The following is a 287,407-nucleotide window of genomic DNA, read 5'->3' as shown; positions in this document are numbered from 1 at the left end:
AAGGCACAGCTCCATATCATGCATGAGAAAAGTCATTCTGGAATGAAAACATGTAATACAATTAGGAATGCCAGAAATCAAAATGGATATCTTGTTCTACACCACAACTGTCGGACTTTGAAACAAGCTTATGACTATAATAAATGTGGGAAAACCTTCAAGAGGGAGATCTTCATTACACTGGAAAGGGTGCAGTCTGAAAGAAAAGCAAATGAATGTAATGAATGTAGGAAATCCTTTTCTAAAAAAGTTCACCCTCACTGTACATCAGAGAATTCATACAGGGGAAAACCCCTATGTTTGTAATGACTGTAGGAAAACCTTCCGTGTGAAGACAAGCCTCACTTGACTCCAAAGAATCCATACCAGAGAGAGACCATATAAATGCAGTGAATGTGGAAAGACCTTCATTGACCAATCAGCTCTCATTGTACATCAGAAAATTCATGGAAGGGAGAAATCCTATGAGTGTAATGACTGTGGTAAGACCTTCTTTCGGAAGTCAGCCCTTGCTGATTCAGGTCACACACAGGAGAGAAGCCTTATGAATGCAAGGAATGTGGAAATGCCTTTAGCAAGAAATCTTACCTTGTTGTACATCAAAGAACACACAGAGGAGAAAAAAACAAATGAGTGTAAGGAATGTGGGAAAACCTTCTGTCAGTCAGCTCTTACTGCATATCAGAGAATTCACACAGGGGAAAAACCCTATGAATGTGGTGAATGTGAGAAAACCTTCTTCTGTCAGTCAGCCCTCAGTGCGCATCGAAGAAGTCATACAGGAGAGAAACCCTATGAATGCAGTCAATGTGGAAATTTTTTAGGTACTAAATCAGCCCTCATTGTACATCAGATAAGTCACAGAGGAAAGAAATCTTATGAATGTGATGAGTGTGGGAAATTTTTCTTCTATTAGTCAACACTCACTATACATCACAGAACTCACACAAGAGAGAAACATGGTATGTTGAATAAATGTGCTAGAACATCCATTGAGAAGTCAAACTGCAGTGAACATAAGAGAATGAACAGAAAGGAGAATCTTCATGAGTGCGGTAAGCATGAGCATGCCATGAGCAAAAACTCACACCTTACTGTACATCAGGGAACTATGTGGGAGAGGCCATATGAATGTAATGAATGTGGGAGAACTTACTGCAGGAAGTCAGCCCTCACTCACCATCAGAGAACACACACAGGAGAGAGACCACACAGGTGCGACGAATGTGGGAAAACCTTCTGGCAGAAGTTCTCTTTCATTGAACATCAGCGAACTCACACCGGGGAGAAACCATATGAATGTAATGAATGTGGGAAATCCTTCTGGTATAAGTCAGCCTTCAGAGTACATCAAAGAATTCATACAGGAGAGAAACCATATGAATGTAATGAATGTGGGAAAACCTACCATCAGCTGTGGACTCTCACTGAACATCAGAAAATACACACGGGGGAGAAACCCTATAAGTGTAATCAATGTGAGAAAACATTTTGCCACAAATCAAACTTCTTTTTACATAAGAAAATCCACAAGGAATGAGTTCCAACAAAGCAATAAATTCCAACAAAACAGCAAATTAAATAATTTACATGAAACTAAAGCTGTGAATATGCACAGAGGAATGGAATCTTATAAATGTAATGAATATGGAACATTTTTCTGTCATAAGCCCTCACCATAACATCAGAAAACTCACATCGGAAAAACACCTTGTTCAATAAATGTAGTGTAGCAGTATTAACTATGAAAATACTGAACAATTCAAAAGTTATGCCAACTGTGCCTCCCTTTTAAAGTAATGAAACAAACATTAAGTTCAGTTGTGACTTGACTGTATATGGTATGAGGTGCGAGAATCTAATCTTCATTCCAAATCAACACCAATTGTTCATACAATTTCTCTCTTTATAGTATTTTAAATTCTCAGATTGGGCAGCTTGGCTTTTGTCTTCTGTCTCCATAGTCTCCTAGTAATAGACCCCAATCCCTTTATCTGTAAAGCTGACACTTAACTCCAGAGGACTAACGATAATACTCCACCCACCCTTGGTAATGATACCACAGAAGAGCATTTGCTAAGACTAAGGAAATGAAAGTTCTTCCCACGACCTTTCTGATGGGAGACAGGCACAGGATAGCTAATATGTGATCCTGAAGCTTCCAGTGAAGTCAGGGAAAAACAGCAATTTCAGTAGGAAAAACATAAAGAGATAAGAGGATTGGAGCAGCAAAGAGAATCTAATCTTTAAATCCAAAAAGTGTTAGTCTTTCTGGTTTTAGTATTCCATAACATCCACGCACCCCCTATTCTACCCGTGACTTTATTATGTCAATTAAATGCTTACAAAAATTTCTTGTACTTTCTAATAAACATGTTCACAGAGGTGTTTTTTAGAAGTAACTTATCAAATTCTGAGCACAAAAGGCCTCTGTAGTGCCAATTAGAGTTACATGATGTAGATGCATGCAGTTAGGTAGGATCACCATTTAATGGGGTTAATGTTAGTGGGAGATATTTTTCCCTTCAAGCCCTGACTTCCATGTGTGGGATTTTTCCTATACCTGTACCTGTCCTCTCTGCCACATTATGCCTTCTGCCCCAGGGAAGATGAAGTGGGTTCGTCTAACTGGTAAGACAGTGATGTGTAACTAGGTTTGCTCAGTTCAACTCTAGCACCTCTTCATTATGGGCTATATTGGCAATATGATTCTTATCACAGGCATTGCCTATGGTAGAGCTAGCCTAAATTGTCCTCGTTCTGTCACTTAGCTTATTGGCCCATTTTGGTGGTCACGCTAAGTTGCAGCCTCCAACACAGTCTTAATCATGGTATAGAGCAAACATTATAGGGTGTAGAAGGGGGCCACACAAGGACATCAGTGGCAGCAGGAGGTTGGGACCTCTGGAGCCATCTTTCTTAGAGGCTAGCTGCTACAGGTAACCACAATAAGAATGGAGTGGTTTCAAGAAATATAGGAGACACACCAGACACGGTGACTGTTCATCTTCACTGCTGGTAAATCTAAGTGGAGAGGACAAAATGATGTGAGAGAAAAAGAATTCACAGAGTAATGTTCTCAGTGGGTGAGATAGGTTGGAGTCTAGTGCCTTTTTGTGAGAACAGAACTGTCATGCCATGCCAGCTCATGCACATTAAAAATCCCATATGTGGGCATACACGAATGGGTTGATGTGGTGGAAGCTTGTGGATTTCTTTGGTAGTTATTACATTGTCATCCCTGTGTCTGATGCTGGAGCTTGAGGTCTGCAGGCCAACCAGTCAGGATGGGAAGGTGAAGGCTAAGACAGAGAACAAAGACAAAGTGGTGTCTTTTTACTCTTCTTAGTTGGTGCTATTTGTCATGTTGCTAAATAGCTAGCCCAGGATCTGGAAAAACTAAAGGAAGATCCCAAGGCAAGAAGAGGAGCTGCAGACATGTCTACCAACCCATGCCAACAAGGAGAGCCAGCAGATAAGAAACCACACACGTCAGTGACAGAAGCCTGACAGGAACGTCAGACAACTGCTCCTCTACCTCCACTCTCTAGCTCTCACACCTAAATGTCCTCTGGGACCCACCCTCGCTGGAAACATGCAGGGAAGGGAATTCTGGGGAACAGAGAATCAGGCAGGCCAAGGTGACACCTTACAAAGTCACCTTTCTCTTGTTTTCCTTTCAAGGCTAGGGATGGTAAATCCCTTATTGGTTTCACACAATCTTTCCCACGCTTTTGTAAAGAATCTCTTAGTCTTATTTCATTCCTTTTAAATGTGCAGGGTTTTCTGTTTTGTTTTTGGGGGGAGGGCTTTTTTTTTTTTGGGAGACAGAGTCTCACTCAGTCTCCTTGGGGTTGAGTGTCATGAGCTCAAATTCTTCAGCTCAACTGATTCTCTTGTCTCAGCCTCCCAGTTAGCTGGGAGTACAGGCACCAGCGACAACATTGGGCTGTTTTTTAGAGATGGGGTCTTGCTCTTTCTCAGGCTGGTCTCAAACTCCTGAGCTCAAGCAATCTGCGTACCTTGGCCTCCCAGAGTGCTTAGATTACAGGTGTGAGCCACCTTGATGACCCAAAGGAGCTGTTTCTTAATAGTACCGATTCTATAATTAACACCAGGCACCACATCTAACCTTTGAAGGCAAAATAGACATAATATGCCTTAGGACAGGAGTAATCAGGTTCTGGCCTGCCAGTAACATAATTGATCATAGAGACCCTAAAATGAAATTAGATGGACAATCTTTAAAGTGTAGCTTAATAGATAAGTGGAAATTTTCTGAATCTTCTAGACCAGCAGTTCTCAAACTGTGGGTCATGACCCCTTTGCGGGGTGGGGGTGGGGGGTGCGTGAACCACCCTTTCACAGGGGTCACCTAAGACCATCCTGCATATCAGATATTTACATTATGATTCATAACAGTAGCAAAATTACAGTTACGAAGTAGCAATGAAAATAATTTTATGATCGGGGCGGGGGGGGGGGTCACCACAATCATGAGGAACTGTGTTAAGGATCACTGCATTAGGAAGGTTGAGAACCACTGTTCTAGACAGAAACCTGACTTGAGTGGTTCCAATGGGGTTTCATAGCTCTTCACTCAGTTCCCAGACTTAAGCAAATTCCAACACCCAAAATGCCCTCAGGAGAGACTTTTGAAGATGGTCCCCACAATGTAGCCACAGAAGCATAGTGTGAATCTTCTTTCAAATCTTCCCAGAGGTAACAGCAGTCATTTACCAGCCTGACTGTGCACTGGATACAGAGAAATATTAGCACCCAGACCTCCATGGGAATTTGGATACTGAATGAGATGTTAGTTTTTGCATTTCCCAGACACGACCATGGCCCATGATCACAGTGGAGACCTTCATAAAGGGCAGGAGATAGATGACCTGAATCCATCTGCAAGGGTTTGCTTCTGCCCATACTGTGATCATGTCCTCAGACCCAGAAGGTATAGGGACAGACTTAGTCACTGGCAAAATCCTCATACTGGTCCCCTGCCTATGAAGGGAAAACTCTTGCTGCCCATGACATAATGTAGTCTGGACAATTTTTAACTGTTTTAAACCAAAAAAATAGGTGAGATAGATACTTGCATGAAATCATTCACTAACATTGTTTACGTGGATTAACATAAACTGTGCACTTATTCCAATTTTTCATTCTGTGGAAGTTAAATTGTCTTCACAGAGAGAATTTAATCCTTAAGGTTAAAACATTCATCCAACAACTAATTATCCGCCACTTATGAAGGCACCAGTGATTAGACTTGGGACTCCCCCTAATCTAGTCTGATTTCATATTTATTACATCTTTAAAAAAGATATTTTTAAATACGGTCATACTTATAGGGGACAAGGGTTAAAACTTCAACCTATCTTTTGTGGTGGATAACATTCGTCCCACATACATCCAGTTATATCTCCTCAAATATATGACAACGAAAACCATGTAAATAAGCATTTAATGGGTAAAAGGAAAATATGTCTCATACACACTAGTGTTCAGATGATGTTTTAAGCCAAAATATTTATAACTTCTCTGTTATTTGCTTAAATGTAACTGTGTAACGTGGTTTGAATATTAAAACCCAAATGGAAATAAACAGAAAACAAGTTTTTCTGCTGAAACTTTCCAAGGAGAACACATTGAATACCCTAACATGTATGTAATGGCTATCCTTTGATCCTTTGCTTTGCATAACTGGACTTTTGGCTTAGAATTAGTGATACTCCCTAGGAAATATGGCAACAGAGACAGTAAGAAGAAAGTTTAGATCGCAGTGAAGAAGTTTCTAGGATTTTATTGGGTCTGCTGATGGCAAATTTGAGATACTAGACTTCTCAGAATAAGTCATTCCAGACTATCTTAGTAAGCTTCTTTTTTCTCTTCCCATGATAGACATAGAATTAGCAGTTTGACCCTAATAGAAGCCACATTGGAAAATGACTTTGAGACAAAAATAGTTCCAGTTAAATGTGGGATTTTAAGAACCAAAATCAAGGGTGAGAGGCCCAGTGTACATTTTTCTTCCTCTTTATCCTATTTCCAGTTTCATGTGTTGATGATTCCTTTGCACACATTAACTGGTTTTAGTTACATTTTCCGCTTATATAACTTAAAATCTATAAACGTAATTCACATCCATCATTTGCAAAAAGTGAGCTGTGCATACACAACTTTTCTTAGAGATCCAAACACACACACTAGTGCAGCAGATGAAGAGGAACCACATGTGAGATTACACAACAATGTAGCCCTGTGACAGCCACCATGAAGTCTGAAAAGCAGAAAGATGAGAATGAAACTCCCACACCCTAGATCTGGAATTCTTGTGTCTACCGTCTTCTTTACCCTTTATTTCTTTGACTTGTGATCAGCTTTATATTTTAAGATTTGAATTATTGTTAAAACACATTCTACTAGCAAAATTTCTTCTCATTCCAAAGAGATGGCTTTAGTTTTACTTACTTATGTCAAGCTCAGGGTTGCGTCGTCTGAAGTTTGCATCTGTACATAGCTACTGTTGTTAAAAATGATTTATTCATGCAGTGGGAGTGTGAACAAACAGCAAGATGAATGTTTTCTTCCCCACCACAGCCTTCTAGCTGGCTAGCTAGAATGTGTGGCTGAACGCATTTAACCTTGTTTGCTCAAAGTCTCAAGTCAATGCCACATAGAAAGAAGATTTCTGATCACATCTGTTTCTTCAACAGATATGTATTCGTATTTCTAGGATATTCCCAACGAACAGCATGAATCCATGTCGAAGAAATAAACTTGACTAAAGATCTTCTTATAGTGATCTCTTGGGTTTAAATTTCCAATTTCTAATAAAGAGTAAATGATTTCTAAATGCCTTTCTGCATCTTTTCCTTTTTAGGATTTCTTTTTATCGTGAGTTTTCTGATGTCGAGAAAGCTGTGAGTTTAAGCTAAAAGCTTTTCCACACTGGTTACATACAAAGTGTTTCTCTCCTGTATGGATTTTCTTGTGTTTATTAAGATTTGAATTATTGTTAAAACACTTCCCACACTCACTACACTCATAGGGTTTCTCGCCGGTATGAATTTTTTTATGTTGATTAAGATCTGAGTTAAAGCGAAAGGTCTTACCACATTGATTACATGTAATGAGCTTGTCTACAGAATGAGTTTTTCGATGTTTATTAAAGTTTGGCTGATATTTAAAGGTTTTTTCACAAATAGCACATTTGTAGGGTCTCTCTCCAGTGTGAGTTCTTTGATGATGAGTTAGATCTGACAAACGGATAAAAGTCTTTTTACAGTTATTACAAGTGAAAGGTTTCATTCCAGTATGGATTTGTTGATGACGAACAAGATCGGTGCGCTGGATAAAGCTTTTTTTACATTCATTACATGCAAAGGACTTCTCTGCAGAATGAATTTTCTGATGTTTATTTAGATTTGAACGGCTTTTAAAGGATTTCTCACAACTATCACATTTATAAGGTCTTTCTCCAGTATGAGTTCTTTGATGGAGGATAAATTGTGAGTATGGACTGAATTCCTTTTTGCAATCAATACAATAATATTTACATTTATAAAATTTCTTTTTAGTATGAATTAATTGGTGTTGAACTTTTTCTGAGAAAGAGTGAAAGGTTTTTCCACAAAGTTTACAGGAAAAGGGCTTCCTTCGAGTATGGATATTTTTATGCCGAGTCAGATTTAGTTTCTTGCCAACATGAAAGTGCTGATGTATATTCAAGGATGAGGGGAACCAAAAGGCCTTTTGACAGACATCACATTTGTATGGTTTCGATGCACTGTGTGTGCTCTGATGTTGAATAACCTTTGATGCTCTGTTAAAGGTTTTGCCACATTGGTTACATTCGAAGTGTTTATCTGGTATACAAATTCTTTGGCGTGTTGTAAATGATGAGTAATGCCTAAAGACTTTTGTATTTTCACCACATTTGTGGGCTTCCACCAACTTGTGGATTTTCTGGTGTCCGGTAAGTTGTGAGTTATGCCTAAAAGCCACACCACAGTCTTCACATTTATAATGCTGGATGGAGGTACAAGGTCTTTGATATTCTTCATGGTGAACCCTTTGTTTGGAGGAATTCCCAGATAAATTGAGGGTGTGAAAAGCTGCCCATGATGGTTGACATGCTAGAAGGAAAATTTAAGAAAAAAAAATCAAAACCGGCTATTGCAACGTACATCAAGGTAATTAGTAAAGAAAAAGAAAGAAGAGGGGTGGTGCCTGTGGCTCAAGGAGTAGGGCACCACCCCATATACCACAGGTGGGGGGTTCAAACCCAGCCCCGGCCAAAAACTGCAACAACAACAACAAAAAAAAAAAATAAGAAAGAAAGAAAGAAAGAAAGAAGAGTTCCATGAATGGAGATTTAAGGTTGGGATGAGAAGTAGGAATTTGGAGATATGGAGAATTAACAAAGTGGTTCTTCCTTCAATACAAGAATTTAAGGACAGTGATCACTAAATTTGTTTTTCTGTTTCTTTAACCTTGAAATATTTATGTTTGTCATATAAAAAATGACAGGTCCAATTATTGATTGGGCCAGTGCCCTATTTAGATATTGGAGTTGTATTTATTTTTGTTGCTGCTAAGAACATTGAGAACAATCTTACATATACATCTTTGATAATTAGTTGATAATATATTCTAGCATATATTCTTAAAAATGAAAGGGATTCCCAATTCTATTTTTGTTATATACATGCACTGCACCAAGTAAGTTCTTATGTGTCATAAGCACACCATTATTTTCCAATATCTTGATAACCCTAGACTCTATCAAACTTACTTTCTATAAAACTATAGTATAAATTCTAGCACTTACTTTTTTTTAAATAAATCTACAATTTGTTAACTGCTAGGCAAAATTCTGAGCATTTCTACATACAAAATGTTAATGAGAACAAAAATTCTGCCACAGGTAAGATGGAAAACCAGTGTGGATTTCTCTCATTTTCATTCTAGTCCTTGAGATGCTACTGCAGTGATGAGAAAATGTACAAATACGGCAGAATGTTTAAAAATACAAGTAATATTTTCAAAGATAAATAAAACATTGCAACATGAAACAGAATCAGTGATGAGAAAGGACAAAAATTGACTTAAAGAGACAATGTGCTTATAAGAGCTTAATTGACATTTATATCAAAAGTATAAAAGTCAAAGACCAGCCTGACCAAGGGCAAGACCCCATCGCTACTAAAAAATAGAAAAATTAGCTGGGTGTGGTGGCGTGTGCCTATAGTCCCAGCTACTCAGGCAGCTGAGGCAGGAGGATCAGTTGAACCTATGGGTTTGAAGTTGCTATGACACCACTACACTCTAGTCTGGGCAACAGAGTGAGACTCTCTTTAAAAGAAAAAAAAAGGTTATTTTATAAAAATAAAGAATAAATCAATTCTAAATGTTCATGCACCCACCGAGCTTCAAAATACTTCAAGACTATCCAGGAGAAATAGGTGAATCCACAATTATAGTTGGAGATCAATACCCTTCTCTCAATAAAAGTAGTATCCTGTTTCCCCGAAAATAAGACATCCTCCGAAAATAAGACCTACTTACAGGAAAGATAAGACGTCCCCTGAAAATAAGACCTAGCGCATCTTTGGGAGCACACCTGAAAATAAGACACTGTCTTATTTTCGGGGAAACAGGGTATGTAGCATATCAGCAAGTATGATAGACTTAAACAATACCGTCAAACCAAGCAGATCTGATGACTGTTTATGGAACATTCCATGCAGCTGAATATGTATTCTTCAATATGCAATAAATGTTTCCCAAGACAAACTGCATTCTAGCTATAAAACAAGTCTCAATAAATTTAAAAGGACTTAGGTCATACAAAATGTGTTGTCTCACCACAGTTGAATTAAATTAGAACTTGACAAATATCCCCAGACATATCCCTAAATATTTTCAAACTAAACATACTTCTATCTAATCAAATAAAAAGAGAAATCAAAAAGTATTTTGAACTGAAAACATTTTTTCTTTCAGAATTTTATGGTAGAAGCTGAGATCAGCTTTTCTTTCTAAAAGAAAAAGAGCAAATTAAACCAAAGCAAGCAGAAGAAATAATAAAACAAACAAAAAAACAGAAATCAATGAAATAGAAAATAGAAGTCACTAGCGAAAAACTAGTAAAACAGAAAACTAGTTCTTAAAGATCAATATAATTGATAGACCTAGCCAGACTAATCAGAGAAGACACAAATTACCTATGTCAGGAATGAACGGTGACTTAACTATAGACTCTATAGCTCCTGGAGGAATAGGGGACTATCGTAATAATGTATGCCAGTCAATCGAGAATTTAGATGAAATGGACAAATTCCTTGAGGCACAAAGTATAAGAGTTCACTGACAAAATAGACAAATAGCCCTAGATCTGTTAAAGAAATGAAACATTATTGTGAAGAATCTTCCCACAGTAACAAGAGACACAGACATTAGTGAAATAGAAAAAAAAGCTGCTGGGCTTTCCCCCAGAAATTCAGGAAGCTGAAGTGAGAGGATCACTTGAAACCAGGAGTCCAAGACCAGCCTGGGCAACATAGTGCAACCCATCTCTAAAAAAAAAAAAAAGAAAGAAAGAGAAGAAAGAAAAAGTAATGGGCTGAGGTGGCGTCAGCCTGTAGTCCCAGCAATTAAGGAGGCTGAGGCCAGAGGATCATTTGAGCCCAGGAATTCAAGGCAGCAGTGGGCCACGACTGTGCCACTGCACTCCAATCTAGGTGAGAGTGTGAGCCTGTCAAAATTTATCCTCACGTATCCCCAATTTTTCAATCCCTGGACTTTCAGGAGTCTATTAATAAGCTGCCTTCCCCGCCATTAGCACTGGAACTTGAGAAATTTATCTGAAGTCCCTGGATGATCTTACCTTCTGGCAATTTCTACCTTCTGTTAATGATGGACATGTCATCTCTGACCAACTAGATGGCATTTTTCTGATGGGTTATTCTTTAACCTAATAATCTAGAGAAAAATCGTTCTGTAAAACTCTCAAGAGATGCTTAGTAACAGTTTTCTGAGCTAACCCATTTCATTCTAATCACTGACAAATTATTTGACTAATTGGGTTATTCATTTTTTTTCTCTTCATGTCGTACTTTAAATTACAAATTTTTACCAGCATCCCATTTACTGTCCTAAGACTGGGGTTATGACAAAAAAGGGTACAGGGAGAGTGGTAAGTATGGGATAAAAATAAGATTCCTTTGGAAACTCATGGACAGAAGCCCGCAGGAGGACAGTACCTCAGGGATCCAGGTTACTTGGGATTGGGGTATGAGCCGTGATGGCTTCTACCTGCTTGTTCCAAGTACCTGGGCATGGAACACTTGTCACTTCTCTCTCCATCTTCCAGGGCTCCTTCCCTTGCTTCAAAGATGACATCACTTTTGCCTTATACGTCCAATTTCCTAAGAAAAATAAGTGACCTTGACCATGCTGTGCTTATTACAGAATTTAGACCCACATTTTTGGTGATGATAAAGCTCATTAATACCTCAGACATCTCAGGAACCTCCAGAGTAGTGTTTTTGTATAAAAGACCATCTACTTTTTTTTGAGATAGAGTGGCACTCTGTGACCCTGGGTAGAGTGCTGTGGCATCAGATCTCACAGCAACCTCAAACTCTTGGGCTCCAGGAATCCTCTTGCCTCAGTCTCCCAACTAGCTGGGACTATAGGTATGCACCACTATACCTGGCTAGTTTTTCTATTTTTAGTAGGTGGTGTCTGGCTGTTACTCAGGCTGGTCTCCCTAAGTGATCCATCCACCTCCCAGACTACAGGCCTGAGCTACTGCGCACAGCCACAGACCGCCTACATTTTAAACCATTCCCCAGCTGTCTCTTAGGCCCACACCAGCCTGAGAACTATGGTTTTCGAGGATGATGTGATGATTTTGAAGACAGTGGGGAATTTCAAGCTTGTGTCATCATAAGGTGATAGTGTCTTTTTTTACTAACATGGAGCTCTCGTACTTTACTGAGGAACATGGAGTTAAAAGGCAGGCATTTTCAGAGAACTTTGCAGACATTCACACAGAAGGGAAGATTCCTCCATTTGTTGTGAACAAGGAAAGATTTCCTTACCCAAAGACACGAGGTAGTCACAGTTATCCAGCATCACATCCTTATACAAGTTTCTCTGTTTAGGGTTCAGGTGAGGCCACTCGTCTGGAGAGAAGAGCACGCCCACATCTCTGAATTTCACTGCCTCCTGAAACAACAACACGCTTTGCCTTCACGTTGCCCTGGGGCATGATAGGGATGCAGGCAGGATGGGAGGATCTGTGGGAACACGTGGCTAAAAGTGATAATGGAAAGTGAAGTCTTAAGTGTAATTGACCCTTGTAGAGTTTGGGAAGGCAAAATTACTTATCCTCGTGAAAAAGTAATAGCTAAAGAAACACACATTTGGTGTATATATTTGGCCGAGAGGCCACAGAGGCAAAGTTACCATCTGTGGGATTATAACCGAATGTCCTTAAGTCAGAATTCCACCCAAGCAGAATGAGGTAATGATTTCACGCCTGTCTGAGCTTTTCTTGCTTCAGTCTAGAGCTGAATATCACTCTTCATGAGTCTTGCACCTGCCAGCTTCCAGGCTAGAACTTAGACATCAGATCTCCTGGATCACCAGTTTGCTGCCTGAAGCTATGGTAACTTCTTGGCCTTCATAATCATGTAAGCCAATTCCTGTGAGCAATCTTTTACCTATGCACATATAACAGATATCACGATCTCTGATTCTTTCAGGATCAATATCTCTATCATGTGTATCTATATCCCTATCCCCTGTTGGTTCTGTTTCTCCAGAGAACACTACTATCATCACTTGCTAAATGCCAAACTGTGGCCCAAGGGATTGATAACAGGTTGAGATTATATGAGCTGTGGCATCAAAGGATGCCTGCGAAAATAAATAAATTTGAACTCTGCTTTAAATGCAAGGAGAGTTTTGGTTCCAGCCATGTTGTAATGGTTGCTCCAAGTTATTGTCTCACTGGGGAAGAACAAGAAAAGCTAGATAAATATAGGGTGGTCGTAAAGTTTGTGTGCAAGTTAACACGAACTTTACGGCCACCCTGTATTTAAAACAATCTTTTCGCTCTGGAAAGCAACCTATTCAGAAATGTGATCCTTGACAGAAGACAATCACATCATCCTGGCATTTGCTCTGATAGCATTTCTAGAGCCATGTGTGGGGATGTAGGACCCAAGGATATTAATACAAAAATAACAAAACACATGGTTTTCTGACCAAAAATAAATGAACACAAAAATTAAACAACAAGACCTTAAAAATCCTTAAGGTATGTTTTCTTTATATAAAAGAAAAACACATAGTGGGCGGCACCTGTGACTCAAAGGAGTGGGGTGCTGGCCCCATATACTGGAGGTGATGGCTTCAAACTCAGCCCTGGCCAAAAACTGCAAAACAACAACAAAAACCCCACATAGTTTCTATATACATAAGCAACTAGAAAAAGTAGTATCATTACTTACAATAAAAATAATTCATAAAATAACTTGTTACTCTAACAAGACTTGTATAAAGGAAAAAGCTAAAGATTTGACAGAATCTCAGTATGAGTAGTACAGAATTCTTTGAATGTGTGTAACATAGAACTATGCCAGTTTTCCTCCAGATTATCCATAAATTCAATGGTAGGTATCTCAATCAAATAGCCATCAAGATTATTTTTATAAAACCTACCAAATTGAAAACCAAATTTTCACGTTGATACAAAAATGTGGCAGCTAGCCAGCTTTTTATCCCCCATTTTTTTTTTTAAGAGACAGAATCTCACTTTATCACCCTTGGTAGAGTGCTGTGGCATCACAGCTCAGAGCGACCTCCAACACCTGGGCTTAAGTGATTCTCTTGACTCAGTCTCCTGAGTAGCTGGGACTACAGGCGCCCACCACAATGCCCAGCTATTTTTTTGTTGCAGTTTGGCCGGGGTCAGGTTCAAACCCACCACCCTCAGTATATGGGGCCGGTGCCAGCCAGCTTTTTACATGAAAAGCTAATGAAAGCGGTCTTGTTCTTGCCACAGTACAATGTAACATAGTAACTCAAGTGAATGAGAATGTCATGAAAACAGATGAAGCCATCAAAGAAATGGGATAGAGAGCCAAGAAACAAAAGTGTATACAGAAGTGTTTCCTACCTGAAAGAGACAGCCTGCAAGTCAGTTGGGAAACAAGGCAACAAATAGTGAGGTAGTAACTGAATATCCTTTAGTACAGGGAGAACAAGGATCCTTCCTGACTATGAGAATCCCGTCCAGATGAAATAGAAAATAATTATGAAAATCATGGTGAAAATTATAAAATGTCAGAAAATGAGGACTTTTAGACTCACAACAGGAACAATAATTCTTAAACAAGATTCCAGTGCCAGAATACAGGAAATAACTAATGAAATTGGTTTCATTTAAAAATTTTCTGAAGAAACAAAAGGGACAGAGAAAAGACTTAAACTAATGTGTTGTACAACCAAGAACATCCAGAATTCATACAGATCAACAAGAAAAAAGCTAGAAGCTGCATGCTAGGAATATGCCTGAAATGTAGGAACCAAGAGTGTGTTAATAAATAAGTGTTCAAACTGTTCTCAATTCAATACCAATTGACTCAGAAATGTTAAGTCTAGAGAGCTTTCTTAAAGTCCAGGAATACACAGAGACTTCATTGCAGTTTTGTTCCTGCCACTGAAACGCTGCAAACCCAGAGGTCCTTAAACAGGAAAGAGTTCCAAGTTGAAGACAATTTGCGTCATGGGACACTGTGAGGGTGTTGAGAATAAGGGCCACCTACATGAGCTGCTGTGGAAACATCTGCAAAATGTTACAAAATATAAAGGTAAATTACAGAATATACACACATTTATAAAAATCCAAGGAAAATCTATTGTGCATAAGACAAGACAATGTTGAGTAGGGATTAATCAGAAATTTTTTATGCTTCAATCCATAGATTCCTTAATAATCTGAAACATTAAAAAAGGTACGGAAACGGGCGGTGCCTGTGGCTCAAGGAGTAGGGCACCGGTCCCATATGCCGGAGGTGGCGGGTTCAAACCCAGCCCCGGCCAAAAACCACAAAAAAAAAAAAAAAAAAAAGTACGGAAACCAAATGTACCTTGGGTTTGCCTTACTCAGGGATAAAAATGTCTTCACACGGGCAGCGCCTGTGGCTCAAAGGGGTGGGGCGCAGGCCCCATATGCCGGAGGTGGCGGGTTCAAACCCAGCCCTGGCCAAAAATCGCAAAAGAAGTCTTCACAGACTTCATTTTAAAAAATATTTTGATAAGAATTTGTGATTAAGTGAAATTCTCACTTCTATATTTAGACGTTTTGTCTTCCCTCCCTCCAGTTCTTTAGTGCCTTGATTAAGTCAGCCCCTGACTTCCTGCATAAAATGTGATCTCCGTTATTTTACTCAGTTCTTCTAAAGGTCTAGATCTGTGTATTAGTTTCCCATTTCTGCTGTAACAAATAATTGCCAACTAAGTGGCATAAAACAACACAGATCTATCATCTTACAGTTCTGGGAGTCAGAAGTACAATTTGGGTGGGTAGGGCTGTTTTCCTTCCACAGGGTCTAGGGGAGAATCTGATTCTTCACCTTTTCTAGCTTTCTGGAGGCCACCTGCATTCCTCCTTGGCTTGTGGCCCCATCCTCTGTCTTCAAAGCCAGCAACATAGAATCCTTCAATCTATCTCTGAGCCTCCTGCCTCCCTCTTAGAAAGATACTGATTACATTTAGGGCCCACCCAGAGATACCTGGAGAAAGTCCCCATCTGGAGATCTTTAACTTAATCACACTCTCAAAGTCCTTTAACATATTCACAGGTTCCAGACTTAGACCTGGATATCTTAGGGGAAGGTATCTTGGATTGTTCATCCTACCACAACATGTGTCTAGACTTCTATTTTCTTCTCTTTACTTGTCATTGCTACATAGTCTTCATTATTATAAATTGATGAGATGCATTTAAGTCTGTCAGGACAAGCACCCTCTTGTTAACTCAGAAATACCATGGCATTCCTCCACCTTCATTCCAGCCATCTGACAACCTGTGCGCTGCTCCAGCTCTCCCAAAGACCTGAAAGCAACAGTTAAAGCACTGCACCCACCACCCATACAAGCCACCCCAAATTCAAGCTGAAATCCCTGCCCCCAGGGACTCCTATTCTTCTGCCAGAAAGTGTTTCCAAACAAATTCATGCCTAGGAAACCTGCTCTGATGACTGCTGGTGGTAACTCTTTGAGCGCTTTGTTAAATGACTGTATAAATCTTGGCTCACAAAAGAAAGCTTCTGGGTTATTGGTGCTTTGTATTCCCACCCCAGACCCCTGATTATAATCTCATCACCATAATGGGGAGCTATAGCCTGTTTGAGCAGATGCAAAGATTTTTTTAGGCCCTGGAAATTTTAGGAAGGAAATCGGAAGGAAGCAATTCACCTGTGATACCACTTTTAGAAATGAAAGGGTTGGTTTTCTTCTACTCATCATCCGTCTCTCCTTGGGGGAAAGTAGACTCTGAAGAAGTCACACCTTAAAGTTGAGAACAGAAGTATGTGAGACCAGATCTCCCCGCCCCCCACATACACAGAGGAAACCAGGGGTACACAGCAGCCTACCAGCCTTAGCCTTCAGGTTCTCTCTTTTCCTGGCCTCTGTGAGGAGCCCACAGGTGATGCTGCAGCAGCTGGGCTTTCAGGTATATGGGGCCTCTCCCTGGGCGTCTAGCCTGAGTCACTACTTCTGAGACACTCCCTGAACAAAACTCCTTCCACTGCCCAGTGGAACAGAATGGACTCACCTTCCCAGAAAGACCAGCCCCAGTCCCGTCAGGAGGCCGAGTGTGTGTCTGGGCCTGCTTATATGAAGCCTTGGTCATCTTGCCAGAAGCTTCTCATTTTCCAATTAAGGCCAATTCACCAGCTGCGGACCCCTTCACTCTATTGGTCCTGAGTATATAGGAACAGAGAGGCTTGGAGAAATAGCAGGATCGTCTCACCAAAACTTATGCTAAAAATCCCTAAGTGCTCTTTATTCCTGCCTGCTGTGTCTCCCAGTCATGATGTAATGGAACGCATACCTCAGAAGGGCATAACACTCTTCCCACTTGAATTCAGCATGAAGACACTCCCTGGGTGCCCTACCACATGAGACAGCTGTATGGAGCAGGAGAAGCAGTTTGGCACTTTCAGCACGGTGCTAGTGTGAGATAGCACCTCCATTGCCCCATGGCCCAACAGTGACATAGGGAACCAGCGTGAGCAGCTTGTCCCAGAAAGAGGCTGGGAGTGATGGGCAAGTACAGAAGGCGGAAAAGTCGCCTCCCGAGGAGACCCACATCCCGATCCCCGAGGCTGTGGATATGTTACTCTACTTGGCAAAAGGGACTTCGCAGGTGTGATTCAGTTAAGGATCCAGGAGATTTTCCTGGATTATCTTGGTGGATTTGACATAACCCAAAGGATCCTTAAAGGAGGAAGGCAGGAGAGTCAGCTAATGAAAGAGAGCCATGAGCTGAGGAATGGTGGACCACCTCTGGAATCCGGGAAAGGAAATAGGACTCGCCCTCCACTCCCAGAGCCTCCAGAAGGAGCACGGTCTGGCCTTGTCGGTACCTTGATTTTAGCCTTAAAACCCAGTTTGGACTTCTGACCTGCAGAAACGTAGAATAAATCTGTGTTGTGGTAAGACTGGATCATTTGAGCCACTAAGATTGTGAGAATTTGTTATAGCCCATGGAAAACTGACACAGAGGGCCAGATACAGAGAGAGGGGCCTGGTTAGGGATGAGGTGGGCAGAGCGGGGGCTTCAAGTACTCACTCGTGTCTGAAGGCCGAGGTGACTAAAGGATGCCAGCAGTGGATACAGCAGGACAGAAGCCAAAACCAAAGACTAAGCAGAGCGGCCAGCAGTTCTTCAGGTAAACACTTGAGGCTGCACATAAAAAGATTTAAGTCCTATTTTTTTTATAATTTTTTTTTTTTTTTTTTGCAGTTTTTTGGCCAGGGCTGGGTTTGATCCCGCCACCTCCGGCATATGGGGCCGGCGCCCTACTCCTTTCAGCCATAGGCACCGCCCTATAATTAACATTTTTATTGAGGTAGTTGTAGATTTACTTGCAATTTTAAGTTGCGGTTTTCTCTAAAGGTAATATTTTGCAAAATTATAGTACAATATCAAAACTAGGATATTAAGGTTGCTGAAGTTCTCCAATCTTGTTCAGATTTTCCATTTTACTTTATTTCTGTGTGGCATATGTGTTCTACACAATTTTATCACTTGTATAGTTTCACGTTTTCACCATTCACAGTTACTGAACACTTTCATCACCACCAGGATCTCTGGTGTTGCCCTGTTAGAACCACACCCACTTCCTTCCCACTCCCTCTCCAATCCCAGGGAACCTCTAATCTCTTCTCCAATTCTAATAATTTGTCATTTCAAGAATGTTATGTAAATATTGTCATACACTATATCACCTTTGGGATTCATTTTTAACACTCAGCACAGTTCCTTGGCGATTCATCCAAATTGTTATGTGTATCAATAATTTGCTTCTTTTTTCTTGCTGAATATTATTCCATGGACTGAGGGACACACTTGGCTTAATGATTCACTCACTGAAGGGGTTTGGGGTTATTACAAATAAAGCTACTATTTAAATTAGTATATAAATTCTCATGTGAACATGTTTTTATTGGGGGTGGGGGAATAAATACCCAATAGTAAATTGCTGAGTTATGGAGTAATTGCATATAAGAAAGTGCCAAAGTAGCAGTTTTCTAAAGTGGTTGTACCATTCTATTCCTACCAGCAATGTATGAGCAAATGATCCAGCCTTCCCACATCCTTGCCAGCATTTAGGGGTATTCCTGTTTTTTATTTTAGCCATTCTGATAGGTATGTAGTGATATCACTTTGTAGTTTTAGTTTGCATTTCCTTAGTGGCTAGTGGTGTTGAATGTTTTTCCTGTGCTTATTTTCCGTCTGTACATTCTTTTTAGTGATGTGTTTATCCATGTCTTTTTCCCACTTTCTAAGTGGATTTCTTTACTATCGAGTTTTGAGAGGCCTCTGTCCATCTTAGATACCAACCTTTTGCCAAATGTCTACGCTGCAAACATTTTCTCCCACTCTATAGCTTATCGTTCTCTTCACATTGCCTTTCACAGAGCAAAAGGTTTTCATTTTGATGAGGTCCGATTTATAACTTTTTCTTTTATAGATCATATTTTGGTGTCAAGTCTAAGAATTCTTTGCCTAGTCTTCATTCATATACTTTTTTCCTGAAAGTTTTATAATTTAATATTTTAGTCCATGACATGAAAATAATTTTTGTATAAGATGTGAGGATTAGGTCAAGATTCTTTTGTTTTTGCCTATGGATGTCCAATTGCTTCAGCACCATTTGCTGAAAAGCCTAGCTTTTCTTTTAAAAATGATTGTTTTGTGGTTTCCTCTATATTTATATGTTTGTAGAATAATAATGGCATATGATATGTGAAATTAAATGCAACGGATCCTCCAAGATGTATTAAGTAAATCCTGTAGTTGCCTTTGCTCATTGGTCCACAAATTCCTTAGGGCTTGTCAATAACTGGGTGAGAATAGCAGTGGATGCTATTGGAGGTCTGTGTCATCTCTGACAATCTTTTGTGTCTCTGTCTCTTTTCCTTTCTGGCCATCCCTCTCCTCTCTCTTCTCTCTCTCGTAACTCTCTACCTAAACCACCATTTATTGGTGGAGTTGCTATAGGTCCTAATGTAACCAAAGCAATAAAAGCTTGTGCCAATTGGTGTAATTATTTGTACGCCCATTTGCTCTCACAGGTGCCCTGGTTAAAGCAATTAGTTATTGAAGACCTTCTATGTTCTGCACTTTACTCTGTACACTTTGCATACCTTACATTTAGCCTTGACAGTAATGCTTTGGTCTAGATATGCTTTAGCCCCAACTTATAGATGAATTTGAGCAGACAGGCTCAAGCACTTGTAGAGGTGGTAGGCTGCCATACAGGACTTTAAACTCCTACACCTGTGGACTTGAATCAGCATGATTCAATTATTCTGGTTATTGGCTTCTTCCCATGAATATATATGTGGCCATAAACTCTGGATGTAGGTGATAATAAACCATGATATATATGACATGTCATAATGAATGGCTTATGTGATATATTCAAATTATTATATTATTATAAGACATGTCATATTGAATGGCTTATGTGATACATTCAAATTTTTATGCCTGATTGGTGACATGTGGATCTATATGCTTTGAAAAAATTGCATTGAACATGGATCATTAACATAGTATTTTCATCAGTCTCTTCACTTACATCTTGAATGCATGCCTCAGACAACATACGTCTCTTGATTTTCACAAGATTAACCTGTGCTTTTAGCATCCCTCAGAAGAAGTAGTCAATGAGATTCATATCTGGAGAACGTTTGACCAATTCCACATGGCCATATCATCCAATTCAGCTCTCAAAGTTAATCATCCACCCAGTGCCTCTCCATTCTGGCATAACAGGTGGCATACCATCCAGTTAAACCCACTTTGGGCGACTTCCTCCTACTCGGTCAAGTGTAGCTGTTTATTGATTATAAAACATGGTCACTTACATGAACTATTTAGTCAACTTTATGGCCACCTTTTAAATGTATAATTGGCTTGTCTTCCTTGCTAGAATGTACACTCCGGGAGGAATAGAGTAGAATTGGTTTGTCTTGTCCTTTCATGGACATATCCTCAGCAGCTAGGAGCCCATATTTCCCATATTTAAAATGTGCTCTCAATTTTTAAATGCACGTTTAAAGTCTGGGGAAGTGAGGAAGAAAGGGGACATAAGAGAATCGATGAAGTGTTTTTCCATTTACCTAGACTATAAAAAACAGGCAAAACTGAAGTAGAGTGTTTATGGATGCGTGCTCCAGTGGTGCAAAGAAAAGGAAGCTTGTGATTCCTGTTACCGTGAGGACAGTGTTTACCTTTGGAACCATCTCTGCCCCTCAGCTTCCTTGCCTGTAAAATGGCAAGTTTGGAGTTTAAAGTCCCGTGTGGAGGACTACCACCTCTACGGGTGGTAGGTTTGCTCAAATTCTTCATCTATAAGTTGGGGATAACAGATATCTAGATCAAAGCATTATTGTCAAGGTTAAATGTAAGGTGTTCAAAATGTACACAGGAAAGTGTTTAACATATCAGATGATGCTCATTTGAACTAGACTTTGAGTTCGGACTAAGGCATCCTTCCTGCCTTTCCCATAAAAAGCCCCAAGTCTCAGGGTGGAGTGAAGGAGTCCGTGCTTTCTTCCAGCTGGAATCACTAATGCAAACAGTCTGGTGACCTCAGTGGGGCATGGAATGGGACAGGGAAGGACACAACTGAGACCTATGCTTGCTTCACGTGAAGGGCCACTTGAGTGGAGGATGAGCCAGGTGGAGAGAAGATGGGGGCACCAAGGAAAAGGGGGAGGAAGATGTCATGGAGCAAGGGACCTGGCAGCCAGCAAGAGGCCTAGGCTTTAGCCTAAGCTCATAAAAATCACTGTGGGGCTTTGGGAAACTCACTTTCCCTCTTTGGGCCTAGTTTCTTTCTTTGTAAAAGGAGGGGAATTGAAATTCAACTTGCTTTTATGGAGCATCTTTATCTATATGAGATACGGGTTGACCCAGGAGTTCTCATATTTTATATATAGAAGCCTGAGTGGTGAGAATATTGTCCTTGTTTGAAGGGTACCAATTCTGGAAACCAGGTATGAGAAGTCACTATCCAGAGAAAAAAAACAGTTTAGACTTCTCCAAACCCTATAATGTGGATAAGCAAGTGGTATGGTGTTTTCTACTGATACTATTATGTTTGCATGGTTTAATTTTTAATTATATATCAATGAATGCATTTTTTGTTGAAGGAAAAGTAAAATATTCTCAAGTTCCCTTTGATCCTGACCAATGTTTGTCATCTCTGGAGAAATAAGAACTGGCATTAGGTTAGCACATATTCTTTCTGACTTTAATTCCAAGCATTTATATCTATATTTTTGAGATCAAACTATTGAAAATATCTAGTCCAGGCTGGTGGTGGGACTGCAAACTAATACAACCTTTTTGGAAGGAAGTATGAAGAACCTTCAAAGCACTCCAGCTAGACCTCCCAGTTGATCCTGCAATCCCATTACTGGGCATCTACCCAGAAGGAAAAAAAATCCTTTTATCATAAGGACACTTGCACTAGACTGTTTATTGCAGCTCAATTTACAATCGCCAAAATGTGGAAACAGCCTAAATGCCACCAACCCAGGAATGGATTAACAAGCTGTGATATATGTATACCATGGAATACTATTCAGCTATTAAAAACATGGAGACTTTACAGCCTTCGTATTAACCTGGATGGAAGTGGAACACATTATTCTTAGTAAAGCATCACAAGAATGGAGAAGCATGAATCCTATGTACTCAATTTTGATATGAGGACAATTAATGACAATTAAGGACACAGTGGGGTGGAGGAAGGAGAGAGCAGAGAGAGAAAGAAGGAGGGAGGGGTGGGGAAAGGAAGAGCCGAGAGAGGGAAGGAGGGTGCGGGTGGGGCCTTTGTGTGTGCCCAAGACACAATTATAAGAGGGACTTTACCTAACAAATGCAATCAGTGTAACCTGGTTTCTTGTACCCTCAATGAATCCCCAACAATAAATTAAAAAAAAAAAAGAAAAAATTGAGAACTGAAAATATCTAGTCCAGTGCTACTTAGAGTACAGGGATTTCAATTATACAAATTTGAAATGATGCCAAAAAAGAATACTAGTAATGTTTCATATTAGCTATAAATATCAATAAATCTAGATCTTCCTAAGTTACCAAAAATTGTAAAGAACCACATAACTTACAAGCAGGAAGGAGCACTAATTGTGAACTTGCTGTTTGGGGACTCGGCTGCATCACGTGAGCATATAAACCAAAATATACCCATTTAACAAACCCATGACTGCTAATGAACAAAAGCCATTTTTACTAATGTTGTCTATTATCTATTTTGAGTGATTTTGTAACTTGAATGGTTATTTTAACATTTAATTTTATTAAGATTTTTTAAAACTTAATTACCCACACCAGTCTCGTCCTTATTTATTAAATGGTGGTACGTTTAGGGGATTTAAAAAAATCCACAATGACCAATCGCTTTGCAGTGGAAATCAGACGGTATAATGTACGATGCTGCTTAAAACGCACATCACAACGCATTGTGTGCTCAATTTAGGGGCTAGCACCGAGTACATCAGAGAGAAAGCTAAGAAAATTAAAAAGGCAGTATTAGAGCAAACACATTCCACAATGGGATGCTCCTGAAATTGCATCCTTCCTCTTCTCTGTCTATTCCTCAGGGGATATGACTGTTGAGTGATGCGGGTTTTGAATTTTTCTAGGTCTTCACGAGCAAAACTCTTACATAGACTGTTCTTTTGTTCCTGTGAGAGTGAAGTGAATTTTCAGTTTTTCTTTTGGTTCAATTTTGAGCCTGTATTTGGCACTTACATTTATTTTTAAACCTTTAGGAGACGTATATGATTTTTACAAGAAATAGCTCAATTCCTTTTTGTGTGTGTAAAGTCCATTTTATTTAAAAATATTGTAAACTCTACCCAGGTCAGTTAGTATCACCCTACATGATAAGGTTTAATGGCTACCTAACATCTCACCTTATGGTTTCATAAAAATATTTATTTAAACAACCTACAACAACATGAAAAAGTTGTTTTATCTTTTTTTTTAACATTTGGATTTTTACAATGTTTTGCTGTTAGCACTGTGAGAAATGTGCCTTCATATGTATCTTTGGATCATTATTTCCTTCAGTCATATCCGCAGAAATAGAATCACTGCGTTAAAATACATGCTCCCTTTAAATCTTGGGATGGAGTAGTTTACAAATTGTTTCATAAATTATATTCCAACACGAAAGTTAGGAGAATGAACATTTTCCTAAGCATATACTTACTCTGATTATCATTTGTCTTTGAAAGCCAAAAATGGTATTTAAAGTTTGTATTTTTCATTTGTAGTTTATGGATATTTTTCTGTCCCACAGTTGGTTGTCACTGTGCTCCTTTATGGACTCTTTTCACAGACTCACTTGTCACTTGCATTCTCTCTTTTATGACTTGCCCTTCACAGCCATAGATCATTTTTATGGTAGTGTAATCTTCTTTCAAGCGTATGTAAGACAATTAAATGAAGTCAGTAAACCATTTCTTTTATATACTTAACAAATATATTTTCCAAGTGTATTTTTCCTTGATTTTTTGTTTTTTTCTGAAAGTGAGGTTTTCAATTTTTCTAGAGTAACATTGGGCAGTCAGTTATTTTGCTGCTGGTGCCTTTGATGGCTTGTCATTCTCGCCTACAGACCGAAGGAGAAAATTCTTCTATCTGTCACCAGGTAAGTGGTGATTTATTCTTAAAATGTTAAAGCAAGAAAGTATATGAAATTTATGTGTTATACAGCAGGCACGCGTATACAACCTTTCTTCCCTCCACACCTCTGGCATCCTGAGGTTATTTTGTGAGTGCCTCACCTCTTCCTGTGCTTGGAAATTCCACCTTTATCATATTCTACTTTTTTTTTTTTGAGACAGAGTCTCACTCTGTCACCCTGGGTAGAGTGCCGTGGCATCATATCTCATAGCAACCTCAAACTATTGGACTCAAGTGATCCTCTTGCCTCAGCCTCCCGAGTAGCTGGGACTATAGACACCCACCCTAGTGCCTGGCTATTTTTAGAGACTAGGTCTTACTCTAGCTCAGGTTGGTGACAAACTCCTGAGCACAGACATTCCACCTGCTGGCCACCCAGAGTGTTAGGATTACAGGTGTGAGCCACCACACCCTGCCCATACTTTAAATTCTTTTTTATTTTCTTTTGAGTAATGAATTATTTTACTTTTTATTTGATTAGTTTCATTTACAGTTCTGGCACTGACCATTTTTAATATAAGAATTTTGATTTTACGTAAAGATTGAACTTCAATAAAATAACTTGAAAAACATTTACATGTATATCACTAAATCTCCATAAAATATACAATACTTTTGATATAGCATAGGCTAGGATGACTTTGAAATGGTACTTATTCATAATTTTTAGGAGACATCCCATATGTCACTTCTGGGAACATACTCTAAATTCTTATGAACTCTTGTGTTTATAACATTTCTTCTAAGGAATAGTGACAACTTTTTGAATGTTACATTAATATTATATACATTCATGTCTGATAGGAAATATTCTGATTTTTCAATTAAAAAAATAGTCCTGGCTGCTACCCTAGGGTTTTTTTTTGTTGTTGTTGTTGTTCTAGATGAAATGTAGATGTGTTCTGTTACTCATTCAATGTGTTGTGGTTTTGAGTGGAATTTCAGTAAAAAATATTGAGTCTTCCGTCTAGAAAAGCAGTCCCTGTCTCTATTTACAGTTCTAATGTCACACAGTAGACTGTAATCATTTCTTTTCTGTAAATTCTGCCCAGTTCTTATTAACTCAGTCCTAGATAATGAATGCTACTGTGAATGGAGCTTCTTATTAAGTTTTCCTATTATTACTGGCAGAGGGAAACAACTGACACAAAAATATATTGTTTAATTTCTTAGATTTGATAATTATGTGGTGATTACGTTTTATAAGAAGATATATGCTAAAGTTTTAGGGATGACAGTTCCTGTTTGTAACTTATTCTCAAATGGTGAAGAGGATGAGAAGGGAGGGAGGGAAAGAGGGGGAGAGAGAGAGAGACAGAAAAGGGGATGGAAATGTGGAGAATATTAGTGAATTGGTTAATCTAAGTAAATGGTTTACACATGTTCATTCAGAATGAATCATTCCTGCAAATGATTTTCTGCAAATTCAAAATTGTTCAAAATAAAAAGGTAGAAGAGTAAGAAATTAACAATATGCTCAATGAAAAGACCAAAATAACACACTGAGCAATAAAAATAACACCCAGTGGGTGGGTGAGGGGGGGTAGTTGGTGGGACCACACCTATGGTGCATTTTATAGGGAACATGTTAAATCTACTAAGATTATAAATGTCTTAACACAATAACTAAGAAAATGCGGTGAAGGCTATGTTAACCAGTTTCATGAAAGTATTTCAAATTGTCTATAAAACCAGCACATTGTCATACATAATTGCATTAATGTACACAGTTATTATTTAATTTAAAAAAAATAAATCACCCACCATTGACCCTGGTCATCCCTGGGAGGGGCGTTATGAGTGTGCTCCTTACATCAAACTTTCCTTTAATTTATGTGTATTTGCCATATTATCTGCAGTGTTAAGACATTGCTTTTGAGATCCAGGTTGGGTGGAGGCGGTGCTTGCTCTCGAGGGAGAGAACTTGCTGGTCACAGGTATTAATCTTTCACTATATTGTTTGACTTTATTTCCGATAAATATTTTACTATATTTCTTGTCGTTAATTAATTTTTTATTTGTTTTCACATGTGCAGTTAACTTACATATTTCCTTCTCAAGGTACCTCTGCGTCTCAAGTGACATTGGTTGTAGGTGAAGCTGAGTTCAAATCCCTTACCCAGGGCAGGGGTTATGGGAAAGCGGGGCTCCAAAGTAAAGATGCTTTTGGACCACAAATCACCCAACTTGCCAAATAAAGCAGGACTGCTTCAGACATTCCCTAAGCGCGGGGACTAGCCGGGAAACAGAGTCTGGAGTTGGTTGATTTCCCCGGACCCCCTTCTGCGCATGTGCAGACCTTCCTAGTTGGCCAGCTGCTTGAGTCCAGCAGCGCACAGCAGGTGATCCTAGGGCCTCGGGTCTGCGCGTAGCTGGTGACCAGAGCCTGCACCAAAGATGTGCACTGCAGGTGAGAATCTAGTTTGGAGCGTTGCTTTGCAGTGTTTCAGGGAAGTTTGTGTCCTTGGCTTGTGGAAGCAAAAACTTGCGCTAATCTTGCACAGGTTGAGACCCTACAGCACCTGTTCCAGAGTCGGCTAGGCATTTGCTAGAAGGCAAGTGCAGAGTTCTCTGGGGATCTGCAGGTTCCACAAAGAGGATAAAGGAGGGGGCACAGGTTTCCTGGTCAGATAAAAGGTGCTGGGAAAGGTATTCAAATGTTAAAGAGCTGTTTCCAGGAGCCCTTAGAATTTGCAAACATTGGGGACGGAAAATGAATTCTCACATTTATCTTTTGCTGACAGGCTAGGGATGGGTGGTGGGTCTATAGTGTACAGCATCTGTTTCTGTTGTCAGAGGTTCCTGTTAATTCTTTAACCTCAAAAACTTAACAATGTAAGTAGACAAGTAAGTAAGCAGATCTTTATGAGGTTTTGTTGGTGGTGTCTTTTTGATACTTTGTATTACGGAAATATTCAAAAGATACAAAAGTTAGAAAAAAGATTAATGACTCCCAGGTACTTGTCACAGCTTCAGTTTTATTTCATCTGTACACCGCCCAATATACACACATATGTACCCTTCCTACCTTCTCCTATTGGATTATTTTGAAGCAAATCCTAGACATCAAAAAATTAAGTACGAAACACGTAATGATGGACAGATGGCTTGGAAGCTCATCCTTTGCGGTGATAAGATCTGTTTAACCAGGTCTTTTTGTACATGTGTTGTATTTATTTGTTTGCTGTTCAATCAAAGGAGATTATAAATTGCAAGAAACTAGCAGGAAACAAATACTTTCCCAATGAAAAGCCTCCTTCTCTTAGTGGTTACGCTTGGGTTACAAGAGTCCCTTGGCCTTCTTCTCCCAGCCCCTTCTGAAGGGTCAAGACACGTTGTTCTACTTGTCAGTCAAATGTATGTGGGTTTCTAGACAAGTGCTGTGAGCACCTTCTGGGACTGGGTATTTCTCAGGGGCTATTTGCTCCTTCCCTCTTCCAGCTCTGTCTCACAGTTCTCTAAACTTTTCCAGGAATAGAAGAAAATGAACACATCCCAGGTAAACTATTTACACATTATTCTGTTTTTCCAGTGACTTAAATGTTAAGAGTTACTTTGCCTTTCAATAACCGCCCTTTCCTATCTATTGTTTTTCTTCATTTTCTTCATTTCCTGACTTTTTTCCTACATTACTATTGTACTTTCTTTTTTCTCTGCTGGTGGTTTTGAAGGTGTACATTTCACTTTTATTGCATTATCGACTACCATTGATGTGTTTAACACGCATATGACGATTTTCTGTCAAGATCAAGGAAGTTTTTTTCAGCTATGTAATATAACCTAAACAAGACAGCCTCATCTCTCTGCTCAGGTTTTGTAGAAATAACCTAAATTCTTTTTCCAGTTTCTTTTTCCCTTGTATCATTTCCTTTTGTCTGTGTTTGTTCGATGCATCGAGAGATTTGTTCATTTTCGTCCGTGTCATTGTGTTTTCAAGCCTTCTCTGGAGGTTTTCGGTTTTATTTTTCACAAGTCAGTAACACTATCTCATATCTGTGTTCCTTTCTTTTCTCATAGCATAGTTTTCTTGTTTTGTGGAAGTCAGACTCTGTCCTACATTGATTTGGGGACACCCACTTGAATTTTTTAAAATTATTCTCTGCAATGTCTTTATTTGTTTTCATAGTTTCCAATCTATTCAACTTGGTGCTTTATTTATTTTGTTTTTTGTTTTTTTTTTTTAATTTATTTCAAATTATTATGAGGATACAAATTTTCAGATTACATTGTTCTCACTTCCAGTTGTAAAAGAGCCCCTCACCCGGGGGGAGGAGGGGCGTTTTATACACCCTGACAAGGTGCACAACAGGTGAGATCCTACCACACGCCCGCCCTCCTTCTGCCAATCATCCTCCCCCACTCCTTCCCCCCCTTACTGTTTTATTGTTCATATGAGCATGTGATGGTTTATATTTTGGTTTCATATTAGTATTGAATACATTGGGTATTTATTTTTCCATTCTTGCGATACTTTACTGAGAAGAATGTGTTTCAATTTCATCTAGGTAAATGTGAAAGAAGTCAAGTCCCCATTTTTTTATTTTTTGTAGAGACAGAGTCTCACTTTATTGCCCTCAGTAGAGTGCTGTGGCATCACAGCTCACAGCAACCTCCAACTCCTGGGCTTAGGTGATTCTCTTGCCTCAGCCTCCTGAGTAGCTGGGACTACAGATGCCCACCAGAACATCAGCTATTTTGTTGTTGTTGTTGCAGTTTGGCCAGGCCTGGGTTCAAACCTGCCACTCACAGTATATGGGGCCGGTGCCCTACCCACTGAGTCACAGGCGCCGCCCAAAGTCCCCATCTTTTTTAATGGCTGAATAGTATTCAACTTGGTGCTTTTATTTTAAGCTGTTTTTTATTCACATTTGTTTAGCAGTCTTTGAGTCTGTTCATCTTGATGCTTATTTTTCAGGTGGTTTCTCTGAACCCCTTTAAAAGAAATTTCCCAGGTGAATAGAAAAGTAAAAACCTCATTAGATCAGCAGAGGTGGCTGATGTGTGTTTACATGGCAGCATAGAGGTCTGTTTCCTTGGCAAGCTTTGCCCTATCAGGGCTGACTTGGGGCCTTTTATGGGAATTGCTGGGAGAGGTGTCCAGGCACTCTCTTTGGGAAAGGCAAAAGAGGGCAAGGTCAACACACCCCATCCTCAGCCACAGAGTGTAGTACTTTACCTAATGGCAGAGCACATTGGTCTATTTCCCCAGAGTTGCCCTAAAAGAAAAGTTGTGCTCACATGCACAATTCTCTGCTTCTCTTTTGGTTCCACAGTTCTCACAAATTCCTGGGTCAGTGCCCTAGCATGTATAGGGAACATTCTCCTGTGCATTAACCTTCCTCCCACTGTCCCAGGGGTAAGGAACCACCAAGGAGTCTGGCAGTTCCTCTGTTAATCATGCTTCCTGTTCAGCTCTGCTGCAGCTGCTTCTGAGCTTGACTTCACTGCAAGGTCAACCTCACAGTGGATAAGAAGGTTCATTGGTTTGCTCAATTAACAGGACCTTGCGAAGTACTTTGTAGTAGTACAACGGCTTTAGTAGTACAACGGCTTCTGGTAGTTGGACAAAGGACCTGGAAAGTTGGACAAAGGACCTGGTTTCTTCAACAAATAAAAGGAGGTGGGGAGAAGCAAGTGAATAAGAATTGTTTAAAACATAAGAGGCTTTGGGACATCCTAGTGCAAGGAGGTGGAGCTTAATTCCCTCCCCTTCAGTGTGGCTGGACTTGGTGACTTGTTTTTGATGCCTAGAGTATGGAAAGGGGAAAATAGTACCTTTATAATAAGGAGAGATGACAGACACTCCCTTCCCCAAGCGATACAGTTAACATCACCAATAACAAGTCACTGGATACAATGTGCTCCCTGACATGAATGATGAAAGGATATATCACCTCTGTGATAGTCTTTCCCCAAACCTATAGCCCCAGTCTAATAACGAGAAAACTTCACATCAGACAAACTGGAACCAAAGGCCAGAATACTTGACTAGTACTTTTCAAAAGTCATGAAAAACAAAAACAGAAATCATCACAACCTGGAGGGAAGACTAAGGAGACATAATTGCCAAATGCAGGTGGTATCAAGATCAGAGCCTGAAAAATAAGGAGGTTATTCTAGTGAATCTAAATAGTATTATGTGACCTAGTGCAGTGGCTCATGACTGTAATCCTAGCACTCTGGGAGGCTGAGGTAGACGGATTGGCTGAGCTCAGGAGTTTGAGACCAGCCTGAGCAAAGCAAGACTCCATCTCTAAAAATAGCCAGGCATTGTGGCGGGTGCCTGTAGTCCCAGCTACTTGGGAGGCTGAGGCAAGAGGATCACTTGAGCCCAAGAGTTTGAGGTTGCTGTGAGCTATGACACCACAGCACTTGACCAAGGGTGACAAAGTGAGACTCTGTCTCAAAAAAAAAAAAAGAATAAATAAATAAATAGTATTATGCTAATGTTAATTTCTTAATTTTGACATAGGTACCCTGATTATGTAACATGATTAGTTTTAGGGGAAAATGGTAGATGGGTCCTTTGCAGTTTTGCTGTAAATCTAAAATTTTTGCAAAATAAATAAGAAAATGTGTGTATGAAGTAATGCACCTGACAACTCAGGAGATGGTTTTATTCAGGCTGTTGCAAAATGGAAAATGTTCGTTAATGAGGGACATCTCAAAGAAAAGAAGACATGGGGTTTTATAAAACAAATGAGTATTGAGGGTGACTTGAGGGTGGAGGTGGGTCTTGTCTAAGCCACATAGGGAAGGCTTGTTTTTTTTTTTTACGACCAGACATTTCCTGGAAAAGGGAGGAGTGAAGGATTCCTTATCTGTCCCTATTTCCCTGGAGGAAAGGACTCGGGTAAAGTGGAAAGCCTATGTTCAAAAGAAGAATGAAATGTTGGCATAATCTCACCTCCCGGGAATAACTACACTTAATGTAGTTGTTTTTCAAATCTGGGATTATTAAAGAACTTTATCTTATGATTATCGTCTATACTTTTACAATGTAACTGTCTCATATGCCTCTGAGAATAAGACAGGAAAATAAACTCCCATTCAGAAGCACAGCAATGATAGAAATATATGTAGGTGAAGCACCAAAGAATGTAAACAGGCAGTTTACAGAGAGGTAGAAACCTCAAAAGCCAATGGTGAGAAATGCTCACAATAATAAGCAAAGAAATGCAAATTGAAGCAACGATGAGACATAATTTTTTGCCTATCGATTGCCCCAAATTAGGAAGTTCAGTAAAGCTGAGTGTTAGATGAGATACGGGGATATAGGCACCTCATCACTGGCCCCCTAACTGGACAATCTGGGGAACCCCCAGTGGGTGCCGCCTGGTGCATCCAGACAGGCCGTGGCTCCCCAGGGGTGTGGCAGGAAGCTGTGCATTTCCTTCCTGTGCCCACTGACAGGCGGGGCCTGGGCATCCTCCCTGGGCCTGGCCACTCAGGGCTTCCTCCCCAATACTTGGAATCAAAGACTAAAGATGCAAAGACACCAGGACAGATGGAGATTCCTTCCAGAGGAAGCAGTGGAGTTCAGGGCCCAGCAGTATGACTTTGCCCAGGGGTGGCAGTGCCTGTGGCAGTCTCCCTGAGACCCCATCCAGGAGCTCTTGGTTCCTCAGCTTCCAGGGAGATGGCGTAGACATTCTTCTCCCTCTGCCTCTCCCGAAGGACAACTAAAAACTCTGGCCACTTGGGAAGTGTTCAGCCATTATTTCTATGCATACCTTTTCAGCCTTGCCTTCTTTCTCCTCTCCTTGTAGAACTCCAACCACACAAGCATCAGACCTTTTGAGATAGTCCCACGGGTCCCTGAGACTCCGTTCATTTTTTTCAGTTTATTTTCTCTCTGTTGTTCAGAGTGGGTAATTTCTATCGTTGTGTTTTCCAGTTCAGTGATTCTCTCCTCTGTCCTCTCCATTGTGCTTGTGTGCCCACCCATTTATTTTGGTTATTGTGTTTTTTTCAGTACATATATTTTATGTGTAAAGTAAGTATAAAAAGATTCTGTAAGGTGGAGAAAAGACAGCAAGGCAACAAGGGATGTGGGGACCCCGCGTTGAGTTATGGGGACTTTCATTTTGCTTTATAGATCCCAGACCTCGAATCGAAGAAAGTGGCTATCTGGAAACACCAGTGTTTGAGATGGGGACAGGGGTGGGGAAGGGACAGGGAGGGAGGGAAGCTCCAGCAAAAACCTGCTCCCTCTAGACAAAAAGAAAAACAGAAAGCAGAAAGGGCCAGCCTTACAAGCCAAAAATATTTAGACAGTAACTTCTCTATCCCAGTCAAATACCAAAAATACTGGGGCCCCACCCACACTCAACACAAACAAAGGAGGAGTGGAGAGCCTAGAATCCCACACTTGCTGGGCTGTAAAGAGGTGCACCAAGGAACCAAAGGGATATTATGGAAGTCTGAGTACGGAGTCAGGACCTTCATACCCAGTGAGTGGTAAGGAAGTTCCCCCTCCCTCCGTTTTGTGCAGAATCAGTGGAGACTGCATTGGAGGGCCTGGTTCCACCCCCACCCAGCAATAATTCAGTGCCTCTCCCCCTTGGCCTGGTGGGGGAGGATCAGGACTTTTACCACCACTAGTGCTAATGAGGCATCACTCCTACTCTCATGGTGTCAGTGGAGGCCCCTTAGGGAGTAGGACCAAGTCACTCCAGCCCCTCCCAGTCAGGGACTTAGCAGTAGAGGCTAGAGAGAAGCTGGAATTCCCATTCCCACGCAGCAATAATGAGCATCCCCCAACCCCTGTGAATGTCAATGGAGGCCTAATGGAGTAGCTTCTCCACTCATCTGGGAGTACAAGACAGCCCCTCTCTTCTGCCAGAGAGGTGTCAGAAGAAGCCAGCTAAAACCAAAGAAGAACTCAAAAACAGGGAAAAAATAGGCAAATCAATGAATCAAGGCGTTGCCTCTTTAAAAAGATCTATAAAATTGATAAACCACTAAAAAGAATGACAAAGAAAAAGGAGAAAAGACAAATTTCCAATATCAAGCATGAAATATGGTTTATTACTGCAGATTCTGCAAACATCAACAGAATAATAAGGGAATACTAGGAACAATTCTACACACGTAAATCTGACAACTTAGATTAAATAGGCCACTTCCTAAAAAAATACAGACTACCACAACTCACCCAATATGAAATGGAATTATGGAAATTTAATTCATAATTTTAAAACTAAAAAAAAGAAAATGTCTCCTGAATGAGGTGGTTTCACTGAAGAATTCTACCAAAAGTTTAAAGAATTAATACTACCTCTATAGAACCTCTTCCAGAAAATTGAAGAGGAGGGTAAACTTCCCAATTTATATCATGAAGAAAATATTTATCCTGGTACCAAAAGCAAAAAGACAGTACCCCCAAATAAACAATAGCATGAATATAGATGAAAAAGTTTATTAAATATTAGCAAAGAGAATTCAACAATATAAAAAAGTATACACCATAGTCCCAGGTACTTTGGGAGGCTGAAGCAAGATGATTACTTGAGCCTCAGACTTTGAGGTTGCTGTGAGCTATGACACCATGGCACTCTACCAAGGGTGACAAATTGAGACTGTCTCCAAAAAAAATTTTTGCACCATGATCAAATGGGGCTTATTGCAGGAGTGTAAGACTGTTTCAATATTCAAAAATCAATCAATGAAATCTACCATATTGGCTCAGTGCCTGTAGCACAGTGGTTACGGCACTGGCCACATGCACCAAGGCTGGCAGCCCAGGCCAGCTAAACAACAATGACAACTGCAACAAAAAAATTGCTAGGCGTCGTGGCGGGCACCTGTAGTCCCAGCTACTTGGGAGGCTAAGGCAAGAGAATTGCTTAAGCCCAAGAGTTTGAGGTTGCTGTGAGCTGTGATTCCATGGTAGTCTACTGTGGGTGACATAGTGAGACTCTGTCTCAAAAAAAAAAAAAAGAAAAGATCTACCACATTAACAGGATAAAAAAGAAAATTCACATGATCTTATAAATCAAGACAGAAAAAGCACTTAACAAAATTCAATACCCATTCATGATTTTTTAAAGTCTCAGAAAAATGGAAATAGAGGGAATTTATCTCACCTTGGTAAAGAACATCTGTAATACCACCACAGCTAACATTGTACTTAACAGAAAGACCATGCTTGCCCCTAGGATCAGAAAGAAGACAAGGATATCTGCTTTTACTACTGTGTAGTATTATTGAAATTATTGAACACACTGCTGGAAATTGTAGCCAATGCAATATTGTAAGAAAAGGAAGTAAGAGGAACATAGAGCAGAGAGGAAGAAATAAAACTATTCTTATTTGCAGATGACATGCTTGTCTAAGTAGCAAATCCCAAAGAATCTACCAAAAACAAAACAAAAATAAAAACTCCTCCAACTAATAAGTAAATCCAGCAAGACTGCAAGAATAAATTGTATTTCTCTGTACTAGCAAAAAACACAGGAGCTCTAAAGTTTAAATTACAACAGCATTTACAATTTATTTTTTAAAACGACTTAAGTGTAAATCCAACAAAACATGTACAGGGCTTGCCTGCTGGAAACTATAAAATGCTGAGGAATGTAACCAAAGCTGACCTTTTTTTAAAATGGATAAACATACCTGTTTATGGATCGGAAGACCCAACATAATAAAATTGTCAATTCTCCCCAAGTTGATGGAAGGGTTTAATGCAATTCCTGTCAAAATCCCGCAGGATTTTTTGTAGATATAAGCAACATTATTTGCAAGTTTATATGGAAAGGCAAAGGTACCAGAAAAGGTCATATAATTTTGAAAAACAGTAATAAAGTAGGAGGAATTAGTTTATAGTAATCGAGACTGTGTGGTATTGGAGAACAGATAAACACACAGGTCAATGAGATATAATAAAGAACCCAGAAACAGACCCACACAAATACGTCCAGCTCATATTTTACAAAAGTGCCAAAGCAATTCAGTAGAAAAAAAAAAGTGTTTTCAAAACAACAACAAAAAGTAGTGCTGGGGCAATCTATGAGCAAAGAAAAAGGGGGGGGGAAGGAAAAAGAAAAGAACCTCAGCCTAGGTCTTAGGCCTCACACCTTACATTGACTTTAATTTAATCTCAGACTTAATTTGTAAAAGGTAAAACTATAAAACTTTTAGGAAAAAATAAGAGAAAATATGTGGGATCTAGGATTAAGAAAGGAGTTGACAACAAAAGCATTGTCCATACCAGGAAAAATTGGGCTTCATCAAAATTAAAAATTTCTCCAAAAGACCTTGTGAAGAGGAGGGAAAGACAAATCACAAACTGGGAGAAAATATCTGCAAACCATTTATAGAGCAAAGAACTAGTATCTAGAATGTATAAAGAATTCTTAAACCTTAACAAAACAGAATCTAATTAGAAAAGACGAAAAAGACGTATTACTAAATAAGATATACAGACAGCAAATAATGAAGTTTAACATTATCCATCAGGAAAGTGCACATTTAAAACACAGTGAGATACCACTACATAACTATCAGAATGGCTAAATTAAAAAAAAATAGTGACAATACCAAGTGGTGGTGAGGATGTGAAGAAACTGGATAACTCAAACATTGCTAATTAGAATGCGGAATGGTATGGCCACTCTGGAAAACAGTTGGTAGTTTCTTTTTTTTTTTTCCTTTTTTTTTTTTTTTTTTATTGTTGGGGATTCATTGAGGGTACAATAAACCAGTTACACTGATTGCAATTGTTAGGTAAAGTCCCTCTTGCAATCATGTCTTGCCCCCATAAAGTGTGACACACACTAAGGCCCCACCCTCCTCCCTCCATCCCTCTTTCTGCTTCCCCCCCCATAAACTTAATTGTCATTAATTGTCCTCATATCAAGATTGAGTACATAGGATTCATGCTTCTCCATTCTTGTGATGCTTTACTAAGAATAATGTCTTCCACTTCCATCCAGGTTAATACGAAGGATGTAAAGTCTCCATTTTTTTTAATAGCTGAATAGTATTCCATGGTATACATATACCACAGCTTGTTAATCCATTCCTGGGTTGGTGGGCATTTAGGCTGTTTCCACATTTTGGCAATGGTAAATTGAGCTGCCATAAACAGTCTAGTACAAGTGTCCTTATGATAAAAGGATTTTTTTCCTTCTGGGTAGATGCCCAGTAATGGGATTGCAGGATCGAATGGGAGGTCTAGGTTGAGTGCTTTGAGGTTTCTCCATACTTCCTTCCAGAAAGGTTGTACTAGTTTGCAGTCCCACCAGCAGTGTAAAAGTGTTCCCTTCTCTCCACATCCACGCCAGCATCTGCAGTTTTGAGACTTTCTGATGTGGGCCATTCTCACTGGGGTTAGATGATATCTGAGGGTTGTTTTGATTTGCATTTCTCTAATATATAGAGATGATGAACATTTTTTCATATGTTTGTTAGCCATTCGTCTGTCATCTTTAGAGAAAGTTCTATTCATGTCTCTTGCCCATTGATATAAGGGATTGTTGGCTTTTTTCATGTGGATTAATTTGAGTTCTCTATAGATCCTGGTTATCAAGCTTTTGTCTGATTGAAAATATGCAAATATCCTTTCCCATTGTGTAGGTTGTCTCTTTGCTTTGGTTATTGTGTCCTTAGCTGTACAGAAGCTTTTCAGTTTAATGAAGTCCCATTTGTTTATTTTTGATGTTGTTGCAATTGCCATGGCAGTCTTCTTCATGAAGTCTTCCCCCAGGCCAATATCTTCCAGTGTTTTTCCTATGCTTTCTTTGAGGATTTTTATTGTTTCATGCCTTAAATTTAAGTCCTTTATCCATCTTGAATCAATTTTTGTGAGTGGGGAAAGGTGTGGGTCCAGTTTCAGTCTTTTACATGTAGACATCCAGTTCTCCCAACACCATTTATTGAATAGGGAGTCTTTCCCCCAAGGTAAGTTCTTGTTTGGTTTATCAAAGATTAGGTGGTTGTAAGATGTTAGTTTCATTTCTTGGTGTTCAATTCGATTCCAAGTGTCTATGTCTCTGTTTTTGTGCCAGTACCATGCTGTCTTGAGCACTATGGCTTTGTAGTACAGACTAAAATCTGGTATGCTGACGCCCCCAGCTTTATTTTTGTTACTAAGAACTGCCTTAGCTATACGGGGTTTTTTCCGGTTCCATACAAAACGCAGAATCATTTTTTCCAAATCTTGAAAGTACGATGTAGGTACTTTGATAGGAATGGCATTGAATAGGTAGATAGCTTTGGGAAGTATAGACATTTTAACAATGTTGATTCTTCCCATCCATGAGCATGGTATGTTCTTCCATTTGTTAATATCCTCTGCTATTTCCTTTCTGAGGATTTCATAGTTTTCTTTATAGAGGTCCTTCACCTCCTTCGTTAGGTATATTCCTAGGTATTTCATTTTCTTTGAAACTATGGTGAAGGGAGTTGTGTCCTTAATTAGCTTCTCATCTTGACTGTTATTGGTGTATACAAAGGCTACTGACTTGTGAACATTGATTTTATATCCTGAAACATTACTGTATTTTTTGATGACTTCTAGGAGTCTTGTGGTTGAGTCTTTGGGGTTCTCTAAGTATAAGATCATGTCGTCAGCAAAGAGGGAGAGTTTGACCTCCTCTGCTCCCATTTGGATTCCCTTTATTTCCTTGTCTTGCCTAATTGTATTGGCTAGAACTTCCAGCACTACGTTGAATAGTAAAGGTGACAGAGGACAACCTTGTCTGGTTCCAGTTCTAAGAGGAAAAGCTTTCAGTTTTACTCCATTCAGTAAAATATTGGCTGTGGGTTTGTCATAGATAGCTTCAATCAGTTTTAGAAATGTGCCACCTATGCCTATACTCTTCAGAGTTCTAATTAGAAAAGGATGCTGGATTTTATCAAATGCTTTTTCTGCATCTATTGAGAGGATCATGTGATCTTTATTTTTGCCTCTGTTAATATGGTGGATAACGTTTATAGACTTGCGAATGTTAAACCAGCCTTGCATCCCTGGGATGAAGCCTACTTGATCATGATGAATGACTTTTTTGATGATAAGCTGTAATCTATTGGCTAGGATTTTGTTGAGAATTTTTGCGTCTATGTTCATGAGTGAGATTGGTCTGAAATTCTCCTTTTTGTTTGGGTCTTTTCCTGGTTTTGGTATCAGGGTGATGTTTGCTTCATAGAATGTGTTGGGGAAGATTCCTTCTTCCTCAGTTTTTTGGAATAATTTCTGCAGTACAGGAATAAGCTCTTCCTTGAAGGTTTGATAGAATTCTGGAGTGAAGCCATCTGGACCAGGGCATTTTTTAGTTGGAAGCTTTTTTATTGTTTCTTTGATCTCAGTGCTTGAAATTGGTCTGTTCAGGAGGTCTATTTCTTCCTGGCTAAGTCTAGGGAGAGGGTGTGATTCCAAATATTGATCCATTTCCTTCACATTGTCAAATTTCTGGGCATAGAGTTTCTGGTAGTATTCAGAGATGATCTCTTGTATCTCTGTGGGATCAGTTGTTATTTCCCCTTTATCGTTTCTGATTGAGGTTATTAGAGATTTTACTTTTCTATTTCTAGTTAGTCTGGCTAATGGTTTATCTATTTTATTTATTTTTTCAAAAAACCAACTCCTTGTTTCATTAATTTTCTGAATGATTCTTTTGTTTTCAATTTCATTCATCTCTGATTTGATTTTGGATATTTCTTTTCTTCTACTGAGTTTAGGCTTAGATTGTTCTTCTTTTTCCAATTCCATAAGATCTCTTGTGAGATTGTTGATGTGCTCTCTTTCTGTTTTTCGAATGTAGGCATCTAAAGCGATGAATTTTCCTCTCAAAACTGCTTTTGCAGTATCCCACAGGTTTTGGTAGCTTGTGTCTTCATTGTTGTTATGCTCAAGGAAGTTAATGATTTCCTGTTTTATTTCTTCCTTCACCCATCTGTTATTCAACAGAAGATTGTTTAATTTCCATGCCTTTGGGTGGGCTTGAGCATTTTTGTTAGAGTTGAGTTCCACCTTTAGTGCCTTATGGTCTGAAAAGATACAAGGTAAAATTTCAATTCTTCTGATTCTGTTGATATTTGTTTTGTGTCCCAGGATATGATCAATTTTGGAGAATGTTCCATGGGGTGATGAGAAGAATGTATATTCTTTATCTTTGGGGTGGAGTGTTCTATATGCATCTATCAAGCATAGTTGTTCTAGGGTCTCATTTAAATCTCTTACATCTTTGTTTAATTTCTGTTTAGAGGATCTGTCCAGCTCTGTAAGAGGTGTGTTAAAGTCCCCTGTTATGATGGTATTATCAGATATCATATTGCTCAGACTGAGTAAGGTCTGCTTCAGGAATCTGGGAGCATTTAAATTGGGTGCATAAATATTTAGAATTGAAATGTCTTCTTGTTGTAGTTTTCCCTTGACCAATATAAAGTGACCATCTTTGTCTTTTTTGACTTTAGTTGCTTTAAATCCACATGTATCTGAAAATAAGATTGCAACTCCTCTTTTCTTCTGAATTCCATTTGCCTGAAAAATTGTCTTCCAACCCTTGACTCGGAGCTTTAATTTGTCTTTTGAGGCCAGGTGTGTTTCTTGCAGACAGCAAATGGATGGCTTGTGTTTTTTAATCCAGTCAGCCAATTTATGTCTCTTCAGTGGGGAATTCAAGCCATTAACATTTATTGAGATAATTGATAAGTGTGGTAGTATTCTATTCGTCTTATTTGGTGAGAGTCCATTGCTTAATTTTATCTTTTGCATCAGTGTGGAGGTTAGGTTTTGTCCTTTGATTTCTGAGTTCTTACTTTGCTGCTGATCCATTGTGGTGGTCAGTGTGCAGAACAGGTTGAAGTATTTCCTGTAGAGCTGGTCTTGTTGTGGCGAATTTCCTCAATGTTTGTATATCCGTAAATGATTTGATTTCTCCGTCAATTCTGAAGCTTAGCTTAGCAGGGTACAGAATTCTGGGCTGAAAATTGTTCTGTTTAAGTAGATTAAAGGTAGATGACCATTGTCTTCTTGCTTGGAAAGTTTCATTAGAGAAGTCTGCGGTAACTCTGATGGATTTGCCCCTGTAGGTCAACTGGCGCTTACTCCTGGCAGCTTGCAGAATCTTTTCTTTTGTCTTGACTTTGGACAGGTTCATCACAATGTGTCTTGGAGAAGCTCGGTTAGAGTTGAGGCGACCTGGGGTCCGATATCCCTCTGAAAGCAGTGTGTCAGACTCTTTGGTGATGTTTGGGAAATTTTCTTTTATAATTTTCTCTAGTATGGCTTCCATTCCTCTGGGGCATTCTTCTTCCCCTTCTGGAATTCCTATAACTCGTATGTTGGAACGCTTCATAAAGTCCCATAATTCTGACAGTGAACGTTCTGCTTTCTCTCTCTTCTTTTCTGCCTCTTTTACTGTCTGAGTTATCTCAAGAACTTTGTCTTCTACCTCTGAAATTCTTTCTTCTGCATGGTCTAACCTGTTGCTGATACTTTCCATTGTATCTTTAAGTTCCCTAATTGACTGTTTCAGTTCCTTCAGGTCTGCTATATCCTTTTTATATTCTTCATATCGTTCATCTCTTATTTGATTCTGTTTTTGGATTTCCTTTTGGTTATTTTCCACTTTATTAGCAATTTCCTTCATTGTTTCCATCATTTCTTTCATTGTTTTCAACATGTGTATTCTAAATTCCCTTTCTGTCATTCCTAACATTTCTATACTGGTGGAATCATCTGCAGTAGCTACCTCATGGTCCCTTGGTGGGGTTGTTCTAGACTGGTTCTTCATGTTGCCTGGAGTTTTCTGCTGATTCTTCCTCATGAGTGATTTCTTTTATCTGTTTCCTTGCCCTAATTTTCCTTTCACTTCCTCTTGCTCTTTAAGTTCTTGTGCCTGTGGACTAAGGGTTATAGGACCAGAAGGGTGAGAAGGTTGAAGAGCAAAAAAAGGGGATGAAAGAAAGGAGGACCGAGTGATAAGAAAAAAAGAAAGATAGAGAAAGGAGAGGGGGTGGGTATAAGGAATATTGACAAAAAGAAGAGAGGCACAGAAAGAGGGAGACAGGGCAATATAGGTGTACAGTAGGGTACTTTGACACAACCTTAAAAAACCCCACCTTCTGGGGGTGCCCAGTTGCGTGGTTCCCTTGAGGTCAGCAGCTCTTTGCTAACCTGATCAGACACAGTACCCCACCTCCACCAAGTAGAGAGGAAAGACAAAAATGCTATAAATCAAACCAAAAGAAGCAAACAGAAAACTTTACGGGGATAAAATTGGGTGAAAAACCAAATTATATCGGTAGAAACACTAGCAAAAATGAAGTTGAAGTTATTAAAAAAGGCAGCAATGGGAAATTATAATTAAACTAGGAAAATTGAGAAAGAAAAAGGGATCTGTGTGGAAAAGATTGAAATTAAAAAAACAAAAGAACATCAGCAACGTTAAAATAAACAAACAAAAAAAACAACCAAACCAAAAAAAAAAAGAAGAAAAAAATACACAACCAAAAACAAAGCAGTTTGTATATGTTATTGAATATTGTCTGGGCAACACGTGGTCTGCTGGGGTATGAGATGTTAGTCACAGTTCTGATACGACTGGAGGCTGCTGATTTCTCAAACCCCAGCAGGTAGACACCCTAAATCTCTCTTCAGCCTACTTAAAAGGCACTTTGAACTTGTAAACTTGCTGAGCAGAAGCTTTCCCAGCTTTCTCGCTGGAATCGCTGCTGAAGTGGCTATGCACTTACTCAGTGTGCCAAAACCGATCTCACTCTGCCCCTGAGGGTTAGGGCTGCAAGGCGGCTCAGACCCCACCCTTAGGCTACTTGGTTGCTGGGTTACCAGCTCCCACCCGTTTCTAGCTCTGCGACCCTGAGGGCAGAGCTTGCCGGGGCAGATCACTGACAATGGATCCGTGTGACCCACCGCCAAACACTATCAGCTCCGTCTGGCTCAGCGGCTCAGACTGGGGCCCTAGACAACGGCCAAAGTTCTCCGCACTCCCGCTCAGGCCTTCCCCAAGGCAGTTCAACTCAGTGCCAAGTCCAAGGACATCAAAACAGTTCACAGGTAAGGCCTTTCTGGTTTGCAGTCTCGCTGCTACTGAACTTACAGTTGTGGGCGGGTTTAGACGGATTGAACACACGCGACCACTTGCCGGCTTTCCACTGTTTTAGTCCTCCTCTTGGGGTCCAGAAGTCTCTCGCTGACTCCCTGTATTTTCATAGGAGTGATGATAGGCAGTTCCCACCAGCCAGAGATGCCTGGAGTCCTATCTCCCCAGACTCACGGTGCCCAGATGCAAGGAAGCTGTTACTCGGCTGCCATCTTGCTCCGCCTCCAGTTGGTAGTTTCTTAAAAAAAAAAAAAAACAGAAAGAAACTATGCTCTTACCATATGGTCCACTAATTGCACACCTGAGCATTTATCTTAGAGAAATAAAGATTTATGTTCACAGTAAAATATGGACATGAATGTATATAGCAGCTTTATTTGTAATAGCCCCAAACTGAAAGGGACCTAAATGTCCTTCACTGAGTAAATAGTTAAACCATGGTACACGCACAGAATACCCCTCAGTGACAAAAAGGAATGAATTATTGATGAATCTCTAGAAAACTGTGCTGAGTAAAAAAAAAAAAAAGGTTCCAAAATGTTACATACTATGTCCTTCCACTTATGCAGCATTCTTGAAATGAAAAACTTCTAGAAATGGAGAACAGAACAGTGGTTGCCAAGAGTTACAGAGGGGGCAAGGTTGGGAAGGAGGGAGCCTGTTTATGAAAGGGCTCACAAGTACCTGGAGGGGTCCTGGTAGTGACAGTTTGGTGTCCTGCCTGTGTCGTGGTTAATTCCCAGGCTGTGATTTTGTACTATTGTTTTTTTTTTTTGTAGAGACAGAGTCTCACTTTATGGCCCTCAGTAGAGTGCCGTGGCCTCACCCAGCTCACAGCAACCTCCAACTCCTGGGCTTAAGCGATTCTCTTGCCTCAGCCTCCCGAGTAGTTGGGACTACAGGCGCCCGTCACAACGCCCGGCTATTTTTTGGTTGCAGTTTGGCCAGGGCCGGGTTTGAACCCGCCACCCTCGGTATATGGGGCCAGTGCCCTACGGACTGAGCCACAGGCGCCGCCCGATATTGTACTATTGTTTTTCGAGGTGTTGCCTCTGGAGGATACTGGGTTACTGGTTACAGGTTTACAAGATGTGCCTGTATCATTTCTTACAAATAAATACATATGAGTCTATAGTCGTTTACGAATAAAAGTTGAATTAAAATAAAAAACATCTTGAGAATGATCCACACACAATGCGGGTTACCATTTCCTTCTGGGACAGGAAAGGGAAGAGGAAAAGGAAAAAATAAAACTATACCTCCTGCAGCACTGAGGCATGTACCTTCCAATTGTAGTGAGTTCAGATTTTAAATCATAGGCTCTCCCCAGCCCTCCCCCACAAAAAGTGACCTTCCAAATCTAGTCCCATTCATACAAACTGAGTCAAATTCTGAGATTTCTCGGTCCTTTCAGATTGAGAACTCAGACACAGTCAAGATTTTATTTTTCTCTTCATCTACCTCTTCCTCTTTAGGGTTCATGCTGAACTTGGGGAGGGGGTGCAAGGATGCGCTGCAGTGGTGAGGAGAGGATGTGGGTTCTCATGGAATCACCAGCCTCCAGCTCCTGGGGCTGCAGGTGCACAGTGTCCAGCGGGTCCTGGCACCAGCGTTATGCGGGGTTCCCCTGGACAGCGCCTGAATACATGGGGGACCAGGGAGGCTGTCCCTGCCATATCCCCACCAAACATGATATGAAATTATAAAGCAGCTTTATTTTTATTTTCTACTCACCCTTCCAATCTGTACTATATAGGCCTAGTTCTTCCCCTGCCTCTGGAGGAGCCCCCCCCACCCAGTCCCATAACTTCTCTGGTTGCTGTTAGGTAATCAACAGCTAGTCGCTCGTCAGGCAGCCATGTAGATGAGGAGCCCTCAGGGTGATTACCGTGTAACTGGTTACTTCCTAGCGGACGGACTGGCTTCTTTGCTACTTGTCACGGTGTCTGCTGCTTGTTCAACATACACTCAGCCCTTGACCTGGAGTTCCTCAGTTTCCTGGCAGCCCACGAGGTAGGTAGCATCTATCTGAGCCCACGCCATTGCCCCACGGGACCCGAGGACCGGAGTGGAGAGAGCTGCACGTGCTGTTTGTTGTGCCCGCAACGATGAACAGACCTGTCTCATCCTTTGGCTGCTTTGGGCACCTCTAGCATCGCGGCAGGTTGACACTTACCATCCTTTGCGAGTTTAGCACTCTTCCCTAACACCCCGTCTAACCGCACCAGGAGGAAGGAATCCTCCAAGTCCTTTGGGGACGCAAACCTTCCGAGCTATGCCTCCCGTACTCGCAGGGACCCCAACTCCAATTCCTCACGCTGGTTTGGCGTCGCCTGGGAGTCTCACTCTTACGGGGGGTGGGGTGGATCATCGGGATTCTCTCCCGCCACTTTCCCCTGGGGCCCTTTTCAGCCACTACGAAACCTGCTGGCACCTATTCGGCGCCACCTTCCGCGAGAAATGGGAAATCATCCGACGACAAGGACCCCAACACCCCAAGCTCCTTCCGCCAGCCCACCCCTGCCTGTCGCGCCTCTTCCATTCGGTCTCAGAGGCAGAGGAGGCGACTCCCCTCTGAAGCCGGTAAGACTGAAACGGAGGACACCGTGGGCTTTGGATTCAGAGAAACCTGGCTCTGAACGCCAGTTTGCCTCCTCACCACTGCGCGTTCTGGTTCTCATTAAACCCCGCTGGCCCAAGCCTTGCTCTCGGCAGGTGCACGCGGCGGAAGCTGGAGAAACCGCAGCTGAAGGAACCGGCTACAAGTTTGCTGGCGGCTGTTTCTGAGATGCCCAGCAGAGGGCGCTGGTCCCATAGGAAAGACCGGCTTTCTGCCTACCAAACCCCCTTCTCCTCACCGCGCCCCACTCCCCCATCTTCATTAGCCTACACCAACACGATTTTTGGTAGTTGTATTGCTGCGCTTCCAATAAATAATCAAATCAGCTTTACATTTTAGTTACTATATTGCCTTTTCCCTACTTTATTTTTTTCTAATAGGAATAAGTCACGCATTCTCAACAGGGTAATAGAGCCCCCAAAGGGGTCAAAATTGGTTCGTGGGATCCCCCCAAATCTTAGCTATTACACTGGTTTATGGCCCTCCAGAGGACCACAATACACAAACAGACACATGGTGTACCTGTAGTATTAAATTTTCATGGGGAGAGGGATAATTAGGGGAAAAAATATGTAAAAACACTCCTTGGGGAGAAATAAAATTTGAGCAACACTGGAAAAATGGAAGACACCATCATTGTCCTTAGAATTAGGGGTGTGCCGTGACACTGTCCAAACACAATAGTTCCTAACTGGAGATTTTGTTTAGAATGGCCCAGCCTGGAAAACTTAAGCCCTGGTGCTCTGCTCTGACCATTCCCAAAGTTTCCTCCTGTTCCTTAATCCTTCTTTCCTCCCAGCCCGCCTCCCCAAGTAACCACTGATCAGCTTTGCGTCACTCTAGGGACTCTTTCTTTTCTGGCTTCTTTCTTACCTTGAGATTTATCCGTGTCGTTGGGTGTGTGAATAGCGTTCCTTATTATTGCTCAGTGGTATTCCTTGCTGGGGATATGTCACAATTTGTTCTTTCATTCACTTTTTTGATGGATATTTGGGTGGTGTCCAGTTCAGGGCACGTCTTTATATGGACATACGGTTTCACTTTTCTTTAGTAAACACCTAGAGGTGAAACAACTGAGTTGTATGGTAAGGGTATCTTTTAAGTTTTTACCGAAAGAGTTGATTAAAGTCTCTTTCCCTTGGCCCCCTTCCCCCTTCCCTGAGGAGGGAGCCACCTTCTTTCATTCAAAAGGATTATTTCCTAGGAAGATTTCTTAAGTGATGTCAAATAGTCATCCTTCAGGGAGTAGGGAACTGACAACCATGTCCAGTTATTCCAGGATGATTTTCTGGAACCTCCCTCCAGAGGGCAGAAAACACACATTACACATTTCATCTCTGGCATGACAATGCATCTGCTACAGTACCAAAACGGTGAAAAATACATTAAAGATTGTAGGAAATCTTACTTTACCCTTTTAGGGTCTTTTTTTTCCTTTGGGTGGGCCAGAGCATTAAACTGACATAAGACAAATGAACAAAAGAAAAGCATTACACATTTATTTAATATGCATTTTACGTGGTACATGAGTTTTCATAAGGAAATGCAGGCCCAAAGACACAGCTTGAGACGGACACTTATAAACTGAATTAGACATAGTAGTAAATTATAAAAATGTGACAAGGCAAAGCAGCTTGGGCTAGGGTGGGTGAATGGGTGGAGGAGTAACCAGGAAGAGAAGGATTAGTCTAACAAGGTTTGTTGGTAAAGATTCCCCCGGCCCCACCTGCCTGTCTTTGATAACAATGTTACACCTCTTCTGATTGAAGGAGGGCATCTTCACCTGGGAATTTCACCTCCTTCTTTTAAGAAGGAAGGTCAGAGAGATCTTGTACCTGCTGTTTTTCAAGTGTCTTTAACTCAGAATAGTCACTATGCCAGAGTGACATATGTCTAACTCCTTCAGTGTGAAGAATAAAATTAAATGGCCCATAAAATGTCCACGGAGAGGTAGGTGGCTATATCCCCATCCCTCTTCCTTGTGCATTGTATATGTTATGACCCTGTATTTCCTCTACACTGAGATACACATTTTTCACAATTTAATGTTTCTCATTAAAGGTGATCACTCCTCAAAAAAGTCATAACCCTTTACTTAGTTTTCAGGCCCGAACCAGTTTGGGGATTTAAGTCAATTTTCAATCCCCTGGAGGATGTGTGACACTACAACAGATGACCGCATGTGGGAGAAGGAGGGACGCTCAAATGTTTTGAGAACTATTGGCAAATGGTCCAATTGACATTGATACCCAGAGACCCAAAACATTACCATGGCCTCCCTGTTACGTTAGAGGACATGAAGGGAAGGGAATAAACGGGATCCTGGCCCAAGTCTGACTTACAAGGGGGTCCACTAGACCCATGAGCCAACAACCACATGGTCATTTCCCTAATTCTCAGTTGGAACGAACATACTGGCAATTGGCAGAGCTCCCACACTAATTCTGTGAGAATTAGAATTAGCTCTCTCCCATGTGGTGAGAGCTATGGGAGTGAGGGAGGCTTGTGGAAGCCTCTGAAACAGCTCCTATCCACCCAGACAAGAGAGCTGAGGCGGTAGTGCCCTCATAGCTTGTTTGATCAGACAGGCTGGCCCCTGCAAAACCCCAACATATCCTGCAGGATGACAATGGACAACCACAAACTTGGCTGGATGGTAGCCTCAATGTGGTTGCTGTGCAGGGTGGTACCTTTGCTAGAGATCAGCTCAGCCCCAGGTGCCTCGTATGCAGTCATTGATCTGGCTCATGTGCTCTTTTTCCTTCCCTATCAGAAAACAAGGTCAGAGCAGTCCACACTCAGGCGGAGTGGACATCAGTGTGCTTGCCCCAGGGGTATGTTGACTGTTTGGTCCTTTCATGATATAATGTGAAGAGACTTGGACTGGCTGGACATCTGCAGAATGTCGGACTGGTCCCCTCTACTGATGACATGTATTAATTGGACGGGGTGACATGGCTAGAATGCGGAGGCCTCGGTAAGACACAGATACTCCAGGAAGTATGAGATGAACTCTTCAAAGGTGCAGGGCCTGTGAAAGAAGTAAAACTGTGGGGCTTCCAAGGTTCTGAAGCATACTAGAACGTGCCCTCCAAAGTCAAAGGGAAACTACTGCATCTTTTATCTCCTGCCAGACAGAAAGATGTGCCGTGCCTTCTCTGGGTCTTTAGACTTCTTTGAGTACCAGAGACAGCATATTCCAGACATGAGAATAATGTTCTGACTTAAATACCAAGTGAAATGAAAGCATTGTTTTTAAGAAAGACTCAGAGCAGGGAAAAGCTTTGCAGCAGGCCCAGGCTGCCATGCAAGTGGTCTTGTAGCTTGGGCCACTGACCTGACAGGTCCTATGTTATTGGAGATACCTGAGCTTGGAAAAGACATTAAGTAAAGCTTATAGCAAGTCTCACGAGGAAGATCCCAGATCTCTAGGATTCTAGATCAAGGCCACGTCATCTGGAGCAGAAAACTACACAACTTTCAAAGAAGAGAGAGAGAGTCATATGAGAGGAGATTTTTATTGGGGAAATTGGCTCACATGATTATGGAGACTGAGAAGTCCCACTACAGACCATCTGCAAGCTGGAGACCCTGGGATGCTGGTAGCATGGCTCAGTCCAAGTTTGAAAGCCTCAGAACTAGGGAAGCCAATGATTTAATTCTCAGTCTGGGGCTGAAGAACCCAGGTGGAAGTTGCTGGTATAAGTCCTGGAGTCCAGAAGCTGGAGAGCTTGGAGTTCTTATGTCTGAGGACAAAAGAAAAAGAATATTTCAGCTCCAGGAGACAGAGATAGAGAGAGGAAATCACTTTTTTCTCTGCCTTTTCTAAGGTGGCGGGAGGGTGGGGAGCTGACTGGATGGTGCCCGCCCACATCGAGGGCCAGTGTTCCCCTCTAAGTCCACCAACTCCATGCCAGTCTCCTCTGGAAACACCCAGAAGTAATGCTTCGCCAGTTCTCTAGGTATTCCTTAATCCAATCAAGTTGACACCTAAAATTAACCATCACAAGTTCCTGGTTGCAACTTGGCCCTGGTAGGGATGGCCATCTGACCATGGGAGAGCAAATGGCCACAGAGCCAGAGCCATCCACGATGAGTCAGAGTTTGTCAGATCAAGTCATAAGATCAGGTGGACTCAGCGGCATGCCAGGATGGAAGTGGGACATGTAGGGCTGAGCAGAAGGAGGCCCAGATGGCGTGAGCGAGCTGCATGAGCAGGTGACCAGACCCCCATCCCATCCACCTGTTGCTCTACTTGGGCTCAGACCTCTGGCTGCATGGGATGGGTGAAGAGTCCCCTGTGACCAGTCCACAGGGGAGGAAGAAGCCCACACTGCATCAGCTGTCTAACTGTGATGGTGAATGTGAAAGTACAGCTACTGTGGCCTCATGCTAAGACTGGCATGGTGACCAGAGGGGGCTCAGAGGCATCAGGAAGGCGAGATGTCTCAACCACCAGGTAAGCCCCTGAGTCCGACAGAGGTGCCAGGAGCTATAATAGGCAGTAGAGAGTAGAGGTTTTCTGAACAGCTGCCCTTGCTCTGTTCTGCCTACCCTGGACCCCTGTTACTCAAGAAAAACTAAATTTCTTACATGTTTAAACCATTGCTAGTTGGGGTTCTGTGACATGCATTTCTGACTGATACAATATTGATAAAAAATAGCACATGGAAACTTGGTAAATGTAGAATGTAAATGTTTTGGCACAGTAACTGAGATAACGCCGGAAAGGCTATGTTAACCACTGTGATAAAAATGTGTCAAATGGTTTATGAAGTGAGTGTATGATGCCCCATAATCATATCATTGTATACAGTTATGATTTAATAAAAAAAATAAATAAATAAAAAAAATAGCACATGGTTTTGTTCTTCAATCCTATTTAGTGGACTTCGGCTTTTAATAGGAAAATTCAGCTCACTTGAGGTTTAGGTAAGAATCGATTGAATCTATTTTATTTCTTCCATTTTAACTTAGGTTCACTATTTTATTATGTCTCTCTTTTTCTTGTTTTTGATGGATTGATAAGAAGGCCATTTATGAGTTGTTGGGGTTTTTTTTTTTTTGTTTTTTTTTTTTTTTGTAGATTTTGGTCTTCTATACTTTTTCATTCCCTGACTAGTTATCTTTCCCTTTTCACATTCAGAATAAAATACAGAATTGCAATTATACAATCTTCTATCATATACAATAGTATCATCTGTTTCCCCACATCAAGATGGCCCATTTATAATAATACTTTTATATCCCTCCAATCCCCAAAGAGATTTAAACACTTTTAGTCTCCATCTTCTTCTGCCCCCGCCCCAAATACTAGGCTGAGATCCTTCAATATTTAAAGTCCCATATTCCTATCAGCTTTCCCCTTAGAATCCCTCTTTTCTCAGAAGTCAGGGTCGCAGATGAGAAGTCAAATGCAAGTCTTATTGTTTCTTTGTAAATTACTTATTTTTCCTCTCTGGAAACTGGTAAGCTTTTGTATTTACACTTTGGGTTTCAGTAATTTTTTTCAGGATGTATCTAAAGATGAGTATGATTTTTTTGTAAGTTCTGTGGGAATTCACTGGGTCCTTCAAATCTACCGACCAATTCTTTATTGGAAACCTTTCAGGGACAACTTCCTTCGTTATGTCTTCAATGGTTGCCTGACTTGCTCCATTTCATGAGTTTCCATTAGTCTAATAATAATAATGCCAACATCGAATAGTACACATATACACGTTGCCTGCCTCATTCCCTCAAACTTTGTTCATTTCACCTCAGTTTCCATCTCTTTGCATTTTTGACTTAGGTTTGGCTTTGTTCCTGCATTTGGTATTTCAGGTCAGTTTCCAACAATGACTATCTTTGGTCCATCTTGGTCCAACAATGCCCATCTCCTTTGGTTCATCTCTCGAAATTTTTAGTCTGAAAGTGAAATGTGATTTGTCTTCAGATCCAGATCACGTGCACGTGCTCACGCATGCCCGGTATTTCCAGTAGTCCTTGCTCCTTTTGTGTTGTTGCCCTCCTTGGTTGGGGTCCAGCTTATCCTCTCTCACCTCCCATAGATTTACATTCATAGCTGCTCTTCTCTGGGTGGTGCCTGTTCTTTCTCCTTCACTTTCCCAGGTCCCCCTGGATGTGGTGGTATTTCCTCTGTTGGCTCATCGGGGCACGTGCTCAGCTGCTGGGGATCTAGAGAGGCTCAGTCTTTTGAGGAATGCACAGCTCAGCAGTCTTTGCCTTGCTGGGTCCCCAGTGCACCAGCTGGCAAGTGACTAGTCCCAGAAGGTGTCCCTCTGCCCTCTAGTCTCCTCAGCTGCCCAGGCTGGCATTTACCCAGGGAAGAGAGAGTTCAGCATACTTGTTTACTCCCCTGCAGCTTTGTGAATGCTGGAGCAGTGGCCCAAGGAATATGGGCAGGTGCAGCCTCTCCCTCAGAAGGTCCTTGGATTTTCACAGGGCAAGTGTTCTCAGATTTTACTTTCCCTCTAAGCATCACTCCTGGGCTGTGCACCTCTGGCTGCAGGCTGTCATCAGGCTCAGAGGCAGAAAGATCGTCTACCAGCTCCTTCTTCTGGACCCCAGAGATATATACTAGTTCTCTAAACCCCAGAAGCTACTTGGGTCCCAGAAGGTCAGTAGCTGGTTTTAAGTTGCAGGATGAGAGCAGCAGCAAGGACTCATTCAATAGCCATCTCCCCGGAATTCTCAGAGGAGATTTCGCTGTATCACGAAAGTCAGAAACACTTTCACAATACAATAAAACAATACACATAAATACAATACAATACAATACAATACAATACAATAAAATAATACACACAATACAATAAAATAAAACTAGAAATCACCAACCAAACCAAAACCAAAACCTCACCACCCCAAACTCCTGCAGACATGAGTGTCTAAAGCTCATTATTTTAACTATGTATTGGATTAGACAAAGTCAAAGTAGAAATTATAAATTCTTTCTAATGAAAAACAGTGAAAGCATAAAATGTAACAATCTATGAGATATGATCAAAGGAGAATTCAAAGGAAGATATACAGGTATATCTAAGAGCGATCATAAGTTTGATTCCAGACCACCGTGATAAAGCAAATATTACAATAAAATGAGTCACACAAATCTTTGGGTTTCCCAGTGTATATAAAAGCATTAAGTGGTCTATTAAGTGTTCAATAGCATTGTTTGTAAAAAATGTACATAACTTATTTAAAAGTATTTTATTAATGTACTCAATAGTAATACGAAGCCAGTAGATGATCTAATACATGCCCACATAAGAGAAAAATTCAAATCAATTCAAGGTGCGGTGGCTTACACCTGTAATCCTAGCACTCTGGGAAGCCAAGGCGGGTGGATTGCGTGAGCTCATGGGTTCGAGACCAGCCTGAGCTAGAGCGAGACTTCATCTATAAAAATAGCTGGGCATTGTGGCAGGTGCCTGTAGTCCCAGCTACTTGGGAGGCTGGGGCAAGAGAATTGCTTAAACCCAGGAGTTTGAAGTTGCTGTGAGCTGTGATGCCACAGCACTATACTCTCTACCAAGGGCCACAAAGTGAGATTCTGTCTAAAAACAACAACAAAAAAATTCAAAGTAGGGAAGTAGGGGAATGAGGGAGTGGGGAGATGGGAGGAGGATGGGTATGCTCCCACTTAAAGGGCACAATGCTAGGGTGTATGGCATGTCTCTTGGGACAGGACACAATTATAAGAGGGACTCTACCTAACAAATGCAAACATTGTAACCTATTTCTTTGTACCTTCAAATGAACCTGAAACAATAAAAACATAAATGAAATAAAATAAATCAATAAAAGTATTTCATTGCTGAAAAATGCCAACCATTAGCTGAGCCTTCAATGAGTCATAATCTTCTGGCTGGTGGAGGATCTTGCCTCCATGTTGATGGCTGCAGACTGATGAGAGTCTAAAGGCTGGGGTGGCTGTGACAATTTCTTAAAATAAGACAACCCTGAAGTTTGCCACATTGAGTCACCCCCTCCTTTCATGCAGAATTTCTTTGTAGCATGCAATGCTGTTTGATACCCTTTAACCTGTAGTAGAACTTCTTTGAAAATTGGAGTCCACCTCAGCCCTGCCACTGCTGTATCAACTAAGTTTATGGAATATCCTAAATCCTTTGTCATTATTTCAACAACATTGATAACATCTTCACCAGGCATAGACTACATCTCAAAAACCACTTTGTTTCCTGATCCATAAGGACCAACTCCTCATCAATGAAAATTTCACTATGTTTTGTAGTAATTCAATCACATCTTCAGGCTCCACTTCGAATTCTAGTTTTCTTCCTATTTCTATCACATCTGCAGTGACTTCCTCCCCCAAAGTCTTAAAATCCTCAAAGTCAAAGTCATCCAAGAGGTTCAAAATCAACATCTTCCAAACTTCTGTTAACGTTGCTATCTTGTCCTCCTCACATGAAACACAAATTTGCTTAATGGCATCTAGGATGGAGAATCCTTTCCAGATGGTGTTCAGTGCTTTGGCAGGTGCATCACAGGCGTCATTATCTGTGGCAGCTATTTAGCCTTATGAAATATATTCCCTAAAAAATAACACTCAAAATTATTCTTTAATCCCTGAACAAAAGGATGAATGTTGTGTTACCAAGCACAAAAACAACATTCATCTTTTGTACATCTCCATCAGATTTCTTGGGTGACCGGATGCATTGCCAATGAGCAGTACTATTTTGTAAAGAATATTTTTTTCTGAGCAGGAGGTCTGATCAGTGGGCTTAAAATATTTAGAAAATCATGCTGTAAACAGGTGTGCTATCATCCAGGCTTTGTTGCTCCCTTTGTTGAGCACAGACAGAGTAGATTTAGCATAATTCCTGAGTGCCCTAGGATTTTCAGAATAGTCAATAAGCATGTCTTCAACTAAAAGTCATCAGCCTTATGAGCCCTTATTAAGAAAATCAGCCTTTCCTTTGAGGCTTTGAAGCTGGGAATTGGCTTCTCCTCTCTAGCTATGAATGTACTACTTGGCATCCTCTTCCAGTAAAAGGCTGTTTTGGTCTACATTGGAGCTCTGTTGTGTAGCGTAGACACCTTCAATTATCTTAGATCTTCTGAATAACTTGCTGCAGCTTCTATCTGAGCGCTTACTTCTTCATCTTGCTCTTTCTCTCTCTTTTTTTTTTTTTAGTGGAGGTGGCTTCTTTCCTTACACCTCGTGAACCAACTTCTTATAACTTCAAACTTTTCTTCTGCAGCCTCACCTCTCTGAGCCTTCATAGAATTGGAGAGACTTAAGGCCTCACTCTGGATTAGGGTTTGGATTAAGGGAAGGGATTGTGGCTGTTTTTGCTGTCCAGACCCCTCCAACTTTCTCGCATCAGCATTATACATCTTTCCTTTTCTAGTCATTTGTGTGTTCCCTGGAGTGACACTTTTCATTTCCTTCAAGAACATTTTATTTACATTCACAACTTAGCTAACTCTTTGGCATTAGAAACCTAGCTTTTGACCTAACTCAGCTTTCAAAGTTCCTTCCTCAAAATCATTCCTAGCTTTTGATTTAAAGTGAAAGACATGATTCTTCCCTTGTAAACATGTAGAGATTATTGTAGGATATTGTTGTATCTCGGGGAATAGGGAGGCCTGGAGAGAGAGAGAGAGAGAGAGAGGAGAGAGGGAGAGAGAAAGACAGAGAGAGGAGAGAGGGAGATGGGAAATGGTCAGTGGAGTAGTCAGAACACACACAAGATTTATTGATTAAGTTTGCCATCTTATATGGACATGGTTTGTGATACTCTCCAAAACAACTGAAATAGTAACATCAAATATCACTGATCACAGGTTGCCATACTAGGTATAATGATAGTGGAAAAGTTCAAAATATATCAGGGATCACCCAAATGTGACACAGAGAAAAAATGAGCACGTACCATTGGGGAAATGGTGCTGATAGACACGCTGGACACAAGGTAGCCACAAACCTTCAATTGGTAAAAAAGAATATCTGCAAAGCCGAATGAAAGGAAGCACAAAAAAACAAGGTGTGCCTGTACAGATATAAACAACTGTGTTAGAAAAACAAAACAAAAAAAGCAAAAATAACGAGGAGGTCTCAGGTAAGGATAGATGATTGAACAAAATCTAATTTTGTTCCCACCAGAACACCTATTAAAAATAGAGGAAAGAAATTTTATTTTCACCTTTATGTTTTATAAAATGCTAAATCCCCAGAAAAGGCAGAAGAATGCCGCAATAAACATCTGTATATGAACTATCTGGATTCACCTGTCGTTAAAGGCTGCTACACTTGCTTTATCTCTCTTTGGCATATGTACATACATTCATTTTTTTCTGAATTATTTGAAACTAAGTTACTGATGTTACAATCCTTGCTGTTAAGTAGGCATCCCCTAGGAATAAGGACAATCTCCTATTGTCCTAATTGGCTTTTCTAGAAGACAGACTCTAAAACACAGATGTACACGCAGGAAATGTATTAGGAAGGGCTCTTGGGATCAATGTCTGTGAAAAGGGAGAGAAGAAGGACTGGGCAGAGTGAAGAAGTGGGCTGTGGCTTGGCACGAATTCAGTAAAAGCAATGGCTGCTTCCTTGAGGAGCACTGAAGCATCGTAGTTGGTGTGAGGGGAGCTGAGGCTTTATACCCTCATTGGCCAGTAATTGGACATGGACTGCCCTGCGAGAGGGTATGGACCGTGGAGCCAGGTCAACGCCTCCGCCATTGACTGCACTGCACGTGGAGGACCCCACAGTGTCACTGCCAAAAAGGAAAAGACAAACTTCTACAGGCACTAGCTAGGTTGGGATGGAAGGCTCTGGCTTCCCCAGCTGCAGTCTGGAGAGACCAGATAATACAGCCAGATGAGATAGAAGATGGGAAGAATGGGCGGCGCCTGTGGCTCAAGGAGTAGGGCACCAGCCCCATATACTGGAGGTGGCAGGTTCAGATCTGGCCCCGGCCAAAAACTGCAACAACAAACCGCAGCTGTCACCGCCCCTAGTGGCAGGACCTTCACCTTGCAACCTGTCCTGGAACTCTCACCACCAAAGCCCCTTGCCTCTGCTACCAGGGCCTATGGAAATGGAAACTCTATGCAGAACTCGATCCCTCATGATGCCCACTTCCAGTTCCTTCCATGAAAGTCAAATATGCACATCTTAACTGCGAGGGAGGCTGGGAATTTGCCTGCCCTGGAGAGTTGGAGCTCGTGATTGTGAATTGCCCCCAATGTAAAAGGCCTGTTCAAGAGAGGATGGGAAGCGATGAATAAGACAGATGTCTACTGTCAGCAATAAAACAGATACACCCCTCACGAGGCAGATAAAAGATAAGTGAAAAAGAACAAAAATGTTTAAGAAAATAGTTCTGGCACAATTGATTTTCTGGAATAAAGCTGTCCAATAGAGCTGTAATGTAAACTATGGATGTAATTAAAATCTTCCTAGTAGCCACATAAAAAAAGTAAAAAGGAATCTGTGAAGTTCATTTTAATATTTTATTTACTCCAATGCTTCAAAAATATTAACATTTCAATATATAATCAATATAAACGTTATAAAATCCTAGAGCATTTTCAGAATGAGACATTTTACTTTTTTTAATGCTAAGTCTTGGAATTCTGGTGTTTACTTTATACTTACAGCCCATTTCAGTTCAGACCAGTGACATTTCAAGTGCTCAAAAGCCCTAAGTGGCTTGTGGCTACTGTATTTGACATTGCTGAAATAGAAGAAATAAATTTGGGACTTTGTTTGATGTGATTTAAACAAAAAATAAATTCCAGATGAATCAAAGGCTTGAATTTTAAAAAAATTCATTATAATTTTAGGAGAAAACATATGCTACTATATCAACTTAGTACTTCACAGGATCTCTCTATCCATCTGCAAGTCAGATGGCAGATAAAGAGTTAATATATATACAAAAAGCTCTTGACGATAAGTACCAGAACAAAAAAGATCAGAAGTTATCTTAGACAATTCACAGAAGAACACATGGCGAATAAATGGTGAATAAATGTAAAAAGATGTTCAGTCTCCCTAGGAGTTAGGGAAATGCAAATTAAACAACAATGAGATATCACTTTGCTCACATCAGACTAGCAAATCAGTTACATGCTAACACCTACTACAGACTGGGAAGGGATGCTTTTTCCCACACCACCAGCAGCTGTGACCTTGTTGGAGAGCAATCTGGCAGCATCTATCAAAATAAAACAACTCTATATATTCTTTCACCCGACAATCCCACACATGGGAATCCATCCCATAGAAGTAAAATCACTATATATGTGGATGTGAATGGTCATATCAACAGTGATCCTGATTACAGTGGGGGAGACAAGTGACGGCTAATAGGTAGAAGAATAATCTAATAAATTGTGGCACATATCGTGGTATAGTTGTGATCATTAAACAAGAAAAACTTAAACCTCTACTGACTTGAAATTTATAAACTATGGTTCTATATTTTTTTTTTAGCTAATACTTTTTTTTTTTTTTACTGTTGAGGATTCATTGAGGGTACAATAAGCCAGGTTACACTGATTGCATTTGTTAAGTAAAGTCCCTCTTGCAATCATGTCTTGCCCCCAGAAGGTGTGGCACACACCAAGGCCCCACCCCCCTCCCTCCTTCCCTCTCTCTGCTTTTCCTCTCCCCCCCCCCACGGTTCTATTTTTATAAGAGCTGGGGAGAGAAATTCACAGACATATGTATATATTTAGATATGACCATGAGCATGGTGAAATCCATAGCATAGCAGCACTCTGCTAGCAGCCTTACCTGGGAGGAGGAGAGTCGGGGGTACCCAGAGAAGAGGAAGAAAGGGGACGTTAAGAGAAAAAGCCATGACTTCAGGTGAGGACAACTTTTGTAAAGTTATGTTGTGTTTGAAAAGGGCAAACATTTATCCTTATATAAATCTGTTCGATAAAGCTTGCTCATCTTAATATTTGAATCCTCTATATTCATTACTTGATTTTTTGACTGCTGCTATAGATTTCTACAGATATATTAACGTTTCCCACGAAGTTGTGGATTTGGTTTCTCTCGTAATTCTATCCGTGTCAATAGTCCCTGTTTCAATCCTGTGTTACTAGGCACAAACAAGCATAAAGACTAAACTTATTGATAGGGAGCTTGAATATTTTATTATCACTATGAAATACTCTCCTTTGTCTTTCCAGATAATAGTGACTGTTTTTTGCTTTAAAATCCATTGTGCCTAAATGCTACCATTGCTCGCTCCACTGCTTTCTTTTTCTTGCATTTGCTTCGTATAACTTTTTCCATCTCTGTATTTTCGATCTTTCAAACTCTATTACTCTAGCCTTGCTGTCTCATAAAACAGCATACAGCTTGATTATTTCTTAAATTCAAGAATCTCTCTTAATAGTAAATTCAATATATTCACATTTTTTATGGTTATTGATATATTTCCCCCTTTTCTATCAATTTGCCTTACTGTTTTATATGCTATTTCCATGTCTCTTTTTTGTCCCTGTTTTTTTGGTTATTTGATAGCATGTTATTTGGCCCAATTACTTTCTCTCCTAATGACTTGGAAGGTACATGTCTGGTTCCTATTATCTTTATATTTTGATATACATTATTAATTATTATTATCCAACATCTAGTGTTAATATCCCTATCTTCTCACTAAATAAAATGAGGCTCTTAGAATCCATTTGCTTCTATCTCCTATCTCCTTGCTGTATTTCCTACCTCTATCCCATGTTATCGTCTCAGATTTTAGTTCGTCATTATAAGCATAGATATGTATTTAGACCTAAAAATAAGCTTTCCTGATTCTTTCCCTTGCTCACCTGAGCATCTTATATCTTACATTTTCTCCCCAGATTCATTTCCCCCTTGCTGGAATATATCTTCTACACCAGTGTTTTCTTAACCAGGGGTGATATGGCAGCCCTTCCCAATGTGGTGGGGTTTTGTATTGTCACAGTGAAGAGAAATGCTACTAGCTTTATAATGGATAGTGGCCAACGGCACTAAGAAAACGGCAGTGTGTAGATCAGGTCTCACCACAAAGAGGTGTTCCCTCCTAAATGCCAGTAGCTCCCTGCTGAGAAATTCTATTCTGGGTGGACAATGTGCTACAAACTTTGGAATCTCTTCCTGTCTTAAAAGATCTTTATGATGCCTTCACATTTGCCTGATAGTTTGGTTAAAGAATCCCAAATTCACATGTTTCATCAGATCACTTTGAAGATATTCTCTTGTCTGATATCAATCTTTTTATTTCATCCTGCATAGGTTTTTTCACTCTAAAGACAGAGTTATCTCTTTATTTTTAGTGTTCTAAAATTACACTGTGATGTACTTAGATGTTGGTCTTTTCACATTCTTCCTGTAAATACTCACTCTCCCCTAAATATTTCCTCTCAATATGAGTATTTCTTAAGTTCTAAGAAACTGTCTTAAATTTTGCCTTGTTTTAGGGACTGTGTTTCCTCAGTTTGCTTCTCTCTTTCCATAATTGACAGTAAGCAGATAGTGTAACTTTGGTATCTGTTCTTCACATCTCTTAACACCTTGTTCATTCTCCTCACCTACCTATTATTTTGCACTGCATTCTGGGAGAATCCCTTAGTTTGACCTTCTGTTTCACTCTTCAGTTCATTTTGCTGTTCAACCCATCTTTTGAGATTTTTATTTCAAAAATCAAATTTCTTAATTTGCAAAACATGTGGGTATTTTTTAAATGGATGCAATCAGTTCTATAATTTTTCTGAGACATATAATGATACTGAACCCACAGTCTGGTTCTGTTTGCTCTCGTAACTCTATTTCCTCAGGTGTAAGTTCTTCGGTTTGTTGAATTTGATGTTATTTCACATATTGGATTTCTCAAACATTTAGTGACTTTTGTCTATGTTCCTTTTAAAAATTATTTTTTATTAAGTCATATACACATAGATCATGAATACATTTATGCATATGTGGGGTACAATGTGTTGATTTTTTTATACAATCTGACGTGGTTACATCAAACCAATTACATAGCTTTCGTCTCATTTACTTGATTATTGTGTTAAGACATTTATGTTCTACACTTGACAGATTTGACTTGTACCCTTGCAATATGCTCCATAGGTGTGGTCCCGCCTTTTACCTTCCCTCTAGCAAACCTCCCCCTGCCCCTCCCTTCCCACTCCATTTCTCTGTTCTTATATTTTAAGATTTCTTGTCAGTCCCTCTATGAGTGCTTTGTTTGCTGACCATAGTTTAACTCCAGGGAGAGCAAAGAGACAGAAATTTGTTTTCTGTTTTTGGAGGCTCCTGTTTCTGAACCCAACTATCAGGACACAGCTCTTCCTTTCTAGTATTAGCATTCAGACTCACTGCTGTCATCTGGAGAGAGACACTTGTGTAAAACTATTTAGCCAAAGCAGGGCTGCTTCTCTTGGACCACTTTAAGTCAATCACGTCACCACCCTTGGAATGGCTCCTGTTATTTATTGCTCTCTCTTTTGTGTGTTTTAGGCTGTGTTTACTTCTCTTTAATCTCATCTCTTACAGTTTCTAAACCAACAGGGGCAAGCCTTCCTGATCTCTCATTTGGTTTCAGAACACGCACATACTCTTTCTGTCATTTCTAGATATTTGGGGTGGGGCAAGGCTGCTGCAGGTGTTCCACCTGCGATCTTGACCCACTCATCCATAGATCACTTTAGTGAGGAAAAAGAAGTCATAGTAGCTACCAGTTACTAAGACCCTATTCTATTTGGGGACAGGTGTGATCCTGCTATCAGTTAGAGTCCTCCTTTCCTTTCCAGCAGAATCTAAAACGAAGCCAGGCCTGCCCTTGTGGGAAGGCAGCCACAGCAAAAATACTGAGATAGTATGAAGAGCATGGCAGAGGGGAAAGAACGGAGGCTCTGGAGTCAGAGGGACCATTTGCTGGCTGCATCCCCCGAGCAGTAGCTGTCATAGCAGCAGCAGCCCTGGCACTCTATCAGGTAACAGACATGTATTGAGCATCTGCAATGCCCCAGGAGCAATCCCTCACACAGCCTAGAGGTAAGGTAATTATGAAAAATCAGGCCAGGAGAGTAAGCCTTAGCCTCATCACCTATCAAACACTAGTGACAATACCTAACTCACCTTTTTGGCAATTAGCATTAACAAATATGATGTGAGGCATGTGATGCACCCAAATAGCTATTTGTTGAATAGGCAAAAACGAAATACATCAAATACCTGGCACAGATGTAGTAGGCACTCACTAAGTGGAAGCATATTACCACTATTAGCATTATCTTTATTAGTATTCACTGAGACAATGACATTCAAGGATTTTACATTCTTGGTTTCAACTATGACTATACAAGAACACCAGCACCCTTCCACCTCCAGATCTGTGACATGGACTGATTTATAACTTTGCTAAGGCATGAATTTGAACTACAAGTTGAAAGGCTGGTGAGTAGGAGTGGAAATGTGCCCAGCATCTGTCTCCCAAAATGGCTTTATGTTTTTATTTAATGTATGGAGGCAGTTAACTCTCAGTACTATCCTGAAAGACAGAAGTCATTATCTCAGTTTTATAGGCTGATAAGCCTGAAGAAGTGACAAGCTATGGTCACAGGGCAGTGGTTTAAGAATCTGGGCCAAGCAGTTGGGTGGATATGATTCTTTCTGACTCCAGAAACAAACTCTTTGAGCCTCGGTGTTTTTCTTCGGTAAAATGAGCTTTATAGTGCCTATTTTGTCAATGCTGTTGGAATTCTACTCATCACTTACCCTTCAAGGCCTGGTACATAAGCACCGTGACTACCACCAAGCATTTGAACCCTTCAGTCTGACCTGTCACCAGTCTACCACTTCCTCTGTTCCTTCATTCACCAAAGGCATTACACATTGTTTGGAATTGGCCAGTGACGTGTGTATCTGCTTCCACGACCAGATGGAGAGAGACTTAAGAGAAGTACATGAAGCCACAATGAGGTGGCTTCCCAAAATCTTAGGCTGCCCTCTGATAATTAAGTGATTTTTAACAAATGGAATGGAGGTGGGGCTCAGTGGCTCATGCCTATAATCCTAGCACTTTGGGAGGCCAAGGCAGGTGGATTGCCTGAGGTCACAGGTTCGAGACCAGCCTGAGCAAGAGTGAGACCCCATCTCTAAAAAAATAAAAAATAAAAATGGCCAGGTGTTGTGGTGGCTGTCTGTAGTCCCAGCTACTCGGGAGGCTGAGGCAAGAGACTCGCCTGAGCCCAGGAGTTTGAGGTTGCTGTAAGCAGTGACACCTAGCACTCTAGTGAGGGTGACAAAGTGAAAGTCTGTCTCAAAAAATATATTTAAAATAAACAATAAAATGGAATGGAAATGGAGATATAGAATGTCACCTATGTCAGTCAAGTAACAACTCCAGTTCCAAACTCACCTTTCCATACCCTGCGTTCTAGTGCTAGAGCTGAGATTTTGAAAACCGAACGTCTGCTTTGCCAACATCTGCCTCTTCATCTCTGCTGCTGGGGATGCTCCAGGGAGCTGCAAGTCTGGAAGAGGGAAAGGACTTGCTCTGTTGGTCCTGTTTGCTGTCTGTGGGATTCCTCTGAGTATCACTTACTCACCGTGGCGGCAGCAGGACTTTCTGTGACACCAGCTGAGTCCAGTTTTTCCAATACTTGCGGACTACTTTCTAAGTCTTAATAATTCCTTTGTTCCTTTCATCCCTAGAAGTGGTAGATGCTTCCTGCAGACACTACCCCCATGAGAACTTAGAGTTCTTTTGATCCTTTTTAGGTACCTATTTAACATCTTTATACTCAGTTAACAACTCTTTATACTGACGTGTGTCTCTTCAAATAACTAGGGTGGCTTTTTCTCTCCTGACTAGAGCCTGACTGACATGTCCCCTTGAAGGGGTTAGAACATCTCCCAGGACAAGATGTGACTGTACGCCTAAATAAAGACATAAAATCTTCAAAAAATAAAAAAAGAGTGCCCTTCAAAAGTGGATTAGTAAATGATAGAAGCACGGGCCAGGGAGAGTCAGAAGCATAAGTCCCATCAGGACATCTGCAGCAGTGACAATAGAACAAAGCATCATCACCTGTAGTCTGGACGACTATAAAGACCTCTTCCATGGGCTGAAGGCATGGGTCCCCCAAAATTCATATATTGAAACCTAATCCCTAACATGATTGTATTAGGAGGTCGGGCCTCTGGGAGGTGGTTAGGTCAAAAGGGTGGAGCTCTCACCATCAATGCTCTTATAAAGGAGACCCCAGAAAGCTCCTTTGCACTTTCTGCCATACAAGGACACAGCAAGGAGATGGCCATCTCAGAACCAGCAAGGTGGGTGGCCCTTGCTAGACACCAAATCTGATGACACCTTGATCTCGAACTTTCCAGTCTTCAGAACTGTGAAAAATGAACATGTACTCTGTATATGCAACCCAGTCTATGGCATTTTGTTAACACAGCCTGAAAAGTCTAAGACAACCTCAGCTGGAGGACAGGACTAGTATCTGCAACCAGTTGGGTTTCTTTGTTCTTGAAGCACAGGAGCACTTTGGTGGTCGGGCACAGTCTGGATGAGCAGAGCAAGCTGTTGATCTTGCATAGCTTTGGAGAAGAATTTGTTTTGAGATTGGCACTGGTTACCAAATAGAGATGGTAGACACCTACCTTAGAAATACATCACACGTGTGCTTCAGGGAACCTGCTGCAATGGGCTGATTTTCAAAGCAGACTGTCACTGATTGGTTGGTTTCAGAGACAGAGTAAGTGAGATGAGTTGCCGTCATCAACTTAAACCATGAACAAGTTTAAGAACAATTCTGATGGTTACTCATTAATGGGATCATTGAACAATCCATCTTTTCCTGTGAAGGTGGAGGCTTTTTAATATTCTTATCCTACTTCCATCTTTGAATCCCACTACCTGTTCTCAACACGGTCTGGTCACAGCAGCTAACTAGAGCATTTTCAAAACTCAAATCAGATCATGTCATTTCCTTGCTTACAATACTCCCGTGAGTTCCTGTTATACATAAAACAAAACAGAAACTCTTCAAAGGAGGGCTCACAAGGCCGGCATTAGCTGGCTTCTCCCTACCTTCCCCTTCTCTTTGCTTTTGTGATCCAACCACCCAGTTCAAGTCATGATCTTTTATTTTAATCTCACATGTGCTGTTCCTTCTACTTGAAACACCCTTTCCTTCACCCTTTACCTGGAAAACCCCTATTCATCTGTCAGGTCTCAAAATAATTATCACCTCTTCAGAGAGGGCCTTCGTGACTATGCTATCTCCTGCTTTGGCTGCTGGAATGTGGGGAGGTAAGCCTAATAGTTCCCCTAGAACATGTATCACAGTTTATAATCACATTTATTTGTTTATATGCTGTCTGTCTCCCCAGTGTTACTCTGAATGGGTTGAGGACAGGGATCATGTTTGTTTTACTCACTAACATATAGCCATTGGCTACCATATATTGAGTTAGCCAGCATAGAACAGACATTTGTGGAAATAATAGATAAACTATTGCACAAAGCTCTTCCTACAAAGACAGGAGCCTCTCCATAGACAGGTCACCTGCCCCAGCCAGTCCTCCATGGCCAAGCCTTCTGGCAAGAGTGGGCCTTCGCCTCTTCTATAATGGCTCCCTCTGTTTTTCAACAAATGGGCAGTTGCTCTGGACAAACAAGACTGAGTCAATAAAACTCAAGAATGTGTCCACCTGCACTTGGCATCCAGACTTGGAATTCTTCTCTCCTTCTGTTACTGGTGGCTTAGTTCTTAGAATCAGCAGTCTCCTAATTAATTGAAGTTTCATAGGATATTTAAATGTTCAGGGTCATTATTGCTGAATGGTTCATTAATAATTAGTCCAGAACCAATCAAAGACAAGTTGGATTTATGATTTTTAAAATTTGCTCTTGAAGCCAAAACACCAGTTCCTTCCATATGTGAACAAGAGCACAAGGAGCAGGCATATGTCCAGATGAATACACTGGACTTCAGAAATGCATAATGTATATTACACATATTACCTTGAATTCAAATTGTAGTGAAAACCGAAAGAATAGTGTCTGCCCATGTTGATGTGTCATGAAAATAAATCCCCACTCTTTGAGAAAAGCTCTTTGAAGCAAAGCCAAACAGAACGTGTTTTTTACCTCTATTTAGAAATAAATAGAACAAAGAAAAAAAGAAAAGGTGTCCACTGTAGCAAAGAAAGTGTAGACCAGTGAAGGAAATCCCTAGCCCCAAACAGGCTCTGAGCCCCAGGACCCAGATATAGCTGGAGAGGATGAAGACCAGGGCTAGTGTGACAGAGGAGTCCTGGGTTGGCAAGAATATCTTACTGTCCCCACCACAGTCACCACGCAGCCGTGTACATGTACACACATGCACGCATCTGTTTGGGCCACTGCTAACAACCCCTATTAACTGAATGCCTACTCTGAGGTGGGACCTTTACTCACTTTATCTCAAGTAACCCCTTCACTGGCCCCATGAGTTAGTTCCCACTGTTTTCCTTATTTTACAGATTAAGATAATTTTCAGAGAGATGAAGCAAATTGCCCCTGGACCCATAAAAAGGATGGCAATATTCAGCCAGCACGATCCATACTGGATTGGTAAAATATTGAAATTCTTCCCTATTAATGGTAAACCATACCTGCTTCAGACCTCTGAGTGTTATTCCCATTTCCCTCACAGCCCTGACCTCTTCCTCCACCTCTAACCCCTTCACCTGCCCACACTCCAGTAACTAAAGACTAAGGCCTTGGCTTACTGTGGGGAGGCGGATGGGGAGTATTCAGGGCCAATGCTTCGAGGGCTGTCTGTTCTAATCCGCCAGCGCTCACGTCTCATTGGTTGCTACGTATTTTACATTTACTAATTAGGACTGTTTGTTTCTATTGTAACCAAGGTTTTACTGCCAAACACACAGCTCCCGGGGCCAAGCTTACCGCAGGCTGGGGGCTCATCTCCGGTTCAGACAGACGCAGTGAGTTCTAAGACTAGTCACCCAGAGTCGTCTACAGCCTCCTTGAACTTGAATACAGAAAGAGGCTAAATCCCCACCAAGCAGTAGCTTGGTTAATTACCATTTTCTAAGAAATTACCCAGTCACTGCTCTGTGTCTGCTGTGAGCGAAGTAAGGAAACTTGCCAGGGGGCGCTCCAGGCCCAAAGAAATGGCAGCAGACGCAGGTCAGAACCTGCTTGTTCAAGCCACTCAACTCGAGATGCTAAGTAATTTTCTTCAGCTTCCTCTTGTGAAAAATCGGAGGAATAACAATAATTACTAATTCAGAGGGTTGGAATGAAGGTTAAATTAGGTGCAGTACGTAAAGGCCCTAGAAGAAAATAAATGGATGTAAAATCCTTAAAACAAGCCTTGCCCCCACCCCAATGTTATATTGGTAAGCGGTAGCCATTGTTTTTCTTCACCGTGGGTGCTAAAAAATTTTCAAATCTCGTTGACTCTGCTTAGCTAATGCCGTCTTGCTTCACACCACGGAGACAGACAGACAGACAGACACACACACACACACACACACACACGCGCGCGCGCGCCTTTCTTTTGATGTTAGAGGATGATCTCCTGTGCCAGCAGAGGGCACTAGTCTCCCTCCCGCCGCCTGCACACGCCCTGCTGGGGGGTCCCAGCTGACAGCTGCCCACGGTCTCTGAATCCCCCGCCCCTTTCTTGGGGCTTTCGCTCACACAAATACATGATAACCACCCCACCCTACCCAGTTCCTGGAAGAATGATCTTCTCAAATTAAGTTATCTTGAATGATGTGAGCCCCCAGCCTGCAAGAGCTGGTGCTAGACTGGCTGTCTGCCTCCTGCCCTTTTCTTCCCGCTTAAAGAACCAAGTCACCATGAATTTTCTTAATGACGATTCTTATTCTCCCATTTTAGCCATTTTTCTTCTCTATCTGAGGCAGAGAGTTGTCTTAAGGGAGACAGCACGGTGTTGCAGAAAGGACAGCGGCCTTGAAATTAGAACTGGATGTGAATACTGGTTTCACCGCTCAACCAAAAAACCCTGGGAAACTCCCTGTGCCTCAATTTCTTCATTTGTAAAATAACGATGGCAACAGTCTGTACTTCATAGGAACTTAAGGATCAAATGGGAGATGATGTAAAGATTTTAGCACATAATCTTATCTGTATCCAGGCTTAGTAAGTGTGAATTGAAGAATGATGTGTCTAGACATAGGGTAAGTTAAAGACATACACTTTGAAATCAAGACTGACTGGGGTACCAGCCAGGCTGTGCAGCCTTAATATATGTTTTGCATCTCTAAACTTCAATCTTCCACATCTTAAAAATGGGCATTCTACTATACGATAGAAAGTTGACTGTTTTAAGTGTGATTATGTATATAATAGACTCCAGTATAAATCGTGGCACATGGTGGACCCACAATAACTGCTAATTCAATTTCCTTTAGCAGATTCGTGCAAGTTTTGACATTTATGAGCTACCATATATAATTCCTTCTGGTGAGGTGGAAGAGATTGTATTTTGGGATTAATTGTATGTCAGAAGGGCCATGTTTAACTTATTCATATTTAGAAAGATTCAAACATATGTCAAGTTCATAGGACCTTTTTGTTTATTCAACAATGCAATAAATAAGATATTGACCACACAAAACACTGTAAGTGCTGGAGATACAGCTATGAACAAGACAGTCAACATCCTTTTCATCATGAAGCTTACAACTGACGTGGAAGTCAGAAAACAAAAAGTAATAATGTGACATCCAATGCCAGAAATAAGATTAGAGCAGGTTAAGGGAACAGAATGGGGTGGAGGGGCTGGAGTATAGGAGATAGAGTGGTCAGGAAAGACTTGTCTGAGGAGATATTAGAGCATGACCTGAACACAGTGAAGAAATAGGCCATGGGATGATCAGGGGAAGAACATTCCAGAAGAGGAAACAGCAAGTGCAAAGGCCCAGAGTGGGAAGAAACTGTATGTTTGAAGAATGAGAAATTTGACTGTAAGACTCAAGCAGTGAGCTAGGGGGACAGCGGGAATAGAGCAAGTCCAAGAAGTAAAGTGTGAGATGACTTAGGGTCCTGTAGACCATGGTAAAGATGTTTATCTCTATGCTGCTCACCACTCTAAAGTTGTAACCTATTACCGCTCGTATGGATGCTGATGGGAATGACAGAAGCACGGATGTGGCAGGGGAGAAGGGATAATTGCAGAAGCAATGTTCCTGAGTAGGTGACAGGAGATGAAACATAGGGTACACCTGCAGCGTTTTGCCCCTACACGAGAGCAAGGTACTGATGCAGGGGACTGGAGGGTGTGGAGATGAGACGATGAGATAGTTTTCTCCTGGCTTCTTTCTTCCTTTTGTTTACCTTCAAAGAAATAAATGAGGTCCTCAGTGAAAAGTGAAGAGTTGAAGGCAGGAAGAAAGAGGATGCAAGAGAGCCTCCGGGTGGGTGAGAGGGAACTGACTAGGGAAACAGCAGGATGGCCCCATCTGGGAAGGACCCATCTGAACCAGAAAGCTTCTGTATTTTTCTCCAGTCTTTTTCACTTGCTGGGCACAGGTATGGCATTGTTGGTGAGCAGAATTGGGATTCTCCAGGTGAATAATTGGAGAGAAGGCAGCATGGTAGTTGAGGGTGGATGCGAGGGAGTGATTATAGTAAAGACCAGGGTTCTAAGCTGGGTAAGGAAGGAAGTGAGGCCCCAAAGGGGGTGACAGAGTTTACAAATATGTACAGTCAAGTGGATTAGAGAACTAGGAGGGCATTTTGATGTGTTCTAGTTTCAGATGTGATTTTAGGGGAAATAATTATAGATAGTTCACTCACACAATAAATACGTATTGACAGCCTACTATATTTAAAAAATTTTTTAATTTACTTTTCATTGAACATTTATGTGCCAAGCACGGTGCTAAGCATTCTGTGTTTACTGCAACTCATTTAATTCTCACAACGGTCCACCAGGACTGGTACTGTTATTCTTCCCACTGTAAAGATGAGGTGAAGCTTGGGGGCACAAAATGTAAGGAGGCTGTCACTCTCGGTGTGGTGTGAGTGCAGGGTTGCTGCTAACAAACAGACCCTCCCCCCAAAAAAAGTTAGTGACTTAAAGAACAAAGATTATTTCTCTTTCCTATAAAAGTATGAGGTGAGTATCCCAGGTCAGCGGGTGGCTTTCTGCTCCATTCCATCATTTGGTGCCTCCTATGCTGTGGCTCTGTCTCCCAACAAGTCATCATCATCATAAGGTCAAGTCTGGGTCCAGCCAGTGAGAGGTGAAAGCACAAACTTGACCAGACCTTTTTAGCAACGTCAGCTAGCACCGAGCCTCAACCTCCCTCAGCCTCAATTTACTCACTGGTGAGACAGGACTAATATGAGTCATTATGAAAGTTTTGAGATATACAAAAAATCAGGAAACATAAAATCTGCACAGATGGAAACAAGTGAGGCCCACCCTGCAACAGTGACCTGTCCGCTGTGTTTCTTGGAAGTGAAATAATGGACCGTAACACAGTCGGTCTCAAAACTTTAGTAGTGACCTACATAATAATCATCCTAAAATGTTCTGAGGATCAAATAAAACGTGTAAAACTGCCTTGAAGCCTGTGAAGTGCCATGTAAGTGGGAGTCACGAATGAGTCTCTTTGCTGACTTTTCAGTTCTTTATCTGGAAAAAGGGCAACACAATACCTATCTCCTGGGATTGTTGGGGTCCTCAAACTATGGCCTGCGGGCCACATGAGGCGGTGTGATTGTATTTGTTCCCGTTTTGTTTTTTTACTTCAAAATAAGATATGTGCAGTGTGCATAGGAATTTGTTCATAGTTTTGTTTTGTTTTTTTAAACTATAGTCCGGCTCTCCAATGGCCTAAGGGACAGTGAACTGGCCCCCTTCTTAAAAAGTTTGAGGACCCCTGTAAGGATTAAAGTGTAAACTTGGGAATAGAGCAGGCATAGCTTGGCGTCTTGTTCTGCCCATCCCCGGCTATATGATCTGTGACTCTCTGAGCCTCAGTTTCCTTATCTGTAATAAGGGGATCAGCACACTAACTATATCACAGGGCTGCTGTGAGCCTTAAGAGAGATAGCAGGAGCTAGTCTGGCGCTGCGCCCGGCCTTGTTCCGCTCGGCAGGTGCAGTGACGAACGCCACATCCCACAGCTCCCTACCAACAGTGCAGCTGAGTTGTACCCTTCTGCCTCTGCTCAGCGCCCACGGGCAGCCCTGGGTGCCGGTATAATTAGCTCCATCGCGGTGGTAAGCAGCGCGGCCGCTCACAGCCTCTGACACGACTGTCACCTCCCACTCAGTCCCCAAAACCACAGTTAGACCCAACGCTGAGCGTGCGTTCAGGGCCCGCTAGGCACAGAGTGGAGTGAAACCAGAGGACAGCTTAGTCCTCACAACCTGATTTGGCACAAGGAACCAAAGCCTTTTCCTTCACTCTCGGACGGAGCGCTCCCACCTCCGGCAAAAAAAAAAAAAAAGTTTAGAGTTAAAAAAAAAAAATCTGTCTCTAGTGTCTGCTGGGAAATCACGTTCCTCCAGACTCGAAGCCCGCGGAGAAATGCATCTGTTTCTTTAAGAGGCCTCTACTGGGGGGGCGGGGACCGCCGGCGTTTTCCCCCTTACTGGCAGCTGGGCCGGCCCTTTCTTGAATGACAGATAGACAACCCAATTGAAGAAACAAAGTTCAGCGTGACGACGAAACGGAGCAATCGGAGCCCGGGCCGGCCTGTGCGGGGCGGGGTCCCAGGAAGGCGGGGCAGGCGGAGGCTGCAGGAGCCGCCGAGGCCAGACCCGGGCGCGGGAGCTGGGCCTAGGTCAGCGCCCTGGTGAGTGAGGGGCACTCCAACGGTCAGGGCTCGCCCGGTGGTCAAGAAGGGCTGGACCGAGGGACGCAGGGAGGAGAGGCTGGGCCGGGGGTTGCGGCCTGCATCTGCCCCGGGAGCTGAGGGGCTGGAGAGGCGGGCCTGAGCTGGACCGCGCGGGTTCGTCCAGCCCCGGAGGGGTCGCGGCGGCCCAGCAGAGTCCGCAGGGCGTGTGGGGAGACCGGGTCCTGGACCCAGAAGGGGCTTCGGGTGCGGGAAGAGGGTGGGCCAAGCGGTGAGACGCGGGGGCTGGGCCGGGCAGCGGTCGGAGGGAGAAGGAAGGGAGAAGGGAAGAGAGTGGGTGGGAGGAGGAGGAGGATGGGAGGGAATGGGAGAGGGCTTGAAAGGAACACGAAGAGCTTCGGGGGAGGGCTGGCACACGGCCGAAGCCCGGAGGTCGAGCTTGCCCTGGTCCATCACCTCGCCCCGTCGATCCTGCTGGCTCAGTAGCCCCCACGATCCATCGTCGCCGCTTACTCCCCAGTTCAGGCCTGTGGCTTCCTGTCTGTCACTTGCCGTGTCTTAACTGGTCTACCCACAAGCCCTGGGGCAGCTCTTCTGTCCACCTCACTCTCTGCCGGGAGAAATCTTTTCAAAAGGCAGGTCATGTCTGGACACTGAGTCAGGAAACTGGCTGGCTTTCCACCCCTTGCGGGGTTAGCTCCAGATCATCACTCGGGCCCTGGAGGTCCCACAGACCTCTCCAAGTCTCAGTCTACTAATCCCACTTGGTCAGTGTTCTCCACACATTGACCTCTTTTTGTTCTTTCTACATCCCAAGATTTTGCCTTCCTTAGGGCTTTTCACTTAGGCTGTCCCTGGGCTGCCCATGAGCCCTGGCTTAGTTTAGTAAACTCTTCTTCATCCTTAAAATCTTTGCTGTGATGTCACGTCCATAGGGGAGGCATCCCTGGTCTTTGAACCCTTGACCAAGTGGATTCTCCACTTTCATCACCCCATGTTCCTCTTCACAGTACTTGCACAACTGCAGTTGACATTTATTTACCAAAGTATTAATTCCTGTCTATCCCTCCCACCAGATAGTATGATCCACAAGGAAGAAGGTAGTGGGTGGCTTTGCTCCTTACTGGGTCTCCCCCATCTCACACAGGGCCAAGTACTGCCAAGTAAATGAATGCAGGGTTTGGATTTGGCAAGAGGAAGGGGATGCGAATAGTGGTTGCTAATGTCCTACCTGTGCGGGAGGGAAACCAACATTTGGAAAACCAACATTTGGAATACCTTTTATGTGCCAAGCTCTATTCTAGGTGATGTCCAATAGAGATATTATGTGAGTCACATATGTAATTTTAAATGTTCTAGTAGCCACATTTTTCGAAAGGTGAAATTACTTGGAATGTATTTTGTTTAACCCTATATATTCCAAAATAACATTATTATAACATGTAATCAATATTAAAACATTACTAATGGGACATTTTACATTTATTTTTTGAACTAAGTTTTTGAAATCTGGTATGTATTTTACAGTGAGGACAGCCCATCTCCCTTCACAGTTGCCAGTTTTCAGGTGCTCAGTAGCCACATGCGGCCTGGGACTGTGGTATTGGGCCACAGGGCTAAACATTGTGTATACCTGCTGGTGTTTGATTCCCTCTAATTTTTTTTAGATAAGTATTGTTATCTGCATTATTACTTATAATAATAGTGATGCTCCCCTAAGATGTTACCTGCCAGGGATTATCCTATAGTCTGTTCATTTTCCATCTGATCTTTTTGTACTTCATGCATCCACTAGGGGCCAAGGAAGTTTGGGGAGGCAGGAAGTGCAGACCCAACTTGTTAAAAACAGTCACATGGGTATGCACTGATATTAGCTTGTTCCATACTGAGATAACCTGTCTGGATGTACAGTATCACCTGCCGAGGTGGCTCAGGAAAAGCATATTTGATGCCATTGAAAAAAAAATCTGCAAGGCAAGTCCTTCTTTGACTCAGTCACCATACCTCAGCCCAGCCTGCGCTAACTCAGCCTGGTCCCAAGGCCTGGGTAGAAAAACTTATACACCCTGCTGCATCTCAAAGATGTGGCGAACACTAGGCTTGAGTTTACAGTCTGGTATTCAGTTCCCAGTTGCTCACTGGTGAGGCCATTTGTGGTGATTGGGGAATATAAGTCACAGCCTTCATCTTCGGGATACATATAGTATACTCAGAAAGACAAGACCAGGGCACATAAATGACTAGATGTTGTGCAGGCTTCATGTGGTGTGATGAGAAGCCAGAATCGGTGGTATGCCAGAGGCTGCAAAGTGGCTGTTGTGGTCAAGTTGCATATGTTCTATTTTTTTTTTTTTTCTGGAGACAGAGTCTCAAGCTTTCGCCCTGGGTAGAGTGCCATGATGTTATAGCTAAAGCAGCCTCCAACTCAGGCTCAAGCGATCCTCTTGCCTCAGTTTTTCTTTTTCTTTTTTGGTTGGGGCTGGGTTTGAATCCACCACCTCCAGCATATGGGGCTGGCGCCCTACCCCTTTGAGCAGTGTCCCAGTTTTTCTATTTTTAGTAGATCTGGGATCTCACTTTTGCTCAGGCTGGTCTTGAACTCATGAGCTCAAGCAGTCTACCCACCAGGGCCTCCCAGAGTGCTAGGATTACAGGCATGAGCCACCCTGCCCAGCCAAGTTGCATATGTTCTAGAAAATGTTGAATTTGAACTCCACTCCTCTGGGCAGTGTGTTACTTTGCAGCTTGCCTGGTCCTCACATGGAGGCTTGGTTTATTTACTTACCTGCCTGGCTGCTGAAGGCATTTGAATTTATAACCCCATTAGGCATGCGAATTTAATTTGAGTCACTAGAAAAGATTTGCTGAGCACATGTTATGTGCCAGGGATTGTTGGCCGCTGCTGTAAGAACTGACTATGAAATTTTTGAAGGTTCTTCCTCTAGGAAATTGTAATAAATAATAATAGTACAACTAAAAAATGCTTTGCCTTTTATATCGACTTTTCTCGCTAATTGCCTTCATATATGTTCTCTTATTTTATAATCAATATACAAAATATATAGCTCAGTAGGTAGGGCTTTTCAGGTTGGGGAAACGTGGTTACAGTGTTTTTGTAATTTCTTCAGGTTCACACAGTTAGGATTCTGTATTATGCTTAATGCTTTATTGTCCCACTTAATGTTCACAACAGCTTTTTAGGATTGGGTTGGTTCCGATTCCCACCTTACAGAGATGAGGAAATTGTTAGAACTGGGATATAAATTCAGGTCTTTCGTACTCGAGAACACAAGCTCCTAACTGTTAAGCTATGCTGCTCACTAGAAGGTCAAGGTTGGAAGATACCTCAACAACATCCAGCACAACACTAGTGTAGATCAGGACCTGGGTGCAGAGAGGCTTGTTTTGTGACAAAGCTGTGCCACAAGGGAAGGACTAAACCAGAGGTGGGCCGAGGCCTTCTTTTGTCCCTAACAGTGGCATGACCTTGCCAGCTTCTCTGGACCTCAGTTCCTTTATTTATATAGTTGGAGGGCTTGGCCTAATTTTACACTGAGAGGAACAATGCCGTGTTGTGATGGTCAGTATTGACGGAGTCAGGCCCACAGCCCGAGAGATTTCCATCATAACCCAGGACTCTTTACAGAACACTGCCTCCCCTCCCAGGCTCCACCTCCCTGTGCAGCCAAGGTAGTCTCTGGTAGGCTTCTGAGTAGAGAGGGACAGTTTTCTAAGTTTATCTGTATTTCCCATCTCAGTTTCTGTTTGCTTCATTTCCCAAAACTCAGGCAAGTGGCCTGTAAACACTAACCCTTTCTAAACCCATCACCTGTGTTAATTATTGTAGTTAGGGATTTGGAGAGTTCTAGGTCATTGATAATCATCTATCAGGAGTGTTTTTATCCTCTTTTCAAGGCCTGGGCACCCTGGAAGATACTTCAGGTCACTTCAGGTGTGGAATTCTATGGACTCAGCTGTGTGCCAGGCACAGTGCTACAAATTGGGGAGAAAGTAGTTGGGTGGGCAGTAGACACAGGCTTCATGAGTCTGTCTTCAGAGTGCTAGATGTCCTTGATCAAAGGGTTTCAACCACCACCCATTAAAATCTTCTGTGGGGGGAGCTTTTAGATGGCTTGGGGTGGACATTGATGATGTTCAGCTGAGTTAAGAACCACTGGTGTCGAGCCCGCTTCTCAGACATTAGCATCCCTCTGAACCACCCTGGGATCTTGCTTGACTGCAGGTTCTGATTTTGGTGGGGGGGAGGTCCTGGGTGTGAAGGTGCTTCCACATTACTTCGGCAGGCTCCCACCTGCCCGTGCTGCTGGTGTGCAGATCACACTTTAAGTAGCCAGGGAAGAGACTGTACACAGAATTTTAAATCAATAGGCATGTATACGAAGGTACGTGTGGAAGATTGGGAGCACAGAGGAGGGTACAATTAATTTTACCTGAGGTGAGAGGATTAGGAAGGACGTGTAGAAAAGTGATTGTCCTAGCTGGGCCTTAAAGGTTGAGTAGAAGTTTGACAGCCGGACAAGGAGAAGGAAATAACACAGCAAAAGTACAGACTTGAGAGAGCATGGTTTTCAGGGAACAGGTGGTCTGGTGAGAATTTAACATTTACTCCTGTAAACAAGAGTAAATGTTAAACTGAAAGCCAGTTCCACCCTGAAAGCCAAGGTTGAATGCTCTCCTGAGGAGTCTGAACACTATTCTTTAAGTTTAGAAACACAATGGAAAGTGTCTACCCAGGGGAACAAAAGACCCAGGCAGGTCTTAGGGTAGGAGTAAAGATAAATAAACACACTCAGTTACCCTGCCCCTACATCCATCCTCACCACATTTTTCCTCTATGTAAGTGAGTGGCTGTTAACTGTGTTTGGGTGATGTGTCCAACGCATTTCAACAAAAAGGAGAAACCTCAGCTGCTATTAGTATGGCGGTCCTTGCCAGGGTTTCTAGCAGTAAATGTAAGAACTGGAATCTCTGCCAGCTGAATCCACCTTCTTCTTTATCTTAGATCTATATGGTCATTCAGTGGACTGACCTAGGGGAAGTTGAGTCATTTCTTAGATGAGAAGAGTTCAAAGAGGGAAGCCTCTAGTGAGATTGTGTTCTTGATTAGAACAAGGGTGTGACCTATAGTTGGCTTCCTAGTGAGGGTTGCATTCTATTGCAGGAGACATAAACTTTCTCATGCCTCCCCCACTGAATCAAAAGCAAAAGAACAGAGCAAAAAGCACACATCATCCTTATTTTTAAAGAAATGGGGAGAGGGAGGGAAGCTGGAAACCTTCTGGCACTTTCTATCCAGAATTCCTTCCTAGTGAGAGGGGATCATCTTTCACTTCCTTAAAATGGGCTCTCCAACCCTGCTGTCAGAATTGGCTCCTGAAGCAGTCACTGCATGGGTGACTGATAAAACTCCATGGGGCCTTTTGTAAGGTGCTGGTTTTATAAGCACACCTTCCAGAAACCACTTGGAGATGGTGCCATTGGGGACACTGATGGGCCCTGCCCAGCTCTGTGTTTGAAAAGCTCAGCTTTCATGCTTATGCCTTATAGTAGAATTACCTTCTTCAGGTCACTGTGTGCCCCTCTTCTGTTTTGTGGCATTTGGAATTTTCTAAATCGTTTTGTAAAAATATCTGTGATACTTTAAAGTGGGAAGGAAGGAAAAGAGTGGAGAGTTTTTGATTTGGAAGGGGCCCCTGTAAGCCTAGATGAAGAACTCTGGCTCCCTCATCCTGGCTGTTTGCTATTGAACCACGGTAGGGTAGAGCAAGAGGCTATTTATAACCCTGAGAATTTTTGCAATGTTATTGAATTGCTTCGACCTAATTTCCACTTCCTTTCTGAAATGAAAATGAAGAGAGTAAGCAAATACGTGGTGGAAGGGTTCCCTACAAAGAGATCCATTACCCTAGAAACATTATCTAGAGAATATTGTTACCTTTCCCATCCTTGGTTCATAGGAGTGGGACAAGTCATAGCCTTTGGATTTAAGCAGACACAGGCACTTACTGAGCCATAACTGTACATCAGATGTTGTGCTAGATTATGAGACAATATAGTTGTACCTTCCCTGGAGGAGGAGTTAAGAAGAGAGATGTGTAAATGTGTAACTGTAATAGAGTAACCGTAATAAAGTATGACAAGATCCTTTATGGTGTCATGAGCAGCAAGCTGCGAGAACACAGAGGCCCCCTATTCAATTTAGTTTTTCCAGGGAAAGGTAGAGAAAGCTAAAAATGGTACAGAGAAATGACACCTTAGCTAGGCTTTGAGACTGGAATAGGCGCTCTTCTGACAGTCTCTGAAAGTCAGAGAATGTGCACAGGTGCAGAAGCATGGGAAGGACATGGCAGGCCTTGTAGAAATAATAAGCGGTCAAGGGAGGAATCTGGCTGGACTGTGAAGGACTGAATGCCACACAAGAAAAGTGGACTGCCTTTAGATAGGGGGGTACTATTTTCTGTGACATTAGTGAGCTCTTGTTACACAGGTCTCTTAGCTTCCGTGTGCCTTAGCTTCAGATACATAAACCCACAGTCTCCACAGAGCATCTGCTGTGGGCCAGGTGCTGAGCTACTTGCTTTCATGTGGCTTTCTAATAACACCCAACAACCTGGGATTAAATTCTGGCTGTGCCACTTACCAGCTGCGTGACAGTGAGCATGCTGCTTAACTTTTCTGTGCCTCCATTTTCTTATCTGGAAAGCAGGGATAAGTCAGATACCACACTGCCTTGCTGTGTGGATTAAATGAATTAATATATATGAAGCCCTTAGAATAGTGCCTTAGCATTATGTAATTGTTAGCTAATGTCATCACTGTTGTCATATCATCAAAGTATTGTGTAGAGGGAAGAGAACTAATTTTGGAGTTCCAAAAGCCTTGCCTTGAGACGGTTCTGAGACGGGTATAGAGAGGTGCAAGGGGGACCAGTGTCTTAGTCCATCTGAACTTCAGTCGTTTCACCTGTAAAACAAAAGTGTTTTTTGGAGTTCCTTTTTTTCTAAAGACAGAGTCTCACTTTATCGCCCTCAGTAGAGTGCTGTGGTGTCACAGCTCACAGCAACTTCCAACTCCTGGGCTTAAGTAATTCTCTTGCCTCAGCCTCCTGAGTAGCTGGGACTACAGGCACCTGCTAGAACACCCGGATATTTTTTTTGTTGTAGTTTGGCCAGGGCTGGGTTTGAACCCACCACCCTTGGTATATGGGGCCGGTGACCTACCCACTGAGTCACAGGTGCTGCCCCTATTTTTCGGAGTTCCTATAAGCATCAACTATAACGCAACAGAAGTGACTAATCAACTATGAAGTGGCTGTCTGTACATTACCATTAGATGCAATGTGATCACAGAGTCGCCATATAACCAGTCTGTTTTAAACAAACCAGACTTACCCAAGTGGGTTTTCTGCCGCTTACTTCAGCCATCGTTAATTAAGTACTGACTTGATACCATCATCTTATGCCAGTGACACTGCTGTCCTGACCTCTGTTTTAGGGTTCCCCCAGAACTCGGTATCAGTTTTAGTCTTAGACTTTTTAGTTGCAATGAACAGAAACACCGGCGAGCTTAATTTAAAGGACTTTCGTTGGGTTGGAGGGAATTTTAGGTACCCCAAGCATGGGAAGTGTCGCCATGTAATCTGGCAAGTCATCAGGCAGTGACTTTTCCCATCTCTTTCTGAGATTTTGTGGTTTCTGGCCTCAGTTCTTCTATGTATTTCTAGATTCTTCCTGCAGAATCACTTCCTCTGCAAGGCTCTTAGGTTTTACTTCTCTATGTCTTTGGCTGGTGAGTGGCTTTGCGATGGTGCCTACTCTGAGGCCTGCTATGACCGTACTGCTGTAGGGCCCCTTATCACCCAGCTCCCTTAGACTATGCCTTTCAAGTTCAACAAAAAAAGTCCAGCTAACCTTAAGTGTCCATTTTGATCTCTTCAGCGATGGCAGGGTTGGGAGAATGTCATTCAATATAAATAGGTCTACTGGGCTTTGTGGGAAGGGAGAGAGTTGTTGAGAATGGGGGCCTTTTTGCCTCTCAAATAGTCTTGGTGGTTGCAAATCTCCATACTTTAAAATGGTATCAGTTTTTGGAACACCCAAGAGTCATTCAGGTTTAGCTTTTCTTTTTCTTTTTCTTTTTTTTTTTTTTTTTTTGAGACAGAGTCTTGCTATGTTGCCCTTGGTAGAGTGCCATGGCGTCACAACTCACAGAAACCTCTAACTCTTGGGCTCAAGCGATTCTCTTGCCTTAGCCTCCCAGCTACTACAGGTGCCCGCCACAGCGCCCGGCTATTTTTTTGTTGCAGTGGTCATTGTTGTTTAGCTGGCCCGGGCCAGGTTTGAACCTGCCAGCCTGGGTGTATGTGGCCGGTGCTCTACCCACTGAGCTACAGGCGCTGCCAGGGTTAGCTTTAATAACTAGATAACCAACCTAAAAGTGTCCAATGGGATCAGAAGAAAGCTATTAACTACAAACCAATGAGTTTCACCTTATTTATCTCCAAAGATAGTATTCAGAAAGGAGTTGAATATATATATAAGGTTTGTTTTCTTAGCAGTATCATCAAAGTTAAAGGTAAAGCTGCTTTTGTGAGGACTTTAAAATAGGCACCCTCATTTTGGATTTTTGAAGTTCCACTTAAGCATAGACTTAGGAGGCCTGAGTCACTGGACATCTTACATAGAAGAAAACTGAGATTTGGGTTGTACTCACCACAGTGGAACTAGAATTAGGCCCTGAGTCCTTTGGCTCTAAATCCAGTGGCTTTCTAAAGCTGGGAAAATCATGGCAGTCCAGTGCTCTTTCTCTGTACCTTTACTGTCTACTTGTTTTAAAAATAAAAAGCCAAACTAAATAACAAATGGTCTAAAAAGCCATCGTGTACAATCTCATGTATATGAAGTGCAAATCCAGGCAGAGCTCATAGTCAGTGATAAACAGAAGTTGCCTTTGGGACTGGGGGGTGGGGATTAACTAAGAGGAGGCAAGAGGGAGTTTCCTGGGGTGATGAAAAGGTTCTTGTTTTGGGTGGTAGTTATAGGGAGATATATGTGTGTGTTTATATTTGCACAAATATATACACTTAAGTTCTATGCATTTTATTGTATGTAAATTATATCTCGGTTTTAAAAGTGACCTTACAATTGTGCAGTCCCACCTCCTAATTACAGCAGATTTACCAGTGAGGATAAGGGTGCCTTCCCTAGGCCTCCAGAGATTCATTGCGCCACCCCTGAAATCGGAACGCCCTGTTTTGCTCTGTCACTGGAACAGAACAGAAGTTATGCTCATGGGGCCAGTTTCTTTTCAGAGGTTACACATGAAAACTTCTGTTGGGAGCTGCTGAATTCATGGAAGCTGTAGGGGCCCTGAGGCCAGCCCACTTCAACCCCTTTTGGCTCGGTTTAGATGCAACAGGCAGAAATTCAGGCTAGCTCAGGGGAAAGCATAGAGCACTGGGCAAAGTCAGCTCCAAATTGTGTTTCCCCTTTACTACTTCCTGGCTGAGTGAACTTGGGCACTTAACGAAACACTGAGATGTAGTTTGCCAGCTTCAAATGGAGGCGATAATCCTATTTTGACTACTTCATAGGTCAGCTGGGAGGGCACAATAAAGTGTAATAGGTGAAAGCACTTTGAAAACCATCTCTTTTACATTGTCATGTTCTATCATGGTATTTTTGACAGTCAACTTCCGAAGCCATCTACCCTGATTAGGAAATGGTCATGAAAGATTCCCTCTTGCTGAGGCCTGTGAGTTTGTTGAGGATGGGACTTTTACCCTTTTTCACCAAAGAGGTTTGTACACAGCAGACTGTGAGAATTAACATCTGGTTTGGGGGTTGAAAAATTGATAGTATACTCGAATAACAGCTTAGCAACAGCTATGCTCTGTGTGCCAGAGAAGCATGCGGTCTCCATTAGTGAGGCATGGATTGCGAGTGAGTGGCTAAAGCTGGAGGTTGCAGAAAGGTCTTTTTCTTTCTTTCATTTTTTTTTTTTTTTTTAGATGGAGTCTCACTATGTTACCCTCAGTAGAGTGTCATGGCATCACAGCTCACAGCAACCTCCAACTTTTGGGCTTAAGCGATTCTCTTGCCTCAGCCTCCCAAGTAGCTGGGACTACAGGCGTCCGCCACAATGCCTAGCTATTTGTTGGTCGTAGTTATCATTGTTGTTTGGCAGGCCTGGGCTTGGTTAGAATCCACCAGCTCCCGTGTATGTGGCTGGCGCCCTAGCCGCTGAGCTACAGGCACGGAGCCCAGAAAGGTCTTTTTCATGAAGAGAGAGGCCTCTCCTGAACCTGTAGGCAAGGAGTGTAAACATACATTGAAATAATCCATCAGTTGAGTGACTTCCCTTGTCCGACCTTGGAAAGAGAATGCTTTAGCTACTGCTTGGAATACCACTAAACTATGAAGAGTTGCCTAGGATACCAGTCACATGGGCCCATCTTCCAGACTTGTTTAAATTGATTTATTTTCCTTTATTTTGGAGAAAGGTGGGGGAGGGGTCAGAGGTGCTTACAAAGCCTTGTTCTCCTATAGAGGAGCCTTTGTTAGGAGATCATTACCTCCCTACATTTGAACCCTTAGCAGCCCTTGCCCTTGGCAGTAAGGACTGAAATAGCATTTCCTGTCCCAGTTCTCTTCCCCCTTTTCTGAACGTCATCCCACACAGAGGAGCTCGGCATTGTATCCTTTAAGGGAAAAAGGGTGGTAGCAATGAGTAGAGAGGAGGCAAGGGAGCATAGCTCGGCCCTGCTGACACTGGGGTGGAGTGGCCTGGCTCCTTCAGCTAAACACTCAGCCATGAAAAGGCTGTCTATTCTCGTCTGTCTCAGAGCACATGCTTCTCCCCTCCCAGGGCTTCAGATAGCAATTTACAGTAAATATGCTCATCTACCACCAAGACCTCTTGACCTTTAAACTAAAGAGTCATGTTGGCAGATCTTGCTAGTGGCTGATCTGTAGATGATAGATAGGTTTTCCCATTTCTACTTGCTGATTTAATCTCAGGAGACAGAAGCCCAAGAAAAGGTTGTGATATGATCTAGAAAAATTCAAACCAAGTATAGGCGTCCTTCGGTATACAAGGGGGATGGGTTCCAGGACCCCCCCACCATGTAATCTGTCATTAGGAAAAGTGGGCCCTCCGCATATGTGTGTTTCGCTTCTTGCAAATACCGTATTTTCCGTCTGCATTTGGTTAAGAAAAATCTGTGAGTAAATGGACCTGGACAGTTCAAATCCCTGTTGCTCAAGGGTCAACTGCAGTTCCATATTACTTTACACAGGATCTGTCTTCAGACCCTGCAAAATATATATCAAGAGTAAAAAATGAAGGCATACTCTGCAACTTCTTTTCTTATTCTGACTCTTATTCTTCCCCCTCAGGCAGCTGTGTCCGTGTCTTGGAGAAGTTTGGCCCATTGGGAACAATGCCACCACCATCAGACATCGTCAAAGTGGCCATCGAGTGGCCAGGTGCCAATGCCCAGCTCCTTGAAATTGACCAGGTACACTCCTGATAATGAGAAGCAGTGGTACAAGGAGAGGGCTCTGGGGAGGGCACGGCAGGCGGTGTCTCAAGGGTTGGGGACCTTTGGCATCAAGAGGAAGAACCAACGATAGGAAGGCTCAGCCTTGAGCCTGGAAGGTCTGGTCCACCTTAGGAAAGTTCAGTCACCATGGCTTGGGAGAGGCTTCCTCTTCCTCCTCTGTCAGGAAAGAGGTCTGTTCTCATGGCCCAGGTGGCTCATTCTTATGTCCCATCTCTTGATCCTGCTGGTTAGAACCTTGGCATGAGTCGAATATGGTTGCTAGTGAATAATCTCTTTTTCTTTCAGAAGCGGCCCCTGGCATCCATCATTAAGGAAGTTTGTGATGGGTAAGTTGAAACAGATCTCATTTCCAACAGAGCAGCTCAGACAGAGAAGCACTGCTAGACCTTGAAGGAAATTCTGCAGGGGATCCCCAGTTAGGCAGGACCCCAGTGTGGGCCTCTTGGGGACCATTGTCTGATGAAAGAAATACAGTTGATGAGGCTGCCCCTGAGATGTGTAAATCTTCCTTTTTTCCTTTTAGTTCAGGAGTGCCCTACCGTGGTCCTGGTGGGATCTGAGCACTCCCTCAATTGTATGCACCTCATTTTGAGTGCAAATCTGTACAGAAGGCTGAGGTGATTTTTTTTCCACATCTCAACCAAAAGCTTTGGGTTTTTTTTTTTATTATACTTCAAACAGGCCTTGAGCAACTCTGGGAAGTCATTTATTTGCAGTTTCTGGACAGGCTCAGAGGAGTGGCCAAATGTGATGTATTGTTTTTCTCTCACACAGGTGGTCATTGCCAAACCCAGAGTACTACACCCTCCGTTATGCAGATGGTCCCCAGCTCTACATCACTGAACAGGTTAGTACAGGGAGAAGCAGTCAGTATGGTCCTTGCTCGAAGTGAACATCTAGGTATTCGTCTCACCTAGCATCCAGGTAGCTTCCATTTGTTAGGTAAAGAGCTCTTCACTATGCAGATTAGTGCCCACCAGCCCTTGTCCTCCTCTAGTGGCTGGGAAATGTGGCTTTTTTCTGAGAGCCCACTGTGCTTGAAGAGGATCTTAGAAACCCTTTGCAGAAGGACAAAGAGTTTGTCTGAGGAGACTTAGTTATAACTACTTTTAAAATGACAAAGTGTTTTTCTTGATTGAACTGGCTTATACTATTTTAACATTTTATCTTAGTTGCTTTTTGTTTTTTGCTACCCAGACTCGCAGTGACATTAAGAATGGAACGATCTTACAACTGGCTATCTCCCCGGTAGGTATTCGTCCTTCTTCAGGAGTTTATTCATTTAACAAACATACATGAGCACCTACCATGGCCTAAACTCTGTTCCAGAAACTAGGACTATGGGCATTAAAAAGTCATTCTTGGTTCTAACAGCCTACCTGGGAGTAAACAAATATAAGGGTCTGGAGAGAAAGTTGCCTAGGGAGTTGTAGGAACTCAGAGAAAGGACCATCTAACTCAGCCTGGGCATTTCTGGGAAGCCTTCCCAGAGAAGGGGATGCTTAGCTCAGATGTTAAAGGATATACAAGAATTAGCTAGAGAAAGAAGAAAACAAAAGGTATTCCCAGCATGGACAAGGGCACAGAAGGCTGGAGTACTGGGTGGCCAAAGGCCCGTAGCAATCATTGAAGCTACTAGATATTGAAGGCTACTGGGTGGCCTGCTCATGGGTTTGAACGTTCTCCACAAGGAAACCGGAGATGTTAAAAGGTTTTAAACAGGAAGGTACATTATATTTGGATTTAAGTTTTAGAAAGATCATATGAATGACAGTGGGGAAGATGGGCTAAGAAAAGGAAGGCTGATGGTAGGAGGAACCTTTAAGAAGCTAATGAGGATGTTAACAGCCCAGTGAAGGCAAGTGATGGTAGAGATGAAAGGGTGGACATGAGAAATGTTTAGGAGTATATAACATGAATATATAACATGCTGAATATATAACATGCTGAGTGTGAAAGGGGAGAGGAGAAGTAAGGCTGACCTGCTGATTCCTGCATGGGTATGCCTTACAGGTCACTAAGGAATCAACCCGAAGGGTAGAAGAGACACCAAGATTGTGAAGTGACTGAGGTGCAGAGGGCAGGGATAGAGCCAGGATGGAGGAATGTGTGGTCTGTAGTTTTTAGTGAGCAGAGAGATTGAGTAAAGTGAGAGAACAAAAGCTGTCTGCTGACCCCAGAGTTCAGAGGCCACTGGTTATCATTAACAAAAACAGTTGTGCTGGGTTGGCCAGGTGGTCAGATTGCAACAGGTTGAACAGAGAAAGGTAAAGCGAGGACCTTGAGTCTGCCACTATATCCAGAGGCTTTCAAAGGAAGCAGACAGAGGAAGTGGTAACTCAAGAGGGATAGAGACTCAAAAAGATGTGCTTTTAAAAACAGGTAAAACATCAATATGTTTCAAAAATCAGAATGTTTGACAAAGACATAGAGAAAGGTCTCATCCTGCTCCTGTCCACATCTACCCAATTCCCCATCTCTCTGACCCTTCACAGTTGTTAACTTCTGTTGCAACTTGTGTCCTTGAGAATGAGGACGGTTGTAATCAAAGGAACCAGGACCTTGCTAAGTCAGGATGGACCCAAAGCCAAGGTGGAAGGCATTGCCTTGATTGCTCAACCCATGAGGAAGATGATCAACATGGGTGCAGCTTTGGTTACACTTGTCGAAAGGCAGCCAGAAAATTAACCTTATTTTCTTGGTACAGAGAGACCTCCCTCCCTCTGCTCATCTGAGAGGAGGGTGGTATGAAGTAATATCAGCTACCATGTACTGAACACCTGTATTTTGGTGCGTTCTGTATGCGTTATATTATCTAATCCTTACAAACACTCAATGAGATGAGTACTCTTGATAGTCCCATTTTGCAGATAAGAAAACAGAGACGTAGAGATATTAATTAACTTGCCACTTTTTATATACCTAAAAAGTGGCCGAGTAGGCTCTCAAACCTGGCTCCGCCTGACTCTAGGCCCATATTCTTACCATCACACTCTTCTGCTTCCCTCTCTTCTGAACACTTCTCATCTTAAGGACTTCATTCTTCCCTCCTGAGCTCTGGTAATTTAATATGACAGTTTGGGAGTTCGTCACTTTTATGGAAGTCCCGAAGCATTTCACAGCCCTCCTGCACCACACCATTGGCTTTGCCAGAAGCACATCTCTCTGAAGCGGGAGGCAGGAGCCCAGAAATGCTGTCTCAGGAGGAAAATTTGACATTTGGAGTTGGAAGTTTCTAAGTGGGATGCAGACCAGTGCTCTTCAAATTGTTCTATCCTCTGACCTTTTCTCATGGTACAAATTTCTCCACCACAGAGATAGTGGGGAAGTCTGTATCATAGAGAACAGTGTGCTGTGAAGGGCCATCTCTGTAACAGGAGAGGCCAAGGGGAGAGGGCCAGCAGGCCTGACTCCTTAGCTTTAGCCAGTGAGAAAGGGGAAAGATTGTGGGAGTGTTTTTGCTCATAGGTTCTTCTTTACAGCAGATAATATTAAATTAATGCTAAACATTAGAATAGAGAATGATGAAATGGTACACAGCAAGACACTGACTATGAAGTTAATAAGTTCAGCAAAGGGAAAGACAGCAGAAGAGGGACTGTGGCCATGGCTTGCAGAAAAGGAGGCAGGGATCCTGCTAGGAGGAAGTTTTGTTTCCACCGCTATCATCTTCAAGAAACTGTTCTAAAATTAACTGTTACTGGCTCTTGATTTTCTTGAAGTTTCCCTAAGACTATCACTTGGAGCAGCAAAGATATAGACTTCGAGAGAAAGTTTGTTTAAAAAAAAAAATAAAAAGGTCAGGCTTATTGCATTTTAGAATTAAAAGGGAACTTAAAGGTCATCAGATTGAATTCTTCACCTAATGCAGGAATCCCTTCTATAGCATCTTTGACAGATGGTTGTCCAGATGGTTGATTGCTTCCAGTGACAGGGAGCTCAATAACTCAACAGAAACCTCATCCACTGTCTGACAGGGTTAATTGATAGAAATTCTTCCTCTGTGAAACCAGTATCTGTTTCTCTATGACTTACCGTAGTTAATGGGTCTCCCAGATCTCTCTTGTATTCTCTTGGCAGGAATTTTTTTTAATCCATAGACCATAGTACAGAAAAAATATAGATAACTACACATTGGTTTGGCATACAGTAACTCCCTAACTGATCCAGTAAACGTTTGTGGAGTAACTCCTAAGTGGTGTGAGAAGCTGGTTCTGCCTCAGGTTCTGATGTCCATACAAAGGCCCGAATGAGCTATCCACAGAGTGGTGATCTGCTGCAAGGAGCAGATGGCACAAAGCTTGTCCCTGGCCTCACAGTCCCGGGCTGCACGCCAGCTGATGGAGAGGACCCAGTCATCTAGCATGGAGACCCGGCTGGATGCCATGAAGGAGCTGGCCAAGCTCTCCGCCGATGTGACATTCGCCACTGAGTTTATCAACATGGATGGCATCATTGTGCTGACGAGGCTGGTGGAAAGTGGAACCAAGCTCTTGTCCCAGTGAGTATTATGGAGGTCTTGTTCTGAAGGACTTCAAACATTAACTGTACTCTACAGGGCATCCTCATCTCATTTCCACTGAGTCAAATTAAGGGACATATTGAAGTGTGCTGAGCACGACAGTCCATACAGAGGGCTCTGATTAACTATTGTCATCCTAAATCTTGTCTAGCTGGGTTCTCACAAATTAAATAATAGTACAAAACAGTACTGTGCCACATGCGTAGTAAAAATAGGGGATACAGAAGTCAGGAAGAGAGAGGTCTGTCCATGACAGACCTGCTACTTTATGGAAATTGCTTGGTCTGCTGAAGGTTATGAACAGACTGCCCGTTATCTCCCAGGACAGGTGTCTGTCTCTTCTTCACCTCCCCTACTGCAGGCATGCGCACACACAGAGACCTGCGTTTGTGATTACCACGGGTTACCCTTATCATTCACCGTCTCCCTGCCACACATTCACACAGGGAGGCGAAGACCCAGAACTTTGTGATACTCCGTGAACATCTTTATAACACTCCAGAGTTAAGCTGCATGTGTTGGGAAATTGTGCCTTGTGATCAGCAGTGAATAAACAGACGCTTGCGTTCTCATCTAAGCCTGTGGAGCCTAAGTTGGCAGAGAGGGAGTCAGAAATCTCTCAGCTGACAGATCAGCTATTCAAAATTTCGGCCAAATTGAGCAACTAATCATAGGTATTTGTTTTAAGTCTTGGCTCTCCCAGCTGTAGTGAAGTCCTGAAGCCTTTGGCTGCCATCAGCACTGACACAGGAGTTCTACGGTTTCTTGAGAGTGCAGGATTAGAGCGGCCTTACTTTCCTCCTCTTTAACCTAGGGCTAATAATACCTACCTTGCAGTATTGTAAGGATTACCAATAATGAGAATGTGTCTGAATGTGCTTTATAAGTGGGAATATTGTGTGTTAATTCTAGAGCACTGCACAGATGTATAAAGGATTCATTGTATAAGGAGAGACAAAAAGGGAGAAAACACTTTAATCCTTATCTTCTACCAGTGAGGGCTTTGTATATATCATCATCTTGCCCTCACCACAGCCCCGTGGGGTTAATGCAGTGAGACTAACTTGATTTTACAGAGGATGAAATTGAAATTTAAAAAGATAAAATTTGCTTGGTCAGTAAGTGGTTGAACAGGAATTGAACCCACGTCCACGCTTCGTGCTCTTTTTCCTGCTCTCTGCTGCCTTTTGGCCTAAACATTAACAGGGGCCATAAAGGCCTGGTGTCTTCTGTGGTCTTGGGGAATAGACAAGTGAAGTGAAGCAATATGAGGAAGGAAAGCTTAATCATCCAGCAGCCTTTTTTTTTTTTTTTTTCCGGTGATAGATAATGTGGGCTGAATCTGTTCCACATCTGGCCAGGTGTGCACATAGGCACTTCCAGTTGCATCGACTGATTTTCCGAGGGGTGTTTACATTGAAATCCATCCTTTCACATCTCTGCTCCCCAGATCTGAATCTCTGTATTATTTTGTGTGTGTGTTGCACATGTCTCAGCTACAGTGAGATGCTGGCATTCACCCTGACTGCCTTCTTAGAGCTCATGGACCATGGCATTGTCTCCTGGGACATGGTTTCGATCACCTTTATTAAGCAGGTGAGGCCTCCAACAATCTATTTTTCTTTCCTCTCTCCGTTGCCAGTTATTCTCCGGGCTTGAGGGCAGATAGGGCACTACACCGTTCCACGAGGGTCAGCTTTGCATTCCCTGGGGCTGGATTTTTCATCCACAAGCCTTGGTCTTCCTGTGGCTCCCAAAAGATTTACACTTTGTAAACTCTCAGGGCCTGCACAGAGGAGACGGAACTGGGTTCTCAGAACTGAATATGGTCCAAGTAGAATTGGATTATCAGTGAGACTTGGGGTAAAACCAGCCAGTCAACCGGTACTATCCCTAAGTCTTCTGATTGGCTTCCTGAGCTCTCCCTTCTCTTTGGATAAAAAGTGTTCATTTCATTTGCAAATCTGCCTTCCATTTACAAATCCTCAAGGTAGCCTGTGTGGATTATCAGACAACTCGGTGGATAGGAGGGGGCACTTCTGGTCTAGCCCTCCTTTCTTCTGCGAGTCTGTGATGTTGTAAGTGTACATAGGGAGAAAATATGTGGTCACGAGAAGAATACATGAAGGTAAAATGAGATCCCAGTGTCAGTAATATCTTTTGCTTTTCTGTACTCCACTTTAAGCAGGTGAACTGAGTGACTTCAGTTCACGCCTGAACTCTTATTTTGGGGGAGGGGGGGAAGGAAAGGATTACGCTTTTAGATTTTGAGGAAACACAATTGCATGGATACTGTAATCCGTGATTGAGTTGCCCATGCCTAGGGAGTTCCTAGTGCATTGGCTAGGGTAGCTGTAAACCAGCCCCACTATCCACCTAGCAACAACTGCCCAAATGTGGATATTGTGCCTAAGAGGAAAGAGCATTAAGGGCTAGTATCACATACCATAGCTGTCCAGCTTTCTTGGGCCCTGAATTTCCTGGCTGATTTATCCCTCTCTGGTCCAGATTGCAGGGTATGTGAGCCAGCCCATGGTGGACGTGTCAATCCTTCAGAGATCCCTGGCCATCCTTGAGAGCATGGTCTTGAACAGCCAAAGTCTGTACCAGAAGATAGCAGAGGAAATCACCGTGGGCCAACTCATCTCACACCTTCAAGTGTAAGATACGTTCCCCACTCCCTTCACTTGTCTGTTCTCTTTTCTCCTCTTATTTTGTTGAAGTCTTCCAATCCTAACTCTGCTTTGCTTATACTCCAAGCTGCTGGTCTACTTGTTCGTTCATTGCTTCTTCCACACTACTGCCAGAGAACCTCCCATAATTCACACCCGATCATGTCATCCTCCTGCCTAAAATTCTCTGTAAAACATCCCTTTCCACCTTAGGCTAAAGTGAAGGTTTTCCTAATCTTCCTGTCCACCCTGGAACCAGACAGTTAGGTGCTTTCTCCCCTATGAGCCCATAGTGTCTGTCTGTACCTATGGTAATTATATAAAATATTGTATTTTTACTGTTATCCATTTTAAACTTTGAATTTCCGTGGAACAGAGACGAATCATTATTGTATCCCTTGCCTTAAGTAGGAGCTCAATTAGTGTTTGTTGAAGGAATGCTTACTGAACTAACTGCACAGTGGGGAATAGCATCACATAAGGTGTGAGTTCAGAATATCAGTTCTAATCCAGACTCTCCCACATGCTACGTCTCTGCCTTCAACAAGTTACCTAGTCTCTTCTGGCCTAAATTTACTCATCACCCCCACTTCTCAGACTGTGAAAATCAAAGGAGATTAAAAAATGGTCTAGGAGAGTGACCACCACGTATTAATTATTTAATAAGTTCCGGTGGGTTTTTTTGGTTTGTTTTGCTTTTTTTTTAAAGAAACGTATCACATCTTACAATGTTTCACATATATAAAGAAATATATATGACAAATGATTTCACTGGAGCACTGTTTCTCTCCTCTCCATTCAACTCCGCTTTCAAGCAATATATAATATAAGGGAACTGGACTTCCAAAACAAGGCTGGTAATATAGCTGATTCCTTTTGGACTCTTGCTCACTTCCATTTTGTTGGTTATTGCCAGAATGCTGCCAGAATCCCCTGCCAGTTCAGGGAGTTGAGAGGTTACAGCAGCCTTCACTCTGCTGTGCTCCCACCCTATTTTACTCCATGAATCCAAGTAAAAAGAAAGCACAATGATTTTATTTTAGCTCTGATTTCTTGTCTCTCTCTCTCTTTTTTTTTTTTAGAGACAGAGTCTCACTTTGTTGCCCTGGGTAGAGTGCCATGGCGCCCCAGCTCACAGCAACCTCCAGCTCTTGGGCTCAAGCAATTCTCTTGCCTCAGCCTCCCGAGTAGCTGGGACTATAGGCACCCGCCACAACACTCAGCTATTTTTTGTTGCAGTTTGGCCAGGGCCAGGTTCAAACTTGCCACCCTCAGTACATGGAGCCAGCGCCCTACTCACTGAGCCACAGGTGCCACCCATGTCTCTTTTAAGGAATTCTTCAGCCTCAGCTTTCATACCCAAAGAACCAACAAAGTTAATTAGAGTGAGAGGGACATTATAAACTCCAGGTGGAGTTCTGATTCTCCTATGACTTTGCACCTACCTTATTTTATTTTTTTTCTTTTACAGGTTTCTGCATACAGCATTGAACTTCTCTGGGGATTTTGGGGGAGAGGTTTTTTTTCGTTTGTTTTTTGGGGGTTTTTTTGGTCTCAGAATTGAGAATGACTTAGTTGCCTCCCTAGGGACAATAGAGGAGTGTGGCATTTAAGGGTCACTGGTGAATATTTTCAGCCCACAGCTGTCACCAGAATTTATGTGCTCTGCTGCTTGGGCTAAGGGACACATAGTGCCCTCCATTAGACTCCCTGTGTGCCTCCTGCCTGACCAGGACCCAAAAGCCCATCAGCCCCTCTTGGGGTTTGATACCACAGAAGGCACCCACAACATGGCAGGTGGGAACATCTTGTCAAGTGCCAGGATTATACGATCTGGAGATTTGTGGGGGGGAGGGGCGGTTGGGTTTTTTCTGCAGTTTTTGGCCGGGGCTGGGTTTGAACCCGCCACCTCTGGCATATGGGGCCGGCACCCTACTTCTTTGAGCTACAGGTGCTGGCTAAGATTTTGTTTTTTAAAAATAAAATAAGATAAGTTTGTATTCAAAGACTTAGAAAATACAGTAAAGAACAAAAAATAAATTATTTGCCCTTCAGACATACCCACGGTAAACATTAAATTGAATGTCCCTCCAGTACAAACTTGGGGGGTAAACTATGTTTACCTTAATTTTTTTTTAACTGAACAATAGATCTTGAACATTTTCCCCACATCAAAGAGTCTTCTAAAAGGGTAGTTCTAAACCTTTCTCATATCCCAGATGCCTTTGAAAATCCATTACAACTATGGACTCTTCTTAAAAAATAAATATCACATAGTTGACTAACTACATAGAATAATTTCTCTCCCATTTCTGGAGTTAACAGATACTCCAAGGCCATCCCTGAATCCCAGGTTAAGAATATTTACCCTAAAGATGATTTTTAATAACTGCTGTGATTCTCATATGTATGAACAGAGTTGCTAATGTGAATATTTGAATTTTTTTACCATGCTATCCTTTTTTAAAAATAGTACTTTAATGAAACATCTAGTCAATAAATCTTGCACAGGGCTCTGATTACTGTTTCAGGATACATTCATATTAGTGGAATTGCTGGGTCAAGAGCATCTCCACTGTCCAGACTCAGCCTGGGATTATGATTTGATTACAGTCTGTGAGTGATTGTTTTAAACCATCTCTGAGCATCATCTTCTGTTCAGTCTTCTAATCTCCCTCTGCCTCTTTCTCCATTGACACAGCTCCAACCAGGAGATTCAGACCTACGCCATTGCACTGATTAATGCACTTTTTCTGAAGGCTCCTGAGGACAAGCGACAGGTCTGTGGCTGCTTCTATACACTTTTAATCTGGGATTTTCTAAGAGAGTAATTCTCACCCTACCCACTCTTTGCCATGCAGAGAGGAGAAATCCAGCCATTTTTCCAAGAGTCTTTCCTCTTAGCCCTCTATGGCTGGCGGCCTTGATAAGAAAGAGCTATGTGGGGAAACCAGCTAGGTCCTAGGTCAGAGCAGAGCCTTTAAATAAAATACTGATTTTATTTAAAGTGGGAGTGGGCTGGGCACAGTGGCTCATGCCTGTAATCCTAGCACTCTGGGAGGCCGAGGCGGGTGGATGGGTTGAGCTCACGAGTTTGAGACCAGCCTGAGCAAAAAGCAAGACTCTGTCTGTACTAAAAAATAGAAAAACTGAAGTAAGAGGATTGCTTGAGCCCAAGTTGGAGGTTGCTGTGAGCTATGATGCCATGGCACTCTACCCAGGGTGATAGTGTGAGACTGTGTCTCAAAAACAAAAATAAAGTTAGAGTGAATATTTTCCACTTCATATGGAAGTGGTCCAAGCTGCTACTATGGTCCAAGTAGCAGCTACTCAACCTTGCTATGGTAGCAAAAACAGCCTCAGACAATAGATAAATGAATGGATATGGCTATCTCCCAATAAAACCTTATTTACACAAACAGGCAACCAGCTTAATTGGCCAGTTTGCTAACTTTTGAGTCCAAGAATAAGGAAGAGGAGACTTTGTGGGCACCACTGAATCCAAGCAATCCAAAATGAATGGGACTTAGCACTAAGTTTCATGTATAAAGGTCCTCTGATCCAGATTCTAAATATCTTTCTTTCCCTATCATTCGCTGTATAACTTGCAAATAGCTCTGCCTTTTTGCACCTCAGTTTCCTTATCTGTAGTATGAGAACAACAACATCAGCCCCATTTATTTCACAAGGATATCGTCAAGGAAAAGCTAGTCACCTGTTTTACCCGGAAGGAATTAGTGAAATAAACACTGACTTAAGAGTTGGGGGTCTTGGAGGACTAAGTACTTCCCCTGCTGTGGCTAACCCAGTCTTTTTAACCTGTGTGAGTCTCATTTTTTCTTTCTGTAAAACCAAACGGCTGGATTAAATGATCTCTGAAGGCCTTTCCAACACTAGCATTCTAGATTCTCTGAGAAAAGTCTAAATAGTGTACAAAAAGTAAGACTTAATTCTCTGTCAGGATTATGGGCTCAGTAAGATAACGCCCAAGTGGGATCATGTTCTAAGGTCTTGGTAGATTCCAGAGGGACGACTAGGAGCATCTGTGGTTCTGTTTGTCCTTGTCTTTCTGGATGGCTTGGCTCTTTTAACGTCTCCCTTCCCTGTCCATGTTTGAATGTAAGCCGAAAGCTCATTCTGTCCGCTTCTCTCTGTGCCTTTGCTTTCTGCCGGCAGGACAAGCACCTTAATCCTCTAGACCTGCCTGTCACTGTAAGTAGCACCGCTGTGTGGAGAGGGCCCCAGCTCTTCCAGGTGGGGAGGTCAAAGCTGGGCAAGAATATCATGGTCTGATCTAGATGTTCAGGGTATGCCAAGATCCAGGGATGTCAGGACACTTAGGGAAGTACTGCATATTAGAGTCGCAGAAAAAATTAGGAGGTACCTGCCCCGGGGAGTGTGGCTTAAGTTTTCCTTTGTAACTTGCTTTTTCATGGATCTGGGTTCAACTAGGGAAGATCAGGTTCAGAAACAGCCTGTGACTTTCATCTAGACAGATATATCACCTTCCAACTTGCCTTAGCAAAAGAGTAAAGGTAAACCCATGCCTTTTTTGGACCCTTACTAGACTGTAGGAATCTGAAAAGGTTAGACAGTTGACAGAAGGGAGTTTAATGTTCATTTCTTGGTTAGAGGGAGCTTTGGAGAGGTCAGCTTTGTGAGGATGGTAAAGAGGATAAGTGCCTCCCTCGGCCCCACAGAGAATCTTTTGGTCTAACTCCTTTACATTCAAGCTGTAGACCACTGTCAGTTACCTACGTTGTGAGTTGTGCGCGCAAGGTTTAATCTCCACTGACTGCCTATTGCTACTAAGGAAGTTTCTAGGCCACCTTCCTTTTCTGCCAGCTAGTATGTACTCAGGGAATGCAAAGTAAAACTTAATGTTCCTGGCAGTGTCAGCCATTTAGAATATGGCTAGAAATCTGGAGGTAAGAGAGGCCTTTTAGCTCTGGGAAAAATGACAGAGCTCATGGATATTACTCCACAGGAGAGGCATGACAGCTCCCTTAGGCCCATTGATTTAGAATTATCTATAAAATTAAATGAAGGCAGCAGTTTAGAAAGTGAAGTCACACTAATTAACATTAGTAAGATGTGATGGCTGACACTGGAAGGAGGAGACAGGAAAATTATGAAAAGCTGTTAGAAAAATTAAAAGCATTGTAATTTGGGACCATTTTGTTTAGGGGAAAATAGCTTCCCATTTCAATAGCTCCTCAGGGTATTACCGTGTCACAACACAGAATAATAACTGATGTTCTTTTTGATGAAGCCAAGGCCTTGTCAATGATTAAACTATAATCACTGGAGTTGCTTCAGAAATAGAGCAAGATGTATAATATATTTTTTAAAGATTTACATAAGAATCGTCAAAATAATGGTTCTGAGTGAATCCTTAAAGCTTTACTCCCTGGAAGATTCATTTATATAGGATGCTTTATTTCCTGCATCTGCTAAATAAATAAAGCATTACTGTCAAAGTCTGACTTAAACAGAATTAAAAAGGTGAACCTATTATGAAAAATCGCCCCAAAGCATCCAACATGCTGTCCCTCAGCGAGTCAGAAGTGAGTCATAGACTACGTACTGATTTAGAGCATCCATGCCCCTGCCCGTCTGCTGGCGGGTGGTGGGGAGCTGGAGTCCCTGCTTCGTTAAAGACCCTCCCAGCTTGGGTGCTGGGGTCTGCCTGCAACAATTCATGTGGCTTACAAACTGTCACGCTGCTCTGTGCTCCATGTGCAATGTCTATTGCCTGGCATCCTTGTGACACAAGTGTCTTATCGTCAAGCAGTCCACATCTGTCTTTGATGATGGTGCGGTTGATTATGCCATTAGGGAGGGAAACCCTATTTGAGTTAATTTGCACTCATGAAAAAGAATGAGGACATTTTTCAGGGTATAAAATACAGTTGATGGTAGATTTTCTTTCATTCACCCACTTTTCATTTGAAAAGAAAAGAAAAATTGAGAAAGAAAAAAAGCCCCAGAGCTATGATGCCACCGTCCTCTTGCTAGTTGTCACAGGTGTGCATCTGCCACCTTGCCTTATATGAATTTATTTTTCTCCATAGGATATGGCCAATGCATTTGCACAGAAGCACCTTCGGTCTATAATCCTGAATGTAAGTTCCTGGAACACCTGTATTTTGTTACTGTTAATAGCAATTATTACTATTATTATAGTTATTGTATTATTATTAAAATTACTATTTGGGGGAGGACACGCAGAGGGAGCTTAGCAATAAGTACTAAACACTTCTTAAACAGGCAAGCTTTTTCTTGTAATCCTCTGTAAACAGATGTCCCTAGGAAGTCATCCCACCAGGAATTGCAGCACCTCCAGGGAGGGACTAAGGCCATTACACTGTTGGTTACCCTGCTGCTCCAAAATTTTTATCCAGAGAAATTATGTTAAAATAGGCACAAAAGAGGGAAATAATTCATCCAGCTAATACCAGTCATAAATCTGAATTGTGCAGGGCACTGACCGAAATAAACAGAGTGTGTTTGCTTCAAAGACCTTCCTGTCTCAAGTAGGAAAGACTAGTAATCACAGCACAGTGTGGTCAGTGTTTATGATCTGGGAAAGCAGAGTCCCCCCTAGAAGGAGAGGGTATGAGGAAACCTGTAGAGGAATGTGTTCAGGTGAGCTGTGCAGGGTAAGCAGGCAGACTTATCTACCTTATGTACCTCACAGGAAGTTCAGGCAGAGGGAAGTGGGAATCTAGCTGTGTGTGATTGGGTACAGGGTGGGGCAAGGAGCAGATTTGTGTTGGGGCTGGAGAGGCAGAAAATACTTGGTCAAATAAGGCCTGAATTTAACTCCTAAGGACAACTGTGGGGATTAAAGTAGTATGGTGACATAACCAGATCTGCATTTTAGAAAGAGTATTCTGAAGGGTGTCTGATAGGGGAGAGTAGATGGTGGTCATGGTGGAGGGATCTGGAAGGAGGTCGAATTTCCTGTTTCCTGGTGGTGATATGGGCTAGAGGAGGCTGAGGTGGGGGCTGGGGAAAAGAGTTAAGGATCCGGATTAAAAGGAAACAATTTTATCAGTTGTCAAAAACAAAGGAAAGCTGGGAGGCCACAGTGAAGAAAATGAAATGAACATCTAGAAGCAAAGTGTAAAAGACGTGGTCCCTGCCCTGCCATTTTCCTATCTTTGATCAATTCACTTAACTCTTCTGGGCTTCAGGTAGCTCATCTGACTGAGTGAGGACTGAGTGAGCTGATATATACAGTGCTTACCAAGGTGTCTGGCACGTAGGTAAGCACTCTGCTTATAGAGGCAGAACAGAATGCCAAGGTGCTGAATCAAAGAGGAAGCTCTGAACATTGAGAAGCTGAGTGGTCAGCTGTGCTCTAAACATGAGGGGTCCACAGACTCCACCTTGCAGAACTAGCTTCCTTCTGCTGGCCACTTCATCAGTTACACCTAGCTACCAGCCTGGCAAGAGGGACCCCGAGCAATAAGAACATTGCCCACATGTGACGGGGAGTGCACAGGCTCTTACGCATTCCATCCACACTGTCCTGGGCACTCTCCTCTGCATGTGTGGGGGTGAGGATGCCCTTTTAAGGGAAAGTTAATTGTGTTTGAGACTTATTTACCTCAGTGGGATTAGAAAATCAGCTCATTTCTGAACAAACCTTGTAAACAAGTAAAGATTCCATAGAAGAAGGCAATTCAGCATCAGAACTCAGGATTCAAAGGGTCTGGCAGGATGTGGTTGGTGCAAGTCCAGGGATTTCACTGTTAGGCCACAGCACTTAGGCCCAAGATGCTTGACAGCCAGGTAAGACTTCAGGTAAAAGCCCTGGTACTGTAACTCATCAAAATGGGTTTAAGTCATTAAAGAGCCATACTTCTTTAAGCCCTTGATGGCTAGAGTAATTAATTACCTTCCCTTTATGATGTCTGTTAAGTCTGAGAAAGGAGATTAAAGTGAATGAAAACCAAGATCACATTAATTTCCACCTCTGTCCAAAGCTATTTATAAATTATGGTGAGAAGTAAGGAGGAAAGAACAGGGGTAGACAGGTAGGGAAAACCAGGGTGCTGGAGAGCGGGAGCAGGAGAGAAGCAAGGCTCGGAGTGAGGCAGAAGGAGCCGTGTGGAGGGGAAGCAGTGGCGGGCAGGAGACCCTGGCCCAGGAGAGAGACTTGAGGGAGAGAAACTGCTGGGGGGTGGGGATAGGGCAGAGAGCAAGAAAGTGAACTTGTGTTGTTGAGACAGAGCTAAGAAGAGAAATGTCATGCTTGAGAGACAGCAGGAGCTGGAGGGCTGAACACAGTCACTGGTTCAGGGGGAGGGGTGGGAAGTGGAGATGGGGCTTGAGTGCATTAGCACTCGCTATACTCCAGGCTGGACATGCTACTCTGTGTCCAGAATGGTAGCCACTAGCCATGTGTGGCTCTCAAGGACTTGAAATAAGTCCAGTGTGGCTGAAGAACTGAATCTGGGATTTTAATTTCAGATTAATTTAAATATCTGTTTGTGGCTTTTGACTACTATATTAGGCAGCGCAAATCTAGAGAAAGAAAGAGACAGAGAAGGGAGAGAGCTCTGGAGTCTCCAATTGGCAAAGAGAGCTAGAGATCTAGAATAGGGCCGTCTAGTGGAAATACAGTGCAAGTTCTTTGTGTGATTTTTAGTGTTCCAGTAGCAACGTTATAAAAGGAATAGGGGAAATCAAGTTCAAGAATATATTTTATTTAACCTAAGATATTCAAAACATTATCAATATGTAATAAATATAAATATTATCAATGAGATATTTCACATTTTCCTTTTTCGTGGTAAGGCTTCAAGATCCAGTGTGCATTTATACTCAAAGCACATCTCAGTTAGGACTAACCACATTTCATGGGCTGAGTGGTCTGTGCAGGTCTAAAGAGATTGATCTATTCTAGAGGCAGGGCAAGTTCTAGAGTGAACTGATCTGAAGTTAGAGGGAGCTTTAAAAAGGCACTCGTCTAGGGTTAGAGATCCCTGGAGTAGTACTATTTGGTAGAACTTTCTGTGCTAATAGAAATGTTCTGTCTCTGTACTATGCAGTGCAGTAGCCACTAGTCACATGTGACTGATGAGCACTTAAAATGTGGCTGACGTGACTGAGGAACCAAATTTTTAACTTAAATTAGGATTAACTAATATAAATGCAAATACCCACATCTAGCCAGTGGCCACCAGACTGAACAGCACAGCTCTGGAGACATAAAGCCACTGAGTAAGAGATCATGAAGGACACGAAGGTGGTACACGTGGGAAACTAGGCAGGAGGCTCATTTGGGCAAGAAAGCAGCAAGAGTGGCAGATTCATGACAGCGGGTGAGACAGAGCAGCGAGAAGTACAAGAGAGCAAGAAGGATATCAGGATGGTGCAGGCGTGAGAAGAGGATAGCGAGACAAGAGCATAATCCCGTGTTGACTAACCGGGACAGACAGAGGACGAGGGGGCCATCAGAGGGAAAAGGGGAGGTGGTGAACCTACAGGTCAGGGCACAGGGCAGGAGGACGGAGTCAGAGAGGGAGAGGGACGTGGTGTGGGGGCTGTGGGAAGAGGAGAGGGTGGTATGCGGGGTTGGGAGAGTTGGACATTCCTCCTTTTGGAGATGTCTCAGCACATTCCTCCTTTTGGAGGTGTCTCAGCATCATATAAAGAAAACAATCTTTCCTAAAGTTCTTTCGCAGGGTGAAGCCATCCAAAACATTTTGTTTTTCTAAGGGAAAAACAGCTCTTCCTCCACACCTACTGTCCATAGTCTTGGGTTTAGCAGTCCTGTGGGGCGGCTCATGGGAGTAAGGCCCAGCTGCTGAGCTTCCCTGCCATAGCCTTGTTGGGGTGGCCTCCTGAGTCTTCAGTGTGGCTGGTGCAGCCCTGCCCTCCATCCCACTTCTCCCCCAGGCGGGGGAGAAAGAGGACGATAGGGCCGTTCAGGCATGTAGAGAATTGCCTCTGCCTGAACCAAGCCCGTTCATGCTTCAGCCCTTTGAGAAAATGGAGTCCCTGGGTATAGCAGGAGAGCTCTGTTGCCTGCCCGGCATACTCCCTTTTTCATTAGCACTAGTGTGGCTCTTCAGTCGAAGGGTCAGTCAGTCTAGTTTCCTGCTATCTGCCTTTGCTTTTTCTAGCACGTGATCCGAGGGAACCGCCCAATCAAAACCGAGATGGCCCATCAGCTGTATGTCCTTCAAGTCCTGACCTTTAACCTTCTGGAGGAAAGGATGATGACCAAAATGGACCCCAATGACCAGGTAGGTGCTAAGTGGGGCACAGCCTTCCTGCCTGAAATTGTGTGCTGTTTTCTCCTGGTTGTGACACAGTCCCCCTTAGTCTCTGTGCCAGGCATGTGCTTGGTCTTTGCAGAAGTGGTTATGTCTGCCCTGGATAATTTGCATGTGGAATGATTCTGTGGGCCAAGGCCATTTTTGTCCTGCTATGATAGAGGTGACGCCTCTTAAGGTATTGATTGAGGCCAGAGTTTGGCCCAGAAAAACCTGATCTACTGTTCTTTTCCTTTCTTCCCTTAGCTAGCTGATTCACCTGCTGTCTCTTTCACTTCTCAGGCACAAAGGGACATTATATTTGAACTGAGGAGGATTGCATTTGATGCAGAGTCTGACACTGGCAATGTTCCTGGGAGTGGGACTGAAAAACGCAAAGCCATGTACACCAAGGACTACAAAATGCTGGGATTTACTGTAAGTACCCCAAAGCATAGATGTTCTTAGGCTTTCTCCTCTGATGCGAAGGTAGAGGCTCTACCCAGACAGAGCCCTGACAACTCCTCCTTCATCATGGTGGCCCTGGAAAAGATGACAGTAAGAAGCTGGAGTGGCCCCGATGCTGTGGTGGTGGGGAGTTTATGAGTTTATGTGCCCCATTTGGCCGCATGAAACAGATTCATCATAGGAGGGCCAAGGTGAGTAGAAAGGGGACCTGTCCTCTCACCAAAACAGCTAGGTTCTTTGCAAAGCTATTGTGAATATTTTGTAATAGAGTATGGCTTGAAGATAGAGTTAATTTGATTAAGTGTTTATTGCACAACTTGTCAGCGCCTGGCACCATGCTAGGTGCCGGGATGCGTGATGAACAGCCACGGTCCAGTGCTCTGCGAGGTCACAATTCAGTAGTAGAGATGGGCATGTGGAAAGAGCTGGGACAGGGGTGGGTGCCACATGCTAGTGGCCCTAAGAGAGTGGGAAGGAGAGGGCACACAGGGATATACTCAGTCTCAAATTGGTGTCTGTTTTTCTCCAGAACCACATCAACCCAGCCATGGACTTCACCCAAACTCCTCCTGGAATGCTGGCCTTGGACAACATGCTGTACTTGGCTAAATTCCACCAGGACACCTACATCCGGGTACAGGCAGGGGTCTGGCCTGCTCAGTCGCGGTGCTACATCTCTCGCCTTCCTCCCTCATCTCCTCATCTCTTCTCTGCACAGATTGTATTGGAGAACAGCAGCCGAGAGGACAAACACGAGTGCCCCTTTGGCCGCAGTGCCATTGAGCTCACCAAGATGCTCTGTGAAATCCTGCAGGTTGGGGAACTACGTAAGTCTCTCAGTTCGTTCCCTCTTCTCCTTCAGCCATTTCTTGTCATCAAGAACTTGGTGACACTCAAGACTGGACAACCTTTCTGTGGGTTATTTCTGGCTTTTTTTAATCACTGCATGAACTGATAACTGATCTTTTTATTTTGTTTCTATTTGTTCAGTTTTAAGAGGTGGGGTCTTGTTCTGTTGTTCAAGCTGGAGTGCAGTGGCCTGACCATAGCTTACTGCAACTTTGAATTCCTGGCCTCAAGCAATCCTCCCACCTCGGCCTCCCAAATGCTGGAATTATAGGAATGAGCCGCTATGCCCAGCCCTGATAATTTCCTCTTGTCCTTGTTTATAGAGATCATGGCTGTTGCTTTGTTTGAGCTGGTAGTTTGAGGCATGCTCAAAAGCTACCCTATGCCTATGGATAAGGACTAGCTGAGTCTATAACAGGGTAGAGAAAGGAGGACCAAGGAAAGGCACCCTGGAGAAAAAAGCCTAGGAAGTGGGAAAAAGGCCTATCCCGCATTGCTGTTCACCACAGTCCTTGGGCTTCTTTTGTTCCTGAGGACTTTGTTGCAGAGAATCCAGTTCCTGGACATGAGCTTCCAGACCCCCACAGGCAGAGGCTTCACCCTTTCCCTGTTTACTTCCACAGCAAATGAAGGACGCAATGACTACCACCCGATGTTCTTCACCCATGACCGAGCATTTGAAGAGCTCTTTGGAATCTGCATCCAGCTGTTGAACAAGACCTGGAAGGAGATGAGAGCAACAGCAGAGGACTTCAACAAGGTCAGTGTCACTGAGCTCCTCTGAGGCCTATAGAAGGAGACAGTCACATGGTAATCTCTTGATAGCTGTCCAGCGCTTGGAGAATCCCTGAGCTGGAAAAGCAGCTTGGTGAGCAGTGCTGCTGTCACAAGGCTGAGGAGTGAGCTTGGTCCCATCTGGTTCTTATTTCCTCTGTAACCTGGAGCAGGTGTCTTCTCCTTGGTACCCCAGGCCCTCGTTTGCTCATTGAAATCAGCACCTGCCCCCCCTGTCCTCCTTGGGGGACAAGAGGGTGAGCATAACAAAAGTAGCTGTGGTTACTGAGCACTCCCTATGTGCAGCCACTGAGCAGTTCTGCGCACGGGGAATATCAGGGGCGGTGGGAGTGGCTGGTGGGGTGTGCACATCATGAGTATTTAGTCCCTAGTCATCCTCTGTGCTTTCTGAGTACACACTTTATGCAGAGCACTAGGGATTGAGTGTTTTAAAACTGATCATCTCACCATAAAAAGTTTGGAAAATATAAAGAAGAAAAAGTCACCTATAATTCTACCAACTCAATGACAATCATTTTTATATTTTTCTCTAGTCTTTTTTTTCCTCTGGATTTTTCCTACATTAGTGAGGTCATACTGCACATGCAGTTGGTATCTTTTTTTTTTTTTTTTAGGGGTTCTTTTAGGGGAACTAACCCATTTTTTTTTTTACCACCCCACTGTGCTTGCCCTCCATGTCCCATCTCATATTCTTTATGACAGCACATATCAGAAGATGTGTCTTTCTTTCTCTAACTTTAAAGGTGAACAGATGGAGGCCTGAGGATGGTAAGTGATTTGTTCAAGGAACAGAGTAAGGGACAAAGTCAGGATTTAAACCCTGATTTTGACTCCAAAGCTGTGCTCATTTCCCCACATGGTTGACTAATGGAAATATACGAGAAATAAGGCATGTTTCATTGTCAGTCGTTTGATCTGAATAACCACCAGAAAAGGTAGACCTTATTCACCCAGAAGATGTCTGTAGCGCCTGTCTGCTTAAGACGCCAGGGTGGGGGAGAGGGCAGTGTTCCAGAATCAGCCTGTCCGGCATCAGAGCAGTGGTGTGAGTTGTTTGCCCTCTTTCCCTCTTAGGTGATGCAGGTAGTCCGAGAGCAAATCACTCGAGCTTTGCCCTCCAAACCCAACTCTTTGGATCAGTTCAAAAGCAAACTGCGTAGCCTAAGCTACTCTGAGATTCTGAGACTGCGCCAGTCCGAAAGGATGAGTCAGGATGACTTCCAGTCCCCGCCAATCGTGTAAGTGCTGTCCCAGAGGCAGCTACCAGCCCTGCCTTCCTTCCAGGGCTCCACTGTCCCCATGACCTCCTCTTACTGTGGTGCATGTCCACCCCAGGGAGCTGAGAGAGAAGATCCAGCCTGAGATCCTCGAGCTGATCAAGCAGCAGCGCCTGAATCGGCTCTGTGAGGGCAGCAGCTTCCGAAAGATTGGGAACCGCCGGAGGCAAGGTGAGAGGAGGTGTGGGGCGCAGGGCAGGTCCTTGCTGACCATGCTCCTTTGCACCAGGAGGGGTCTGCCTAGGTGGCTTTCTTGCCCTTTGTTTGCCCAGGCCTGTCCCAGTGCTGTCCCTGCTCACCTGCCCGGCTTCCCTTGTGTTCTAGAGCGATTCTGGTACTGCCGGTTAGCACTGAATCACAAGGTCCTGCACTACGGTGACTTGGACGACAACCCTCAAGGGGAGGTGACATTCGAATCCCTGCAGGAGAAAAGTAGGTTCATTTCTCTGCTGATGTGTCATGGTGGCTGGAGACCTAAGTTCTGGTCCTGCTATTTCAAACTGATAATCATATCTTGTGCCCATTTTCTCTCAGCAACTATTTCATCTGCCGTAGATCATCTCTACCTGACCTACCTCAGAAGGTTGTTGGGAGAAGTAATGAGATCACAGAAGGGAATGTGGTGTGCAGATCGTAAGGGGTGGTTCAAGACCAAGTTGAAAGGCAGTGGTTAAGAGCAGGAGCTCTGAAGCCAGACTGCCCAAATTCAAGTCCTGGCTTTGTCCCTAATCAGTTGTGAATTTTAATTAATTGTAAGATAGTTCTTCCCTCTGCCTTGGTTTCTTCTCCTATAAAATGGGGATAATGGGCTCTATGCCTGTAGCTCAGCAGCTAGGGCACCAGCCACATACACCAGAGTTGGCAGGTTCGAATCAAGCCCAGGCCTGCCAAATAACAATGACAACTACAACCAAAAAATAGCCAGGCATTGTGGCAGGCTCCTGGAGTCCCAGCTACTTGGGAGGCTGAATCAAGAGAATTAATTGCTTAAGCCCAAGAGTTTGAGATTGCTGTGAGCTGTGATGCCACGGCACTCTACCCAGGGCGACATAGTGAGACTGTCTCAAATAAATAAATAAATAATAAAATGGGGGTAATGGCCACACTTCCCTGCTCCCGAGAGGACTGAATAACTGAAGTATGCAGAGCAGCTGGAAGAGTGGTTGGCAGGCAGTTAGTCTACCTGTCAGCAGCTGCCGTTGCTGTTTGCTATAGCGGCATATTCATCTCCATTATTGTGAGGAGGAAGTGAGGTGAGTTTCCAAGGCCCCATTCCTTGAGTAGATAAATTCAAGAGCCATGACGTGACCCCCAGTTAGCTTTGACACAGCCTCACTCCTAGGGAGTGACTGAGGAGGAGGGAACAAGTTCAAAGCCTCCTTATACCCTCACCTTGCCGGAGCTAATACGACCCTTGGAGTCTGTGGGCCCTGGGCATACCCTCCAACATTGACGCGAGCACTGACCCACTTGCAGTGTGAGCTTCCAGACACTAATGTCCATCATTTATCAGTTCCTGTTGCAGACATTAAGGCCATTGTCACTGGGAAAGATTGTCCCCACATGAAAGAGAAAAGTGCTCTGAAACAGAACAAGGTGAGTGGAAAGAATAGTTCAAATGATTGTCATAGTGATACCCGGAGAGTTTAGTGGGTGGTGGTTTTTTTGGGTGCATACTCGCTCTCTTCCCCTCTCTTAAAGTTATTCCTGAATTTTTATTAAGAATTCTGATTATGCACAAAGACAGGTAGAACCCCTGTATATGTATCACCCAACTGCAGCAACTATGGCAAAGTCTGTATGTCTTAAAGAAAATCTCAAGTATCATATTATTTCATCTGTAAATATCCCTAAAATATAGGGGCTCTTTTAACATAACCACAATGCCTTGGGCGGCGCCTGTGGCTCAAGGAGTAGGGCACCGGTCCCATATGCCGGAGGTGGCAGGTTCAAACCTAGCCCCGGCCGAAAAAAAAACAACATAACCACAATGCCACTATCATGCCTAAAAGGAAATAACAAGTAGTTATTTAATATCAACTATTACATTGATTAGACTTCCATTGATTGAATTTCTGCTAATTGTCTTATAAATCTCATTCTCTGTATAAAAACACATACACGTTTACATGTATATACATATATAATCATGTCCGTCTTGTTTAAACCAGAATTCAAACAAGGTCTTAATTAATAAGTTCCCCTTCAACTTTTCCATCTTTTTTTTCTTTCTTACTAGTTGAAGAAACCAGGTTGTTTGTTGGGTAGTTTCCCAGCATCTGAATTTTGCTTATTACCTCCCTACGGTATAGTTTAACTTGTTCCTCTGTCCTAGATCTATAAATTGGCAGAGGGATCTAGAGGTTTCATCCAGTTCAGGTTTGACGATTTTCTGGCAAGACGATGTCATAGATGGTGTTATGTTCTATCAAGGGGCACATAATGTCTGCTTATCTCTCTTCTTGTGATGTTAGCAGAGTGTTGATACTCAATGCCTCGTTCCTTTTGTAAACTAAGTTTTGCAAACTAGTGGTATTTTAATGCAGTCATCCCTGTGCATTTATGAGCTGAACTACTTCTCTGAAGAGAAACTTGCCCTTATCTACTATTGGTTTCCCAGTGGTACAGTTAACATAAGAGAATAAATGCTGATTCTTCCTTTATGTACCGACTTTTAAAACAATGAGTTCGTTCCCTGCTATCATTCAACATGAACAAATTTGTGTTTGTTTTTTACTATGAACTCAAAGGTTTCAGCAAATTATATTTGTGTCCCTTACAGTCACATATTTTATAGATGCTCAAATTGTCCCATCTTTGTCTGAAGTTTGCTTTTGTTGTGGTTTTTTAAACTGTGACATTCTTGTGCCAATTACAGTTTGATAAAAGGAGAAATCAGTCATCTTGGTAATATAAAATAAAAGTTTTTAGGATAACTTATGGTAAGGGACTCAGACAGTCAAGGGTTTTAAGTGTTGAAAATGACTTTTTTCCCGGGCGGCACCTGTGGCTCAGTGAGTAGGGCGCCGGCCCCATATGCCGAGGGTGGCGGGTTCAAACCCAGCCCCGGCCAAACTGCAACAAAAAAATAGCCGGGCGTTGTGGCGGGCGCCTGTAGTCCCAGCTGCTCGGGAGGCTGAGGCAAGAGAATCGCGTAAGCCCAAGAGTTAGAGGTTGCTGTGAGCCGTGTGACGCCACGGCACTCTACCCGAGGGCGGTACAGTGAGACTCTGTCTCTACAAAAAAAAAAAAAAGAAAGAAAATGACTTTTTTCCCTATCTGAAAAGTATCACCCTCTTAAGGTGGAGATGGGGGGCCTCATCTCCAGCTCCACTTGTGTACATGCCTGGGGGGATTGGTGACATTGTGTCTCAGTCAGCACATTTGATGATGGTGCCAAGTTACTAGGACTTTGGCCAAGATCTTGGTGTGCAGAGCGCAGGTTGTTCCATTGCTCTAAGTTACTGAAACCCTTTCTCCTTCAGGAAGTACTAGAATTGGCCTTCTCCATCCTGTATGACCCTGATGAGACCTTAAACTTCATTGCACCTAATAAGTATGAGGTGAGCAGTGTGGCACAGTCTTGGACAATAGAATAACTCTCCAGCTGGAGGGGAGGAGTGGGGGGAACAGGAACATCCCCATCAAGGCAGGTGACCACAGCATATCATGCAGCCTGTCAGATGCCGAGGATCTGCCACCTGGTGGGCCCTTCAGTCCTGAGCTGGGCTGTCCACATTACTCTTCAGCAGCAGCCATAGGTTGTCATTATAAAAGTGGGGTCAACTAGAAACAATTCATTTGCAATGGAACAAATGAACAATTCATTCATATTATTATAGGAAGTTTTAATGTCAACTCCCTCTTAAAAACCAGATCTCTTAAAACAAATGATCACCTGCTAATTTGTCTTTGTTATTATTCCACAGAATAATAACAGTTCTATCGGAAAAGAGACCTTGTGTAGGCTTAAAATCTATGCATTTAATGTATATAAATTATACCTTAGTAAACTTGATAAAACGAATCAAACACAATCTGGAAAAAAGGGGAGGCCCTTGGCAGATCTCCTGCTGACTAGGAGCTACCATGTGACATTTTTCAACTTGCTCCCCACAGTACTGCATCTGGATTGATGGCCTCAGTGCCCTTCTGGGGAAGGACATGTCCAGTGAGCTGACCAAGAGTGACCTGGACACCCTGCTGAGCATGGAGATGAAGCTGCGGCTCCTGGACCTGGAGAACATCCAGATCCCTGAAGCCCCACCACCAGTCCCCAAGGAGCCCAGTAGCTATGACTTTGTCTATCACTACGGCTGAGCCTGGAGCCAGAGACAGTGGTACCCAGAAGGGATTTCGGGCCCAGGAGAAACACTCACAGTCTGGTGCCTTGTCTTTGCTTGTACAAAATCCGTAGTGATTGTGGTGGCCAGTAAATGCCAGCCTTTCCTCAGACCCACTTGGACCACCCAGAGTTTCCTCTTGGTCCCTGTCCACTAAGAGTCATGAAAGCAAGGAGCTCCGTCGCCATCAAGCCTGGGATTGGGCCATGAGGAATGAACAGCAGATGCCCTTGCCTTCCAGCCCAAGAAACTGCTTCTTGAAATGGACTTAACAGCCACTTACTTTTCTTTATAAGTCTGCTCTCTGGTTAGCTGGATCCCCATGTGAGCAAAAGCTGGCCCAGGAAAGGCTGCCTACAGGGGACACATGTGCTGGGCATGGTGAGAGCCTTGAAGTGACTTGCCTTTGGGTGACCAATGCCTATGTCTCAGATCTTAGTGCAGGCCTTGGGCCTTTGCTTTTGTCTTTTTCATGAGGGCTTACTCCAGCCTCATATGGTGCCAAGATCCTGCTGCTTCTGATGTTTGGCTCTAACATCTCTGATTTCTAGAGCCACCACATCTCTCTTACTCTTGTAGATATCAGGGCAGATGGAAATTTCTCTCCACAAGCTCTTAGTCTCAGCCTGGCAAGTCAAAGACCTCTAGGCTAAGTCCTGCCCTCTTAGTCTCCAGGAATGCTGCAGGAAAACCCTGGCTAAGGCCTGGGCCTGGACTGTGGTAAGGTCATTAAATTCTACTTCCTTACTCCCACATTTATATCTTTTCCTTGGGGAGAAATCTCTCACCTAACCTGAATTGTAGCCCCCTCCAGTTTGCTTTCTTTTGGCCTTCCAGACCCCAGGAAGTTTGCCTTCCCTTCTCCTTCCTACTGCTGTGGTTTCTGCCATTGGCCATGATTTCAGGGAGCTGGCTGAGGTTGGCGGAGGCCACAGCTGTGCCAATGGGGCTTCCCTGGTGCTGCAGCACTTGAAAACCACACGCACAGCCTCTCTCCTCGGATATATGTTAACACGGTGGCATACAGTATTGGTAGCCTGGCATGGTAGGTACTACCCAATGAAGAGTGTACTATATATTTTCTTTACTATAGGCCATACTTATACAGACTTGTATATATATTTATATAAGATCTACCTATCCTAGGATGGAATGTTGGGGGAAAATAGAATTTTGTGGGGTGGGGTGGGGATTTACACTTCCAGTTGTGAGCCAAGATTGTAACCGGAGAGCAGCCAGGAGCTTCCTGTCAGTAACCATGTTTTCAATAAATACTCTTTCATGTACAAACTGTAGTTCCTATTAGCAGCTGTTTCTGTGCACTTGCTTCCTGCCTAAGGGTGGAGATTTCACCTTGGCAAGCCATTTTCGGTGTGCTGGGAGACTGGAGAGCTCCAGCTGGAGCCCTTAGTCACCTTCCAAGAGTCTTCCTCCTCATCACTCACCCTGCCCCCATCACACCCCCACACAGCCAGACACTCACTTGCTGGTTAAGGATGCTCACAGATTGTTGCACTGGGACAAAGTGTTTTCTGCTCAGCCCTGCTGGGTACAGCAGTGTAAGCATACTATACACCCCCATGAACATGTCCTCCCTCTTCTCCCTGCCAAGGACACAGCCAGAGAATAGCTGGAGTACTTGTGCCTTACAAAGAAGACAGGGTCTCCATACTGTGTGTTGCCTGTGTTTAGTGCCCAGCCTTCCAGCTGGTATTTTAGGCTGTTGTTCCAAACCTTGGCCTTGGTAGCTGTGAGGCTTGAATGAGGGCGGTAATGAAAATAGATACTTTTTCTTGCCTCTGAGAGAGAAGGGAGCAAGGACAGGCTCTTTGAAAAGACATAGTAAGTGCATGTAATACAGGCCTTGAGGACTGAATAAAGCCAAGACCTTGGGCAGCACTGGGTACTATTGTAGGTGCTTAGGAAGCACTGAATGAACTAATGCCTGTATGATGCCAGCTGGCGGTGGTTGACAGCAGCAGTTTGCACAAAGCACTACTTACACTCTGGCCATGAGCCTCCTGTTCAGAGGGGCCAGGAAGCCCGGCTGAATCATTTGCAAAGATCCATGTCTGCAGGCAGTCTTAGTGCCAGAGAGCCCAGGAGGAGGCTGGAGAAGGAAGGCAAACAGCACAAAATTGGGCTTGAATGTGCAATCCTAGCTTGCCCTTGCCTAATGGTCTCCTCCATAAATGCTACCCCTTTTAATCCATTCTGTAAGATGAAGAAAGTCTGAACTCCCTAGAACGGCATTTTGGGACCACTGCAACCTGCCCCTCGGCTACTTTAACCACCACCATCCTGAGCTCTAAGGTAAGCCAGGAGCCTCTCACCCCCTCCATTAGGATTCTTCCATTTCCTCTAACTGGGATGCTCATCTTATTAAAATTGGGATAATTGTTATAAAGTTCAGGCATACAGAAAATATTTCCCAAATGTTTATTGTTACTTCTGAATCTCCTAAATACAAGGCCTATGCTCCTGACATCACCGCCCAGCTGGTTTGAGCTCTCGGAAGAAAAAGCTCATGAAGTACTTATCTTCGTGGTTCCTTCCACGGGTGCCCAGCACTGGACTGAGCATGAGAGAAACAATTCGTCCAAGAAAAATAAACAGGCTGACCTTTGTAGGGATGCAAGACACTAGTAGGAGCCGGAGCTCTAGAGCAAACCCTGCTTGAGCGGAGGAGACGCGATGACAGCGCAGCGCTGTGCTGTGCTCAAGTTTCGCGCGGCTTCGCGGAGGAGGGAACTACGCGAGGTCTGGGCAGAGGAGAAAAAGACCGGACCGCAGCCACCGCCCTCCCGGCTCCGCCCCGCCCCTCAGCAGCTTCCGGCGGAAGTCACTTCCCCTCCCGCGGCGTGGCGTCTGCGTCCCATGTCGCACTTCCGGCGGGGAGGTCCCGGCCGGGAGAGCCCCGCGGGGAGGTGAGTGGGCTCGCGGCTGGGCTCCCGGCTCGCTCCCTGAGACCGGCGGGAGGGAGCCGGGGCTGGAGCTGGGAAGTGGGGTCGTGCCCAGGGCTCTGCGTGCGGCGATTTGGGGCCCGCCCGTGCTCCTGCCCCTCCCTGGGCGTCAGTTTCCCGGCCTGTGGAGGGGACAAGGGTCTCCAGGCTCCTTTTTGCGGGGCGCATGCTGGTTCGTCTAGTATTAACGGAGCACCTGTGATGTGCTGGGCCCTGGACCCAAGAGAGAATCTGACAAGTCCCTGCCCACCGAGGCTGCTTCCCGCGTCGGTGGTGGGTTGGGCAGTTAACACGTGAGCAAACAAGGAAACGTCAGCTGGTGGGACGCGCCACGGGAATGGGGCGGAGGCCTTGGGGAAAGTATTCAGCCAAGCGAAGGTCTACGAGTGTTGTTGGCAGAGAGAACAGCACGTACAAAGGGCACAGACTTGATGTGTTTGACAGATAACAGGAGGTGCTGGGGCAGTGGTAGGAGAATGAGCTTGCAAAGGTCGGCAGAGGCTAGACCGTGGGAGGCCTTCCTGGCTTGTGGGCCGTGTGGAGGAGTTGGGATTAGCCTTAAAAGGGCATGATGTACTTTGTGTTTAAGCTATCTCTGGATGCTTTGTGGATCCAGGTTGTAGGGAGGAAAGGAAACAGGGAGACCAGTTTGCAGTCAGTAGGTGAAAGATTATTGTGGCTCAGGCTGTGGTGGTGGGAGCAGACATGAAGAGAAGTAGGTGGGTGAAGAAGCATATTGAAGGTGGAGTTGACAGGGCTGGATTTGAGGAATGAGGGAAAGAGGCCATGGTCAAAGGTGACTTCACCGATTTTAGAATTTGGCTTAAGTAACTGGGTGTATGATGGTGGCATTTACTAAATGACTTCGGGTTGGGGGATAAATTTAAAATTTTAGGGCATCTTAAGTTTTAGACCTGCCAAAAAAGTGGAGAGTTAGATATACTAGTTTGCCACTCACAGAAAAGGTTAAGGCTATTGTAAAGAATTTAGGAATCATTGGCAAGTTGACTAGGTGAGATGAGATTACTTAGGGTAAGAATTAAGAGAGAGAACAGAAGCCAGGGTCCAAGCCTAAGGGACCCAGTTTTTACAGACTGAGTGGAAGAGGAGATGCGAGCTAGTAGACCAAGAAATCCAGAAAAGCAGAAGCCAGGAGAGTGTGCTGCCATGGCATCCAAGAGATGGTCATTCAAGGAGGAGGAAGTGGTCAGTTGCATAAGATGAAAATAGAGGCCTGACCCTTAAAGGGGAGATGGGGAGGCAGACCTGGTGACTCATTGGAGCAGTGGAGACAGGCTGAAGTGAGGCTAGGAGGTGAGGGAGTGGGGCTGATAGGGCAGGACCCTATGGGGAAGTTTCACTATCAGGAGACCAGCAGGGGAATAAGTCTCTCTACCTTGAGCCAGCACTGAGTAATTTACCTGATGCCACTGACTGTCATCTCCAGGAGGGAGATGGTTTTATCTTTAAAGTTGGAGAAACTAAATCCAGAGGTCAGGTAACTTAGGATCACACACTAGTGAAGTGGAGGCACCGGGATTTAATCCCAGGTCTCTAACTCCAAAACCCATACTTTTAAGCACTAAGCCACACTGTCCATGTGGCTCCACCATTGTAGTGGTGGAGGGTGGGAAATGTCATATTTGGGCTACTTTTGAAGATGGAGTTGACAGTGTTTGTTGATTGAATATAAGCTAAGGGAAAGAGTGGAGTCAAGGATGGAGAACAGTGTTTTCCTTGAGCAACTAGGTGTGTGGTGGTGCCATTTCCTGGAGTGGGAAGAGGAGCAGATTTGGATGGGGGGGCAGGTGTCAGTTTCAGATACTCTGGGTGTGAGATGCCTGGTATTAGACAGCTATAGGGGGAAGTCAAGCGGGCGGATATTCTTCTGGAGTTCATGAGGAATCAGCTAGGATACACACTGGAGAGATGCCAGAAGGCACCTCAAGGAGTGAGATTGCATTAGGCCAGGTAGGACAGTGACTGTCAACCCAGTAGATCCAACACCCCCTTTTTATTACCGGTATTTTGTAGCAGCTGTCTTCATTATCCTGAAATGAAACTTAGGGTTAATAAAAACTGCCTACACACAATTTTTTAAAAATCAGTGGTGCCCTAGCTCTAAAATAAAAGTAAAGTAATTGACAATAAAATAAAACATGTTTTAATATGTAAGTTCTGGGCACAAAGATTCCAAGAGTCACAGTGAAGTAGCTACTGCTTTCTCCTCCCTGTAGTATCTTGGGGATGTGATAGCCACAATGCAGCCATATCATTTTGGCAGCTTACAACCCAAAAGTGCCCACAGTGTGGATGTAGTTTTTCCAGAATGGGAGCTCTTGGTACCATCTTGACCATCTTGAGAGTATAGTCTCTCCTTGATGTACGTGGTCATTGGAAATTTTAGTTCATTGCAGAACCATGGGAAAACTGCTCTGTATTTGTATTTACATATAAAACAGGTTCTAGGTTCAGGGCATTATGAGCTGATCTTTTACCTATGTGGTATCAGAGTCCTGAAGGATGCAGAATGATTCTTAGTCATATGGGGTGTCCCTTCATTGTCCCTGCTCACTAAATGCCAGGAGCATCCTCGTAAAACACCACCACAGGTTTCCATGGCTCCTCTGAAGAGAACTCTAACCCTAGGGCGTACTTTGGGCAAAGCCTTGCTCCAGCTCCCTCTAGGGGAAGGGAGATGATAATGCAGGTTCCAAAGTACAGAACAGAATGTAATCACTCCCTTCAGTAAGGACTAGGGGTAAGGTAGGAGTGGGGGTGTCTGATCACATGGTTCTAGGAAGGCTTCAAGAAGGAAGTGGCATTTCAACAGAGCGGGAACATCTTAAAAGAGGTGATAAGGAGGAGACAGGGAGGAGGGGATGCTGCCGCAGCAGGTGTAATGCTGGACCCGGTGCCTCTCAGACACAGCCTGTCCACCCAGTCTCCCCAAGCCTGGCAATGCTCTGGGCACTTGTTAGGGCTGGCTGGATTGTGGAGAGGCCAGGAATGGCACCACCTCTGTAAAAGTAGTTGTGAGAGCTAGGGCAAGATGGGTGTTGGTTTCCTGGTCGATTTTTAACCCCTAAAGATCAGATCAGTGCCCTGAAAATCGCGTGCATGCTCCGTCACTGAGTATCAAATGGATTGGAGAACATACAGTATGCCAGGAGTGCCTAGGTCTGTGGACACGCTGGTCCCTCTCTTTGTGGAGCTTATAACCTCACAGGGGACAGACACTATTCAGATTAGGCCCTGCACAAGTGCTGTGAAGAAGTAGGGGAGTTTTGAGAGCCACCTGTGTCTCAGGGGAACTGATCAAGGGAGTGCGGGGAGTCAGAGGAGTGACTGAGGAGCTGACAGTGGGTAGGATCAATGAGCGAGGACTGCAGGGTGGGCTTAGCATCCTTTCCATTCCTTCAGGTGGCAGGAAAGAGGCTGGTGTGTTTGAGGAACTGGACAGCCTCAAGCTAAGGCCGGAGAGGCAGGTGGAGCCTGGTCAGGGGCTTAGGGGCCCCAGGAAGGGTTTGGGCCTTATCAGAAGAGTACTGGAAGCTGCTGCCAAAGGATTTTAAGCAGTGGTCTGATATAATCAGATTCACATTTTTAAAAGGTCACCTTAGTGGTAATTCGTGGAGAACAGCTTAAGGTGACAGGAATAGAGGTTACATGGGAATCTGTGAGCGGCTGGGCCAGGTGTGGGCTCTTTGCTGCCCGGTCTGCTCAGATCTGCTCCCTGTGGGTGGGGACAGCTAGAGGCAGGCCCTTAGGAGCCAGAGTCACACAGCTTTCACTGGAGCCTGTGTCTCCACACAACCCCCAGAGCTGCCTTTTCTTTTTTCTAGCAGCAGACCTGGGGGCCTGTGAGCCCTGTATCCCGTTAACCATGGAAAGGGTCAGCTCAGGCCACCAGCCCCTTAGGTGAAGACTCCACCTAAGGACTCCGCCTGGGCCTCTATCTGCAATCATGGAGGCAAGAGAACTCTAGCTGGGAGACGGTCTTGTTGAAAGTTGTGGTTCAGCTCAGCTGGCTGTTCCTGCAGTCTGTCTTCAAGAGAGGTGCCTACTCCGCTGACCCAGGAGCAGCTTCTACGGATGGGGAGGTGGGGCCTGGACGTGGCCTTTGTGTGGAAGGCGGTGTTGACTCTGGGGCTGGTCCTTCTGTACTACTGCTTCTCCATCGGCATCACCTTCTACAACAAATGGCTGACGAAGGTAACTGGAGGAGGCCTTGCCGGTGCAGGGGGCTGGGATGTAGGTGGCTGGAGCTGCGGCTGTGATGCCTGTTAATGTTTAACAGCAGGAGGGCATGGGCTTCAACCAGCCAAACTAGAAGCCATTAATACCTGGTGGTGAAACCTCCAAGCCTGTCGTGCTTCCCGTGGGGCGGGGGAGGTGTCCCATTAAATGTTTAGGTCAGGGAGAATTAGAGGTGGGGAGATACTGAGGATGACCTGGGGAAACTTGGGGGCTCAGGGCAGCAGCTGTTTCCTGCCTGGGAGAGAAGTATTGCAGTATTCTGATCCCTGATGCAATGTATTAGCCTAGCATGGCTCTATGGGAAGGAGCCAGGTGTGGGACAGGCCATCTAAACCAAGCCTGGGGTGTTTGCTTTGGGCTCCGTACAGAGCTTCCATTTCCCTCTCTTCATGACGATGCTGCACCTGGCCGTGATCTTCCTCTTCTCTGCCCTGTCCAGGGCGCTGGTTCAGTGCTCCAGCCACAGGGCTCGCGTGGTGCTGAGCTGGACCGACTACCTTAGAAGGGTGGCTCCCACAGGTATGTGTGGGGGCAGGACCACAGCGAGGGCAGGGCAGGAGGGAGGCTGCTGGGAAGCCATAGGCCAAGCACAAGAAGGAACTCCTTCCTCTTCCCCACCAAGCTCCCTATCACCCTCCCAGCCTGGCCTCCCCCCATCCCCACCCCCACATACTTCTAAAAAGTACCTGATAGTGAACGGGCAGAATCTCTGCCCTCCTGGGCACCATGGAGCACAGGGATAGGAATTGAATCAGGCCAGTGTCTGGTGGCAGATTTCCTAGTTCAGGTATTGAGTAGGCTGAGGTCTGAAGGACAAGTGGGACTGGCTGGTCCTGGGAGGAGGGGTGCCTGTGGTGAGGGAGGTTTAGTGCAGCATGTGGAGTCTGAGAGGGGACTGAAGTGTGTGAGGATACTGAGAGCTCAGTGGGAGAGGGGCGGGGAGAAATGGAGAGGTTGGCAGGGGTCATCCGGGAGGCATTTGTGTTCCATCCTGAGGGAGAAGGGTTTTCAGGAAGGAGTTGACAGGATCAGATTGACACTCCTCATCAGGGGATAGTCAAAATACTTCACAAATGAGAATGACAGAGGTCCCAGTATCAGGATGAACTCCAGCCCTGATGCTGCGGCAGTCCCCTTCCTTTCTGGCCAGGTGTTAACCTTTTAGTTGCTGGGTGGAAAAGGCCTGAGGCCCTCAGAGGAGGAGCCAGACAGGTAGAAAAGTGGGAGACACTGAGTCACCTCTGCGCTGACCTTCTCTGGCTGAGTGCTGACTGCCCACACTCTCTGGGGTCCCCTTGTCTCCACAGCACTGGCAACAGCACTTGACGTGGGCTTGTCCAACTGGAGCTTCCTGTACATCACCGTCTCTCTGTGAGTATCAGCCATACCCTGCCACCTCCCTTCAGTCTCCAGCTGTCCGTCCAGCTGACTGCACACCCAGATGGGTTGCCCATTCTTCCCTGGTAGGACCAGCCCTTGCTCTCTCAGCTCCTCCCTGGTACCCAGCAGCTCTCCAGTAAGTTGCCAGCCCCTTCCATGTGCCCAGCGCAGAGGGGATGCTGTGCCTGGTGGCTTGGGGAGGCCAGGGAGCTCCCCAGAACCCTGGTGATCATGGCAGGGAGAGCGAGCAGCAGCACAGTGGGGATAGGAGTGGCTGGGCTGTAGCGGACCTCACGTGGGCATGGGGGGATGCACGGGGTCGTTCTCGCTGATGTTTTGCTTCACAGACACAGCCCCTGCCTCCTCCTCTTGTCCTGTTCTCCCATCCTTCCTTCCCTATCCTGTTTTCTGCTGAGGGTGAGATAAAGAACAGAGCTTGGCATCAGACCTGCAGCCTCTTCTCCCTGGTGATAATCAGAGGCCTCCTAGTCAGAGATTTTTTCCAATTAAAGGTCACTTATCAGCCCAGACGTCTCAGGCCAGCTCCTTTTGATCTTTGTCGCCGGCTTGCCCTCAGGGAAGCCAGGGAGTGCCCCCCTTTCCAGCCCACTGATTTGTGCTCTGGGCTCCTTTCTTGGTGGTGGGCTCGAGCAGTGCATTGTGGGCAATTTTCCCTTCTAGGTACACAATGACCAAATCCTCAGCCGTCCTCTTCATCTTGATCTTCTCTCTGATCTTCAAGCTGGAGGAGCTGGTGAGGCCCCCAGCTTCGCTTTTGTCCCTCCTGCCCCCGCAGATGCTAAGAATAAAAGAGGGAGACTAAGCAATGGCCTATCACTCTGTGTGACAGAAGAGACAGGCCCAGCCCAGGTGGCCATAGTTCCCTTTTCTGAGAAGGGTTTCGACACAGGGGCAGTATTCAGAGAACACGGAGATGGGTGTGGTGGGATAATGGCTGAGGGGAGAAAGCACTCAAATTCAAGGGCTGGGACAGAGGAGGGCCTGGGGTCTCCCTGTCATACAAGGCAATGGCCCCTGTCTGCTAGGTGTAGGAAATGGGGAGGGCCACTTATGGGCCTAGGACACCATCAGAAAGCACTTCGGTATTGAAAACGATAAAGGATATTGAGTATGTATCGGCTGAGTGTCAGTCCTGCATACAACAGTGGGCAAGGACTGTCCAAGACCCTCTGGGGTCAGGCTGGGGGTAGAGGGTTTACGGCCCAGGGGCAACAAAAGGGGCTGCTGGCCCCAAACTCCAGGTGTGATGAACTCTTACCTTTGAGACCCCCAAGCTAGCTGCCACTGCTCCCCATCCTATTAGCGTGCGGCACTGGTTCTGGTGGTCCTCCTCATCGCCGGGGGTCTCTTCATGTTCACCTACAAGTCCACACAGTTCAACGTGGAAGGCTTCGCCTTGGTTCTGGCGGCTTCATTCATTGGTGGCATTCGCTGGACCCTCACCCAGATGCTTCTGCAAAAGGCTGAACTTGGTGAGCAGGGGCTGCACCCCCCAGGGAGAGGGGCGTGGGCACAGGCAGGGTGGAGGCAGAGTAGGGGCAGCCAGACCTGATGGCTCCCCTGCCCCCCTGCCCTTCAGGCCTCCAGAACCCCATTGACACCATGTTCCACCTGCAGCCACTCATGTTCCTGGGGCTCTTCCCTCTCTTTGCTGTCTTTGAAGGTACGTTGGGCTATCCATCTTGGGGGCACCTCAGGATAGCAGATCCCAAATCCCTGCTCTGAGCCTAGCACAGTGGTAGCTGCAGAGGTTACAGAGATCAGAGATGCCACCGTCCTTCCCTGGCAGCACATAGTTTGGGGGCTGGACATGCATGGAGACGAAATGGCTGGCTTCCAGCATGGTAAATGTTATTTAGAAAGCATATATAAAATACAGGGAACAGTAATGACAGTGAATGGGTACAGAGCTCTAAAGAACACCAGGACTATTGTAAAATTTTAAATAGTAACTCATTTAACCCTCTCGAGCCATCAGTGGCAGTACTATTATCCCCATTTTGCAGGTGGAAGAAACTGAGGCACAGAAGATAACGTGCCCAACGTCCCATAGCTCATAAATGAGCCTGAATTTGGAGCCAGCAGTCTGGCTCCAAGTAGTTCAGCCCTACTCTTAACTGGTGTGCATGACGCTCTAAGAAGCTGGGAGTCATGAATTGTTCCAGGATAATAGAGTAGAATAGGTAGAGTAGAGGCTCCCCAGACTGCAGATTTTGGAGGAGTGGGATTTTGGCAGGTAGGACGTGGCGTCAGGAAGTGGGAACAGGAGCTTAGGCCGTGTCCAGACGTATAACATCAGGCTGTGTGTTCAGGGTATATGGGCCGATCCCATTGTGGACTTCCAGGACTCGGGGTGGGGGCAAGGAGGCAGTGTGAAGGAGCCCGGGGATGTGAGCAGTTGTTCCCTTTCACTGTCATCTTCCAGAGGAAAGGAGAGGCAGGGAGAATTGTGTAGGCTGGGAGGTACTATGCCATCTTCCTCTCTTTGATGTTGTGGGATTAGCCTTTGTTCCCCGTCTGTTTATCCTTCCTCCCAGAATCCCTTCTACCCTCAGGGTCATTACAGAAAATTCTGTCCCACATCCATTTAAGTTTCAAGCAGTGAAGCGTCTCCAACCTCCCTGTGAAAATTATTCTGCATCCCCGTTGTCCAGGAAACTTCCATTTGGGGTTGGGTTTTTTTTTTCCTTTTTCAAATCTCTCCCCATTCCTTCTTCATGCCCTCTTGTACCAGACGCCACACTCTCCCTCCCTTCCTGGGTGTTTACACTGTGCCCCATCTCTGCAAAACCTCGTCGGAAAGCCCATGGTAGTCGTCACTTAGCAAAGCTGCATGGATTTAGCTCCTTTAATCTTTTCTGGTAAATTAATCCCCCAAGCGCCTTCATTACTTATGTTGCTTTTCCCCGAATTCCCTTCAATTTGCCGATACCTTTGCAGTACTGCTGAGCCCAGCACCAAACAAGATGTCCTACATTGTGAGGCTGTTTTGCCTGGGGGGGACTGTCATTCTGCATTTCTTTGGTGCTTCCCTCCAAAAATCTCAAAGCACTCGTCCAGCTTCCAGCTACCACAGGTATCTCTGTTGTGCCCAGTTCGGGGCTTCCCTTGCCCCTGCTGGTCCACCACGGGGCCTTTCCTGTGGGAGGGACCCGGGGAGTCATGCTCTCAGATGGACAGTGTTGGAGGGGCTCTAACTCCTCTGAAAGTCTAAGCAAAATCTGGGGGCTATGTGCATGCGTGTATGTTTCTAGAGCAAGGAGCTGTGGCTTCCATTATGTATTTATATGCGTGTTTTCTTGGGGGAAATGTTTGTCCAATTATACTGCTTGTTTGAGAAATGCCAGTCTGGTCCCAGTCCCCTCATTTTTTCAGAAGGGAAACTAAGGTCAAGAAAGGGGACATATCTCAGCCCAGGTCCCACAGCTTTGTATTAGCAAGACCTAGATTAAAGTGGAGGTTTGTAGGGATAGAATTTTTGTCCCTGTTTAAAGGCGGCCCACCTGAAATAGAGACCAAGGAACTTCCCCAGGGGAACAGGGCGTTGTCAGTCCTCACTCGATGGGCTGCTCTGCCTCTCTTCCATTAGTTGTCCCAACTGCAAAGGCCGTATGAAATCACCACTCCCTCCAGAGACCAGAAGAGAAATACTGTCTGAAGGAGCAGGCCACTTCCCATGACTTTGTGTGGGGGACTGTCACCCCTCTACGTTAGCCCAGAGGCTCAGAGGAGCCCTCCCTGTCTTCCTGGGCTTGCACTGCCCAAGGCTCTCTGTCAGCCAGCACTGCTTCCCTGGTTTCCCCATCTCAGGCCATCTGCATGGGGTCCTTTTATGCCTCCCATCCTTTTTCTCAGGGCCTCAGACAGTCACCAGGTGCTCAGTAAGTCCGCGCTGTGACTTTGGCAGATCTCATCTGGCTGACAGGGAGGGCCGGCTGAGGCAGCCCAGGGCCTGGCCTCCCGCTCTCTCTCCCCATTGCTTTCAGGTCTCCATTTGTCCACATCTGAGAAAATCTTCCGTTTCCAGGACACAGGGCTGCTCCTGCGGGTTCTTGGAAGCCTCTTCCTTGGCGGGATTCTCGCCTTTGGATTGGGCTTCTCTGAGTTCCTCCTGGTCTCCAGAACCTCTAGCCTCACTCTCTCCATTGCTGGTATTTTTAAGGTACATACTTGGGAGTGACCCTGGTCCCATCTTTGGAGGGGAGTCCTCTAACAGTTTTTCCAGCAGTAGCCTCTGTCTACTCACACACTTGCACTGCAGGGCTGGGGGGAGAGGAAACGGAAGTGCCCATTAGGCACCAGCACTGTATGCTGAACACTGAGCCCTCCACCCCCAGTCACCCCAGGCCTGTGAGTGGACTGATCATGCCTCTCACTGGGGAAACAGGAACAGCCTCCTGCTCAAAGCTACAGGGCTAGAGCTTCCAGGACAGGTGTACCTCCACTAGGCCTGGGGTACATTTATATACCTTGAATTCCGTCTCTGGTCATTTGGCAGTGGCCTGGAGCCATAGGTGGAGAAGCCCTCAGCCAGACTCATCTGTAGAGAGTTCCACAATTGACTGGCAGTGTCTACCACAGGCACAGCCAGGGACAGTTACATCATGAGTGGCGCGGGTAGCCAGTCTTGCTTTGCTGCCACCAGGCAGCTCTCTTCCATGTCCCTCCCTGCTACCTCTCCTCACTTCTCCCTTCCCCTCCTCAACCCCTTCTCCCCTCCTCCCTGCTCAGGCCATGGAGGGGTTTTCTCTTTGACCAGGCAGACACCAATACCAAACAGTATTGCCTCAACCCAGACATGCAGGAGGAACAGCTGTGCTTCTCAGAATGAATGGCCTCCCCTGTCCCATTTGGAGGCCCTGTTTAGGAAGGCCCCTGGGGCCAGTGTGTGTCCTAGAGCCCCGTGTCATGTGCATTCTCACATGGAAGCTGGGAGCTCCCACCCTTCAGTGCCTTCTGAAGGGTACCTCTCTATTCCTGTGGGTGCAGTGTGGGCTGGATACCCTGCACTCCTAGACACCCTGTACCCCCAGCCCTGGCTCTGGTTTGCCTCTTTATTTCTAACAGAATTCTGTGAGAAGCATTCTTTTGTTGCATCTCAGTGACACAAAGGTCAGCAGGGAAGTGTAACAGGCCGACCTTGACCTTGGCCTTCCTGCCTTACAGGCCAGCTTGCCCTGCCTGGGCCCAGGAGTTTGGGTGGGTCTGTATGTGTCTTCTGAGTGCCCAGGGCCCCATCTGCACCCTCCTTGCACAGGAGCCACATCCTCCTGCTGATCCCTTCCCCTTCCTGCCTCTCTACTCCAGGAAGTCTGCACATTGCTGTTGGCCGCTCATCTTCTGGGAGATCAGATCAGCCTGCTGAACTGGCTGGGCTTTGCCCTCTGCCTCTCTGGAATATCCCTGCATGTTGCCCTCAAAGCCCTCCACTCCAAAGGTAACCCAGAGCCCCTTCCGGCAGCCGGTTTTTTCATTTCCCCTATGATTCTTAGCTTTTCTGGTTTCCCCTTGACCCATACCTGGCCCCAGCCCTGCCAGGAAGAGCCAGGTGGCTTCTGACCTCCCAAGGCACTTACATTCTGGTGGCTGTCTCCATGGTTCAGCTGCTTCTACATCACTGTCACTTGAATTCAGGACATGCCTTGTGGCTCTGCCAATGCCACTCCTGGGAAGACATAGGGGTCATCTCCAGAGAGTGGGTAGGAGCCTGACTCAGCTCACGTGCAAACCAGGAAAGCCACTGTTGGGTTCATAACTGTGGTCTCTCTCTATCCCAAGGTGATGGTGGCCCTAAGCCCCTGAAGGGGGTGGGATCCAACCCCGACCTGGAGCTCCTGCTCCGGAGCAGCCAGCAGGAGGAAGATGAAAATGAGGAGCATTACTTTGTGGCCCAAGGGCAGCAGTGAGCAGCCAGGAGGAACAGCTCGGAGTGCACCCCTTCCCGTGCCATCCTGTTACCAATACTCACCAGTGGCTCAGGGCCCAGGTGGCTCTTGACAGCAGCTGGGGAGAGTGGCCAGGGAGTCACCCAGGTTTGACCATGTGGTAGGACTAGGTCAGAGGCTATGGTTCCTTGCCCTTTGGAGCTTGGCCAGTTGGGTGGTGAGCACCAGGCCAGCCCGGGACCTGGCTGGAGCTAGGCTGGAGCTATGCCGGAATCCCCACAGAAGAAGGGAATGGCTGGTTCTCAGCTGTTTGACAGGCTCTGACAGCTAAGGCTAGTTGCAGGGGCTTAGTGACCTTCCAAGGGTTGGGTTTAGACTACAGAGCAGCTGGGAAGGGGACCTGGAAAGGTCAGGGCCTTATTACCTATGGGTGGCTTTTCTCAGCTGATTTATTTATAGTTTTGAAATAAATGCTTCATGGTTCACTGGCTGCCTTGTGTTGCTGGAGGTATGGGACCAGGGACGGGGCAGTGTGGGCCTGGTCTCCCCTCCTTTCCCTGCCTAGGGCCCTCTTCAAATGCCAGGTCTCCCTGGTCTCATGCTGCTGTTCCAACATGAGTGCCCTCTCTTTGAGGCCCTGCCACACCTGCAGGCAGGAAATAAAGGCACATTTGATGAGCACTGTGTTCTGGAGACTTTACACATTTTCATACTGGATTTGAATACAGGCTTTGTCACTAGTTGTGTTGCCTTAAGCAAATTCCTTAACCTCTTTGTGCTATAGTTATTTTCATCTGTGAAATGGGGATGATAATATCTATCTAAAAATACTTAAGAAGTTTGAGTCAGTATTAGCAACAGATAGTTATGTAAGTGTTTATTTTAATCCTTTTAACAACAAAGAGACCATAGCCTAGAAAAAATCAAAAGCTTCTTAAAAAAAAGTGGCCAGGCTGGGCTTCCCATCCAGGCCTATGCCTGTGCATCACTGAGCCATCTGTCTCCTAGAAGGGTTTATGGGACCCAGGCCTTCCACTCAGCTCCCTCGAATAAGTCCTGCCTCTTCTTTAGACTGAAGTCCTCTAAAATGGAAGTGCACTGGACCCTGGCCTGCTCCAGAAGGCTGGGTTCCCTGATGGGGACAGCAGCTGGCCTGTGGGACCAAGAAGGTCCAAGCAAAGGTGCTTTTAGACACAGCAGGTGGCGCCATTGCATCACTACAGCTCCGGGAGCCCAGTCTGACCTGCCTCCACTATCCAAACTATCCAGGAGGAAAAGGGTCCATGAAGACTTCAGTGGTGAGGCCCAGGATAGGACTTACTATAAAATTTTTCTAAACAGCTTGTAGTTACCGAAGCTCACTTGGGTAAGCTTAGGAGAACTCCAATATCTCAGAACCAGGTCTGCAAACTTTCTGTGAAGGACCAAATAGTAAGTATTTTGGGTTTGTGGACCATATGGCATCTGTTGCAGCTACTCTGCATTGTAGCATGAAAGCAGCCATACATGATACAGAAACAAAAGGGTGTGGCTCTATTCCAGAGAAACCTTATTTACAAAAGTAGGATTCGACTTGCCAGCTGTAGTTTGCCAAGTCTTGTTGCGTTTAACAGAAGAATCCTTAAGAATTATAGAGTGCAACTTCCAGTTTCACAGCTAGGGAGACGGAGGCCCAGGAGGAGGCAGTGACTAGCTTAAGGCCTTCAGATCCCCCCTACTCTGGGGGAAGTAGAACTTGTATCTGCCTCTTAATACAAATTGCCAGCACAGACCAGGTGTATGGAGGTGGAGCGCCAGGGGTGCTCCAAAGTGGTGCCTTATCTGGCTCCTGCACCTCTGCCCTCCTTGGGTTCTGCAAGCCAGAGGCCAGGATTAAAGGCAGCTTGTGCTCCAGCCGGATGACGTGGGGAGAGCAGCCGCCTCCATCTGAGGGGCTGCCTGGGCAGCGAGGAGAGCCTGCCAGAGCCCCGCTGGCTCAGGTGGATGAGAGCCCCCCTCTCCCTGACACAAGCAGCAAGCGCTGCTGTCTGGTGCAGTAATTACAGGGTGCAGAACGGGGGCCCTTACCTCACGCATGTTGGGTTCGATGACAGCCCCTCATTTAGTGGCAATTACCAGCCAGGCCTGGAGGAGGGCTCCCTCTCCTCCTCCTCCCCTACCCGGTCCGCCCAATCGCCTGGCTTCCCAGGCCAGTGTCCACCCCCAGCTTTGAGCCCTACAACCACCCATGCTGTTTGCAGCCACTGCATCTCAGGGCTGCAGCGTCGCCATGGCAACTCGGTGCTTGCACAGGTTGCGGGAAGCTGAGGATATGACTTGTCTCCAAGGCTGTGGTGTTTGTCCCCACACAGCCTCCAGCTCCAAGGCTTCTGCAGAAGGGGGGAGGAGAGGAGGGCTGACCTGCAGGCTCGAGCTTTAAGTGCTTACATGCCCACCACCTCTCCCAGGAGCCTGCAGTGGAAGGAAGGTTAATGCCCCCAATATATGAGGATGACTGCGGTCGGTGCTGTGGTGGGGATGAGGACAGGCTAGAGTTTCCTTGTGGGACAGACCCAAGCCACGGGGTGGGGGGTGGGGGAGTACCTGGCATACCTTCATCTTCAGTCTGATAACCTCTGCCTTGAGGGCTCAAGGGATCATCTCCATCTGTTTGTGCTCCATTCTGCTGTGAAAAACCTGAAAGTCCCCGTGTACATGGCACCAAGAAAATTCTCTTCATGCTACTTGCTTTCTGCATCGTGGACTAGTGACGACCTGAGTTGCGTCCCCAGTTTGCAGTCTAGAGGACTGAGGGTAGGGACTCCCAGATCATCCATTTAGGTCAACAGCTGGCCACACAGCAGACACTGCTGGACTCAGGGACAAAGGCATTTGTCCTTGGAGCCATCTTTAGCCCAGGGAAATGTTGAGGCAGGAGGGTGGGGAAGGGAGAAAAAAGAACAGAGTGGACCGTTCACTGGGCACAGTCTAGGCCCTCCACATAGGTGATTTAATGCAAAACATTCCAGTAGGGATCGGTTGTACCTATTTCATAGCTGTGGAAACGCAGCTCATGGAGGTGAAATGTAGTAGTGGCTACGAATGTGGCCTTGGGATGCCGTAGACTGAGATCTGCGTCTCCTCCTTGCCCTGTGGTCAGTGGTGTGATCTCAGGCGTGTTGCAGGTCTTCTCTAAGCCCCTCTGTTTCCTTGTCTATGAAGAAGAAATAATGATACAGTAGAACCTCTGGAAGGTGACCACCCAAGGGACTGTAACAAACCGGCAGAGAGGGTCAGCATGCGGACCTAGGCCTGATACTGTACTGATACGTATGTGTGGTGCATGTCATCTATGAAAATTAAGTCAGTGTAGGGAGGTGGCCAGCTGTGGGGGTTCTACTGTATATACCTCCTGATGAAGCTACTGTAAAGATGAAATAAGGTAAGTCAAGCAGTAATTTGCACAGTGCTGGGCACATAGTCATTACCACTTAGTAAATGCCAGTAAGGAGGACATTGCAGAACTTGCCAGATGACAAAGCAAGTGAGAGGAGAAGCCAGTGTCGGAGCCTCATGATGCCTGGTCCTTGCTATAGTGCCTGCCACAGAGGAAGCATTTAATAGATTTTTTTTTGTGAAGGAATTTCTGATAGTGGAAACCAAGTTTTGCCCTGTGAGAAGAGGCTACTCCCTGCCACCACCACCCATTCCTGCCAGCCTTCAGCCTTCCAGGCAGCCTTTGGAGCTTCACCCTAACTGCACAGCCCTGACACCAGCCAGGCCCCTTCACCCTAGCTTTGTGTTAACTTATTAGCTCAACGTTTGTTCCTTTGGTTATTTACAATCACATTGGCAACTAATTTCTCAGAAACAAGTCTACAGCCCCCAGTCCTGCTGGCATCTTCCTGGTAGGGCCATTCTTTCTCCTGGATGTCTGAAGAGAAGTCTCCTGCTGGGGACAATGAGGAACAAACCATAGAACCAAAAGAAAATGCATTAAAATGCACTCAACACATGTTTCTGGAGAATCAGCAATGTGCCCTGCCCAGTGAAAGCTGCTGGAGATATAGAAGTCATTAAAACTCCCTGTCCACAAGAGACTTCTGCAGGGCTTTTTAATCCTGTGGGTCTCCTGGGAAGTAGACTCAGAGATAGAGATGAGAGGGCAGGCTGGAGAGGCAAAGATGCAGGTTTTGACAGAGGGGTAAAGTTAAGTTTCGAGGCATTTCCAACATAGACCTCAGCCAATCCCATTGGAGCTCTAAAGCTGAGATGGCCTCTCAGTTCTGGGGTGAGAGGTTTGGGCCCTTAGATTCCAAACTTAAGCTGTCATTGGAAGTGGTCCTGCCCCTGGAAGGAGACAATTTTCTTCAAATCAAGACAATCCCAAAGATTTTAAGTCCTTCATTCCCAAAGGGGGATCTGGACACTGCATTGCAGCATTTACCACACCCAGGTTGTACAGCCTAACTTCAGTGACCACCAGGGATCTGAAGAGGTAGGCAACATCTTGCATGTATATTCATATGTGCATTTTTTTGAGAGTATCCTTGACTCTTAAAAGATTAAGAACTATGAAAAAAAAAAAAAACTATTGGCCTGTGGAAAGCCAGTTTCATCCATAACTTCAAAATAGTGGGATCAGAGGTGCACACTGTAGGTGTTCAATATATATAAAAGGATGAATGGGTGGATGGACGAGTAGATGATGGATGGATGGATGGATGAACAGATGCATGAGTAGATGGATTGGTAGTGGATGGATGGATGGATTAATGAATGGGTAAATGGATGGATGGATGGATGTCTAGAAGGATGGATGGGTAGGTGGATGGATGGACAGGTAGGTAGATGGATGGGTGGGTGGATAAATGGATGGATGGATGGATTAATGAATGGGTAAATGGATGGATGGATGGATGTCTAGAAGGATGGATGGGTAGGTGGATGGATGGACAGGTAGGTAGATGGATGGGTGGGTGGATAAATGGATGGATGGATGGATGGATGGACATATGCATGAGTAGATGGATTGGTAGTGGATGGATGGGTGGATGGATGGATACCATAAGAGACAAATGCATAAAATCCACCAAAAAGGGAGCAACCAATTATGTGTTAGGAGAACAAAGGAAGAGCTGACCTTTTTAGATTGAGTCTTAAAGACTAGATAGAAGTTTACCAAGCAGACAAGAGAAGAAAGGTGTACCAGGGAGAGGGGAGAGCAGAAGCAGAGGCATAGAGATATGAGTGAGCTAGAGGGTGGCGTGTTTGGGCACTGTGAGAATCAGTTCACCATGCCAGCCAGAGTGCACCTGGGGAATGAGGACAGGTGGGAGACTACCGGTTTACCTTCTAAAAGCCCACAGGTCCTGAGGAGGTATGCTGACCGGGACTGTCCTACCAATTCCCTTGAAGAAGCAGGCATCTCCCCTCTGCCCACCAGCACTCAACAACAACCACCGTCTGTGTCTGTAGGGTGTATTGGTAAGTCCATACAAATGAAAAGCATTGGGTCATTTCCTACACTCTTTCTCATCCTTGGTTTTCTTTCATCCTGCAGTCCACCCTGCGAGGTTGTTATTAGCAGCCTACTTTCCAGATGAGAAAGAAGCTCAGAGAGGCTGAGTGACTTGCCTAAGGTCACTCAGTTCATTAGCCACCAAGCAGGGAGCCCTCCTGCCCTTCTGGGGTTCACACCCTCCAGAGCTCTACTCTCTCCACTTCTCGCTGGTTGGGGTGGCCATCTCACTCCCCTCCTGGGATTAGGGTTAGGGACAGGAAGAATGGCCTGGCACAGGGGCCCAAGATCTGGCGACAATATTTTGCTCTGGGAGGAATCCCCCTCTGAGCCCTGACCTCCTATCCTGTTCCTGGGCTGCCCCATGAATTAAACATGCCCCCGTGGTTAACTCAGTAATGCTTTTATTAATAGTTAATTACTCAATGCGCACTGGGGAAATGAGACTCACTCAGGCCTCGTAAATTAAGGCAGTGATCTTGTGAAGGAAGCCAATGGGAGTTCATTACCCCAGCCCCTTCCGTTGCTGTACCTCTGGGCCTGCCATTTAGCTGTGCTAAACTGAGGTGTGCAGGCAGGCAGGGCGGCGTGTGCGGGGATAGGGACCTTCTGCAGGGGAAGGTGGGCTCTGGGGAATAAACGTCCAGTTTCCTCAGAGAGAAAGGGCCCTAGGAGAAGGGGCAGAAGTGTCAGCTAGGAAATGTTATTCCTGCACCTTGGCGGCTTGTCATTCGCCTATGCTCCCTGTCACTGCTGGGGCCTCAGCACAGTCTTCTGGGAGCCCAGACAGGGCAAGGACACCTGTCTCAGGTGTGGAACTCCCTCACTCCTCCTACCCCCACCACACACAAACACGCAGAGATCCCAGATGGAGATGAGCGGACCCTAGGCACCTCCTCCTCAGCCCAGGGCCCCACCACCCCCTAACTGCTGTTCTCATTTCCCAAGTGTCAAAATTTCCCCTTCTAGGTTTTTGTTGTGTGAAGCCAATTGCACGTCCTGATTCTGCTGCTGAGCTGGATAAGGGACTTGTTCTAACCTGGTTTGGCTTTTCTAAATTTAACTTTCTCCCATGTTTTGTTTCCCGGGAGACAGAAGCCCCTCCATTTATCTTCCTGGGAGGACACAGGCAGTGCCTGCTTTGAACCTACTATGTGCCAGGCCCTGTCCCCATGGTTTATATTCATTAGCTTTAATTTCTAGCCATGAACTCCATCTCCCTGGGTGTACAATTCTTTATCTGACAATGGAGATGGTGGTACCTGTGTCTGGAGTCACCGTGGTCATTAAATGATGTGCTGAGACACTGCTCAAAACACGTGCGTGCTCTCTAAGTGGTGGCTAGTGTTATGAGCGTCTTCACAGCTGGACTGCTGGCTGCCCATTGTCCCCATTTTACGGATAAGCAAAGTGAGATTTTAAATACGTCTTTTGACTTGCCTGAGGACACACAACCCGGCACCTCACATTACCAAAGCTCATTATTTTCCTTCTGTGGAGGCAAAATGGGAAGCCAATCCCTGCTTCAGGAGAGAACATTGGCCTTGCCCCAGGAGCCAGGAAGATCTGCCCATCTGGCTGCAGGTCAAAGAGCCTCACCAGTGCAGTCTGGGATGAGATGCAAGGCTTTGCCCCAGATTCAAATCCTGCTGTACTCACTATTACTTTAACACATGGAGCCTCAGTTTCTACTTCTGAAAAATGGGCTCAGGGTAACACCTACCTCCTTGGACACTCATAGTTGCTTTCAGAATGTTCTGCACCTGGGTTTCTTTATATGTAACATGGGGACAACAAAAAACTGCCCTCACTAGGTAATTGGAGACCCCACAGGGATAATGGCCACCAATCGGCCTTGCAAGCAGGAAAATGTAAAAAAGATGAGCTCCTAGCGTGCTCAGTTGAGGCCCCTCACAGGCAGGGCTTTTAGCAGAGCTTCTGGGGTTAAACACTCTCCATGTGGATGAGGTGACCCCTGGCCTAATGCAGGCTCTCCTGGGTCCAGCATGCTACCTGTGGCTTTGCCAGGCACAGTCTCTTGGCTGCGATTCCCCAAACTGCCAGAGCTTTACACAGGCAAGGATTCTGGGGCGGGAGATTGAAGCCTCCCCGGGTAGGGAGCACTAGTCGTGAAGGAGTGTGGCTCGGGTGCATCTATAATACGTAGCGTCAGATTTAAATGTCACACAATGGGCCGCAAGGGGCACCTATACCGCCTCTTCATCTGCCTGGCGGTAGCTGACCAAAGGGAGGGAGATTTGGTTTCTTAAAAAACTAAACAGTTGTTGAGCACTCTGGCGTTGCCTGGGCAACAGTTGAGGGGGAGAAGGAAGCATCTTATTGTTTAAAGTTATTCTTGCTCGATTTCAAAGGGCTTCTCTGAAAAGACCACATTCTCCAAGCAGCCGGGCTGGTCCTCTCCACCGTCCCCACAGTGCAAGCCCAGCTTTTGCCGCCCTCAGCCCCCATCCTCACTTCCCAGCCTGAACCTGTGGAAGGTCACGGCTGTGCAGGACACCAGGGCGCCAGCTTCCCTCCTGCACTCCGTGCATTCAGCCCCGGGCCCAGCAGGGCTAACCCAGGACCAACACACAGGCAATGTGCATGCCACCCCAGCACTGGCTGCCTTCCCAGCCATCCCCGACCTGGGCATGTGGGCACAGTGACCTACGAGTCAGCTCAACACAAGTGCTTGAACTTGGGGGCAGAGTATCTTGACTGCATATGTTCCAGATATGGGCATCTTGGATTTCAAGCCCATACAGGGCCAAGAAGAAGGTGGCTGTGTCAGGTCATTACTCAGGGGCAGTGGCTGAGTGCAGCGCCAGGAACATTTAAGACCATGTCAGGTGGCCTGGAACCCGTGCCCTCTGCCTCTGCTGTGATGCCGTATTGGAATTATTTACTCATCTCTTCTCCCCTTGAGGCTGCCAACTCCCTGACAGCCCGGCCATGTCTGTTCATCTCTTGTAGTCTCATAAGCTGCCTCAAATCCTTTCAGGAGCAAGACAAATTCTGACAATCCAAACGAGATGTACATATATTTTTCATTAAAAAACATTTAGATGGTAAGCACATACACATGACACAGAATTCAAAACATTCAAAAGGAACAAATACCTATGTCTTCTGGTGCCCAGTTTCCCTCCGTGGAAACAGTCATGGTTCCCAGCTTCGGGTGTATCCCTCCAGAGATACTCAGTTCTTATAGACGCAAATGGGCACCAAATTAGACATGACGTTCACACCTCTAGCCCCTGTGCCTATCACGGGGCCTGGCACATATTAGGTGCTCAGTAAAACAAAAGCTGGATGGATGGATGGATAGACACATGAAGGAAGGACAAATGGCCAAGCAACTCAGTATAGCTACTTCTGGTTTCTCACAGATGTTTGGGTTCCCCAACAAGGAATTTCTTTTGGGAAAGCTGACAGACCTGGTATTAGACACTCTGAGTCTGGGGGCCTATATTCAGGTAAAGATGTCCAACAAGTAGCTGGATTTGTAGTTGTATCAGGTGGGAATTTTATTCTACTGCCAATAACTAGGCCCAACTACAATAACTTAAACTCAAACAGGTTTGTTTTATCATGATGAGAGGACCAGACAGATATTCAGCCCCTCCTGAAGTCAAGAATATCAGGGTCAAAGTCACTGGGATTCCCTTAACCTTTCCCTACTGGTCCCAAAAATGCTTTGGGGGTTGGGGAGCTTCAACCATGATGTCCAAATTCCAGGGAGGAAGAAGAGGGTGGAGAGGAGGCATCAATCTCCCATAAAAAGCCTGTCCCTGGAAGCCCACCCTGTGATAATGTCTCCAAGGCAGCCCCTAGCTGCAGAGGGGGCTGGGATTTGTAGCCTCTGGGCTGGGCACATTTCTCCCCCTGATAATATTGGGGGCCATTAGTGATGAAGAGAGGGAAATGGAGAAAGGGGATCTAGCAGCCTGCACCACATGGGTGGGGACACAGATTAGTGCAGGATAGTGTGCCTCAGGCACCAGCATGAGCCAAGGCCCAGAGGGTGGGGGCCGGTGGCTCAACCTGTCCTCCACTCTATCCTATTGGCTTCAACCTCCAGATGCGTCCCAAATGGAGCCCTGTCTCCCACTCCCATTCCGGTCCAAGCCCCCTCTTCTTTCACCAGTGGTTACAGCTACCTCATATCTGGTCTTTCTGGTTCCCCTCCTACCCACCCCTCAGCATCCCATTCTCTGCCCCACAGCCAAGTGACCCTTCCCATCAATAAACCTAAAGGCAATGCTCCCTGTTCAGAACCCTCCACAGCACCCCCCCTCACTGGGAGCACAATCCCGAGTCTTCACCCAGGCCTGCAACTCCTACGTTATGTGCTCCCTAGTGCTCTGTCCTCTCCCTCTGCTGGTCACTCTGCCCAGGCTGCCCTGACTGCCTGGCTCCTTCTCAGCCTGGAGCCCTGTGACTTGCTGTTTCCTCTGCCTGCAATGAACTTGACTCCAAATCATCACGTGGCGGCTCCTTTGCCTCCTTCTGGTTGCTGATCAAATACACTTCCTCAGAGAGGCTTCCTTGTCCACTCCTCCTGCAACCCAGCCCTCCTCCCAGCACGATGCTCTCCGGGAGTTAATGCATTTGGGGCCAGAGACCCCTTGGCATCTGGTGAGGCTTAAGGCGCCTTTCTCAGAATAATGATTTTAAATGCATAGAAGAAAATACATAGATTTACAAAGGCAGCCAATTATATTGAAATAGTTCTCAAAATATTTACAAAACAAATGTGTGATATAGTACCAAGTGTGCTTGTTTAGTAACACGTTAAACAACAAGATCTAGCAGCAGTTCTATTAACTACCACAGTTTTGAAGCAGTGATGAGTGTCAATGATATTTCAGAATGTCCGCAACAACTGTAATGTGATAGGAAATATCTGATTTCTGTCGGTGACAAAGTCACAGGCACTGTTAATACTACCGTGGTGTGTTGCCAACACTGATAATGGAAGAGAAATGCATATTTCAGTTACAAGTTTTTCCCATCTAACATGTCCCCCCCCATCTAACTATATTGACCCCCTGAATTCTATCTACAGATTCCCTGGGGAAAGGAGAGGTCCTGCTTTTTTTTTTTAAGTCCCTTTCACTGGCTGACATCATACATTGCTTTGTGAACTTACTATCATTCCCCCCCAGGAGAGCAGAGATGTTATCTACTCTGTTCTCTGCAGTTTCTTCAGTACCTAGAACAACACCTGGCACACACCTAGGTGATCAACAAATATTTTCTTAAATAAATAAGCGAGCAAGAGAGGAGGCTGCGAAGAGGGAAATTGAAGGCAGATGTAAGAGGACTTGAGAGACACACTCAGGAGCTTGACCGTGACCGGTGATGACGGATCATCCTGGGAAGGAACACCTTCCCCAGGACAGCCATGTTAACAGGTGGGGTGACGGGAGCTGGGTTGTTAAGCAGACCAGCTATAACTGCCTTCTGGAGGGAGCACAGGCATAAACGTGCCCCTGTATCAGGCCTGGTGTTGGCGGCCACTCTACTCCTTGCTCTCCTGGCTCCTCCTTCTGGAGCCCTGGAGCTTTAGCAGGAGCCTTGGAGAAGCCAGGCCCCAAGTGCTATCATCATTCTTCAGGGTCTCCTGGGCAGTAATGGTGGCCCAGGCAGTGAGGACCGGGCCCACAGGCTGTGCTGTGGGGAAGGAGAGGCCCAAAAGTGATAATGCACCATGGGGACATCTAAATGGCAGCGATCACAGAAGGATCCAATGCATCTCTGCCAAGGCAGAGATGGATCACCCCTCCCAGACTGGGACCAGATATTCAAGGCCATGGATTTTACAGCTACCTGAGAACCTGGGGACAAAGCCAACTTCTGGAATCAGACCCACTTGGGTGGAATTCCAGCTGGGCCACTTGTTTCTGAATTGCGTGTGGTTGAGTAGGTCATGTAACCGCTCCAAACCCATCTCAATCTCTAAACCAAAGGTGGTTCTTTCTACACCACAGATTTGGGGTGAGATTGAATGGGAGAAAATACCCATTGTCATAAAACAGCCGGGTCAAAGCCAAGTGCACAATAGATACTCACCAAGTGGGGATGCTTGTCACTAAAAACATAGCAAAATGACTTGTGGGGTCAATAGTCCCGCTAACATTAGCATCCCTTCGTAATCCAGCTTACCACCCTGCCTAAAAAGGAATAGGAGGAGAACAAGGTGGTAACATAAACAAGATGGGAGTGGAGAGAAAAGACACTTCTAGAAACCATTCTGCTTTGGGTTCAAATCCCAGCTCTGCAGATTACAGCTGTGACCTTGAGTATGTCGTATTGCCTCCCTGTACTCACTTTTTTCATTCACAAAACAAGATAAATCTCTTCATCTCATAGTGCCGTGAGGACAAGCGTGTCCTACGGGCATGGAAGGCCCATGTCCACAACACCCAATCACAGCCCAGCCATGCACAGGGAGCGAGGGGGACACAGATCATGGTAATAATCCCTTGCATTCGTCAAACATATCACTCTTTAGAAGGCATCCTTTCACATCCATCATTGCATCTGAGCCCGACTTCAGCTCTTCAGGGCGAGAGAACTGTGAATTTGGTCCTCGTTGGTAAAAGGGAGCACAGCTCAGGTAGTGACGGACTCACAGAAGCAAGGTGCTCCAAGTTCGCACAGCTAGCATGGCTTAGGGCAGGAAGCCAGATATCTCAGCTCCTCTTTTCAAAACAGACATTCCTCTATGCACCCAACTGTCCCTGAACTAAGCCTCAGAGAAATGGCAATAAATAAGGCAGACACAGCGCCTATCCTCAAGGAACTTAGAGTCTGGAGGGCTTAGGATACAGAGAATTCCTCCCACCCTTCACTGGTTGAAAGGAAATCTGTGTTTGCTCACGGATGACAGACCAGGATGTGCCCTAAGTCCAGAGTCATGGTCAGGAATAGAAGCATTCTCTGTCAGTGGGGATGAAATCCACTCATTAATGAGTCCAGAAATAGATACGAGGATTCCGCATGAACACGAGCCCCCAAACAAAGGATTCCATGGCCAAAGGCATCCAGGAGAAGCTACCCCACCTCGGCCCTCTCGGAGAGCCGGGCCGCTCATCAACAAATACAGGTTCTCTGGAAAGTGCCAGGGAAAGAGGGACTCCTTTGACCAGGTGAACCTTGTTTTCAAATAAGGTTCTGGAAAATGTCAGGCAGAGGAAGGAATACAGCATTCAGAGTCAGAGTTCCCTGGGTTCCAGGCCCAGCCTTAGATAGGATTTGAGCATGATGAGCTGTTGAGACATGGTAACTCGGGGAGTGAGCAGTGATTTGCTCAAGGTCACTCAGAATCAGACACAGAACACAGGTCTCCACCCTGTGGGTGGCACAAGAGGTGTCCTTAAGCATATGCCATTTTGTGTCCTCTCCGATGGAGTGGCCCCGCCCCCGGCTATGTGGTTATTAGCTATGGGGCTGCTACTTCATACCCAGTCCTTGTACAAATTACAAAAAGACACCATGTTCTGGGCCAACAAAATCTCATGTCAGGACACATGAATCGAGAAAGTATAGTGTGGTGCCTGAGCTAAGGAGCATTGTACAGAACACAACCTATACAACTGTACATGGCCGCCCTTCTTAGCCCCTTTCTCCTCCTCCTCCCCCTCACTCCTTCCACCCTCCATGTGAGGGGTGCCCTTCCCTCGGGGTGCCGGTGGAGGCTGGTGAGGGCCCAGCCCAATTGCTGGGCTGCACTTTCCAAGCCCCAAAGCTGTACCAGCCAAAGGTGCTGACTCAGCAAACTTTAATTTATCTCACAGGCCAGGGGTGCGCATGAAGCAATTAGTGAAATAATGGTTATGTCGCACTAAAAATTATTTATAGAGTCACCGTACGCACAGCTGTGATTAAATTAGACAACCAGGGGGACTTTAACTGCCAGTAGAACCAGCATCCTGGGCTCAGGCTCCAGCTGGCCAGGGATGGGGTGGGGTCACTCTTCTTGTCCACTCAGCCCAGCCCCCACCCAGTAGTTGAGCCCAAGTGAGGATGGGAAGGGTCGGCAAGGACAGGGCTATTGGGAGGGGTTCCCATCCCAGATGGTCTGTGCTGCCAGGACCTCTGGAAATCAATGTGTCGTGAGCTCCCACACATTTGAGGCTGGGGGCAAGCACCTTTGTTCACATAGTTTTCTGTGTGCTTCAATGAATGAATTAGATGGATGGCCCTGGAGCATCAAGGGCTTGGCATTGACCCCAACTGCAGCCCCTGAGAACCATAGATCACCCCCCTCCATTTTACAGATGGCAAAAATGAGGGCCAGAGATTGCCTCTCTCTTGTTCACCTGACAGGTGTCAGGAGACCTTCCATCCAGTCTGGGCCTTGGGTGAGCCCTTTACCCCTCCCTGGACCTCACTGAACCCCCCAAGAGTTAAAGTGTGGACAGGCAGCTTCCACAGGAGGGAACAGGTGTTTACTGAACACCTACTACATACTGGATACTCTTCTATATTTGAATTTATTGCCTTATTCATGTTTGTTTAAATTCTTATTTAGTTCCTCACAACATTCCTGTAAGGTACTATTGTTTCTACTTCACAGTTGGAGAATCTGAGATTCAGAGAGGAAGAGCTAAATGCCCACAGTCACACAGCAAGTGAGGGAAGAGCCATTTTCTAAAGACCCACCAGTCTCTAAAGAGGGAACGTTGTGGTGCTTTGAGTATTTGAGGGGTGCCTTCTGTGTGCCTGGCACTGTGCTGTGTTGCTACAAAATTAAAACAGGCCTTCCTTTGCATTGGACACTGGGCCAAATGCTTGATAGGCATTATTCATCCTTAGCCCTTTGGGTGTAGGTGGGGAAACTGAGTCATGGAGTGGTTCAAGGCACCTGTGAATGGCAATGTTTGTATTCGTTGCAAGATCCAAGATAAGGAGCTTTTAAAGAGGTTGCAAGCTCAGCTGCCCACAGGCCCCAGCAAGTGACTGAAAAGGACCTGGATGGCAGCTGTGGCTGTTTGGACTCATTCCGTGCTCTGGCTTCAAAGTCATCTCTCAACATGAGGCAGCCCCAGGTTCGGCAACCCCCTCCCCACAGGCCAGAGCTACCTGTGTGATCCCATGATTCTCCCACTGCCTGGAATGGTGGTGGAGCCCTGGCCCTCCCATTCCTCCCCCTCTGAGCTAAAGATTTTTTCAGACCCTTTTATGAGACTTCCAGCCTTGGTCATCTTTCCATAGCTAGGGCACTTTCTGCACCTCCTGTCCTCCCTCCGAACAATCTCCTAGGGGCTCAGAGAAAGGGGTGACAGAGCAGGGCTTGAGGCTGATGGCCTCTCCCCAGACTCCTTCCCCTCCTCTCTTCCAGCACCTTCCCCTGTGCCTCCCCCACCAGTTCAGGCTGTGGCCACAGTGGCCCCTCCCTCCGATCACAATTCCACTGCTGTGAAGTGAGAGGAATGCTCCAGATGTCTCCTGGGGGGTGGGGGCATGCTCTCACAGATCTCTGGGACCCCAAAGGAGGAGGGCTAGACAGAGAGGTCAGAGAACCAAGAGGCGCTGGCTGCCCCTGGTGCCCCATCTCCAGGCAGTTCTTCCCCTTGGGGAGTAACCTCTGACCCCACAGGACGCATCCTCCCCCTCGCTGCCCCCTCCACTGCCCAGGTGAGGCTCCTCATCCGGGCCCTCCTGGGTGCACACAGGCCTCATCCCCTCTCTCAGGTCCATCCTGAGCCCTGCTGCTGCCTCTGCCACTTAGCATGCAGCCCCGGTCTTGCAGGCTGCAGCAACCAAATGAGATTAGCTCACCGGCTACAGCAAGTCCCCACCCGCCACCGCCCACAGCCCTGCAGAGCCGCCAGCTGTTCTGGTGAGATCCCCACAGCTAGGCAGGCCCAGCCCCGGTTCAGCCCTGGCCACCTCCCCCCTATCACAGTGGGGGCCAGAGCAGGGTAGGCAGGAAGAGGACGGAGGATCCTGGCTGTCTGGGTACCCCTGGCCCTGGGCCTCCCCGCCCCTCTCCTGACTGGCAAAGGGAGCCGGCAGGACGAAGGTGCCAGCTTAGCCCTTTGGCCACTGTCGGGAACCACAAAAGTTTCCACAGCCTGTGACAGAAACTGGCAAGAAGGAAGTTTTCAGGAAGGCTAAGTTCCCAGCCAGCCTCCAGGGAGAGACAAGAGACTTAGAACGTGGGTGCAGGTGTCTCCGGGAGGGTGCCTGTTGCCTGCTGACTGCTGCGGCCTCCCTACCATGGCCCAAGCTCATCTGAGTGCCCTGTGCCTTGTCACTACCTCTCCCAGTTCTCCATCCCGCAGGCCACCTGCCCAGCCAGCAGGAAAATGCTCGCATGGCCACCCTGGCAGTTCTAAACCTCCCTGAGGCTCCATGCCTGGTTGGCTCCCGGCAAGCTGCTGCCCTTAGAGTCTCACGTTGGCACCTGCCAGCTGAGGGTAAAAATCCCAGCTGGCCTCCCCCATCCACACGGCTAGGCCAGGGTGGTCCCGCTGGACTGAAAGGGGGCCCAGGGTAAGGGAGGGACACCCCACTTTCCTCCCCAGAAGGGAAGGCCCTATGAGGCCTCCCCCAGCACACACGTCCCTGCCTGTCTCCCTTTCACCCCCTTACCCAGGCGCCCCACCCAGCCCTTCACACTTCAGTCTTCCCTCTAGGAACTTGCTGCGCGGCTTTGGGCAAATCACCGAACCTCTTAGAGCCTCACTTTCCCCATCTTCAAAATGGGAGTGATCCCTACTTCTCTCAAGGGCCATTGTGTGGCCCACAGTAGACCACAGGTTTGTGTGCCCCTGTGAGTCAGAGAGCAGGGACTGTTCATCTTGGTGACAGCTGCTCCTGGGTTTGTGTGTGTCCTCTTGCCTCGAGCCCACAAGCTTTGCCCAGCCACACTGAGGATCCTCAGCACAGTTCACTCAGGGCAGAGATGGCCCCTTCTCAGATGGAGAACAGAGGTCCCTTTGGCCTCGGATGCAAAGGCAGGAGGGCGTGGATGAGAAGCCCGTCACAGGAAATGGCTTTCTTATCGCGACACAGCCTGAATTGCCAGGACCAACTCTGGAAATTGAATTGCTCCCCTCCACGGTCTCCCTCTGCTACCCCTTCCCTCCGTGCGCTTCCTGTCCCTTCCCTGCCCCCATCCCTCCTCTTTGAAAGCCTCCAGGGCAGAGGCAGGTGGGGAGGATGCTGAGTATTCTGAGGAGACTGAGGAGCTGGGAGGCTGGGGCAGCACAGGGCCTGAGAAAAGTAGGTCTGGGAGCCAGGTGGGCAACAGGGGATTCAGCAGACAGGGCAGACAGGGGCGCCACTGGCCTCTGCATCCATCAGACTAGAGTTTGGGCCCGCCAGGTTGGTGCCCCCTCCTCCCTGCTGGCCCCACTCCAGCCCCCACCTTGGCGCCTCTGCAGGGCCTAGAAAGGACCCTGATGGCCGGGGCAGAAGCCTGGGCTGGAGCCTACGGGTGCTTGGAAACGTTCCCAGTAAGTTCCTGGCAGAGCTAGGCTGCAGGTGGTGGGGACAGCCACGGGCGGCCTGGGGCAGCCAGCTGTGTAATCAGGCAGCACTCACTGCAACCAGCCTGGACAGGAGGTGGAGGTGGGAGGAGGAGCAAGCCAACGTGGAGTCTCCCTAGGGAACTCAGAGTCCAGGGAGCTCAGGAGGAGCTGCAGGGGGCTGTGCAGGGGGCTGTGCAGGGGTGAAGGAGACATGTCTAGATCTCTATAGTCCTGGGTCTTGGACCAGCCTGCCCCAGACCCGATGGAAAATCAGAAGGTAAATGCTGTTGCCTCCCATCCCACATTTCCACCTAGGGCCTAAACATCTCAAACCCTCTCTTTAATTGGCCCTGACCCTCAGCAAGGACGTAGCCCCTTCCCTCCCCTTCCCCCTTCTCATCCCCTAGCTCAGCCATCTCCCCTCCATGAGTCCACCTGTGACTTGTCTGGTACAGATAACCTGGGGAATGGAGCCTGACACAGGTAGGACCCCAGCCCCTGTATTAACTTTGGGGCCTGAATACAGACAGAATCCTCTCTGTATTCAGGCCTCCTCTCCCCAGCCCCACCACACACACACACACACACACACACACACACACACACACACACACACTTTTTGGACATACAGACTGTGCTATTGAATCTCAAGTTCACATATCATCAGCTCCAGAAACCTCTTAATCCAATCTCCATTTAACTAGTGGGGAAACAGATCAAAGAAGGAATGGACTTGTCCAGAGTCACATGACAAAGAAACCCCTCTAAGCCCAATTAATCCTTCTCCTTAAAGCAGGGGGCTCCCGGCAGTCCTCACTGGCCGCAAGATTCTTCCTGGACTTTTCAGGTCCTCCTGGCCTCCCCATCACCTGTGCCTCCTAGACCTAGCCAATTGCAAGGCCCCAAAGTTAATAAATCAAGGTGACTTTGGGGGACAAGAATCGGCCTCTTTTTCCCTTGTCCCTCCCATTTGCATAATCCTGGCTGGCAATATGATAATGATGTTTGTTAAAGACAGAGCACAATAAATTAATACCGTTAAGTTGTTGCTGCAAAATGCAAAGCAGGTAATTTACTGCCAGCAAGGAGCGGAGCCTTTAAACTGTAATGGATTAACTTTCCCAGCAGCAAATGTGTCCCGGGGGAGGGAGGGAGGGAAGCAGGGGCGGGGCTGGGGGTGATAGGGACCCCTCCGCCTGCTTCCCAGGGCCAGGCCTGGGCGTCCAGGCCAAGATCTTAGGCCTCCACCAGATGTCAACCCTTTCCCCATTGTACAGAAGGGGAAACCGAGGCCTGAGCAGGACAGGGAGCTGTGGCAGTCCACGGGAGGCTGTGGTGGTGACCTGGGGGTTTGTATGATACCCACTCCCTCTAGAAGACAGGGCTGTGGATGCCGCATTTGCACCCCCACTTGGGGACACTCAGAAGGAGGCCCTCCTCTTCCTTGAGGGGGACTGGAGAGATCCTCCAGGCACAGCAGAGGCCTCAGCCTCGGTGGTAGGCCAGGCCCAGTCCCTGACTCCTCAAGAGTCCACACCCTGGGAAGAAGGAAAGGATCTAGGGTTTGGCCAGGGCCAAGGGGAGGGCATCAGGAAGTGGGAAGAGTGGACTGGCAATGACCCTCCCCAGCTTCCCCCAGACACCAGCTCTCACATTCTGGGAGGGGTAGGGGCTGATGAGGGTGAGAGGAAGAGGCTAATTTATCTGTGGATGTTGAGGGGTGAAAAGATGGCAGTGGAGAAGGTGGGTGCTCAGGCGGGGGCTCATGTGAGAGGCTGGCAGGCCAAGGAGAAGCGGGGGCAGTGGACCAGGGCCTCTCGCGGGCAGCCCCTCCTCCGGGGCTCAGACAGCTTCCTTGGTGCTGAGGAGAATTGCTGCAGCCCCAGCTCAGGGCGGGCCGCAGGCGGGTCTCTGGGATCCCAGCAGAATTCTAATTTCACATTTATCTCTGCAGCTTCTCCAGCTATATTAAAGGGGCGACGCTTTGCAGTAGGCTCCCGGGCTAATTGGATTTGGGCCTCCTCTCACTACCCATGAGAGAGGGACATGCGGCAGCCCTGAGGGACAAGGGATGCTCAGGGACCTGGCTGGGGCTGTGGTCCCTAAGGCCAGACTCCTGGGTCACAGTCCTGTCTGCCATGTGGCCTTTGGTGTGCCTCTCTGGGGGTGTTAATAACACCTCAGGTGAGATGGTGATAATAACATTAAATATAATAACACCCTTCACGTAGATAGCATTTTCCAGATACCAGGCACCGTTCTAGGGCAGATACCAGGCACTGTTCTAGGGCAGTACAGGGCAGCACCCAGTAAGTGCTATGGTGCCCCATTGTGTAGATGAGTAAACTGAGGCACAGAGGTTTAAGTAAGGTGCTCAGATAGATCCCACAGTGAACCTTTTAGGCTTGTGAGGTGCCTGGGGTCCTATTTTTAAAAACCCAGTTACACTTGAACAGCCCTGGAGTTAGGGATGGACTCCCTGTACCCATTTCACATGTGGAAAAACTGAGGTCTGGTCTACAGCTGTTTTTAGCTTTAGGGTTCTCTCACTTTCACCAAGGGCTCCTCTCTTTTCCTCATACTACAGGACATTTCCTGGGGCTTCAGAGGGTGCATTTGGAGCAAGTGTCAAGGTGGGGCGGGGGACCTTGATCCTAGCACCTACCTTGCTTCACTTTTCTCCTTCCCTGAGCTGAGGCTTCCATCCTTGTGTCCTCCAGCCCTGCCGGGGACTCTTGCCCCTCCCTGGCCTGGAGGGAGAGCCTCACCTCCTTAGCAGAGAAACTCCAGTTGCCAATCACATAGTCCTGCAGTTCCACAGTGGGAGGATGGAGAGGAAAGGACACTGTCCTGTTTCCCCGGTGGCCCTGGAACCAGGCCCTTTATATGTGTTATCACATGTTGACTTCTTAATAGACCCACAAGTCAGTGCAGCCCTCTGCCCATTTTACAGAAAAGGAACTGAGGCTTCTGTGAAGGGCTTTGCGCAGCAAGGACCTGATTGAGCTGGATCTAAACCCAGGTTTGTCTGGATCCAGAACGTGAACTCTTACGTTGAGACTCAGAAGTTCCAGTATCGGAAGGCCTGGCAGAAGGCCCAAGAAGGGAAAGTAGAGGGCACCCTGGCCTGGGAACCAGGGGATCTGGGTTTAGATCTCCACTCGGCCCCAAACTCACAGTGTGTTTCTGGGCCAGTTATTTGACTTCTCTGAGCTCAAGGGCAAAGTGAAGATAATAAAAGTGCCTACTTCACAGAGCTATTGTCAGTATGACAGGAATTATAAATAAAGCGCTGTCACAGTGCTGCCACCCAGTAGGTGCTCAGCCAATGCTGGCCAGCCTGTCTGTGGAGGGTGTGTTCACACCAGTCTCCTGTGAGCACCAGGGTAGCCGGGAGAGCTCTTCATAGTGGTCTCGGAGATTGGAAGCGTCAAGTGCAAGATGGGGAAACTGAGGCTCAGGATCACAATGTGTGAGTGAGTGTCAGGGCCAGGACTCAGTCTCCTGGTGGCCTCTCTCTTCCAGCCAGGGTGACAGTTCTCCTTCTAGTCTCCTTTTGCCCTGGGTGTCTGCATCTATCTGTCCAGGCCCCCCTGCGAGGCCAGCTGGACAACTGACCCCAGCAGCCCTTTTCGGTCCAGCCACTGGCAGGAACCAGCCAGAATTGATGCAAAGAGACCCCCTCTGGAGGCTGCTCTTGCTGAGTCCCCCATCCAAATGTTAATTTTGCTAAGGCCTTGATAAATCTTCCTGTTGTCTCCATCTGCTCCAGACATAGATTTCATCTTATTGAGAGGTGACACTTCTGCCCTTTGGTACCAACTATCAATTTCAGGCAGCAACCAGAGTGGAGAGCAATGAAGAGCCAGGCCTGCAAATGCCCCCTGCTACCACCCACTCCTTCCCTTAAACCCCAGTGGGGCCAACCAGTTGAGATGACTGCTTCACCAGCCCTTCCAAAAAGGGGTGAGGACCCCACCCAAGCATTTCCATACACAGCTGGTGACGTCCAGCAGCCAGCACCTGCACCTCTTTTCTGGGGGTGTTCTCCAGAATCCCTTTGCTGCCCAGAGGGCAGACTGGAAGATTCAGAAATTAATGTCCAATTCTTAACTAACAGCTCTTCGGAGAAGAAGTCAAAGAACCTTCACCCTTTGTGGAGAAGTAGCAGTGGAAACTCAGGTGTGACTTTTACACTGCCTCCCTGAATTCCCCGGGGGAGTCAAGCTCCTGCTGCCCACAATGTACAGCTGTGGTCCTCAATCCCCAGGCTTCGGGCTGATACCAGTCCACGGCCTGTTAGAAACCAGGCCACACAGCAGGAGGTAAGCAGTGGGAGAACAAGTGAAGCTTCATCTATATTTACAGCCACTCCCCGTACCCTGGTCTGTGGAAAAATTGTCTTGCATGAAACTGGTCTCCCGAGCCAAAAAAGCTGGGAACTGCTGGTGTACAGGCCAATAAGACACCCTCTACTGGCTGTTTCTCTTCCCCGCTGCCCTGCTGGCCCTTCCTGGGATCCCCTCCCCCAAAGACTACTTGCTTTTGAATCCTTTTCTCAGGGTCTCCTCCTGCAGGAACCCAAACTAAGTCACTCGCCGAAAGCTTTTTAGCCTTCAGGATGGAATGCACCCTAGTCAGCAGTGGAGATACAGCGAGAGGCCTGACATTTAACCAACACCTACTATGTGACAGGGACCATATGTTTCTTGATTCCAGAGTAACTTTTTATTCAAGCTGCATGACAGGTCTTGGTGGGGCTTGCCCAGTTTTACAGGTGAAGAAACATGCTCAGAGAGGTGAAGTTACTTGCCCAAGGTCACACAGCCAGGAAACAAAAACGCCATATCCAAACCTAGGCAGCGCACCATCTTATCCACTCCTTTCTACCCCCTCTGGGCAGGGGCATGAAATGGAGCCAGGACTCACCTCTAGGTACAGTTAACACTTCAGTGGGGCGAATTCCTCCTGAGGGCTTACAATGTGGCTAAGGATACAACAATAAAGAGATGCAGTTCCTGCTATCAAAGGGTTTGGAGATGTAGTGGAAAAGATAGATCAGTGAAAGACAGTATTATGGAAACCCAAGTGCAAGCAGCATCTTCTCTACAAAACCATCATCTTAGAATCATGGGAAATTCATGTGGGAGGCAGGTGAGAGGTTTTCTGTTGCAATACATCATTATATGAATGGGGCCGCTGAGGTCCCAAGAGAGATAGGTACTCACCTGAGGTTGTACTCTAGTGTCTGAACTCTGTTAAACATTTCCCCAAGAGAGCCTGAAGATTCCAAGCAATTCTCAAAAGTCGGAAGTCTCAAAGTACAAAAAAAAAAAGAAAGAAAGAAAAAGAACAGATTTTACCATATAAAATATTTAAACTTTTGTACAACCTAAGAAAAAAATAAGCACACAGAGTCAGGAGAAGGTATTTGCACATAGCAGGTAAAGGGTTAATATTCTAATATACAAAGAGCTTTTGCCAATCAATAATGGAAGGACAAACAACCGAAAAAAAAATGGACAAAAGATAATGAGCAGAAGATGCCAGTCTAAGGAGTTAATGCCAGAGCTTTGGACTTGTAAGCATCCCGAGGGTGGTAAAACTGTTATTACTTGTTAAAGAAATGCTTATTCATTATTAAAAAAACCATTTGTACTGTGGGTCACACATTACTGCTTGTTAAACACATTAAAGCACTGGGAATCCTCCCAGATGCCTTATTTACGTTATGATCATATAGGAAAGAGGCCAAATGCCAGAGCCATCGTCATGGGACCCACTTCTCGTCCTCTCCCCCAGGCCCATGCCTCTGGTTCCCCTAAGTGGCGTTAGAAGCAAATTGCCCTTGCATCCTAGAGGAGGCTAGCTACAAAGGAGTAGCCTTTGTCCAAGGAGTCACAATGCTTGGACTCAGATCCCTGACTGGCTGTGTGACCTCCACCCCATTTCTGGACCTCAGTTCTCCTACCTGTAAAATAAGTAAGTTGGCATGAATGATCACAGAGGACACTGAAACACTGCTGAGCTAACCTTCTGGTGTGAGAGCAATGGTGGGAAAGGATTTGGCTCCCACCTTCTCCCCTACACTAACCTCCGTACTGAAGGGCAGCTGCTGACCTAATTGGCTGAAACTCAAGGAGCCCTTTTAAGCGACCTAGGATGAGGATTTCACTTTACAGATGAAAAGTCAGAAGCTCAGAGAAGAGCAGGGACTCACTTAATGTTGCCCAGCCCAGTAAGGCCTAGAGCCTAGGACTCTGGACTTCTCTTCCTCCCTAGAAGGGAAGCAGAGGCCAGAGGCAGACCCAGAGCCCACCACTTGCAGTTGCTGGGAAGCTTTCTCTGCCTCCTTGCCTCAGCTCTGAGTCTCCTCTCCTCCTTAGCTCTGTGGAGATCCCTTCCCATAAGGACCAGGAACATCTTGCAGCAGGAGAATCTTGTCAGCCCTGCAGGCCCCCCCAGCCAGCCAGACACCCTCATCTCTGCTCTGAAGACAACCTCTGGCCCTGAGTGAGCAGCATACCTGCCTGATCCTTGCTGCTAAAGACACAGCCTTTGGATGATGCCTTGTCCTTGTCAAGAAGTCACCAGGAAGGGCATCACATTCTTATCTTTCCACTCCTCTTCCTTGCTCCCAGCAGAGGTCAGGGTGCTCCCCACCCAGGGCAGTGAGGAGACTGGGATTTGGGGTCAATTCTGTCCCCTGCTGTGTCATGTCCCCTCTCTGAGTCTCTCAGTCATCAGGATTGTTGTAAGAAAACAACAGATAAAAAATTAAAGGCATTAGCACAGTGCCTAGGATTTAGGGAGAAATCAATAAAGAGTAGCTACTATTGTGATCTGAAAAATGGGATTAATACTATCTACCTTGGGATTCTTACAAGAGATAAGGGCATGGTGCATCTATAACATGGTGAAATAGCAGAGCTCCTTCAGTGACCACACTGGGACAAGGGGACTCTGAAGCAAAAGCTTTCAGCTCATTCTCGGGCAAGGGGCACATCCTGGTGGCTCCAAATGTTTATCAGGGTCATGACCCCCTCGTCCACTCCCACCTGGGCTGGTCTCTGCCCAGGCCAGCCTTGGCACACACTGGAGCTGTCAGTGTCAAGAGTGGTGGAAGCCTGGAGCCCAGGAAGACACACATGATCAATACTAAGCCAATCTCCTACAAGATTACCCTGGCCTCTGGTTTCCACTCATAAAGAAAATCACTCAGCACGCTAGAGAGATGTGAAAAATGCCACAGATTACAGTTTGGGATGTACTGAGTGAGAGTGAGTGAGTTCAGGATTGTTTCCTGCAGTAAATAATTCATCCACTTTAAATTTCATGTTTTCTCACCAACTCCCTTCCCTCCTCTCTGTCTCACTGCCTTTCCCGCCAGCTCCCTCTCAAGTCCGCTGTCTCCAAGGCTCCCCCCGCCCAAACTCTGTCCAGGGCACCCCCCACCAACCCAACAAGGAGCTCACAATACAAATGTTTTGAGTCTGTTAATGACCACCAATTGTCTTTCTCTGCTAATCAGTAACGCTGCCAAGGAAAACATCTTCATTAACAAGGCCAAGGACTACCCAGTCAGGACAGCCTAGTTGGTGAAAGCTGAAGCTCATCTGGAAGCCGGGCAGAGGAGGCCCTGTGGGACTGAGGGCAGTCTGGCCAGGGACAACTCCTAGTGTGGAAGACCCTGTCCTCTGCCCCGACGTGTTCTCTCCCAGAGGTGATGCTCAAGTGGGAAGCTAGAGCCCAGCCAGAAGGCAGGAGAGTGGAGGCCAGGAAAAGAGATATGGCTAGTGGTGGCCCCTTCAACACCGCCATCAATCCTTTCAGGCTCCAGGTCAAGAGTATGGATCAACTCCAATCTGAAAGTCAGTTCAGAGACCCAGGGCTCAAAATGGCTAATGGAGGGCACCTATGTAGAATCTCTTAGCATACCAGTAGCTGGATTTCTGGCAGATGACCACTCAACAAGTGACCTTGGGGAGGTGCTGGCCACCTGAGGATACATCAAACTCTGTCTTGATCTCCAGAAACTCACAGCTTGGTGGGGGAAGATGAACAGTAACATCTGGCATTTATTGAGCACGTACTATGTGCCAGGCACTGTGCCATGACCTCAGGGTATACCACTCCCCTGATTCCCCACAACCACCATGAGGTAGGTATTTTCTTGGTTTGGAGCCTTTTTGTTTGTTTTTGTCTTTCTGGTAGTTTTTCTTTTCCAATTTTACAGAGGAGAAACCCAAAGCAAAGAAAGATTAAGTAATTTTTCCAAGGGCACAATAAGGTGGAACCAGGGTGGCGCCTGTATCTCAATGAGTAGGGCACCAGCCCCATATACTGAGGGTAGTGGGTTCAAACCTGGCCCTGGCAACAAAAAATAGCCGGGTGTTGTGGTGGGCGCCTGTAGTCCCAGCTACTTGGGAGGCTGAGGCAAGAGAATTGCCTAAGCCCAAGAGCTAGAAGTTGCTGTGAGCTGTGATGCTACGGCACTCTACTGAGGGCAACAAAGTGAGACTCTGTCTCTAAAAAAAATAAAATAAAGGGCGGCGCCTGTGGCTCAGTGAGTAGGGCGCCGGCCCCATATGCCGAGGGTGGCGGGTTCAAACCCAGCCCCAGCCAAACTGCAACAAAAAAATAGCCGGGCGTTGTGGATTGGATCAACTCCATGTACTCCTGTAGTCCTCTACAGGACTACATGAGCGCCTGTAGTCCCAGCTGCTCGGGAGGCTGAGGCAAGAGAATCGCGTAAGCCCAAGAGTTAGAGGTTGCTGTGAGCCGTGTGACGCCACGGCACTCTACCGAGGGCGGTACAGTGAGACTCTGTCTCTACAAAAAAATAATAATAAATAAAATAAAATAAAAAATAAAGTGGAACCAGGATGTGAACTCGGGCAGCCTGGATCTAAAGCCCACCTGTTTTAACCACAAAAGCTCTAACAAAGGAATAAAGAATTTTAATACAGTCTGAGCTATAGTCAAATTGGGGTTATTTGGAAGTGGTTTGAGCCCTGAGGAAGCACATCATGCAGTCTTGGGTGATCAGCGAGGCTTCCAGGAGGCAGTGAGGTCTGGGTTTGCAGGGGTGCATAGGAGTTAGCTGGAGGAAGGAGGAGGGGAGGTGAAAGGAATTCCAATATGGGGTAACATGAGCAAAACACGGAGACAGGAAGGGCAGAGTTCAGGAGGCCTAGTGATGTTTGAAGGTAAGGAGTATGGTGGGCAGCAAGAGAGGCCAACCTGAGGAGCCCAGAGGAAGAGCCGGATCTGCACTGAGGGCCATGGCAAACTATGCGAAGAAGCATCCCAGAAGACCTGACTTCAGGAAACTCCTCTGCTCCCGGGATGAAGGGGACTGTGGAGTGGGAGAGACACCGCAGGCTGATGATAGGCCAGGAAAGGACTGGGCTAAAGCTGTGTGCTTGTGGGATGAGAGAGGAAAAGGCAGACTCAGTAAGTGATTTGCATGTAAAGGAGGCAGGACAGGTGGTGGATCAGAAGTAGAGTCAGAGTGAGGGAAGGGAGGGGTCCAGGACATGACACCCAGCCAGTTCCCAGGCAGATGGGAAGCAGGGGACCATGCCAGGTCTCCTGGGGTGGAGACACAGACTGAAGATTCAGTGCCAGCTTGGGCTGCTGGGCCCCGTCTCCAGGAGCTGATAAGCCAAGAAGTGCCCAAGCCTAAAGACCCCTAGAAAACCACTTCTCCCCCTTTGCCACCTAAATCTCCACCATTCCAGCTTCATTTCCCCCGTGAAGCATTGCCATTCTCTGAGGGGCAGATCATATTATGCCACAGACTCTCCTTAGACTTAGCACTGAAGCCTCAAATTACCTATCTTCTCTTTTCAGGGATAGCTTTCCGGGGTTCCCTCACACAGAATAAACTGTTCCCTCTGCTGTGATCCCAGAGCTCCTCACATGCATGTACAGCCCTGATGATCCTGGAGCCAGGCTTTCTCAGTCTGTGGTCTGCACTGGCCTGGCCGCTTCCGGAGAGACACGAGACCCTTCAGTTTGCATGTGCTCTTGCAAAGGAGCATGGTTTTGTGTAAATGCATTTTTATAATGTGTCTCCCCTTCTAGACTGTGAGCCCTCTGAAAGAGGTCTCTTGTCTTATTTTATCTCATTTTAATTATCCTACGGGAACACTGACTCCTTTTTTGGTGTACAACTCTATAAATTTCAACTCATGTACAGATTCACGTAAGCACTGTCTGAATGCACTTTCTGTTCGCATCAGTAGTATTATGCTGCAGATCCCCAGCGGTTTCTCACTCCTTTCATTCCGTGTTTCAAAGATCCACCATGTCTGTCACTGTGCACTTGTCTCTTGCTCTAACAGCTGCCAGGACCTCCACAGTGTGTATCACCCAAGTCTTCCTATCCATTCCCCCACGGAGGAGACCTGCGTTGCCTCCAACCTCCCCCATCCATGCCAAAGTCCAGATGAGTACCCTTAGTACCCATGGGCATGCTGAGAATTTAACTGAGATTTATACCTGGGAGCAGAATTTTAGGGTTGTAGTAGGGTCAGTGTATTAATAATGATCTCTAAATGCCATGTTACCTACAAGAGTGTGCAGGCCCATCTTGAAGGATGACCCATGTAGAGCCAGCACGCACCAGTAGGGCTATGCAGGGTGTTCAGATGTTGACATTTTCCCATTCTATAGGAAAATAGCTGCTTCCCTGTCTCTTGAGTCTCCCCTGACTCTTCCCAAGATCCAGCAACTAGAGAGATACACATGGCCCAGCAACAGCCCCCAGGGTCCTGCTCCAATGGCCGTTGCCAACTGTTACGTATTTTGAATATCGTCCATGTCCACAACCCTGTGCAGGAGAAAGACAAGGCCTTAAGGTTAAGGTTCAAGGCTTCCTTGGCCAGTCTTTGGCAAGCTTCCCCCCTTGCTGGGTTCCCACAACAAGAGGTCAACATGTTGTGGCTTGCCATGCCTCTATGACACGCTTACATGTTCCTCATAGCCACCCTGAGAGCTGGGAGATGGGTCTCCTCATTTGACAGATGAAGAAACTGAGGCCCAGAGAGGAGGAGTGATTGGTCTAAGGTCCCAAAGTGAGTGACAAACAAAACTGTGATCCAAGAGATTTTGAAGACCAAGGTAGGCCCCAGGGCATTCCTGCTCTGAGGGTCCCCACCTCTCCCCACCCCACATGCAATAAAATGTATTGCCCCCCCCAGTCTCAGACATCTTTTATGAGAATGTGAGCTGAATTGCCATTGACTAGTTGGCATAATGCTAAGTTTTGTAGACCTTTAATTAAATACTCATTAATTTTGATTTTGCTGTTTTCTTTTTGCATTTTAGAGCTAATCCTTTTTTCTGTTTTTTCCTTTCACATCTAGAACTTTTCTATGGGCCCTTGACAATTACTTGAAAACTACATGTGATACTGAGCTCACCAGTGACTGGACCCAAGTTTCTGCCTCAATGACAGGCCCTTTGTGGGGAGAAGGGGGCACAGAGGTCAGTGCTCTGGTGGGCTCTGGTGGGCTTCAGGAGTTCACACAGAGGGACTTAGCAGCCCAGCAGTTGGGGAGGGGGTGGGGCATTCCTAGCGGGAGGCTGGAAGTTACTGGTGAATCTTTTTAAAAGGTGGCAGGTAGAGAAGAGTGGGGACCTTGAACAGCACGATTTCAGGCATGGAACCCTGGTCCAAATTAATAATAGTGTCAACTAATACCTACATTTGTTAAGAACCTACTGAATAGCAGGCACCATATTCCTATCATCTTGTTTAATCTTCATGACATCTGTGGGCAGCCAGGAAAGATAAACAAACTATTTAAGCACTCAGTACAGAGTGTGTGGATCAATCACGACATTCACCATTAAAGCTGGGGCAGGTCCTTGAGGCCCCTGGAGGAGTTGACCTTTAGTTTTGCATCACAGGGAGAAGAGAGGTTTCCAGTGGGACTAGGGTAGTAGCAGGGAAGAGCATGTGGTCCCTGGGCTGGTTACCAGCCAGTATGGAATTGTTGGAGCATGTTAACAAGCCTAGCTGACTACCAGTTCAGGTCAGAGGTAATGTCATTATTGTCTCCTTGTTATAGTCAAGGAAACTGAGCCTCTCGGAGCCACCTCTACTTGGGAGGTGCTACCTGAATTCAGACTTAGGTTGGCCTCACTCTAGGGCGCAAACCTTTAATCATTAGGCTGCTAATGTTTAGTGTTCCAGCCCAGGAGCCTCATGTTCTGACAATTTTCTCTCTCTTCCCCCCAAAGGCCTCAGATCAGGCTTCCCTGCTGCAGTTTCCAGACCCAAAGCACTGGTGGCAGCTGAGGTAGGAGGACCGGAAGGGTTAACTGGGTCACAGCCCAAGCCAACACCCTTAGGCCTGGCAGCCTCTGGCACCTGCCCTGGCCTTTCATCTCCATGGGTTTCAGGTGAGAGGAGCCAGAGCTGGGCCTGCCAGGGACTCAGCAGCATGCCTTCCCTTTGATCCCCATTGAGACTGCCTACTCTGAGCCCAGAATCAAACACAGGCAGCAGTGCCCAGGGCCCCAGGGTCTCCAAAACAGCAGCCTCATGCTGCCCTGCCCCCCTCAAGCCTCCTCTGCCTGGCCTGAGCCTCTGCCTGGCATCCTGCCAGATTTTCAGGGATAGGACAGAGCTAGAGAGGGGTGAGGGAGACTCTGGGCCACAGAGGGAGAAGGGACAACAGTATAAGGCCAGGGCACCAGGGGTTCAGACCTAGGACAGGTTGTGGGGGATGGGGTGAGTTCCAGGAGGCTGGAAGGGGAAGAAGAAAGTAGGCCCTAAAGAGCATAGACCTTGAACGTGGCCTTTCCCTGAGGCCTTGACAGCCTCGTGGGGTTCAGGTCTCAAGGTAAGAACTGCGGGGGGGCCGGTGAGAAAAACCAACGAATTCAAAAAGAATTAGTCAGGAGGAGGTGACAGGCCCATTCTGAAGCAAGATGAATGGGTTTCAGTTGGCGAAAATGATTCTAATTTATAATCTGCTTCTTGCTGCCGCTCGCCAATTAATTCTCTATAGATACATAAATAGGCCGCGTGTTTGCTTTGCTTCAAACGTAATAAGCATTACACTCTGTCCCCTTCTTCTGTGCTGGTTCCTGTCACGGCATTAGTCCCCACAGCTAATTCCTCACACCTGTCTTTGCCGCTCAGGAGAGTGGGGCTGAGTGGGGAGGAAGCGCCCGGCTCCAGGAAACTCGTGGCACCAGGAGATAAATTATCCATCCAAAAGCTGCCAGCACCTGCTGCGAGCCTGGGCTCCCCACTCAGGAGAGGCCCAGGCAGGGAGGGAGGGGAGGAAGCACCAGGGACTCTCATCGTCCTTCTGAGACTACTGTGTCACAGACTTTGGGACCATCGTCCTAATGAGGGCAGGAGGGAGAGAGGCAGAGAATTGTCATCACACTCTCTGATGCTTCCTCTGTTACTGGCCCCAGACACACCAGGCCCACCCTTGCTTTTCTGGCTTTTGTGATTGCTATACTCTCTACCCTAGAGAGCCATCTCCTTTGGGTTTTTCTTAATCTTCACAGTGAGACATTTTCCTGACTCCCCCTTCCTGAAACTGAGACCCACCCCTTCAAATTTGTTTGTGCTTCCCCCCTGCATTTAATCTCTCCTTAGCATGATCATAGTCTGAAATTCGATTTATTTTACTAATTTATCTTGTTTATTGTCTTTGATAATTGGGATGTAAGACCATGAGGGGATCCCCATGTTTGATGCTCTGTCCTCAGCCCTTGGCACATAGTAGATGCTCATTAAATATTTGTTCAATGAATGAAGGAATGAAGTGAAGATAGGGTGGGAGGGAACATCAGATAGCCCTGAGATTGAAACAACACCTCACTCTGGCCTGTCATCTCATCTGTGCCCTGAGAGGTACCTAAAACCAAGGCCAGGGGGAAGGGTGACTTGCCAAAGGTGACACAGTGCGTTAGTGGCAGAGCTGGGACTACAGTCCCAGTCCTGAGCTCTTCTCTAAGGCAGCTCAGGTCATTACTTTGCACCTCACAATAATTCTTCCAGGTAGTGTATTGAGGAAACTAAAATTCAGGGAGATGACATGACTTGTCTGAGGTCACACAATCATCTGTTTAGTAAAATAATTGAATACCAAATAATTGAATACCCACTTGGTTCTAGGAGTTGAAGATGTAGCAGCAAATAGGATAGAAAAGATCTCTGTCCTTCACAGCAATCACATCCTAGAGAGAGAAATGGGCATTGGATGAGTTAACAAGAAATGTAAATGTCAGGAAATGATAGACGCTCAGAAGACAGATACAGCAAGGTGAAAAGATGGATGGTGATGTCAGGGACAAGATGGAACAGGCCTGGGGTGCCCCTTGAGCTGGGGTGGTCAGAGAGGGTAACAGTTAAGTAGGAGCCGTACTGATGAGGATGAGACAACTTTGCAACCACAGAGCAGGGCCAGGATTTCCGCTCAGATCTGTCTTCTCCAGAGCACATATTCTTTCCCAGTTGAACTGTGTTGCTACTAAAAATGAGCATTCCAGAGAGTGAGGACCACTGTATGGTGAGGCAAGAAGCACTCAACTCTAGAGTGGGTGATGTATGTGTTAGAGCCTGAGAAATGGGTGAGAGAGAACAGCACGGAACAGAGTGGGGGCCTCTTAAGCTGCGAACACAGGCGCAAAGGCCTTGAGGTAGGCAGGAGACACTCAGGCAGAGGTAAAGCGGCATTAGGTGAAGATGGGAGCAAACCCTGATTTGTGTTGTTAATTCCATGGTGTAAATGCTCTCCATAGGCCAGGGGCGGTGGCTCACGCCTATGATCCTAGCGTGGCCTCTGGGAGGCCAAAGTGGGTGGATCACTTAAGCTCAGGAGTCCAAAATCAGCCTGAGGAAGAGCAATACCCCATCACTACTAAAAAATAGAAAAACTACCTGGATGTTGTGGTGGGCACCTGTAGCTATTCAGAAACGCTGAGGCAAGAGGATCTTTTCAGCCCAAGAGTTTGAGGGTACTGTGGGCTATGATGCCATAGAACTCTACCCAGGGCAACGGAGTGAGATTCTGTCTTGAATAAATAAATAAATGAATGAATTGCTCTCCACGTGGCCAGTTTCAAGGTCTGGCAAAACTGGCTTGCAAGATGCTTGAAAATAAATCTAACAATTGGCTTCGGTAAGACATTATAAAACAGCTCCAGCACACTGCTGCTTCAGGTGTCAGTAAGGGGACTGGCTGGGCAGAGTCCATGCAAAGGAGAAGCCAGAAATGGTTTGGATAAGTATGTGTGGTGCACAGAATCCTGAACCCTAATATCTGGAAAGGCCCTTGATCATCACAAAAGCATCTGCTGCCACTCTTCCTTTGTTACACAATAGAAAGCCAAGGCCAAGAGAGCACCAGAGACTTGCCCCAAAACACATGGAGAGTTGGGGCTGGGGCAAGGACTGGGAGACCTTAGACTTCTTACGGTTACTAGCATCCTCTTCACTGCCTCCAACCACCTGTTCTCAAAGGGTCATGATCTCTGATGGCCCCTTCGGGCCTGATTTTCAGGGACTCCATTATCTATGAGGGGCGGGAAGTAGGCTGCAATCAGGGGCATGTGTTCCAGGTCCAGTGGCGTGCAGAAGTGGGAGAGCTTCATGCCACCTGCTGCAATACTACTTAAGCTAGATTTTGAACAATAAATGAGGAGTTTTCCAGCAAGGCAAAGGAAGAAAGGAAGCTGCAAGGGGAAAGAACATGGTGAAAGCTCAGAGTGTGATGCAAAAAAAAAATTAAAATAGTTTGGCATTACCAGAGTATAAGGTACAAGGACACAGCAAGAAATGAGGCTAGAGAGGCAATGCGGTTTCTCACACTGAAGCCATAATGGTGGGCTTTCAGGTAACTATGGAGAAGCTGTTTTTGTTTTGTTTTTTTGAGACAGAGTTTCACTCTGTTGCCCCAGGCTAGATTGCCATAGCATCAGCTTAGCTCACAGCAACCTCAGCCTCCCAGGTTCAGGTGATCCTCCTGCCTCAGCCTCTTGTATACCTGAGACTACAGGTGCCCACCAGGACACTTGGCTAATGTTTCTATTTTTAGTAATGATGGGGTCTCAAGTTTGTTCAGGCTGGTCTCGAACTCCTGAGCTTAAGCCATCCTCCTGCCTCAGCCCCAGAGTGCCGGGCTTACTGGTGTGATCCACTATGCCTGGCCAAGAAGCTGTTTTTAGATGGAACCTCCTGTCTTATGAGAACCAGGTGAATGAGGCACAGCAAAGCCTACTTGCTCGTGGCTGAGAACGTGCAGGCGAGGAAAGACCCAGGTCCTCTAGCATCCCAACCTGGCCCTACTGAGGCTCAGCAAGTTGCTCACCCCATGGTGTGTCTCTTGGCCTCATCCCTCTGCTGATCCCCCTTTCCCTCCTGCTGGCTGCTCTTCTCTGGGCCAGGAATAGAACCTCACATCTGACAATCCTCAGCGGTGTTTAAATTTAATGGGCCTTCCTGCTTTTTTTTCCTTCTTAGCACCTGGGCTGGGCGCTCTGCAGCAGCCCTGGGGAGAGGCAGGTGAATAATTCAGGGAGAGTCAGTGTTTGATGTGTGTGTGTGTGTGTGTGTGTGTGTTTGGGGGGAGAATGGCGGGGCTGTCTCTCACTGCCACCCAGGGAAGGGGGTTCAGGAGGGAAAGTTCGGGTGCTCAGCCCCTGCTGTTCTACTCTTCTGTGTCTTTAGGGCCTTTGGAGAAAGCCTCATGGACCCTTATTGCCATCTCCAACACAGCCACCTGCAGTGTCAGGCCTCAGGGCTGCGGAAGCTGTCTAGGGCTGAGGGAAAGGAGAAGAAAAGGGAGAAGGCACAACTTTCCCAGTGGCTTTGGATGCGGGTCGAAAGAGAGAGAGCCAGTTGGGGGAGCCAGTTGAGGCCTAGCTCCAGGGCAAGGTCACAGGAGCAGGGTTAGGGAGCAGGAATGTGGGCTGTGATGTACATGGCCAGACAGAACAGAGGGCTTGGGCCAACTAGGCAGATGGACAGCTCCTGGCGGAAAGCTGGCACCTGGCCCAGGCTGTGGCCGCTGTCCATGGTGCTAACCCTGCTTGGGTCCTAGACGTGAGTCCTGGACCTGGACAAGCTCCCCTTCCAAAAACCTCCCTAGGTGCCTGACTCCTCCTATTACACCCTCACTCCTCCCCATCTCTGCAAACAAAATAGCCTTTCCATTCTGGCACTGGGACCTTACCAGCATTTTCATTCATTTATTCACTCATACATTCAATAACTTCTTACTGAGCACCTGCTAGGTGCTGCATCCGCAGGACACAGCAATGAACAAAACAGACTCTGTCCCTAAACTCTGAACTTGTGTTTCATCCCTGTGCCCTGTCCCTTGAGGAGAAATGGTAAGGAGAAGGGAGGAAAGCGGGATTTAGTCCCTTTTCTTCCCCTGGTTTGTGCTGAGTCCTCCAGCAAGTCGCTTTCTATCCTTAAACCTTAGTTGTCCCCATCTGTAGCTTGGGGCAGACATCATGTTGCCGAGTTGTTGCTGCTAGTCTTATTATTAATTATAGCAAACACTTATTCTAAATGTTTTGCATGGATTCATTTAATCTTCACCATCCCTATTTTACCTATAAAGAAACCGAGACCCAGAGAGTGAAGTCGTTTGCACAGGGTGACAAGGTGATTGTTGGTGATGGGATTTGAACCCAGACAGTCTGGCTCCAGGGTCCGTGAGAAATGAACGCGATGAGGTGTTTAAGGGCACAGCGGACTTCAGCGCAAGTGGCTCCCGCAGGCTGGTGCACCCGCTCCTTTCACTGCCGGCCAGCCGGGTCTCTCCATGGGGACCGCCCAGCCTAGCGTCTCCGCAAGCCGGATCCCCCGCGCCGCCCGGGTCAGACGGACAGAGCCGCACTCAGCAAAGATTCAGGACGCTGGGGAGGAGAAGGGCTCTCGTGGGGTGCCCTCTGTCCCAGGCCAGGTCCTGGTCCCCTCCTGGGAGGGGCTGGGGTGAGCGCTGACGGCTCCTCCGCCGCCCCCCAGCGGGCTGGTAGCCTGTCCCCGCGCTGACATTTCTTTGGTTGTTCATGTCACGGCCCTTCAGTCTGCGCAGTTTTACAAATGTGCTGGCGAGATGAAAGGCGCCGGAACAGCGACTGGAGAGCAAGTTCGGAAAAGCTTTTAACTTCCAGCTCCCACAGACAAAGCGGGAGGAGGGGGAGGAGGGAGGGAAGGGACAAGACGAGTGGGGGGAGAGAGTAGGGGGGAGGAAGAAGGGAGAGAAGGAAAGAGGTGGAGAGAAAGGAAGGAGGGAGAGAAGAAAGGAGGGGGGAAGGAGGGAGGGAGGGAAAGATGGAAGGAGAGAAGAAAGGAAGAGGTAAGGGTGGAAAGAAGAAGTCAGGAAAGAAAGACAGGGTGAAGAGAGGAAGAAGGGAGGAAAGGAGAAGGAAAGAAGGGGAAGAAAGGAAGGAAGGAAGGGAGGAAGGAAGGAAGGAAGGGAGGGAGGGAGGGAGGGAGGGAGGGAGGGAGGGAGGAAGGAAGGAAGGGAGGGAGGGAGGGAGGGAGGGAGGGAGGGAGGGAGGGAGGAAGGGAGGAAGGAAGGAAGGAAGGAAGGAAGGAAGGAAGGAAGGAAGGGAGGAAGGGAGGGAGGAAGGAAGGGAGGAAGGGAGGGAGGAAGGAAGGGAGGGAGGGAGGAAGGAAGGGAGGAAGGGAGGGAGGGAGGGAGGGAGGGAGGGAGGGAGGGAGGGAGGAAGGAAGGAAGGAAGGAAGGAAGGAAGGAAGGAAGGAAGGAAGGAAGGAAGGAAGGAAGGGAGGGAGGAAGGGAGGGAGGGAGGGAGGAGAGAAAGAGGGAGGAAGGAAGAGGGCTCTGGGGGGAGATGAGAGCAAGCCCTGGTTTGTGTTATTTGTCAAAGGAAGAGGAGAAGAAAGGAGGGAGGGAGGAAGAGACAGAGGAAGTGTGGGGAGAAGAAGAGAGACAGGGCAGGGGAGGGGAGGCGCGGGATGGGGAGGGAGAGCACCCTAGAGTAGGGCAGGCAAACAGAGATAGGAGGAGACGGAGAAACAGCGAGACCCAGAGGACAGAAGGAGAACGTGGAAAGAGAAAGACAGACAATGGAGGAGCAGCTAGGAGCTAAGCAGACAGGTGGGGAGAGGGGAGGACATAGGGACAGGTAGAAAGAGACAAATCAGGAGACCCAGAAACACTGATGGAGAGGAGACAAGAATAGGGGCTCAGGGAGGCAGAGAGGGAGGGACAGATGGACAGAGGGAAGCAGCAGACAGACATACTGAGATGACAAAGAGAAGTAAGGCCTTGTGGGATATGGCCATGGCGTGAGTAGGTGTGAGGGAGAATGGCAGACCCCGAAGCTAAGTCTAGACACACACACACACACACACACACACACACAGGCCCTTCACTGACCCCTGCTCAAACTCTCAGGGCTCCCTAGAGCAGACCCTGCTATTAAGGCACTCAGATTAGAGCAGTGGCTTTCAACTGGAGGTGATTTTGCCCTTCAGGAGACATTTGGCAATGTCTGGACACATTTTTAGGTATCAGAACTAGGGCAGGGGGTGTGCTACTGGCATCTAGAGGGTAGAGGTTAGAGACGCTGGCTAAACATCCTGCAATATACGGGATGGGCCCCCACAACAAAGAATCGTCTGGCTCACCTGTCAACCCTGGGCACTCAGGGGACTCAGATGACTCCTCCAAAGAGGGTCCATGCTCAGTGTGGCAAGGCAGGGCTGGACACGCACCCTTCTGATGGAACAGGAAGGAGGCACATACTCCTAGAATCTTTTCCTAATCTTTTCCTAGCCCCACAATCCTTCCTCACCACATGTCACCCCCTGGAAGAGTAGTGTCTCCCTTATTTGTAGCTCATCAAGTTACAAAATTAATGTACCTACACAGGTTCGAACCTCCAGTTGCAAAGTGCTTGGCATTGTGCTCGCCCAGCAGCCTTGCACACCAGTTCGATGCACAGGCTTTGGCACTGGCCTACCTTGGTTTGAATCCCAGCTCTTCCACAAACTGACCTTGGCCATGTTTCATCATTTTTCTGTGCCTTGGTTTCCCCTTCTATAAGTTTTTAGGTTGCATCCATCCATGAAGGTCTATTGAAATAATCCATGTAAAACATTTAGCACAGGGCTGGACACAGAGCACAGGCTCAGTAAATGCTATTATTATCAGCGCATTTTAACTGCGCACCAAGGCTGTGGGAAGTGGCTTGTCCAATGCGTCCCACATTCTGCATGGGGCAGAGCTGCTTTCAGAGTCCAGGTCTGCCCAGTTCTTCCTCTATCACACCCCACTCTTGTTGCACCTGCTGCACTGCAGCAATCCCAGCTTTCCTCCTCTCAGACTAGAGTGCAAGGTAGACTCAAGGGTGATGCATCACCCTGATCTTGCCACTTGCCAACTGTGTGATCTTGATATTTTAACACTCTGTGCCTTGGTTTCCTCACTTGTAAAATAGGAGTGATACTAGTATCTGATGTTGTGAGAACTTAAAAGCAAAATCATGGCACATGGCAAGTGCTCAATGATTGGTAAGGGTGACTTCGTGTATTCTCAGAGCGTAGCATAGTGCCTGGCATAGAGTGGCTACTCTGAGAAAGTTTGCTGAAGGAAGAGTCACAGATCATGGTGATGGTGAGCCTGAAAAGAGGAGGCATTAGGGCTCGGTGCCTGTGGCTCAAGCCACTAAGGTGCCAGCCACATACACCTGAGCTGGCGGGTTCGAATCCAGCCCGGGCCCACCAAATAACAATGACAGCTGCAACCAAAAAATAGCTGATGTTGTGGCGGGCACCTGTAACCCAGCTACTTGGGAGGCAGAGGCAGGAGAATCGCTTGAGCCCAGGAGTTGGAGGTTACTGTGAGCTATGATGCTACAGCACTCTACCCAGGGCAATAGCTTAAGACTCTGTCTCAAAAAAAAAAAGAAAAAGAAAAAGAGGAGGCATTCGGACAGCAAAATCTGAGAGGTCTAATAAAGAGTCATGGAGAGAAGAGAAAAAGACCAGAATAAAAGAGAGAGAAGAGCAATTTTTTCTAGAGTATTTATTAGGCACTTACTGTGTGCATGCAGATGTGAAAGCAACAATGTCCCAGGTCCAAACAACCTGTGGACAATTAAGTAGGTCTAACTCCCAAGGCAAACTGCATACATCAGGGCCTGGAGGTAGGGAGGAGAGAGAGAGGGAGCTGAACCAAGTAACCATCGTGAGTCAGAGGGTAGGGAGAGAAGAGAAAATGAAGGGATGCCTTGAAGGCTCCCCTCTGGTCTGTGAAGGCATAAAAGAGTAGAGGCTAAGAATAGAGAGAAGAGGGGAGGAGAGAGATGGAGAGAAGGAGGATGATACAGAGGCAAGGCTGTGAGAGATCAATGAAGGGGAATAAACTGGGAGAAGGACTGAGGGGAGGGAACAGGCTGGAACGATGGAGAATAAATCTCAAAATAAATACACGAGTGATGGAGTTTAGTAGGAGGGGCTGGAGGGGCAGCCAGTGGGAGAGGTTCCAATCACCAGGGAGAATGAGAGGAGAAACACCAGGGTGCAGTCAGGGAGATAGAAATTAGAGAGAGGAAGGGACAGATCAGGATGGGGGTGGGTACAGGACCCATAGGAGTTCAGGGTCCTGGAGGGTCCTGCCCCCTCTTTGCCATGAACTTCGGTATCTGATTGCAGGTCATTGTGTGTCTGTTCAGGGACTCCATGGCTGGACAAAGGTAAATAGCCATCCTATCTCCTGTTATCCTTCATCCACCCCTCTGGCAGCCACAGAGAACAGGGAGATCCTAAGGGGACCCCCACCCCAGACAAAGGGAACCACTGCTTCTGCACCACCAACAACAACCTCATATGGAGAACGTAGGGATAGAGGGAGTCTCCTCCATTAGGTCTCCTCCCAGAGACAAGATTGTAGGGAAAGTCAGGCAGCCAGGCAGAGAGAACACCAGGCAGCAGGGTAGCCGGATTTTAAAAAGAATGAGAAACCCAGACTGCAAGGTGTTTCTGGGCAGCAGGAGGATTTTATTGAGAGATTTACTAGGCCAAGGTGGTGCTAAGTTCAGCATGGGGCCGTCTTGTCTTGCCTGTTTACTTTGCTGAGTTCAAGGATGCCCAGAGTGCCCCTTCAGAGGAGGGAAAGCCCACACGGCTTGCTGCCGGGACACCTGACTTCTCACCTGCCTGGAGACCTGCGGCCCTGGGAACTGCTCTCTTCGCCACTTCAATGAGCAGTGTTGTTTCTGAAACTGGCCAGTCTGTGCAAGGGGCCTTTCTGGGCAGCTAGCCAGGGGCGGCCACTGGAGAAGCCTGGCCCCACCCTCGCCTGACCCCCCTCTCCTCTAAGGCCGGGCTCCCACAGTAGCCCGGGGAAATGGGAAGCCCGAGAAACAGTAAAATCAGGTGGTCCAGTAATAGGGCCGGGTCTCAAACTGCGGCCACCAGGGGAGCTGCCAGGCGGGGATGTGGATGGTCCCCCTCCTGGGGGCGCTCCCTTCGCGTGGATCTGGGGTTGGAGGAGGGAGGGGCACCGCCCCCCCGGGGGGTTCCTGGGACCTGGCTGCCCGAGACAGCTGGAAAGCCAACCCCTCCCCACACGCGCGCGCCCCGCTACGGGGGACCGGAGCTGGGGAGCCGCGGGTCGGGGCTCCCCTGCTGCGGGTTTCGGGCCGGCAGCCGCCTGCGGCTGGGCGCTGCGCGGCGCTCCTGCCCGGCGGGCGCTGCATTCTCCAAGTCTCCACCAGAGGCTGCGGGAGGAAGGAAGGGATCCGTCCCTTGCACACTTCCCCCCTAGTCAGACACGCACACTCCCTCGCTCCCGCTCGCTCACTCCCTCGCTCTCTCGCTCTCTCGCTCACACACACGCACGCACACGCCGCCGCGGTTCCCCCTCTAGCTCCGGCTCTCCCTCCGGCTCCTCCGGGCGGCCGCCGGGCTCCGGACTCGCCCGCTACCCGCGCCGGGGCTCCCGCCCCACGCAGCGTCCCGAGGCAGCAGGACTGGGGGGAGCCCCGGGCCGCTCCCCGAGGTAAGAGCGCGCGATGCCACGGGAGGGGCTGCCAGATCGCTGCTGAGGGGAGGCTGCCCAGCCAGAGGGAGCCCCCTGGCCGGCAGTAGCGGCCCGGCAGGCGGCGCGGGGGGCGAGCCTCCAGCTGCAGGGGGAGACCGGGTGCCTGCGCCCGGCCCCCCGCATGCCCCCTCCTCTCGGCGGGGCGGGAGGGGAGGGAGTTTCCCACGTCCAAACTTTCCCCGGCGCGGAGCCCAGCTGCCTCTCGGCTCGAAGCCCGCGGCCCCCCACCCGTCCCCCACCTCGCCCACCGCGCGCCCGGAAGCCTCCGGGACCCCCGCGGGCCGAGGGGTGGCAGCGCCAGGGGCCGAGCCCGCGCACCTGAAGGGACTGAGAAGGTGGCACGCAGCTGTAACGCGGGGGCCGGAACCCAGGCGTCCCCGGTGCCCCCACCCTGTCACCGGGGCTGGCTCCTGGGCCCCTCCCAGAGGCGGGGTCCGGGGCCGGGAAATACCGCACGGCGTGAGCGTGTGAGCGCGTGTGTATGTGTGTGTGTGTGTGTGTGCGTGCGCGCGAGGTCGTGCCGCGTCCGGGGGGTACCCAGAGACAAGACTCCAGCCGCGGCGACACGCACGGTTGCGGCCACCTCAGGGGGAGCCAGCCCACAGGGACCCCTGCTGGCCTTGCCAGCGCGACCCAGCTGCTCTCTGGCCGTCGGGTAGACAAGCGGTGAGCGAGGGCCAGCGCTACCCTCCTCCCTAGCATCCAACTCCGCGGACTCTGTCCCCGCCACGGAAAAAGGAAGGGCCCCCCGACAGCCTCACGTCCAAAGGGAATGCCACCTAGGGCTACCCTTGGGGACCGGGGCGCTTAATGGGGAGGAGTAGACTGTGTGAGCGCGCAAGGTGCCGGGCGGCCCTCGGTGGGCACAGTCCAGACCGGTCTCCCTCACACCTCCCGACCTGATCTCCCCACTCCATTTTCTCTGGCACTGTTCGGCCCTTGCTCTAGCTAGGGCGCCTCGGGAGACCCCCAGGAGAGGCTGCAGCGGGGAGAGGAGCCCAGCATCCCCCAAGGTCTCCCCGAGCCGGGGGGGCACCCCCTTGTGGCGGGCAGAGAAGCTGCGGCTCCAAGCCGGCCAAGGGCTTCCAATCCTGGAGCTCCTGGGAACCTCCAGTCTTCTCTTCCTCCTTTTCGGGCGTCGCCAGGGGTTGCGCTTTTCAACTGTTTTCCATGGTCCTGATTCCAGCTCCCCGGGTCCCTGGAGCTGGCCTTGGTGCCCCCAGCACACACAGCTGTTCATTTGAAGGCTTGGCTGCTGCCGGCCTCTGCGGGCTCCTCCGGGGCAGTTCAGGGTCTCATCCTCTTACCCCACTAGCCAGTGCCACTGCCCTATATCAGCACCACCACTGCCCTAGACGCCAAAGCTCCTCCCTAACCACCACACCCTCCGCCCCTTATTCGTGTCCCGTATACTCGTCCATCTATACTCTCTGCACCTTAGCTACTCCTAATCTACTTCCCTTGTTGGAATTCAGCCTCCATAACCATAATTACATCCTTTCGGTCTTGCAGTTCCTCTCCCGCCCATCCTGCCTGCCTCAGTTTCTCTCTGCAGCAGTCCCCTGCCTCCTATCCCCCCACCCCAGCCACTCTCCACCTCGCTGTATCCTTGCTCTCCCCCTTTCCCAGTGTCTGGGATATTCCTCTGTTCCTCTTCCGTTGCTCTTGGAAGAGAAGGCTGTTGTGGACATGCAAACACTGCTCTCTGGTGGTGTCTGTGTGCCCCTCTGGGACCACCAATGCCAATGCCTCTGGGAAAGGCGCTTTGCAAAGCTAGCCAGGTCTCCCTCAGCTGAGTCGCACCTGCCCCTCCTGAGTGACTCAGTCAACTGGCTCCTGGAGGTGAGAACCCCCTTGCCTGTTCCTAATTGTGAGCACATTGCAGACCCCCTGGGCTGCCCTTTTTCCCAATTTAAAGTATTGGAAATGGAGGCCCAAGGTCATATCAGAAGCTATATCCAGAGCGAGAATGGGAACCCAGGTTTCCTGATGTCTAGGCCTCACCAACTCTGCTTATATACGGGGCAGGCCTGGGGTGAACTGGAGCCATTTTTTGGTGTCACTTTACAGACAGAACAGGAAGACACTGGCTTAAAGGCAGCATGAAGTGTTTAAGTTAGACACCACCCAATCCTCCAAAGCCAGTGCCTGGGAAAGCTGTTAAGTGTCTTTGACAGGGAACCCTAAATAACAAACACCGAGGAAGAAGCTTGGCCCCTAAAAGTATGTTGTGACCTCTGGCAAGTCACAGTCCTTCTGTAGAAAGTGGGTGTGTGGAAGGGTGGCTGACTCCAGGATGTTGCTGCTGGGGGTCTGGAATAATGCTTAGAGGCCAGATTCCCAATCCCCCTGCCACTTCCCAGGCCCTGGATTTTCTGGGGACTTTGCAAAAGCACTAGGGCTTCAGTGCTGGGACTGTGGCAAAGACCCTAGGAGGTCCTGTCTCCTCCTGAGTTAGCAAAGTTTGTAGCAGCCCAGTTTATTAAGCACATGTGTGACAGGAGTCAGCCAATTAAATTTCCTCTCCTCTCTCTCTGTTCTTCCCCCACCCCTACTCTTCCATCAGGAAGCTCCATTCGGAAATGCAGCCTCAGGTATAGAGAGACAGAGAAAGAAAAAAATGATTCCTGTTTATAGAACTTGGGCAGCAGCTGACGCTGCAGCCTGGGAGGGGTGGGAGAAGAGAAGACCCTCTCAGGAGGTAGCTGGGCTGGGGCTAGCTCATCCCTCACCAGAGCTGAGGCAGGAAGGGTGCTAGGGGCTAGGGATAAGTCAGGGACAACCCCTATCAGGCAAGGCTCAGGGAGAGAAGGCTCATGCCCCCTAGCAAGGGTGGGCTTACCCTCCCCTGGGCTCCTCAGAGCACCCTGAAGATGGAGATTCTGACTAGAAGCCTCTGCGTCCTAGACCCTTGCATTTTAAGTCTGACCTCTGTAGAGGAAGCCTAGATATTTCACCATCAGGACAGACTCTGACCTCAACTTTTTCATCAGGGCAGTGGGCATAATAGGACTTCGTCTTTTCTCCCATGGAGAAGGCAAGGCCTAACAAGAAAGTTGTCTGTGGAATGGTTTGAGCTCTGTGTATCTGGTGGTGGGGGGCGTGGGGGGATGTTTTCTTGTTGCATATGGTGGCTACTGCGAAATAGGGGTACAGGATGGCATGGCTATTATGTACAGTTGAGAGGTTGTTAACTGTCCAAGGGCATTCAATTTGGGGAAGTGTAGGGGCTGAAATCCATTTTAAGCTATACTCAACAAATCATGTGGCATAAAGGTAGACTATGTCCACCTGGGGATACTTTCCTAATTTGCAAAAAGGCTTCGTATACTCAACATCCATGGGACGGTAGGGCTGCTTGCCCCACCCACCCACCCAGGAGGAGGCCTTTCTTTAATCACTACAAAGGTGGCCCATCTGGGGGTTAAAGATACACATACTACTGATTCCTTAGCTCAGTTCTCTTCTAGTGGAGACACCTTTCTGAATACGTGAGTCTGAGTCTGAACGTATGTGGTGCAGGAGCCTGGAGGAATTCCCTGCCTCTCCTGCATTTTCCTCCATGTTCCATCAGCAGGCTTCTTCTTGTGGTCACATTGGGTTTAGGCCAGGAACGTCTTGCTTCCTCATCAGACCACAGGTCATCAGCCATTCGCTTGCTATCAGCTCCTTCCTTTATGTAATACAAACAGCTAATTAAGAGCATAGACCAGCCTGGGTTTGTGACACCCTGGCTGTGTGATATTGGGCAGGTTACTTTACCACTCTGAGTCTCAGTTTCCTCCTCTGTAAAATGGAGAAGGAAGTAGTACCTACCTCACTGGGTTGTTGTGAAGATTAAATGTACATGAGTGTGTATGGTGCTTAGTACAGAGCCTGGCACACAGAAAATTCCATAAATGAAGCAATATTGTCATTAATATACCTATTTGTCCCGCTTGGGTCCCATGCAGTTAAAGGCCACAGATCCTGTCTGTGTGGTTTTGTGCATGACCTTGGCTGCCTGCACCCCTGCAGGCCTGCAGGAGGGGAGTTGAATCAGGACCACCAGGATCTGTCTCTGACCTCAGGATCCTTTGTGGGATTGCTTTTGCCTAGAGGGGTATGGAAACTGCCCAGTCCCTGCCTGCAGCCAGGGACATAGGAACATGTTCTAGATTCCCACAGATTCATTTTATTCTAGTCTCTCCCTCTTCTCCCCTCCCACCTATCCCGGGATCCCTGCTCTGGGTCAGACTTCACTGGCTCCTGCCTAACCCATTGTGTCAGCCTCCTTTCTGGCCTCTCAGCCTCTGATCCCCTCCCACTGCAATCCCTGCGGCAACCAGAGCGATCTTTCACTAACGCAGGTGGGATCGTGTCACTCGCTTGATTAAAACCCTTCCATGGCTCCCCATTGCCTACTGAATTAAGTCCAGACTCGGCACCATGACATTCAAGGTCCTTGTAATCCGTCTGCATCCTCCTTTGTCTCCCACTGTGCCTCCAATCTGACACTCCTGCATCCAGCCCCACCTGCCTTTCCACCTGAATGCTGTCCTGAAGATATTCCAAAGCATTAAGAACCCAACCCAAATAGTACCTCTTCCGTGCATCCACCCATCCACCTGTCTGTCCGACCATCCATTCATTCATTACTCTACACACATTTTCATAGATATTAACTGTTTACCACATGCCAAACATTGTGCTAAATGGTAGACAATCATGAGCAAGCAGACTGAATCCCAGCTAACAAGAGTCTGGTGGTCCAGGGAAAGAGACAGACAGACAATTAGACAATTAAACAATTCTCATACCAGCGAGAGCCAGTGGGCGAGGCAGCAGAGGCAGGAGGAGGGCTATTTAAGCACTCCTGCAGGTTGGGAGCGGTCACCTAAGGGCTGAAGGAAGGGGGCAGCAGGGAAAGCAGCCTCCAGACCAAGGGGCAAGGGGGAGGTGCTGTGAGTCCCACTGGCTGATGCCACTCACACAGAGGCTGGGGCTTGGGGAGTGGGAGTCACAGGAAATGAGGCCAGCCAGGTGGGGACAGAAGCCAGGTCTGGGGGATCTTGAACGCCTCAGGAGGAGCTTGGACTTTACCCTGAGAGCAATGGGGAGCCACTAGTAGGTTTTCAGCAAGGGGATAGCACCATGAGATTGGTCGTTGGAAACCTGGCTGTGCTGTGGGGTGGAGAGTGAATTGGAGGGAAATAACAGGGCTGGGGCTGGGGTCCTAAAGGGTGACTTGCAAGGGTTGTGGGAGTGAAGTGGATGGGGCTGGGTGAGTGTATGGGCATGGGGGATGGGAGGAGTCCCCATTTCTGACTCAAGAAGATGTGTGGGTAGTGGAGACAGTAAATGCAAGAGGAGAAGGGCTTTCAAGACGAGGTGTGGGTCAGCTGGCAGGACATGCACGCAAGGACACATGATAGACAGTTGTGCAAAAATGTGTAGGCCACCCCAAGGCCACGAGAAGGGAGAAGATCACCATCCAGGATAAGTCTATAGAAAAGAACCTTGAGGGATCCTCAAATTTAGGGGACACAAGCATCCCAGGAAGACTTTGGACCCAGCTAGGCACATGTGACTCCATAGCAATTAGTACTGAACCTGTACTGAACCTCCATAGCAATTAGTTTAGTTTAGTTTTTTTTTTTTTTTTGTAGAGACAGAGTCTCACTTTACCGCCTTCGGTAGAGTGCCATGATGTCACAGGTCTCACAGCAACCTCTAGCTCTTGGGCTTCCGTGATTCTCCTGCCTCAACCTCCCGAGCAGCTGGGACTACAGGCGCCCACCACAACGCCTGGCTATTTTTTGATTGCAGTTTAGCCGGGGCCGGGTTTGAACCCGCCAACCCTCGGTATATGGGGCCGGCACCCTATTCACTGAGCCACAGGCGCCACCTGTTTTTTGTTTTTTCCATCGCCTCCCTTGTGTCATCTGCAACACACTAGATCAGTGTTTCTCACCTGGGGGCAAAATTGCCCCCCAGGGGACATTTGGCAATGTCTAGAGACATTTTTTGGCTGTCACAGTTGGGTAGGAGGCTGTTAGTGGCATCTAGTGGGTAGAGGCCAGGGATGATTCTGAGCACCCTACAGTGCACAGAACAACCGTCCCCACCTCTCTACAAAGAATTAACCAGCCCCAAATGTTTATAGTGGGGTGGTTAAGGAACCTGGCTCTGGATGAGGTTTGAAGGCAAGCACTGGGCTTTTCACTATGGCCTCCCCAGGGTCTAGAATGGTATATGGTGCAAAGCCAGTACCCACTGCCATCACTGAATTAAATTAAGGCATAAGGAGGGGGCTCAGGGCATGCAGCATTGAAACCTTCAAGACCAAGACCAAGCCTATCCAGAGTTGCCTGGCCCCTCCCCCCAGGCCTGGACCATCCTAATATATAGGCACTTGGAGCGGAGAGAAGGATGGGCTGACAGAGAAAACCTGCCCCAAAGCCCAGAGGTTGAGGACACATTGCTGTGGATAGTTTTCCGGTCTCTTTTTTCAGTGTCTTGTTAATTTCTGTCATTTCTTTATCACCCAATTAAAGATATGTTTTTTTTAATCAGCAAGTTAACAGGTAAACAAAATGAGACACGTGACAACGTCCTGATTAGGAGCACAGATCTGGGGTCAGACAGAACTGAGTTTAAGTCCGGATTTCCTAGCTGAGTGAGCCTCTGTTTCTTCATCTAGAAAATGGTTTTAATAAAACCTAGAGCCTTGGATTGTATAGAAGAGTAAATGAGGTAATATAGATAAACAGCTTAGCGCCGTGCTGGGCTCATAGGAAGTATTCCATACAGAATGACTATAGATGTGTGTGTGTGTGCATTTATATATATGTATATCTGTATGTATAGCTTTTTATATATGAAAGCATTTTTAATTAGCCATAATTCCATCACTAGTTGGCTACCATTTCGGTGCATATCCTTCTTGACATATATAGATTTTTAAAAAATAAAAATGGCATCTTGCTTTATACATATGCCTCTGTAACCTGCTTTTTTTTTCCACTCTATAATATATTGTGAATGTCTTGCCATTTCGATAAATATACATCTACATCATCATTTTTTAAGAGCTGCATGGTTCTCCATTGTGTGACTGGTCTATAATTCATTCAACCAGCCCCCACCGTTGGACATTTGGGTTGTTTCCAATCCTTCGCTATTACAAACAATTCTGCAATGAACATCCTTGTACATACATCTTCACACTCTTGTCCGATGATTTCTTTGGGGACCACTTGGACATTTCTGGCAGGAGGCATGTGGCCCTGACTAGATTCCTCAAGTAGAAGCCCTTGGGCCCAGCAAGGAGGGGTGTGGGGGTCTTCCGGGGGAGGAAGAGGATGGTGGATGGCAGAGAACTATTTTGGCTCAAGGAAAGGAGGTACTGATATTAAGACAGTGGAGCCCTCTGCAAGTGAAAAAAGCAGGAAGCCCAGCTCCATCTTTGTTGTCACTGTGGTGATTGCAGAGAGGGGACTGGGGGTGGGGAGTGTATGTGTGTGTGATGGGCAGAGTGACAGACACCAAGCAGACAGGAGGCACAAGGTAGACGGCCCAGGCAGGGTGATGGATGGGTAGCAGAGGCAGGTGGATCCAGGTCAGCGGGCAGACAAGATGATGGGCAGGTGACGAGCCAGACAGATCCAGATAACTGGACATAGGACTATGGCCTTACAGTGGGGCACACAGGGACTGGGGACTGAAATTGTGTATTCAGGGACAACAGAGAGTTCCTAGGAGATGCAACCAGGCTCCAAGCCCAAGAGGCTGCCAGGGATTACATCTTCTATGATCCTAGTAACTGTGTTTAGGCACTTTTGAGTTGAAAGGACCTTTAGGAATGGACAAGTCCAGCCCTGCTATAGAGATGGGGAACTGAGGCCCGGGGAGAGGTGGGAACTTGCCCAGGGTCCTACAGTGTCTCAGACCAGACTGAGTCCTTCACCCCTAGTTGAGTCTAATTTCATTTCCATTTATTCAAACAAGCTTGAATAAAAGGGGAATTGTTTGGTAGAGGAGGAGGGGACTGGGAAGTCAAAATGAGCCTTGTCATGAATTTTCTCCATTCACCCTACTCCCATGATGCTACTGTGTACTGAGCACAGGCCCAGAAGCCAGAATACCAGGGTTCTTATTCCCACTCTGCCACTTACTAGCTATGTGACCTTAGATGAGTTGCCCAATCTTCTGCCTCAGTTTCCTCATCTGTACCTACCTCATAGGAGCATTGAGAGGGTTAAATGAGTTGATAGAAGTAAGTGCTTAGAACAATGCCTGACCCATAGTAAAGTGTTCTGTAAGTGCTAGCTGCTAATACTACACTATTTTGCCCATATTTTCCCCCTTGAATTCTGTATACATGTGTGTGTTCGTGTGTGTACCTACATGAGGCTGCATCCCCTTGAAGGCAAAGATTGCATCTTTCTCATCCTGTATCCTATGCCTTCTACCATCAGGGCCCATTTAGCCAGTTGGTCACATAGTAAGTGCTCCATAAATGTGTCTTGATGAAATGACTTGTTTGGCTATATCTGGTCGAAGGAATTAGGGGAGGCTTTGTGGGGAAGGAGGGAGGCGCGTGTTAAAGCTGGGATGGCACTGATGCAGGTGGAAGTGGCAGGGAGGGCTTTTCAGCAGGTGGGGAAAGTGTGAGCAAAGCAGAGGAAGCTTGGTGAAGATTTGGGTGACAGCCAGTTGCCCAGTTGACCAGAGAGGCTGAGAGAGAGAACCAGAATGGAAAGGTGCAGGTGAATTCAGAAGTGTGGAACTCCAGACCGAGTCGTACAGGCAATAAGGAGCTGCTGAAGATGGCCAGCTAGAGGTGTGCTATAGAAAGATCATGCTGCTAACAATGTTTTAGAATATATTTGAAGGAAAGAGAAATGAAACTGGGGGCAGGGGCAATTGAAATTGTCCAGGAGACATGTCAGAAACTTGGAGAGCAGGAGCCAGAGGGAAAAGGCACAAAGGAAATGGGATCAAAAAGATTCAGGGCTGCTTGGTTCTGGGAGATGAGGGAGAGGGAAAAGAAAATATGACAAGATCTCATGGCCTGGGTGTCTGGGAGAGCTGGGGCCCATTAACTAAATTAAAGGAGTTTATACTTGGGAGACATGGAGGAAGATTGATTTACTGGATGAGGTTATTCAGCCAGCCAGCATCCCATCTAAGCCATCCTTCTGTCCTTCCCTCCATCCATCCCTCCGTCCATCCATCTAACCATTCATCCATCCATCCATCCATCCACTCATCCATATGTTCATCCATCTGTACATCCATCTGCCCATTCACCTGCTCATCTATCCACCTCTCTTTCCATCTGCCCATCCATCTGTTCATCCACCCACCCATCCATCTATCCATCCATCCATCCATCCATCTATCCACCCACCCATTCATCCATCTGCTCATCCATCTGTTCATCCATCCATCCACCCACCCGTCCTTACACCCATTCATTCATTCATCTAACCATTCATTAATCCGTTCATCCAATCCGCCCACCAGCCCACCCACCTCCATTTAAACATCTATCTTCCAATAGTCCACCCTGACCTACCTTAACCCATTTGTCCACCCACCTACCCATCCATCCACCTGCTATCCATCCATACTACCACCACCTTTGTTTTCATCTTCTCACTACCCATATGTCCACTCTTATTCATCCATCAATCTCCCAACTTCTCTTTCCATCCAAGATACATTTCCTGTGAGCCTACTATGTGCCTACTATGTGAAAGATTTTACTTGCTTGACAGAGAATTTGGAAATTCCTGATATTAAACATGGCGATTAGAAAAGCCAATGGAAGGGACTGAAATTATTTTACCTAGAAGAGAGAAATTTGAGTAGACTTTATGTCTCCAAAGCTGTGAAGGACATACTGACGGATGGTTGCCTGTAGATCAGCTTTTTTCTATTCCCAGGACAGAACAGAGGAAATTGGCTACACTTGCAGGTACAGGGATTGAGGTTAGGTGTGTGGGAGAATGACCTTATTTGTCATGATGTATTTGTCTGATGTACCTACCTGGTAATGTTTCGGGGCCATAAGGGGATAACAAAATGTATAAGGTTAGTTAGAAACAATGGGTGGAGAGTGGGGCATTAGTCAAGGGATTAGTGGAGGACTCAGGACCTGGACTTGAAGAAAGTGGCCTTGGGTGAGTGAAGGAGCAGAAGACCAAGATGAGGGGACCTGCAGAGGCAGGGGGCTGTTTGGGCCATAGAGACCAGCCTGTAGCTAGGATGGGTCTGGCCAGAGTGGGGCACCTGGGTAGTGGATAAGGAGGAGACTGCTGCATTTGCTCCTCAAAACAACCCTTAGAGGAAGGGCCCACCTCACTCAGCCCTATCCCTTCAGAGCCAATATTTCTCTCCAAACCCCCATCCTCTTGCACAGCTTCCACCGGTTAACAGAACCTCTGTCCCTTCTGTGTAGCCTCCATCCCCTTCCTGGGCCCACATTCTCTTTTGAGCCTTTGTCTTCACAAATCCTGGGCCCCAAGCTGAGCCCCCGCCCAGAATCCCCAGTCTCACAGGGTACCTGTGTCCCCATCTCCAAGTGGAGGCTTTGTCCTTTCATGGTATACAGCGCCCCCTCCCCAGAGTCCCCAACAGAGCTCCTACCTCTCCTGGGGCCCCAGGCCCCTCACTGAGCACCTGGCCACTCTCTGGAATGCCCTTCCCCTCCAGAGCCTCTGTTCTCTCACAGAATTTCTGTGCTCCCACTGAACCCCAAACTCCTCTCTCAGCCCCATTTTGTCCTAGGGCTCTCCTCTCGCTCCCAGAGCCTTTGGTCTTCTCCCCGAGCTCCTGCCCTCTGGAGCCCTGGGAGCCTTTGTCCAACCTCCCTCTCAGATGCCAGCCATCATGTCCTTTGGGTGTGATCAGCCAGCAGGTGGTGGCTCTAGCTCTAAAGCCATTCCTGGGTCTCTGCATCAGCTCAGTCAGCTTCAGGTTGGGAAAGAAGCCCGTGGATTTGGGTCTATAAGAACCTTCCTGCTGCAGCCTGCACAGTACCCTGGGGGGCTCTGGGGACAGAAGAACTTGCAGGCCCTCAAGTGGGAGAGACTGGGGGTGGAGACCAGCAGCTTTGGCAGCTCAGCTTGGCTCAGCTCGTGGGCTGGGAGAAGCTGGAGACTCTCGCTGCTTCTGGGTTAGAAAAACAATCACAAATTAGAGAAAATGCTTGGGGAAATTGCTCCATTGCACGAGAGGGAGGCTGCCTCAGGAGGGAGGGAAAGAGGCTCCTAAGACAGCAATGGCTCCCTGTGGCTTCGCCTATCAACGCCAAACCATCTGCTTGGCATTCAAGGCCCACTGTCTGACAGGGTCACCGGATGGGCCTGACACACACCTGCTGCAGTTAGGCCCTTGCGCCAAGGCTTATTCTCACCTGCAGTCATTTTCTCACCTGGGCTGGACCCTTACATCCGTTCCATCTGAACATCCCCTGACAGTCCTTCAAGAATCACTGTTAGCTGTCCTCACTGACTGGTCTCTGAAGAAGAGGAACCAATGGCAGTCAGTGAGGGACAGATCTGGGCTCCAAACTTTATCTGATCCATATTGGTTGGATGGCCTTGGGCAAGCTTCTTCAACTTTCTGAGCCTTAGTTATCTCATCTGTAAATTGGGAAGTGTAAGACCTCTCTTGCTGGAATGAATGAGGTAATGGGCAAACAGTGCCCTGCTTCTAGCAGGTGCCACACGAATGGAGATGTCCCTCCGTACATTTGGAATGCTCCTGATATAAGAAGATGAGGCAACAAAAGTTGATTCTCATGAGTCTTTTAACCATTAGGCCAGGTCATATTCTGTTAGGAGAAAGTAGAATCACAGCCCAGAGATTAGACTCTGGAGCTAAACTGCCCAGATTCTAGTCTGCTGGGAGCTGCTGAGCCTCAGCTGTCTGACTTTGTACAAATTACTGAACCACCTCGATTTCTCTATCTATAAAATGGGGCTGATAATTGTAGTATATGCTTCCCAGGGTTGTGGGCTTCAGGGCCATTCTTTTCCCTGGGCTTTACAAATATTAAATGGGCTAATATTTGTAAAGTGCTTAGAACAGGGCCTAGCACTGTGTAAGCCCTGTGTAAGGGTTTGTTAAGGAAAATTAATGAGGGATGTGGGGACATGGGAGTGGACATCAGAGAGCTCAGGCAGGGGGAAGAAATGGGTTTTCAGAATTAGGTTTATGCAGAGCTGCGGAGTCCAGCCAGATCCCATCAAATTGGCCTCTTTCTGAATAAGGAGAGCACAGGATATTCACAAGGTAAAAAGGCTTTTTCTGGAGATCACTGGGTGCCTCATTTACGGAAGGTTGGGCCAAGGGACATTGCACGCAGAGGTGGCCTCTGCAGAGGGCAGCAGAATAAGTTACCCAGGGCTCTCAGGGACACCTTGGAACCCCCACAGGCCTCGCCTGCCCTTTCTCTGGCCCAGTGGAGGCTCCTGGCATGAGTCCAGTTGCTGTGTGCTCTTGGTGGAGGGCATCTCAGTGAATTCTCTCCCACCAGACGGTGAGCAGGGTGTGGAGACAGCCTGTCCTGGGAAAGAAATCCCTTCTCAACACAACTGGGTCTGGAATGAGCCCTGTTCCTGTCTGCTGTGTGCCAGGCCTATGCTGGTACCAGGAGGGTACAGTGGACCAGACATGTCCTTGCCCTTGAAGAATTTGGGATGAATAGCTAATTTCAGGAATCTTTTTCCTTGGGCCTCAGTTTCCTCATTTGTCCTCTTCCTTTCGACAGAATGGGACTTCTCTCACCCCTTTCCTTCCCTCTTCCTTCCAAGCCCCTTCCCCAAGCAGAGGATGGGAGGCGCCCTTGCGGAAGAGAGTTTGTACAAACTGGGGCTGTGGTTGGAACTTCTGATTGGCTGTTCAGGGCCATTCTTTTCCCTGGTTGCCATGGCAGCCATTCCCGAGTTGTCAGTGATGAAACTCATAACATTGTTTTCAAATAATCCGTGTAATTGAAATAACAATTGAGCTGTTAACTCGTCCCTCACACTCAGGCTAGGATAGATCCTCTTCTTTCTACACCCTCCTACCCACCCAGGAAGCTCTGGTCTTTCCCTACCTCCTCTCTGAGGCTCCAGCCCCTTCCTTGGGGTTGGAGGAAGAAAGAGGAAGGTGTATGGCCTCCCAGGTCATGATAGAATCCTGGAAACTCAGGACCCCAAAGCTGAAACATAGCTTAGAGACCAGAAACCCCTTCCTTTTGCAACCAGAGGCCCACGGAGGGGAGGAGCTTAGCCAGAAAACATGCAGTCCTGGTTTTTTACTGAAAGTTGGAGTTGACGGGTTGCACTGAGAGTCAGTATAAAACCATAAAGCTGACCTCTTTTAAGGAGTTCAGTGTGTGTGCATCCCGACCTATCCCTACCTCCATTTTACAGGTGAGTAAGTTGAGGCCCCCAGAAGTTACGTACAATGCAAGTGTTTTTGTAACTTCTCCCCAAATACCTGTTGAATGGATGGATCTCAAAGATCACAGACCATTTCTCTCTTCCCCACCCCCCAAAACCAGCAACCGAGACCTGGTTTCTTTAGTCAAGGACTCCCTAGAAGAGGGAGTTGAGGGCAATTTGGGAACTTGTGGATCAGAGGAGGAAAAAGAGGGACTCTTCGAGGAGCTATGAGAGGGAGGGAATTTCCAAAGTACTCCCTACCCTAGTCTACCCCTAGGGTGGGTGGGAGGGTGCGTATTAAGAAGCAAAATATGAAGAACATAGGCCCTGCCTGGTCCTCAGAGGGGCCTGGGGTGGACTAAAAAACCAAAGCCAGGTCTATTCTATGAGGACATGTCTCCATGCACAAGCAGGAGGCAGTTCTGCACATGCGGCTGTCTGTAGTGGCAGCTTCATGGAGGATAAAAGGATTTTGTGTGTGTGTGTGTGTAGATTTTGGCCAGGGCTGGGTTTGAACCCAGTATATGGGGCCAGCGCCCTACTCCTTTGAGCCACAGGCACTGCCCAGGATAAAAGGATTTTTTTCAAAATGGTCACTGTGCAAGGTACTCTCTGAGTCCGTAGAGCGGACTGGGTGGCTGGGGTGATAGGCACTTGCTGAGATGGGGGGACAGTCCTCAGATGGGGTGACCGTGAGAGGTTGGCTTCCTTCCTTGGATTCTAGAGGGTTGTAACCACTAAGAGTCTTGGCAAACTTCTCTTCCCGCCATTCATTCATTCTTAGTTCCTCAACATTTATTGAGCACATACTCTGTGCCAAGCACTGTATGGGCCACAGGGATATTCAGACTGGGGGATGCTCTCTGTCTTCAAGGACTTTTTCAGGGTAGTAGAAAAGACACGTGCCACACCCTCCCACTCCCCATGCTGTATCTTAGAGGGTGGCATGTACCAAGAGAGCACAGAGGAAGGGCTGATTAAATGCCTGCAGGAATAAGAAAGACCCCCCCCTTCCCCGCAAGCAAATGACTTAGGCTCAGTCTTAAAGGATGAATAGGAGTTCTCTAGGTAGATAATGGGAAAGAGAGCATTTCATAGCAGACAACAAGAACAAAGATAGGGAAGAGTTCCTGAATTCATTCAGAGAACAGTGAGAAGTTCCATGCCACTGACGTGAGGTCTGCTCGAAGGTGAATGGTGGATGGAGGAGACTGGATTCTGGAGCAGGGCAGTGACTCGCCCAAGGTGCCACCTTGAGTTGGAGGCACAGCCAGGGCTAAGACTCCAGATACCTACCTTGGCAGAAAATCAGAACATCAGAACCATTATAGTTGGGTCTTTGAGAAGCTCTAGTTCAAAAGTGCCCATTTTTCAGATGGGGAAACAGGAGTAAGAGATGTTCTGTGTCATGCCTGGGGTCCCAGAGTAAGCCTGTGGCAGAGCTGAGATTTGAAATCAAAGCCCGAGCTGTTTTCACAGCACCACAGCCAGGAGCAGGGTAAGTCTTACACCAGCTGGGCTGGAGAGCAGAGGGCTCTGCAAAGGCAGGCTGGCCCCTGGGACCTGTGCATGTGCTGGGACAGGTCACTTTGTTAGCACTCAGCACACAGTGGGGGAGCCCAACTCCAGCAGGAAAGCTGGGCAGCATGGCCTTCCTCTTGGCTGGAGTGGACCTGAGTCCTGCCACTGACCCTCTGAGTGACCCTGGGCTAGTCTAACCCTCTCTAAGCCTTGCTTTCTACCATCTGCTGTATCATAGGAGGGTCCTCCTCACCTCTGGGACAGTCATTTTCATTGGAGGGGGCAGTTGATTTTGGCTCCCAAGGAACATTTTGCTAATGTCCAGACACAGTTTTATTTGTCACAAATGAGGACAAAGAGAGCTCAGAGGAGAGGAGAGCTCAGGGAGAGGTCAGAGATGCTGGTAGCCATCTTATGTTGTGCAGGACAGCCCTCCACAACAAAGAATTAGGCAGCCAAAATGTCACTGGGGCCAAGGCCATTTGTGGGGATCAAATGCTGCCACCAGAGTGGGTGCTGGGGGCTATGCTGAAGCGCCCCCCAGGCGGAACTTACAAAAGTAGACAGGGCCTTGATGTCGGGCAGACTGGCTGTGCAGAGAGGTGCGTCACCTTCCTGCCCCTTGACCAGTGTGGCAGGGGCGGGGACTACAGAGGGCATGCGATGAGATCATGAATGTCAATGTCAGGGGGAGACAAGCAACACAGGAAGTCAGGCTCCCTACCATGAACCCCAGCCATGGCCACCACCATTGAGCTTGGAAGCCCTGAGCCCCACTCAGTGTACGGACTCCGGAGCCAGCTGGGCCACTCAGAACTATGGGATCTTAGGCAACTCACTTGGCCTCTCTGCGTTCAATTCTCGTCTCTAGAATGAGGATTATAAAAGACCCACCAGGCACACAGGCTTGATGGGAAGATTAAAAACAAGTTAATAGATATAAAGCACTTTAGTAAGGGCCACCCAGGTGTTAGCTACTACCATTATTTGAGTTCTGTCTTGCACAAGACACTCACACAAGTTGCCCAGAGCGCCTCAGACACTGGCCCCCACTCCAGATGCCATCTCTCTGCAGCGGTGGATCGTTCCTCCTGCCCCCTCCAGCACATGCCATCCATGCACCCACCTTAGGCCCTCTGCTTCTCTGCCAAGGCTGTTGCACTCTCTCACCAGCTCCCACCCTGTTCATCTGTTACTTTGTGAGTCCCCTGACATATTGGGCTGCCCCTCTTCTCCTCCCTGTAGCCACTCTCACCATCTTCTCTCCCTTAGAGCTTGCCAGAGCCACAGATGGTTGTAAGAAGCTGGATTCATGGCAGGCTCTGGGGGCATGTGAATGCCTGCCCCTCATTCTGTAGCTCAGGCCCCCATCACCCCAGCCCTCAGCCCCACACATAATTTATATGCTGACCCCTGGCCCACTTGGATTAGGCATTGGCTAACTCTTCAGAGAATAGATAACTTCTCTAGCACAGGGTTTCTCAGTGTCAGCACTGTTGACATTTGGGGCTGGATAATTCCTTGTCATGGATAATCCCTTGTCCTGTACACTGTCAGATGGTTAGTGCCATCCCTGGCCTCTGCCCACTAGATGCCAGGAGCAGCCTCTTACCCAGTTGTGACAACTGGAAATGTTTCTAGTTGTTGCCAAATGTCCCCTGGGTGGCAAAAATGACCCTGGTGGAGAACCACTGTTCTAGAACTTTGCTATAAAATGTGAGCTTCTGTAAGCTTTAAAATCCTGACAAAAGGCCTCAGGGTGAGCCCCGCCATGCCACTTGCAACTTTATCCCATTTCCCACTGAAGTTCCAATCCTATGACTCATTCTCAAATCCCGATGACCACAAACACCAACCTCAACTCCCAAATTCCCAGTCCTAATCAGAAACCATGAATCTTAACTTTAAACCCCAAAGTTCAACCTGTTGCCCAAATCCAAAATCTTAATTCAAACCCTCTCAACCCTTGACCTGTTCAAAAACTTTAGTTTCCTTAACTTCAAAGGAAATTCTAAGTCTAGAGCTTAGCCCCCAACATGACACCTGATAGGAAGCTTACACTTACAGATCCCCTCAGCACCAACTCTGAAATCTCAACCCCTGTCACTTTTGGCCCCTGCGGAGGCCTTGGCTCACGTTTCCAGCTTTCTCCCCTCCCAGGACCTCAGGTCCTTAAGGAGAGGCAGGAAGGATTCCAGGAGGCAACTCTGCCTGGCCATAACCCCACCCTCACACCACCCCAAGCCGTCCATCTGGAAATTCTATTCTTATCTATTTGTTTATTCAAACGTTTGATGAGCACCCACTCTGTGAGAGCTCTGTGCTGGACGTGAGACAAACAGTGGAGAATTGGACCCACTTGCTGCCCACTGTCTACTGGGGGAGAGAGACAAGCAGACAGATAGTTAAAGATGATTCCAGACTCATTCAAGAAATATCTACTGAGTACCTACAAATTGCTAAGCCCTGTTCTAATGCTGGGGATACAGCATCAAGCAAAGAAGACTAGCTCCTGTACTCATGGAGCTCACAGTTATAGAGTTATGGGGCAGTTCTATGGGGTGGGAGGGGGGAGCGGAGAAAGCAGGCGGAGGGGATAGGAATGGCCTGGAGACCTAGAGAGCTGTTTTATCTCAGGCGATCAGGAGGAGCCGCATGGCACCAGACATTTGAGCAAACCTCCAAAGGGAGAGTGAGCCTGGCAGATATCAGGGGCAGAGGCATTCCAGGCGGGAGGACCCTCAGGTGGAAAGGTCCAGTGGTGGGCTCTGACACTGTCTATTCGGAGGACAGCCAGAAGGCCAGTGTGATAGGAAGAGAGCTAGAAGGGTGGTAGGAAAGGGTCAAAGAAGTAACAAGAGGCCAAACCACGTTGGGTCTTTTGAGGCATTTTACTCTGAGAAAGACAGAGAAGCCAAAAGAATTTTGAGAGGAGTGTTATGACCTGATTTATGTTTTAGCACCGTAACTGAGAACAGTCTGCAGGGGGCCAGGGCAGAAGCAGGGAGACCAGTTAGGAGGCTGTTGCAATAACCCAGGTGAGAGATGATGGTCGCTTGGACCAGGCTGCTAACAATGACAGTGGTGAGATGGGTCAGATTCTGGATCTATTTTAAGGTAGAGCTGGCAGGATTTGCTGATAGATTGGATGTGGGGTGTGAAGTCACGAATGTCTTCAAGGCTTTTGACAGAAGCAGCTGGAAGAATGGAGTTGCCAGTTACCGAACTGGGGAAGGCTGGAGGAGAAACAGTTTAAAATTTTATTTGATCGTTGTCTGTGTGTATTTGGGACAGAACACAGGAGTTTGGGTTGAGACGTGGGAAGCTTGAAGTGCCTCTTAGACGTCCATGTTGAACAGGTGAGTGACTATGTGAGTCTGGGGGAGAGATCTGAGCTGGACACACACATTTGGGTGTCAGTAGCAAATCTGTGGGGTTTTAGTCCACAGCACTGCATGTGGTTGGCCTTGGGAATGGGTACACACACAAAAGAGGGGTTGCCCAAGGACTAAGCTCTGGAGCCAACATTCGGAGGGCGATGAGGTGGAAATAGCAAAGGAATCTGAGAAGGAGCCAAGAGCTCTGGGAGGTACAGGGTTCTGGGAGAGGCATGGATGCAGAGGAGAGACCAAATCTGGGGCAGCCAGCAACAGCTTCATATACTGGGGGACATCAGAGCCTGGCTTTGAGTGATTAATGAGAAATCCCGCATCAGACAAGACTAGGGAAGGGCAGCCCCCGGAATAGCGTATGTCAGGGCATGGCAAACTAAACTCATAGTCCCCAACTTCCAAACTGGCTACTCTTCCTCTGACCCCCAAATCAGCAAATGGGGCCGCCTCAGAGCCGTCCGCAACAAGTCCTTCTCTCTCACCCCTCCTTCCCATCCTAAGGATCCTGCCTTCTGTGTATCTCTAGAAACGGCCCCCTCCTCTCTACCCTCACGGCCCCTGCCTAGTCCAAGCCACCCTTATCATTTGCCGGACAACAGCCTCTTCTCCTACCTCGCCCTGAGGACCCCAGAGAGTGAGGGGGTCGGGGCCAGTCTGCTTCACATCCACAGTGGCCTGGGTGAGTTTAAAAGCTGAATAAGGTACATGTCAGTCCTCTGCTTCGGAAGCTTTCAACAGCTTCCCATTGCTCTTAGGATGAAATCTGAAATTTAACAAGTCCTGCGAGATCCTTCGAGGTGTGACCCCCTGCCTGCTCTTCCTGTCTCATCTCAGCCTTCCTTCCCCATCACTCCTGACCAGCCAGCCTTCCCGCTGCCTTTCAGCTTTCTCAGCTCAGCAAAATCCACGCAGCCTCGGGGCCCTTCCCCAAGCGCCTGACCACGTGCATGCACCCCCCACCCCAGCACCAACCAGCTGAGAGTGTGTCGCCCCCTCAGGGAGCCTTCCGCAGAGCCCCAGCCTCATCCCGGCCCCTGTGTCTGCTGCTCTCCTGCTCCTGGTACCTTTCTTTGGTAGTCATTGTCATACATGTTGATGAAGTCGTGAGTTAATAATGATAATAATAGCTAACACTTACCGAGCACTTCACGCTTAATAGTAAGTGATAGTAAGTATATTAAGTGTTTTACATGTATTTTTAGCTATTAAATTCCTTATATACCCCCCTGAAGTAGCTATTACTATTCCCATTCTACGGAGAAGGAAACTGAGGCTCAGAAGAGGTTATTTGTGCAAGGTCGCACAGATAGTAAAGAGCTAAAACTGTCATACAGACTCAGGTGGCTTGGCTCCCAAGCCCACAGATGCCTATCTTTTCTGCTTGATGTTAAACTCCATTAGCTGAGGGACCATGTCCATCTTGTTCACAGCTTCATTCCCTGTGTTCCTCAGAGGGCTTACAGTGGTTCTCAACCTTCCTAATGCTGCAGCCCTGTAATACAGTTCCTGTGGGTCGCGACCCATAGGTTGAGAACCGCTGGCTTAGTAAGTGTTTGTTGAATGAATGATTGCTTGAATGAATGAATAATTAGGAGTTTGAGCAGGACAGGGTTTCTGGTATCAGAATGCAAGCAAGGTGTCTGGAGTCATAAACAGGATGACACAAGTGCCCTGAATGGCAGACAGATGAGTCTAGACTTGGGTCTGGGCTGCAGGAACCCTGGGGTCTTCCTGAATAGAGGAGGGCAGAGCTCAGATAAGTGCATTAGACAGATCCAGCTGTTGGCTGCTGTGAAGGAGGATTAGAGGTGGGGTCCTTCCCTGCCCGACAACCAGGCAAGAGTGGCACGCGCCCCCTCCCACTTGGTGCTATTAGCATTCTGTGTGTGGCTGGGGCTCTACAATTAACACAAAGGTACAGTCATTCATTCTGACTGGCGGGCTCAGGGGATCTGCGGATCGGGGACTGGCTGCGCGGGGCTTCTGCTGGGAAGGCATGTCACAGCACAGCGGCCACCGAAATGAAAAGCTATTAATAATGATCCTGGAACTTCACTCCCATCAGCTGTTTGTTTAAAGGTGTTCCATACTCAGAGCCGCCTGATTTATGTGGGCAATAACGCACCCCGGTCGGTCCGCACTTTTTAAAGTAGTGCTAATGGGGTGAGACTGAGGCCCCAGGAGATGCTGGGAGCAAGACTTAAGGGCCAGGCCTGGCCAGTTTCAGATGTTGACTCCCTGCTCAGCATCATTAAAAGGCCCTGGAGATGGCAGAAAGGGGAGAGCTAAAAGAGCCAGGGGAGCTGAGTTCAAATCCAGTTTCAGCGTGTTTTTCCCCTCTCTGAGCCTCAGTTTCCTTATTTGCTCCTTGAGCAAGTGAACACCTGCATTACAGGGTTGATAGGAGGATCCCGTGAGATGCATACAGTAAGTGCTTAATAATGCTTTAGTTTTCTCCTCCTCTCTTTTCCTAGTACAAAAACTGTCCCTACTACCTGCCCAGCCCTCTCCGGGAAGGAGAAGCATTCAATCCGCTTAAGTGCTTATTGAGGATCTACAATTGTACTTGACATCTAAATTACTCATAGTGATGCTGGGAGAGATGGCATGTCTGTCATGCCCATTTTAGACATGAGGAAACTGAGGCTCAGAGAAGGAAGCAATGTGCCTAAGGTTACTCAGCTCAAAGTCCACTGCCTGGGATTCTCAAATGGGCAGAAGTGGTATTTTGTCCACCACTGAGCACCCAGCACCTTGCATGATACCCAGTACGTGTCAGGAGCACAATATATGCTTGCTGAATTGAAAACAAAATGTGTCTGAACCCTGAGTCTTTGGCTCAAAGGCCCAATTCCCTTCCCATCATTTCATCCCAGTGGTAGACACAGTCAGGAGACCTAGATTCTATCCTCAACTCTAAGGTAAGTTACATAATGGGGACATTGGATCAGATGATTATAGGGCAGAGTTTCTCAACCTTGGCACTCCTGACATCTTAGGTTTGATAATTCTTTGCTGAGGGCTGTTCTGTGCACTTTAAGATGGATGACATTACCCCTGACCACTACCCATGGGATACCAGTATGTTGGGATAAGCGAAAATGTCTCCAGACATTGCAAATGTCCTTAGGATGACCAAGTCACCCCTGATTGAGAACCACTGCACTAGGAGCTTTCTCCAAATGAGACCCACATTCTGCACAGCAGAGGTTTACATTGTGGTTGGGGGTCTGAGGAAGACAAGACTTAAATGCATGACCTGGCCCATGACCCAAGAAAAAATGTCGTAGTGACATTTTCATAGTTACATTTTCCCACTTGGCTTGTTGAGAGCAACTCGTCTCCTTTGCCAGAGCCAATCACCAGGCAGTTTCTCTAATGACGCTGACCTGGTCCACAGACGGGATGGTCATGGGGCAAACAAAGGTGAGCTTCCCAGGATGCACTGCAGCTAAAAATGGCAACCACTGAGTTCCCACTCAGTGCAATGGTGAAAGAGAAATCTGAAGTCACTGGAGTTGAAGACCAGGAGTGGTGGTGGTGGGGTCAGCCTAAGCAAGGATGGGGAGGCAGGAATGAGAGCTGGAGGATTGAAGGGAAGATCAGCCTGTGCCCATCCTGGAAGGATAGACACCTTGTTCCATAGGTCTTCCCTCCCATTTTCCCACCCAGTGAAGCTACCCCATCTCTGCAGGGGAGACACAGTTTCTTCTGGCTCCAAGTCATCCCTCTCATGCCTCCTTCCCACTGGGACTCCTTACATAGAGGTGCCCTGGAGGAACAGAAATGGTGTAAACAGTGGTATCAGATGCATGGGCTCCAACTCCAAATAGGAACCTACAGCCCTGTGGCCTTGATCAAGTCACATGACCAAGGGTGAACAACTAGACCAGCACAGACATTGACCAGTCAGAAGAACAACACCTGAAAACAACTCGTGGGCCTGGCTGCACATGAGCCCTGCCTCTGAATCTGCACCTCCACCTCTGTGGAAGGGCAACACAGACATCTACCCAGTGGGCCTGCAGGGTGAGGTGGAGAGCGAAACACCCAGCACAGCAATGTGCATACAGCAGGCATTCAACAAACATCCCTTGCCTTCCCCAGAGGATCCAGAAGGTGGTGAGATCTGAATTCCCTGCAGTGGGCTCTGAATTCTGGCAAAGATATCACTCTTGGCAGATGTTGAGAAAAGTTCCAGCCAGGACTTAGAAGCAGGGAGGCTGAGAAGGATGGTCTATGTTCAATTACAGCGGCAACCAGTGTTCATTGAGCACCTACACTGCAGAGGCCTCAGACTGAGGCTGTGGGCCCTGGACCCAGGGCAGCCACCCTCAGGGTCTTTGTCCTGCCCAAGAACCCTAGAATACCTGCCTGTCACCCACTCCAGGAGGACCCTGATCTGTCCTGGCCCAGCCAGCCCCCTCTGAGTGTGTTTAGGCAGCTTGTCACCACGAAATCCATTTTCTTATCTCCTGCCATATCTATTTTTCTAATTCTTACTTAACGAGCTCCCCTGAAAATAAGAAAATCATTGGAACAATTTCCTTAAGTGTGAAAGATTAGTCTGAAATCGGCATTAAGGGGACTAATTACCTTCATTCTCCCACCTTTCCGACAGCCGTTTGTTAGCTGTGAGGACTCATTCATCTGCTGCTCAGAGAAGGCAGGCAACATTTGGCTGCCGTGGGATCCTCTGCTCCTGCTTTGGCTCACAGTATTCGTGTGTATGTGTGTGCATGTGTATGTATATAAGAGAAACAGCATGAGAAATTGGTGTGTGGGGATAAGAGGAGAACAGAATGGCCCACAACTTGGTGTGAAGCTGCTCCTTGGGATTCTTTAATGGGAGAGTCTCCCATTCAGGATCAGGGGTGAGTGAGTACCTGGCAAGTGCCAGCCTGAGCCGGCAACCCATGGTCTGATGAGCTCCTAGAGACCTGCATGCCCTGCCACTCAATTACCGTGGGGAAGCCCTGTGTATCTTTGGGCCTTGGTTTCCTCATCTGTAAAATGGGGGTAATTTCTTATAGCTACAAAAATGACAGCAATGTCCAGCTCCCATGGAGGGCAGGCAGTGCTCATATGTCTACAACGCCTCTTAATGCTCACTTAATACCTCACCCCGGGGTCACTTTTCCCATCAGCACAGTGTATAGTTGAGAAAGTGGAGGACCAGAGAGGGTAGATGACATGCCCTGGGCATGCAGGGAGTGAGTTCAGAGCTGGATTGGAGCCTGAAACTGTCTGATTCTGGAGCTGGTGCCCTGGCCACCCTACCCAGACTCCAGTCCTCCCCTCACCCCCAGCTGCAATTCCAAGGCTCTTGGAGTCTAAAGATGTGGATTCCAGCCCAACTTGAGCTTCCAAGTTCACTTGTGTGAACAGAGGCATATGCAGACATCTCTCTGAGCCTCACTTTTCTCACCTGTAAATTGGAGACAGTTATGCATCCTGCCATACCAAGACGAGGGGGCACCGATTGCTGTTATTACCCTCTGTAAATCGAAATGAAAGGATGTGGGGAGTAAAGGGGGGTAATGCAGGAGGACCAGGAAGGGCAGAGACTTGTATGTATGAGAGTATGCATTGAGTCTGTGGAAGCCCAGGGCAAAGACCCTGGTCTCTGGACTCCTGGCTCCCCTATACCTGGCCAGCTGCCCCTATTCCTACATGCAGGGGGCCTCCTTCCTGAACACGGCTCTGAGCAGCAAGTAGGCTTATGATGAGGGAGCAAGTTGACAAACGGTGATGCCCAGAACTAGGCAGAGATTACCGTCCACCCCCGCACCTGGTGTGGGGGAGGGGTGATCACCCCCCTCCGGGGGTGGGGGGTGGGGAGAACTCACTGGGGGAGGTGGATAAGCTCTGAGAAGACGGCGGGAACATCTTCCATTTTCCATTTAACCACCTGATATTGAATTATAAATAATTCATACACCTGCCAAACATTTGATTAAAAGAACCCAATTCGCACTGCATTTGTCAAGGGGTAAGAATTGCATTTGGTGTTTTTATTTTAATCTGTCCTTTAACTCTTTTACGAATATTTATTTATACTTGGCTGTCAGGTTTTATTCTATTTGCCCTGATTTTATTCTGGATGTAGCTGGCATTTTTTCCTTTCCCTTTTTATTTTGTCACTTCTGCCTGGTAGTCATGCATTGGAGAGCCCAAAGGTAATAAATAAGGAAGCGAGACTCCTTCCTGCTCTCTCGGCTGCACTCCTGCCCCACCCCCACCTCCACCCACTGTTTATAGACACCCCCACACACTGCTCCCCACCCACCCAGCCTCATCTACTCTGGGATTTAACCTGCCAAGTCCTCGGTATCCTGGGCACAGAGAACCCATTTATGTCCCTGGACTTTTGCCTGTACCACTCTGCTGCCACTCTCCTTCCTCTTTGCCAAGCATAGAGTGGCACTCAATAATTATTTTTTGAATGAATAAATGAAGCAACATCATCAAACTCATCAGTATGGGTGTCTTTAGGGACAAAAAGGCAGGTATTGGTATTCATCAAGTCGGGTGATGGGAGGAAGCTGTCACAGTGGACTTCCAAGCCAGCTCCTGCTCTGCCACTTACCAGCTGTGTGAATTTCAGGAAGATACTTCAATTCCCTAAGGTCTGCCTTCCCTCATCTGTAAAAGGCATATGTAATAACAGCACCCGCGTCAGAGACTGATGCTAGAATTAATGCACGTGCCAGCACGTAGTAAGCATTCAAAAGCCGGTAGCTGCTATTTTTATGATGAACAGTAACCTTCCTCTGTCACTCTGTCCATATTCCACTTGCCCTCCCTGCCTCCCCCTTAAATGGGAAGGTTCGGGCATATGTGATATTATTGTGAATGCCAGGCCTGGCTCGACAGATGTGTCTGTGACAAACGAGAAAAAGAAAAGCTGACCATTTCCCTTTGTTGGCTACCAGCCTTCGCAATAGCGCACTCTGTGTTTGTCGGAGGGCTTACATGGGTCGGTTTGTGAGTTGACATAAAAACTTGTTTCTGCCAAGTGATTCAGGTGAGCTGGGAATTTCCCTGAGACCTGTGTCAATGCTCTCTGAATACAAAGGCGAATGTTGTATGCCCAAGAAAGGCTGTGACAGTGACAAGAGAGTATCAGGGTAGGTGTGTGTGATTTTTGTGGTTTACAAAATATATTCTTGATTTTATACATATGCACACACACACACATCATGGGTTTTATCTCCATCCCTATAAAATCTTAGCATCTTTCAAAATCTGGGATAGTCCCTCCATGCTTCCCTGGTTCCTCCAGTCCCCCAAATGTCTCACAGGATTAGAGGGGATCTCAGGGCCCTATTTGTCACCTGAGATGTTCACCGCAGCCTCCTCACGGGTCTCCCTGACTCCAGTCTTGTCCCTTCCAAAACCACAATCCACACAGCATTTCCTCTCTGAAATTTACTTAACCATATTGCTTCCTTGATTAAACCTTCCATGGCTCCCCACTGCCCTCAGGGTAGAGTTCAGGATGGCCCCAGGGACCTGACCCCCGCAATCTGTTAAGATTGGGTAGACCCTTGCTTGTGAGCTGGTCTGCCACCCCAGTTAGACTGCGGTGACTTTTCCTGTTTTCATTCTGAATCTACAAACTTCCTGAAGCCAAATCACAAACTTCCCTGAGCACCTACTTTGTGTCAGATACTGTGGCTGGCACAGAATTCAGGGATGAGTTAGACACTGCCCAGGACTATCCAGGCCTCTGCTCTGAGTTAGAGAAGCTCTTGGAAAGAGATAAGGAACTAACATTCATTGAGTACTTAGACTATGTACGCTTTGCCCACAACAACCTGCAAACAAGATATTATTTTGCAGAGCAAGGAAGTGGCTTACTCAAGGTCAACTACTGGTAAATGACAGAGCTGGGATTCAAATCCAGGTCTCTGTGAGTCCAATATCCAAGGTCTAGCCTTAGCATCATACTGCCTCCCAGAGAATAGTGGCTGGGAATTTCCTGAGAGGGCACCTCCGGGACCATATGGCTGAGGTCTTTGGGGCCAGCCTGGATGCGACTGTGGGACTTTGGCCTGGGTTTTGCAGGCCCCCTGAGAAGGAGCTCAGAGGACAGTGCCTCCACCATTATTATCCTTATGGCAGCGGTAGCCAGTGGACAGCTTAAAATGCATTTTTCACCCCGGGGCCTGAAGCAGTTAAACAAGGGCCCAGGCTATGGAAGCTGACAGCCTCTGTGAATCCCAGCTCATACCCACAACAGATGTGCGACCTAGGACAAATCACTTCACCTCTCCGCGCCCCAGTTACCTCCTCAGTAGAACAGAAATTACAACCCATCCCTCAAAGTCTCGTTGAGAGGATGGAGTCCGGTCACGTGGGTAAAAAATGCCCTGTCAACTAGAAAATGAATTACGCGTTCTCTATGCACATATAATTTGGTCCTCTACACCATTTAGTGAAATAGACAGGACAAGAATTTTTTTCAGTTGTTCATTTCTTTTAAAAATTTATTTTCATTTTCTAAGAAATACACAAAGCCATCCTCTTAGAAATGGGGACACCGTGAAAGAAACTGAAGTCCCTTCTCTGCCGCCTGCAATCCCGGCCCCTCCCACTTCCTCAGTGCTAATTCCTGGGATGAGCTTAGTATGTATCACCGCATACCATTTTTAGACTATTGCATACATTATGTGTACCCATAGAAAAGAACTAGCATTGTTTTGTATTTTTTTTAATGTAAATGGATGCATACTGATGTATCACTCTGCAATTTGCTTTTTTTCTCTCCCAACGTTTTTGAAAGCTATCAATGTTGACATATATAGCTGTGGTTCATTCCATCTAAGTGACTGTATCCCATCATCTGAATATGCTGTGTTTCATTTGTCCGCTCCCTTACCAAGAGCCACGTAGGATGTTTTCCCCTTTTCCCTTATTATCAGCAGTGCTGTGGTGACTATCTGCAGCCACATCTCCTGGCACACACGCCAATATTTCTCTAGCACAGATTCCTGAGTCATGGGTTTGATACATTTTCCGTTTTAATAAACCAGGTTGGGCTTATTGATAATGATACTAGTTACAGACTGAGCGTGTGCTGTGCTCTAGGAGCGTCACATGCGTTATCTCATTTACCCCCACAGTGAAACCACGTGGGAGCAGTGGTTGTCTCCAGTTTTTAGATGGGAACACAGGTACAGAGGGATAAAGGATTGACTCAGAGCCATGTAGCTGGGTTGGAATGATGTGTGGACCAGAACTTGGCTTTCCTGAGCCCAGCCCAGCCCCCTTCCCCGGCAGTGGTCTCACCCTCTGCATATGAAGGCTTAGGGCAGCGGTTCTCAACCTGTGGGTCGCAAACCACAGGAACTGTATTAAAGGGCCACAGTATTAAGAAGGTTGAGAACCACTGGTTTAGGGCAAGAATCTCTGGAAAAATGAACTGGGCCATTCTGGACCCAGAGCTACAGAATTCCAGGTGGCAGGTGTCTTTTGGCAATAGGGACAGTGTCTGTGCAGGTCCTCCCTGGGCCAGGAGGCCCATCAGGAGTTTTCCTTAACCCAGATATCAGGACTGAGGGAGTAAAGGCAGGGCTGGGAGGGCCAATGGAATCTAGTCTCCTGGAGGTGGGTGGACCTTTGAGGCGAAACTGAGGCTCAGAGCCTCAGCTGGGGAGGACTCGCTGAAGGCCACATAATCCAGAGATGAAGAGGGGTGGAGGCTGCCTGAACTCAGCGGCCTGGGCCCAGGTCAGTTGCCATAGGGTGCAAACCAGACACTGTCCCCAGAAGGCCACCATCAAATAGGAAGGAGCTGGAGGGTGGTCCCACAGGGAGCACCCAGGACCCCGGCAGTAAAGCCTGGCTTCTGTTTCTAGCTCCTTGGACTCCTACACCCCATCCAGCAGGTCACCTGTCAGCACAGTGGAGCCTTCTTCCTCTTGACTGGCCTCCCGCCTCCCACCTCAATCTTCTGCACTTTCACGCCCTCCATCAGCACTGAGCACACTCAGCTCTCTCTCCTTTAAGAAATCCCTCCCTTGGCCCTACCTCTCTCTCCAGCTACCACCCCCTCCCCCCTTCCTTCCTTTGAAGCCGACTTAGTCTCTAGCTTCCCTCTCTCCCACTCACTGCTCAACCCACTCCAATCTGGTATCCACTCAGCCCCTCCTCCTGGCAGCCTCCCTGGTGACACCCTGGGCTGGCCTTGGATCCCTTCACCCCTCACTGTGCTTGGCCAGTCATCAGCACCAGGTGCTGGGAGCCAGGCCCGCCTCCAACCTCACCCCCATTGACTCCCCACCTGCCCTGTCTGGGTCCTCCTCCCACCTCTCTGGCTGACCCCGCTTACTCACTTCCTCCTCACCTGCCCCTTCGTTTGTTTAAAAACATTGATTAGCTCAAACAGCTACAAAGAGGTGTAGAGAAAAAAAAACAAAAATGACTTTAAATCTCTCCCACCGGCTATTTCCCCAATGATACCTTTTAAAAAATAAGTGCAGTGTGTTTGCCACACACCGGGTCTGTGCTCTGTACACAGAGGACAGAGGAGATGGGGAGGGCACTGTCCCTACCTGCCACCTGCTCTCCAGACGTAAACCTTGCCAGCACTGTCTAGCCTTCTAGAGAAATGTTTTGTTCATATACCAGCACAAATGTCTTGATAGTATCATTATTTACCCCAAAGAGAGCATTCTTACCTAAGAGTTTTATTCTTCTGACACCCTTTACATCTTGGGGCTGACTCGGGCCTTTTCTCACTCCGTGTACCATTTCTAGCCATCTCAGCCACCATTAGGTGGTGTCTTTGTGGAGATAAGGCCCAAATCGCTTCTTGCTGGCTTCTCTGGATTCCAGACCCCTCATTCAACGGTCCACTGGCATTTCTGCTTAGGTAGAAAACCTCATGCATTTGTGGATCTAGCTTCTTCCCTGGAAAGCAAAAAACTGGTTCCTCCTCTCACTTCCCCTCGCCTCCTCGACCCCCATCTCCCCAAATAGCTTCACTGCTCACCAAAGCCAGGAACCTGAGAGTCACCCCTGAAAGCCCAACATCATTGTCAGACTGTGTCTGAAGCCTGCATACCACTTACGTGTGTGGACTCACCCCGTGTTTCAGGTTCCTCATCTTTACAATGGAGTTGACAATAGTCCCTTCCTTGCAGTGTCATTGTTGACATGTGGATTAAAAGAGAGAGGACCAGAAGGCCCTCAGCGCAGCCCTCCCTGGCACCCAGGATCTGCTCGATAAATGCTGGCAGCGCTTGTTAGTCTCTGTGAACCCTCCCTTTCCTGACCACCTACATTCAATCGCCCACGACTGTCAATTCTCCTGGCTGGACTGGCGTAAAAGCCTCCCACCTTGCCTCCCTGAATCAACTCTGGCCCCTCCAATCTGTTCTGCTCTTGACAGCTGGAATGATCCTTTAAAAGGTAAATCTAATCACTGTCACTCCCCTGTTTAAACCCTTCAGGGTTCACCAACACATCTCAAGTCCAAGGTCTTTCCTGTGGCTTAGGGAGCTGCAGAGATTCAGCTGAAGATCCCCAGCTGTGAGTGGCCAGCATCTTCTCTGATTGGTGAGTGCCTAGCTGAGCTGACTGTGACATAGTTGGATGTGCCTGAGGTCCTCTGCAGTCTGGCACCAGCCAACTCCCCAGCTATATCTCTCCTTTGTCCTCCTCAGTTCATGTTTCGGCTGCACCAAGGCTCTTATACTTCTCCTAACAAGACAATGTACTTTCTCTCTGACCTCTAGGTCATCCTCCACGCTGTCCCCTTGGCCTGAACTCCTCTTTCCCCCTCTCCACTCGGTCAATTCCTGCTTGGCTAGTAGGTCTCTCTCCAAAATGACCCTCGCTCATTCCACTCGCAGAGCAGCTGTTTGCAAAGTTTTCCCATTCATGATTTCTTGGAGATGGGGCTTGGGGCTGGGGGGGTGGGGTCCTGCCTATGATTGATTTAAAATTTTTTCTTGCTTAGGTCTCTGGATGCTAACATGCAAAACCCCATCCAGGGGCTTGCTTATCTAGTGCACTGCTATGCACTCAGCTCCTGGCACAGACAGGGCATTCAGACGACATCTGTTGAATAACTTATTAATTCACCCAGTCAACAAACATTTGTTGAGCACCTTTCTGTGCCAGATACTATTCTATGCCCTAAGGGCACATCAGTGAATCCAACCAACAAAAGCTCCTATCCCAGTGAAGAGCATACGGGCTAGAGAGGATGGAGGGAGACACAAAAAGCATCATAACTAAGTAAATCATATCATATGCTAGAAGGTGATGAGGGCTATTGGAAATAAGAAGTAGAGCCAGGGGAGTTGGCAGAGCCTTGGAGAGGGGCCGTAATTTTAGGTGGAGTGGTCAGATTACTTTTCACAGACAAAATGACATTTGGATCAAGATAGTCAGAGGGTAAGGAAGGGAGGCCTGCAGCTATTGGGAGAGGAGCATACAGGCAGAAGGAACAGCCACTGAGAAACCTGTGGGTGGGGGCTTGTCTGCTGTGTTCAAAGAAAGCCCAGTAGAGTAGCAGGACTGGGGCAGAGCGAGTGCCAAGAGAGCAGGAGGGGATGCGTTTGGAGGGGCCACCAGGGCAGATCTCATACGGCTTGTGGAAACTCTGGCTAAATTTTATTCTGAGAAAAATGAGGGCCACTTTTTCCCAATAGCTCTGTGAGGTATAATGGACATACTACGAGATTCATCCATTGTAAGCATACAAGCCAATGAGCTTTACTAAATGACAGAGTGCAACTGCCACCACCATCCAGTTTTAGAACATTTTCTTTTCCCCCAAAAAAGATCCTTTGTGCCCATCTGGAGTCAATCCCCCTCCCCACCACCAGTCCCAGGCAGCCGCTAAACCGCTGTCTGTCTATAGATTTGCTTTTTCTGGACATTTCCTATAAACAAAGTGATACAATATGCGTTTTGTTTTGTTTTCACATCTGGCTTCTATCATTGAGCATAATGTCTTTGAGGTGCAGCCACGATATAGCAGATATCGGCAATTTGTTCCTCTTTATTGCTTAATAGTATTCCTCTGTGTAGATGTACCACATTTGTTTATCCATTTCCTGGCAAAGAGGCTTTTGGATTGTTTCTACTTTTTGACTGTGTTGAATCATGCAGCTATGAACATTTGCATACAAGTCTTTCCATGGACATATGTTCTCATTTCTCTTGGATGGATACCTAGGAGTGGAATTGTTGGATCGTATAGTAAATTTATGTTTAACTTTTTAAGAAACTACCAAACTGTTTTCCAAATGGGCTGCCATGTGGAGAATAGTTGAGAGTGGAACAAGGCTAGAAGCCGAGGTATCATTTGTTATGTTAACATCACACGTGAAAGAAACCCACTGGGTTCAAGGAGAATGGATTTAGTCACCAGTAAATCCCTGGTGCCCATGTTGGTAGCAAAGACCCCTGCGGAAGACCCTGGCAAGGGAATCCCTGGCTGCAAAGCCAGCCTTCCCAGCCCCCGAAAGGAGCAGAGAGACATGTTATAAGCCTACCCCTCCCTTCACACTGCCCAATCTCTAGACAGCTTCCGCGTAGCCAAAGCGTGAAAATGCCCAGTTTGGAGAAGAATCCACATCAGGCATGACTGTTGGAAGACGCGGAGCCCTCTCCCCCCGGGGAGATGACAAAATTTTCTTTGCAATTAAAATTCCTTTGAAACTGGGACCAAGGAAAATGCAGAGGAGAAAGCTTTTTAAACTGAGGGAAATACTCTTCTGTGGCAATTACCATGTGTGCATTTCAACAAAAGCTGTTTCTTCCGCCCTCCTCCCTTTCCCTCTTCCCTCCTCCCAGTGGCTGCTGGGAGCTGCTCTTTCCTGGGCTCTGCATCTGCATTCACCCGGGGTCCTGTGGACTCCCTGCCCCTAACCCTAGCTGGTCCCTGCTTCTCTGCCCATTCTTAGCTCTTAGATTCCTCATATGTTCCAGCCTCCTGCTCAGGCCTTTACTCACAAGGTCCACTTCCCATGAGTCCTCCTTTCCCAGCCCCATGGCTTATCTGCCCAGGTGCAGTTCCATTTTTGTGCTCACCCTTGTTGTATCTGTTACCCTCTTCCATTGTCCCTCCCCACCCTACATGGGTCTTTCCCTCCTCTGAGCTCATAGCCCTGCTTCTGTGCACAACTCACCGAGCTCTGACCACAGTGCTCTGTTAGCATCTTGGCCTGAGAGTGTGATGTTTAATGTATTACAAAGATCAGGACATTGGACACCCGGGTTCACTTCACGCATTCAATCAACAAATATTTATTGAGCCACTATGATGCAAAGTGCTAGGGATTAACCATTTCTGTGTTTAGAAACAGGAGGCTAGGCTTTTTTGACCAACCCTTTGGCTAAAAAGAGCTAAAAATGCTGGATAAAATACAAAAAGCATCTTATTAAAGCATCAAAGAGCTGACAAGTAAGCTCTTAAAATTATTAGGAATTATTAGGTCAAAACTGAAGGAAAAACAGAAACCCAGAAAAGTTAGAGAGCATAGAAACTGCTTTTGTCTGGAGGGCATTTGCTGATTCCAGAAAATTTGAATATGATTTTTGATGATCTCATAGCACAAGGGGAATTGAAATCAAAGTTCATAGTCTGAACAAGGTGGAAAACCAAGTGGATGACCCTCATCAAAATAAACTAGGACTCCAAAGGGCTTCATTTTGGGGTAAGGCTGAACCAGAGATAATTCAACCTTGAGTCATAGACTGAAAACCTTATCCACCCAACTTGAACATGCCAGGGAACCTCAAGCCTTTAATTTTATTTTAAGTAATCCCAGAATGGTAACACCCACAACCAAATGAAAATGCTTTTTAGAAGAAAATACCTTTACCCTGGGCTTCAGATTCTTTCTTAAAATAAAATTCCAAGTACAATGGCCAACATGCAGTCAAAGATAAGCAGACACACCAGAAAACAATGCATGATGAGCTAAGCACAAATGACATCCTTTGCCTCCAGCAGGGAAGACAGATGTCAATACTTTTGTCAAGGGTACTAACCTCCTCTTCATTGCCCAGTACAATCACTTCTCTGTTCTCCGTTTACTTTTACCTCTCAGCAGCTTCCAGCATCATGACATCTAGTTCTGCTCTTGGGTTCAAGGACACCACAGTCTTTTGAGTGGCCTCCAACCTCACAGACAGCTCCTTCTCAATCATTGTGCTTCCTTCCCCACCTCTGTTTTATTGCCCCTTCTGGGTCTGCTCTCTACCTCTGCTCAGGTGATCTCCTTCATTTCCTTAGCATTAAATATCTACATGCTGATGAATCTCAAATTTATATCTCAAACATAATGTAGCCAAAGAGAAAACCTGGCTTCCTCCCCATCCTTCCCTCTCTGAATTTGCTCCATTGTGGGAAGTGTCACCACCACACAGTGCTAAGCCAAAACCTAAGTGTCATCTTGAATCCCTGGTTTGAATTAGAGTGGAGATGGAGACACGTAAGATGGTCAATTTAGAGAGTTATTTAGAAATCAAAGTGGGTCAGACAATAGATAGCCCACTGGGGGTGCAAGAATGAGAGAGATTAGCCTGACTTCCAGCCTCGGCCTTGGACACTAGACAGATAAGCATGCCATTCCCTGAGATGGAAATCCCTGGAGAAGAGCCAGTTTTAAGGAAGAGGAATGTGTATTTGGCTTTGGATATGTTAAATTTGAGGTTTCTTAGAGACTTCTAAGTGGAAGCGTTGAGGGGTATATTTATCTATGGACTTCAGAGGAGAAGATAGGATGGGGCATAGTAAGTTGGGGAGTCATCATAATATTGATGGCAATTGAAGCCATTGGCATGGATGAGATTGCCCAGGGAAGGAATGAGGAGTTTGCAGGTGGGATGAAGGAGGTTGCACCCACAGAAGAGATACAGAAGGAGTTATTAGAGACGTAGGAGGGAACCTGGTGGTTTAGTTTTATATTCTAAATGTTGCTTACAATTCAAGTAAGATGAAGATTGGAGAATTTCTATTGGATTTAGCAACATGGCGGTCAAGGCGACCTTAGTGGGGCCTGTTGGGAATGCAAGACAGATGGCAGTGGGCTGGAAAGAGAGGAGGAAGTGAGTAAAAGACATAGTGAGTATGACCAGACTTTTGACAAGTTTTGCTAGCAAGGGAAGAGGTTGGTGAGTATAGGGAGGTGTACACTTGCTTTTGTCTTTCAAAGCTAGAATGTACTTGAGCATGCTTCAATGCTGATGTGCAGGAGCTCACCAGAGAGGGTTGAAGCTAAGGCAGGAGAAAGAAGAATCTGTAATATTTTTTGTCCGATTACAGGAAGGTTGCATGGGCTCATGTAAGAGGAGGGACATTTCCTCTCTTGCAAAGAGGAATAATAATGGCTGGACATAGATGTGTTCCCTCGTCTGTAAAATGGGATAGTAACAGTGGTGACCCCAGAGGACTGTGGAGGGGCTCCAATGAGTGGACGTTCACAATGGGCTCAGCCCAGGGTGGTCGCAGCAGGTGGCAAAAGCCCCACAAATAGCAGCTGCAATCATTACGTTTTGCTTTCATGAATCTGATCCACTCTCACTAGTGGATAATAATAATCAAACCTCACTTGGTTACAGCCCTTGACTCCTTCCAAAGGATTACTTTTTTTTTTTTTTCAGAGGATTACTTTTATATTCATCATTTTCTGGAGCTTCACAACAAACCTGGGAGACTTAATGTTCCCTGTTTTACAGAATAGAGGACACCAAGGTTCAGAGAGGTGAAGTGACCTGCCCCAGGCCTGGTAGCAGCAAACCCCGGTCTGACTACCAATTCCCCTGTCCCCACTCTAGCTCATGCCTTCTCTGGAAAGAAAATAGATTTAGGGTCTCACCACTTCCCCTTAGGTCCCCCCTACCATATAGCCCTGCATCTGAGCTCCGTGTCTTGCATGTGTCCCTTGCAGAAAGGGATGGAGAATACCTGACTAGAATCCACAGCTATAAACTCAGGAAGGAGAGGATCAAGGTTCAAACAAGGTACCAGTCTCGACTTGCTTTCTCGTTCTTATTGAGACCGGAGATTAGGGAAGAAGATGACTTATCTGCCAGCTCCATCACTAGTCAGTGGAAGGAATAAAGTAAACTCTCTCTCAGGCCTAGCTCAGGGCTATCTAGCTGTCACCCAACATGTGACCCTGCTCACAGTCTGAGGGATGATTTGGCCAAACTGGGTTACAGCCTGCAGCCCCACCATCCGGGGACGCAGGACCTGGGGGAAATATTTTCTCCCCGTGTTCTTCCCCAGTCAGGTCAAGACACAACCAGCTCAGAAAGTGTATTCCTGCCTCCAAGCGCAGACCCAGTCCCTTGGCAATGTGCTCAGCCTGGCTGCCCCTTACCTTTCCACCAGCTGCTCCTGGGCACTCTATAAACATTCCCTCCACCAAGACTGTGTTCAAGCGTGGGATGGAGGATTGCCCTCTGCCTGGAATCCCCTTCCCCTCTGCTGTATACGGTGGGCCCTTTTTATCTGTCAGGAATCAGTTCAGATGTCTCTTGCTGCAGGAAGCCAACTTGATTCCCTTAGATAAAGGCCCTTAGTGAGCACTTACTGCATACTGGTGCCTGGATTAGGCTCTGGATATGGAGATGAGTCAGACTCCAAGCCCTGCCTCTTGAGGTCCAGGGTTGCAGTCCAATAGGAAGAAGTCCCAAGGCTGGAAATCCCTGAGGATGTGGATGAGGAAAAGAGAGCTGTCAATCCTAGAGGACAGGCTTGGGGCAGGGGAATGGTGGCCGCAGGCCCTAGGCCCAAGAACGAAAGCAACAGGCCAATTTCCCTGAGTGACAGGGCACCTCTACCTCTCCCTGGCATGATTGCATCTCTGAGTGTCTTTTATCTGCTTGCCCATCCACCACCAGGCTCTGTGGGGTGGAGAGAGGCACAATGGAGCCAGTGAGCCCTGGTTGGGAGCATGGCTCTGACATCAGACTGCCTGGGTGATCTTGGGAAAGTCACCTGACCTCTCTGTGCTTCATCCTCACTGCAAAATGGCAGTAAAATAGGACCCTCCTCATAGAGTTGTGCAAGAATTATGCAGATGTCTAGAATGGTGGTTCCAAGAGCTTGATGAAGGTCAGCTATTCTTATTATTGTTTATCATTTTATTGGCAGAAGATTTAGGACCCACTATCAACACACCCTGCACACTGAAGAAATCTACCCCCTCTCTGGCCTTCTGTCCATCAGGAAAATAAGGAAAGCTGTGTGTTTCCAACTTTGATATTCTGGAATAGGAATAGAGGGAGGGCTGGCCATTGTAGGGGATGGGAATAGATAAGAAAGACCCAGAGGCAGAGTTGGACACTGAGGAGGCAGGATGCCCCACATGGTATACAGTGTTGGGGAACCATGAAAGATAAGTTTGCAGAGGGGAGTTAGCACCAGCTTGCAGAGGACCTTAAGTGCCAAAACAATGCTTGTGAGGGGTGACAGGTCCTGATCATTATTTGGTGACTAGGCCTAATCTTGGGGGAGACAATGAGCCCTCCAGAGAGGAATGATCTCCCCATCACCAGGGGGATGGGAGCAGAGGCTGAGATCTAAGAAAGAATTCAAATGATGGATGGACCCAAGGCCCAGCACCTGGGGAGAGAGGTGGCGTGCTGGAATGTGTAAGCTTCTCAGCCCCAGAGTCCATTGCTTCCTTGGTGTGTGACCTTGGCCGTGACCTCATTCTCCCACCCGTCCCTGCAGTTTACCCATCCACAAAATGGGGTGATGATAGTGACTGCACCGTAGTTATTGGGAGGATCAGAAGTGATAGCACTGAAGTGCTCGTGATTGCAGGGGTTTCTATCGTCACTCGCCTTGGCCTCTGAAAGTGCATTCTGTGTCTCCTGCCTCTTCCCTCCCTGTCCTGGGAGGCAGCAGCAGGCCGCACTGGAGTCTGGGGCTGCCAAGGCTCCAGCCGAAGCCTCCCTGAGGAGTTCGCCATGGTTACCAGCTGCCTGCAAGGAGAGGCCATAAATCCTGAGCAGGGGTGGTGGGAGGGAGGGAACCCGTGTGTGGGGCGGGAAAGGGGGCAGCTAAGTGGAATTGAATCTTGTTTAAGGAGGAGGCCCACGCCTCCCCGGGCCTGTAATTTACTGCGAGGTTGACAAGATGAAAGTGGAATTTTCAGTGGCGTAATCGCTGGGACCTCGGGGAGCTGCGGGAGATGAGCTGTGAGGCAGGCGGTGGCCGCCAGGCTTTAAGGGAGATCTGGGGCACTGATCTCGCTGTGATCACAGCAGGCGGCTGACCCAGGGCTCCACCGCTCCTGGGCTCCTGGGCTTTGCGCAGCCAGGCCAGGGCCAGCTGCATAAGCCCAGGTTCAGGCCACTTCTTGCCTGCTGTCATCTCCAGAGTCAAGGTCAGCCCTGAGTTTTCAGCAGATTTTAGTTTTCAGTGGAACGTACCGCCCACTATGGCTGTGACCCTAAGGGTGGCTGTGACCGTGAGCCTGCTGACAGCTCTCAGCTGAGTCTCTTCTTGGGAAATGCCAAAGTGAATTGTCTCACCCACTGGGAGGATTGGGACCCACATCCAATGTCTGGTAGATGCATAGTTTCAAAGGCCTGGCCCCTTTACCTCCACTTGGAACACCCCAGCTCCAAACTTCTCTGTGGGACCAGCTGAGGCCTCTGCTGAGACAGCAGCTTAGTTCAACTTCTCCCCTGTGTGGGCCACTTCTCTCACCCCTCCCACAGTGCCCCCAGAGCTCTCTGCAGTAAACCTCCAGCAGGTAAAGCCCTGCCTCTGAGCTTCCGAGCTGTTTCCAGTCAGCCAGGCCCAGACCTTCCTCCTAACAGCCTCCTATGCTGTTTTAAAGCAGCATTTGTGTGCAGTGTTGGGTTAATGGAAACTTCTTTTATAGGAAAGAGACTGAGGCCCAGAGAGGGGAGAAACCTATTCAAGGTCACACCTGATGTTAGGGGCAGACACTGGTATTCTGGACTCCCAGAACTAGCACAACTCCTCCATTTTATAGATGGGACGACTGAGGCCCAGAGAGTTGAGGGCTGCAATTTAGCTCCAGAGCAGAGTCAGGGAATGGAAGCAGTGCACTGGGATGAAAGCTCACCCCTTTGGAGTTGAACCCTAGTCACATGATCTGGGACGGGCCTCCTCTCTTTGTTCATCAGTAACTGGAGAGACTAAAGCCATCTCAGGAGGATGGTGGGAGGATTGCCTAAAATAAAAATAACAAGAGCGCACACTGGTTGTGTGGGGATGAGCCCTTCACACATAGCTTGTGGAATCACTGTGAAAATGTGTAGCACTTAGTTTTGTGTTGGGCACACAGTAGGTGCAAAATGCTTGCTGTCTATTCCACAACATACTGACCACCTGCTGCAGGGGTTCACAGGTCAACATCATAAGCTGCTGGGGGGCTATTCCAAACCTAGAGGGACAGGCTCTGATTCCTGATTTTCCTAGTTCAAGTCCCAGCTTCCCTGCTTCCCAGTAAACTTGGACAAATGGCTTCATCCCTGTGTCCCAGTTCCCTCATATATAAATAATGATCATAATAAAACAGACCATGACTCAGATGAAGCAAGGTAATCCCATGTCCCACACAGCTGTGCATCACACAGATCACTGCAGGGCCGCTGGGGATCACCTCAATTGCTCTGCCAGCCTAGAAGGTAGTGCATTACCACATAAGGTGCTTAGCACAGGGGTCAATAGGTACAGCCTCTTATTTTTAGCTCATCAAATGCGTAAGTCCCTGGCACCCAGAAGGCACCCTACAGACACTGCCTGTCAGTATTACTATCATCAGTGCTGAATCACATGCACCAGGGGCCTGGGAATATGCATTTTCAAAAACCTTCCCCTTGTTATGCCACCAGCATGACCCTGGTTCTCTGATGAACCGTGGGAACCACATTTGGACCTTCCACTGTCCAGAGGCCCAGAGAGGGCAGTGGGACCTTGCCCAAGGTCACCCAGCATGGTGGGATCAAAGCCAAGTTCCAACCCAGTCCACTTGCCTTTCAGCCCAAGGAGCTTTCTCCTGTACCACAAAGTGACAGATTCCTTAATGTCATCGTCTCGGGTTGCAATAAAAATTAACTGTCCTGAATATATGCATTATCAGTGCAGCTCCAAGATAGACAAGGGACTAAAGGAGACTAGAAAGGAATTTGTCACCTGTGCTCCTGGGGTATCGAGGCAGGCTCCCTGATGTCTGAGGAGGGCCTTGACCAGCCTGCAGTTCTCCTCTGCCTTGGTGAGACACAACACTGGGCACAGGAAAAGTGCTGCACGAGACCTTGAATGAGCAGAGCTGAAGTTGGAGCTTGGCTTCTGCCCAACCCAGTTCTAGTCCCCCTGCCCACACAGCTGTGCAGCCCACAGATAGCTACAAGCCACTCAGAACCACCTCAGTTCTCACCCCAGCCCAGAGGGTAGTTAGTGTTTTACCATCTGGGTGAGCACAGGAGGCGGGGCCTCATGGGAGTGTATGCGTAGCTTCCAAGTGTAGCAGGTGGAACAATGGGAGACAGACAGCCCCAAGGAGGTGGAACAGGGAGGAAAGAGAAGAGAAGAAGATAGCAGAGAAGGAAGAGACCTACTAGAAGAAAGAGTGGAGAAAGAAGAGGAAAAGGCGACTGGCTGGGATGGATTTGTAAATGGTGGCGGGGGTGCCTTGAATGGTGTGGAGTATTACGCAGCAGTGGAAAGGAGCACCTGCCAGAGCAAAGGCAAAGCTCACAAACACGATGCTGGGAAGACAATGCAAAAACGTGCATGCAGGATGAGTCCAATTATCATGGTTCTACCAGGCAAAGCTAGACTAAGACGTTTAGGAATGCAGGGGTCAACAATGAAGATGTGTAAGGAGCTGGTCATCACAAAGACCAGGACTGAGGGAACGCCTGGGTCACCGTTGAGAAGGGACACACGATGGGGGGCTTCTGAGCAGCATTCTGATGAAAGGGTGGATTCAGAGGTTCACTTTATACATCTTAGTTAACCTGTATATTTATGACTTGTGCAGTTTTGGGTACTGAAAGCCTGAATTTTGCAATTTTAATTGATGATGAAGAGTAAAGAAAGAGGAGGAGGAGGAGACTGCTGGGAGGGAGAAAGGCCTCCCGGGGCTCTGCTCGGCTGGCACCACGGCAGGGCCCTGCCCCCTATCTGGCCGCGTTTGTAAAATGGAATAAATATTGACACGGCCAGGATGGTATTCAATTTGTCCTGATCACTGGGCTGCGGTGAGTTCTGACAGGGCGCGGTGTAAAACAGCAGCTCGGGATGTAATTTCTACTGTCAACATGATGTAGAGCGCGGCTCTGCCTGAGGCACCGGCACATGGGTGGGGTGGGGGTGGGGCAGGAGACAGGTGCTGGTGGGGGGGCACCTGGGGAGGAGGGGCCAAAGGCTGTGCCCAGGGTGGGTGAGCAGTGCCGGCCACAGGGCGCATGTGTGGTGTGTGTGTGTGCATGCATATTTGTGCATGTTTGTGACTTGCTTGGGAGGGCAGGTCTGGAAGGACACAGGCCTAGGTATAAGCCACATCTAACGTGGTGGGTGGAGGACATGGTTCATGCTCAGAGCCAAATGTAGGCTTGTCCTTCCCAGGCCACTGAGCACCTCCCTGCCCATCCTCCCGCCCACCCCCTAACGCCCCTGCCAGAGCCCATTTGAATTCCAGATCCAAGTAGCTGTGTGACCTTGGGCAAGTCCCTCAACCTCTCTGAGCCACTGTCCCTTCTGTGATAGAAATTTTAAGGCAAGCTGTTGTAAGAATCCAGCCAGGTCATTGATATAAAGAGCCCTGCGTGGAACGAAGTGTTACCTCTTATTATTAGCTAATTGGATGGCACTGTGCCTGGCACATAGTAAAAGCGCTATAAATGTTATCTATCACCATTCTCACTGACTCAGAATCAGCTCAATATACGCAACCTGCCTCCCTTTCTCCCTTCTCTATGCCTTCCATCTGCCAAGGCCGTTCCCCAAAGGAACAGAGCTTGGGACACATCCCGCTGTGTCCGTTGCCCCAGCCTTCCTTATTGGAGTGAAATGAGGTCGTGAAGGGAATAATGATAACTTGCTTTCTGGGGTTATTGTGAGGAATAAACAAGGTAATGCACATAAAGTGCTAGAACAGTGCCTGGCTCTGAGTAGCTGATCAATAAATGTCAGCTAACACAAAAATAAAACCAGGGAGTCCTGCTGGATGTCCCTTCCTCCCTCATCCCCGACGTCCGATCCATCACCGAGTCTGGTCCACTTTGCTTTCTGAATATTTCAGATCTGTCACCTTGTCTCCCTCCCACACTGGAGCCACCATCGCTCTTCCCACCCCCGCCCTCCGCCCCCTCCCCCAGTGCCCTGCTTCCAGCCCCGCACATGAGGAACAAGCACAGTGATCACTGTAAAAGCACAACTTTGAACACGTCTCCTCAGTGAAAAACTCTTCAATGCCTTTTTGTTGCTCTTGAGCCCAAATCTGAGGTCCCCCCGGGCCCATCCTCCACTGTCTGTCCCCCTCACACCGTCCTCTGCCCCTTACCTTTCAGCCCCCTGAGCATACTTTACACATGCTCTCACCTGTGCCTGAGGACGTCTCACTCCTCGGAGTTTCAGCTCAAAAGCCCCTGTCTCAGAGAACTGTCCCCTGACTGGATGCACTTGCCCCTAATGATGTGGCATCTTCTATTAAGTGCAGGGATCCCTGTACTTTCTCTTTGTAGAACTTGTCCCAGTTAGTACTTGTGCACTTACTTGTGAGGTTATTGGATGGAGGAGCACACTTCCTCCACACATACAAGTGTGCACACAGAGAATGGAAGGCCGTGAGGGCCCAGACTTGGTTTGACTTGCTCAGGCCTGGTACATGGTGCTCAATAAATACTTGGATCACTATGAAAGTTTTGAGATAGACTGTGTTATATTTCATTATTTCACTTCCCTTTGAAGAAACACAGTCAGCATCCTTTCTGATTCAAACGTGTAATGCTGGGAGGGTTTCATTTGTTTCTGTCCATGCAGATTTTATGTTTCTTGATTTTTGTGTATCTCAGAACTTTCATAACGACCCATGTATTTGATGAATCATTAAATGAACAACAGGAGGAAATAATACAAACACAAGGCAGCTGGGGGGTGACAGTAAACAGGAAATCCCACCACACGTCATTCCATGCATCCGTCCATGCACCAAACATCCATGTACCATCCATCCCTCCATGCTCCATCCCTCCATGCATCCATCCCTCCTTGCACCATCCATCCCTCCATGCACCATCCATCCCTCCATGCACCATCCATTTCTCCTTGCACCATCCATCCCTCCATGCACCATCCATCCATGCACCATCCATCCCTCCATGCACCATCCATCTCTCCTTGCGCCATCCATCCCTCCATGCACCATCCATCCCTCCATCCATCCCTCCATTCACCATCCATCCATGCACCATCCATCCCTCCATGCATCCATCCATCCATGCACCATCCATCCCTCCATGCATCCATCCATCCACGCACCATCCATCCCTCCATGCACCATCCATCCCTCCATGCATCCATCCATCCATGCACCAACCATCCCTCCATGCACCATCCATCCCTCCATGCACCCTCCATCCATTCATGCACCATCCATCCCTCCATGCATCCATCCATCCATGCACCATTCATCCCTCCATGCATCCATCCATCCACGCACCATCCATCCCTCCATGCACCATCCATCCCTCCATGCATCCATCCCTCTTTGCACCATCCATCCCTCCATGCATCCATACCTCCATGCATCCATCCCTCCACGCATCCATCCATTCATGCACCATCCATCCCTCCATGCATTCCATCCATCCATGCACCATCCATCCCTCCATGCTCCATCCCTCCATGCATCCATCCCTCCTTGCACCATCCATCCCTCCATGCACCATTCATCCCTCCATCCATCCCTCCATTCACCATCCATCCATGCACCATCCATCCCTCCATGCACCATCCATCCCTCCATGCATCCATCCATCCATGCACCATCCATCCCTCCATGCACCATCCACCGCTCCATGCACCCTCTATCCATCCATGCACCATCCACCGCTCCATGCACCATCCATCCCTCCATGCACCATCCATCCCTCCATGCACCATCCATCCCTCCATGCATCCATCCCTCCATGCACCATCCATCCCTCCATGCATCCATCCATCCCTCCATGCATCCATCCATCCATGCATGCCTTCATCCATTCATTCACACATTCCAAAGTGCCCAGTGAGCTGAAGGGGAGCAAACAATAGTGGAGGCACCACAGCCAGTGGGCACAGTGCTGAAGCCAAGACAAAGGAGAACCTGGTTCTGAGCCCATGAGTGTGAAGCTCACTGGGTTTGGGGGAGGAGGCAGAGAGCCCACAAAGAGGAGAGGGCAATGTGGCTGGGCTCTGAAAGGTGGATCAGGGTTGGACATGGGACCACAGGGGCTTCTCGCAGAGGAAAGAGCAGGAGCACAGGTCCAGGGGCATGAGAGAAGTAAGCAGTGGTAGCTCCATTTGTCCAGAGAGATGGGCACATGAAGAGAGGGTGGTGACAATAACACAGAGAAGGCCCCTCCAGACCATGCAGTGCCTTGAGTGGCCACGTGTGTAGTGTCTAAAGGCACAGGCTTCAGAGATGACAGATCAGGGTTTAGATACAAACTCCACAATATGCCACTTGTGTGACCTTGGGCAAGTCATGTAACTCTTTCTGCCTCAGTTTCCTCATCTGAAAAATGAAGGCAAATAACAGCTCCTACCTCAAAAGGGCATGTGTGGAACATGAACAATCTTGTTACTCTAAAGCAGCGGTTCTCAACCTGTGGGTCGCGACCCCGTCTCCTAAAATCAGATATTTACATTACAATTCATAATAGTAGCAAAAATTACAGTTATGAAGTAGCAACAAAAATAATTTTATGCTTGGGGGTCACCGCAACATGAGGAACTGTATTAAAGGGTTGCAGCATTAGGAAGGTTAAGAACCACTGCCCTAAAGGGTAACTAACAAATGCCAGGCCTGAGTCTCGGCTTTATCTTGAAAGTGAAAGGCAGTGGGCAGGTTTTGAACATGAGAATCACCCAGACTGAGATGATGGCGGGAGCAGGGTGAGGGGGAAGGCTGGAGCTCCTTGCAGATGGGGTGACTGTGCACATGGAGTATGTAAGACCCCGGCTTTGAGCACCCCATCCCCCCTGACCTCCCATCTTGCCTTCCTGGGTAATGTCCAGCCACCAAGCCCAGAAGCTGTGGCATGCCCTCCCCCCACCAAACACAGAGGTATCAGCACCCTTGCTCCCAAAAATTCACGTGCACCTCAGGCCCCAGTAATAGCTCTTGGGCTCAGCCCTGCACAGCAGGCCCCCATCCGCTCACTGGCTCTGCACTTACTAAGCACCTACTATGTGCCACGAGTTCCTCAGGTTCTGGGATGCGGTGCCCACACATGCTGCCCTGCACATATTAGTAGAGCACGTGTGTACTCAGCCCAGCCACACACACGCTCATGCGTGTTGCAGGCACACAGAGACAGTAACTGGCTGCTCCTTCATCTGTGGCTCACCATGCCTTCTTCCTAGGGGCAAGGGGCAGTGAAAGATGGGTAGACACAAGGTGGCTCTGCCCAGCATCCCCTCCCTCCCCACACAACCCCAACAGCTCCTGCATTACACCAGGGGCCATTCTGCCAGAAGTCATTTTCCCCTAGGAGAAGGCAGCAGCCAAGCACAGAGAGCTCTGGGCGCGGGATCCAGCGGGCACAGTGCCCTTGGGACTTGGAGGGGGCAGACAGGAGCCAGACTGCCAGGCGCAGCTCCTGCTGGCAGGCCTGGGAGCCAGGCGGGCCCGGAGAGAGGACTCGGACAAGCCAGGTGTGCCCGGTGGAGTGAGTAAGTGAGTGAACAAATGGGTGAATGAGCTGTCTCGTCCCGCATCACCCCTTCCCTGAGGCATTGGCCTAGCGCAGGAGCAGGAGGCAACTGCCCTCACCCTACACGAGTCTTCACTCTTCTTGGAATCAGGTGTACTTATGGGCCTGATTAGCAGTTGTTAAATAAATGCATGAGTGAATAAATAAACGACTGAGTGGATGAATTGTCTCTAAGCTCCCCTTACCTGGCCAGGATACTCTGCACATAATACAGGTCCAATTGTATTTGTCAAGTGACCAAATCAGAAACAGTAATACAAAACTAGTCATTAGCATCACATTAGCTAACACTTATTGCCAAACCCTGGATCGTGTCACAAATATCGGATCATTTATTCCTTACATTGGCCCTAGGAGGTAAGTGGTATGATCCCCATTTCTCAGATAAGAAAACTGAGACTCAGAGAAATGGAGCAAATTACCAAGGTCACACATACAGTAAAATAATGAAACTTGAACTCAAACCTTGGTCTGGCTCTGGACCTCTGGGCTTAGGTCCCCTGAATGTTAAATTCTGTCCCAGAGACAGAGTCTAGGAGAATTGTCAGGACCTGTGGAGAGCGAGCAGGCAGGGTGAGCAGCCCCAGAATGTACCAGGAAGCCTCTTCTGCTTTGTCCTGCCTGGGGGTCACTGTGTCTAGCCTCTCTTTTTGGTGTTGCAGAGTGAAAGGCCAGGAAAGGATGAGCAAGATAAGAAACCTTTTGCCTGTCCCCAGGGAGACAGCCAGATGACAAAGGAGAGCTTGGAGCCACAGAGTTGGCAGTTATACAGTAGCCTTGGCAGTGATGGTGCCAGGGCATTGAGAAATTAAGAAAGGACATGATGGCCACCCAGCCCAGACTCTGGAAGGACACAATGTGGGCAGGCACTGTGATTCCCAGAGCACAGATAGAGCCGCAGCAAATCAGCAGAGCTGGCAGCTCCTCAGTGAGAGGAAAGTCATGTCGCCCAAGCAGCCTCTGAAGTCTGTCTGGAGCAATCTTCTCCTGAGTCCCTCTCAGGCACCAGTTCTGTGCTTGGGTCTGCCAGGTGCGTGGGTGAGAGTGGGGGAAGGGATAAAAGAAGGAGCAGACATGGTGTTTGTCTTCAGAAGCTTGCCATCATAGCTGATAGCAAACCTTAGTGGTAGCCCCATCCAGGCAGGTCTGAGGGAATTCAGAGAAGAGAAAATGAGAATCTGGAAGATGTAAGGGCTGGAACTGGATTCAAGACCCAGAGTGGGTTAATTAAATGGTTCAACAAAATCTTCAAAGACCTAGGTTGTTCCATCTTTTCTTAGTAGGCCCCTTTGTTCTCTTGGAGTGGTTCCCTTCATTATCCCAAATTGGCTGCTGTTGCTCCAGCCATCACCTACTCACACATGTAGAAAATAAAAAGTTTCTTCTTCAGGCATCTCTTTTTTAAGAGTAAAAAAATTTTCCTCAAAGTTTCATAGAAGATATGCCTTTATATTTTATTGACCAGAATTGTGTGATTGTTTTTAAACCAAGTACTGGTAGGGAGAGGGGACTGGTTTTTATTGGTTTAGACTAATCACTGTTCACAGAGGAGGAGCAAAGCATATAGCCATGCTGAGGGCGAAAATTAAAATGAAATTGACATGAGAAAGAAGGACGGGGGATGAATTGGCTGCTTGCAGCCAGCCTTCTTTTGCATTTCCCATCACTGTTTTTACGCGCCATACAACCCAAAGTACACCATTCACTATTTCCTGTTCATGCCCTGGGGTTTCCCCTGCTCATGGTATTTCTTCCTGTCATTTCCAACTTTAACTCCCTTTGTCCAAATCCTCCTCATTTTATGAGGTTTAGCTCTAATGCCCCCTTCTCCAGGCAGCCTTCCATGGTTACCCAGGCAGATGTGACTTCCTCCTCTGAGCCAAGCATGAGTTTCCTATGCTTTCCTTCTCCATGTTATGTTTAAATTGTTGGGCTTTTCATTTGTTTTATTTAATATTGGCTTCTCCTACTAGTCTGTGGGTATATGCATTTAACTCACAAGATCTGCCACACAGTAGGTCTTCACAAGATATTGATTCACTGATAAATGAGCAACTGCCAGAGCTTTTTCTCATTTGGATCTGGTGACTTGGCCACAGGCCTGTAAAGTCTCATTTATCAAATTTGCCAAGGACCTAGCACAGGGCTTGGCATGCAGCAGGAGTTCAATAAGTGTTCATTGAATAAACAAGTACATGGTACACATGAGGTACTCTGTAAATGCTGAATGACTGTGGCCACTCTCTAGACAGTGAACCCCTTGAGGGAAGGATTATCTCTTTATGTCTGTCATCCCAAGAGTACCTAACACCCTGTCTGGCTCATTAGGGAATGTTCTGTAAGGGTTTGTGAAATGAATGAATGAATGTCTCTACCCTGGGCTGTGAGTACCTTGAGAGCAGAGATCATATCTGGCCTCCTTCCAGGGCTATTGTCAGCCCTGATACATGATATGGCTGGAACATATAAGAGAATGTTTCATCACTATTGGTGAACAACTACTGTTCCAAACCCCCCGAAGACCACTCAACCCTGGTCACCCTAGTCCCTGCCTCAGGGATCCCTCTTATGTTCTAGCATTCAAAGGGGTAAGCCCTGCCCTAGAGGGGGCCTCTGGAACCCTGGTGTCTATGCTTTCTCAAATTGCAAGTTGTTAAATATTTCCCATTTCACCCCTGCCTGCTCTGTGTACCCAACAGAATAACAGAGCCTCCATGGGACCCAAAGCACAGTGGGGACTAGATGAGTGCCAGAAAACTGGTACAGTGGGGCCCCTCCCTGAGGCCATGTGGGAGGGAAACCCTTCGACAGGCAAAAGGTTTCTTATGGGAGGAAGGTGGCCATGCCCCAGGGCTGGGGGGCAATGAGGGGGGGGTTGCTCTTCCCATGGCCACTGCAGAAACTCACAGCCATTGGAGCCTGGGTAGGGGCAGATCCTCACCAGTCCTGCCTGGGGACTCAGGGCCCACAGTAGTGGTGGCTCTTTCACAGTCTAGGCCAGTGGTTCTCAACCTTCCTAATGCCGCGGCCCTTTAATACAGTTCCTGTGGGTCGCGACCCACAAGTTGAGAACCACTGGTCTAGGCAAAAGTGAGTGAGTCTGGCTGGGCTCCAGGCTAAAAGAGATGTGGGGGTGCAGTAAGGGATACAGGGGTAAGGATGTGCTGGACTTTCTCATGCAGCTTCACTGGAGTGAGGCTGAGGGAAGTGGGCAAATGAACCTTCACAAATTCCAAGAGGGGCTATCCCCTACCCATCCACATGCCCACCTTCCCTCCTCCCAGGGTCTCCGGAATCCACTCTGGTCAAGCATGTGCACCCACCACCTCACCAAATAGCTCTGTTCAAGGTCACTAGTTCAAGGTCAGGTCAAAGTCCACATGTGATCCAACCTATCAGTAGGATAACCATATCAAAAGTGGAAGGAGACACTATTAATAGTTATGTCACAGAGCTGTCCCAGGAAATGCTAGACAGACGGCCTCCCCAGTAGGCTTCCACAGCCTTCTCACTACACTTTCCATGTTGCCTTCCAGGATGTGCCCTTCCCTTCCCTTCCCGGTCTCACTGTGACTGTGTCCCCAGAGTTTAGTCCTTGGACCTCTTCTACATCTGACCTCAACCAGTCTCAACTTTAAAAACCACCCAAATTCCCAAATAATGCCAGCTGCCAGGCCCTCACCCCAAGCTCCAGCCCACAGCTACCCACTCAGCATCTCTGCTCAACATCTGACAGGCATTTGGATTGTAACATGTCATAATGAGTCCCGATGTTGTCCCCACATCTGCTCTTCCCACAGTCATCTTCAGCTCAATGAAAGGAAGTGCCATCATGGTTTGGGCTAGTGGTGTAACCTCCCTCAGCTCTCCTTTTCCTCTCTTTCTTTTCATTTCTGACCCCTCAACACACCCTGTGGCTCAGCCTCACCTCCCAGCACCTTCACTACCCCCACTTGGTCCAAGCCACCATCACTGTGCCTTCCACTGCATTGTCAAAATATCCTCTGTCATCCCTCCCAGCCCCACAGTATTTTAACACAGTAGCCAAAGTGAACTTTTCAAACATAGAAGAGATCATGTCACTCCTCTGCTGAAACCCTGCTACAGGTCCCATCTCACAATAAAAACCCAAGACAGACTCAGCAGGCTCTGACCTCTTCCCCCTGCCGGCCTCCCTGACCTCATCTCTTGCTGCCCCCTGCACGCGCTCTGCCTCTCTGGGCTCCCCGATGTTCCCCTTCATGCTCAACATGCACTGACCTCAGGGTCTTTGCACTTGCTGTAGCCTTAGCCTGGAACATTCTTCTCCCAGCCTTGCACACAGCCCCCTCCCTCCCTCACTTCACATCTCTGTTTCAATGTCATCTTGACGACAAGGCCTTCCCGACCACACTGTCTAAATTATCATTTCTAATAATGATGATGATAAATAAACAGTGAATCCTGCCCCTCCCCTCACCCAGCTTTGTTTCTCTCCATAGCACTTACCATCATCTGACATGTGTCATGGCCTATGTCCCCCACCCGGTAAGGGCAAGGACTCTACTTGGTTTTTTCTTCTTCTTTTCTTTACAGGCCTAGAACAACAGAGGTGCTCATGCACACTCAATGACATACGTGACAGCAGACACATGTGTACACACACGGAAACCACATGCACGTACACAGACCATGGGCAGACAGAGAATTAGAGGAGGTGAGGTTGAAGAGTGGACAAAGCAAGGCCAACAACCATTGAACCAAGTCAGAGCTTGGTTCTTTTTTTTTTTTCCTTTTTTGAGACACAGTCTCACTATGTTGCCCTCGGTAGACACGGTGGTGTCACAGCTCACAGCAACCTCAAACTATTGGGCTTAAGCAATTGTCTTGCCTCAGCCACCCAAGTAGCTGGGATAACAGGCACCCACCACAAGGCCCGGCTATTTTTTGGTTATAGTTGTCATTGTTTGGCAGGCCCAGGCTGGGTTCGAACCGCCAGCTCTGGTGTATGTGGCTAATGTCCTAGTGGCTGAGGTACAGGCGCCGAGCCCAGAGCTTGGTTCTTAATTCCATTTTGGATTAAAATGCTCTGTGCAGTGGGTTGAGACCTGCTGCCCAGGGAAGGCCCCCAGCATGCCCAAGGTCTCCCAGGGAGTTCCAGGAAAGCCGAAGACAGCCCCAGGACTCCACAGCTGCCTCCCCAGACAGACTGAAATGCTAGGACAGGGTCCTGTAGTTGATACCCACTCAGGAAAAGCAGCTAGAGCAGGAAAGGGAGGAAGGGAGAGAGAGGAGCCCCAAGTGTCTGCAGCAGGCTGGCAGGGTGTGCAGAGCCGCGAGGAACTGGCAGGCAGCCAGGGAACCTGGCCAGCATGCCAGAGGGGGGACCTAGAGGCTGAGGTATGAAGGTCCAGGTGTGGGAAGGAGAGGGGAGGACATGAGGGCTCCTCAAACAATAGTGCAGTTGGAGCAGCTTTGTCCTGCCAGCTGTGCCCCAGGACTGGCTGCACCCATCCAAAGGGGCATCTTGTCCCATTCCCCAAAGGTCCTCTATGCTAAAAGCATCCAGGTCTCAGGACTCTCTGTCACCAGGTACACTGGATAGACTCCCCTTGGAATCTACTTTCCCCCTCTCTAAAGTGGAAATTTCATTCCAGGCCTTTGCCTTCCACCAAGAGCTCCTCCTGTACCCAACATCTCCAATTCCACGTACCAAAGCCTCCTGTGCTTTAACTTCAAGTTCCGCCTCAGCTTGTTCTAGCCTCCACACCTTTGCACATGCTGTTCTCTGGGTATGGAACCATTTTGTGTCCAGCTCCTTCTTATCTGGAAAAGACTGAGCCAATGTCACCTCCTCTGAGAAGCCCTCCTTGCTACCTTATATATAACACACACACTCCATCCCTTCTGTCCCTCTCTCCTGCCATCCTTCCTGCTGTATTGTTCTTCTTAATACTTATTACTCCCTGAAATTAGTGTACGTTCTTTCCTTTATTATCTGTCTCCCCACCAGAAGGTCAGTTCCATGAAAGCCAGGACTTTATGTTGTTTATTGCTGTGTCCCCAGTGCCTAGCACAGGGACTGGCGTCAGAGAGGTGCTGGTAAATGATTGTGTAAAGAACCAATGAATCCCCAAAAGAAATGCATCTCTCCCCTGATATACAGCTGAATAACTGATTGCATTATGCTGCTTTACACAGAGAAATTATTTGTAAAGAATGTTGGATGAATGAATAAGTGAATGAATAGAGGAAATGCATCTCTAGCTCCTTATAGTGAATGAATGAATGAATAAGTGAATGATTGGATCTCACTGTGCCCCCCCCACCATGGACACACAGACCATGACCTGTAAAAGTTGTTATAGACAAAGAAATAAAGGACAAGAAGAGAGGAAAGGAGGAGAGAGAACAAGGAGGGAAGAGGGTGCTTGCAAACATTGGGGATCTCCCCCTGGGCCTTCCCTTCCTTGCCCACACACTCCTCTCCAGAGGTGTCCCCAGTCTCCCTCCACATCCTCCCTCTCTACAGCCCTCCCCTCTGCATCCCTGAAGGGCTGTGATGAGCCCTGGAGCTGCCTGGTGGAGTCAGGGGAACAGTGCACGCAGGGAAGTCATAAGCTCCAGGAAATGAAGGCTTCGGAGCCGCGCCACCTCCTCACCCATAACTCCAGCCTCATTATGACCAGCCCAGGTCATAATGTGGGGAATCAAAGCCTGATTCCCAGAGGTGGCAGCACTGATCAGGGATTGCAGAGTAGGGCCACCACGGTTTGGCAGCATCGTGCCCAAGCCTACAGAATGAAGCTGGAGTGGTGAGCAAAGAGGGGGTGCTGAAGATGCCTCTTCATGGCCCCATTAGTTCAGGCAGGGCCTAGGGGACATGCAAGACCCGTCCCCTCCATTCCTCCCTGTGGACTCTTGATGTTTCCCCATTTTCACGGCCCAGAAGTGCAGTGTAAACCCCTCACCATCAGCCTCACCTTCTAACAGGTGACTCCTCCCCCTGAAACCCATAAAGAGTTTCTGGAGCTGATTCTGGGGAACAGCACTGAGGAGTTGGGGATCTGCAAAATGGGCATAAAACACTGACTTTCAGAATTGTGACTCATGTGAGCTAAAGGTGTGGGAATTGCCCACTGTGCTGCTGAGTCAGAGGAGCTGGTCTGCATTTCTTCCTCCCTAGAGATTCAGGCCACTTCCTTTGTCCTCAGAAAGATCTGGCAAGGGCCAGGCCAGTTCCCTGGACACCCTCTACCCAGCCACACACCTCATTTCCCAAACTAACTCCCTAACTTAGCCAGTCCACTCCATGCCACGTGCATACTCTGCCCAGAATGTCCACCCCTTCCTCTTGCTTATTCAGATGCCCCCTCCTCCAAGAAGCAGCCCCGATTGTCTCCCACTTATCTCGCCCTTTGAAACACCTGTATCTACTCTCTCCCCTAAGCTCCACATGTCCCAGGTTGTGCAGGCACGGACACGCATGTGCACACACACACACACTTTCATAGCCCTGATCACAGGCAACAGGTATTTAGGTTATTATGGGGAAGGGTCTCATCTCCCACCCACCGAAACCGTAAGCTTATTTATCTTTGTACCCCACACCCAGGCCAAACCTGACACAGAGTTGAAACTTGGTGGAATTGAGTTGTTGAATTAAGTGGAATTGGTCCTGGGGGGAAGGAAGAGTGGAGATTGAGCCCCTCACCTCCACTCACCCTTCTCCGTGCCTAAAATTCCTCCATTAAAGCAGCGGTTGCTGTCCCCTGTAAACACCCACATTAAGCCATTATTCATCATTATGGCTTGAGTAGGCGTTAGTCCCTGGGATCCTTTCTTGCTGAGAGCAGGATCTGAGAGAGGGGAGGAGAGATGGATTGATCTGGGGACCAAAGTGCTGGGCCAGGATGGGGGGAGGAGACTTGTCTTTCAGTCTCTGCGAAGGAGAGGTTTTCTGGGGGATGTGGAGACACTTGACCCTGCCCAAAGTCACACAGGCCACCTCCAAGCAAGGCCCTCTGGGACTCAGGTGCTCCATCCCTGAAAGGGAGTATGAGCATCATAGCACATCAGAGGGCCTTGCCTGGACTCCGGTGCTGCTATGAGAGGCCAGGAGTGCTGGGTGGCACAGTGGGTGCTGGAGTCTGTGCAGCAGGAGGCCTGCGTCTCTTCAGCTCTTGAAGACCCCTTCTAGAAGCACTTGGAGTGGGGGATTTCTGGGAATTGGGCTGGAGAGATTGTCAGCCAGGGGCAGGGTACCAGCTCTTAAGACGCTTGCTCTGTGGGCCTGGAGGCTGGTGAAAGACCATCAGGCAGGAGCTGGGTGAGGAGTAGATGGCAGGAGGGGCTAGCAGAGAGTGGGAGCAGGGCTGTGATGGGAGGAGAAAGTAAGGGTCCCCCGCTGGGGTGTGGAGGAAAGGGACCTACTAGACTATGGGCGCCAAGAAGACAGGGATCACTGTAGGTTGCTACAGGGCTGGGCACACAGTAGGTGTTTAATTAGTACCTACAGGACTCGACTTGCCTCTTCCCACATAGAGGACCCTCTGAAGTTTTCTTGTTTCTCTTGCAGGCTCTTAATGGATAAGGAAGGCCCCTAGTCCTCGAAGTATCCGCCCACCCCAACCCGCACCCTCCCTGAGCAGGGACCATGGCACACACCCCACTCCGGAGCTGCCCAGACGCTTCCTGGTGATCCGGACGCTAGGCGGCGAGGGGGGCGCGGGCGGGGACCCCGGGGGCTGTCCATGCCCCGGGTGCGGCCGCGCCCCCTCCCCCTCCATCCGGGCGCCCTCACCTTCGGGGCCACAGGCCTGTCCGGGTGCCCTGTCGGGGGCAGCGTCCCGGAGCCGGCGCTGAGGCCACCATGTGACACGGCGCCGCTTCGTTGTGCGAACGAGCGGCGGCGCGCTGGTGCCTCCCGTCCATGCTCCTGAGCCCTGGCCCCGCACAGGCCAAGCATGAGGCCGCGGCCCGACGGTAGGGGGCTCCGGGCGGGAGCCGCGCTGTCGCCGGCGCTGCTGCTGCTGCTGCTGCTGCCGCCTCCGCCGTCGCTGCTGGGGCACCTGTGGGCAGCGGGCACGCCCGCGCCATCGGCGCCCGGGGCTCGGCAGGACGGCGCACTGGGCGCGGGCCGCGTGAAGCGCGGCTGGGTGTGGAACCAGTTCTTCGTGGTGGAGGAGTACACAGGCACCGAGCCTCTGTACGTGGGCAAGGTAAGTGGGGCCCCACACCTGCTTCAGCCCTCAGGATCCCGGAGAGGCGCACTTGTAGATGCACGAGACCCAGTTCCCCAGCTCCTTCAATCCCCGTCCCGGGTCTCCGTCCAGCTGCTCCCTGGCTGGGGGCAGACAACTGGTTTATAACCCCAGCCTCCTCCTCCTCTCCACACCCTCTCTCATCCCCCTCCCTTTGCCACTTAGGAGAGCCTAGTAGGTAAAGCCAGTCCATCTGGTAGCTGTATGCCTATGGAATTTAGAAACAAGCCTGCAAATGTGATCATCTCACCCACATACTCTGCTTAAAATGCGTCAATAGCTTCCCCTGCATTTGGGGTTCAAGCCCAAATTCCATCCCACTGACTAGGAAGATCTGGCTCCTCCAACCCCATCTCCTGCCACTCTCTGCCTTCCAACCCCTCTTCTGCAGCCCTCCTGAAGAGCCTCCACTGCCCCCTGTACTCTTGCCACTGTCCCTTTCCCTAGGCTGTGTCCTCTCCCTGCCCTGCTCTTTTCTGTTCCTCCACACTGCAGGTCTCAGCCCAGATGCCACTTCCTCAGAGAAGCCCTTTGCCACCAGACCAGGCCAGGACAGATCCCCTGTTACATGCCCTCTGAGGCCTGGCATCTCTCCTTCATAACGCTTTAATTATGCATGTGTTTGTTTGATTATGCAATTAATGCCTATCTTTCCTATTAGACTGTGTTTGCTTTGCTCACCATGAAATCCCCAGTACCTAGCATAGACATTGCTCACAAACTGTTCATTAAATGAATGAATGAATGAAAGCTACTTTTTCAAACTCTCTGAATAGATGCTAATAAATCTGGCTGAAGATCTGTGCCCTGGGAGTATAAGGAGATGAGAAGGACTTTTATTTATCCATTTAGTCTGTGAGCCCCTTGGGGCCCAGATGTGATGTTGAGGAGGCCAAGATGAGTAAGATCCAGCCTCTTACTTAAGATCCAGCCTTTTGTTGGGGCTCACCAAAAGCTTTCAAAAGTCAGCACCTGGCAGTGATTAAATGATACCTGTTGGCTGGCTTCATGGAAGAGAAAACGTCTGACCTGTGTTTTGACGTATAAGTAGGAGTTCATCAGGCTGATGGGGAAGAGAGCAGAGCCTGTGCAAAGACTTGGAGACATGAAGTTGCCTGGTTTATTCAGGGCCTCGTCAACAGTTGAAGTGTTGAAATGTAGGATGATTATAGGGCATAAAAGTGCGGTGGTGCTCAAGGACAGTCCTCTGCTTTTGCTAACACCAATCAGCTTTCCAGGAAATTTTGGTTGGCAGCAGAGGTCAGGGAGAGAACAACTTCAGAGCTTCCTGTGTGTTTAAATGAATCTGAGAATTAGAAGGCTGAGCAGTTCTGAGGATCAGGATCTTCAACAGGAAAGGAGGAAAGTCTGGACATAAACCTCTGGATTTGCCTTGCAGGAAACCCAGATTTTCTCTGGTCTAGACAGAGTAATGCTAGGTCCTTGGCTACTTTTCTCTCCATACCTGTGACTGAAGTTGATCCCCCCACAACTGAGCAAAGCAGGGATTTGACAGGATAGAGCTCTGATAGGTTTGGCGCCTTGTTCAAGTCCCTCCAGTGGTAGAGTCTAGGACTGCTGACTCCCAGCCACCAAGGGTGGGAGATGGCCAGACTTGGAGGATAGGGTGAGGGATGGGGAAGGAGGGACCTATGCCAGTTATGTGCTGGCCGGAGTTGAGGCTTTGGAGAAGGACACACCAAGGTCTATCAACCATTCCCCATGTGACCTTGAACAAGTCACTTCATCTCTCTGTGACTCAGTCTCTTCATTTGTAAAAATGGGGCTCAAAGAGCCCACTTCATAAGGCTGTTAAAGATTAAAGAAGAAACTGAGTGCCTAAAATGTTCAGCCTGTGGTTTGTTTGTTTTAGTATTCCTTGCTTTAACCAGCAAGGTAGAAATCATTCCCTTTTGGAGGTGAGAAAACTGAGGTCAAAGCTATAGAGTGGGCAAGTGGCTTAGCCAGGATTTGTACCCATTTGGAGTTTTCAAGCCTCCAGAAAAGAAAAAGGAGAGACCAATCCCAGACTAGTTCTTCAGGCCTCTCTGAGACCTCCAGGCCTAGGAAAGGCCTTTGGTCCAGGAGAAGACCCGAGAGAGACAGGGAAGAACTGTCACACATCTGCCTAGATGTCGGATGAGGTGTTTGTCTCAGGTACCTCAGCTCTGCCATCTACCCAGCAGTAGGGACTCTGCAAAGGCCTCCCCACCACCCACATCCTGAAAAGAAGAGCAAAACCAGCTTCTGATTCACCGCTCCCATCTGCATCCACCCAGCCTCTATCATCTTGACAGCAGAAGCGGAGCTCCACCCCCATCTCCTTGAACTGGTCTGTCAGGGTTGGGAGAGCCTGAGTCAGTCCTTTTATTGTAAGAAGGGGCAACTGAGGCCCAGGAGCAGAGGAGACCATGAAGACCTACATCGCAACACAGTAAAAGAACCAACCCAAGAAACTAGTCTCCTGACACCAGCTCTGGGCTCCCTTTAAGACTCCCCATAAAGCAGATCCAGGCACTGTGCCAGGCCTGGGGGTCTTCCTCTTCCCCAGATCAGCCTCTCTCAGCATTGCCATGGCTGTCATGACCTCTTGTATTCCTCCTCCATCACCTGCACCCACTCACTGTCAAGACTACCTCCAGAAAAGTACTCTGAGCAGGAAGAAGTTTCCACCTCTTTGCAAATGTTTGCCCAAGGCACACTTTCCTTTGAGTGGTGGTGGCATGTGTGGTTAAGGAGGCAACTGATCCCAGCTGCCTAGGCCCCAGCACCAGCACTGCTATTATGAGCTCTCTAACCTTGGCAGTCACCTCTTGGTACCCCTCTGTGGGAGTTGGTTCCAGGACCTCCCAAAGATATCAGAATCCAAGGACACTCAAGTCTCTGATCTAAAATGGCAGAGTATTTGCATATAACCTACTCACATCTCCCTGAATACTTTAAATCATCTCCAGATTACTTATCATACCTAATACAGTGTAAATGCTATGTAAATAGTTGTTATACTATATTGTTTAGGGAATAGTGGCGAGAAAAAGTCTGTACATGTTCAGTACAGACACAATTTTTTCTGCAAATATTTTTAATCCTGGGTTGGTTGAATCCATGGATATGGAACCCATGGATGCAGAAGGCTGACTGTATCCACTTTCTTTGTGCCTCAGTTTCCCTATCTGTGGAGTGAGGTTATTACCATAACCTGACTCTTGGGTTGGGGCAAGGATTCAACGAGTTAGCATGTGTCAAGGACCTAGACTAGCACCCACTCCCAGCACGTGCTTGGAAAGCATTAGCTTTTATTATTAGAGTCTCACCTGATGTTTCCACCACCTTGGGTATATCTTCTACACAGATACTGCAAGCCCCTGCCCCAAATCCCAAAAGCCTCCTTGGCAACCTGACATCCTAGTTTCTCACCCCTTAGTCAGAGGGTGGGCGCTGTTATTAGCCCACCCCCTACCCTAGGAATACAAGCTTGAGGCTTTTGAAAACCACCTGTCCCCTTTCCAGATACGTCCCGCCTATCTAGGAGCACTTGTGGCACACACACGCACACGCGTACACACACACTCATGTCACGCTCTCTGGGCTCTTCAGGGAGAAAGGACTTCGCCACAGTTTCAGTTAATTCACTGCTTCCTGGTTCCCCCCACCACCACCACGGAGCCTCTCAAAGCATCCGTCCTTGTCGAATTCCAAAGGTAGCTTAGCAACAGCACCATCCACAGAGCGAACCCCAGGCGCCCAACGGTAACCTATTTTATAGCCGCCTCCATCACTCACCACCAAGCTCCTGTCAGCACCCGCAGGAGCCATGGGGCCCCGAGGTTGTCACCGTGGCCCCGCACCAACAGCTCCTGCCTCCATCCTGCCCCCATTGGTGCCCACCTTTCCCCTGCACCTTCTCGCCACACCCACCCTCAGAGCAACCTCCCTGTATTTCCATAAAATCTGGGTACTTTGACTAATCCCTTTTCCGAACTATAATTTCCCCCGAGGCCTCTGTCAGCTGGATGTGGATTTTGTAGGATTTTTAATTTTTTTTTTTTTTAAAAACGATAGAATTATGGGGTCAGCACTTATGACCAACTCCTGTGGGCGGTGAGATCTATTTTAGATATACGGCAGGATTAAAGTGGGAAGGAGAGCACATTTAATTAAGTTGCTAATATTTAAAGAAAATTGATGAACTCCTGGTTTACGAGTAGCACAGGCGTGCACAGACCCCTCATTCCGGGGGAGGCTTTTTATTTGATTTGCTTTCCGTTTAAATCCTGGACTCATTTTATTTGCGTAGCCTCACTGTCCGTTTAATTGTCTTTAATAAGGGAAACGTAACTCTGCTCGAATTTAATTTTGATTTAATTAGGAGGAAGTAATTAATGGCCTCGTAAATCCCATTTTTCAGCCCCCTGGGATGAGAATCCATCACTCTTGTGTTTTTCGGTGTTGTTTATGATCAAGGGATGAAGCTTGAGGGAGATTTTGCCTCCAGGGCTGGCCACACTTGATGTAGTGGAAAGAACCCTGGATGTTGGGTCAGACAGGCCTTGGGGCTGCCTCTTGTCAGCTGGTGACTTTAGGCAGGATTTGGGCCCTCTCTACCCTCAGTTGGCCAATCTGTACAACAGGGAGAGAATAATCTCTGATGCACAAGGCCATTGTGAGGCGTCAATGGGATAGCAGTAAGAAGTCTAGAACTGTGCCTGGTGTGTTATAGGATCTTGGTGATGACCATCTCTGGTCTAGCTTGTGTGTACGTGGGATTTAGCAGAGTGCCTGGATCCTCCAGAATCCCAGAAGTCAGTGGAGGAGGCTAATGTCAACTGTTTATTTCATTATTCATTCATTCAGTATGTTTGGTGCTCTGCCCTATGCTGGATGGGTGCTGGGGATATGGAAACAAATAGCCATATGCTCCACCCTCAGGGAGCCTGCAGTCTCACACGCTCCTGTGCACGCACACACCCACTCGTGCTCAACTCTCCCACTCCCCGTACTTTCTCTGCAGGCATTGTCAGGGTACCTAGTGTGTGCCGGGTGCAGAGTCCAAACAGAGACGAATCAAATTTAGTACATGCCCTGAGGCTTAAGATAGCTGGGAACACACAAATGGGCAAACTAGATAGTACAGGGGTGTGTGCATGGGGCAGGGACAGAGCGGGGGGAGGGCTCTTCAGCCACATGGGAGGGCACCTGAGAGGGCTGCCTGCAGGAGGAAATAAGCTGAATCTAAAAGAACAAGGTGTTGACGATGGCCCTCAGGTCTCCAATGGGTCAGGATTTGAATCTATGGTTCTTGTGTCAGGACACAGGGTGATGAACTAGGTTACCCTTCAACCCCTCCTGAGACCAAGTAGGAAAAGGGAGGGGTCTATATTGAACACCTCCTATGTGATAGGAGCTTCCATATATTATCTTATGAAGCTTCAGAATCTATGGGTGAGCAATCCCATTTGCAGATGAGAAAACTGAGGCTCAGAGAAGGGCAGCCCCACTTTCCAAGGCCCATGCAACAGGTCAGTAGCAAAGCTGAAGCTGGCACCCAGCTGCTCCCAACTCCAAACCCATCATCTTTCCTGATTTGCTATTTGAGGGGTTTTTTCCAAGTGACAAAACAAAGGCTCAGAGAGAAGAGGACTGCTGGGCACAGGGCAAAAACTGGTACCAAAGCTTCTCTCCCAGAAGTGCAACCCAGTCACTGCCCTGCACACTCTCCTGCCCTTTTGCCTCATTCTCTGCTAGAGGCGTTGTAAGCACACTAATCAGATTCCCAGAGGCTGCGGGAGGACCAGCCTGCGCTTTGGAGTCAAACAGACCTGGACCCATCTCAGTCTCTTCACCTAGAAAACGAGGAGACATTTACACACTCCCCAAAGCCAAGTTAGATTTCAGCAGACAACCTACAACATGTGTCTCACACAGGGTAGAGCTCAGTAAGTGAGAGCACCATCCTCCAGCCTCCAAGCTCAGCTGAGAGCCTTGAGAAATGTCTTCCCAGGGTGGATGGAGCCAGAGCTGTTTCCTCTCCACACTGGAGCCAGGACCCAGGCAGGCAGGCAGGCAGGGCAAGCAGCCCCAGTGCAGCCTAAATCTGTATCTTCTACCTCCCACGCAGGCTGATTGGCCCTGTCTGACTCTGCAGTCCCTGGAGATCAGCCACTAGGGCCCAGCATGAGCAGTATGTCATACTCCACAGAAGAACATCGATGATGTCACCTCTGGGTCCCACGCCTTCCTCTCCACTCCCCACTCATCAGTGATCCCTGTCTGGTGTCTGAGTTAAAATGTCAAGGGTTGCAGAGACACGATGGAGACATAGGGAAGAAAATAACCATTTACAGAATGAGAGTACTTAGGTCATTACAAACATGCTGTCACCACACCTGTGCTAGGTAAGGCTGGGTCTGATTTCTCAGGTGGGAAAACAGAGGCTCAGAGAGGTAAGATTAACAAGCCCAGGGTCACAATATTAGTGAGTGGTAAAGTCAGGAGCCACACTTAGCTGACTGACATGCAAAAGACTTCCCCTCTCTGTGCCTCAGTGTTCTCATCTGAGAAATGGGAATAATTATTCATAGGGCATAAGACGACTAATAAGATTATAGCTGTAAAGCATTCCCTCCCCCCCAAAAAAGGTAACTATTCTACCACGCTGCTCAGAAATGTTTGCTCATTACATAAGCAGAGAACAGGTCTGACTGGGAAGTGGGTAGAAACACCCCAGAGGGAAGAAATTCACCCTCTCCCATCCTATCTCCCTTGGGCAAAGGTGGAAGCAAAACATAAACAGCAAACAAGAGAGACAGGTCTCCTAGTCCCCAGCACTGCCAATGATTCAGGGCTGACATCCCGAGATAATTTTATTGGGGGCATTAAACTGAGTTATGAGGTTTTTACAATCCAGCCACTTATGAGAAATCTATTAACAGTAACTGGACAGGAAGAAGGCTTCTCGGTGGAGCCCAGGACAGGCATTAATTGGGGCAATCTATAACAGGACGGGGACCCGGAAAGGTTCCACCAGACGCCTCCATTTACTCCCCGCAATTTCTGCTGAGAATCAGCAGACTCGCCAAAAAGAGAGAGATGCCCATTAATCGGCTAATGAAATATGAAAATGTTTATGGGCCATTCAATCTTCCAAATGGCACTTCTATAATCCACCTTTCAGACACAAAGTCCCAACAGCAGAATTTATACCCTAGCTCCTCCTGCGTGGCAGCGGATGGACTTTCGTCCCCCTTCATGACAACTTCATTGGCACCTGTTCTCCTGCTGAGTGGGCTGGGCCACAGCACCCTGCCCCAAAACAAACTTGAGGGATTTCCTTGTTCATGCCCCATCTCCATGGACGCTTAGAGAGGTGCAGGGATACACTCAAAGACACCTGCCTCATTGGAATGGATTTTCCTCTGCTCAGGGCTGCCTGGGAGATTTGGGCATTGAAGGATAAGGACTTAGGTGTTTCTGTTTACAAGAAATCAGACTTCTTGCTCATTCCTTACCCAAGACATCTCAGGGCAGTGAAAACAGCCTGGAATCTGAAGCCTCATGGTGTCTAATTCCAGTTATATATAGGTAACATTTAGTAATAATATAATAATAACGATAGCTACCATTTATTGGACAGTTATTATGTCTCAAGCAGAGCTGGTTTTCAGCTAGTACAAACAGGTGTAGTTGTGCGGGTTGTTAACATAGTAGCAAACTTCCATACCTGTGGGAAAGAGTCCCTCTCCTTCCCCTCACCCTAGTGCTCAGCCCTTCAGACCTCTCTTAGGATCCAGCAACCGGAAGATTCCCACCTGGCCCAAGTGGGCTCTGCTGCTTTTTCTTTTCTTTTCTTTTTTATTTTTTTTGAAACAGAGTCTCAAGCTGTCACCTGGGTAGAGTGCCATGGCGTCATAGCTCACAGCAACCTCCAATTCAGGCTCAAGAGATCTTCTTGCCTCAGTTTTTCTATTTTTAGTAGAAATGGGGTCTTGCTTTTGCTCAGGCTGTCTCAAATACATGAGCTCAAGCAATCCACCCACCTCGGCCTCCCAGAGTTTTAGAATTGCAGGCACGAGCCACCGCGCCCAGCTGCAGCACCATTCTGTGGGCAGTCCCCTGCCACTCTGGTTGTGAAATACTGTATGTGTCACATGGTGCCCAGTGGCTGCTAAGGGTCTTCTGTAGATTCTCAGTTCAATGAACTCTCAACAGCTCTAGGAGAGAGGTGCTATTAGGATTCCCATGTTAAAGCTGAAGCAACTGAGGCCCAGAGAGTTGCACTGACTTAGGGGAGGGTGCACAGGTAGGTGATGCCAGAGCCCTATGCCAGCCAGCACTTCCTGTCCCTTCCCATGGGCTCCTTTCCATCTGCTTTAGGATGAGGTGAGGAAGCCCAGGCTATGGCCAGGGCAGCTCCTCCAGCGGTCTGGCCTTGACGTAATCATCCCTCTTCTCAGATCCTCAGTAGGAAAATGAAAAGAAAAATCCTTTAAAAGAAGAGAGCAAAACCTACTCTGGTAGGTTTTTCTTTTTTAAAGACTCTGACATAGATAAGTCTAGAAGTTGCTTAGCACAGTACCTGACGCATAGTTGATGCTCCTTCGATCTGCGTCCCCTTTCCTCCTCTCTCCCTTCACTCCCTGTCCTCACCACACACCAAGTCTTGAGCCTGACTCTCCATAGCCTCAATGTGTAAGATGCCACCCTAACCTCATGGGGCCCAGAGTCTCAGGCGAGATGGGCCTATAATTCACAGCAAGGCCATGGAGCAGCAGCCTGGAAGTTTGTTAGAAATGTAAACTCTGAGGCCCCCATCCCAAGACTCAGAATCTGTATTTTACCAACTTCCCAGGTGATTTGCACATGTGTGAAGTTTTGAGATAAGCTGGCTGCAGCCATCCCGCTTGACATACTGAGAGATCCTGGAAGGGACTTAGAAGGTGGTAATCAGGGAATCCAGAAAAGCTTTCTTCTTTTTTTTGAGACGGAGTTTCACTATGTCACCCTCAGTAGAGTGCGGTGGCGTCACAGCTCACAGCAACCTCAAACTCTTGGGCTGAAGCGATTCTCTTGCCTCGGCCTCCAAGTACTACAGATGCCCGCCACAATGCCCACCTATTTTGTTGTTGTAGTTGTCATTGTTTGGCAGGCCTGGGCCAGGTTCGAACTCGCCACCTCCAGTGTATGTGGCTGGCACCCTAGCTGCTGAGCTACTGGTGAGAGCCCAGAAAAGCTTTCTGACAAGGTAGTGGTTAAGCTGAGCCTTGCAGGATGCGTACACTTTCAGTAGGAAGAGAAATAAAGCCAGTGGCTCACACGGGGAGCCCCACGGCTCTGCGTGCTGAAGGTCAGAGAGGTGTGGAGATGGCTCTGGACTTCTTTGTAAAGAAGCCAGTGGGGAGCCATGAAAAGATTTCATGCAGGAGAAGTCATGTTCAAATCTGCCTTTGAGGCTGGTACAGAGGGAGAGGGAGAGCCCCAGACTGCAGTGAGCATGGTTGCCCTGGCCTCAGTGTGCTGGAGAGGAGATGGGCATGTGACAGGCCCTCAGTGGGCCTGGAGGGGGAGACCAGAGCAGCTACCACCCCAGGCTCCCCTACCTCCTTCCTGCCTCCCCAGATCCACTCGGACTCAGACGAGGGTGATGGGGCCATCAAGTACACCATCTCAGGCGAGGGCGCTGGGACCATCTTCTTGATCGACGAGCTGACTGGTGACATCCATGCCATGGAGCGCCTGGACCGAGAGCAGAAAACCTTCTACACACTGCGGGCCCAGGCTCGGGATCGTGCCACCAACCGCCTGCTAGAACCCGAGTCGGAGTTCATTATCAAGGTGCAGGACATCAATGACAGCGAGCCTCGTTTCCTGCACGGCCCCTACATTGGCAGCGTGGCTGAGCTCTCACCCACAGGTGGGCTGCGGGCTGTAGGGGCAGGGCAGGGTGGTGTGCTCACGAGGGCCAGGGTGCTGTCAGGTCCCAAGTGGAGCCTGTGGGGAGGAAGAGTGGCTGATCCTCAGGGGAGGGGCAGGGGAGACAGGGCACAGGGTATAGATGTGAGCCCAAGGTGCCCTCTGGGGTCAGCCATGATCCTGGACAAAGCCATGCATTGGACCTCAGCCACATTCATGGACACAGCCCTCACGTGGACATGGACCTGCACATGGACACAGTGGTATATATAGTGGGGCATTGTCATTCATGGTCACGTGCAATCACAGATCTAACACAGATGCAGACCTAGACACACCACTCACCCAACCTCACTTCTCTACCTGCACACAACCCCCCTTGTACACACAACCCCCCACTCAAGCAACATCTGGACCCAGTCACACAGACATAGCTGGATACCTTGACATAGCCCTTCACAAAAGTTCACCCACACGCAGACCCAGCACAACCCTTGGGAACAACCCCACACAAACAGAGCCCCAGCTTCAGGCACACCCACAACCAGGGATAAACACTGGGACACAGCTTAACACAGGTCCAACCACACACCCAGACAGAACCTCACACCCCGACACAGCCACGCACAACCTCTCACCCAGATAGAGGTTCTGCACAGATTTGGCCATACGTGTAGACACAGGCAAAAGCCACAACCACAAGCAGGCATTACTGTCCCAGGGCCCAGCTCCACTACAGCACAGCCCAGACAGCCACAGCCACAGCCAGATGAACAATATCCAGGCAGCTTCGTTCACCGCCTACAAGGAAGCCACGACTTGCCAAGCTACCATATTGCCAGCTACCTGGGAATATGGACTCATGATGGCTGAGCCCCCAACACAAATTCAGTGATACCCAAGTATGGCTACACACACCCAGGGGATGGAACACACATGTGGAAAGGAAGCACACACACAGGACACACATTTGCATGAAGACACCAGACACAGCCATACTCAGAAACCCATTCACACAGCAACAGTACACTGAGGCTAGAGGTTGGATGGCTGTGCCTTCTCTCCCCGTGGAACTTCCAGCTAGTTGCCTGACTGCCAGAGCCCCACTTAGCCTGGAGCTCCTCTGGTAGAAACTGGAGTCCTGGGGTGACAAGCACAAGCAAAAGCTGCCACCTTCTTCCCACTGTGTTCCCTCAAGTCATTTGCAAGCCAGGCGAGACACAGAAGAGCCACACTAGCTCCTAGGCAATGCTCCATGGCTGACTTGCTGTGGCCAAGGGCTCAGCACTGCCTCTCTCTGGACCTCCCAGCTCTATGACTTCATGTCCAAGGCAGGGGTACTTACTGGTGGGGGGTATAGTCACCTCTGGCTTCCCCAGGTTGGGCCGTGTATGCTAGATTGGCAGATAATAAACAGGCAGCCAGCAGGGGAAGTAGATCGGGGAGACAGTGGGGACAAAGGGATGATGGGAGAATGGGGAACAGCAGTAGGGTGTGAATATGGGTGCAGATTGGTGTACGGTGCCTGATATACACGTGCATACCACATGCGTGCAGATGTGTACACACATGGCTAGCTGAGGGGTACTGTCAGGTCTGTGCGTGCATGTGACATGCCATGTATGTATTTGAGTATACTTATTCATTTATCAAACAAATATTTTTTGAGTACCTACGATGTGAGAGGTGCTGGGGACACAACAGTGAAAAGGCGAACAAGATTTCTTACTCTCATGGCGGTACATTCTGGCTGTGGAAGACAGGCAATAAGCAAGTAAACAAATAGATCGTTGGCCCAGTAAGTCCTCTCTGAGGAGGTGACATTGAAGCAAAGACCTGAAGGAAATGAGAGCAGGAGCCCTGTGTAGAGGGAGCAGCACATGCAAAGGCCCTGGGGCTAAATTCCCCCAGGAGAAGAAGCGCCAGACCATGCAGCCATTTAGACCATACTCAGGGTTTTCTTTGTTATTCTGAGCAAGCTAAGTCAGTGGAGGGTCTTGTTCAGAGGAATGACATGATCTGACTTAGTTTGATCATGACTGTTGCATGGAGAATAGTTGGGCAGGGAAAGGACCAGGGCAGAAGCAGGGTACCCCAAGAGGAAGATATGCAATTAGCCAGACAGGAAATGATGGTGGCTTGGAATAAGGTGGTACAAGTGGAGGTGTTAAAAGAGGTCAACGTTTGGATATATTGTGAAAGTAGAGCTGAAAGCATTTGCTAATGGATCAGATGTGGGGTGTGGGAGAAAGAAAACTCGAGGATGATTGTCGGGATTTTAACCTGAGCAATTAAATAGATGGCATTTCCATTTGCTAAGGCAAGAGGAGCAGGTTTGGGGGATGAAGGGAAATCAGGACTTTGGTTTTAGACATGCTGAGTTGAAGTTCTTACCAGGCAGCCAAGTGGAGGTCATGAACAAGGCAGTTGAATATACAAGTTCAGTAGAGAGGTCTGGGCTGGAAAGGAAACTTTGGAAGTCGTCAGTGGCAAAGACCCATGGAATTTCAGAGCCCCACAAGAGCTTAGAAATTAATTTTGCAATGGTGAAACTGGGGCTCAGAGAGACAGTGACATGTCCAAAGTTATGCGGCAAGCCAAAAGTAGCACAAGTCCCTGACTTCCCAGGCCCAAAGCTCCCACTCCCTGACTTGAACTCTGGCCTGAGAAGATGTGTCCCCCGTCTCCCTCCATCCAAAAGTGACCTCACATTTGTGCATGGAAAAGATCAGAAAGGTGGTGAGAGCTGATGGGAGAGAAGGAAGCAGGAGCCACAGCTGCAGGACTTGAAGGAAGCAGTAGCCTGGGAAAGGCAAGGGGGTGACACAGGAAGGCTTGCAGTTTAGAAAGCTCCCTCTGCGGCACTGGGGAGGATGGGGGAGGAGCAGTCCCATGTCCACCAGGGTGGCTTTTCCATCACCACTGCACTCTCACTGCAACTCTTTGAGAAGTGGCAGGACTGATGTTAGACTTCCCATTGAACAGATGGGACGGAGGCTCAGAGAGGAGAGAAGATGTAGCTACAGTCAGGTAGCAAGTCAGTGATGGAGCAGGTTGCTGGGCTTGGCTCCCAGGATGTTAGAGTGAAAAGGGTACTTACTTCACAGGTGGGGAAACTGAGACCAAGAAAAGGGCAGGGACTCATCAAAGATCACACAGAGAAGCAAAGCCAGCCACGGGTCTGTGAGCACTGGCCTAAGAGACCCAGCCCCACCCCATCTCCCTCTCCCAGCCCACTGACTCTCACCTCACATTCTACTTAGGAAAGAGTCGGGAGGCAGGGTGACTCGGTTTGGACAAGCTGGGAAACCCAAGGAGAGGGCGGGGAGAAGCAGAAATTAAATTAGTTTATTTCATTTCAGCAACTTTTTGAAAGGGAAGCAAATCTGACACTGGGGTGCTTGCAGAGATTCCAGGCGGCTTTGAAAATCAGTCACAATTACCGAGCCTCCTGATCTGGGCTGCGGAGGGCGGGGCGGACAAGCAGCACCAGGGTCCCAGCAGCTTTGGAGATCAGAGGGAACAGGGACGCAGCTTGGGACATGAAAGGCAGCAGAGCTTGCAAATTAAACCACTCATAGCTTAAAAGGGAAGGGAAGTGTGCCGGGGGCCACCGATGAGCACGCTTCTGACAAGGGGCACGCCAGCCACACTGAGCCCAGTGCAGCGAAGCAGGTCCAAGCTGACAGTCAGGAGGCCTTGCTCTTCCAGTGACCTTGGGCAAGTCTCTGCCCCCTCTGGACTCCAAGTTACCTGCTGAGCACTGAGGGGGTTTCATTCAAACAAGGGACATTTATTGAGTGCCTACCATGTGCCAGGAACTATTCCAGGCATTGGAGATTCTTAGGAGGCCTACATACTATAGCAAGGAGAGGAATAGGAAGGAACCAACAAGCAAATGTATAATATGCCCAGCAGTGTGCGAGCCACGCAGAATACTATTCAGATAGAGGGGTCAAGGGAGCCCTCTCTTTCTATAAGAGGACATTTGAACAAAGATCTGAAGGAAGGGACTATAGCTCTAAGGAGCTATATGAAACAATGGTCACAAATTGCTGCCTCCCCCACCTGCTAAGAGTTTCTGAGCTGTTAGAAATGTTTGCATTTTTTTTTTTGAGACAGAGTCTTACCATGTCACACTCAGTAGAGTACCATAGCATCATAGCTCACAGCAACTTCAACCGATTCTCTTGCCTCAGCTTTCTGAGTAGCTGAGACTACAGGTGCCCACCATAATGCCCAGCTATTTTTTAGAGATGAAGTCTCGCTCTTGCTCAGGCTGGTCTCAGACCTGTGAGCTCAGGCAATCCACCTACTTCAGCTTCCCAGAGTGCTAGGATTACAGTCATGAGCCACCGCGCCTGGCTAATGTTTGCATTTTTAACTAATTCCCAGGTGTTGCTGATGCTGCCAGTTTGGGGACCAGACTTAGAGAACTACTAAGCTAGAGGAAGAATGTTGGGGCAGAGGACAGACCAAGTGCAAAGGACCGGAGGCATAGTGTGTCTGTTATGTTCAAGGAATAGCAGGAAAGTCAGTGTAGCTAAAGAGGAGTGAGTGAGGGGGAGAGTGTCCAGATACCTCAGAAGAGTTACGTACCAGAAGCTGGATCACGGAGGTTTGGGTAGCCATTGAAACGTTTTCAGTTGCGCTCTGAGTGGGCTGGGGAACAGAGGAGTGACGGGATCCAACTTGTATTTTAAAAGAATGACTTGTTGGGTGGCACCTGTGGCTCAGTGAATAGGGCGCTGGCCCCATATACCAAATGTGGCAGGTTCGAACCCGGCCCTGGCCAAACTGCAACAAAAAATAGCCAGGCGTTGTGACGGGCACCTGTAGTCCCAGCTACTCGGGAGGCTGAGTCAAGAGAATCACCTAAACCCAAGGTTGCTGTGAGCTCTGATGCCATGGCACTCTACCAAGGGCGACAAAGTGAGACTCTGTCTCTAAAAAAAATTAATAAAATAAAAATTTTGAAAAGCTTTAAAAAAAAAAAAAAGAATGACTTGTTGGCTGCCATATTGAAAAAATAGACTGTAAGGGCAAGTTTGATAGTAGTGAGATCAGGGAGGAGGTGACTGCAATAGCGCAGGCAGGTGGAGACAGTGGTCTGGGCCATTGCCAGCAGTGAGTAGAGATGGGATTACAGGTGTGCAGTGAATGTGAAGCCAATAGGGTCTGTGAGGGATTGGATGTGGGAGTGTGAGACAGAGGAGACAATAATGATGCTGATGTTTGGGGCTTGAGCAGCTGGATGGATGGAGCTGCTGTGGCTGAGATGGAGACTGCTCCAGGAAGAATGGGTTTGCAGAATAAACTAATAATTCATCTTTGGGCATGCTAAGATTGGGACCTCTACTGAAAACCCAAGTAAAGATGTCAAAAGGACAGTCAGTTCTATGAGTCTGGATGTCAGGAGAGGGATGGAGCTAGAGAGATGACTTTGAATGTCATTGGCAGAGAGAGGGAATTTACAGCATGAGGCCAGATGAAATCAACAAGAGCGTGAGTTTTGATACAGAAGAGTTGGACTACATAATCTTTCAATGCAGGGGAGCTAAACCCTTTCCCTAGCTTGTTACTGTCCGACCAGTGGACAGGAAGAGGATTTCACAGGTGTCCCCATACCCAGCCCAGCATGCCAGCTCTGTATAAGACACTATTCGTGGCACTCTTGAAGATACAGAAATGAGAAATTTAGTACAACATATATTTATTAACCACTACTTTACCCTGGGCACTGCAGGGGATATAAAGATAAGTAATTGAATTAAATCCACAAATGTTTATTTGCACTCATTATATCCAAGGCCTCCAATATACCCGGCTCGGTAGGGCTTGCAAAGTTGAGTCACCCAGCTTAGCAAACATTTATTAGCACCTCCTTTCTATATAGCCCCACGGAGGATAGAGAAATAAGTAGTTACTTGTAATTTGATAAGCACATATTAGTGCCTGTTTGGTACATAGCACTTTGCTAGATTTGGAGGGAGATAAGACACCACCCCGGACCTCAAAGTGGGAGCAGATCACTTGCATCTCTGTGCTCACTCTGATCAATTGGTAGTGGCTATAAGGCTGTTGTGTGCAGGCTCAGCCGAAAAGAATGCCACAGTGGATTAGTGGCGTCTGCCACAAGCAAAAGAAGGAGAATGTGGTGGGGTGTATGCCATAGATTGACACTGCTGGACCATGGGATTGGCATTCAGTAGACTGTGGGAATATGCAGGGACCCTGCTGCAACTTCTTTTCTGTGTAATCCAATCCCTCTGTGAGTCTGTGAGCAGCGTCTGTAATAGACGGGAAGAGACTGTTTCGTAGTGCAGCTTGGGATGTTCGCTAAATAATAGCTATCAGCCAACACTGCTTTCACAGAGCGATTTCCCTTTATTCTCACAATCCTGGGGAATAAGCAGGGCAGGTATTAGTGTCCTCGTTTTACCGATGCAGAAATAAATGCAAAAAGAGATAAAGTGATGTGTCTGAGATTCCACAGGAAGAGCCAGAGCAAGAATTAGCCCCAGAACGTGGAACCAAAACCCAAGTTACTTGCCTCAGCATCCACGGCTTTCTTTGGGGAAACAGTTGTTTCTTGCACAGGACTTTCTTCATTTTCATATCCCTAATCTCATTTCATTCTCCCAGGGACTCTCTTGGGTGAAGTGTCAACACCCCCATTTTATAACCAAGGAAATTGAGGCTCAAGAGGGGAAGGAAAATCAAGATGGGTGGGAGAGCACGGTGTCTGATTCCTAAATCCAGTGCTGGGGGTCAGGGGGTGGCAAAGAGGACAGGAGGAAGGCAGGAGGCGGTGTGATCCCCACGGGTCTCGTTTGGGGAGGGCAGCTTCAGGCTGGGAGCCTCTGACTGTCCCGTCTGCAGCCAAAGAGTGTGGCTCAGCAGCCCTCAGGCCCAAGCCAAGAATCAATCGCCGGCCTCTGCAGAGACGACTTCTAAAGATGTTTTTAATTAAAGTCCAGGAAGATCTATATGTGCAATATCTCCTTGCTTAGCAACGGCACTGGCGCTCACCCGCCAGTTGGGGGAATGGGACAGGTGGTTTCTGGAGGCCGGGGAAAGGCAGCAGAGAGGTGCCAAAGCTTTGCCCTCAGGAGATGGCCTCATGCCCCGGCGATCTGACAGGGAGGTGTATATCCCTGTCCCTTCTTTTCCACCAACAAATCATCCAACAAACACAAGCACTCCTTCTATGTGAAGCCCTCTGCCCATGCGACACTGGGGTGCCAAGGTGATAGAGCTACCATCCTGCCCTCCAAGGGTGTAGCACATAGTAGGTGCTCTGTAGATGCTGGAATGGATAGAACTGAATCACAAGCAAACGATAGGTACTTTCTGCCACTGGCCAAAGGATGCTATTACATATACTTAAAATGTCACTGTCCTAAACAAATGAAGTCACTAGACCACATAACAGAGGGCCACGTGTAAATGTGGAGAGGACAGAAGAGCTTGTGTGTCTCAATTGGAGGTAGTTAGGAGAGTCTTCTTACTCAAGGAGACGTATTAGATGTGCACACACACACTCAAGGGCTGCCTGGATGTGCAAGTCCATGGCCAGGATTCATGAGGAAAGAAAGAATAAAGGGAGGAGGTCGAAAATTCCCCGGAGACCTTGCAAAGGGTGTTTGCAGCATAAGGGGTCCCTCAGCTCATCAGGCCAAACCTCGCCTTTCTGCTCCTTGTCCCTCCTCTCACTCCTCCTGCCCCCACTTCAGATGTGTCGCTGTCTCTGCTCCATCTTCTGTCTCTGTATAATTTCGGTTTCCTACTTAACCTCTGAATTTCCACGTCTTCCTGTCAAAGTATCTCTGTCCCATGGGCCACCCTTCTGTATCTCTGTCCCCTGACCTTCAATTCTCCGTCTCTGACCCACTTCCTTGCCCCTTCTCTGCCACTTGTCCCTGGACCTGCTCCTCCTGTGTGACCCCTGCCTGCATCTCCTGTGCATCATTCATCTGCGTTCGGCTGACCTGGCCAGGCAGCTGGAAGCAGGGTGAAGACAACCCCGCCCTGCCGGCACCTCCCATCGAAGAGGGAGGTGGGAAGAGGGCAAAGAGGAGGGAGTTTGAGAAGGGGCTTGTTTCCTGTGTAATCTGAGCTTTCCCAGGGACTCGACAAGTGGTTTTTAATTTTTAATAGAAAGCATTCCGCGCAGTGCTGGCAGCAGCAGGGGGTGGGACTCATTTTTTATAAATGTTTGAGAAGCTAAATGCGAGCCTAGGGTTTCCCCAGGCCCAGCAGGGTGGCAAAGGGAGGTATAGAAGAGGCAAGATGATAATAATTACAAACATCTTCATACTAATGACATTTGGCCACCTCAGTTGAGCACTCTATTTTTTTTCCAAAGTGCTTCCTCTCTTTCTCTCTCTGAGACTTTGAGGAGTCTCCCATACCCATGGAGGCAGAAGTGATAAAGTGTTATCTCCATTTTACAAAAGGGGAACTGAGGCCTGATTAGATCAAGTAGTTTTTCCACAGCCACATAAAGCTAAGGGCTGGAAGGAGAATGTATGTCTGCAACCCCAGAACTCCACTCCCTACAGGACCATCCCAAGACAGCCAACCAGGGCTCTTCCTGGGGGCTCTGGAGCCACACTCTGCAGTTTCAATTTCATCTTGCAGATAACAAGGGTTAAGGGATGAGAAAGGAAGGAATTCTGGCCTGGGAGTCAGGACACAGGTTCCAAGTATGGCTCCTTCAGAAACCATCTCAGAGCCACCCAAATAAATCAGAAATGAGGAGTAGGCAAGCCCCCTGCCTCCCAATGCTAGAGCCCAGGGATGTCCTAGTCAGGGCCAAGGGCACAGCCCAGATGCCTCCTGATCATTCAGAGAGAAGGGAAAGGAATGAACTCTGAGTGAGCACACACTACACACCCAACTTCATCAGCTGCTTAAACCCATCATCTCTCTAATCCTCACAACATCAGAGACTCAGAGTGGGGCCTTCTAATATTACAAGTGAGGAAACAGGCCAAATGGGGGAAAGATCTCACTAAGGCACAGAGCGAGGAAGTCATGGGATTTGAACCCAGGACCCTGTGATGCAAAAGCCCACAAAGCCTCCACAGAGATGTGAGGGGTGTTCCCTCTCAGGAGTGCCCAACTTCTCATGCTGACTTCAGTGGGAGGCGCTCTAATGATTTGGTGGCATTTGTCATCCTGGTGCTTCCTTCTGGGTGTCAGTCTCAGGATGGGCTCAGTCAGTCAGGGAGGGAGGGCAGCACACTGACTAGACAGACCTGGGTTTGACTCTTTCCCTACTACTTACTAATGATGGGGCCTTGGGAAAGTCACTGAGCCCCTCTGTGACTCAATTTCCTCCTCAGTTCCATTTGGGAGGCTGGGTCTAGGGCATCTGTTCTTAAACCAGGAGGCACTTTAGAATCACCGAGGAACTTGTAAAACTACCTTTGTCTGTGCAGCACCCCCAAGAGTCTTATTTAATTGGCCAGGGATGGGGCTCAGCACTGGTTTCATTTTAAAGCTCTCAAGAGATTCTATTGTGCGGCCAAGTTGAGAACCATTGGTTTCTGTGCTCTCCGAGGACCAGCCTTTCCATACCCCACACAGATCCTTGGGCCTTGAGATCCTGGTTGCTCAAAAATCAATTGGGCAGTGCTTCCTATTCCAGCTTGGAGTAGAAGGGCTGGTTAGAAATCCAATGGACAGTGAACCAGCCACTCATCCTAGCCAGCCCCAGTCCTACTTCCGGAAGTTAGGGGAGGACAATCTGAACTCAGCTCCTTGCCCTTCCTCTCCTCTCCTTCTTCTTCTTCGTGTCTCTGAGTCTTCCCTCCCACTCACCTCTCTACTCTACTCCAGTTGACCTCTCCTCTTACCTTTACAGCAGGATACATGTGGGTTTTGACCTCAGACCCACCCGGTATTGAAGCCTGCTTCTACCTCCTCGCCAGATGACATTGGCCAGGCACTGTCCTCAGTGCCGAACACGAAAATCTATTTTGAGTGCTCACAACAATCTGAATGTCTGGTGGGACCCTTGTTTCACAAATGAGGAAATGGAGGTTCAATACTTAACCTCACTCAGCTTCAATTCCCTCCTCTGTAAGATGGAAGTCTTAATATAGCCCATCTCAAGGCTTTACTTTGTAAGTTTCATGAGATAATATACATGCAGGGCTTATATCATAGTATCTACCACAAAGTAGTTATACAGTAAATGGAATCTATTATTAGAGGAAGATGTTATTGAATAAGGTTATATAATTAACAATGGGATTCATTATTAATTCACATTTGCACCCACCACTGCACATAACTGTCCCCTCAGCTGGTAAAAGGGGAACAACGTGGGGATGTGCTGGAGTCGGCTTATACCAGCTCTTGAGAGCCACATATTGGTTTTCAAGAGTTTTGTGGGCTAGTTGATATCATGTGTAAAACTTGAAATTGGGCCATGATTGGAGTATTTACACCATGGAAATTAGCAAACACCATAAAGTAGGGCGTTCCTCCCCACCCCTCCACCCCCCTGGGAGTCGATGGTTAAATACATGACTCGCATCTATATCACAGAGCTGCTGTGAGGTCTGAAAGGAAGAAAGGGCATGACAGAGCATTGTAAAATGTAAATTGCTGAACGTGTGGGAGATGACCCCAAGGTGGTCCACAGCAGTCACAAGCCTGGCTCCCTTTTGTCTGCCCATTCTGGGGAGTTGCTGACTTGTGAAGAAGGTGAGGGAGGGTGTGTGGCCTAAAGAAGCTATTCCCGTGGGGCCTGTGGAACTGCCGTGAATCACTGACCCTTCACCATCCCCACGTGTCGGCATTAACTGTAATGGCTGCCATAAAGAATCCTGGATTGGGGAAATGATTCCATCATCCCCTCAGGAGTTCCTGGGATGCAGCCAGGGAGAGAGAGAGCTCTCAGCCGTGTCTCTGGGGAGTCACTCAGCCCAGCATTGTGCCCTCATTCAGGGGGTGGGAGGAGTATGGGGGGAGTCACAGGGAGACCCTCTCTCATAATAGTTACAACAGCCACTATTTATTGCACTCGCCACATGCCTGATGCTTTCTGTACCTTCTTCCATTTCAATACCTTTTCAATACCTCTGAGAGGAGGAGGCATAATGGCACCATTGTAGACTGGCGTGCCATGCCTCCTGAGGCAACAATAACCACTGGGTTCTTGGCATGGACCAGGCACTGTCCTCGGTGCTGAACATGGAAATGTATTTGGATTCAAAAAATGATCTCAGGAGATTTCTAATACCATCAGCCTCATTTCACAAATGAGATAATTGAGGCACAAAGGGATTTGTGACATGTTCAAGGTCAAACTTCTACTGAGTGGAAGCACCGTCACTGATTGTGAGTCAATATACCAAGCCACTCACCCCAAAGTCACCATGCTAGTGCTGACATTGGTTCCCAGAAGGGCTTTGGCATCACAGAGTCCTGGGTCCACTTCCTCACTCTGTGCCCTCAATCTAATCTTTTCTCCCATCTAGCCTTTTTCCTCTCTTGTAATATTAGAGGGCCCAACTCTGAGGCTCTTAGATGCAGTGAGGATTAGAGATGACGGGTTTAAGTGGCTGACGAAGCCGAGAGTGTAGTGAGTGCTTGCTGGAAGTTCATTCCTTTCCCTTCTTTCTGTATATTCAGGAGGCACCTGGGGCTGTGTCCTTGTCCCTGAATAGAAGACCCCAGCATTAGGGGACAACTTCGCAGGCAGCTCTGATGTGGGTGACGTGAAACTGGTGTGGCCAAAGAGAGACGCACATGGCAGGGCCAGTTCAGGAGGCTGGGAAGGGTAACTGGAGAGGGAAAAATAACTGGAGAGGGAAAAATAAATACATGTGTCTGTCTGGAACGATCGAGGGCCCGAGGCTGGAGGTGGGAGAGGCAGGCAGCAGGCCGGGCTTAGCAGAAATGCTGCAGTAGCACTTCCAGAGACTTACTCATTAGGCAGACAGTGAACTGGCCTCGCCTCCCGGGCAAACCACCCTGCTAGCCCAGACAGCTCACTCCAGCCCCCCGAGGGCCCCACCCGACCCCACCGGCAGGGCACCCAGCTGACGGCATCTCCCTGAAGTGGGTTCTCAGCCTCTTCTCCTTTGAGTGGTATCCTGAGTCCCCACGACTCCCTTTGGGTCTTCTACCTCATTCCCTTCTTTCTGAAAAGGTTTGGGTGAACCAGATGGCTTTACTGGGTCCCTCATCTGACCCTTCCTTATCTATACATCCACCCCCACCTGGTCCAACCTCACATCCCAAGCCTGCTTTCGTCAAATTGAACATGATGTCAAATTAGAGCCATCTCTGGGACAGGCCGAAAGAAGCTCCCAGTTTAATGAGGCAGCGTCAAAAATCAATAACTTAATTGCCGCTCTTTGATGGACTTTTATCCAATTTATACTCTCCCCAGCAGCCTACGTGCACAGCATGTGGAGAAGTGTATCCGTGTCTGGGGGTGGACTGCCTGGACACCCAGGGGGAGGGGCGAGGAGGGCACCTGGGCCCACAGCCAACTACTTTCCAAAGGGAAAGCTGGGTGCTGCCATTCTCCTGCCCAGGGGCCAAGTGACACTGGCCACTAAGCCCCAGTGAACGTGGTTGTCCCTGTGACCAAGAGCATGGTGGGAGGGAGGAGGCAGAAGTCCCTTGAAGAATTAGGAGGGGCTGGAGTGGTTAGAAAGATCTCTGGGTTGGGGGTCAGGTCCTGGTTTCCAGCCCTGGCTCTAGCTCTGACTGCCATGACCTTAACTGGTAGTATCCATTGTTGCCACAACCTGCTCTGTGCTTGGAGTTTAGAATTCATTCCCTCAACCTGGTGTACCAAGGACTAGGATTATCCCCATTTTGCTGAAAAGGAAACTGAGATTTAGAGAGGCTGTGTTTCCTCTCCAGACCTCTATAGCTGGGAACCACCTATACTGGGCCAGGTCTGACTTCACAGCCCTGCTTGAGCCAGTAGGAAAGCCCCAGGTCAAGAATCGGGTTGGGACTCAGAGCGAGGATGGGGATTATGTGTCTCCAGGGAGTCCTCTCCCAGCTTCCCTGGGGTGGGGAGAGGCAAGGAAACAGCAGCCCCAGATGACACATGTCTCGCTTGGTCCCCCGGGCCCAGGCACGTCGGTGATGCAGGTGATGGCCTCAGATGCAGATGACCCCACTTATGGCAGCAGCGCTCGGCTGGTATACAGCTTGCTGGATGGCGAGCACCACTTCACCGTGGACCCCAAGACTGGTGAGAGGGGAGGCCGGTGAAAGGGTGGAGCCACAGGGTGGAGGGCAGAGACCCGGGGCGGGGAAAGGGGTGGAGCCACCGGGCGGGGGCGGGGCGGGGCGGGGCCTCAGCCGCAGTGGAGGTCACCTCAGGATGTCTGAGCATGGAGGGAGGCGTCCAGGGCACTACGGGAGGGTTAGGGTTATCCAGGTAGGAAGAGGAAAGGACTGACCGAGGGACAGAAAAGAAATGGGGTTGGAAGGGCATCCTGCAAAACTTTCAGAGAAACAAAAAGGCAAGAGGTTGTGACCGTGGGCGTCCTGAAAGGACCTCAAAGGCTCTACTTGTCCTTGGAGATAAAGTGCAGCAAACTTGTCCGCAGCCCTTCCAGGGGCACAAATGTAGGTTGAGGGAAGGGCACTGGCTGGTGAAGTGCTCCATTTTGGCAGTTTTGAGAACTCTGTTCACAGAGCAGTTGTTACATTTGTCCCCTCCCCGCAACACCACCAAACAACAGCACGTCCTCCCACGGTCCCCCACCTCACTCACTGTGGGGTTAGAACTTGATCATCTCTGAGGTTCCTTGGGGGAGGAGGGCCAGGAGGACAGAATGAAGAGACTGAAGCCCAGAGAGGTCAAGTGACTCATCAGAGGTCACCCAGCTGGGGGTGGCTGCTGATGCTGGATGTGGGGGCAGGCACTCTCACTGCTCCTGGGGTAGGAGGGGCAGGACAGAGATAAAGGTGAAAGATGGGATATCAGACACCACAGAACATTTATCAAATGCCCTCAGGGGCCCACAGCATATGCGTGAGCAATTAAGACTCAAAGTTTTTTTGAGACAGTAGCAGCAATCTCCAAAGGGTAAGAAGCTGCTGGCCAGATTGAGATGTCAGAGAAGGGCATTCCAGGCATGGCTCAGGCAAAAAGCTGGGGGAAGAGAGGAATCGTAAGACCAGCATGTTGAAGTGACACGAAAAGACTAGCAAGGCCCTGGGTTTGACTGTTGGTGTCAGCCAGGCTAAGTAAGGGTGGGGGGACAGTTGATGGATTCGAGTTTGGGAATTTTTTTGTGTGCGTTTTCCTTTCATTTAGGGGGGAAGGGAAAAGATTTCATCCTATGAGCACAGTTATAATCGTATTCTCTTACACATAGTATCTTCGTTATTTTTCTCTTTATAAAAGTAATGCATTTTAGAAAATATTCAAACATTAAACAAATGTTAGAAAGAAAAAAAAAAGTAATTCCTACTCCCTGTCCGCAGTTATTGCATACCCAAAGGTAGCCACTTGGTGTATCTATCCTATGAGATCTTACACTCATTCACTTTTGAAAATGTTGTCTTTTTTTTGTTGTTGTTGCAGTTTGGCCAGGGCGGCCAGGTTTGAACCCGCCACCCTCAGTATATGGGGCCGGCGCCCTACTCACTGAGCTACAGGCGCCACCCAAAATATTGTCATTTTTTAAATAGATATACATTTCAAGGTTTAAAATTCAAAAGTCTGAATAGGCATTTAGTAATAATTCTTCACCCCACCCAGTCCCCCAGCCACCCAAGTGTGTCCAAAGGCAACCAATATAATTTGCTTATGTATCTTTCCAGAGCTATTCTATACATGTACAAGAAAATAAGGTGTATTTGTTTTATTTTTTTACATGAATGGTGGCTGTAAATGTAAATGGTGGTTCGTGCTATACATACAGATTGCCTTTTTCACTTGACAATACATCTTGCAGATTATTCCATATCAGTACCTAAAGAGCCTCCTCATTCTTTTATTTAATGGGTGTTATGGATACACTGAAATTTATCTGGCCAGTCCCCTATTGATGGACACATAGGCTGTGTCCAATCTTTTTTGCTACAGCGAACAATGCCACAGTGAATAACCTTATACATACATCATTGTGGGCTTATGTGAGTATATCTGCAGGATAATTTTCGGGAAGTGCAAAGGCTGGGTCAAAGAACGCATGCATTTGAATCTCGATAGATAATGCCAAAATGTAGCAGGTGACACTCTGTAAGCCAAGTGGGAGAGTACCTATTTCCTCTACTTCTTACAAACACTGAGGGTTCATTGATGACTTCTAAGTAAGGAAGTGATAAGCTCAGGTTTTCATTCTAACAAGATCCTTCCGGCTGCTGCTGTAGAGCTTGGCTCAGGGGCAGGAAGGCCCTGGAGCCTGGGTGCCCAGCATAGAGCCCTGAAAGACAAGAACCAAAATCCTGCACCCTTCCCTGGCACCTGCTCAGATTCCTTACCGTGCCTGTTGTTTTGGGGGACCAACAGTGATGAAGGTAGTGAGGGTTAGTCAAGTTGCTAAGGAGAGACAAGAGGAGTGGCAGGGGTGGCAGTGAGACCCTCAAAGGGCAAACCTTGGGGGCCTAGATGAATCTACAAGACTAGGTTGAGGAAGGAATTGGGAGTGTCTCTCAACCCAGTTGGGTTAATTCATCTAGGCAGGGGCATCACCAATAGAAACAGGAGGAATCTGAATTAAGAAAACCATCCAGGACCAGAAGAATTAGCCAATGTGCCCTGGGATCCAGTGCAGACCCAATAATTCGGCTTTAACCATATTGGTTTAAAATGAGAGAAGAGGGGGAAAGAAATATCTGGAATTTCTAGCAGAACACGTGAAATATGGGCATGAACCTTCAGTCACCCTTGGGGATAACAATACCCCACATAATTGTTGTGAGGATTCAGGGAGAGAGTTCATTCATTCAATACCTATTTATTGAGTCCCTAGTGTGTGTCAGGCTCTATTCTAGGTGCTGGGGATGGAGCGTGTCTAAGGCTCTGCCTTCATGGAGCTTTTATGGAGGTAGAGAATGCATAAAATGAGCAGATAATCATTTAACAGAGTGTCAAGTAGTGATGAGTGTGAGAAAGAAACCTAAAGCAGAGTTAGGAGATAGATTAAGAAATTGGGACAAGCCTTTCTGGGGAGGTGACCTTGGGGCAGAGACGAATGAAGCAAGGATGTGACTCGGGTGGGTTTCTGGGGAACAGCACTGCAGGCCCAGGGGGCAGGGCGCGTGTGAAGTGCTCAGCCCAACACCTGGTACCAGGGGCTGATGATGGTGCTGAGGAAGCCTTCACTATTTAGCCTGAGGAAGGGCCCAGACCCTAGAGTTGATAAGCCTTGGGGTGGGAGGGAGAAGTAGAGATAAGGGAAGGGCCAGGACCCAGTCGTGGGGGTGGCCAGGGTGGGCAGATGGAGGATCAGACCCCACAAGAGCAAGGAGGGCAGCCAAAGCCTAAGAAAGAGCATCCCCCAGTGCAGAAGATGGGGAGGAAGGTGACAAGTGGGAGGCCACAGCGCCTGGTGGGAGCAGGAATGGTTCCCAGGAAGCCAGAGAGTGAGCAGCAGATGCAGAGCAGGTGAAGGGGTTCGAAAGGGGTCCTTGTTGGAGGGTCCCTCCACTTCTCAGTCTGAAAGCGTCCTTTTTCACACTTCCCTGGAAGAACCAGCTTTTCCCTCCCTTTGCCCACAGCCCCACGGCAAGAGCCGCCCTGGTGCCATTCCCGGCCCCAGCTCTATTTCCCCAGCCAGGAATACTCCGCGGATGCGGGTCTATATTTAGCAGCTGCTGCGAGGTACAGTCTGTTCTCGCTGTGCAGATAGCAGGGAGCAGAGCCGGAACGGGCCTGAGAGGAAGGTGTGAGGGACGCGAGGAGGCGGGGCAGCGCCGGGCCCCAGTGCCGGGGAGGAATTAACTTGTGTGTTTTAAAGGCCAGGCCTGCCAGCAAGCCCCCCGCAGGGCCGACGGGGATGGCATTTGCGGGCTAATGAGGCGTCACAGGGGCTCCAGGGCCCCTTCTGCAGCCTTTGGAGGGGACAAGCGGGGGTGGTGAGGACAACAGCTGGAGCCAGGGACGATGGGTGACGACAAGGCTGCAGGAGCTGAGGCCAGGTTATAATTACCAGCCCCCGCCCACCACCACCCCCACGGGAACGGAAAGAGTCTCTGAGACTTCCACATCTCTACTGAAAACCCTTAACTGTGCCAGGGACGTCCATTTCACCAGGAGGGAATGAAACTTGTACTTGTTGAGGACCTTTTAAGTGCCAGATCCTGAGGTCAGAATAGTAAAGTAGACCTGCCTTCTGCCCTCATGGAGCTTTGGTTCTAACAGGGAAGTCTAAAACAAAGAGACAGCGACACCCAGGCTGACAGAGGGATGGTAGAGAGGCTGGGGAATGGGAGGGAAATCAGTCAGCCAAAATGCTATCTGAGCACTCACTGTGTGTTGAGCACTCACTGTGTGCTACGCACTACACATACCATACCATGATGAACAGAACCAGCATGGATTCATTCCTGCCCCTGTGGAACTTATTTATGGGGTACCCAACCCAGGACTCAAGGAACAGGATCAATGAGGCATCTCTGAAGAGTGAGGCCTGATGCTGGAAGCTTGGTCTCATTTAATCCTCTCAATAGCCCTACAGGGCAGGTGTCTCCACTTTACAGAACAGGAGACAGAAGCTCAGAGAGACCCAAGAACTTTCCCATGGTCAGGTGGCATGTACATGGTGGGAAGGAGACTGGAGCCCATATCCATCTGACTCCAGAGTCTCTCCTTCCCACTCTGTCTTCTGTCTGGGGCTGTAGCTCCCTGGCACACAGTAGGCCCTCGGTAAGAGTCCAGTGAACAAACAAGTGAATGGATGAACTTGCAGAGTCAGGTTTCGAGAGCAATTTCAAGGACTGACTTGGGGTTTTTTTACTCCCTAACCAGGGAATTCAACAGCCTCCTTGGTGCTTCTCTCAGTACTAGGAGGGAGAGTCCCAGGGGAGTGGAATATAGTAGCCAGGAAAATATGCCAACCTTGCGCTCAGCTCTTAGTAATGTGACTTTGCCACTGTTACCACTGAAAGGTAGAATCTCTGCACCCCTTTCATCCGGGTGGGGCTGTGACTTGCTTTAACCAATAGAAGTGACATTACACAAATTAACAAATTAGGCTTTAAAGGGACCTTTCAGATTTCATGTTTGCTCTCCTGCAACAGAGTCCTGAGATTACCACGTAAGGAAGCCAGTCTACTGGAGTTGAGAGAGGCAACCTGCCCCAGCCGCAGCCAGGGCCAACTGCCAGGCCATCTCAGACCATCAGCCAGCTGCTTCTCCTTCAGTCACAGCCATGAGGGTGGGCCCCGCCAACCAGATTTCTCTCTCAGTTACCTATGGCTATAGAGCAAACTGCCCCCAAACTTAGTGGCTTACAACAACAACGATTTATTGTCACACTCCTGGGGGGTGACTGGGCAGTTCTTTTGCAGGGGTCACTTATGTGGCAAGCAACAGCTATCAGGTTTCCAGGAGCTGACTCGGCTAGGACAGCCAACACAACTGGGCTTCTGAGTGGCCTTGCATCCCTGGCTTCTTCCCAGCATGGTGGCCTCAGGCTTCAACAGCACAGGCCTGTACATGCAAGGGCTTATCAAACCTCTGCTTTTGTCACACTTGCTGATGTCCCATTGGCCAAAGCAAGTCATACAGCCAAGGCCAGAGTTGGTATGGGAGGGACAACCCAAGAGTGTGGATACCGGAAGTTTTGGTTCATTACATGCTACCACCATAGCAACCTATCATAGCATGTGACCGTGGGAACAAGGTCCAGGGGCATCATGGCCTCTAAGTCCCCACCTCATAAACACCCAGAGATGTCCCTTGAATCACACATTCTACAAGGCTTTATGTCCAGTTTCTAAGGGAGATGTGTTTAGTGTCCCCAGTTTCTCTGCAGTTGGAAGGGACAGGGACAGCAGGAAGGGCAGCCACGTGGAGCCTCTGTCCTCACCCACAGAGGCAGATCCAGACCCCTGCTCCCAGCCCCATTCAAAGCCGGTACCCATAGCCTTTGGTGTCCAAGCCCACAGATGCACAGCAGCCTCAAATCCTACCACAAAACCTCTACCTGGATGGACAGTGACAAGCTCAGCAAGTGTTCAGCCAAGGTCAGCTCCCTTCCCTGCCTGAGCTCTCAGGACCATGAGCTCCCTGGCCTGGTGGCCACTACACCACCGGTCTGTCTGTCTGCTGCCTCCTCTCCTCGCATCCCTCTTCGCCCCTTCTGGTTTCCCTCTCTGCTGTCTGTGTGTCTGTTTGTGCTCTCTCTGCTGGTCTTTGCCCCCTTTCTTCACTCCTTTTTTCCCTCCTTCTCTTTGTTTCTCTCTGTCTCTCTCTTATGTCTCTGCCAGTCTCTTGCTGGCTTTTTCTCTGGCTTTTCCTCCCCATCTTGCCTGCTCCCTTTCCCTCCTCTGGGTCTCCCTGCCTTTCCATCGCCCTCACCCTTCCTCCCCTACCTCCCTTTCTTCTCTTCCTCTCTGGTTCTGTCTGCCTCTTTCCCCAGGACTTCTTTCCTTCTCTCTCTCCCCTTTCCTCTCTGCTACCTTCTCTTCTTCCTCTCCTTTCTCTCCTCCTTCTGGTCCTTTTTTCCTTCCAACCCCCTGGGGTGGGAGATAGACAGACCCCACCTTCCAGCACAGCCCCCACCATCCAGAGCTGCAAAGACTCAGCCAACCAACTAGCTGAAACCCCCAGAGGATGCCCTGCCCCTGTCACAGCCATGGTGTGAATTGACCTAGGGAATAGGCCAATGGGCTTGCTACATGATTGAAAATATAGCTTGCCTGGTTAGGACTGAGAAGAGCAAGGAGGATATTCTGTAGGGTAAGCAGGACCACTCCCTTGGCCCTGGGAGTGGCTGGAGCAGGAGAGATGGGGTGGCCTGGGAAGGGATACTCTGTCCTTACAGCAGTCCAGCAGAGAAGTTCAGAATATGGACTTGGATGCCAGAGTGTCTATATGAATCCTGACCATGCACTTTCTATACATGTAACCTTGAGCAAGGTGCTTAACCTCTCTGTACCTCTGTCTCTTCATCTATAAGATGGGCCTCATCTCAGCACCTTCCTTGTGGAGGCTGAGAGGAGTAACAGACAACTCACAAGGTCAACACTCATGAATGTTATTACACAAAATTAGTACACATAATTCTCATGAGATAAAATCCTACGCTAGTTGTTTTCAGTTCTTCTCAACCGATTTTGTCTCAAACTCCAATTAGCAATGGTTGGAGACACTTTTGAAACTGGTGGGGCGGGGGTGAATATTGCTGCAATTGGCAACTAGTGGGTCAAGGCCAAGGATGCTACTAAATATCTTACAATATACAGGACACTTGTGCATGAGCACGCGCGCACACACACACACACACACACACACACATATACACTACAAAGTCTAATCCTGCCCAAAATGTCAACAGTGCCAAGTTTGAGAAATTCTGTTCTTTGGGTAGGCTTAATAGTTGTCCCCTCTTTACAGACAGGGAAACTGAGGTTTGGAGAGGTGAAGGGATTTGCTCAAAAATCACATAGATTAAAAAAATGTCAGATTTGGGATTTGTCCCAAGGAATCTGCTCCCAAGACTCCCCTGTTTTCCTGGGAAGACCAGCCGTGGCAGAGAAGGAGTCAGGGGGCTTATTGAAGAGTCTCAAAGGCCACCGATAGAGGTTCTATCTGACCCCCGATTGGACAGAATACCCATTCCATATCTCCATGTGATCCCGCAAAAGCAGATCAACCCCCTAGGCGCCCCATCTCTGGCTACTCCAGGCTCACACAGAAATACACACACACACACACTTACACACACGCATGCACACACACACTCATACACACACACACACACACACACATGCACACACCACAGCCTCTCCTCCCATTCCATTGCCTCTACTGGAGTCTGGGGACTGTGTGGGGACATCAGATATTGGAGTTTGGGTTTTATGGGGTGCATCACAGGGCTGCTGCTGCAGACTCCACCTGGCACACCAGCCCTGGGCACCACCTGTCACCACCTGGTGCTCGGCTGGTTGGAGTGGGTGGCAGCAGAGGCTCTGAATGCCTCATCAACTCCCCCTCCCAGACCTAGTCTCTTCTGCTGGCTGGGGGACAAGAACCCAGCCTTCCCTCTGCAGAATTCATCTTGCGGTCACCCTCTCTGCTCCTCCCCCTGCCCTGCTTCCATCAACAGCCCCCCAGATTGTCTGTTCAGTGATTAGCTGGTGCCTGGACAGAGGGCTCAAGATCAGGAGGGACAGGGATGAAGCCTTCAGGGCTGGGGGATAATTTAGTTGTGGGAGGGGTGTGGATAATAACGTGGGAAAGCAGCTATAAGTGTGCAGAATGCATGTCCATAAGTGAGTGCACAGGTGACCATGACGCCATAGTGTGTGTGCTGGAGTGTGGACGTGAGTCCAGTCCGCTGCTCGGCACCCACCACCTGCTGCTCCATGCCTGGCTTCGGATGAGTGTCACTCACAGAGATGAATCAGGCACAAGCCTGGCTCATGCGTACAATATCAGGTGGGGAAACTGAGGCCCCCATAGTGGGACTGGTTATCCAGAGGCAGGGTTTGGGGGTCACACAGTGGCAGGTTCTAGTCTGCTGTAGACCTTTTTTTTTTTTTTTTAGCCAAGTAAATAGTCCATTCTGTGGCTTTGAGGCTGTGTCTGTGTGAGCGAGCGAAAGCGTGTGTTTGCAAGTGTGTGTATGTGAGTGTGTGTGAGCCTGTAGGGGGTGGGGAACCTGAGGCCTCAAGGCCACATGGGGTCTTCCAGATCCCCTGTGGTGACCCCTCAAGCAACCCAAACCTCATATGACAAATCCCTTTACTAGAAGGATTTGTTCTATAAAATCTGCAGGCCCCACTGAAGGACCCAGAAGGCTACATGTGACCCCGAGGCTGCAGGTTCTTACACAAACTCACACTTACATACACTTTCAAACACACAGACACAGCACAAAAGCAAAACACCTGTGTGTGTTCGTTAGCATGTTTGTGTGTGCTTGTGTGAGTGTGGATGTATGTTTGTGGGCAGGTGTGTGTGTGACAGTTGTGTGTGGATGAGGATGTGTGAGAATGTATGTGTGCGTGGATATTGAGTGTATGTGAGTGTGTGTATTTGGGAGTGTGTCAGTATGTTTGTGAATATGTTTGCATGTGTGAAAATGTGAGTTGTCAAGTATATCAGATGAGCAGGTGTGTGAGTGTATTTGGATGGGTGTGTGAATGTGGGTGTGACTCTGTGAGTGTCTGTGTGAGTGTGCGAGTGTATGTAGGTGAGTGTGTTTCTGTGTGAGTGTGAGTGTGCCTGTATGAGCCTGTGTTTCTCTGTGAGTGTGTGACTGTGTTTTCTGCATCGCCTCCCCTCCTGAACTCGAACAAACCCAGAGCTCACCAGGTCTGAGTCATGCCTCAGCCTGTGCAGGGGTCTCCACATCAGCAGGCAGCTGGTGGGAGTGTCCTCACTCTCACTCACCCACAGGTGTGATCCGGACGGCTGTGCCTGACCTCGACCGTGAGAGCCAGGAGCGCTATGAGGTGGTGATCCAGGCTACAGACATGGCGGGTCAGCTGGGTGGCCTCTCAGGATCCACTACCGTCACCATCGTGGTCACTGATGTCAACGACAACCCACCCCGATTCCCGCAGAGTGAGTGAGGCCTTCCCAAAGGAAGGTTCATCTGTGTGTCTCCGTCTGTCAGCCCATCCAAGCCAGCCCCTGACCCCAGCTTCCTTTTAGACTTCCCACCAAAAGAAGGAACCCACCTGTCTGTCAGTCTACCAAGTCACCCACTAGCCTCCAGCCTCCCTCCAAAAATGCTTCCTACATAGGAGGCTCCAGCAATGTCTAATTTTCCACACATCTAAGGGATACTGTTGCCTTCTGAGACTTTCTCTTGCTTCCTGCAGAGAGGGGGCCCCACCTGTCCACCCTTCCAGCCATCCACCTCAACCCTCACTGGTCCTTGCCCACAGCTTACTGAACAGCCACATGCTGCTGACCCAAGCTGGCAAAGGGAAGGGGAGGGGCACACAGGGATGTAGGCAGAGACAGCTGCCACCCCAGACAGAGGGATGCCCACAGTTGGGCATGGAAAAACAGAGCAACAGTTATTCCCCTCCTCTCTGAGCCTGGCCGACAGGAGTCTGTGCTTCTAAAATAGGAGGTCTCTCAGAGGGTGGAAGGAATTTTCTGGCCCAGTCCCTCACCTCCCTATCAGCCCAGCCAGCCCCTCTATCCCAGGCTTAGGCCGAGATCCGAGACAGGAAAGCCACCGAAGCTGGCAGAGACTAAATGCCGCAGGGAGCTGGGCTGATTCCTATCGGGCGAGTCATTACTTGAGGTCTGCTGCTCTCACATTAGGCCCCGCCACAGGGGACTGACCCCCTTGAGATAAGGGAATCCAATCCGTTAGCTGAGAGTACAGCATCATCTCGGCCCAGCGCCTCAGTCCAGACGCAAAGCAGGGTGAGCCAAGTTAGCTTTGCGTCGCCATGGAGTTGGGCACAGAAGCCAGCCCACTGCCCAGTCTCTTGGCCCGGCCCCTCCACTGAAGGAGATGCCTGGGAGCCCCCCTGCAGAGGTGTGGGACTGCGCAGTCTTCTGCCCTATGTGCCTGGCTCTGCGCTATCCCTGATCTGGGGAGCGTGGGGCAAAGCAGAGAGGAGGCCGGGGCCCCAGGAAGGCTGGCTCTCCCTCCTGCCTTCCCTTCTCTCTTCCTTTCTTGCACATTTCCTGTACAGCACATAAACAAAAGGGCATAAAATACAAATGTCCAGTTCAACAAAAAGTTACAAAGCGAACACTCTTGTGACCGCCAGGACACAGAAGCCCAAAGTGTCCTTTCCTGATCATAACATCTCCCCAGCCCCTTCCTCCAGAATTAACTGCCACCTGCTTTTGTGATCATCATTTCCCCACTTTTCTGTAACATCTATTCACCTGTGTATGCATCGCCAAACATTATAGTCTATTTCACCCATGTCTGACCTTTACATAAATAGGCTCACACAATATAAATTGGGTTTTGTCTTGCTTTTTAGCTCTCCAAATTATGTTTATGAAATCATGCTTGTAGCCATAATTTATTCCTTTTCATTGCTGCATAGTATTCCATGATTTATCTGTTCTGCTGTTGATGGTCATTTCAGTTGTTTCCAGTTTGGGGCCATTGGGAAAGATACTGTTTTGAACCTAGCCACATGTCTCTGAGTGTCCATTTGTACTCATTCTCTGCTGCAGATACAGAGAAGGAAATTTGCTGGGTCACACGATACAGTCATCTTCAGCTTGGCTAAGTTAAACCAAACCATTCTTCCCTGTGAGGAAATGCATGTGGCCCTTGTACCAGGTCCTCACCGACACTTGGTATTGTCAGACTCTTTGATTTGTGTTCATCTGCTGATTGTCTCCTAGTAACTCATGCTGTTGTTCATTCATACACTCTCTAATCCCTCACACATTTCATTTACGAGACAGCCTGGCATTCTGCCAGGCACTGGAAATCCCTGATGAATAAGAGATGAGGTCCCTGTCTTCCAGGAGCTCATGCCCAAGAGAGAGGATAAACAGAAAATCAGAGTAAAATGCAGTAATCCCACAATACGATAAGCCTGGGGGCCATAGGAGCACAGGGGCAGAGCCTGGAGGTCTGGGGAGGTTCCCTAGGGGAGGTAACATTCGGTGAGACTAGAAAGAAGAGAAGGGGTCAGGGAGGCAAAGGCAGAGAGAGAGAATGCCCAGAGGGGAGAGAGAGCAAGTCAGAGTTACGGGATCATAAGAACTTCAGCCACACTGGAGCTGGAGCTGGGGTGGGAAGTGGAGAATGCACCCGGGGAAGTCAGCAAAGACCAGGCAGCAAGTGCTCTGGAGGGCAGGCCAAGGGGCTAGCTGGGCTCCATCCCAAGGCCAGTGGGGAGCTATGGAAGAAATTAAAGCAGGGGAGTAGCATGTTTGGCTATGTGTTTTAAAATGCCCCCCCACCCCCCGGCTGCTGTTTGAGAATGAATCAGAAGGAGAAGCTCCATACAAGGATTACCCAGACTTGTGGGGGCCCCAAGAGACACATCCCATAGCCCCTGCTTCTCCTGGGCTGGCCCACCATTTAGCAAGTCATCCTCACCTGGACTTCGGCTCTAGTTGGAAAGCAGGGTGCTGTTTGTGTCCTGTCTGACCTCATTCCTTCTGGTTTCCCCTCTGCTCTCCCCTCCAGCCACAATGGCCATCTTGCCATTCTCCAAGCATGCCAGGCCTCCCACCCACCTCAGGCCCTTTGCACCTGTTGTCCCCTCTGTCTAGAGTGCTCTTTCCCAAATATCTGCTTGGCTGGCTCTCTTCTCTCCGTGAGACTTTTGCAGAAATGTCATCTTCTCAGGAGGCTTTTCTCGATCAGCCTATTTAAAACCACAGGATGCCCTCCTTCCCTGCTTTATTTCTCTCCTAAATTCCTTTCACCATTGAACACACTGTGTGTTTTATTGATGTGACTGTTCAGTGTCTTTCTCTTTCCATGTAGAGGAAAGCACCAGGAGAGCCAGGATTTATGTGCACTTTATGTGTTGCTGTAACCCCAGTGCCTAGAATTGCATGATGTCCTGGACATCACAGGTGCTCCATATACCTATTCAAAAGAAGGAATAGAGGTCATTAACATCAGCAGCAAAAGCAGTATGGAGCCCCGCCATTTTCACACAGTTTGTTCCATTTATAGAGTAGATACCACGTGCAAGGTGCTGGTCATTTGAGTCAATTGTCACAACAGCACTGCTGTTAGGAAGGCACCATTACTATTTCCATTCTGCAGGTGAGGAGGCTCAGATTTACATAGCCAGAATTGACTCTAGAGTGTTAGCCTTTGTCACTGTGCTCCTCTGCCCCCCTCAAGGGGCAGATGGTGAAACTGAGGCCCAAAGAACTGCAGGCATTTTCTAGCATCAATCAGTGAATAAACCCAAGGTCAGCATTAGAATCCTCCCCTTTGGCTCTTAAACTTCTGCAAAGGACATGCCAAGCTGGGAGCCCCTTGCAGACACTGCCCTCCCTAGAGGCTCATCTGGGTCTCCTTCTCCTTTCCCCCAGGGCTGGCAGAGGTGGGGTAGGAGCTGCCTCCACCCCTGCTCATGGCTGTGTCCCCCACAGAGATGTACCAGTTCAGCATCCAGGAGTCAGCCCCTATCGGCACAGCTGTGGGACGAGTGAAGGCGGAGGACTCAGACGTGGGAGAGAACACCGACATGACTTACCACCTTAAGGAGGAAAGTGGCAGTGGTGGTGATGTGTTCAAGGTCACCACAGACAGCGACACTCAGGAGGCCATCATTGTAGTGCAGAAGGTGCAGCTGCCTCAGGAGGGAGGGGGGAGGCAGGCCCCAGGGTTGGGGGGACCAGGGAGGCCTCTGAGCAGTCAAATCTCCCCAAGTCATGCCACTCTAGGGATTAGGTCTCTCTAAGACCCAGAACCAACCTGAAAAAACAATACTGGTGGTATCGTTCCCATTTTAGGAATGAGAAAACCAAGCACAGAGAGGTTAAGTGACTTGTCCAAGGTTGCACAGCTATTTGTCAGAGCCAGGATTCATTCCAGATTTGAATCCATGCTCTTAAACACTCCAATGTGCTTCTTCAAGTCATTGCCAGGCCCTTCACACTCACTGTTTCCTTTAATCCTCATATTTCCCTCTGAAGTTGAGGTCATTATTCCCTTTTTTTACAGCTGAGAAAATAGAGGTTCAAAGAGGTAAAGGGCTTGCCCACGATCACACCTGTAAGGCACAGGGTAGGGATTTAAGCCCAGGTCTGGTGACGCCAGAGCTCTTTCCTTCCTGAGTCTAACAGTCTTCCTCACCCACTGGCTGGCCAGGAGCTAACACTATAAACTCGGTGCTCCCTAGGGGAAGGGGACAGAGGTCAAATAAAGAAGCAAAAATTCATCTTCCAGGACTTGCTCAGAGGCTTTGCAACTCAGGGCTGTAAAAACTGCTAAGACTGTGCGTTCCAACCCTACTCTCCATGGGAGTTCTAAATCCCCTGCACTGGCCCACAAGTGGTCCTAGGCCTTTGCATACCTCGAGGGATGGGATGCTCAGTCCACGCCATTGTCCAGCTCTTTTTCCTGTCTCTCAACCAGCATCTGTCTTCTCCTTAAATCTGCTCCTATCAGCCTAAGCTCTGCTTTCTAGCACCCACAGAAATGTCTGCCCCCAACAGCCCTTCATTCACTCAGCAAGCACGTAATGACCTGTTCTTTACCTGACATTGAGGGTTTGAGGATGGAGAAAACTTCCAGTTCCTTCAGCTACCTCCCAAAGGATAATAATAGCTAATACTTGTAATAAAGTGCTTACCGCGTGCCAGGTGCCCTTTAACTGCTTTCCATTATTAACTCATTCAGTCTTTTCCTCTGTCCTCTGAAGTATCATCATTGTCCATTTTATAGATGACAAACTGAGGTCCTGAGAAGTTCATTAACTTTCCCGAGGTCATGCATCTAGCTTAGCCCAGTAGGGATACAGGCCCAAGCTCCAGAATCCACCCTTTTAAGCAGCCTGGATAGAGATCAAAAATCTGAAACTGGTTTTCAATCTTTTGATCTCCATTTGCTCTTACCATTAGGTGAGCCCATTTCACAGATGCTGAACTGAAGGCCCAGAGAGGCCCAGCACCCCAGAGCAGCAGAATCAGGCCCCAGACCTGCCTTAGGACCCCAGCTCAGTATTTGCTCTCATCTCCTGGGCTACCCTGTCCACTGCTCCCAGGCTCCCTCCTGCCCACCCCAGCAGTGGCGCCTGAGGTGTCTCTGCAGAGTCTGCGATGGCTCAGGGAGCAGAGCCCTGGCCTGATTGATGACCTGGCTCCAGAGTCCATTGCTCACTCCCAAGCCAGGCCACTGCCTGCCTCCCTGCATCCTGATTTCCCAGGCAACAGAATGGAAGAAGGAAGAGGCCAGTTTTGCTGCTGAGGAAGGTGGGGCAGAGTTCTGAGAGGAATGAAGAGACCCTGTACAATAGGGCAGGCCCCTGCCTGTGGGTCTCTAGGAAGGTCACCCTTGCCAATCAAATCACTCCCCCACCATGCAACTGAGGTCCTTGCAAGATCCACTATTGCTATAAGGCATTGTCTTTCAAAGTCCAGGGCCAGAGCCCACATGCAGCCATGAAGCTCATTCATCAGAGGGTTACCCATTGGCACACCCCAGTGAGAAGCACAGGCCCAGAATGGATTTAGTGTGATCTCCAGGGAAAGCTCTAAAATACCCTAGCTTACCAGGCTCAACTCACATTAACTGCCAGCTCCTGTGCACCACACATCCTGGCTCTGCTGGTGACTCACTTACTGAGCACCGTGGGCAAGTGACTGAGCCTTTCTGCACTTCAATTTTCTTATGTATAAAATGAGATAATAATAATGCAAACTTCTTAGGGTTGTCATACAATCGAGTTAATATATTTAAAGCACTTTGTATATGTTCATGAAATAAACTAGTGAAATAATCCCAACACGCTGTGCTGGGAGGCAGGAAGTTTGGGAGTTCAGCCTCCTGAGACTAGAGTGGCTACATCCATCCCCGAGGATCCTCAGTTTCTCCGCCTGTAACCCACAGCGTTGGTGTGGGTCTGTGACAGCCAGTTAGGTGCTGCAGCCCAACGATTCCTGAAGCCCCCGCTGAGTCAACTGCCCGCCCCTTCTTTGTCCCGCTCCCCACCTTGAGAATATCAGTGACCACCAGACCCCAGCCCTCTAACCAGGCCCCTGCTCCCTCCCCAGCGCCTGGACTTCGAGTCCCAGCCTGTGCACACCGTGGTGCTGGAAGCCCTCAACAAGTTCGTGGACCCCCGCTTCGCCGACCTGGGCACGTTCCGCGACCAGGCGATCGTGCGCGTGGCGGTGACCGACGTGGACGAGCCCCCCGAGTTCCGGCCGCCTTCCGGCCTCCTGGAGGTGCAGGAGGACGCGCAGGTGGGCTCCCTGGTCGGCGTGGTGACGGCGCGGGACCCCGACGCCGCCAACCGGCCCGTCCGGTGAGACCCCCGCCCGGGGCCGACGCCTGCTGCCTGTTACCCCGCCGTCGCCCTGAGGACAGACTGCGGGCAGAGGGGAGGAGGGCCGAGGTTGGGAGGGAGCGAGAGGGAGACTGTGTGAGGGCAGGGGAGAGAGGAGAGAGGTACCCAGAGGCGAGAGGAACAGGCAGGGGGCCAAAAGCTAAGGAAGCAGATGTGCAGAGAGTCACAGAGAGAGACAAGGGAGTGGGGACAAGGAGGGAGGGCCAGGTGACGCAAACGCAGCTCCCGGTCCCTGCTCCGGCCACAGTGACTCAGCCAGCCCTGTCCCCAGGAATCCCCGACTCTTCTCCCCAGACCCCCCTCCCCTCTCGTCATCTCCCCTTGGATCTGCAGTAGATATTTCAAACTTGTGTTCAGAACCCACCTCTTGATCCTTCCACAAAAGAAAAAATAATAATAAAACACCAGTTTCTCCAGAGCCATCCCCATCTCCAAAATAACAACTCCATCCTTGTAGTTATTCAGGTCAAACATGTTGGAAACAGGCCGGGCACAGTAGCCCATGCCTGTAATCCCAGCACTCAGGGAGGCTGAGGTGGGAGGATCACTTGAACTCAGGAGTTCGAGACCAGCCTGAGCAACAATGAGACCCCATTTCTACCAAAGAGCTGGATGTGGTGGTCTGTACCTGTCTATTGTCCCAGCTACTCAGGAGGCTGAACCAGGAGGATTGAGGTTGTACTGAGCTATGATGACCCTGTCTCTATATGTGTATATATATATATATATATATAATACATATTGAAGAAAGCTGTGGTAGCTCTTACCTATAATCCCAGCACTGTGGGAGGCTGAGGCAGGAGGATCATTTTGAAGCCAGAAGGTGGAGACCAGCTTAGGCAACATAGTGAGACCCCCATCTCTACTAAGAATTTTTTTTTAATTTGCTGAGTGTAGTGGCCGGTGCCTATAGTCCCAGCTACTCAGAAGGCTGAGCCAAAAGCAGGAGGATCACTTGAGCCTGGGAGTTGGAAGTTGCAGTGAGCTGTGATTATGCCACTGCACTCCAGTTTAGGTGACAGAAAAAGACCCTGTCTCTAAGACAAAAAGAAATTTTCCTCAACTCCTCTCTTTCTCCCACACCTCCTTCCAATCCATCAACAAATCTATCATCTCTATTTAAAAAATATATCGAGAATCTGACCACTTCCCACCACCTCCATTGCTACCACCCTGGTCAAGGCTGCCAGCTCCTCTTGCCTGGATTCTTGCAGTTACCTCTTCCCTGTTCTCCCTGATTCTGCCCTCACCCCTCCTTCTGTAGAATCAATGCAGGAGCCAGCCTCATCTTGCTCAGACGTAAGCCAAGAGTCTGGCCCTGCTCTGCTCAAAGCTTTCCAAGGGCACCTGGTAGGCTCAGAATAAAAGACCAAGCCCTGACAATGACCCATGACCCTCCAGGCTCTGGCCTCCTTGCAACTTCTCTGACCTCACCTCCTGCTCCTCTCCTTTCCCCAGTCCACTCTGGATCAGCCATGCTGACCTCCTTATGGCCTTGCAAACACACCAAGCTCACCTCCACCTCAGGGCCTGTGCCACAGCTGATCCCTCAGCCCACAATGTTCTCTCCCTAGCATCTCCCATAGTTTGCCCTCTCACTTCCTCCAAGTCTTTGCTCAAAAGTCACCTTCTCAGTGAGGCCTTCTCTGGCACTCTCCCTAAAATTTCAACCTCACCCCAACCCACAGTGCCTTTCCTCAATTTGCTGTTTCATTAGCCTTCAGCACCATCTAACATGTGCCCTATTTTGCTGGTCACCTTGTCTCTCCCATTTAAATCCATGAGGGTAGGGATTTACTTCTACTTGTTCACCCGTGTGTCCACAGGACCAGCCCTGTAGTATCTGGATCTAGTCAGGTGTGAGGAGAAGAGTATTCCAGGGGAAGGAACGGCTTGTGTAGATGTATGGAGGCAGAGCAGTGGTAGGTGTGCCTGGAGAAGAGCAGACTGTGCCAGCTCTAGTGGGCTGGGGAAGATGAGGCACAGAGTGAAGTCTGCTGGGCCCTCACAGGCAGACGGAGGAGCTTGAACTGCCCAGAAGCCCAGAGCACCTGTGCTGCTTCCCACTTTTACTGCCAAAGCCATCCTGAGCTGTGTGGCACCTCCCTTCCACCTGGGTTGTTTGCACAGTCTTAGACGCACACCCCACCTTGACTTTTGGCCTGGCCCAAGACCTCTCCAGGAAGGGCACTGTCACCCCTGTTTGTTTGGAAGCTGGGCCCAGAGAGGGGAAGAGGCCTCTGCAGGTTCTCTCCTAGGGAGTTAGAGACTAGGAGTGGGAGCCCAGTTCCCGGGCCCAGGGTCAGTGCCCTTATCTGCCACCGCCCTCCTCTCCAACCCCACTCTCCGCACCCCCTCAGTCTGTTCCCTTCTCCCTCCTTTGGCTGCCCTTCCCTCCTGCTTTTATCTGCACTGAAAGGGGCAACTTTGAAGTCGGCTTCTCACCTCCTTTCATCTCTCCCTGCCGCCCCTTCCCTGGGGCTCCTCAGACGTGGAAGCAGTCAGGAGCTTGAGACAGGTCCAATTTAACATCACAAATGTTTGCCCAACTCCTCCTCTGTGCCAGGCCCAGAGCCAGGCCTGGGGACACAAAATGACTCAGCCAAGGAGAGGCTGGGGTGGGGCTCCCAAACTGTAGGATACAAACAGGGAAATGGGAGCCCAGGGCAGGGCTGTGGTGAACAGAGGAGAGTCCTCACAGGCCACAGGGATACCCAGAACCCACCTGATCCAAAGGTTCTGTCCTGGAAGCTCCCAGGTTCTAAGGTCATTGACTCAGGCATCAGCCCTGCATTTCACCGGATACTGTTCCAAGCTGGAGAGAAACAGAGGATAAGACAAAATCTCTGCCCAGGGGGAGTTTGCCTTCTCCTGGGAGAGAGTCAGCCAATGGCTAGACATTTGTTGTTACAGGTCAACAACTGGCTGATGGGGTAACTGCTGTTTAGAACAATGAGGGAAATGAGCAGAGGTCTTAAGAGAATAAGGAGGGACTGGAGGCACCAAAAACCGTTTTGTTTTTTTTAAAAGATAGGGTCTCACTGTGTTGTCCAGGCTGGTCTCAAACTCCTGGCCTCCACTTTGAATTGAGTGGTCAGGGATTTGACAGAGAGCCATCCTTGCAAAGCTTATGGAGAATATCATTCCAGATAGAGGGGAAAGCAAGTGTGACAGTCCTGGGGCAGGAACAAGCTTACCATGTCCCTGGAAATGAAGAAATGAAGTAGTATCCTGGGAGACTTTGCCTAGCACAGTTGGCATGGCATAGTAGGGACCTGGGAAATAAAGAAATGCAGGCAGGAACAGAGAAATTTTTCTGAGCCTCTGTTCAGGGGATCGTGGAAGGTGCCTCGTATTGTGAAATTTACCTCCCAGGAGGCATTATACTCATTACAGATGAAGAAGAAACTTGAGGGTCAGCTAGGGAAAGTGACTTGCCCAAGGCCACCCAGCTCAAAAGGGGAAGGACTGGGATTTGGCCCATGACTGACTGCTTCCTCTTCCAGACTCCTGCCATGTCATCCCTGCTTCTTACTCTCTTTGTGGTTAGTGAAGTCCCCAAGCCTGTGCTGTGCCCTGCCCTGTGCACACACAGGCCACAGGGATGAGTCAGATGTTTGGGCCCTGGGTGGCCAGATCTCAGTGGGCTGGGGCTGAGGCAAGGATTGAGGAGCTCCAAGGAGGGGCAGGTACCCTGTGCACAAGGCAGGCGAGTGAGCACGGGCTTACCCCAAGTGGCCCCGCCAGAGGATGAAGAGCAAGAGGCCCAGAAGGGGAAAACTTGTGCCAGGTTGGAGTGATGATGAAGGGCAGGTGGTAGGAACAGAATCATGGGGACAGGAGGTGAAGTTCAGGGGCAGGGTGATCAACTAATGAACTCATGTGAGGATGGAGGGAGACAGGGACACAAGGGCACTTGGAGCCAGGCTGTAAAGATCTTGACTGTCAGGTGAAAAAGTGGGACTTCATCCTACAGACAGTGCCCAGAGGGGCCCAGCTCTGGACTGGTTAGCTTTGTAGACAGATGGGCCATTGATTGGCCCAGCCATGTTCCTATCAGCCTTAGCCCTATCATGATCCTGTGAACATCAAAAACAGGAAAGTCGGGCAGTGCTTGTGGCTCAAAGGAGTAGGGCGTCTGCCCCATATGCCGGAAGTGGTGGGTTCAAACCCAGCCCCGGCCAAAAACTGCAAAAAAAAAAAAAAAAAACAGGAAAGTCTGCACTGGACCAGAGAAAGCAAACCCTTCATTTCCTCCAGCACCCACAGCAGAGTGACACAGGACAAGTGTGGGCTTTGGAATCAGAGAAGACTCAAGTTCCAATCCCACCTCAGTTGTAGAATTTTGAGCAAGTTACTGTACCCCCTTCTGAGCCTTGGTTTCCCCATCTCAAAAATGGGCATCAAGATAGTACTTGCCTCGTTCATGGGTATTAAATGTCCAGGATGTACCAAGTTCTATACTTGGTGCTTCCAGGGTTGGAAGGAGGGCCAAGTGCTTAGCACATAGCACGCCCTCAGGAGATGGTCATTACCATTTTTTTGGTAGTCTGTACACCTGTTCATTCTGCAACCAATACTAACTGCATGCAATTTTCGAGAATTGAGAGCAGCTTTTGAGTATGGGCCTTAAAGATGTTAGGGAAAGAGTCATAGATAGGACAGAGTGATCAAGGAGAAATCTCTTGGGTGGGCAGCCACGTGAGTAGCTTGCGTCATCAGCCTGCTGCGTGTGCGTGTTCATGAACCCACACACAGGAAATCCAGAAAGCCTGGACGTGCCTGGGCCTGCAGCCTTTCCTATTCATTAAAGCTATGTGCGTTATATATGCATATATTGGTGTAGAGAAAAACCACATGTGCACCCCGCCAGGAAACAGTTCCTACCCCATTTTCTCCACCCTAACCTTGACAACAGCAGTGTTTTCTGCTGTTCCTAGAGCCTGGAAATGCCAGCAGCTGTCTCTACCTGGTTGGCTCCTTAGGAAGGTGATCTTAGACCTGGGACTCTGGACAGACATGGGATAGGAACTTAGCTCTGCCACTAACCAGCCCTTTGCGACCCAAGGCAAGCTACCTGGCTTCTCTGAGCCTCAGTTTCCTCATCTGGAAAATGGGAGTGATGATACAACCTGGGAGGATTTGAGGAGCTCATGCAGGTAAAGCCCTTACACAAAGTCTTGCTCAACAAATAAAACCTGATCTGTACATCATATGGCAGGTGGAGAAGTGGGACTTCATCCTACAGGCAGTGCTGGGTCCCTCCCAGCACAGTGCCGGAGAGACCCAGCTCTGGACTGGGCAGCCTTACAGACAGATGGGCCACTGATTGGCCCAGCCATGTTCCAGCCATGTTCCATTATAAGTGCTTTATTGGTAGTCACTTGTCCACACCTCACAACCAGCCTGTGAAGTAGATTTACTATCTCCATTTTTAAGAAGAGGAAACTGAAGAACAGAGAGATTAGGTCACTTGCCCAAGCTCACACAGCGAGGTTTCAAACCTAGGCAGATGGGCATCTGCACTCCTTACCACCGTATCTGTCTTTCACTCCCACACGCGCTGTTATTCTGCCCCTGTCCTCCCATGTTCTGGGTCCTCTTGCTGCCTCAGGCCCTGGCTAACTGAGGAAGTAGAACTACAAAATATAAGCAGAACCTTCTGGATGCACCGTTGCCTCCTGTCTTTCTCAGACCACTGGCAAGGCTGTGATGCCCATACAGGGTGCCCCTGTGCCCAGGCACAAAAGCCACACAATGGGTTGGAGGGCCTCCTGGGTCCTCCCTGCCAGACATTTCTGAATAATAACTAGAATACAATAGTTCCCATTCATGGAGTAATTTTCCTGGAACTCAGCTAAAACCTTACATGCATTTCATCCTCCCAACAATGTACAACGTGGGATCATCATCTCTATTTTGCTGAAAATTCAGGCTCAAGATGGAAGTGACTTGCCTAGGGGCAGTGCAGACCTGGATCCAGACCCAGGGCTGAGCAGCTGTCTCTTGAGCTTTTGCTCTTCAACTGCAATACACTGTCTCAGACAAACCACTCACATATGCACGTCACAAATAGGCACTTTCCACCCTCAGCACAAACCAGACACACAACTCATACATGCACCTACATGTGAGATACACAGCTTCACCACCACCACCCCACATTTGCCTGGCCACACACTGCCCGCCACCCCAGTCTCTGGCTCCTTGAGCTGGAACAAAAACACCTGGGTTCAGACCCATAGCCCAAGCCTTTAACTGGCTAATGGCTGGTCTCCTGCTGTCCCCGCCCCCTGGCCTTGGGAACAGCTGCCTCCACTTAGATTCTGGCCCCTCCTTTCCCCTCTGGAAGGGAGTAAAAGAGAAAAACGGGGGGAAAGGGCAGCAAAGGAAGGAAAGAGAGAGATCTGAGCCTAGAAAGTGGGGGGGGGGGGTGGATAAGCAATGAAAGGGCAGCTGCTTATCCTCCCACAAGCCCTGGCCCATGCCCACCCTGCCAAGTCTCAGGAGCCAGGCCTTGTCATGTCTATGGTCCTCTCCTGGACTCTGTCCTCCCACCTGTAGAATGAGAGGCTGTCTCTGGGGTTCCTTCCAGCCCAGCTGACACTCAGAGTCTTTTTTATCTCCTTTGAACCCAAACATCTGACCGGGCCAGACTGGGGGAAAAGGGGACCTGAGGCTTTGGATGGTTCAACAATCTAGAAAGAAGTCTGGGTACAGAATCCCAAACTGTGACAGAGTTGCGGTAGAACCTTGGGCAAGATCATTGCTAGCCCATAAAGCACTTTTGTGTAAATTAGATAAAGGCCCCCCTCTGAGAAGATACATGTGGGCTAGAACACATGGTTTGCCAAGCAGACCACGGGGCGGGGGTAATTTACCCCAGCTTCCGCTCTTCAGCTTGGTACCTCTGAGCATCACACAGCCCACACAACCACACTTGGCAGCCCTAAGCTTGGCAGTTTCCTCTCTGAGCCTCAGTGTCTTCATCTGCAAAATAGGGGGATGACATCAGCCTCACAGGATGCCTGGCAGGGCCCTCATCCGTACCACTTGCCTCATTATCGCCAGGGCCTAGCATAGATAGCGCAGAGAAGGCTCTGAGTTAGTATGTAGGGTGTTTTAAACCTTTTTTTATCTCATGGCACACTTGAACCTATAAACTTCCGCAGCACACTTAAATTATGTTGATCAAAAAAAAAAAGAGTAAAACACAGAATGTGCTTACTGTGTTTTGAACTTCCTTTGAAAAAAATTAATTAGTGATCCTTACAAATTTTCTTGGCACACCTAAGAACCTGTCACGGCACACTGGTTGAAAATCACTAGTGTAGGGCATAGAGGTATGAATGGAGGGATAGCGGGGGTGGGGGTGGAAGCAATCTACAAACTGTTAAGTGCATGCTAGGGGGAGTGATTATCATCTTGAGTCTGAACCTTCCCATACATTTTCACCCAGGTCAGTAGGACTCAAGCTAGTCAGGGGCAAGAAGGATATTAGCACCCCAGGGACAGGACAGAGCAGCCCACCGGAGACTCAGGAGACTGGCTTAATGCCCTCTACACCCAGATGCACAGTGCTTTACAGTTTGGCACATGCCTTCACCTCCACAACAATAAATATGAAAAGAATAAGGGCTGCCTGCCCTCCTTAACCTCCACCACAGTGTGAGGTATGAATCAGTCCAGATGAGCAAGGAGGTGGAGAGATTTGCCCAAGGTCACACAGGTATAAAGTGGCAGAGAAGTCAAAGCCAGCTCTGACTGCTCTCAGACTTGCAGTCCTACTGGTGTCATCATCCCCATTTCACAGATGGAAAAACTGAGGCCCCCAGAGGTTTGACCATGCAGCCAAGGACCCCCCACCAAGGGTATCTCAGTGAGGCTTTGGGTTTCAACAGGCGATGTTTCAGGTGTTCTGGCCTCTCTGGGCTTCAGTTTACTACTCTGGGAGATGGGCAAAGGGCCTCTTTCCTCCTGCCTGTGGGAGGGGCTCAGTGGCTCACGCTGAGCCCCTCCAGAGCAAGCTGCTTTGTCCTCGCTGCACAATGAGCCCTTGCTTGGCAATCGAGGCCTTTGTCCACTGGCAGCGCAGCCTCAGCACGCCCCCACCCGCATTATCAGCGCCTGGAAGCGGCAGCCCGCGCTGGCGGGGCCTCCCTGGGCTGCCGCCGCCCGAGACATGTGTTGGACACGGGCCTTTAAGGCCTGGAGCTGCCACACAAAGGCCGGGGAAGAAGGCGGAACAAAGGGCTTTATTCACGCAGCAACTGAAAGCTGCAGATTAGCTCTGTCATGCTGCGCAGGCGGGCGGGGAGGAGCCCACGGCCCTACCCCAGGGGCCCCCACTCCCGGGGCACTCGCTTAGCCTGGTGTCCCTGACTTGCAACCTCCATGCCATGACCTCCGGAGAAGCCTCCTAACTGCCTCCTCCAAAACTGACCCCCTCTGTCCTGCTGAGGATTCCCCATTGGCTCCCCCACCCGTCCCACGCGTGTGCTCTGGTCTAACTCTCCCATGGCCCGGTCTAGCCATTGTGCACCGTTTGCTATGCCCTGGATAATTCTCAGCTGCCTGCCTTTGCACCTTCTGTTCCCCCTGCCCAGAATGCCATCCTAGTCCCCTTCTTAAGTTCAATTCAGGAGTCACCTCTTATGGAAAGATAAGAATATACATCAGTTGTGCTGTCCCAGACACTTCACCTTCTTCCAGCCCTCACAACCACCAAGGGGAGCCAAGTATTAGCTGAAGCTAATATGGCAGCACAGCTGAGGAAATGAAGGCTCAGAGAGATTGAGCGTCGCCCGTGGTCACACAGCAGGCACGGGTGCCCCTGAGATGCAAACTTTGCTTCCCACTCCTCTGTGGGAAAGGGTTTCTCCACCCATGTGTATCCCAGGCAGGAAGTCCCTCTCCTGGAGTGGGGTGGGGGAACATGGGCACGAGCACCTTCAATCAGCCCTGCCCTGTGCCCCTCAGGTACGCCATTGACCGCGAATCAGATTTGGAACAGATCTTCGATATTGATGCTGATACAGGTGCCATCGTGACCGGCAAGGGGCTGGACCGTGAGACGGCCGGCTGGCACAACATCACAGTGCTGGCCATGGAGGCAGGTGAGCTGGGCGCTCCGCAACCCCACCCTCCAGAGGAAATAAGGGGGGGGGGGTGAGCAAAAGCTGCACTGTCAGTCAAAGTCCATAGGGGAGGTACCAAAGGTTGGAGTGGGGCAACGGAGTAAGAAACTGGAGGAAGATCCCACAAGGGTGAAGCTGGGGGCAACATGTGAGGGGCCCTAACAGCAGGAGGGGTCCCAAGTCAAGAGGTTAGGGCTAGTCTTCAGGGAGGCTGCCTTCTTTCATCATTTATTCAGCACCTACTATATGCCAAGCCCTGTTCTAGGGGCTGAGGATATAGCTTGGAACAAGAGAAAAGGTCCTATCTTCAGAGGAGACTAGAGTATCAACAGAGAAAAAGGGCGGACATAATATGTCAGGTGATGATAAGAGCTAAAAAAGAAACAGGGAGAGAAGTAACCTGGGAAAGGGGGTTGGGAGGCAGGGGGACACCATATCTTTTAGGGGACGGCTGCTCTGGAAGAAGACATTTCAACAAAGACCTCAGTAAAGTGAGAAAGTCACACTGACATCTGGGGGAAGAGCATTCCAGGCAGAGGGAGCAGCCAGTGCAAAGACCCTGAGGTGGTAGTCTGTGAGCATGGAAACTGGTGTGGTTGGTGACAGGCAGAGTGGTCAACTGTCATAGGGTCTTGAACTTGACTCCAATGAAACTGGAGTCACTGGGGGAATTTGAGCAGAGGAGGGGTTTGAGCCTGACAGCGTGCCTCTGGCTACCGCACTGAGAATAGACTGGGGGCGGAAGAGGCAGGGCTTAGCTAGAAGCTAAATGCAATAGTGCTCCGGGGAGAAGACAGTGGCCTGGCTCAGGGCAGTAGCAACATAGGAGGTGAGGACTAGTGGGCTTTGGGATTCAGGCTGAACACAGAGTCAGTAGTCAGCTGCTGATGGACTGTCATGCTGATGAGAGATGGAGAGGGGTCAAAGACAACTCCAAGGAACTTGGCCTGAGTTTCTGGAAGAATACTTGAGAGACAGAGAGAGAGAGTGTGTGTGCATGTGTGTGTGTGTGTGTGTGTGTATCTGTCACAGGCAATTTGGTGCAGCTGGGGTAGAGGTGAGTAGCTGAGAGCTCCAGGACTCATGGAGCACCAGGAGAAGGGAAAGGATTGTGCCCTCCCATCCTCCTCCATGCCCAAGAGCAGCACTGCGCCCACCACTGCCACTCTCCCAGCTCCCCCACCTGTCAGCTCTCAAGGTCTCAGGAGTCAACAGAGCTCTAGTAAGCGATCATGACAGCAGAAAGACTGTCGAGTCTCCAAGCTGCAGGGCAGACAGGCAACATTTAAACCTGACTCTGCCCACTTTGGCCACAGGCCCCTCCTGCCAATCCCCCTCCTCCTGCTGCCCCCACTTCCCAGGCCCCACCAGCCCATTCTGGGCTGAGGAAGTCCCTAGGCTGAAGTTCCCTTCCTCTCTTTCAACTACAGTTTAAAAGAAAATACAAAGCTGGCTCAAACCTCAGTGCCTGCTGTTCCCCAGCCTTTGAATCCACTCCTCCACCGCATAAAAGGGAGATAACAAAGGTGGCTGGAGAGGAAGGGGTGGCTGGACTTGGGGGGGGCCTCAAACCCACTCCCTAGGTAGCAACCAAGGCTCCTGGCTGCAGATGAAGCCGGAGAGGACTGGCCTGGCTGCTGGGCAGAGATGCCGCTTCTCCCTGCTCACAAATGTGAGCCCCTCCCCACCCCCAGCCTGTCACCCTGCCTGACTTCCACGCCCAGCAAGTCTCCTCTCCGGTTAAGCATTGTGCTTCTATCCAGTGGTCTCTTTCGGAAAGCAGCTAGAATGGCATACAAAGTCTGTAACGCTGCCATTTCACAGAAGAAAGAACGATGGGGTAGGCACTTCTCTATAAACATTTTATATGTATTCTGGGCTAGATGCTTTCTGGAACATACTTCATTGAATCATGACCAATAACATGATCAGTACCCATTTTACTGATAGAAAAATGGAGGCTCAGAGAGTTAGGACAGTTGCCCAAGGACAGGCAGTGGCAGAGCTGGGATTTGTGCCGGATCTACTTGGTCCATGGTATTGCTGTGTGGCCTTGCTTTTCCTGACACTCTGCTGTCTGAGCTCTACTCCAGTCCCACCCACAACCCCAAATGACATGGGGAAGACGATGAATCTCTGAAAGGAGCAGACTGGCCACCAGACTCGAGACCCTGCCTCCGAGCTGCAATCTCCAATCCCTACTCACTCTTCACCCAGGCTAGTAATCAATGGGAGAAGGAATGGTCCACTGCACGTCACTTGTGGGAGGATGGATTAAACAGGATAACTCACAGGGAGAAATTAGCCTAGTGGGTGGTGCTTAGTAAGTGCTCAGTTATGGTATCCATTGACCTTGACTCTGTACTAGGCCCTTTACAGTGATGAGCTCATGGAATATTCACCCCTAAGTGGTGTCAGTTCCACTATTATCTTCCACGTTGGATGAAGAAGCTGAAACTCACGAAGGTGAAGTCATTTGTCCAAATTCCCAGCCCTAGACTGTCTGACTGTGGAGCTCATTCTTCCTCATTCCCATGGTGCCTTGTTGTTGGCACAAAATCAGGAGTTGTCACTGATTTGACACTCTACCCGCTCCACCTCCTCACTGTCTCCATGAGATGAAGGCAAAATTATTATCCCGTTTTACAGATGAGAAAACAGAGGCTAAGGGAGGAGCAGGGATGGGCCCAAGATCAAAGAGCAAGTCCACACAGGGTCAGGCTTGGCCCCAGGCCTCCCAGGAGCCAGCCCAAGCCCCAAGTGCAATGCCAAGGTCTGCCCACCTGGCACTGTGCCCTCTCAATGAAGTGTACATCTGGCTTCCTCAGAAACAGAGGGGATGTTTAGGGGGTCACGGCAGACCCCCTGCTCCCAAGCATAACAAACATGAAGTGACAAGAATCAGAGGAGAAATATTTATAAACAGTGGCGCAGCTCTGTGAGTGCCTCGGAGAATGTTGCACTCAGCCGGGAGCCGCCTGTCATAGTGGATTACCTCAAAGCCTGAGCCACTTAGTAGCCGGCTCCCCTCTCCCCGAACTTCTGAGTCATCCATTCTGCCCATGCAGACGCTCCTTCCACTGACATTATCTTTAACGTTTTGTAATCATGAAATATTAATGACCGATACTGAATTTAAAATACAATTTGTGTCTGAATACTTTGGTGGAAAGGGCAGTTGTAAAGGGACAGTCTTCAAAGAGACAGGATTGGGGGGGGGCTTGGAAAGCCAGTGCTGGGGTGGGGGGATGCCAAGGGGCTCCATCCAGCCACCCCCTCCAAGATCCTTAAGCCCTAAGCTGATCTGGAAGGGTAATATCTAGCCATCCAGGACAACAAAGGGTTAACCAGATTCACTAGAAGCTTCCCCATCTGGGTCACCCCAGGCCAAGTCACGTCTCACAGCACCCTGCTTTTCCCTTCATACCACAGAGCACACATTATGATTTATGTGTGCATCTGCGTGCGTATTCAGTGACTATTCCTCTTCCCCAGGAAACTACCTTCCACGAGGGCAGGGTCGCCGTCTGTGAGTGCAGCATTCACACAGAACCAGGCACACAGGGGACAGATGGCAGATGTTTACCAAATGGATGGATAAATGGGTTTGAAGGCAGGGACACACAACAGACAACAGCTTCTGGTTGTGTGTCCCCAGCTATGTGGGCTTCCCTGGGTCACTCCCCCTCTTGTTACCTTGGTTTTCTCATCTATAAAATGGTGACAATCATACCTATTCTCTCGGATGGTGTAAGGATAATAACTATTAAGCACAGCAGCTTCTGTTTATTTAAAGCTTCCCATATGCTAGCCATTGTGCTGAATGCTCTCTGTAAAACATAGATCCCCTGGGCATTAGAAATAACACACATCCCGAGCCTGGCATGGTGCCTGGCACACCAGAGGTGATGTTAACAGCGAGAGGTACACTCTGAGAGGGGAAGGAATGTCAGAGATGATGAACTCTAGCTCCCCCACCCCGGTTTTGTAGCTGGGAAGACTGAGGCCAAGGAAGGGAACTGCTTGCCCAAGTGTCCCCATTCGACTTTCTGCCAGGGGAAGAAGTAGACATGGGGAATGGGCTTTGTATTTTCCCCATGGGAAAATACTTTGGAACGCTCAAGTATTTTCTGAGGTCTCTTGTCACCCACTCCAGACTGGGCTGGGCACTGGGATCTACTGATAAACAAGGCCTGGGGGTCAAGGTGCGCAGGGGAGAGACTTGTCAACAGCCAGTGACAGCACAGAAAGGAAATAAGGGGGTGGTGGGGATTCCTGGGGAGCTGGGTGAGACACCCTCACAGTGACGGGCAGAATACCCTTCCCAGAGGAGGAGACATCTGGGTTGGGTCTCAAAGGCCAAGGAAGCCTTTCCAAGCAAAAGGGAGATTTGGGGGCTCCCTGCAAAGAGCGCCCTGTGTGCAGAGGCTGGTATCCCACTGCCCATTCAGAGGACAGAGCAGATGGATGTGGTCAGAGACTGGGGCTGAGGGATGGGCAGAGTAGGTGAGGCGAGGGGGAAGCACTTCCCTCAGCCTGTGCAGAAAGGGCCTTGGATATCCTGTGAGAACCAGACATGACCTGGAGGTGACAGGGAGCCACATGGGTCTTTGAGCAGAAGAGAGGCATAATCAGATGTTTGGTTTCCAATGTTCTCTCCGGTTCCAGAGGAAGGGGGGTTGAAGGGAGTGAACCTCCTCAAGAGAGGAGAACAGATGGGAGAGGCTGTCAGGAAAATTCAGGCTCAGCCATGAGCTGGGGAGCCAGGGCTGAGCCAGGACAGGTGGTAGGGCGCTCTGAGGATGCTGAGTGTCTGAGGAAGAGGCATATCACAGCTCTGCATGGAAAGGGGTGCTTCAAGAGGCAGTGAACTCCCCATCACCAGAGGTATGTAAATTAGGCCCGGACTCCTCTCAGACTGAGTTTTGAGATGCTTACCAGTCACCTTAAGTACCTCACAGATGCCGACAGAAACAAAGATTTTTTGATATCCACAAAGTCGCAGTAGGACTGCCCAGAACACTAAGAACCAGGTCAGCCCCCAGGGAAGGAAATGTTCTCCCATCTCTACCCAGCTCCTTGAATTGCTAGGATATTAGGATTTCAGGTCCCCTACTTCACCCAGAAGCCCTTCCCTACCCCTTGGAGTAGTAAACTTCTCCCCAACAAGGTCAAAGCTGCCGATCTCCATGTGGAAGCCAAGTGCAATCAAAGTCCCTGAGAGAGACAGAAAAGGGCTCTGGGGCTCCTGCTCCCACTGGAGGGACATGAGGACAGGGCAGGAAGTGAAGGAGTCCACACCTGGCTGTGCTGACACCCCTTTCCCTGAAGCACCCCCACCTGCTCACCCAGCGCTCCTCCTTGCTCCTCCGTCCTGCCTGCTGGTCTTGGCGGGCTTGTAATTGGGATGATAAATCTTCCTGCCCAGCTGGCCAGCTCTAATCAGAGCCTGGTGTTTGGATGCAATTTAATTCTCTTGGGGGGAGGAAGGGCCTGGGGCAGACAGTGGAGAAGAGGGTCCAAGCTCTGCTCCCTCCCCCTCACTGCCAGCCAGCAGAGGTTCTCTCCCTCCCACACACACCCCACTTTTTTTTTTCTCAATACCTCACTTCTCTCTTTCTCTCTGGGCTTCAGTCTTTCTCCATGACAGCCAAGGAGAACCACAGAATCCAACTCTATTTGTTTTATTGATGAGAACAACCTTAGTCCATAGCAAGACCCCCATCTCTAAAAATATAAAAAAATAAGCCAGTTGTGGTGGTGCAGTCTCAGCTACTCAGGAGGCTGAGGCAAGAGGATCACTCGAGCCCAGGAATTTGAGGCTGCAGTGAGCTATGATCACACCACTGCACTCCAGCCTGGGAGACAGAGTGAGACCCTATCTCTTAAAAAAAAAAAAGAAAAAAAGAAAGAAAAGTTGGTCTAGAAAGGGAGCAGGAGGAGGGTCACAGCACTAGACTTCTTGGATGGACAGGTCCTGGAGGGGATGCAGCCTCCACAGGGTCAGTTCACTCAAGAAGGTCTCAATCTCACCTCTCCAGCACACCTCTTAGGTCGAGGGGCATAGTCCGGGATGCCACAGACAGTGAGATCCATTCATTCCACAGATCTTTATTATGCACCTGCTATGTGCTGTGCACATAGGTGCTAGGGATATAGCAGCAAATAGAATAGACAAAAATTATGCTTTCATTCTAGGGGAGGAGACAGGATGAGCACATTAAGTGAAAACATTGAGGATGTTAAATAAATGCTGTGAAGATAAATAGGGCAGGGAAGTGGTGTCTGATGGACTGGCAAAGGGCAAATTTAAATCAGGTTGTTAGGGGAGGGCTCTCTTGAGAAGCAGCCTCTGGGCGAGGACCTGAAGGAGCAAACCCAGAGAAGAGTGAAAGGGGGCGGGGAGGGACAAGGCATAATGCAGGACTATCACATGGGGCCTCCTGGGCATGGAGGAGGACTCAGGCTCATCCTCTGATTGCCCAGGACTCAGGTCAGGCCAGGAAAGCTTCCTGGAGGAGGCAGGGACATTTATCTGGGGCCTTGAAGGCAAGTAGGATTCTGACAGCAAGAGAAGTTAAGAAAGGGAGTACCATCTGATGGTTAAAAACATCCCCTTTGTAACCAGACCCAGGTTCAAGTTCCAGATCCATCCATTGTTCCCTGTGATACCTTAGGCAAGTTGCTTCCCCTCTCTGAGCTATTCCCTCATCCATAAAATAACTGCAGTACTAGTCCCTACCTCCTAGAGGCGGTGACAGGATGAAATGGGACAGCCCTTGGTCTATGGCAAGTGCTTGGTATGTGTTCATTGCCAGCCTTCTGGAGTACCCTAACAGGGTCACCAGGCCAGGCCCCATCGCCTCTACCATTCCTACTGGCCCCAAGCCCTACCCCCACCTGCTTGATTTGGTCAAGACGAGTAACTGCTACAAACAGGGATCTTCCTTGGAAGAGATTTAGAGTCTCATTACTTACAGCTGCCCCAGGGACTTTGCACATGCTGATCTCACTCCCCGAGAGTATCTTCCCCTCCCCATCTCCTTCACCTGATCACTTCCTAGTCAGGTCTCAGCAGAAATGTCTCTTACTCCAGAGAAAGCATCCCTGCACCCCACCAGGCAGGGCATCCTGCTCCAGGCTCATATAGCTCCCAAACTGTTTTCTCTCAGCTTTTATCACTCTGGAGAAATGTCTGTCCCTGCCGCTAGACTGAGAAACCACATTGGTCTTGTTCACCGCTATGTCCTTGATACAAAGGAGGTACTCAATCCATAACTGTCAGCAAAATCCACAAGTCTCCCTTCCAAATCACCCAGTCCAGTCTCATAAGAAACTCAGAGGCCCAGCACAGGACCTTGCCACACTGCACAACGGTTCTCCTGCTCCGAGTTTGATGGCTTCCAGAGGTACCCACTGAGCTGCTGAGCCTCCTCAGCTCCTCGAACCCCCAGGGCTTCACCTGCCACCTCCCCGGATTAATGGTGAGCCAGCTCACGGAGGAAGCACTGGGCCAAAGCACGTTTAATTTTAATTTAGGAATCGGTTAAGGCCGCGGGCCTGCTCAGCTCCGGGCTGTCAATCAGCCTTCCTCTAGGCTGCATCAATTAGTTTAAAAATATTGAATGTAATTTTGCCTGACACAACATATTGCAGCTACTGCAAAATATAATTTATTTTAGAAGAAGAAATAATTAAACTAATTTGCATGTCAGTCAGCTGAACTGAGATGCCGAGAGGGGAGGGCCATAGGGGATCCAGCCCCTGGAGGGGCATCTGCTTCTGACCATTGGGTGAGGGTAGCTTGGGTCTGCTGTCAGTGGATGGGCAAGTACCCAGTCAATAGGGGTATCCACTGGCGTTGCGTCTGGACCAAATAGAGTCAGGAGTCTAAGGACCAAGCCTAGCTCTGCCCCTGACTTACTGTGGCTTTGGGGAAAGTCCTGCCATTTTCTGGGTCTCAGTTTCCTCATCTACAAGATGGGTCTAAGGATATCTCTTTCACTGGTTGTTCTGAGAATTAAATGAGGTCATAGATAAGAGAGGATGTTATAAGTTGAAAAGCCCTGCACAGAGGTTTCATGGAAATATTTAAGTTGGCAAAAATATGACGATGACCCATTATTATAAATGATGCTAACTGTGACTATGAAGGGTTTGGAGGAAGTTGATCAGAGGCAAGATATCACATTGGACTCCCCCACCATAGAGAAGTGGTTTGCAAACCTTGCTACAAGTTAGAGTCCCAGAGTCCTTCCCTAAGAGGCTGTTTAAAAAAAAAAAAAAATCCATGATCAAGACTTGGGCACTGGTGTGTTTTGAGCCACGGTGAGAATCACTGCCCCGATGTCAATGCCAATGGTGCTGAATACTGGATGCTGACCTGGGGCTAGCACGTAAGCTCTGGGATTATAGGCCAGCCCCAGATTCGGGGGTTCCTAGGATAAGCTCTAGAAACCTGTGGCAATTTAGAGTCACACCTCCTCAGTGCTCACTCAGCTGCCCCACCTCTTTGAATCTGGGACCCTCATTCATGCCAAAAGGATCAGAGTTTTCCCAGTAGCTGACCCGTGATATTTTAAAAGAGGAGGTAGGAGGGGCCCAGCATAACCTAAAGCAAAGGTGCAATAATGGGGGTGTCTCATCAGCAGTGCGACCAGCACTCCTGGAGGGTGACTGCCCACTCAGCTATCCAGTCTGCTCAGAGGACTTCCTCCTACATGGCCTCTAGGACCCTCTCTCCCTCCAGGCCCTGCACCCACCACCCTCCACGGCAGGAGAAGGTGCCAGCAAGGGCCTGCAAGCCCCGTCCCCCACCCAACTTCCCTCTGCCTCGCTGGGAGAGAGACGCCTGTTCCTGACTGTGGGCCTTGCCCTCACCCCCGCCCAAACGCACCCACCATCTGTTGAAGTTCTCTGGCAACGCACTCATAAAAATAACTGCTCACCCGGCATCCCGAGTCACGACTCCCAACTCTCACCCTCAGAAAAGCCCCCTCTAATCGCTATAGCAGCAGATCTGGGTGAGCTGAGAAGATAATGTGCCCCCAGCTAAGGGGAACTCCAGAGAGGGGTAGGGTCTGAGTTCATTAAGGATGCGCTGCCTCCTCTCCCTCACCTCGTAGGAGGTGAGTCTTCCTATCTCCTGTCACCTGTCTTCCTATCTCCATTTCTGTCTTTATCAGCACACAAGCAGCCATAGTCGGCATCCAGCAGGCCCTGAGTTCAGTCTCACTTTCCCCCAAACTCGTGGGGAGAGTTTTCCAGGCCTAGCTGCCTGGAAACTCCCAGGCTGCCCCCAAAATGACTCCCTGCCAGCCCAGCCAGAGGGCTTCGTACATCCAAGGCACTGCTTGGAAGTGGGGTTTTGTTTCCTTTCCCATGAGGATATTTCTGAGGTTACTGGTAAGTGCACCCTGTCAATAATGAACATGTGGCTGAGATAGCTGAAGATGGGGTACCCAAGAGCACCCAGAGGTCCACACAGGGGTGAGGCTAAAAGAGGTGAGCATTCAGAGTGCTGCTCAGAGAGGACAGTCTGGGATGAGCTGTTCCACATCCTGTAAAGTCATCTAAAGCCAGGTACAGTGGCTCACACCTGTGATCACAGCATTCTGGAAGGCCAAGGCAGGAGGATCACTTGAGTTCAGGAGTTTGAGACCAGCCTACGTAAGAGCGAGACTCCGGCTCTACAAAGCATAGGAAAAATTAGACATTGTGGCAGGCCCCTGTAGTCCCAGCTACTTGGGAGGCTGAGGCAGGGGGATCACTTCAGCCCAGGAGTTGGAGGCTGCAGTGAGCTAGATGATGCCACTGCACCTCATCCAAGTTGACAGAGTGAGACTTCTCAAAAGAAAAGTTACTTAATGTCATTGCTGAAAGGACACTTCAAGGATGTATGTTTATTTACAAATACTTATATAGCACTCCCTATGCATTGTATTCACAATTTTAATTACTTAATAGATATTAATTCTATCCATCTCTTGACTGACCTACTACTATTAGACCAATTTTGCACGTGAGAAAACTGAGGCACAGCGAAGTCAAATGACATGGCTTAGATTACACAGATACAAAGCTCCAGATTTAGGATCAGAACTACCCAGCCCCAGAGTTCTTGCTCTGAAATCACTACGCTCTGCTCATTTTCTGAGTGTGGAAACTGATCAAGCACTAGCTCAAGGACACTGCCACACCTGGAATGCCTCCTGCAGATAGGCGATCCATTTAGGCTTCATTCATTTGTTCAACAAACATATTAGAACCTGCTCTGTACCATGTCCACAGTGCTGAGGACCCAGAGATAAATAAGACAGGGCCCTTGACCTCAAAGACATCCTAGTTGGAGGGATGGGGCCATCATGATCTTGCTGGCCATCATTCTCAGAGTGACCTCTTTGGACTTGCCTGGCCTTTCAGAATCAGGTCTTGAGAGAGCAGAGGTTTTGGAGTTCAGTTGCCAGCTGGCCAATTTCAGTTTCTCCTTTCCAATAAAGGGATATAAATTCCATCAAAACACAAGCTTTCTGCAAGGATACCTGGAATAGTGGAGATGGGTGCTCTAGGTGCAATCTCTGAACTTTCCAGTGAGGGTGTGAGGATAGCAACAGTGATGATAGTGTTGTTGGGGACAGGAATACGGTGGTTGTCTTGGGATTATGGTGGGGTGGTGGTTATGGTAGTAATGTGGGACTGGTGATGGTAGTACTGGTGGCTGTTATGGTGGAGATGTGATGGTAGTGGTGGTGGTGATATCAGTGATGGTGGTGTGAGGATGGGGATAGCGATGGTCTCAGTATTTGTGATGCAGAGATGAAGAGGGTAGCACTAGGGGTTACGGTGGTGGTGTTGGTGCTAATTCTGATGCCGATAGGATAATGGTGGTGATGGTGATAGCAATGCTGATGGTAACAGGGTGTGAGGATGGTGATGGCGGGGTAGTGATGTTGGTAATATGAGACATCGATAAACATGCCCGTGGTAGTGGTTATGACTTAATGGTGGTAATAGTAGTGATTATAGTGATGGTGATGGTGTGCTGGTGATGACATTAACGGTGGGCTTGTATTGGTCTGGTGGTGGGGCTGGCGTTGGGGATGGTGGTGGGGTGGTACCCTCAATGAAGGTGGAGGGTTGTGGTAAATGAGGCCAATAGTACCAGCACTAATGATCATGGTGGTGATGGTGATAGTAACAATTACCCACATATGCCCAGATGTCTGTCCCCAGTCCTAGTCCTCATGCCAGCTGGGCCCACCTGAGGTCATGTAGGGATGTCAGTGGTGGGGCCAGGATCAATCTTAGTGTGACCCCACTGCTTAACCTTGTCCTGGTAATAGATGGAAGTGTCTAGATCTCTCTCCCTCTACTCCTGTGCTCTTGTTACAGACAATCACGCCCAGCTATCCCGGGCATCCCTCAGGATCCGAATCCTGGACGTGAATGACAATCCCCCAGAACTGGCCACACCCTACGAGGCTGTTGTGTGTGAGGACGCCAAGCCAGGCCAGGTACCACTGAGGGGCTGGAGACTGGGGGTGTTGCCAGGGCTGGCCTGGGCCCCCCTACCCAGGCTTAGAGTTGCTTCAGCCTCACCACCGGCTCCTTCCCCCCCCCTTTAGCTCATCCAGACCATCAGTGTGGTGGACCGGGATGAGCCCCAGGGTGGGCACCGCTTCTATTTCCGCCTGGTACCTGAAGCTCCCAGCAACCCTCACTTCTCTCTGCTTGACATCCAAGGTGAGCCGCCAAACCCTAGGATGCATGGAGTGGGGGGCCTCATCTCCCTGCCCTCTTCCCATAGCGTAGATGGAGGGATGGATCTAAGATCACACAGGAAGTCTGGGCCAAGCTGGAGCTGTCACCCAGCCCACGGCCAAACCATGAAGAACAAGCAGGTGGGGCTGACGGAGCGGAGGGGGCAAAGGTCAGGGAATCATGGATGGAAAGATGCAGAAAGGGAATAGATGGGGCACTGCTGGGCCAGAGACCAGGGTGGAAAGAGCCCCTGCTGTTAGCAAAGGTGGAAGGGAGCCCAGTGCACACACTGCTGCCTGCAGGCTGGAAAGCGCCTCACTCCACTTGCGCTTCTTTTTGCATCCTCACAACCACCCTGGGAGGTGAGTTTCTGACTCCTCTTCCCCTTTTGCTGGTAATGAAATTGAGACTCTGAAAGGCTAAGGGACCTTCCTGAGGTCATGTAGGGATGTCAGTGGTGGGGCCGGGATCAAACCCACACCTGTCTCAGATCCAGCATGCCTCCTGCCTTATCTCCCCACCTGGAAAGCAAGCCACCCCGCCCAGCCTGAGCTGAGTTCATTTGTGAGACTTCCCCACTCCACCCCCACAAGTTCCCCATGAAGGTGAAGTTTGAACCTTTAAGGAATGATGGGTGGGAGGGGACAGTCCAGACTGGCAATGAGGAATCCAGGCTCAGATGATGGCTGTCTGGGTAACCCTGGCAAGTGTCTGCCCTACTTTAAGCCTCAGTTTTATCATCTGTAAAACGGGGCTCCTAAGGCCTCCCCCCAGGTGGCCAGGTGGCCCCAGTGAGAGGAGAGCTACCAAGTTACATTGTTGTACCCAGTACGGGTCACTTTGTACATTCAACAATTACCTATTGAGCACATTATTGAACATTTATGGAGACACAATGCATAGGTGTCTGGCTCGGCTCAGGGCCCAGGAAATGCAACAGCAAACAAGGCAACCACCCCTTCCTTGTGGATTTTATACTCTAGTGAAGGGAGACAGAAATTAAACAAATAAAAAGTGTGTTAGGAATGATAAGTGGCTGGGGTGGGGGAAAATGCAGTCAGCATGAGAATCTGCCCTTGACTTTGTTCAACTCTGGGTGCCTAGAACAGTGCCTGGCATGTAACAGATATGTGCATTTTTGGTAAAGTGTGTTAAATGAAACGATGAAAATAAGGCAGGGCAAGAGGAGATTTTATTTATTTATTTATTTTATCATTTGGGATTCATTGAGGGTACAAAGAATTAGGTTACACTGATTGCATTTGTTAGGCAAAGTCCCTCTGGTAATTGTGTCCTGCCTCCAAGGGGTGTGCCATACACCGTAACCCCCATCCCCCTCCCTCCTCCCCTCTCCCCATCCCTCATTCCTCTACCCACTCCCCTTGTATTAGATCATCTATTACCTTCATATTAGAATTGAGTACATTGGATTCTTGCTTCTCCATTCTTGTGATGTTTTACTAAGAAGAATGTGTTCCACCTTCATCTAGGTTAATACAAAAGATGTGAAGTCTCCATCTTTTTTAATGACTGAATAGTATTCCATGGTATACATATACCACAGCTTGTTAGTCCATTCCTAGGTTGGTGGGCCTAAAATTTAGGCTGTTTCCACATTTTGGCAATAGTAAATTGAGCTGCAATAAATAGTTTAGTGCAAGGAGAAGATATTTGAAATAGGGTTGTCTGAAGGAATCCATAAAGGAAATGAAGGAGTAAGCCACATAGATAGCTGAACAAAGAAGCATCCAGGTGGGAAGTGTAAGTGCAAAGGCCCTGAGGTGAGATGTAGGGAACAGGAGACCTACATGGGTGGAGCAAGTAAGAGTCAGGACTAGGGGAAGATGTAGTCAAAGAGGCATGGGGGACCAGATCACGCTGGTCCTTCTGGTCCTGAAACAGGTCGGGGATCACCCCAAGACTTTACACACACACTCCAATGGGGGAGGTTCAGCGACCTCTGAAGCCAGACTTGTATTGTTCCTGGGAATCATATTAAAAATAATTCACAGCCAGTGCAGCTCAGATGGCCAATCAGAAAGGATGACCATAACCTAGAACAGGATCCCAGAGCTCTGAGTGCCAGACGTTAACCCCTTAGTGCCTTAATTGTGTCAAAGTTGGGAGGATGCCTGGAGGAAAGGCTGAGGCATCAGGGGCCCCAGGGGGGTCAGAGTCACAGCTCTTTGGAAGCATTTCAGTATTTTAACAAACAATACAATGGTCCCTATTCATTATTCCAGTGGTATCCTGAGCTGGAACAGGAAACACAGATAGCCTTGGCTTAACCTCACCAAATTCACAAGTTTTCCCAAGCCCAGAGGCCTGAGGATCTGCCCTAGCTGCTTTTATTGGGCTGGGCCCAGCCAGAGTTCCCACCCGGTGTGGCCCCTGCTTTAAGCTCTGGTGGCAGAGAGCAGCAATGTGCTGAGGTCAGAGCAGCTGCAAAAGCCCTCCTCAGCCCCCATCCACAATGTGCCAAGCCCCCTCCTCCTCACTGTATAAATATCCTAGGTGACAAACGGCTACCCCAACCCATCTGTTTCTTTGTACAAATGTGTAGCCAGTTTGGAAACGTGATTTATAAATATTGCTTTTGCAGCCAGGGATTGACACTGATGTATGTCAGGCCAGATGGATGGATGCAGCACTGGGCACAGGTCCACCTAGAAGGGTGGGGATGGGGGGCACGGTTACCAGAAGCTCCCCCAGATGAAGCCAGCTGCTTCCCAGGAGGGCAGCTTGATGGGTTTAGCAATGATGCTGGGGGATTCCCTTTCGTGGGGTGGAGGAGTGGCAGGGACCAGCACTCTCGGAACATATGGTTCCACGGGCTGAGACAGCAACCCTGAGAGACAAACATCTCTGTTCTCACTTGGCAATGTGAGGCTGAGCCAGAACTAGCCACCCATGCCTCAAATCTGTCTACTCCTCTGTGCCTCCGCCGCTACGGTTATCTCCCACCCAAATCACGCAACAGCTTCCTATATGTTCTTCCCCATCCACTCTTGTATTTTAGATTATAAATTCCCTTAACCACAATGTAGGCTCAGCAAGGACAGGAACTATGTCTGTCTTGTTCATTGCTTTATCCCCAGGAGCTACAGTAGCCCTGACATACACAGGTTGCTCAACTCACATTTGCTGTTGAATGAACTGCTTTTAAGAAAATTATCCAAATTCCTCACCATGGTCTGCAAGGCTTTCCACGAGGAGCCCCTACTTCCCGGGGCTCCTCAACTTGACTCATTCTAGCTATTACCCTCATCCTTCCAGCCACAGAGGACTGCTTTCTATTCCTTACATGTACTGTGCTTCTTCCAACCTCAAGGCCTCGCCTCTCCCTGAACCCATTGTTCAGGGCTCAGGAATAGTATCACTTCCTGAGGGTCAGGCCTCTGTTGTGAGCTCTGCCTCTGCCTTTCCTTCACGATGGTTTGTAAGGATAGAGTACCTTGTGGGTTTATTTGATTAGCATTTGTCTCCCATGCTAGAATCTGAGCTCTGATCCAGAACTATCGCTGGTTTAGCTCTTTATTTTTTTCCCCCAGTTAATAAAGATGTTTTGGATAGATCGGTTGATTTTCCTGGACAAATCAGACAAGTCACTTCTCTCTGAGCTGCAGTTTCCACATACATAAAATGGGGATGATGCTAAAACTCTCGGTGGTTATGAGGATTACACATTACTACATATTTAAAACACCCTCAAAGTCCTTAATGCATAGAAAGCATCCAGTTCCTCCACACACCATCTCCTCTTTTTCCCACCTTGCCCTGAGCCTTCTTCCTCCCCCACTGGAAAGCTGATGTTTTCACAACTGGAGTTGACCCACCCTTGGACAGAAGGACTAGAGTTCAAGCTAGAGCCTGAGGAGCTGACCCAGGACCCTCAGTTAGTCCAAAAGTTGTGGTTCATTTGAGCATCGTTCTTCAAGACTGGCTCAGTGCCAGGCCCCGGCTGGCTGTATAGCGTGGAGACAGGCACACACTAACTTAACACAACGTGACAAGTGCTGTAACAGAACTGTGCATGGCACCTGCGTCGTCAGAGCAGGGAGGGGGGAGCCATAAATCCTTCCTTCCCAGAGAAGCAGAGAAAGGAGGCCACAGAAAGGAGGTGACATTTAGCTGGAGCATGACAAATGAGGAATTTGCCCAGGCAGGAAGGTGAAGAAGGTGTTCCAGATAGCGGGAACTTTATGAGCAAAGGCAGGGCAACCCCGACAGGAAGCTGGTAGCTGGTGCAGGAGAGGGAAAATGTGGGCAGAGTCAAAAAATATATACATTAACTAGCATTTATTGAGAATTTCTATGTATTGGGCCCTATTCTAAAGGGTTATGCATGAATTACACCATTTAATTCTCATACCTCTGTAATACTCTTTTTCTCAGTTGAAGAAACTGAGGTCCAAAGAAGCTCAATGGGTTTCCCAAGCATTATTTTTAGACTCAGCACTATTTTTCAACCTTTTAATGGAAATTTTTGAATGTGTGTAAAACTAGATAGGGTAATATAATAAAGCCTCGTGTGCCCATCCCCTCGTGGGCAGTCTTCCACTCATGACCAATTGTGTTTCATATGGCCCTGCTTCCTAGATATCCCCAAGGTCACAAGGTAGCCCTTTCAAGGGCTCTTTTTCCTGCATTATGATCATGATGACAAAGGCCAGATCTGAGGCACCGAATTGGAGGCTGCCAGGGAAGGGACTGGGTTAACTGGGGCCACAGAGCTGGGGAAGGGACACAGGCTGCCGAAGGCTCAGATCAGAGAGACCAGCCTGAAGATGGCGAGGTCAGGGAGAGGACTAAAGGGCCCCAGCAGGAAGTTGGGGCCATCTTTTTCAGAGTTGGCTGGCAAGGGTAGAAGCAGCAGCCAGCAGGGCTCTGACCAATTTCTACCAACATGCCGTAGAGAACTGAGAGGAGCCATCAAGGTGATGGGCGTTTGGCCTGACTTAGATGGGGCAGGTGAGGAGGAGGTGGGAAGGGTGGAAGAAGTGGATGCCCCCTATCACCTAAGTCTGTGCTCCAAGGCCAGCCACCATTGCCCTGTGTCCTGTCTGGCTTTCCCAGCTTTCCCATTTGTGTTCAGTGTCCTCTCTGGCTGCCTGAGTGGAAAGGAAAGATATGGGTGGGAGCCCTGAAGCTCTCAGGTCCCTGCATCAGGCCCCCGAGGCCATGTCCCCAGCCCTCTAGACTCAGCCTCTAACCACAGACTCCTGAGCTGGCTACAGGACTCTTGACTGGCTTTGGGTATGATGGACAAAAAGATCCCTCAGCCAAGGTAGATGTCCTGTCCCATCTTAGGACCCAGGACTTGTCAGCACCCAGCAAACTGCTACCCAAGGACCACAGGACTCCCAGGGTCAGAATATATTGGACAGCAGGATTAAAATATAGGGCAAAAGCAGGACAGGGCCCTGGCTTAGCTAGGGACAGAATCTGGGAATAACTAGGGACAGGACCTTGGCACAGCTGAGGCTAAAATCTTACAATAGCTGAAAACAGATCATCTTGGGACAGCTAAGGACAGAATTGTGGGCTATGTGGCTGGGGACAGGATCTTCGGGCAGCTAAGGGCAGAATTTGGGGACAGCTGCTAATAGACTTATGGGAGATGAGCCAGCTGGGAGGTGCAGTTTAGGGCATAAGCCCGTAGATCTCAGGAGGAGCCTGGGACCGGTGCTGACCCTGGGCCCCGAGTCACAGGCTGCCCCTTCTTCCGGAGCAGACAACACGGCTGCAGTGCACACGCAGCACGTGGGCTTCAACCGGCAGGAGCAGGACGTGTTTTTCCTGCCCATCCTGGTGGTGGACAGCGGGCCACCCACGCTGAGCAGCACAGGCACGCTCACCATCCGCATCTGCGGCTGCGACAGCTCCGGCACCATCCAGTCGTGCAACACCACAGCCTTTGTCATGGCCACCTCCCTCAGCCCTGGCGCCCTCATCGCCCTCTTGGTCTGCGTCCTCATCCTGGTCGGTGAGTCCACTGGGAACCACCCACTCCTGCCTGATTGGCCCCCAGCCTGGGGCCCTGGGTTTCCTTCCCTACCAGCTAGCCCCCACAGGGCCTCGATTTCCCTCTCCATACAAGGATGAGCCAGTCTGGATGATCTCCAAGCTCTAACCCGTAGCTCCTGTGAGACGTCTTCTCAGCTCAGAGCAGCCCCATTACCCACTGCAGGTGGTAATGAGCTCATGCTGCCCCACCCTCAACACAGCCCACAGCTCTCCCTAATGCTTAGAACCCAAGGGTATTTTTAAAAATTCTCTAATCTCTATTGACCTTATTCTCACGTAAGACTTTTCAGTAAAAAGGGCTCATGTGAACCTCACAACAACATGGCCAGGTATATCATTCCATTTGTCAGCTGGGGAAACTGAGGCTCAGAGAGGTTAAGTGCTGGTGTCAGGGCACATGGCTAGTCTTCTGGCTCCTGTAACTAAACATTTGCTATGACTCTAACTAGGGGAAAAGCTTGGGGCACCAAGGGCAAAGTCTTAGGACTTGTGGGGGGCAATCTACATTGGTATTTGTCCTACTAGCAGCCATCTGAACTGGTGTCCCCAGTGAAGAGGTCAAGTTTTAGGAACTAACTGGATTCAGGTGGCCAAATGACACTGTTAGAGCTGCAGCCATGCAAAGCACTGATGCCTCAGTTCTGCTACTGAGCTCCACGGTGCAGCGAGAGCTAGAACTCCAAGGAGGTCCAGATTGCAGGCACCAGCTCTGCTCCATTCCCTGGGAGGTGTCAACTCTCCCTGCCCCTTGCTGCCTACCACGGTGTGGATGTTGCCTACCTGTCTTTCTCAGGACCCTGCAGAGGCCCTGGGCAGGCTCCCCCTAGCTGGGAGGCCCAGGCCCCCCTTCTCTCTCCACCTAGCCCGCGGCTCAGAAGCCCTTTTTCCAGAGGGTGCACTTTACAGCAGTTTCATTTTCTGAGGCAGTGCAAACAAATTTCTGCCTAATTGCCCACAAACTAAGAAAGTGCACATCAGTGCTCTAAAGGTGACGGGCGGAATCGCTGATCAGGCCTGGCACATCTGTCGCCCGCCGCCCGCAATCCCCACCATCTGCTCCCCCGGGCATCCCCCTCCACAGCCCCTGGCCTTAGCTACAAAAACCATCCATCTATCTTTCCCACTTCTCTCCTGACACCTTCCTTCCCTCATGCTCTCCCTCCAAACCTGTCCCCAGGCCTTACACCCTTCCCTTTATAAGCCAGCCACCTTGTGAAGTGGTGAGCTAGTACTCTGCCCCTGGCTTAGCAGTGGCTCTGGGCACTGGCCTGGAGCTGTTTGGAGCAGCAAGAAGAGTCCAGTGCCTGGCAGTGTATCCGACTCATGTCTGTTTCTCCTTCCATCTGTCCTCCCAACCATCATCATTCACTTATATATCCAGCAAGACCCTCTTATGTGATGGACAGTTCTAAGCACTGCAATTCATCAGTGAACAAGTGACTTTTAAAGCCCTGAAAAAACTGAAATGTTGGGGTTGCCATCACTGAGATGGAGGAGAGAGACCAAGGATGGGGAAGGAGGAAAGATTCTTATTTCATCTTTGGACATGTTAAGTTTGAGATTCTCTTGGCCAACCAAGAGGACAAATTGAATAGGAAACTGGATGTATAATCTAGATTTCAGGGGAGAGGTCCAGGCTAGAGGCCAAGATAGGAATTGTCAGCTTATCAGTCTTTAAATAGAACTTAAGGCCCTGAAACTGAAAGAGAGCTTCAAAACCATAGATAAAAGGTCAAGGGCTGAGTCCTGGGACTTCTGTGAGTCCTGGGACATCTAAACTAAGAAGTCAGAGAGGTAAGGAGAAGCCTGCCTTGAAGTGGAGAATGAGTGATCAGTGAGGAGGAGGAAGAGAATGTAGATTGCTTGGGGTCAAGCAAAGAAAGCCCAGTAGGAACCATTCATTCACTCATCCTTTCACTCACCCAGGTGTCCATCCAATTCTTCATTCATTCATTCATTCAACTAGTGTGTTTCAAGTCCTGATTGCATGCCAGGCACCAAGCTAGGGAAACTCAGCCCCAGTCCCGTCCTCAAGGGTAGTTTAAGGTGTGTGTATTTGGGGTAGAAGACACAGATGTGACAACACAGCAAGGTCTTGTCTGTGATAACAGCTATGGCTGTCAGCTTTGAGCTGACTCTTCATCACCTGGAGGCCTTGTTAAAACACAGACTGCTGGGCACCACCCAGTGACTCTGCAGCAAGACCCCAGGGTTCCCAGGGGAGCCTGTTGCTGTTGGCCCAGGGACCACACTTGAGAACCAGTGTGATAGAGGAAGGAACTCTTCCAAGGGATCTTAGAGGTGAAGGCAAGGAACCTGGCCTGGAACTCTCAGGGAAGGGATTTTGCAGGTCTTGACCTGAGAACCCAAGGACTAGGAGGGAGCTCAGGAGCTCCGAGGTGGACAGAGGAAGACCCAGGTGAAAGAGAGGTCAGCGTCAGGGACATCTTTCACTCTGCCGGTTCCATCTGTGTCTCAGCTGCCCCTTCACACCCTAGCACCTAGAGTTCCCAGGGAGTGTGTCTTTTCATAGAGTTGAGAATGTTCCATCCAGCCCTTAATATCCATGAAAACCGTTAACACCGCTCTCCACCACTTCCGCCCCCAGGGGTGATCTAGCCTCGATTTACACACCTCCGAGGATGAGTAGCTCACTACCCCTCCAGACAGCTCTGTTCTGACTGTGCGAAAGGCGTTTTTGAACAGAACTCTAGGAAATCTGCGCGGACGTTAGGGGTGGGCCTGCTCCGCTAGGACTGGCAGGCGGGGGAGAAGGGGGCGGGGGGAGGAGGGCGCGGGCGTTCCCTGGGTGAGGCTCGGCCTGCAGTCGCCCCTCTGTGTCCCGCGCAGTGCTGGTCCTGCTGATCCTCACCCTCAGACGCCACCACAAGAGCCACCTGAGCTCGGACGAGGACGAGGATATGAGGGACAACGTCGTCAAATACAACGACGAGGGTGGCGGCGAGCAGGACACGGAAGCCTACGACATGTCGGCGCTTCGGAGCCTCTACGACTTCGGCGAGCTCAAAGGAGGCGACGGGGGCGGCGGCGAGGCCGGCGAGGGCGGCGGGAGCAGCGAGGGAGCGGGCGCGGGCGGGGGCGCGGGCAGCCCCCCGCAATCCCATCTGCCCTCGGAGCGCCACTCGCTCCCGCAGGGGCCGCCTAGCCCGGAGCCGGACTTCTCGGTGTTCAGGAACTTCATCAGCCGCAAGGTGGCGCTAGCGGACGGGGACCTGTCGGTGCCGCCCTACGACGCCTTCCAGACCTACGCCTTCGAAGGCGCGGACTCGCCGGCCGCCTCGCTCAGCTCTCTGCACAGCGGCTCGTCGGGCTCCGAGCAGGACTTCGCCTATCTCAGCAGCTGGGGCCCGCGCTTCCGGCCCCTGGCCGCGCTCTACGCCGGCCACCGCGGGGACAATGAGGCCCAGGCCTCCTAGCCCCACACCTGCCAGCAGGGGCTTGCACACCCAGGACCCGACTGGGCCCGAGAACAACGAATTTTACCCACTCGCTCACCCTGTTCCCTAGCCCTACCACCCTCCCCTGACGAAGGAAGGGAGGGGGGTCTTGTTAGGGGCGGACTCTTCGACCCCTCCTCTTCTGGGGAAGCAGCTTTCGAGCCCAGAGGTGCAGAATTACCACCAACGTCATTAAAACTGAGGCGAGACCCGGCACTGCGTGGCTCTGCGGTTGGAAGGGGAAATGGGGGTAGTCAGGGCTGCGTCGGAAGAGGCGGTTACTCGACCCGGGCTGGGGGAGGATGCTGATGAGATGCCCCTGCTGCAGCCTTTGCCTCATCAGAGTTAAGTGGAAGGAAGGGATGTTCATTTATTAAGTGCCTACTATGTGCTGGGACACTGTGCAGGAACCATCCTAGTCGTCATAGAAACCATGAGGTGGGGAAAATCCTGCAAAGTGGTTGTGACCGGTTCCAGGATACGTAGCCAGTGAATAGTGGAGTCTTGGGCACAGACCTGCTGCCTGGCCTTGGGCAAGTCACCTCACTTTTCTGGGCCTCAGTTTCCTGATCTGTCAAATGACGTTAATAACAGGACATACCTCAAAGAGTTGTGAGGATCAAAAGGGTTCCTATGTGTCAAATGGTTAGGATGGTGCCTGGCACAGAGTAGGTGTTCAATAAATGTTCTCCTTTGTTACTATTCTTATCTTTATTGTTCTTAGAAGCCCGTATGTATACCTCTTGGGTCTGAGTTCTAGTCCTTGCCCTAATTGTCCTCCCCCTTTTCCCCACATCTCCAAAGGAGGAGGAAGTGCTTAGCCCCTGATCCTTCCCTGAGTGGGCATAGCAATTAGGGATGCCCTCAGAGGCTGTGTTCCAGAATCTCAGGTCGTACCAGAATAACAGTAGCACTAAGAGGGGACAAGCTGGGTGGCTCCAGGGCTTGGCTGGTGGAACAGAGTTGATGAGAAATGGAAGGCCACTGGTCATGGTGGGGGCCTTATCTGTCTTGTCTGGGAACCCACAGTCTCCCCAT

The 287,407-nt window shown here is 47.9% G+C and overlaps 3 protein-coding genes across 13 annotated transcripts; all 3 read left to right on the top strand.

Annotated features, from left to right (window-relative positions):
- Positions 1 to 70,984: 70,984 nt before the first annotated feature.
- Positions 70,985 to 109,146, top strand: ELMO2 (engulfment and cell motility 2). Of its 2 annotated transcripts, XM_053574624.1 has the most exons (21): positions 70,985 to 71,075; positions 82,493 to 82,614; positions 82,945 to 82,985; positions 83,434 to 83,506; positions 83,857 to 83,907; positions 86,979 to 87,160; positions 88,678 to 88,777; positions 89,690 to 89,841; positions 92,555 to 92,633; positions 95,928 to 95,978; positions 99,993 to 100,115; positions 100,428 to 100,562; positions 101,122 to 101,226; positions 101,311 to 101,419; positions 102,065 to 102,201; positions 103,311 to 103,474; positions 103,572 to 103,684; positions 103,838 to 103,945; positions 105,027 to 105,109; positions 106,999 to 107,076; positions 107,633 to 109,146. In XM_053574624.1, exons 2-21 carry the CDS (start codon positions 82,537 to 82,539, stop codon positions 107,831 to 107,833), a joined length of 2,163 nt encoding a protein of 720 aa, XP_053430599.1. In that variant the 5' UTR covers positions 70,985 to 71,075; positions 82,493 to 82,536; the 3' UTR covers positions 107,834 to 109,146. The 2 variants fall into 2 exon arrangements, with proteins under 2 accessions (XP_053430599.1, XP_053430601.1); XM_053574626.1 differs by lacking the exons at positions 70,985 to 71,075; positions 82,493 to 82,614; positions 82,945 to 82,985; positions 83,434 to 83,506; positions 83,857 to 83,907 and having other exon boundaries at positions 87,120 to 87,160; positions 88,632 to 88,777.
- Positions 109,147 to 110,713: 1,567 nt separating this feature from the next.
- SLC35C2 (solute carrier family 35 member C2) lies at positions 110,714 to 122,855 on the top strand. Of its 8 annotated transcripts, none has more exons than XM_053574637.1 (12): positions 110,714 to 110,783; positions 114,665 to 115,034; positions 115,448 to 115,598; positions 116,387 to 116,450; positions 117,141 to 117,213; positions 117,784 to 117,952; positions 118,060 to 118,143; positions 119,215 to 119,341; positions 119,421 to 119,556; positions 120,508 to 120,642; positions 121,788 to 121,917; positions 122,259 to 122,855. In XM_053574637.1, exons 2-12 carry the CDS (start codon positions 114,915 to 114,917, stop codon positions 122,384 to 122,386), a joined length of 1,317 nt encoding a protein of 438 aa, XP_053430612.1. In that variant the 5' UTR covers positions 110,714 to 110,783; positions 114,665 to 114,914; the 3' UTR covers positions 122,387 to 122,855. The 8 variants fall into 8 exon arrangements, 6 of the variants coding, with proteins under 6 accessions (XP_053430612.1, XP_053430611.1, XP_053430614.1 ...); XM_053574636.1 differs by having other exon boundaries at positions 110,723 to 110,783; positions 114,668 to 115,034; XR_008376588.1 differs by lacking the exon at positions 110,714 to 110,783 and adding an exon at positions 110,821 to 111,112 and having other exon boundaries at positions 120,467 to 120,642; positions 122,259 to 122,393.
- Positions 122,856 to 162,122: 39,267 nt separating this feature from the next.
- Positions 162,123 to 287,068, top strand: CDH22 (cadherin 22). 3 transcript variants are annotated; one of them, XM_053574622.1, is made up of 12 exons: positions 162,123 to 162,372; positions 216,249 to 216,891; positions 226,549 to 226,843; positions 239,957 to 240,076; positions 249,410 to 249,577; positions 253,067 to 253,260; positions 255,692 to 255,945; positions 264,967 to 265,103; positions 276,516 to 276,637; positions 276,749 to 276,866; positions 282,619 to 282,870; positions 285,762 to 287,068. In XM_053574622.1, the coding sequence occupies exons 2-12, from the start codon at positions 216,637 to 216,639 to the stop codon at positions 286,346 to 286,348; spliced, it is 2,502 nt and encodes an 833-aa protein (XP_053430597.1). In that variant the 5' UTR covers positions 162,123 to 162,372; positions 216,249 to 216,636; the 3' UTR covers positions 286,349 to 287,068. The 3 variants fall into 3 exon arrangements, with proteins under 3 accessions (XP_053430597.1, XP_053430596.1, XP_053430598.1); XM_053574621.1 differs by having other exon boundaries at positions 282,616 to 282,870; XM_053574623.1 differs by lacking the exon at positions 282,619 to 282,870.
- Positions 287,069 to 287,407: the final 339 nt, after the last annotated feature.

This window comes from Nycticebus coucang, chromosome 21 (genome assembly GCF_027406575.1).
Source record: "Nycticebus coucang isolate mNycCou1 chromosome 21, mNycCou1.pri, whole genome shotgun sequence".
Taxonomy (NCBI): Eukaryota; Metazoa; Chordata; class Mammalia; order Primates; family Lorisidae; genus Nycticebus; species Nycticebus coucang.
Note: the sequence above shows the minus strand (reverse complement) of the source record. Positions and strands in the feature narration are given on the sequence as shown.

Bases quoted from the DNA above. Each gene is read 5' to 3' on its own strand.
- ELMO2 (XM_053574624.1), top strand. From the start codon at position 82,537: ATGCCACCACCATCAGACATCGTCAAAGTGGCCATCGAGTGGCCAGGT. The intron at 102,202-103,310 runs GTCAGTGTCACT...TTTCCCTCTTAG, and splicing joins CAGCAGAGGACTTCAACAAG to GTGATGCAGGTAGTCCGAGA. The intron at 103,475-103,571 runs GTAAGTGCTGTC...TGTCCACCCCAG, and splicing joins TTCCAGTCCCCGCCAATCGT to GGAGCTGAGAGAGAAGATCC.
- CDH22 (XM_053574621.1), top strand. From the start codon at position 216,637: ATGAGGCCGCGGCCCGACGGTAGGGGGCTCCGGGCGGGAGCCGCGCTG. The intron at 216,892-226,548 runs GTAAGTGGGGCC...CTGCCTCCCCAG, and splicing joins AGCCTCTGTACGTGGGCAAG to ATCCACTCGGACTCAGACGA. The intron at 249,578-253,066 runs GTGAGTGAGGCC...TGTCCCCCACAG, and splicing joins CCCACCCCGATTCCCGCAGA to AGATGTACCAGTTCAGCATC.
- SLC35C2 (XM_053574637.1), top strand. From the start codon at position 114,915: ATGGGGAGGTGGGGCCTGGACGTGGCCTTTGTGTGGAAGGCGGTGTTG. The intron at 115,599-116,386 runs GTATGTGTGGGG...TTGTCTCCACAG, and splicing joins TAGAAGGGTGGCTCCCACAG to CACTGGCAACAGCACTTGAC. The intron at 119,557-120,507 runs GTATCTCTGTTG...TTCCGTTTCCAG, and splicing joins CCAGCTTCCAGCTACCACAG to GACACAGGGCTGCTCCTGCG.